The sequence below is a fragment of the Coturnix japonica genome, chromosome 5 (assembly GCF_054131305.1).
Source record: "Coturnix japonica strain WE chromosome 5, WE-NBRP24, whole genome shotgun sequence".
Classification (NCBI taxonomy): domain Eukaryota; kingdom Metazoa; phylum Chordata; class Aves; order Galliformes; family Phasianidae; genus Coturnix; species Coturnix japonica.
Window position 1 is genome coordinate 55188852 of NC_140667.1, and position 280809 is coordinate 55469660.

At 49.8% G+C, this 280809-nt stretch overlaps 10 protein-coding genes and 4 long non-coding RNA genes across 56 annotated transcripts; 6 read left to right on the top strand and 8 right to left on the bottom strand.

Annotated features, from left to right (window-relative positions):
- Positions 1 to 2250: 2250 nt before the first annotated feature.
- LOC146760865 (uncharacterized) lies at positions 2251 to 3287 on the bottom strand. The gene is made up of 2 exons (XR_014946201.1): positions 2744 to 3287; positions 2251 to 2356 (listed from the first exon to the last, which is right to left on the bottom strand). It is a non-coding gene; the product is annotated as an uncharacterized LOC146760865 (long non-coding RNA).
- Positions 3288 to 6317: 3030 nt separating this feature from the next.
- Positions 6318 to 9198, top strand: LOC107315533 (prostaglandin D2 receptor). The gene is made up of 2 exons (XM_015865982.3): positions 6318 to 7168; positions 8607 to 9198. The coding sequence occupies exons 1-2, from the start codon at positions 6347 to 6349 to the stop codon at positions 8871 to 8873; spliced, it is 1089 nt and encodes a 362-aa protein (XP_015721468.1). The 5' UTR covers positions 6318 to 6346; the 3' UTR covers positions 8874 to 9198.
- Positions 9199 to 9547: 349 nt separating this feature from the next.
- On the bottom strand, positions 9548 to 10116 carry LOC146760866 (uncharacterized). The gene is made up of 2 exons (XR_014946871.1): positions 10019 to 10116; positions 9548 to 9600 (listed from the first exon to the last, which is right to left on the bottom strand). It is a non-coding gene; the product is annotated as an uncharacterized LOC146760866 (long non-coding RNA).
- Positions 10117 to 12074: 1958 nt separating this feature from the next.
- On the top strand, positions 12075 to 15841 carry PTGER2 (prostaglandin E receptor 2). Its single transcript, XM_015865984.3, has 2 exons — positions 12075 to 12949; positions 14792 to 15841. The coding sequence occupies exons 1-2, from the start codon at positions 12110 to 12112 to the stop codon at positions 15020 to 15022; spliced, it is 1071 nt and encodes a 356-aa protein (XP_015721470.3). The 5' UTR covers positions 12075 to 12109; the 3' UTR covers positions 15023 to 15841.
- An 8507-nt stretch (positions 15842 to 24348) lies between these two features.
- LOC146760867 (uncharacterized) lies at positions 24349 to 24830 on the bottom strand. Its single transcript, XR_014946870.1, has 2 exons — positions 24695 to 24830; positions 24349 to 24379 (listed from the first exon to the last, which is right to left on the bottom strand). It is a non-coding gene; the product is annotated as an uncharacterized LOC146760867 (long non-coding RNA).
- A 2389-nt stretch (positions 24831 to 27219) lies between these two features.
- On the bottom strand, positions 27220 to 68419 carry TXNDC16 (thioredoxin domain containing 16). 20 transcript variants are annotated; one of them, XM_085549769.1, is made up of 22 exons: positions 68374 to 68419; positions 67576 to 67882; positions 66394 to 66563; positions 63062 to 63256; positions 61761 to 61843; positions 60646 to 60719; positions 59163 to 59237; positions 58700 to 58821; positions 58445 to 58535; positions 55611 to 55767; positions 54273 to 54439; positions 52873 to 52933; positions 51369 to 51510; positions 50161 to 50307; positions 48932 to 48991; positions 42180 to 42351; positions 41398 to 41534; positions 36631 to 36715; positions 32997 to 33135; positions 32312 to 32472; positions 30633 to 30823; positions 27220 to 29237 (listed from the first exon to the last, which is right to left on the bottom strand). In XM_085549769.1, the coding sequence occupies exons 4-22, from the start codon at positions 63228 to 63230 to the stop codon at positions 28957 to 28959; spliced, it is 2514 nt and encodes an 837-aa protein (XP_085405895.1). In that variant the 5' UTR covers positions 63231 to 63256; positions 66394 to 66563; positions 67576 to 67882; positions 68374 to 68419; the 3' UTR covers positions 27220 to 28956. The 20 variants fall into 20 exon arrangements, 19 of the variants coding, with proteins under 19 accessions (XP_085405895.1, XP_085405898.1, XP_032300851.2 ...); XM_085549772.1 differs by lacking the exon at positions 66394 to 66563 and adding an exon at positions 63892 to 63970 and having other exon boundaries at positions 55611 to 55764; positions 68062 to 68419; XM_032444960.2 differs by lacking the exon at positions 66394 to 66563 and adding an exon at positions 63892 to 63970 and having other exon boundaries at positions 68062 to 68419.
- A 235-nt stretch (positions 68420 to 68654) lies between these two features.
- On the top strand, positions 68655 to 83873 carry GPR137C (G protein-coupled receptor 137C). Its single transcript, XM_015865937.3, has 7 exons — positions 68655 to 69118; positions 75940 to 75983; positions 76721 to 76949; positions 79531 to 79680; positions 80229 to 80351; positions 80482 to 80597; positions 81304 to 83873. The coding sequence occupies exons 1-7, from the start codon at positions 68765 to 68767 to the stop codon at positions 81473 to 81475; spliced, it is 1188 nt and encodes a 395-aa protein (XP_015721423.1). The 5' UTR covers positions 68655 to 68764; the 3' UTR covers positions 81476 to 83873.
- Positions 83874 to 84174: 301 nt separating this feature from the next.
- ERO1A (endoplasmic reticulum oxidoreductase 1 alpha) lies at positions 84175 to 97749 on the bottom strand. Of its 6 annotated transcripts, none has more exons than XR_014946869.1 (16): positions 96708 to 96966; positions 94342 to 94461; positions 93285 to 93368; positions 92135 to 92173; positions 91761 to 91837; positions 91600 to 91673; positions 91057 to 91177; positions 90384 to 90421; positions 89844 to 89855; positions 88998 to 89024; positions 88724 to 88816; positions 87594 to 87929; positions 86874 to 86943; positions 85787 to 85873; positions 85166 to 85299; positions 84175 to 84538 (listed from the first exon to the last, which is right to left on the bottom strand). XR_014946869.1 is itself a non-coding variant. In XM_085549785.1 (16 exons), exons 1-16 carry the CDS (start codon positions 97729 to 97731, stop codon positions 84478 to 84480), a joined length of 1392 nt encoding a protein of 463 aa, XP_085405911.1. In that variant the 5' UTR covers positions 97732 to 97749; the 3' UTR covers positions 84175 to 84477. The 6 variants fall into 6 exon arrangements, 5 of the variants coding, with proteins under 5 accessions (XP_085405911.1, XP_085405909.1, XP_085405912.1 ...); XM_085549785.1 differs by lacking the exon at positions 96708 to 96966 and adding an exon at positions 97624 to 97749 and having other exon boundaries at positions 87683 to 87929; XM_085549783.1 differs by having other exon boundaries at positions 87683 to 87929; positions 96708 to 96961.
- Positions 97750 to 98031: 282 nt separating this feature from the next.
- PSMC6 (proteasome 26S subunit, ATPase 6) lies at positions 98032 to 108728 on the top strand. Its single transcript, XM_015865936.3, has 14 exons — positions 98032 to 98175; positions 98695 to 98774; positions 99139 to 99178; positions 99365 to 99417; positions 102509 to 102576; positions 102998 to 103112; positions 104527 to 104614; positions 104734 to 104795; positions 104884 to 105007; positions 105336 to 105397; positions 106394 to 106514; positions 106596 to 106676; positions 107941 to 108012; positions 108283 to 108728. The coding sequence occupies exons 1-14, from the start codon at positions 98049 to 98051 to the stop codon at positions 108399 to 108401; spliced, it is 1212 nt and encodes a 403-aa protein (XP_015721422.1). The 5' UTR covers positions 98032 to 98048; the 3' UTR covers positions 108402 to 108728.
- Positions 108729 to 109543: 815 nt separating this feature from the next.
- STYX (serine/threonine/tyrosine interacting protein) lies at positions 109544 to 121858 on the top strand. 7 transcript variants are annotated; one of them, XM_015865939.3, is made up of 12 exons: positions 109544 to 109757; positions 113789 to 113821; positions 114759 to 114812; positions 115416 to 115513; positions 115699 to 115759; positions 117157 to 117193; positions 117745 to 117784; positions 117876 to 117926; positions 118524 to 118596; positions 119609 to 119702; positions 120458 to 120570; positions 121717 to 121858. In XM_015865939.3, exons 1-11 carry the CDS (start codon positions 109701 to 109703, stop codon positions 120529 to 120531), a joined length of 672 nt encoding a protein of 223 aa, XP_015721425.1. In that variant the 5' UTR covers positions 109544 to 109700; the 3' UTR covers positions 120532 to 120570; positions 121717 to 121858. The 7 variants fall into 7 exon arrangements, with proteins under 7 accessions (XP_015721425.1, XP_085405917.1, XP_085405919.1 ...); XM_085549791.1 differs by lacking the exon at positions 121717 to 121858 and adding an exon at positions 111127 to 111191 and having other exon boundaries at positions 120458 to 120956; XM_085549793.1 differs by lacking the exons at positions 114759 to 114812; positions 121717 to 121858 and adding an exon at positions 111127 to 111191 and having other exon boundaries at positions 120458 to 120956.
- A 2328-nt stretch (positions 121859 to 124186) lies between these two features.
- Positions 124187 to 129370, bottom strand: GNPNAT1 (glucosamine-phosphate N-acetyltransferase 1). The gene is made up of 6 exons (XM_015865940.2): positions 129329 to 129370; positions 128464 to 128649; positions 127616 to 127678; positions 126795 to 126922; positions 126497 to 126558; positions 124187 to 125716 (listed from the first exon to the last, which is right to left on the bottom strand). The coding sequence occupies exons 2-6, from the start codon at positions 128633 to 128635 to the stop codon at positions 125569 to 125571; spliced, it is 573 nt and encodes a 190-aa protein (XP_015721426.2). The 5' UTR covers positions 128636 to 128649; positions 129329 to 129370; the 3' UTR covers positions 124187 to 125568.
- A 6715-nt stretch (positions 129371 to 136085) lies between these two features.
- FERMT2 (FERM domain containing kindlin 2) lies at positions 136086 to 170671 on the bottom strand. 4 transcript variants are annotated; one of them, XM_015865947.3, is made up of 16 exons: positions 170353 to 170671; positions 161289 to 161522; positions 150931 to 151065; positions 147237 to 147269; positions 146597 to 146822; positions 146410 to 146512; positions 145983 to 146090; positions 144914 to 145048; positions 143854 to 143903; positions 142740 to 142864; positions 141700 to 141806; positions 141300 to 141521; positions 139347 to 139367; positions 138740 to 138864; positions 138441 to 138582; positions 136086 to 137418 (listed from the first exon to the last, which is right to left on the bottom strand). In XM_015865947.3, the coding sequence occupies exons 1-16, from the start codon at positions 170507 to 170509 to the stop codon at positions 137245 to 137247; spliced, it is 2097 nt and encodes a 698-aa protein (XP_015721433.2). In that variant the 5' UTR covers positions 170510 to 170671; the 3' UTR covers positions 136086 to 137244. The 4 variants fall into 4 exon arrangements, with proteins under 4 accessions (XP_015721433.2, XP_015721435.3, XP_015721434.3 ...); XM_015865949.3 differs by lacking the exon at positions 147237 to 147269; XM_015865948.3 differs by lacking the exon at positions 139347 to 139367.
- Positions 170672 to 182895: 12224 nt separating this feature from the next.
- DDHD1 (DDHD domain containing 1) lies at positions 182896 to 241216 on the bottom strand. 10 transcript variants are annotated; one of them, XM_085549735.1, is made up of 14 exons: positions 240439 to 241216; positions 237452 to 237661; positions 226406 to 226579; positions 220424 to 220525; positions 215029 to 215157; positions 213126 to 213273; positions 204642 to 204748; positions 204404 to 204510; positions 194671 to 194933; positions 192561 to 192636; positions 188707 to 188856; positions 187844 to 188096; positions 186768 to 186938; positions 182896 to 183899 (listed from the first exon to the last, which is right to left on the bottom strand). In XM_085549735.1, exons 1-14 carry the CDS (start codon positions 241088 to 241090, stop codon positions 183718 to 183720), a joined length of 2724 nt encoding a protein of 907 aa, XP_085405861.1. In that variant the 5' UTR covers positions 241091 to 241216; the 3' UTR covers positions 182896 to 183717. The 10 variants fall into 10 exon arrangements, with proteins under 10 accessions (XP_085405861.1, XP_015721427.2, XP_085405860.1 ...); XM_015865941.3 differs by having other exon boundaries at positions 237551 to 237661; positions 240439 to 241211; XM_085549734.1 differs by lacking the exon at positions 220424 to 220525 and having other exon boundaries at positions 240439 to 241211.
- A 5178-nt stretch (positions 241217 to 246394) lies between these two features.
- On the top strand, positions 246395 to 255220 carry LOC107315534 (uncharacterized). The gene is made up of 2 exons (XR_001555950.3): positions 246395 to 246578; positions 254617 to 255220. It is a non-coding gene; the product is annotated as an uncharacterized LOC107315534 (long non-coding RNA).
- Positions 255221 to 280809: the final 25589 nt, after the last annotated feature.

The following is a 280809-nucleotide window of genomic DNA, read 5'->3' on the forward strand; positions in this document are numbered from 1 at the left end:
GACTCCGTGTCCCCAGGAGAGCGGCGGGGAGGGGGGGGAAGGAAAAGCTGGAAGTGCACAAACAAATGTCGCGCATCGCCCTGGAGCGCTTCCCTGGCCAGAGGCCAACGCGGCGCCGCATCTGTCCCGAAAGGCGAGAGGGGACGGCACGGAACGGGGGGACAGATAACGGGGAGGGGAGACACGGCGGCACATCCCCTATGGGAAGTCCCCGGTGGGGGAGCAGCGGGGCTCCCTCCGCTTGTCCCACGGCAGGAGTGGGGCCGTTTCATAGTGGCCCGCCATCCCGAAGGTCGTAGTGAGAACCGACGTCCCGCATCCAGCTCGCACCCATTGGGATGAGCAGATCCCAGAGCTTTGGGGTGATATCGGGCTGCATCCCGAACTGCCGGCAACCCGGAGGGGAACGCCTCCCCTTGGCCCTGGAAAACCATTAAGGCAGCGAGCACGGCCAGCTGGATGTGCTCCACAGCCTCCCAGCGGCTCCCGGTGCAAAGGAGAGGGCTTCTCCCCAAGCTCCCGTGCACCCCAGGATACCTAAGGAACACCCAGAGGGGCAGCAGACCCCCAACCCTTCCCCTCCCTGCACCCCAAACCCTGCAGGGGTCGAATTCAGCCTCGCCCCCCCCAAGACCCACAGGGGATGGTTTGCAGCTGGTGTCCACAGCTGTTTCACGTTTGGCTACTAATGTGTTTTTAAGGAGAAAATTGACTTAGGACCTCAGCCTTATGCTCTCTAACCCCACAGTGGAGCCATGAGCATTTTCCGAGATGGATGGAAAGGGGCAAGAGGAACATTTGGGCCCAGCTGGCAGTTCTGCTCCCTGAAAGTCCACTTTTGTTTGTATAATGAACATTTCACAGGGGAAAATGCCATCAGCTGCAGCTGGCACCAGGAGGTTCCCACCTGTGTCTCTGTTCTCCAGCCAGGGATGTCCTGTGCCGAGGGGCCTGTGGCCCTCAGTGCTCCTCTGTTGGGGCAGGGGGCTGCTTGGCTTCTCCCATAGTCCTTAGGATGCTAAAAGGGGCTTTTCATCCCCCCCTTGGCAAAACCAGCACTATGTGGCTGGGAGTACCTATGGATAAAAATGAGGCAGATGGAGCTCCAGTGTGAGGGTATTCTTCCCTGCCTCGGTGGGGATGGGATGAAGTTGGGGATAGGATAAGAGGGGTGGGAACAGAGATGGGGATGGGATAAGAGGAATGGGAATGAAGTGGGAATGGGGATGGGATAGAGTTTGGAACAGGATAAGAGAGATGGGGACAGAGACAGGGATGGGGATGAAGATGAAGAAGAGATGGAGTTGAGGGTGGAAAATGAGGGATGGGAACAAGATTGTGGATGAGGATGGAGATAAACTGTGGACAGGGATGGAGATGATCTGCTCACACCCATATCACATTGTAGGGGAGGAGAGGCTCATGGTGACCGATCCCTGTAATTGCTTCCATGTGGCTGAGCCCTTGGCAGGGGGGCAGCACTTCCCATAGCCTGGGCATAAAAAAAGAGACAAGCAGCTGCTGCCTTGTGCAGAACCAGATGTGCCGAGGCTGGAGGATGCTCTGCAGGAAGGGGCTGGGTCCCACCACATCCACCCAACCTCCCTCTGCCCGACCAGCACTGCCTGGGGACTGAGGAAGGGGAAGGGGAAGGGCTGGGGAAGGCCGGGCTGGGGGCTGTGGGGCAGGAAATCCCAGCAACCTCCAATCGAGGCTGCAGAGCGTGTGGAGAGGAGGGAGCGGCAGGAAATGCTCAGCTCTCCTGGGATACACAGCTCTGTCCCTGCAACCACAGCGATGGCACTTGTATGGGATGAGCCAGGACCTGGGTGGCAGAACCCTCAGAGCATCTTTCCTCCAGGCCACACCATGAGTCCTGCTTTGCCACAGCCATGTCACCAGCCATCGGGATGCCCATTTTTGGGAGCAGCTCCTGTTGATTTGGGTCTTGCTACTTAGAATTGTGCCCATCTCCTCACCTGGCCCCTCCTCCGTGTTCCTGTGCTGCCAGCAGCCCCAGTAACACAAAAGACCCCCAGCAGCACCAGGACAGCCCTGCTCCCACCCACAGCCCACTCCTGGCTATCTGCATGCTGGATGTTTCCACCCACACCTCCAGCTGTTCCCCTGTTCAGGGTGAAGCCCACGTGCTCCAACTGAGGTATCTCATCCCTGAGCACTGAGGGACAGCTTGTCCTGGGAGCACACAGTGAGCACGCCTGGTTTTAGAGTGTATTTTAAGACACAAAGAAAGATAAAAGCTTTTTAATTTTCATTTCTTATTTCCACCTCTTGGGCTCTCCTTCCTTCCTTCCTTCCTTCCTTCCTCTCTCTGAACACTGATGTGAGGCTGCAGCTGTTGGATGAGCACCACAAGGTTATCCCCAGCCCTTATTTGGTCCTCTCTCCTGCAGATTCCCTATTAAAGGGGTTCCAGGTGCTGGCAGAGCTGTCTGGATGGGTTTGCACTCAAGATCAGTGTGTGCAGCTTTTGGGTATATCAGCACGTTGGTGTGGCCGTGCCCTGGGTGTGCACTGCACTGCCCAGGACCCTCTCCTGCAGATTTGGGATCCTATTCCAGGGCATTCACGCCCCAAACCGCGCAGAATGGGGCTGCACACACCCTGGGAGGTGCTCCACGAGCATGGTGCCCAAATGGCCCCAAACCAGAGCTGTCCCCAAACCCCCAACCCATCCCATCCCATCCCATCCCATCCCATCCCATCCCATCCCATCCATCACCTCCTTGGGACTCTGACCCCGCTCGCTCCGGGTAAGCAGCCCCGCAATCCGCCCCCTCCGAGCAGTGAAGCGGTTTCCTGCCTTTGTCTCCCCTCTCTCCGAGCAGTTCTGCCTTTAGCCACATTTTCCTGGCTGCGGTGCCTCCGCGTTGTCCCCGAGCTGCTGTCCCCGAGTGCTGGCAGGGCGCAGCGCAGCCCCTGCCCTGAGTGGGGATGCAGGGAACGGAGTCCTGGCTTGGGGACATAGAAGTGGACCCGAGCGGGTGCGGGAGGTGCAGGGGGGTATCAGAGTGATGTGCTGGGTCAGCAGCCGTGCCTGGGGCTGGTGGGGGGAGGGGGGGGGGGAATAGGGCAGGAATGGCAGCTGGGGGAGATATGGGGTGGGGTGAAGAGGGAGGGTGAAATAAGAGAGGAAAAGAAAAAGAGGCTAAATTGAAATAAAAGGAGGAAAAAGGAAAAGGAAAAGGAAAAGGAAAAGGAAAAGGAAAAGGAAAAGGAAAAGGAAAAGGAAAAGGAGAGGAGAGGAGAGGAGAGGAGAGGAGAGGAGAGGAGAGGAGAGGAGAGGAGAGGAGAGGAGAGGAGAGGAGAGGAGAGGAGAGGAGAGGAGAGGAGAGGAGAGGAGAGGAGAGGAGAGGAGAGGAGAGGAGAGGAGAGGAGAGGACAAGAGAAAAAAAGAAGAGAGAAAAGAAAACCAAAAGGGGGGGAAAAAGAAGGAAAAAAAAGAGAATAAGAAAAAAGAGAAAAACAGAGAGAAAATAGAAAATAAAAAGAAGGAAAACGGATAAAACGGGAAAAGAAAAACCCAACAAAGCGGAGGAAGAAGAGCCGCGCCCCCGGGGCGGTGTCGGTGCTGTGCCCTCGCCCTCGCGGTGCTGCTGCCCTCTGCTGCCCGCGCACGGACACACGGACACACGGACGGACACAAGGACACATCCATTACACACTCGGTGACCCTGACCCCAACCAGCCCATCGCAGCTCCCCCCGCCCGCGTCTCCCACGGCTCAGAGAGCATCAGTGCGGTCACCGAACCCGTGGGGACACGGGCACCCGAGGCGCACGGGGACACCCGCATGGCTGGGAATTGGGATGAGGGGGCACAGGGACCCCCTGGAGCCGCTCCCAGTTTGCTCCGTGGGCTCTGGGACGACGCTCGGAGCGTCACCGCAGCGAGGGGAGCTCAGCATGAGCGGCATCCTGCCCCAAACAGAGTGTGCGGGGAGCGGAGGGCTGCGTGACAATCCCGGCTATGGGGCAGCTGCGGGGATGCTTCGTGCTCGCCCCATCCCGGCAGTGTTTGCTCAATGTGAGCATCCACCGTGCTGCCAACACAGCTGCTCACCGCACAGCCGCTGCCAGAACCCTCCAGGGCAGATGGGCTCTGATTTGGGATCTTTGGAGACCAAGAAAACAATCCCGAAGTGGGAGGACGAGAAATCGCCGACGGGGAGAAGTGGGAGGCGGATCCCCGGGGCTCCCTCTGGGACAGGCAGTGGGGTCGATGTGAGCCTTGGAACCAGCCCCGACATTCCTCCCGGATGCTCTGAGTTTTTCCAGCTCATTTGGCTCGGGAGTTTTGCGGCGTGCCGCCGTTTTCTTCCGCTTTGGGTTGTTTTCATCCTTTTTTTTTTCCCCCCTCCGTTTCTCCTCCAGGAATGCAGGACCGCATCGGAAGCGTGACGAAGAGCAGAGCTTCGTCATCAGCGGTGATGGGACTTTCTCAAAACTGTTCCCTCTCAATTCCTCCCCCTCCCCCGCCCCCCCCCCAAACAACTGCTGTCAGAACGAATGCACCCAAAGAGCTAAAACAGCATCTGGCTGCATGTTGCACTTGGAGAGGGAAACGGGGTGAGTCTGAGGTTGTGATAATGGGGTGGGATGGGATCGGAGGGGATGGGGAAGGATGAGATGGGAAGGAGGCAACACGATCCCAAAAATCAGCTCTCCATCCCAGATGGGGGCGGTCCCCATCGCTGTCCCACCTCTTGTGCCGTGTCCCCGTGTCCTTTAGGGTGGTGCCTGCTCTGAGAAGCGCTGTGTTACATCAAGGTTTCTCTTCCTCCTCTCTCCCCAAGTGAAAAATTTGTGCTGAGTTTGTCTCTGTGCATCTGGTGAGGAACTTCTCAGCAGTGACAGGGTGACACTTGGGCCACCCGAGGGTTGTGTTGCTCCTGGTGATGTGCCTGTCAAAGGAAGGGATGGCCCACAATGGTGCTGGGCTGATGCCACCATCCCATAGCCAAGCCAAACACTGACACATGTCCATCTGCAAGAGCTGAGCATTCCAAGGCTGGAGGACCAGGAGGAAGGGCTGCCACCACAAATCAGTGTCCCACGCTGTATTCCTTCACAAGCCATGCTCTGCACGCTGCATCCTCTGCTCTCTGGATCCTCTGCTCTCCATCCCACAGGGGCTGATGGCTGAAGGCAGGTCTCAGTCTGACGAGGAATGCACCTCCACTCAATGCCAGCATGCTGTGCTCACTCTGGCTCATCACCTCTCCCAGCCCCACTGTCAGAGAGATGCTTTCCTGTGCTGCACCACAGCGGGGGCTGAGAGCAGATGGTGCAGTTTGGTGCTTATTCACCACCACATGCACCCCGCGAGCTGCTGTGGCTGGGAAGTGCTGCTCTGCTCGGAAGAGGTGCTATGGGGTTTCCCACCCTATGGGGTGGCTGTGTGCTGCTGGAGAGGTTGGAGGGCCATCATGGGGTCTGAGCAGTGGTACCACCCCATGGCAGCATGTGGGGTGGGAAAGGTGTGGGTGGGGGTGATGGGGTGAGGGCAGGAGCTGTGCTTACCCCAGCAGAGTGACTGCGCTCAGCACCAGCCCTACACCCATAACTTCCCATACTACCCATAACCACCCCGGGACCCAGCCGTGACCCACTACCCACAATGCTCAAGGGACTCAGCTCATGTCTTACACCCCATTACTCCCCCAGGAGCTCATCCCCACATCCCTTACCCGGAACCCAAAGACTCTGCTCTCCTCTGTTTTACAGCCCCTCCAGACTTCCTAGGACTCCCCTCCTGTCCTCCACCCCATCAATCATCCCAGAACTAAGTCACCCTCACCTATAATCCCGCAGGAACACAACCTCTGTCCTCTACCCCACAAGCCTCCCAGGAGCTCAGCCCCGGTTTTCTATCCATAATTGCAGCGGGACTCAGCTCTTACCCTCTACCCCACAAACCCCCCGGGACTCATCTCTGCCCCCTTCCCAACAAACCCCCCCCGCCCCCCTAAGGATGCAGCTCATGTCCTTTATCCCATAACCCCTCCAGGAGCTCAGCCCTCACCCGATAACCCCCGGGACTCATCTCTACCCCCCTTACCTACAACCCCCAGGGACTCACGTCCTGCCTTCCACCCCGCACCCATAAGAGCTCAGCCCTCCGTTCTCCCCAGCGGCCGGACTCGTTGATCCTCACGCCTCCCCCTCAGCTCGGGATCCTACACCGCAGCTCCCGTCCCCACCCTCACCCCCGTCCCCCGTTTCCCCCCCTCCCCCGGCCGGGTGCACGCAGTGCCCGCCCCGCTCCCCGTCCCCTCCCGCCGCTCCTCCCGGGGCGTTCCGCGGCGGTGCCGCACAGCGGGCGGATGGCGGCCGATGGGTACCGCTGCCGGGAGAGCCGCTTCATCGCCAGCGGGCAGTCGGTGGTGCCCAGCTCGGCTCTGTTCGCCGCCGGGCTGCTGGGCAACGTGCTGGCTTTGCTCCTCTTGGGGCAGCACCGACGGCGCTCCCGTTCCGCCGCCGGCCGCGCTCCGCGGGTCTCCGCCTTCTACGTGCTGGTGAGCGGGCTGGCGGTCACCGACCTGCTGGGCAAGTGCCTGCTCAGCCCCATCGTGCTGGCCGCCTACGCCTACAACCGCAGCCTGAGCGAGCTGGGAACGGGCGGCCGCGGGGAAAGCGAGCCGGGAGCGCTGTGCCAACTCTTCGCCTTCCTGATGGCGTTCTTCGGGCTGGCCCCCACCCTGCTGCTGCTGGCCATGGCCACCGAGTGCTGGCTGTCGCTGGGACACCCGTACTTCTACCGGCGGCACGTCACCCGGCGCCGGGGAGCGATGCTGTGCGCGCTGGGCGCCGCTCTGTGCGCTCTGTTCTGCGCTCTGCCGCTGCTCGGCTTCGGCGCTCCCATGCAGTACTGCCCCGGGACGTGGTGCTTCATCCGCATGGCGGGCGGCGGGCCGAGCCAGCTGGGCTTCCCCGTGCTGTACGCCAGCGTGCTGGGCGTGCTGGTGTTGGCCATCGCGGCTTGCAACGTGTGCAGCATGCGGCAGCTGTACGGCATGGCCCGCAGGCAGCCCCGGCGCGGAGCGCAGCCCCCCGGCCCGGCCCCGCCGCGCATGGAGGAGCTCGACCACCTGGTGCTGCTGGGGCTCATGACCGCGCTCTTCACCATCTGCTCGCTGCCGCTCATCGTGAGTACGCTGCGTGTCCCCCCCAACCTCCCCGGCCCCCCCCGCTTCATCACCTCCATCGCCCCGGCGCTGCTGTGCCCCCCCGACGTGAAAACTCGCTCGCCCCGTTTGAGTTCACTCGCCTCCCCCCCCCCCCCACGTTGTCCCCCTGGCTTGGCGCAGCCCCGTCCCCACTTGCTGCAGGGGGTCACATTGTGTTCGTGCTCTCTGGCGTGGCTCGGTGCCTTGGTGTGTGTGTTGTGGGGGGGGGTGAGGTTCGTGTCACTGCTTGGCCCCCAGCACCGCAATGCACACCTCAGGGTGTCAGGGGGGTTTCTTGCTTTAGTGCCCCCCCACTCCACTGTCAGCCTGTCCCAGAGGGCTGGGTTATTGCTTTATCCCCTTGGAATAACCCCCCATAACATCACTCTGTCCTATTGGTGCCCCTATTGGCGGTGGGGGAGGGCTCAGCTCATTGCTTTAATCCCTTTTAATGACCCCCCCCCCCATCATCATCACCCCATCCCGGAGCTGTCAGAAGGAGTCAGGTCCTTGTTTTAATCCTCTTGGAACGAGCCCCATATTCTGCCATCCCATCCTAGAGGGTCAGGTTATTGCGTAGCCCCCTCAGAAGACCCCCAGCACCACCTCGTGTCTGATCCATTCGTTCAGTGTTTTAACTCCTATGGAATAAAACCCCATCGCCTCATCCCCTCCCTCCCCCCTCTCCCATCTCAGAGGTGCCAAGTTGGGATCAAGTCATAACTTTCACCACTTTGGAATAACCCCCGCATCAGCACCGCCTCGTTTTGAGGAGGAGGTCAGGTTATCCCACTGCCACCCCCTCCCTGTGCAGCCCAGTCACTGCTTTAGCCCCTTTTTAACAACCCCCCCATCACCCTCAATCCTATCCCAGACACGCTGGGGAGGTCACCTCATCGCTTTCACCCCTTGAAATACCTCTCCCTGCTTTGTCCATCCCCAGGGGGTCGCTGTATCATTCCCACTGATGACCCCCCACTGCCCCCCAAACCCACCCCATCCTTGAGGTCCCTTCCAACCACACCTGGGGAAAGCAGATATTTCCCTTTGTTCTTTTATGGGGTTATGGGTGTCCCGCAGGAGGCCATGGTGTCCCCGAGATGTCCCCAGGATGTCCTTGGCATGTCCCCAACTTATTCCTGAGCTGCCCCCAAGTTGTCCATAGTGTGTCCCTGAGCCGTGTCCGCGTTGTGCCCGAGCTGCCCCTCGGATATCCCCAGTCTGTCCCCAGATCGTCCACTGGGTGTCCCCAGCGCGTCCCCACGCCATTCTCAGGGTGTCCCCCAGTTGGCACCAAACTCTTCTGGGGGTGTCCTCAAACTGTCCCTGGGGTGTTCTCAAATTGTCCCTGAACTGTCCCCAAGCCGCAGGACGGTTCCTATGCTGCTGCATCTCCTGTTTGCTTTATTTTCCCCAGGTCCGTGCCTACATGGGGGCGTTCGCCGCCGACTTCAACGAGGACGCCGACCTCAGCGCTCTGCGCTTCCTCTCCGTCAACTCCATCGTGGACCCGTGGGTCTTCATCATCTTCCGCACCTCCGTCTTCCGCCTCTTCGTGCGCCGCCTGTGCCGCCGCCTGGGCTCCCGCCGAGGCACGCTGAAGAGCACGGGGCCGGGGGGGGACGGGCAGTTCTGTCCCCTGGGATGGCGTGAGCCGGGCAGCCCGCAGCTCGTCTTCCCCTGAGCGCAGCGCTGGAGGAGCTGCGGGAGCCAGGAACGAGCCGTCGGCCTCGGGGACTCACGGGTGACAGCGCCCGGATGGTGACGGAGAGCGGACAGCGTGTGCCCCGTCCCCGGGATAGGAACCCTGGGGGGTGCCTGGAGAACTGTGAACGCTGCCACGCAGCAGCGCTTAGTGCGGTGTGAGCAGCACCCGGCGCTGGGGATGCTCGTAGGGGTCGTTGGCTTTGGGGTGGTGCTGTGCCGTGGGGCAGTGCCACGGGGACGTGCTGGGAGGAGGGACGTGTGCCACCCCGTGCGGAATAAAGGTGGTTCAGAGCCCGGCGCCATCTCCTCGTGCCTATGGGTTACCCCTGGGAGCTGCCCTAGGGATTATCCTCAAGCTCTACCCAGGGTGTCCCCGACATGTATCCAGGGTGTCCCCCACTTGTCCCCAGGCTGCACCCAGAGTGTTTCTAAGATGTCCCCAAGATGCCCCTGAGGTGTCCCTGAGCTGTACACAAGTTGTCCCCAGGATGTCCCCAAGCTGTTCCCCGGGCTGTCCCTGAGCCGTCCCCGTGGGGTCAATGCCGCAGGGCTCAGACTGGGTGCACCGTCCCATCCCCACCTGAGCTCAGGGCTCAAGGTCCCCCCAGCGCTGATGCTGTGTCTGTCTGTGCTGCCCAAACGGTGCCCGTCTCACGGCAGGGATTTTAATCCAGGATTTATGATGAGCCCGTTAACAAGAGCAGCTATGGAGAGAAAAAGCAGAGCCTGGGATGGATCACCCGGTGCTGCGGCGTGCAGGCAAAGCATCCTCACAGCGAGAGCCCCATTTCCTCCCTGGGTGCTGCATCCAGTGACAAGTTTAGGACAAAACATGAGGGCAGCCACCATCCCCATCCACACGGCGTCCTTGGGGCCGTACTTCTTCCTGTGTTTATCCAGCCCTGTGAGGTGCAGCCGTGCCCCGCCAGCTCCGCGCAGTGTTGACTTTTGTTGTCAAACCAATATTGCATTTGGAAGAAGAAACCCGTGTGAACACAACGCGGTGCTGCTGGAGGTGACCCGTGGCAGCGCTGCCGTGCTCACCGCGTCCCCGCTGCCCCCATCCCTCCCCTCCAGCCCCTCCGCCCCCCAGCTGAGCCCGTTCCATCTCTCCCATCTCACTCCATCCATGCGCGGCGCTGCCGAAGCTCATTTCCCAGCAGCTCGTTCTGTCCGTGTCCCGTTCCATCGCCCGGGCGCATTTTTCAGCCGCTCCCCACGTGCCTGGACGGGCTGCAGCGCGCAATGAGCGGCCCCACAGTTTCTATGGGATTCCTGCAGCGCTCCGACAAGCCCGGGGCGCTCCTCCAAGTGGGACAGCCCAGGGAGAGCCACGCCAACAGCTGTGGGGAGACATGTGCTCCTTGTTATCCTGGGGATAAACATGGGAGAGGGAGGAGGAAAACAAACGCTTCCCAAGAAATGGCCGTAGCAATCGGGCCGTTCCTGCCGTGCAGCTCATTAAAACAAACCGACAAACCCAGCGATTTCCCTGGGATCGCACAAATATCCCATCAGAGGGAAGTGCCGGTTGAGCAGCCCGAAGCCCACGTGGGTATTTAAGGCTCCATTAACGCCGGAAAAATGGGCTCCAGGAGCGCCCAGGCTGCGGTACGGAGCGGCGGGGGGGGGGTAGGAGCTGCCCCCATGGGAGCGCTGCTGCTCGGAATGCTTCGCCCCGTGGGTTGGCACCGCTCACCCAGCATTTACCGTCTGATTTGTTGAGGTGCTGTGCGGGGCTGGATTGGACTCAACGATCCTTATGGGTCTGCTGGGGAACCGAATGAAGCCACGTCGGAAGTGAAGGTGCTGTCAGAAACCGCAGCTCACACAGCGCTGGAGTTTGTCTTCAGCATATTTCCTTGACGAAGTTCCTGTTACCAAAGGCAAAGGGAACTTGAAACACACAGCAATGAAGATGTGTGTGGCAGACAGCGATGTGCCCATGGGAAGCTGGTTGGCATTACTGCATATTGAAGGGTTTTGGGGACCAAAGGGCACTGGGGTGACCACTGGGGTATGGATAAGGGGTTGCCTCATCCCTGCTTGGGCTGGATCCACGGTTGGAGGTTCCAAGAGCCACAGGAACAAAGGATCACAGTTGGTTGGTTGGGTTGCAAGGGACCTCACAGCCCCCCCAGCCCCACCTCTGCCATGGGCTGGGTGCTCTCCACCAGATCAACCTGCCCAGGACTTCATCCAGCCTGGCTCCATCCAGCCCAACCCGAGCCGTCATTGAATGGGTTGAATTGGAAGGGACCTCAAAAGTCTTCTGTTTCCATCCTAAGGTGGGGAGAGGTTGGGCCCATGGGATCCCTCCAGCAGTGCTCAGCCCAATCCTGGCTTTCTTTTTCTCTCAGGACTTTGTGGGCTTTGGTGCCTGCAACACCCACACGGTTTTGGGCTCTGGGGTCCCATCTCCAACAGCTGGGGATCCCCCACAGACTGTCCCACGCCTCGGGCTGGCACTGGGGCTTGGTGTCTGCCTGGGGCTCCTAAATCAGCGCTGGTACTCAGCGTGCACTGGGGCTCCTGCTGTGAGCCTGGGATTCTCAAATCAGCATTTGGGCTCATGGTGAGCCGACAGCTCCCATCCCTGGGGCTCGCGGTGCACTGGGACTCCTTCAGTGTCACCACAACTGGGGCTCACCGTGAGCCCGAGGCTCCCAAACTGGCACCAGGGTGTACCGTGCACCAAGGTTCCCACATCAGCATCAGTGTGCGCTGTGCCTTGAAGCTCCAAGATCCACACTAAGTGCTGTCATGGCTCCCGAATCAGCACCGTGTCGTGGCTCCCAGCTCAGCACTGGGGCTCCCACACCGGCGCTGGGAATTGCAGCGAGCCTGGGCTCCTAAACGAGCCTTAGGTTCCCAGATCCACATTAGGGCTCGCCGTTCGCCGACACCCCCAGCTCAGCCCCAGGACTCCCCGCTAACGGAGACCCACGCTCAGCACCGTGACGCGCGGCGCGTTGGGGCTCAGCCCGTCTGCGGGATGTGCCGCACCTCGGGGCTCCCCGACCAGCTCCGGGGGTCTCCGCTCCCCCACGCTCCCATCGCCCCGGGCTGCCCGTCCCGCCCCGCACAACCCCCTTCCCCGCCACCCCCGGGGGCGCGGACCCCCTGGAGCCGCAGCCCGGCCCCGGGGCGGAGCGGGGCGGGGCGTCGCGGGCGGCGGGCGGGCGGCCACGGCATTCGGGCGGCGGCGGAGCGATGAACGGGACGGGCCGGGAGCCGTGCGGGCACGGCGAGGCGCTGGCGGCCGGGGCTCGGCCGCTGGTCAGCGCGCTGATGTTCTCCGCGGGGCTGCTGGGCAACCTGCTGGCCCTGGGGCTGCTGCTGCGCTGCCGCCGCCCGCCCCGCGCCCACCCGCCGTCCCTGTTCCACGTCCTGGTGCTGGCCCTGGTGGTCACCGACCTGCTGGGCACCTGCTCCGTCAGCCCCTTCGTGCTGGCCTCCTACCACCGCAACCTGACGCTGAACGCCCTGGGGCGGGGTGGGCACATCTGCCTCTACTTCGGCTTCGCCATGAGTTTCTTCGGCCTCGCCACCATGCTCGTCCTCTTCGCCATGGCTCTGGAGCGCTGCCTGGCCCTGGGGCGGCCCTACTTCTACAAGCGCTTCCTCAGCCCCCGTGCCGGCCTGGTGGCCCTCCCGGCCATCTACACCTTCTCAGCCGCCTTCTGCTCCTTGCCCCTGCTGGGCTTCGGGCGCTACGTGCAGTACTGCCCCGGCACCTGGTGCTTCATCCAGATGCGCATGGACGACGGCCGGCACAAGGCGGCCGGTTTGCACGTCACCTTCTCGTTGCTCTACGCCACCTTGCTGCTCTTCCTCATCCTCTCGGTGCTGCTGTGCAACCTCAGCGTCATCGCCAACCTGGCCTGCATGCATCGCCGCGGGCAGAGGACGCGCCGGCTGGCCACGCTGGAGCAGCCGCGAGTGGTGGGGGGCTGCGGCCGCCGCATCTTCTCCATGGCCGAGGAGATCGACCACCTCCTGCTCCTGGCCATCATGACCATCACCTTCGTCATCTGCTCCTTGCCCTTCACGGTGAGTGCCGCCGCCTCTCTCCATCCTGCAGGATGGCAGACTCATAGACATGTAGAATGATGGAATCATAGAATGGTTGGGTTGGAAGGGGCTTTAAAGACAATCCATTTCCTACCCCTGCCGTGGGCTGGGTGCCCCCCCAGCTCAGGCTGCCCAGGGCCCATTCATGGCCTTGGGCATCTCCAGGGATGGGGCACCCACAGCTCTGGGCAGTGCTCCATGCTGCTGCCCTAAATGTGAGGGCTGAGATCAATGTGATCTTTCTTTCTTTCAAAACTTGGGAGACTCCAAACTCTTGACAGTCTGCAACATCCATAGGGAATGAGGGATTCCCAGTGCCAGCAGTGGGATGAGCAGATGGAACAGAGGCACTCCGTGTCTTTTGGACCAAATGATTCCCAAGCCCAAGGGCTGGACACTCATCGTGGCAGAGCTGGATGTGGGAAGGTGGGGATAGGGATTGGGTTGGGGATGGGGATGGGGATGAGGTTGGGGTTGGGCATGGAGATGGTGTTGGGGATGGAGATGGGGTTAAGGATGCAGATGAGGAGAACATCACTGCGCTGGTCTGGATGAGGATCTCAAGTATCAATGACGCATGAGCAGACTCTGCACCACTCTCCCCCGTCTTGGGGCTGCTTCCAGCTCCCCCAGGCTGTTTCCCCAATAGCACTCTGTTCTCCCCATCATCTCCAGCACCCACCTGTGTGAGCCCATGGCTGCAGGAGGAGATTTTACCACTTTTTTTCCCCATTAGGAGCAAGCCCTGCTCAGGTTAGGCGTGCAGCCAGCACTAATTTTGTGCTCGTGGGCTCAGGCGGATGCTACCTTCCCTTTGCACTCACAGAAGGAAGAGTCCCAGGGGGAGAGAATGTAACCGCAGCCTGCAGCCCAGCCAGCCTGTCTGGGTTTTAAGAGAGAGAAAAGACAAAACAGGGACAGCCGGGAGCTCATGAGCATCCCAGGATCCAGACCCAACATCCTGAGATCTCCCATCAACGGGCCCACGCGCTCCATTGGGTTGGGTTGCTGCCGTCCTCAGGGAGTGGAACCCCGGGGTCTGCTTAGGGCTGGTGGGTGGGAAAGTGTGGCTGATGAGGATCCCATGGCAGATGTCGGCCGTGCCCCAAAACGCAGCGGCTTTTCCTTTCCCACTGCCTGGCTCCCGTATGGGTTGCATTGAGGCTGCGTTTTGGCAGCTTCTCAAACCAAGCAAAGCGACACTTTCTCTTCTCAGCCACCCTCTGATGGGCTGCCCTGACATGTGAACCTTGAGGTTACGGCACCACAGAGACACCAGACCTTCCTCCCCAAAAGCCCTGAGCCTGGCAGCGCTGTGGGGGTGCTGTCCCTGTGTGGTACCCAATGGGTCTGACCCACAGGAGGGATGCTCACACCCCATAGTCCCCAGCATCCGAGCATCCCTCGTGTGCCGGAATGAGGGGGAGGCAACAGCCCCGTGTGAGTAAGGCGTGCTGAGTCACCCTTCCAGGAAGCCCCATAAGCTGCTATGAGTCGGCACATGTCAGGGTGCACCGCCGGGGCGGACACACACCCCGCAACCTCTCCGTCCCGTGCCTTGAGCCCGTGGTTATTCAGTGAGATTCATCCACTGCTCACTGCTTCCTTGAGCAGCAGTTGGGTTAATTGCATTAGGGCTAAGCGAAGCATGCGAGAATGAGAGCGCAGACCTGGCTTTCATTAGCAGGAAATTGATTTAAGGCAGTGGAAGCAGACCGTGTGCTGTGACAGCGCTCATTTCCCCGTCATCGCTTGAGAAGCTCCACCAGCCGCCTCCTGTCCCACCAAACCCCCGTCACTTTCCCCCTTTGCCTTTTGCAGATCTGTGCCTACGTCAACAAGTTCAGCCAGAGTGAGAACCACGACTGGGACCTGCTGGCGCTGCGCTTCCTCTCCATCAACCCCATCATTGACCCCTGGGTCTTCGCCATCCTGCGGCCGCCGGTGCTGCGGGTGCTGCGCTCTGTGCTGTGCTGCCAGCTGTCCCCAGGCAGGCAGGATGCGCAGTGCCCGACCCCTGCAAAAACAAAGCTGGAGCCCAGCGGGCAGTAGGTGCAGAAGGAGGCAGCCAACAGGCTGGGCTCACTTGGGGTGAGCTCTGTTTCATGGCTTCAAAAGGGACGTCACTGCCGTAAGGTGGGACAGCGCTGCAGTCGGTGCCATGCCAAGCCAACATGGGTGGAAGGTGATGCTGGTGGGATGGGATCAGAGCATCAGGCATCGTTAATCCGTGGGGTGGGGAGAGTTGTGCCCCACGGAGGGCTGTGGTGGGGATGCTGTTGAGGATCTCCATCTCAGGATGGCAGAGAGGTGTGTGCATGTGTGTGGGTCCACCACCAGCACCAAGCTCAGTAGGGATGGGCAGGAGAGGAGGTGGCAGAGGGAGAAGATTGGTCCCACTTCTTCCTTTCCCCTCTGTCCTCTGCCCAAGGGAGTGCACCGCATCAGCCGTGGCTCTGTGTGTCTGTGTCTGTTTGTCCTCCTGGCAGTGTCAGGCTCTGGTTGGTGCCGGCCCAGCATCGATGGCCACTGTGGCCACGTGGCCTCTCCCAGATCCCCTTTTTTCAAGGAACTTTTCTTGTCCCTGTTTTACCATGCCCAGGGCTTTGGGTTTGGGGTTGGCATGGAGGAGAAGGTCTCATCCCCACAGTCCTTCCCGTGGGGATTTGCTTGATGGCCTCGTCCCAGTGTCCCCACCACCACTGGGATGCTGCAGTGTCCCACCAGAGCGGTGTCTTTGTGCTATTGCAGATGGCGTGGCCTTCCTGTTGGAGAGCTCTGCCTCAAAAAAAGCCCAGATGGGCAAAGATGTGGAGCTCTCCTGTATGGTGTCAGTGTAAAACCCGCGTGTAATAAATGTCACTGGAAGGAGCTGTGTGTGGTTTTGTGCCGAGGAAATCGATCTGCTCGTGGCATCACAGATCAGGACAGCATAGAATATAAAAGCTACTCACGTAGCATCAGAGACATGAGAGCATGCCATGCATCGTGGATGGTGAGAGCAACCCAGGCCTTGCAGAGGGGTGGGGAACCTCAGCATCACCCCCGAGCTGCAGAGAGATCCTCACCTCGGGGCTGTGAAATGGAAACCCCAAAACTGCTGTGCCTAAAGCCAGGGGCAGAGCACCTGCCTGTTATAACAACAAAAATAGGGGGGGAAAAAACCCAACCTCTAAAAAAAGGGCAGAATTTATGTCACTCTTGTCAGCTGGCCAACATCCACAGGAAGTTTACTGGCCTCCAGAGCGCGTGTGGGCAGATGGCAGCATGGGATGCGATTGCTCAAGCCCCGCCGACGGCTTTCTGGCAATCCTGCAGCCCGGGGATGGCTGCAGGGCTGGGGTGGGTTCTGTTGGAGCCTCCTCTGCATCACCCACCCCACTGCTTCGCATGCAGCTGCAGCACAGCAGTTTCTGGGCCCTTCGTGTTCCAGAGAGTGCTTGAAAATGAGCCAAAATACACTTTGGGAACAGCCAGCAGCTCTTCTGCTTTATTTGGTGGCTCACGGTGGAATTTTGGGACAAGTTGCCTAATCTGAAACCAGCAGGAAAGGCTGCCTGGCATGCAAAGGATGGAAAAACACCATTGGGAACAGAGGGACCGCATCCCACTGAGGCGTGTGGTGGCAAGGGGAGCAGCTGGGGCCGTCCATAGGGACTGATGGGGTGGGCTGGGATGGGGTGGGATGGGATGAGATGGAATTGCAGAGGATGGGAAGGAACAGCTCCATGCGTACCACAGGCTCTAGGCACCAGCTAGGCTGCTGACCACTAATTGCTGCTTGTTTGTTGTTGGGGAGCTTTCTGGCTCTGCAGTGGGATGTGCAGGGCTGGAAAAAACCTCCCATTGCCCATCCTGCTGCCACACATTTGGCCACATCTCAGTGCTGTCCCCAGCCTCAGCCACCCCTGGCTGCTGCCGCTCCTGCAGTGCACAAACTCAAAGCAGCAGCCGGTCCATCTCCCCCTATCAGCCCAGAAAAGCTCCTCAATGAGAGCTCTGCAAGGCCATAATTAACTGCATCCTGAGCCATGAGCCTGCACAAAGCGTCGCTTTTATTAGCGTCGAGCAGGAGCTATTAGAATACCCAAATTAATTCAACCTTTGTCAACTCAATCAGCATCTGCTCTGCTGAAATGTGACGCACTCAAGTGTCATCTTGTTATCTGTGGCCTTCCCTTAAGGGTTTCTTATCTCTGTCCCTCATCTTTGCTCCTTTTCTCCTGGTTTCAGGCTCGTTTTGGAACATTTCTGGGCAGGGTTGTGAGGATGCCATAGGAGGGTTGGAAGGGACCACACAGCCCCCAGCCCAACCCCTGCCACAGACTGGCTGCCCCCCAAAAGCTCAAGCTGCCCAGGGCCCCATCTGTAATCTATGTATGGTATATACGTATCATTTATTGATAAATATATATGGTAATATATACAATATAATGCTATCCCATTACACATATATTTAATGGTTTGGATTTTAGGTAGTGGGTGAAGCCTCCCCCACTTCCCACCGCATGTTGGCTGCTCAGGGACTTCCAGGTTCTCTGTCCCAGCCCACACCTGGCCGTGGCTCCTGGAGCTGATGCATAGGGGAGGAATGTGGGAGGGACGGGCTCAGTTCCATGCCTGGCTCCACCCTCCAAAGCTGGGGGAAATCAGGTAAGGGGTGGGTGCTGGGGCTGGCAGTGGGTCCGTGGGGGGCAGGATTCTATGCTGCCCAGATTGTAGAATGGTAGAGTCTTTAAGGCTGGAGAAAACTCTAATTAGGATCCCCCTGCCCAGCCCCACCATACCCACTGCCATGTCCCTCAGCGCCACGTATTCACCTCTCTTGAGCACCTCCAGGGACACGACTTGAATCCATCACTCTCATCCTATGGTTGTTAGCCATGAACAGAGGCCGGCAGCATCCAAGCACAAAGGCACGTACATGGGGAGGGATGGGGACATCCTGTATGCACAGAGAGCACCCGGGGGACGCTCCATGGTGGGAGTCATTGGGATGCCCAATGAGTATGGAAGAGCTGGATTGCGCTGAGAACGCCATGTTCAGACCCAGCTCTGGCTGGGAGCTAAAAATAAAGCTACCAGCACAAGGGTGAGCCCTCAAACATCCGTGTTTGTTTGCTCTGGGGATGTGTGCATGCAGCGGGTCTGCGCGGCCTTGGCACTTTCCCATGGGGAGAATCCTCACCCTTAAGAGCCTCCAGATGATGTATGAGATAATGTCATTTCTCCACTGCCTCCCTCTGTGTTACAAATGGAGATAGATGGCTTTTCCTCAGATGGGAAAACCCAGCAGTGAGAGCTGCCCCAGTTGGACACGTGTTGCGGATGCTCGTGGATGCGCTTTGGTACCCAGGCGATGAACAGCCTGAAGTCACCAATGGGTTTCCCTTGCCCCCATTGAGCTGCTGGCGGTGGGAAGGGAATCTGCCGTCTCATCGCGGGTCTCACGTGCCCAGCTGCTTTTTTAAAGTGGATTTCTCTGAATCGTGGAAAAATCTGCCTCCAGCCGAGCCGTGTGGTCTGTGGGGAAATGCTGCAGATCCCAAAGCAATCCCAGCCTTCAAAAACAAGTGCCTCTACAGTGTCAAACTAATGTCAAGCATCTGGCTCTGGAAAGACTATAAAAGTTATAAGCCACGGATGAGCGCGACCTATTGCTCCCTGCCGTGCTTGCATGCTACAATCTCTCCTGCAAACCCCCTTCATTGGGCATCTTCCCTGTTGTAACAGCCTCAGGAGCTGGGCTGATGGCTGAGGGAGAGCAAAGGTCCTGGGATTTCGGAGCTGGTCACGTGCAGCCCAGATAGAGCTATGGCAGATCATAAATCTGAGCACAGCTCGGGGCCGGAGAGCAGCCCTCCCCTGCCCTGTTGGTGCTGTGGTTCAGCTGCAAGAGCCGACAGCTCGTGGCTGAAAGAAAAAGTCCTAAAAAGTGAAAGAAGTTTGTTTCTCTGCTCCGTGAGCCGGGTCTTGCAGCGGCCAACACTGCACAGGGTGCAGGGATGGAAAAAAGCTTGGAGAAAAGAAGGCTTCGAGGAGACCTCATTGTGGCCTTGCAGTACTTGAAGGGAGCATTTAAACAGGAGGGGGAACGGCTGTTTGTGAGGGTGGCAGTGACAGGACAAGGGGGAATGGTTTGAAACTGAGACAGGGGAGGTTGAGGTTGGATCTTATGAGGAAGTTTTTCCCCCAGAGGGTGGTGACGCACTGGAACAGGTTGCCCAAGGAGGCTGTGGATGCCCCATCCCTGCAGGCATTCAAGGCCAGGCTGGATGTGGCTCTGGGCAGCCTGGGCTGCTGGTTGGTGACCCTGCACACAGCAGGGGGTTGGAGCTGGATGAGCACTGTGGGCCTTTGCAAACCTTTTCAACCTATGATTATAGGATTCTATGGAGGTAGGGACATCCCGGAGCAGGGACACTGAGCAGGAATGAAGATTAGCAGGGCACTGCTTTTCTTCCCGTCCCATGGCCTTTCCTCAGCCTGCATCCATCTGGGAAGAATGACAAAGGATCTTCAGGCTCTGCCTGATGAGAACATTGATGCAGATGCCACTGGTGTGTATGGGGCGGCTCCTGCTGCAGGCACAGAGCTCTGTGAGCCCAAGGGTTCTGTATGGGGAGGAGCCTGGCTGAGCCCTGCCTGTTCTTGTCCGTTCCCATCCCCTTCCCCAGTCCTATCCCTATACCTATTCCATCCCCTACTGCATCCCTGTCCTCATCCCTTTCTTCATCCCCATTCCCATCCCTATCCCCACCCTCATTCCCATCCCCATCTGTACCCCTGTTCCCATCCCAGTCTCCATCCCCATTCTTGTCCCCTTTCCATTCTCATCCCCATCCTTATTCTCATCTGATCCCCATCCCATCCTTGCCTGTATCTCTGTTCCCTCCCTGATCTCCATCCTTATCCTTGTCCCTGGACCCATCCTTATTCTCACCCCATGCCCACCCATGTTCCACCCCCATCCCCCCCTCTCATCCCACCCCCATCACTGTCCTTGTCCCACAAGGCTGGGGCAGCACACGCTTACACTGACCATTCTCAGCTGTCTCACTTCCCCCAGCCTCCATAAACAGCCCCCTCACACACAAACCACTACAGCCACGTTTTTCCCATCAAGCCCTTCCTGTCTACTGAATTTACTTTTTAAAATCGCTGTCATTATTTTTTTCCAATTATTTTTTAACAGTTCTCCCCAGTGCCAGCTCCAGGGCACACTGGGCACGGCGTTACATCTCCCTATGGCTGGGTGGGAAAGGCAGGAGGGGATGGTGTTGGCCAGGACAGATGTGAAATATCAAAGCAGACAGAGTCTGGAGCAGAGTTGCAAAGAACTCTGGCTGTGTTTACACGAAGCCATTCCTGAGCTGTTTGCTTCTGCCTGTGTTTATCCACAGACATTCGTGCTACCAGAGCTTTGGCCCCATGGATCATTGAGGGCTGGTGGAGTTTGTCGTGCCGAGTGGATGTATACATGAGACAGCATTTATTTGCTGTGAGCGGCTGCTATTTCCTCCCCTACAGGCCTTTTCCATCCAACTGGGGATGGGAGCAGCTCACTGGCTCACCAATGGGCCCAGCTCCTCACCCATACCCATGATGGCTCTCAATTGGACCCGGGGAGCCCACATCCAGGGCTCTGCACCTGGCCCAGTGTTTCCATGTCCCTGGCTCAGGCACCAGCCCATCATCTCTGTCCCCTGTGCTGTTCCCAGCTGTGCCTCCACAGCCCCCACTTCCACTGCAGGACCATGTCCGTGGGGTGGGCAGGGAATCAGCAGGGTTGGAAAAGACTTTTGAGATCCACGCCCACAGCCCACGTCCCTCAGTGCCACATCTCCATGGTTCTCAGACATCTCCACCTCCACCGCTGCCTGGGCAGCTGTGCCAGAGCATGGCCTCTCTTTCAGAAAATAATGTTTCCCAGCATCCAACCTGCACCTCTCCAGCATGATCTGAAGAGCACAGAGATGCTGAAGATGAGGATGGAGAGGAGAGAAAATGCTTCCTGGCACATCTGGCTGCTGGGAATGGCCGTGCCTTGCAAGGTTCCCTGCAGGCGGCACTGCCCGAGGTGGGACAACCAGCCCCAGGAGAGCCAGGGCTGCTCAGGAGGCCACTTCCCCCTCCGAGCATCCTCCCAGCACCTCTCCCCTCTGCGGAGCCATTGCACAAGAGGGGCACTGGGGCCGCTCTTCCTCCCAAGCATGACGTTTTCCTGCTCGTGCTCCCCACCAGCAACGGCCACAACCGCCCCGTGCCTCCAGCCCATGCTTTCCCTTAATGATTTCCCACTGTGTGATGGATGCGCTACAATTGTGAGCATGAATCACGAAGATCTGCAATGTTTACAATTAATAATCTCTCTTGGAGAGGGAGCTGAAGCGGGCTGCTGTGGCACATCCCTTCTGCAAGAGGTTTCCAACTCCACATTCATCATCCAGCTGCTCTTTAAGGGAGCTCAGCCCTTCCTGGACATCACAATGGCCCCGGGATCCTCTGCAATGGGGACATGTCTGCAGCCGGCAGGCTCCATCCTGTGTCTCCCGTGCTGTTTTTTCCTCTCAGGGTGAGCAGCTGATGTTTTCTCACATTTTTCTGGAGTCACTCTGTGTTTTTAGAAGGGTGCACTGAGCTGGGAAGGATTATTTTCACAGGAGCGTGTTTGCTTTGGGCGCTGACTGCACTGCTGTGCTCCGAGCGCTGTTTTACGCCGTGTTGAACTGTGTTGTCCCCCTGCTCAGATTTGCTAGAGCCTTGCTGGGACCAGAGGGCAGCGGGGCAGGGCAGGATTGTTTGGATGATGGAGGGCAGAGCTTTGCCAGGAGCAGGGAGGAAAACAGTGAACATCACAGCCTTGGCTCTACCCCAGGGTCTGCACTGGGCTTATGTTTCTAACAGTGAACATCTTTGGGGGAGTCTCTATTGTTTTTGGGGGTCACCATGAGGTCCACATCCTTCCTGAGACTCTTGTAGGGTGTTTTTCAGAAACGGAGATGGAAATATTCAGCGCTGAGATAAAGATGTTCAGCACTGGGATGGAGATGTTCAGCAATGAGACAGAGAGATGGAGGCAGTCAGTGTTGGAATGGAGATGTTCAACACTGGGATGAAGATGTTCAGCCCTGGGATGGAGATGTTCAGCAGTGGGAAGGAAATATTCAGCATTGGGATGGAGATTTCCAGCATTGAGACTGAGATGTTCAGTGTTGGGATGGAGATGTTCGGCGTGGAGATGGAGCCGTCAGCTGCCTGCTTGCCCAGCCCAAACTCAACTGAAGTGACCACTGCCTTGTAGCAAGAGTGGAGGAAATTCAAACTCTTAGTTTTGGACCAGATGAAATCTTCCTTATCATAAAAAGGAGATGGGGAGGGTGGGGGTCCACGTTTCCAGCTTGGTGTCCCTATATCCCACATCCTGCCCAGGCTCTGCCGGTGCCACCAGGAGGTGGAAGATGTGGGGGCAGCAGGAGCAGTGGGCTGAGCTCTGGGCTGCGCTGCTGAGCCCACGAGCGTGGGGAAATAGCTGGGAAGAGCCAGCTGGCCCTGCTCCTCCAGCACTGCTGCATTGCCTGGACGGAGAATAGTTGAAGCTTTGCCATGAGGAGCCTGGCTGTGTTGCAAAGCCCTTCCCATTCCCTGGGAATTGGGCAGCAGAGAAAGCAAAATGCTGGAGAGCTCATCCTGGCTGCTGGAGCCGGGTCCTGCTGTCTCCAGCACTCATATAATTGTGGTGCACATTGTTCCAGTGATATGAACCCAGGGCTCTGTGTCCTGTGATCCAGAATGGTGGGGATAGGTGACACAGCAACCAGTGCTATGGCCACCAATGGGCCCAGCTCCTCACCCATACCCAGCTGCAAATCACAGGGCCAGGAAAGAAGGACCCATAGTGTTTCTGGTGGCTTTCTCTTAATAGATCCTGGGTTTTGATGTCATGGTCATACTTACAGATTCCACGCCCCATTGCACTGAGTGCATCATCCCCACAGACAGCCCCCAGGGTGAACCTGAGCTGTGCAGGGAGGAAAATGACCTCAAACCAACTCCTGGTGTTCCTCAAGGGCTGCTGCACATACAGTGCCTCACTGCTGCCTCCGTCCTGAGCCAACAGGAACAGCAATAGGTCCCTTTGGGTCCTTGCTGACCGCAGCCCCCTGGGTTTGTGCTCTCTAGGGTTGTGAACTTCTATTTGTCGCACTTTCCATTAGGAGCCAATGGGGTTATGTGCACACTGGGTGTGAGCTGGGCTCATGCCCACACTTGGCCATGGGTTGGGTTTCGACACCTTTTGGAAACCGCATTCTTCCCAAGGCAGCCAGCAGCAGCTTGGGGAAAAAAGTGGGGTTTTTAGCAAGAGGGAAACACAGAAACATGTGGACAGGAGCAGCGCTCTGTGCTCGTCATCGCTGCTGAAGAACCAGATCCAGATGCCACCGGTGCCTGGTGCCTGCTTGGTGACACAGCTCTGGTTGTGTGCCAGCCTTTCAGAGCGGGACGCCTGCCATAGGGATCTGCTGCATCCCTCAGCCTCTACCCGTCATAGCCCTTAATCAACACAGACAGCAGTGGGTGCACTGGGGATGTGGTGGCAGGACGTGGGGTCACCAGGGTGCACGTGCCCCTGGGCTCCAGCTGTGCTGCTGTCCCGTGGGGGCTGGCAGGGCTGCACCTGGCTGGGTGACTCAGCACACCCCGGGGAGCATATGGGAGCGGGCTGAGTCACTGCGTGCCCACACAGCTGGCTGCTGAGAGCACATCTGGCTGCTGAGAGCACATCTGGCTGCTGTGAGCACATCTGGCTGCTGAGAGCACATCTGGCTGCCCTGCAGGAGCAGAGCTGCTGTCCTGGCTGCAGTTGTGCTCATGGCCAGGCAGGGCCGTGGGGATGTGGTGTCCCCAAGAAGCTCAGCCAAAAAAGCCCCATAGACCCTGCACACTGTGCAGGCAGGGCAGTAAGTGGCTGGGAGCTGGCCCTGTCCCTGCCCTGCTCTGTCCCCTAGGCTGGGTGGCCCCTGCCACTGCCCATGGACACTGCTGTTGTTCCAGCTTTGCTCCTGAAAACATTTGCAGTTATTTTGGGTCAATCTCTGCCTTTCTAAATATTTGGCTTGGGAGCTGGGGCTCCCTCCTCTGCTCACCTCTACACCAGGATGAGATCTCCTAGCAGAGCATCTTCCAGCTGCACCCTTGGGGTACCTCCAGGCCTGGGTCTCCTCCAGGCAGGGCAGGTCACACAGGAAGGCTGGGACAGGGACATGGTGGATTTCATCCCCACCTGAGTGCAAGGAACTGCAGCGGCTTGTCCATGGCTTTGCCCCCATTGATTGGGTCCTGCTTTTCCTCCATTACAGGTGCATACACAACATGAGTCCATCAAGTCCAGCTCTGTATTTTGGGCACCTGCCAGCAGCAAGGAACAAGACCGAGTTTAGCGATACAATTATTTGTGTTGCAAACAAGCCAAGAAATCCATGGCCAACAGAGCAAAGGACTGTCCCCACCTCTGCTCCATGCTGGACACGGTCCTCCAGGCCAGGACCCTTCCAGCACAGCTCCTTTCTTACCACTGAGGGCTGAATCATGGGCTCTTTCAACATAAAGAAGGGATTTGGCAACCCCATTGGCTATTAATAGAGTTGGGCTGTTTTCTGAGAGCCCTGTGTTGCGTTGTGTTGAGAGCAAAGCAAACTGTAAGAGGCAAAGCAGTGAGTTTACCTAAGGAGAGGTCGGGCGAGTGAGGAAACAAGCTGTCGGGGAGCAGGAACAGCGCGGTGCCCTCTCCTCCCTTATCAACTCCTGTCCCAGTGTTGGCTCCACTCAGCCAGGAGGGAACAATGAACAAAGAGCAGCGACGTGGCACTGCAGCACTCGCCGCCAGCACTCCGTCCCCAGTTCTGCCTTGGTTCTGATTCCTGCCTTTCCAACCTGAGCTCCCCTTCTTCTGGCTTCTCCATCTGGGTGAGGCTCCTGCACAGACACCTGCATCACACTCAGCCTGGGGACAGAGCAAGACACCTTATGGCTACAGATATAAACCCAGGAGGAGATGCTGAGATGTGGCATCTCTCTGTTGGGAAAATAGAGTGAGAAGGTGCTTGGGGATGCTCAGCTCCAGGAGGAAGGAGGCAGAGGGGACCCAGGCCCTGTCTGGCTGAGCAGGACACAGACCTGAAGCCACCTGTGGCAGCTGCCCTCTAGGGAACCGCAGTCCTCATCTCTCCCCTGGCTGTGACTGGGAGCACAGATGTACTTTCATCAGGCACACATCTTCAGCAATGAGGAAACCTGTCCCGCCCCAAAGCCACCCGTTATGTCACATCCCAGCTCCATCCTGCACCCTCCCTGTCCCAGATGTGCGTCATCACAGCTCCTCTGCCACCTCTGGCCATGCCAGCTCCACACCAGCTCCTTCCCTTCTCCCATCCCCTCCAGCAAACCCAGGCCCATGGGACTGCAGCTCAATACTTTGTGTCAGCCTTTTAAAACTGGATGTCCTCGAATGGGGGCTGAGGCCCCCCCTGCCTTTGTGCCCCTCAGCACCAGGGCTGTTTGAGGGAGCCTCAGCTGGTAGCCCTTCCCCATCCACAGCCCCAGGAAGGCTGCCATCCTCCTCCTTCTTCCCCCGGCCCCACCAGACGCTCCATCCCTGTGGCACCAGGAACTGATGAGCACAATGACACAAGCCAGGCCACCAGCTCTTGTCTTGGTTCACATCCTGGCAGCTGCCCGCACGCAGGCACAAGTGTCCTTCCCATGACATCTGCTCCTGCATGCTTCCTCCTGCTGCAGCCACGTCTTTAACCATCCTACAGCTGTATTCCCATTGCACAGCCATAATGGGGTCTGTGTCCATTGGTGGGCTGGGGCACTGAGGAAGGGATGGGTTGAGAACAGCTGATTTGGAAAGATCACCTTTGATCCCACTTGAGAAAGGCTGTGGTTCACCCGGAGGGTCACAAAGCAGCAAGAAGAGACATGACTGCCTTCTGATGTCCTATGGGGATCATGTCATGCAGCCAAGTCCCCAAGGCCAGCTTCCAAGGGGAGCAGTCTGCTGCCCACCGGCCAAGCCACAGACCAGGCACACTCCATAACAGTTCTAAAAGCTCTTTAAATGTGAAAAGCACAACACTCATCCTAAACGCTCCCTCAGTCCCTGCAGAGAGCACTCCTCTCCTTCCCAGCTGATGGGGATGGCTGCTCAGGCCGACCACAGATCCTGCAGCACTCCATGCAGTGCTGGGCACTGAGCTGAACTGTTTTACACTCAAACACAGCCACATAATCCTAATGTTGTATCCTTACTTCTGTTCAATCAGAGACATCTCAGACACTTCTTGGCTGCCCTGGGATACAAAGCTCTTCTTCCTCAGCTCTTTTCACTTGAGACCATAAGCATTTGTTGAGCATTTCTTTCCGTGTTGGTCCTCCCAGAGCCACAGCTACTAAAATGAACACAATGAGAAGGCTGTAGGGTACAGACAACAATCAAACTGCTCTCAATATGCAGAACGCTTTCTCTCTACACACACATATCCTGGTACATGTATACCTGTATAGATTTCCTCCACGCCTCAAGCACTGGTTATACTACACAACAAAATAGAGACCTTGTGTTTAAAGAAACAACCAAACCCAGAACCAAACCCACACGACCTGATGTGGCCCAGGACCCTGACCCACACCCGTGCTCAGGGTCAGCAGCCCCACCTAACAAGCACGTCTTGTGGCTGCAGAGAGCTGCTGGTGGGCTCAGGGCTCTGGGCATCTCCCTGCTGGGAGGCTGAGGGCTGGGGGACCCACTGGTGATATGGGTGCTGAAACCCTTAGAGCTGTGAGCCCCCCCTCACTGCAGCCACTGTCCCCTCCTCACCCCTGCAGCAGCAGACAGGCCCTCAGCCATCAGCATCCCCACAGGGTATCGGTTTCCTGGACCCCCATTGATTCGATGGCAGTTCTCCAGGATCAATTAAGCAGCAGCAATTCTTCCAGCCAGAACTGAGATGTGGCACTGACCCCTAGTGACAGGCTCCTGCTTGGATGCTGAGCAGCAAAGAGGAGTGATAAAAAATGACAGGCAGCCAAAAGCAGCAGGGATCCGGGAAGGCTGCTGGTATTGCACAAAACCTGCTAAGTCAGTGCAGCCATCCTCCTGCAACTGCACCCAGCAGCTGAGCAGCCTTCCTGGAAGTGTGCTTCCATCCTAGACATGCTGGTCCAGGACACAAACGCAGCTCAGCTGAACTTGAGATAAGAGTTTATTTACGAAATGATTGAAAAGCCCAAACGTTGCACTTTCTCTCTGCTTGAAGAGGGTGAGTGATGCAGTAAGAGGGAAAGCAGCCACCAGTGCTGGGATAGTGCTGGAAATGACCCATGTACAGGTCACGGAGCACAGCGTTACCACTTTGCATTGCAGAGGAATGATGGGAACTCATAGAGGCTCTGCCTGCACACTGACCTACTCCTTTCCTTGGGAAAATGCTGTTACATGGTAGACTGTGTACTGCATACGACAGTTTATTACTTTAAATACATACATTCTGGCTCTCAGCCTGACAAGAGTCCAAAAATGGTCTGTTTCAATTATGGAGGGCACAGCACTAATGGTCAATTCCTCGGCATTTCAAAATATTCCCATCCCTGTGGGCTGTTTGCAGGATGAGAGACTTGATGGTGCTCTCAGCAGTTCCTTAACACCATCTTTTCCCCTCACCAGTAGCTTGAGAGCCATAAGGAGGGGGGAGGATCTGACCCTCCCCACTCATCTCAGCAGGGCTGTGGAACAGACTGTTACTAAAGGCAGTGGGAAGACTGTTGTGGCCATCAGTGGAATTAGACAGAGCTTTCTCCCTAAAACATTGCTCTCCCCATGTCTTGCAGCATGGAATCAGACTGACCCAAGGAAAGGAGCAGAGGCTGAAATGCTGCCTCCCCACACCCCAAATCTCCCACTCACCACCAGAAGGATGTGAAACTGCTCTGCCCCACACTGGCACCACCCGTCCCCGCACTGCCAGCCTTGCCTCTCACTTTTCTCCCCTTATCTCTACGCTGGTCTTTCTGCAGATCTCATTTCCTGCACCATCCTTGGCTCAGAAGGCACCAACCTCGCTGCTGTTACTGAGACCGAAGGAAAATAGCAGAGGCTGTAAATAACCCCCTGGGCTCACAACCAAGAAAATGCCAGCATTGAGCAAAGCCATCTTCCAATCTGCCCGGCCCCTGGGCTTTGCTGGCAAACTCTTATTTTGGGTACTCAGGGCTGTTGTGATGACCCGAGCTCTTTGTAATACAGCCTCTTTAGCCAGATACGCTGTTACCCCTGGGAATGAGAACGCTCATGGATTCAGCTCACCACTCAGGTGTAAACATTCACATGTCAGTTTAAACACTTCAGCCCTCCAGCCCGAGGTACATTTGCCCTTCCAGCTCTACACAGTTACCGTGCACATTTAACTGTTTATGGAGAGCAGGGCTTGCCAACACAGGTCTGTAGGGCCTCTACTGAAACAAAGGGAAGATAAATGTTCTTTATCTTGGAATCACTCAATTTCTCCCTGTTTGGATATACAGAAAATGTGAAGAAAAGCTGCAGTGTTTCAACTTTTCTGGCATAATTTGCTGTGGGCAAGCCCTCAGTACACCAAGTGAGCTCAGTCTGCCCCTCCATTAACCAACAGGCAGGCAGAACTCGGCAGCAACCTTCATGCAGACCTGCTCTCACAATCTACTGCAGGATGCATCACGGATTGCACCCAGCAGGGCCAAGCTACATGTCGTACAGATGTGTTTCTGCTCTCAGAAATCACAGGTACCACAGAACAACCCACACACTGCAACACAGAATTTAGACTAGAACTTAAGTGCCATTTCTGTTAGTTTACAGTTGAACTCACTTCTCTCTCTGCTGCAAAGGCTCACTGGGGGCTGAGAAAGCAAGAGAGTGTTCTGGGCACTGTCCCGCAGCCTCCTGCTCACAGCTCACTGTGCCTCCTGGCCTGCTTTTCCCTCCCTGCCAACCTCGGGGCTGTCCCCCGCAGGTCCCTCCCAGGGCCCTGGGCTTTCTCTGCTTTCACCCTGGCTTCCTCAAGCAGTTCCTCTCTGACTGTGGCTTTTTCTTCAGAGCCTTCCAGCTGCTGCTGCTCCTCTTGGTGAGAGGAGGTATGGAGGGTGAACTCTGGCCCCGCGGCCTCCATCATCTGGAGGAAATTGTAGGCAGGAAGAGGTGGTTTCCAGTCCTCCTCAGACAGGGTACCTGCAAAGTGAACACAGTCTCTTGTTAATAAGTTTAGAGGCTGTGATGTAACCCACTTTACAGTCATTTCCATTTCAAAGCAAATATGGCTTTTCTGCCCTTCCAGTGAATGCAAAATTAAAGATCTCTTTTCAAAGTTCACTCTTTCTTCTCCACAACTAATAATGCCACCCAAACCAAACCGGCCACAGATGCATTAACATTTACAGGAGCTGGCTGAGGGCTCAGCTCCTCAAAGGCCGGTTCCTGAGTCTTCAGACATCAAGCTGTGAATTTTACAAGCAGCAGCACTCTCTCTCCCTACCAGTGAATGGATGTTTCACTCAGATCTCAAGTAACTGTGCTAATGACTTAGCATTACTGAAATGCCATTAGGAATGAGGGGAGACTGCTGTCTCTACAGAGAGGAAGCAGTACCATTAAGTGAGGATGCTCTTTAATTTGTGCTTTTAAGGCTGATCACACAGACCTAAAAGCTTGAGCAAGGAGGCTGTGATGGCTGGCAGAGCCCTTGGCTGTGCTGCCCAACCATCAGAGCACCCCTATGGCACCCTGGAAAGGAAGGTCCCTAGCTGGAGGCCTAAATGACATCCAGATTTTGGGAGTGGAGATGGGAAGAGCTGTGGGAGAAGGGCTGGGTCACAGAGCTGTATCAGCCAGGTCAGAAACGATGTCTTTGATTACTGAGGACACCTACGTATCCTACCTTGCTATGTAGGTGGTGGCATTTGAAAAGAATTGCTGTGAAAGGTTTATTTTAAAATTCAACAAGTTCAAATCCCCCCATCTCATTTCAGGAGCCTGAAGCAGGCTGTCAGCCAGCTGTTCCCAAGTTGGTGGCACCCTATGGCTACACCTAACATATGAGGAAGGCACATTTACTCTGCCTTCCTCCAAAGCTTCAGCAGCTGATCAAGGAAGGAAGGGACTTAGTGAAAGGCTTCACACTAAATGCCAACCCTTAATGTTCCAAAGATCACAGCAAGGCATCAGCTTCCTCACACTTTCCTGTCCATAAAAATGCTGGGAGGTGCCTAAAGAAAAGCTATTTCTCACACTAGGGCTCTGGAGATTTTTTTATTAGCAAGCAATGTTTCAGCAGCCCTATTCTCAGCAATCAGCACAGCCAGGTTTGGGGATTATTACAGGGAAGAGATGCCGATTGAGAACTATTCATGCTTGGCTCTGAACATTAAACAGTCCTGCAGCAAACTCGTGAGTACGGGTATTCTGTTCTGGCCGGACGATTTGTACTGCTCCAACTCAAACTAGAATAGCTAGTTTTTCCATAATTAAATTCCAGGACAGACAATTTATTGCACGTAGCATCTTCTCATAAACAGACCGAAGCTAACAGTGCATGCTTAGGAACGTTTCAAACGCTCGTCCACTTACTGCTGGGAATCTCCAGTCCTGCCTTCAGTCTCTCCAGCCAAGACAAGACGTTCATTTCAGTGATAGACTGCTCTGATGGGAACTTAAACACTTGACCTCCAGCATGAAGGTTCACCCAGACGAGAGCAGGCAATGATGGTACGGTGGCAAAGTACGCCTTCAGGACCCCAAGGCCCACTGGAGTGTTCTTCCTGTAGGGGAGATCCAACAACATGCTCAACAATAGTTTGGCAGCAGAATATGACCCCAGGGTCAAGGAAGCACTAAAGCTCTTGGGCTACATTCAGCAGAACACACGCACACAGTTTTACCTATGGGACAGCTGTAGAAGTTCACAGCTCAAGTACTTATGTCCTTATTGTCTAATGGACAGGGAGTGGACAGCAGAACAGATGAGTTAAGGAGGAGCAGGACAAATCCTGCACAGAGGTGTGAAATCTTCTCCATCACAAGTTCTTAAGAGCAAGTCAGATGGGGATGACACACTGTGGTTAACTCTTGTAGTGCCGGACATTTGCTGTGGGAACTACCAGCCCCTGGCACCCCCCCACAGCTGCAGCAGCCACCAGCAGGTAGAAAGGGTACGAGCTGATGCAGAGGGCTGTGCTCATGTGATCCCATCCCTTGGCATCTGTGGAGTGGTTTCCTGCAGTCAGTGGGCAGAGACAAGGAGCTGGAATGGCAGCTCCTCCAGGTGACGCAGGGAGCGCCAAAAGAGGACATCCAACTAAGATGGAGGGTCAGCCAGGACACAGAGATGATGAGTCCTTCAGGCGCTATTTTCAGGCTCAGTGATGCACAGGGTCTGAGTTGGCTCTCACCATGGGAATGAGGTCCTCTTTCTAGGACTATGTTACTCTTTAAAGCCAGTGACCACTTTCTGCCCTGGCAAAGGACAGCTTATTCTTTCTCAGTAAGAGAGAACAGAGGCAGATGTGTAGGTGGGGAAGTTCCAGGGACTCTCATTTCTTGCACATTACTGGCAAACAAAGTTAGCTAAACTCCAGCCCACGCTGCTAGGCACTTCCCAGACTTCAAAGCACGCTATGATTAAGACAGTGAGGTGTCTTTGGGCTTCAGCAAAACAATCAGAGGTTAAAAACTGAAAACTTACACATGAGGGGAGGACTGAAAAAAATCCCCTTTCCTATCACTTTTTGTATTTCTTAGTTCCTGGATTCGTTTTGTTTCTTGGTTATTTCTCAGGTTTCTTTTAGAGCTTCTTCCAGAAACTTTCATTTTTCCCCACAGTCAGCAATCACTAATTGGCCTGTTCTGTTTCACACTAATTGCTGATGGAATAATTATCTTAAGACGCTCCAGGAGGGCAAATTTGCTTCTTTCCTTCCATGTGTAAAAGAATAATAATAATACTAATTTCAGGTCCAGAGTGAAGCTACCATGCAGCAGCCTTGAGAAATTTTACTCTACTGGCAATTACTTCTGCAATCAATTAAGGTTTTTACTAATTTTACTTTTTTTGTGCAATTCTGCAGCTGCCCAGAATACATACTGAATCACTGCTAAATGATTTGGCTTCCCACCCCATGATGACTTCAGACCAAACGATCACATTACCACAGATAGCGTTTTGAGTAATTGCAGACTGTTTTTTTCCTTGCCCTGCAATGCTAAGAGCGAGGTAAAGGAAAGACACAAAGAGGTTTTAGCATACTCACAAGTTCAACCAGCACGGCACAAACGCTTGCTGAGATCTCCCTTTTGCCAGATTCAGCATTTCCTTGCTCTCTATTTGACCAATGTCACCATCACTAAACAAGATGAGGAAAGGCTTTCTGAGCTGCAAGTAGTGGGGCAGATTTTGCACGGTGATTTCTGGCTGCAAAACACCAAAACAAGAAGTTGGAGTTTAAGAGGAGCTGGGAACAAGACAAAAGGAGGCTTTCTGCTCTTACATGAGTGGGTCAGGGGCTGAGCAAAGCTGTGGGGTTTGTGTTGAATGCAAGAATCTCTCAAAATCAAACATGGATTTGGGGACTTTGGTGCACTCTGGAAATGCTTACACCCATCCATGCCATCATAAGGAAAGTCTGAATGAGAAGCTGTGTACTTTGAGATGAATGGGTGTGAGCAGAAAAACAAAGCAGGCTTCGTCCAGCTCATGTGCAGGGAACAGGCCTTGTAAGATGCCTACAACAGTAGATCTGGGACTAAAAGCACCAGCCGGCCAACTGACTCCCGGGGCCTCCTCCCAAAGGACAACACTACAAACAACAGATTTCTGGCCAGATTGTTGGCTCCAAGTCATAAAGGATAAAAACAATGGGAGAAATAATGAGCAAACGTATTTATTTTGCACAGTTCAGTGCTTCTGAAAATGATTGTTGTGGAAAAAGGACTTACAAAAATATCCAGCAATTTGTATCTGATCATCTGCACGATGTCCTGTGCGCTCTGCTGGGACAAAGCGATGCCTTCCACGCTCTGACCACTGCTCCTGGCAATGAGGAGGGCAGGAGGAGACACTGCATATTTATGGGACCTGAAAAAAATCCAGCCAACTCACACCATGTACCAAACATACACAAACTAAGTTTTAAATTAAGACAGGGGAGGTTCAGGTTGGATCTTAGGAGGAAGTTTTTCCCCCACAGGGTGGTGACGCACTGTTCACAGGTTGCCCAAGGAGGCTGTGGATGCCCCATCCCTGCAGGCATTCAAGGCCAGGCTGGATGTGGCTCTGGGCAGCCTGGGCTGCTGGTTGGTGACCCTGCACACAGCAGGGGGTTGGAGCTGGATGAGCACTGTGGGCCTTTGCAACCCAGGCCATTCTATGGCTCTATGAATTGAGCTCCATGGGCTTTGATTTTTTGTGCAGTTCTGCTGATGTTTAGCAAATGTTACAACAACAGACATAGCCTGTGACTTTACTCTTAGCATAGAAACCAGCCCCTCTGTTGTTCCCCAGTATTCTTTGGGTAAAAGAGTTCAAGAGTGTTAAAAGAAAAGCTGAGCAGGTGGAAACAGCAAAAATAGGAGAAGTCTGAGCAATGAAAGGGCACCACCCCAAGATGGGTGAGCAATCTTCTGGAAGTTTGAGGAAGTTCACCCTAAAAACTCCAGATGTCACCAATGAGAGGAAGGGTGAAACAGAGGAAGTGAACAGCCCCAGCTGCTTCTTGGGGGGGGTCTGTGGTTTATTTTTCAAAGGCCGCTGGTAATTCTTCAAAGGCTGACAGCAGTATTGCTGGGGATGTCAGCCTGTGTGAGAGAGACACGAGGGCATTGTGGGTTGAGGCCTTTGATTTCCTTTTCAAGGGTAATCTAGTCTGCCTGATCACCTTTTTTTGTGTATGAAGAAGATGCACCGTGGAGGGAGATGTGTTCAAATGTGCTTTAAAGATCTCGGTGTTTGGTGTTTCAGGCCACAGAGACAAACTAGATGAAGATGGAGCAGATAACACATTTCCGCGATGTTCACTTTAAATGCAGACCTTTCACTTCACCCCTCACCGCATTTATCTGCTGGGGAAAAAACACACCCGCTGCACATCTGCCAAGGGGAGCCCAAGTTCTGCACTGGTACCTTGAGAAAGAGTGGCCAGTAATGACCTTTCTGAGGCTTTCAAACCTTATGAATCCTTTGCTAACCTGTTCTTGTGTTTATCTGAGCTCTTTCAGTTTGATTTTTCTGCTTTTTTTTTAGCCCATTCTCTCTGGTTTTCTGCTCATTGTCTACACATTTGGTTTTGTTTTTTCCCCCACCAGAACCATCCCAGATCACAGAAATGCAATTTCTTAACTCCCGTCACACTGTGACACCAAGGGAAAGCCAGACACCCCAGGAACTCTTGCAGCTCACACCCCAAAGGCCAGGGCTGCACCTCACACGTATTTCTTTCCCCTAGAAATACCCATAAATCCAGCCCTGAGTTGTGCTGTGCCCTTCCTGCCTGGACACAAGAGCTCCTCGAGTCCAGCACGTTATTTCACAGCTCTGCTCATGGCTGGGAATCTTCTGAGCTGCTAAGGAGGTTTGTAACTTTCCTGTTGGGTGTTTTTTTACATTAACTTGCATTTGCCTTTGGGCTGAGAACAGTAAAACCCTACCAATGTTTCCAATTCTGCTCATTTCAAACTTCTCAAACTCCCCAAGCCTTGAAGAGGCGCTCTGGCTGAGTCACAGCTCCAAGGAGGTGAGAACTCTTCTTCCCTGTGTCTAAATGGATTAACTCATTCAGCAGCCTTTGATAAGGAAGCTCCCCAACACTGACAGAAAACCAACAAGTTCCCCACCTAATAGCTGGAGTCTACCCTGAAGTCACCTCTGATTTTGCCAGTAACACGACCAACACCTATCAAGTGGTTGCATTGTTGCTTGTGACAGCTTTCTATTTATATAGCTGGCATTAGGTGGGTAACATGAGACTTGCATTTAAATCAAAAACATTTGTAAACAAATGCTTGGCAGGAATCTAAGACATCTAAATATGTGAGAAATAAATGACTTCATTCAAAACATTTCTTCACTGGTGCTTTTTTGCACTTGCTCCCAATGGGCCAGGTGTTTGCTGAGCAAACAGTCGTGCTAAGAACATTCTTTGGTGCATTTTACATACCTTTTCCTCTGGGGAAATGTGAGCAGGGCTCAGTTTTCTGTGACTTGGGAGCCACAAACACTTCCTTAGCGAGAGCTTAGCAGAAAGAGCAGCTTTTCTTCTCTCCAGGAGGGAAGTGAGCCCAACTCTTGCATAAGGAATTCCTGTAAGTGTTTACTTTCTACTTGCACTTGAGAAGACGACCATCTACAGTAGCTTCACCCACAAATCACAGCTAAAAACACCTTCCACAGCCAAAATCCAAACTTGGCAGAATGAATATCAATACAAACTGCATTAACTATTCCAAGCAAATGGGAGCGCTCTCCAGACTATGGCTGGGGCAGGAGGATGGAGGTGTACTCTTGAATGCGTCACCGCTGACAGGACACAGACTTCTGTTGGTGCCATCAAACACACCAGGGATGTGGCACATTCCTAAGAAACCAGCTAACATAATTCACTGCTACATTAAATGGCTGTTAAACCCACGCCTGCAAAAACGGCCATTTGGGGATATTTAATGCTGCCCTGATGGCTAATTCCTGATGGAAATGAGAGGCTGGGAGAAGGTGAAGACCCCTTCCGGATCTACCTACATTTATAAGCTCTAAAACATCTCTCACAGCCTAATTCAGAGCACTTTTCCTGTTGGTGGAATGAGCATTAATGTTAAACTAAACGTATAGACTGATGGATACTAAAGTCCCATTAGCTACAATTTGGCTTAAACTTAGGGCTGCATTTTCCAGGACCCAGACACAATTCCTACTCCACTGGTAGCCAAGAACTCCTTGGGAGAAGGCGCAGGCAGCACATAGACTCTCCTTTGGTTGCTACTTGCAAATCCAGTCAACCACCAGAGCAACACTCAAATTTACACCTCTGGCTTTGCAGCATCCTCCCCCTACACCCTTCCTCACCCGTCACCTCAGTATCTCCTTTTGAAGCATCAGAGCAGGGAAGACAGAAAAAGAAGGTGCAGAGAAGGCAGAAATAGGCAGAAAAATAACAAGTATGCATTTCTTCTCAAAGGAAAAAGGGCAGAACTCCTTTATTCTCCCTCACACTCTGAACCTAGCTAGAAGACAACATTTTTGCAGCATGTTTTTACAGGGAACCCAACAGATGCATGAGGGACTGGCAGGGCTAGAGGACTAAAAATACCCAGAGTGAACCTGAACAACAGGAAGGGAGCTGACAGTTCATAACAACAGGGTTAAACAGGTTGCCTGTGGAAGGGCTGTAAATCAGCAGCCCAGTCACTGCTCCATCTCTCCTTGGCAGAACCCTGAGCAATCTTGCTACTGGACTAAGTCACTTGTAGATGTTTGGGTCGCTAATAAACACTCAGCATAGGCAGAGACTCTTGCTTTAGGCAGTAGCTTTCACTAAATTCAGGTCAGTTTGAATTGTCATCAAAGCAAAAAACAACTTACAAAGCCAAGACATCATCTTCGAAATACATCCCTGTTGTTACATGTCCACTTAAGATGCTTCCTGCCTCCGTGAACGCTTCCCTGACTGTAAAAGAGACAAAGAATCATAAATAAACAATAGAAAGCGAAGTGTCAGCTTCCTTCTGGAAGTCAAATCACCACATCTGCATACATAACACCCTCCCACAGCAAACTGTCAGCTGTGAACAAAAACATGATTAGTGGCTGATGAGAAATGGTTGCATCTCATGGCCATGGGCTACACAAGGGAGGAGTTGGCAGCAACTGAAAGGATGAGAAGGAAAGAGTTCCTATTATGAGAGCAGCATTTTCTCCTTAGCCACCAGCACTGAGCTTCCAGGATCTGAATGACAGATACTGATGGAAAGTGAAACAGATGCCCTTGAGAACTTAAAGACCGTAAGTGTTCTTAGAAACAGGAGAGCAATTAAAAGGCTAAATAGAAATCTTATAAATCACAGTGACCTTTTGGAAAAGACTACTGCAGCAGTGTTAAGTGGCCAGCACTCTCTCCTTCAAGTGTCTTTTTGTCTTATCCAAACAGGAGGATCTATTAGCATCACCAAAGGTCCAAAGGCTAACTACCTTGAAGGCACACTGTGTGCCCACTGCGTCATGCAGTGACAATGAGAGGGCTTTGCCCCTGCTGTCACAGCTCAGAGAGCCCCATCATACCTTAGCAGCTGCTAAGGCCCACCTCTCACCTTACAAAGCCAGTGAACTCAGAGGAGGTGGATAAAAGGTAGGGGGTGGGACTCCCTTTAATCCATAACAGCTGAATCTACCTGTGCTGAGAGATTGAGAGCAGAGCCCCAGAAGGAAGCCAGCTCCAGAGCCGGTTTATGCCCATATAAAACATCCTCAATTTTAGGCAACTAGATCTGTGGAAGAGACAAACTTTGTGAGAATATGCAACCACAGTGTGTGAGCTTGTAAAACACACTAAATAAAGATCAGAGAGAGAGAAAACAACACTAAGTAGGCTGAAAATGGGGCACATTTCAGCTCTCCCGCTCTTTATATCAAGCAGTTGAAGACAACAAAAAAGGATCTTTTCATTTATGGAAGAGTGAGAAATCTCGTGTTAGAGAAGTTAGGTTTTCCCAAGAGGTAAAGTTACAATTCAGATACAGCTATGATGTATGTTGTTACGTCATTTAACTAAGACCTCATTCAGACATTATTTACTGTTCCTTGTAATGAAGATCATCGTGTCAAAACTGGCCAACCCAGGCACTTGGGACCAGTGACTCAGACCTCAGTAAACTGCAGCTGGCTCAAAACTCTTCTCTTTTTTGTTCTTTGCCTCTGCCTTTCCAGTAGAATTCAAGGATGCATTTTTCATTGTGATCCCCTGGAAAAACAAGGACTACAAACTTTTCTTTACACTTATTTCTTTTCCAAAAGAAAGCTTGGATCCTTGAAGGAATGGCTCATTTTGAGTTCAGATGCTGCAAGAAACAACACACGCCACAGTGCTTGTGATACAGGTCGGCCAGTTAGGCTGGTGATGTCGAGCAATTTGGGGTCTGACACTGGTTTTCAGATTCACTTGGTCTTCAGTCACTTGATGTTGTCGGTGCTGACACAACAACCCAAACAATCAGATGATGAGGAATACTGATAGCTTTGCTCTGAGAGCTTCACCAACAAACCTTCTGCGAAGTGTCACGGCCCAGCTACAGGAGAAAAGGCCGTGAGGAAGACTGTGAGGCACGAAAGGACCCAGTGTGATACACAAAGAACAGGCTTAAATCCAAACATCCTCAGGAGAGCACTTCCACTGGCATTTAACTTGAAACACTCACTTGAGACGTAAGTAAGCATGTGCTCAAGTGCTGCCCTGGAGAGGCCTTGGCTGCAGGAATTCTCTCCTAAATCAGGACAACATTCAGCTCAATCCAGGCTTGTTCCTGCTGAGATCTTCCCTCCCCAACACACTCAGCTCTGCAGTTCCTTCCTATCACAGTTCCAAAATGGTCAGCATTTTGGGGACGACTGGTGACAGGCCCAATGTCCAACACAGCAGCCTCATAAATGCACACAGTTCCACAACAGATACAGAGCACTTCCAAAAATGCTTTTTCTCCTGAAAATGATATGAGACGGTAGACTATGTAGTATCTGGGTTTTTTTATGGAGTGAAAGTTTGAAGCTAAGCTGCTTTCTTCTTTTTGCTGCGCCTGCTGGGTGACAATGGACAGACAACACGAGATCTCAAATAAAGCGAATGGGGATCAATTATTCACCATTTCTTCTAACACAACATCCAGCAGCCAACAGAACGCTTGGGCATCAGTTACTGGAAAACAGGAAACTCACAGCCATGCATAAAATCCTCCACAGACTAAAGTCACTGCCAAGGCATGCTGTGGATACCAGGCAGAGATTCTGATTATGCTAACACAAGCCATTAGATACAAAGCAGGAGTGAGAATTCTAGACCAAGGAAGATCCTGAACTGATAATTCCTGGAGTTTAGTTCCATTCTGCCAAGGAAAGGAATCCCTTTGAACATGTAAGTCTCTTCCTAAATGTCTGCTGTTGCCCTGCTGGAGAGAAGATATGGGTCATGCTGGTCCTTTCTTTATTCTGCCCCAAAATAACTCTGATGATGAGTTGAAGCAAGCAGTCTGTGCACAGACAAAGCCCCACGCACAGCTTCAAATAATGTTTAGTGCTTGATTTACATCCAGGCTTGGCAAGCCTTACAATGCTAGCAGCAATCTGAGGAGCACAGGTGTATTCTTAAACAACTGCCGCTCATCTCGGGACACAGCCCTAATTCCAAATATGCTTCTGAGTAGCAAATAAACCCCTGTAAGTTCTCCCAGTTTCCAGGAAAATGCTCATTCACTGCCCTCATAATGCTCTGCATCTCTCTGCAATTCATTTTAATTATGATTTTTCTGACAAGACTCTTTTAGCTCAGATCCACTGAAGTTTCTTAATATAGTTCTCACATTTAGTGCCAGAAAAAAATCAGAGCTTCATTTAGCTGGGCATCTCGTTGCTCTATTTCAGTTAACTGGAAATGACGATGACGTGGCATGTTGCTGGTGCAGGTAAGAGCAGGAATTTTTGCCATGAGAAAATAATTATTAAAACTTCCAGAGAAGTCTGCAGGCCGTTAAGGACAGTAGTGTGATTTCCCTGACTCCCGGTCTGGGTTTGGTGCCAAATAGCTGGCTACAGATTTCTGCTCCCTCACATTACCCTGCATGACACTCAACTATCCCTCAGGTTACAAACTGAGAAAGCATCCCATATTTCATCTTCCTTGGCACCAGGTTGTAGATGCCACTCCAGATTGCAGACTGAGCATGCCCCAAGGGAAGAGGAAATCTTGTGGGCTCCATACAGAGCTGTCTGGAAACCTCCAAGCCTCTTGTTTCCAAAGAAGTGCAGGTCTAGATGGAAAGGAACATCTTCTGTACAGGAAACAGTCTGAGCTCACAATGCCATTTGGATCCAGGCAGGTTCCCTGCAGAGAAGTCGTCTCACAGTCCACATGCTGTCTGCAATCCTGTCATCTGGGCTAACACAGGCACCATTACTACAGAGAATGGAATACATGCAATAAAAGGATGATTCCAGAGCTCAGCTGATGAAAACCAGGGGAAAATGTTTCAAAGTTTCTTTAAGACCAGTAAGATTTTCTGCTAAACTCCACACTTTGATACAGGCCCTCCAGAAGAAGGAAGGCATGCTAGATGTTACCTGGCTTGGTGAACAAAGCCCAAATGTTTACTGGTTAGTTCCAGACATTTGATTTTGCTCTTATCTCTGAGCATGGTGGATTCCCCCTGAACCTCCTCATGTGACTAAGTAGCTTTATTGCCTTTAATCAAAGTTTACAATCACTCTGGGGCTTCAAAATAAAAAACAGTCTGAAATTTTGATCTTGGCAAAGATCATAAAAACATCCCCCTTTTCAGTGCAGTAATTCCTAGAGGCAGTGGTGAATTAGAGGCTGTGGGGCTGGAAGATCCTACCTGCCCAGTGTGGAGCTGACTGAAGCATCACATGACGTTCCCTTTCTAGACTGACTTTATTCCTTTTTCCTCATTAACATGTGACTGTCATTCTGGTGCAGCACTCTGTGTAACAGACAGAAGATGCACAACTCCTCCAATGCAACAGTGAAAAGGGCTTCCTTTAAGAAAGTATGCTATGACATTACATGGGGAATACAAGAAAAGACTGATGAGTCTGGGCTTGTTCAGTCAGAGGCTGAGAAGAGATTTGAGAGCAGCCCACAGCTCCTTTAAAGGGGACTTATGCTCCATGGTAAGGGGCAGGAAATACAACAGGAACAGCAGACACAAACCGGCTAGTTCAGATTGGATGTGTGTGAAAACGCTTCTTTGTGCAGACAGTTGTGCAGCCCTGGGAAAGGTCATCCATGGGATTGTTGTTTCGTACTGGTCCAAGCACAGCGTCTCCAAGGCCTGTCAGGGTTGTCACATGCTACCACAGTGGATATAGTAAACATGTCCATAGTAGCTGGCTGACAGCTAAATGTCCCTTGAGTCAGAACACAGACAGCAAGTCCCATGTATGGAATCACCTGAATCTTCTATTTATAAAAACCAAGAAAGGTGGTGCCAGGCAGGCTTTGATGTGAGCAAACATGATTGGTTATTTAGAGAAAATGAAACACCAAGAACTTCCCAAGCATCTGGAATCATCCATCTCTGGTCAGGAATTAAATTAAAATGCTTAAGCCATAAATATCACACTCACCTTTACTTGTGGCTGTGCTGAATACTCCTAGAACCAAAGAGTGGTGATAGGATGACAGCTCAGATGGAAGCTCTCCTCTTAAATACTGCTCTGCTTCATCAATCGTTGCCAGCTTCAGAGGGCAGGAAACTTGGCTCCTATTGAAAGGCAGAGAAATAACGTGGGCAGCCTTCTTCCCTTTTGGGATGAAGAGAGAAAATCCTCATAACAACTCTTCCCTAACCCAGTGTGACAGCCATTTGATCTCAGTAGAGAAAAAGGATCAGCTGCCTCTGGGAAGGAAGGGCAACATCAAGGCAATGAAAGGTACTGGGACTGGGTATGGTGAACAGAATAGCCCTAAGCCAAACTGGATGCTCTGAGATCCTTTCTGCACACAGGACAGTCTGGCATCCCTCAACTAAACTGTAGAGATCACTTGATTTAGAGTAAGGGCTTGGCTGTGCTTCCAATAAAACCAAAGAGGGTTTTGCCATTCATATGGGCCATATTCATGTATTTTGCCCTTCATCTTAGGACCAAACCCCATTCCTGGACTGGGATCCATATTAAAAATAACTGAGAAGGAATTCTGTAGAGAAAAAGTGACAACAGATGGATGTGTTGTCCAAGAATAGATGAAAAGCACAGAAAGTTATTGAGCTAATTTCCAAATCAGGTCTACAACCGGATCTGACATTTTTCCAAACATGAATTCCATTACACAGGCCATGAAGTATCCAGAACATCATCTGGTAGATGTGCTAATCTTACTGTGTGGGGACACATTAACAGGCACTTACAACATGATGAAGCTGGTCAGTTCTTCAGTTCCCAACATGCCATTGTACACGATTGGTGGTTGCTCTCCCTTCTTGTAAATCTTTATGGTAGGAAACTGAGTGACATTCTGTGTTGTGCAAACACCAGGCCAGTCCCAGCAGTTCACTCGAGAGAGCAAAATCCCCTGAGTTCCTAGAATGGAAAAGAAACACAAATAGTAAGGAAAGAAAAAAAATAGAGAAAGTGAAATGCTGGAAAAAGGGACATATGTGAACCTTTTTGGATGCTACTGCGTGTATCTGTATTAACATCACCAGAACTCCTATTTGCTTTGGTGTACATCCTACTGAGCTGGATGCTAACACACTGCATGTCCATGGAGCACGTCCAGGTGGGCTACCACTGAAAAGTTACTTGATCATTCCTGGGGTGAAATGCTGCTCTGTGTAGGCTGGATGTCTGAATCCAGCCCCAAATAAGCAATCCCTTCCAGTCCATGCTGTCTCCCTCTTGAAGTTATTCATGGACATGCCTTACAGCGCTGAATCTAAAAGAAGTTATTTCCAGCCCACTAATGTATTAAATATTACAGCAGGTGTGAATGGATTAAAACAATAGACCACGGAGAGATCAAACTCAGAGAAGTGGCAGCTTTCACTTCTCAGAAAGAAATAACCAAAGACATTCACATCTGGCTGCAATGAAACCCTGAGGCAAACACCCAGGAGTATGTATGGCAGTAAGAACAGGTGCTGGAAATACTTTATGAATAAGGCTAAGACAAAGAAACCAGGCAGGCCGCCCTTGCTTATGGGAGGCAAAGAGGGAAAATAAAGCTTGGCATGAAAGAGGCTGATGCACATGGGAAGGAACAACCCCAGACACCACCCCATGGTGGGGGCCACTCAGCTAGAAAGCAGCTCTGCAGAAGAGGATCTGCTGGTGGATAGTAAGTCAAACATGACCAGTCCTGTGCTGCTTCTGCTAAGGACAATGGCATCCTGGGCTGAAATACATAAAACAGGTCAAAATGATGTCATATTTCCCTCTGCTCAGTGCTCGTGAGGCTGCACCTGGAGTTTTGAGCCCACTTCTGGGCTCCTCAGTGAAAGAAAGACCTGGACATACCGGAGAGAGTCCACTAAGGGGCACAGTAATGATTAAGGGACTGGAGCCCAGCTCCTATAAGAAGAGACAGAGGGAGCTGGGGCCTCTCAGCATGGAGAAGGGAGGGTGCAGAGGATGGAGCCAGACTCTACTCAGCGGTGCCCACAGCCAACAAAAGAGGCAATAGGCAAAAACTGGAACACAGGACCTCCAGAGATCCTTCCCAACCTAAACCATTCTGTCATCCAAGGCTTTTTTATTTATTGAGGTGCCCAGTATGGAAAAGTATCTATTTTACCTAAAACATGGAGCTTAATACACAGTGAGCAGTTAAAAGTCACGTAAACAAACTGCAGTTCAATCTGGCAATCTGATGGCTTTCACTCTGTTGTACCTATGCAAGTTGAACATCTCCAAGCTACTAGCAGGTACTTTTAGGCCCCTAAAAAAGAGGCTGGGGTCTCACAAGTAGGGAGCTGGGAAAGTAAGAGTGCTTGGGAACCATAGAGCCATCAGTTCAACTCCGATTCCTAGGACAAGTAATCAAAGAGCCTTTTAAGAGCCACATCAGTGTGATAAAAAGGGACCTGTGAGCAGTGAAACAGATGAATGCTGTTCTGCATACTTTCAACAAACCCAAGACAGATCCTGTAACTTCAGCATGTCCCTGTCAGCTGTCCTTTCATCTGCAGGCTGGGTGAAAGCCAGCATATGCTGCTGCTAATGCACTGCTAAGCATGTGCTGAACTGATCACTGGCCTCACCAGCCTCCTGGCTGGCTTCCCTACCTGACTTGCCTCTTACCTACCTGCAGGCTTGACCAATGACAGCAGGGCTGCGTCCAGTCCTCAGGCTATACCTGGTTCATGCCCACTGCAGGAATGCAGTATCTCAGACATCTTTGCTACATTTGTTTGAACAAGATTCAACAGTTGCATGGGAAAGACGGGAAGAAACGCTGAGACAAGGACACACACGGAGGCAGAGTGTTGCAAGATGTTGTGTCCGTCAGAAACCAGGGCAAGGGCAGATGGTGAGGATTTCTCAGGAAGAGTACAGCAGAGGCTTGACCAAGTATTAAAAGCACAGACAAGTCTTAGGCAGAACAGCTACTGAAGGGTCAGGTCAGACATTTAGGTCAGGGATTGGCAAGGCGGCCCAAAGACAGTGGTGAAGACACAAGCGACCTCCATGTGATTTCCCATTCCAAAGCTCCGTGTCCCTCACATCTCACCAGCCCATTTTATACAGCCTTCTTTTTCAGCTCTGCTTTGCAGCTCTCTCGCAGGAGGAGCTCACCGCTGTTCTGCCTTGTGTCAAATGTATGGACAGAAGAAGCAAGTAGCAGCACAGAGCTACCAGTCTGCAATTCCACTCAGACAGTCCAGAGCTGTCAAAACACTCCGAGAGAGCAGAAATGGTTTGTGTCATTCTCCAGGCTGTGAAATAACATCTCAATTTAAAAGCCTGCCCTGGGATTCATTTCACACCTCTGATCCGGTATGGCTGGTTCTCATCAACTGTTACCACATCATTTTGTGTCTTGCCCAACTCAGGATAATAAACGGCACGCAAACAGAGCTTTGATGTCTTGTTACGACTGCAAGGCTCCTCTAAGGGTCCTCCAAATGGAATTGTAAGGATTTGGATACCACCTCGGGGGATTATGTACCAAAAGTGACCAAGATCCCCCAGGGAAGCCCCAGCTGGCACAAGGAAGGTTGTGTATGGGATGATCACTCCGCCATCCCAAGCTGTACTGTGTTATTAATTACCAAACACACAGAACAGCAGTTTCAGGAGTTGAGTAATTCAGCAAAACACAGCACAGCCCTGTGGTCATTGTCGAGCTGCTGGATGGGCTGAAAGTTGAAACAGAAACATGGGATATTTCCTTTCTATGATTTTAGGTGCTATTCAAACTGGAGACTGAGAGAACTTCTGTTTTAAGGGTCTTCTAAAACCAGGACAAGGTGATCACAAGGAACAGTTCAGGATATGCAAAAAAACCAAGGCTCCCTTAAGCAGCTCATCCTTTGGAGAGCAGGACTGGCACTTTCAACTTCCAGAGCTGGTCTGAAGTCTACAGGATGAAAGAGAATTAAGTTACATGTGAAGTGTTGCACTTCAAAAGGAGGAATCCAGTACAGAAAGGGAAATGACGACCTGCACAGCATCACTGCAGGAAAGCAAATGAGAGAATCTCACAGCCCGCCAGCTGTTGATGTCTTACACATGTAATGTATGTGATAACAGAAAATGAATGGCATTTGGTGCTCTGGCAGATCCTGGGTCAGAAGGTCCCCTCTCAGACTTACACCACAGCTCTGGGTATGGAAGCAGAGTTCAAAAGGGATTTGACAACCTGATCTCTTCTCTCTGGTGACAGCAATAGGACCCGAGGGAAGAGCATGGAGCTGCATTAGGGAGGGTCAGGTTGGGGGTCAGGAAAAGATCCTTCGCCAGAGGATGGCTGGCCTGGAACAGGCTGCCCAGGGCAGTGGTCACGGCCCAAGTTGAAGGAATATTTGGACATTGCTCTCAGAATATAGGGCTGGGTTTTGGGTGGCTGTGTGGAGCCAGGAGTTGGACTCAGTGATCTCTGTGGGTCCCTCCCAATTCAGGATATTCTGTGACTCAGTTCTGTGTGCTAAATCACACGGGTGATTTTCATAAGTTAGAACTACATCTTCAGATCTCTGTCTTTGAAAGACACTGGCCAGGTAGACCCCACAAGCATCAAAAGAGGGAAGTAAAATTGTTTTTCAGCTCAGTTTTTTGGCATATTGCTCTTTTGTAGTGGTTTCCTCCTACCTTTGCAAAAAAAAAAAAGTCCAATGACACATCTGAGAAATACAATGACCCTGTCACACCTTCACACCCTTCTGCTGCAGGGGGGCTGCTTTCATTAAATTCACATTTTACCTAAGAAAACAAGAGCTGCCCTGGTTAACCTCAGTAACAGAGAGAATGGCACACCCCCACTACAAGAGCAGAAAATGTGCTCTTTTCAGCAAGACAAAGATGTTTCTCTTGATCTCTTGTTAGATCAGATCTCATAACAAAGAGAAAACACTTGGTGGGCTGTAAACTTCATTTGGTGATGATCTGCTGACCATTTGTTACTGGATGATTCATGGGGTCATCCCAGTCTCCAGCCTCCTCTGCACCCTTATGCTTTATTTTGGATGGCCTATTCTCAGTGCCATTTTCCATGGAAAATTGGCATCAAAAGTGGGACCTCATCTTGCATCTCAAAACGTGCTTCTAGTGCAGGTGACTCATGCCTCAAACAGCTGATCTTGGCTTCTGAGCCCTTGGGAAGGGTTCCACCCTGAACAGCAGATACCTGTACTTTTGGGGGAGCTGAGAAATTGCCCCAGAGCCATAACCCACGTTTAATTCTCACTGTCCTGCTTAGCTCAGGCTCTTCTTCCTGATGCAGACTTCTGCCTCTTGCACTGATATATCTTCCTGATTACTTTGCCCAGCCCTGCATCACTCTCTTCCTAACCCCAAACCCAGCTCTGGATCCCCTGACACCAACTCCTACCTGGGAGTTCACAGATTCAGACTTCCATCAGGCTATGCTCCCTGCACTGGAACATTCACAATTGATATGGCCTCTGCTCTCAGTCTGACCTGCTATAACTTTTGGTTTCTTTAGCCTCTTGACTCCAGCCCACCCTAATTGCCAGGCCTGAGACACCCTCATCCTGGCCATAAAAGAGAGCCTGGGAATTCCCATCCTTTTAAGACTTCTAGGTCCCCAGTAGGCATCTTTGTAACTACGTCTCTCCCGGCAGCAGAGATAAAGTCAGTTCTTGCAGGAAACTCACGCCAGTTCCACAAAAGCAACCATCCTCCATCTTCTCCAAGGTCACAACAGGGAGAACAAACTGGAGTCATTCCATAGGTCACATCTAGCCTGGGATTCTTCAGTTGGACCTCACTGATCACAGAGGAAAGGCCCTGACCTCAATCAGATCATAATCTTTGTTGAGAATCTGCCTATGGCTGCGTCCATGTACTGAGATCGTTATCAAATGATTAAAGAAACAGATGGTGAGAGCTTAGCCTCACACAGGCAGCCACGGTTCAGCCACTGACTCAGGAAGAGGCAGGGTTTCATCCACTGCATCTCCCAGTTTGCTCCTCTAGCTGGTCTGACAGCTGGAAAGTCTAAAGAAACCCTAAATCATGTATAACCATAACCCCTCTAACAGCGATAACCCTCCCTGAGTTTTCCAGTTTATTTCTGGGATGTCAGTTCAGATCAAAGCTGATGATGACATTCTTTTTATGAAAATTAGTATAGAACCACTTTCCTGCAGATGACAGCACTGTCCGCAGTGCTCCCTGAAGGGTTGCTTACAAACAACCACTTCCCAGAAAACTGTCTGGGCCCTCTGCACGCTCTACACGTTTTCCCTCTGCTGAGAGCTCAGCCTGAATCCTCCCTGAGTTTTGCAGGAAAAGGCTCCCTCTGGGAGCAAGGAGCTGCTAAAAGAACTCAACTAGGAGAAATCAGCAACTGGGAGAAATCAGCCTCAATGAAGAAGGGGAAAAAAAAAAAGCTTCAAACCAAAGAACACATCAGCTACCTCCAGGGGTGCAAGAACAGCTCAGACTTAGATCTACTCAACTTCCTCACTGTGCTGAAATGAAGGGGATGAAGTCACCTGTTTACCCCCTGTAGTTAGGAGTCTCTAGAAAAGGCTGAGCCTATACAAGCCTGGTCGCAGTGCAGAAGAACCCACCTCTTTCCACAGATTATAAGGGGGGGATAGGACTGAAGCCCTGAATTAAGCTGAATAGGTACTTAGAGCACCCAGGAAACATCACAGGTGCTCCTAAAGGACCAGACCTCTCTGACTTTACAAGTGGATTACCTGATGTGCGTTGTCTTTAAATGTTACTGATACTTTGCTGTCATCCATTATTTTTGGCGTTCTGTGGTTGCCTGTGAGACTTCCCATATAATTAACCCAGTCTACAGGCCCTGAAGGCATAGTCATTTTAAATTCTTTCTCTGACACCATCCTGCCCCACGGATTTGGGCCTGCCCCTGCCTGTCTGTTATGCTTCTACCAAAGCCTGGGCCAATTACTACTCTGCTACAGATCAAATACCCATGTTGTGATTTCCAAAAGCAGGGGACTTGATGTATCACCCCTCCCTGGCAAACACTGATTTAGCTCTCAAGCCTCATGTTGTGCATCTTTACTCTGACTGGACTTAGTACTGAAGGGCACCAACAGAATCCTGTTCTTCTGATGCAAGCTACAGTGCCTGCTGCTGGACCCTCCACCTTCAAGCCTGTGCTGCTCACTGCTTCTGGTGATGAAATGGCTGTGCCCATGAACATCACAGTCTCAGATGAAGGGCAGTTTGGGCAGCTGGTGTGTACCAGTTTACACCAACAGCACCAGGTGACTGCACAAGGTTGCACTGCCAGTCCCATGACTTTATAGAAGCACAAAGGGACTGCAAATATTGCTAGAGAAACAAATTCTCTTCCTATGGGAATGCCTTCCTTATGACTTAGGGAACTGCAGATGAGTATATTCTGGGTGAGTGAGCAAGACCTTCCCAGATTTTTGTTGTGTACTGTCAGGGCAGATGCAAACCAACTGTACAAGCACTCAGACCTGTGGCACCTTACCTTTCAGGTGATCAGCCACCTCTGTGTAAGACTGTAGCACTGCCAGAGACACTGCTTCCCCTGAAACACAGAGGAGATGCAGCCCTGAGTTACATATAGGTGATAAACCAACCCCACTGTGTTCTCTGACAATGTTATGTTATGATTTTCTGCATCCTATGGTGCTTGAAGCTCTGAAAGACTTCAAAAGAAATAAAGAAAACTGGAGTTTATGTTTCTGCAGAAGAGAGCTCCTAGATTCCCTAAGCTATCACATGAAGTCACTCTCATTTTTCTTCTTGTTTCACATTTGTCTTGCAGGGGGAAAATTAGAAAAGCAAAAGCCCAGTTTGAACTCAGCATGGCTGCTGGGGTAAAAGAGAACAGAAAAACTTCTTTACAACATAGTTAACAGTAAGAGGAAGGCTAAGGAGAATCTCCATCCTTCACTTTTCTCAGTGGTCACTGGGAATGGGACCACTAGAGGATAAGGAAATGGCTGAGGTTCTCAATGCCTTCTTTATGTCTGTCTTTAAAAATCAGACCAGTTATCCTTGTGTAGCTGAACATGAACCAGCTACAAGAAAGGCATCAAAGCCCTGGAACATGTTCAGCAAAGGGCAATGTAGCTGTGAGGGGTCTGGAGCACAGGCCATGAGGAGCAGCTGAAGGAGCTAGGAAGAGGAGGTTCAGGTGAGACCTTATTGCTCTCCACAACTACCTAACGGGAGGCTGTGGTGAGGTGGAGATTGGCCTCTTCTCCTGTGTAACTGGTGACAGGATGAGAAGGAATGGCCTCAAATTGCACCAGGGGATTCAGGCTGGATGCTACGAAGTAATTATTTGAGAGAACTGTCAGGTGCTGGAATGGGCTGCCCAGGGAGGAGGTGGAGTCACCATCCCTGGAGGTGTTCAAAAAACATTTAGATGTTGTACTGAGGGATGTGGTTGAATGGAAAATATTGGTGATAGGTTGGTCTTTTCCATCCTTGGTGATTCTATGATTCTGTGATTTGGTCCCTGTAAAAGGAAGATGAAAAACCTATAAACACTGACGTACTTTATACTGAGAGATACCATCTTCAAAGAACATCAACCAATAAAAGGAACTGATGTAATCTGACTGCTAATACTGGGTGAGGGCCCATAGGACAGGATGCAGCATACATTTATCATTTACACTTGTCTACAAGTGTGGATTACCACACTGCGGAAATTGTAGTGAGCAGCACAAGCATTGTCATACTCACAGCTGGCATAAAACAGCACCACTGTCTGGGCAGCTTTTAACGTGGCAGAGTGAAAGGTCTCTTCTGTCAGGGTAAGGATCTGATCCAGGGGCAGCTCGCGCTTCTTGTCCCTGGAAACTGCTTCCACCACCTGATCATCCTGTATGTCTGCATGGAGAAAAGTATGAACATACATGACAAAGGAAACTGCAGCCCCCTGCCTGAAACTTCACTGGAACATTTTAGGAAGACACCACCTCTCAGCAGACACGTGGTGATTGTCAATTAGAGACTGAGGAAGCCACCACCTTCCTGGGGGAATGGAAGGAGTAGAGACAATCTAACTGACATATACACAAGCTCATTCAAATGCCCCTATGCCACCTCACACCACTGCCAAGCTGTATCCTCAGAATTGAGCACACTTCTTAAATGTGCTGGATATTTACTCTTCTACGTTCCTGTGTCGTTTTTTCTGCAAAACAAAAACAACTCTGTGTGGAAAACAAATGTATTCAAGAAAGCATTGTAGGAGCCACTGTTCTCTCCCTGAGGAAAGCAGGTCTGCAACAACTGTTACAAAAACACATCTCAAACCTTCCCAAAGGGACTAATAATTCTTATGCTCCTTCTGAAGCTAGGACAGAAGCTGGGCCCAACCAAACATCAGTAGCTCCTCCCTCATGCAGAATCTCTGCAACTGCTCCAGTCACAACTGCTGAGTATTGCCATGGTGTTTGCCATAAAAATTATGCCTATCTGTCATAAAACTCCAGTGATCTGTAGAGAATGAAAGAGCCAATTTGTATGGTCGCCATGTGACTGTGATAATCGTAGTGACAGAATGACACTGCTCCAACCACTGTTCAAGAAGGGATGCCCAGAATAGGCTGCCCAGGCCCATGATGGGTTGTTTTTAGAAAGTCTCCAAAGAGGAGACTCCGCAGCCTCTCTGGGCAAACTGTGCCAGTGCTGTCACTCACATAGTAAAAAATAATTTCCTGATGGATCCTCTTGCGTTCCACTTTGTGCCCATCAACTCTTGTCCTGGCACTGGGCAACACAGAAGATAGCCTGGCTCTGTTTCCTTTGCAGCTTCCCTTCTAACAGATAGCTTGCCATGGATTGGAAAGAGTATTCTCTAATGCTTTACATCTGCATGTCTCTAGGAGTTGCTGAGTGCGTGTCCTATCTGGTGATAATCACCTTTTCACTTTCTGGTTACACACCTTGATTGTCATTCTCTTCTTCTTCCTCATCTTCCTCATCTTCATCCTCATTCTCTTGGATTTGTTTAACCTTGCTCTTATCTTCCACCAGAGTTATAACTTCCTCAGTGTCATCCAAGACCAGGTACTTGATTGGCACTCCCTAAAGAAAACAGGAACAAAACATCACTCTGAGTCTCTTCCATCTGCAAATGAAACTCAAAGCAGATGAGGAATTCTAATGGAGAGGGAGTGTAAAGTTCCCTCTCACCACCTAGCTTCTTATTCCTGGGGTATGTCAACAGATTCCTAAAGCTGCCAAACAAGGGATGTGCTTCTTTGGCCCAGTTTTACCTGCACGTTATTTTTTTTCATTCCAGACTGCTATTTCCTTTTCAGGAAGTAATTGTAACTATGTGGGATTTTGTGTCTGTAGCAAGAGTGGTGAAAGTGAACACCTGCTCCTCAGCATCTTAATACAGAGCTACTGTGAGAAAAAACCCAGAGGCCAAACAGTGAATGAGGTACAAGCAGAGGGTCCACCCACTGTGCTGCCTGGTCCCTAGCCTAGGTGGGTCAGGTTAGTCAGAGAAGCCCATCGTGGACTGAGAAAACGCACAGGAGATCTTTTATCTCCTGTAGCTCAACAAAGAAGAATGTTCCCAAGTGTAATGGACTGCCAGCCCACAGAAAGAAATTTATTTCTCAGAAATGAGACCGTGTCAGCTTAAAACCAGTTCTGGCACCATCTCAGGAAGAGGCACTTCAGAGAAAATGAATTTTATAACGAACTGAGAGAAATGACAAACTGCTGGCACCTCCCATTGGCTCTAAGGGGAGAAACACACCGTGCACATCTCTCAGCAGGTCAGGGGAAGCCCTCAGGGGACACTCAGATTCAGGTCTGATCGTGTACCTCTGCAATCACAAATGTGACAGTTCAGGTAATTCAGGGCAACATCTGTTCCCTGACATTTGTTGCCTCACAAGCTGGGTCAGGCCTCTACAGAGCTTAGCTCATCTTCATCAGCCTCTTTTAACTTAGGCCCTGCCCTTTTCCCAGATCACTACCAGAATCTTTCAGTTACATCAGTTCAGCACAGACCTATGGTTGTTTGCTTTCTTGGCTCTTAGTTTCATGCTTGTTTCCTCTTCCATCTTTTGAACTCCTTTCCTAAGGGGCCAAGGGCCTTTGGAAGTCCAGATCTTATGGGAATTTACGGCTGCAGCACTACCTTAGTTAGTTCACAAGCTTGCACTGACTTAATATACAATAGAGAGATCATTCTCTGATTAGAACCCAAAATAAACACTTCCATTTATCTCCTGTGAGCAGGCACAATTCCTCTGCAGCACCAAGCTAAGGCAGTTCCAAATGCATGCATGCAGCTATGGAAAGACACATCCCCTTGAGCTTCTTTGAAGGCCATCAAATAACACGAGGTTAGCAACACCTTAATACACTCTCAAGAGCAGCATGTCCAGATGGGAAATAAGAGTTGTACAATAAAGAAAACCATCAAACCTCATCAGGTGTTTTGAGAGCAACGTTTGACTTCCGCAGAATGTTCAAGTCCACAAGGTCCCTTCCAAAATACAAAGTGAACATTAGGTGGTGTGATGATATGCAGGGTTACATGCTCTGTAGCCTGCCTGTCTGACAAATACACACCCCCCTCTGCTGCACCACATCCCCACAGAGCCACGCTTCTGGGCCCCAGAGTACGTGCTGGAGCTCAGTCCATCTGAACTCAGTAGGTGTTGGAGAAATACGTTCCTAGTGACCTGGTGGGACTCTTGCCACGTGTGCTGCATAACATGCCTATTTCCCGAGGGCTCTGAACTGCCTTGCTGTGATTCACATCTTTGCTCATACATTGGTAACCACATCTCAGTGCAGCTGCTCAGATGGCAGACTCCAGCTCGCATGTAAATGCAGCCAAGAAGTGCCTCTGCACATGGAGATGCCACGATGGCAGAAAGCCAGAAGGCAGCCCACACCCATCCTTCCCATCTTCCTTCTTCTTCCTCCATTGCACTGCTGCCAGCAGCATGTACACAGAGCAGACATGACACCTCATGGTCCCAACCCAAAGCTCCTGGATCCCCCTCCAAAACCTGAAATATAGGAGCGGGCATCTGCTCACAGGAATGTGAGTTTCTGACTTGTCACGTGCTGCAGGTTTCTCATGTATGAAGCCTGACTCCCTTCATGCATAGATCTGCTACAGGCCATCCATGCAGCAGGTGTGCATGTCTCCAGATGCTCTCTGGGAACATTTGCACACAAAAAGCACATGGAGGCTCCCAGCCCTACTTATGGGCAGGCCGTAGCCAAGATGGGCTGTGGAGAGGACACAAGACAGGATCTGCTGTACGCAGGACACTTCTGAGCCAGTGAAACAGTGGTAAAGGAAACCAACAGATCTTTGCAGCATAGCCCTCATAGGAAGCAAACTTGTTGCCTAATTCTGGAGTTCCTTTCTAATCAAGGAGATACCATTTATTGAGCAGAAAACCAACATGGTACCTGTGAACTCATGCAGTAGCACCCACAGTTTCTGTCCTTTCCTGGATTTCCTTCTGTCCTTAATATAAGGGCTAAATACAAGCTTTTTGTCTGTGCATTCCAAGTTTCCTTTCTGAAGTTTCCCTTAGTCTATTTTTCTACTTCTAAATCAGCAATAGACCCCAACGTTTCTATGCTTCCAGACAGTCTGAAACCAAACTTACCTGATTCCGGAGAAGTCCTCAAATATGGCATCTTCTCACAGGCCCTAACTCAGTTTTGCTGCTTCTCATACAAATCAGAGTAAGCCCTCTGACTGTGATCCCACTGTCCTTGTTGTTGTGCAGTAAACAAGCTCAGACACAGCATAGGAAAAAAAGAAAAAAGAGAATCCTCCAAACATTGGAGACAATTACCTGGACAAAATGGCAACTCCTGCTTTCCCCAGGAGTTTCCAGGCCAAAAACTCTGCTGTTCTCCTGTCTGCCTCGTAGGTTTCTTTCTGGCTGAGGACAAACACAAGTGGCAGCCCAAGCTGTAAATGAACGGTGGAAACTTTCTCTGGGTCCTCAGCCACTTCAGTCTGGAAAAGATAACACGGTTACACTGCAACACATCTCCACACCTCTGAACACACTTCAGCTCCTCCTCACCCAGATGTCCATTTCAACAGAATTTTTTTGACTTTGTTGCTGAAATTGGTCAGCAAGGTCAACAGTAATCGGAAAGGAAAGCAGAGAAGTCTCATTTTCTGAGGAAAACTGCTGGAAACCAATCAGCAGATTGTCATCGATTTAAAAATTGCTGGAAATTGATATTAAGAGCTGGGAAATCCTTCTTCACTAAACCTACGAGAGGGTTCACAGCCTGCAATTTCTAAGGCCAACAGGTAACCTGGAAGGCTGATCTGCACAGCCCGAGCCACCACCATCTCTGCAGTCACAGAGATAAGGATACTCTCCAGAAAAAGCCTCCAGCTCTGATTTGAAAACATCCACTGAAGTAGAACCAACACAACCCTAATTAAATAGTTCTAACCTTTCATGATCTTCTCTGGGCATCAGTATGCATATTCTTTGTGACCTAGCAACTCCTGATATCAAAATTCCATTAATTACTATTTGTCTGGCAGCCATTCCCAGGGGCAGTTTGAAAACCCTGACTGTCAAATACAAGAGCTGGCACCCTTTCTCTTTCTTTCTTTGACATGCTGCTTCACTGTAACACAGAACTGCTTAATGAAGTGCCTTCTCTTTACAAGACTCATTCAGGAGGCTGGCTGAAGGAGGCCCTTCCCCACTCATCTACCCATTCTTTCTGCTGGGCAGAGTTAACACCAGTGGGAACCACAGCCCTGCTGAAGTTCAGTGCCTCATAACAGCCACTCCTGTCTGCCATCTCCACGTGCTGAGCTGCCTGAGAGGAATCCAGAAGTCCCAGCCAAATCAAAGGTGCACCTCCACTCCATTCTGAACAAAGCACAATTCCACTCATGTTGGCGCTACCGCAAGAGCACACACAGGCCTTGGGATTCCTGAAAAGGAGGACCAAACTTAGAAGTGTAATGGAGTGCTGCTCAAATCCAGGCTCAGGCTTGTTCTTCACCTGAACTCAGCCTGGGAGCTTTACCATTAACTTAGAGGAGAAGGGGAAGATTCTTATGCTCTGCCTTGTCCTCTGCATAGCCCTCCCCCATCCTTACATCTGCCCCAGCTGCCTTCACTGCTCAGCCCGAGTGCATCATTTCTCCTTACCACAAGAGGAGCTCCCATGAGTTTGAGATGTCTGTGTATGTTCAGCACTGTCAGATCCTGCTCCAAGGGTGTCCTCCTGCAGGGCTGTGCCAGGTCAGTGGCCTGCTGGCAATGGCAGAACAACAGCTGGGCAGATGATACATCAGGCTCATTGCTGCTGTGAAAGAGAAAACAAAGATCACACTGAGCTAATAATCCACCACAGGGTTTTAAAACACCCTGACAAAACGAGAGTTTTGCTGCCATGTTTTAGAAGGCAGATGATGCTCCAGTTCAGGGTGTGACTGGCTTGTGGGACTTCAAGAGCCCTGCTACCAACAGGTACACTTATGTCCAGGCACTGCTGTATCAAATGAAAACCCAGCTTTACCGAGTATAGATGACCTCAATCCAAGAGCAGCTGGCTCAGTTTGAAAAGGACACATAATAAAGCTTGTTTTAAATCTGAGCTGTGCTACACCATTAAGGAGCTTGGCAGGAGAAGGACAGCTGGAATACAAGTTTACTCGAGTCTTTTACCATACTGATGACATCTGACATACTGCATAAGGAATATTTCACCTTTTGATCAGCTTTGGTTTTAGCTATCCCAAAGGAAGCAGTGAAATCAAGTTCCCTACGTGGCTCCATGGCTTATGGTTTCTGGTACCAATACCTACACAGTGGGGTTAGCCCATGGGTCAGCTTTGGGAGGCCTTCTGCATTCATTCCACTGTCTCTAAAACAGGGATCACGTTTATTTGTAAAGGGCTTTAAGATTTCTCTACGGAAGAGTGAGGTGCCGCATGAAGACACCAAAGCCTGACGGCCACTCTGCTTTTGGAAGGATAAAGCCACATCCTGTCCAAATGACAACCATGCCATCTAGTGGCTGCCACAAAACGCCATCCCTTATCAAGATCCAGCAAGGATGGGATGTGAAAACAATCAGTTGTATATATGTTTTGCTGAAGGTACATCATGCTATCTGATACTCCCACTTTCCTCTCTCCCTCCCAGCTTCCCGACTGCAGTATATCATTCCAGCAGCAACTCGCATTAGAATTGCAGAATCACAGAATCACAGGATGGTTTGGGTTGGAAAGGACCTTAAGTTCATGTAACACTGACACTCCCTGCCTTGGGCTGATTGTTCCCCACCAGATCAGGCTGCCCAGGGCCCCATCAATCCCAGCCTTGTATGTGTCCAGGGATGTGGCAACCATGGCTTCTTTGGGCAGCTGTGACAGGGCCTCACCACCCTCTAAGAATTTCCTCCTTACATCTAACTCAAATCTCCCCTCTTTTAGTTTAAGACCATCCCCTCTTGCCCTATTGCTATCTGTCTGTGTAAAAAAATCAGCCTCCCTTCTATTTATAAGCTCCCTTTAAGTACTCGAAGGCTGCAATGAGGTCTCCCTGGAGCCTTCTCTTCTCCAGGCTGAATGTCCTCAGCTCCCTCAGTCTTTCTTCATAGGTGAGGTGCTTCAGCCCCATGAGCATCTTTGTAGCCGTCCTAACTTCGTGGCTCCAGCAGGATTAAAGGATCCAGCCTTCTAACCCAGCTCTTCCTGTTACAGAAGGGATGGTATGAGCTGACCAGGTCCAATGAAGCCATCAACATGGGAAGACTCAACTACAGCACTCCAGGGAGCACCACCTCATGAAATTAAACTGCAGAACTCATTGCTACTGGAAGTTGTGATGACTAGTAGAATTGTTTTTAAGAAAAAAGTCTGGTTGTTGTTAACATCATGATACACGTTCAGCTTCCATCTCTAAAGACCAGAGACCTTTGACTGCCAGAAGGTGTGATGCTACATGCAACACATTTGATTCCTCATATCCCTTGGTAAGTATCAGTGACCACAACATGAGGTAAGTGAGCTGAGTAGGCTTTGCTCAGGCTCTCCACAGCAGCTCCTACACTTCTCAGGTGGCCAGACTTGTTCAATAAAGAATGAGGCAGATTTGGGGCTGAGTGTGTCTTAAGATTATAACATCAGCTATACCAGCCCCTATGAAAGACAGGGAGCTACCAGCCCAGGCCTTTTGATGTATCCAAGCTGCATGAGGGGAGGATCAAGAAGGTCTTGGTAGGAAAGTCGCACCTGTCCTGCAATGACTCCAGTACGACTTCACCCACTGTGCCAGATTTGGTTTTTATTATTTACTCAGGGATATGATTTAGTGTAGGGTTTTTAGTGTTAGGGTAGTGGTTAGGCTGCGGTTGGACTTGATGATCTTCAAGGTATTTTCCAACCTGGGTAATTCTATGATTCTATGATTATATTTCCAGGGAGTCTGTGGCTGAGATTTGACCATTTAGCCAAGGAACGGAGATAGTGGATCTTCTCATATAAAATCCCATTCATAGAGCAGTCACAAATGACCTGGCTAGTCCAGATCTAGGTACACAAACAGCAACTGGTTTTTGGAAATACAAAATGGATCTGACTGTGCATCCTTAGTTGCTATCCTACTATCATCCCAGGCAGGCTCTTTCACCTTGAGATGCAAAATGCATATGCAGGCTTTGATCTTGTTGACATTCAAGGGGATTGAGAGTAGTCAGTGTTGCCAATTGGATGAAAAGAAGATTTCAAAATACTCCTGAGTAACCAAAGCTGCTCTTTCACTGGAAATCATGTCTTACTCTCTAGCTCAGCAAGAGGCCAGCAGTGAGCCTAATGTGTGACAGGCCTGGTAATATTTAGACACTTTAAACTCAGGCTAGGAGGTTTACTTCTAATGAAAGTGATTTTTCTTCCACATGAGCCAGCGATGATGCCAACCCAAGAGCTGACATGATAATCTGAGAAACTAAGAGAAGAGCAAGCAGTGTCTGGACATACCCAGCATCTTTCAACAGTGTTGCCTCAGTTGTTAGAACAAACTGGTGGACAGTTCCATAGACAAAAGCCACCTCCATCACAGCTCTGTGCTCTGCAAAGAGAAAAGCATGATTAATTCACTGCTGCAGCTCACCCCACATCTCCCCTTCAAACCTTTCAATTCTTCATTTACAAGATTCTTTCATAAACTCTCTTCCATCTTAGAAAAAATAAGGGCTCTGGAAGGAGAGCTAAGGTAAAAAGCTGTGTTAATACCTGCTGTTCCAGTGGCTGGTACATATGCGAAGACCATGTTCGATTTCCCTTTCAGAGCATTTTCTATGTTCTGAAGATCCATCGGTGTTTCAACATATTTAACTTCATTAAATAGCAGGGCACTGAGAAGCCAGAAAACTCATTACCAACTGTTTTCTTTTAGGAGAAAATATGCAGCTACATAACCATGGGAAAAAAAATACAAAGGTAAAAGTCCAGCTTATTGCTTGCAAATGCAAGATTAACAGCCAAACACAGCTGCCCAGATGTGTGCTGCTGAGCCACCACATCTGGAGAACACAGATTTAACAGGGTCAAACCAGACCAAAGCGAGAAGCAGCTTTCTGGTTGGCTGAAAGCAGCCTCAGGAATACGTGGAGTTTCTATTCATGCAAAACTTCCTGTCAACAAGTAAAAATGAACAGTAAATGATTTCTGTGAGATCAGCCTGGTCTGTACTTACAAGAGAACATTAGCAACAATGGAGTTCACATCAAACAATGCATCGGTAGGGAATTCTCTGATCAGCACGTTACCTCTGGGGAGGGAAGAAAGAGTGTCACCAAAGAAACCATGAAGGATTAGCTATGCACACTAAGTTCATTTCTGCTGTGTTGAACTCCCGATATCCACTGGAAAGAAAATGTCAGGACTGCAGTTGGGGAGTTCCTAGGACCTGCTCCTCCTCTGTCATGCACAACCATCAATGAGAACTGAGTGCATCAGGTTTGAAAAAGCCCCCTACCTGATACATGGAAAGCTTCCAGCTCACAATCCATAGAGGGATCAAGAGCGAAACATTCCCATCTAAGGTGGATGAACTAATCACACCAATAGGAAGAGCACCAAAGAATGTTTCTTTCTTGGACTAGATCCAAAATTTAGCACACTGAATGTAGCCCTGGCCTGGAGGTGGAAGCCCCCAGGACAGAACACTTGACAGAGGATTTCTGTTTCTTATAACAGAACAGGTATGTGCTGCTAAAAAAGAACAAGGAGCAGGAAAAGGGGTTCCATGCTTGAGGACAAAGCATCCAATTTGTGTGTTTTGGACCTTCTGGGGAAACTTTCAGTTCCTGATATGTTTGCAGACTGGGAAAAGAACTCACTGAGAGCAGCCCTATGGAGAAGGACGTGGGGGTTCTGGTGGACAAGAAGCTGGAAATGAGCCAGCAGTGTGTGCTTGCTGCCTGGAGGGCCAATTGCATCCTGGGCTGCATCAAAAGAGAGGGCAGGGAGGGGATTGTGCCCCTCTGCTCTGCCCTCATAAGTCCCCATCTGCAGTACTGCATCCAGGCCTGGGGCCCCCTGCAGAACAAAGGCATGGAGCTGTTGGAAAGGGTCCAGAGGAGGGCCACAAAGATACTCAGAGGGCTGGAGCACCTCCCCTATGAAGAAAGGCTGAAGGGGCTGGGCTTGTTCTGCCTGGGGAAGAGAAGGCTCTGAGGAGACCTCACTGCAGCCTTCCAGTACTTAAGAAGAGCTTATAAACAAAAAGGAGACTGACTTACACAGGCAGTTAGCAATAGGACAAGGGGGAATGGTTTTAAACCTCTCGTCTAAGAGGAGATTTAAATTGAATGTCAGGAGGAAACTTTTTACTCAGAGGGTAGTGAAGCCCAGGCACAGCTGCCCAGGGAAGCTGTGGGTGCCCAATCCCTGTAGGCATTCAAAGCCAGCCTGGATAGGGCTTTGGACAGCCTGATCTGGTGGGTGGCACTCAGCCCATGGCAGGGGTTAGGGCTGGGTGGGCTTTAAAGATCATTTCAACCCAGCCATTCTGAGACTCTATGATACTACAAACCTTTTCCTGAATTCTATATGCCATTGCTGTCCTCATAGCTCCTCTACTCCTATGCAGACATCTCTACTCCCTGACAGCATTTCATCCAAACCTTCATACTTGAAAGCAATCACAGTGTGGAGGTCAGACAGCTCCCCCTTACCTGAACAGGTAGGCTTTCCTTAATGCATTCTCTTTTCCACAGTATCTTGAGACATCCTCTTTGGAACACCTGACCTAGACATTGAAAGCATGTCATCAGTCACTCATCTCCACAAATGATGACAAACATACAGCACCACAGCTTTCTCCCATTCTAGACTGTAAGTAGGAGCCTTTTCAAACCTGCCTTTTCAAACCATCACACAGCAAGACAAACAGAGTCCAATGGTGTGGACTGGAGTTTGTATTTCAGTTCCTCAGCCCAGCTTTCCTTAATCTGGGTCAGATAGTATTAAGAGATCTTGTGATCTGCCAAGTACATTCAAAGGGACAGACCACTACTTGCTTATTGAACTCAGTTTGTACCTGGAGGCAATGAAATACACACACACACATAAAAGTACTTCTTACCAAATCTAACTGTACTTGCCCACATTTGTAGTTCACTCTCCTAAATCTACATAAAAAAAATCTGTTTAGCATTTACTGTAATGCATGGAATGGGATCTGATTGCATTCAACATCCTTCATAGCTCAAGCTTCTTCTCTCCTAGTGCACAGGCAAGAGAGAGATGTGCAGGTCTCATACTCTGGGTGAATCAGCAGCTCTCTTGTGTAACACAGTGGGGATCATACTGTTCCCTGCACCATGTTGAGGGTACGCAGCAATAACCAGGCAACACCACAAATGACATACTTGGGAAATCAGATTAGATGAGCCAGCTACGCTTGATACGCGAGGCTTCCCACAACAAAGGCCAATTTTCAAGAAAAACCTGAGAAGTTAAATGTCCCTTATACCCATGAATGCAAATCAAAGCTCTGTTTGGAGTGTGGACAACACAAAGTCTTCCTCGGATAAAGGAATCTGCACCTGTCCCACAGACAGAAGGTGTGACACAACCCACAAGAAGAAGGTGTGATGCTTTTGACTCATAGCTGTGCAGTGTAGTTACAGCTGGCCAGGGCAAGGGAAAAAATTAGATGCTTTGCTGCAGCCAGAACCACTTTCTTGTGGGGATCCTCTACTTTCCATCAGCCAAGGTAGGTGCAGATGATTTCTGTTAACCCCACAGTCAGCCCTACAGAAATACTGTCCCACTCCTTCTCGTTTACCTTCACCACTGAAATGCCGTAGTCGTGCAGAGCCTCAACTGAGTTTTCAATCTGTTCCAAGAAGGGCTGGGCACCAGGAGAAACTGAAACACCAAAAAAAGCTGGGTTTAGTCCCTTCCCGTTGCAGACAAGGAAGCAGAAGAGCAGAACAACCCTTTTCTCTCTGGCAATGTTAGCTTTTCTGGGAGTATTTCACTCCCTGGTCAGTTCAGGATCACAGTCTGTCTGTGACAAGGGGAAGGATGGGCATCAATGTAGCTATCCTTTATGAATGATCTTTAAATTCATATGGATTTCAGTCCTCCAAGCCCCTACGACATTCCAAGATGCCAAAGATCCCAAAGCAGCATGGCATCCTCTGCTCTGTGCTGTAGGACACACTGCAAAGCAATACAGTTACACAGCAGAGATGATGCACAAGAATGCTGCATGCAGGCTTTTGCAGGTGCCACTAGGAACTGTCCGTGTCCCCTGCTATTGCCTTCAGGGCACTGTTTGTGCTCTGGCATGGTAACAGCATGCTGAAGTCCCCAAGCAAACATCATCAGGTCATTCGTGAAGGCCTGAGTGAGAACAAACAGGGAGCTGCAGCATGCTGAAGGTGGGGGTGTGTGAGGGGATTTGCCTGGGGGTGACAGACTGGACGTGGTTTTGTTAGATGAGCATTGTTCTGCTGGGCAGCAAGTCCTCACAGAGTCCTCAAGAGCATCCTCCTGCCATGCAATGGTACAGCACTCACACAATGTGGCCTTGCTCTTACTCAGAGAAAGGTGTTTACAGAAACAAAACTAACTGTGGGCAACACCACAGATGCCTGCAGGCTCCCCAGTTTCCTTTCTGACATACCCAGCCAGCCTCTCAGTACTGATGTGGGAGCTGCATTGGTGTCTCAGCCCACATGGTAAGTCTCTGGGAAACCACACTTGGGGGCCATGGAGGAGCAGAACAAGAATGGCAAGGTGGTAGATCTCCTTGCAATTACTCTGCGAGGTGCTCTGGCAAAGAAATACAGCCCCTTTCAGGGGTAGCTCCTTACAGGGCATCTCAAAAATTAATGAAAAGGCTTAAAGGATTGTGTCTAGGGACAGGAAAAATCTCACCCCTAGGCACCTCTGTCTGCAAGGAGCACTCAGGAGCTATGCAAGCATAGATTTGCCATCTGAGTTTGACCAGCTCCTCAAAATAGCTTTGCATAGAAATTTCAGGAACTGACCCTTCATTATTCCACTTTCACACAGACTCTGACATGAGTCTTTCCTGAAAACCTAGGCTGATGTAAATGCATGCTATTGAATACATACCTGCATGGCTGAAATAAGCCAGGGAAGCCTTGTTAGTTTGTAAGCCACTGAAGTACTCGTGGGGGCTCAACTCCTGTAGCAGACTTGCACTTCCCAGTATTGGAATGGAGACAGCACAGAAGAACAGGAAAGAGAAGGAAGAAACCCATCTGTCCTCATGAGCTGACATGGTTATCAGTTATAGAAGAGTCACAACTGGAAAAGAAACAGATAAGCAAAACCTATACATATATGTACACACACACATATAATATATATGAATGTACATATGAACGTCTTCTGTTCAGATAGATGGAGTGTGACTGTAAGTTACAAATGTGACAGCTGCACAAACAGCTGGGGGAAGTCATGAGCTAGTTACTAGTGCAGCAGGTGACTCACACAGCCATGAAGATGACAGCAAAAGGCCATTCCCTTTCCTCTCAGTGGTACCTGCAAGCACACGGACCCTCAGTGCCTTCAGTTCGGGGTTACTGTTCTTTCCCTTTTTTTGTCACTTTGGGTCACACAGAAATTACAAATGCAGAAAGAAAGCAGTGATGGTATTATACACTCTCCCAGTGTCTCCCCATCTCTCTGTAGTTCAGGTTCCAGCGAAACCAAATGGGAGAGGGGTTTGTCCAGACTGCTCTGTGTCATGTCTTGCTTGGTCTCACCTCACTTTTTTTCTGTTACCAGTGACACTGGAGCAAAATCTATGACACACGGCCAGGCTGCAGGACAGGCCTGGCAGCCTCCCTCCCACTCTGGGACTCTACATGGACTGGGAGGAAAGCCAAGAGAAGTTGTGAGATGCCTCAGAGAATAAGGCAAAGACCAAGTGTGCAAACCTGCTGCTAGGCTTCACCAGCAGCGCTCCCCAAGGTGCCTTGCCACAGCTGTGTAATTCCTCCTACTTGGATTAAAGGGCTGTGGAGAGATATGGACAACAAGCTACGACTACAGGATGAGAAAACAACTTTTTGCCACTTAATCCCGCTGTTTAATACCAAGCTCTATTGCAGCCTGCTCTTTGGATACCCATCTTTGCTGCTGAGCATGCTAGAGCAAGGCTGGTTCCTGGTCAACAATGAGACAAAGCTGGAATTCAATCCCTGAAGAAGCTGTTTGCTTCGCATTATGAGCTGCAGCTGTTTTCCTTAACAAATGTCCCTGTGTACACGGGTTATTATTCCTTCCAGTGCCGCGTCAGATGCTGTCAGCTTGTTATTGCTGCTCTGTTATGAACCCAAAGTCAGATGCTCAAAAACAAGCAGGCAAAGACCCTCTGCCTTGCAGGTAGTGAAAGCAAGGCATGCCCAACCTTCAAAGGCCTCCTTCTCTCTCTCACTCATGTTTAAGAGGTGTCCGGATGAGGCCTTAACAGCACAAGGGAACAAAGGCAGCTGAGAAAGGAATGAAATCTTTTCATCTTAAAGTCTCCAGTCCTCTCCTTCCTACTCGGGATGTGCCAGGCGCTTCTGGTTCTCTGCCCTCCCATCTGTTCATCTGGCTTACAGAGGGGACAGAGATCAAGGGGATGGGGGGATGTTTACTGAATGACAAACTTGGCTACAGCAGGATGGAAAAATAAACTCAATCCTGGCATGTGGGAACCAGCCCAGATCAAATGGGAAAGTTTACTACTGAGGAGGCAAAGCCAGAGGAGCAGCCCACAGTGATTCCAGTACTCTGCAGCCTGATACCTGGAGGGGGGAGCTTGGAGTCTAAGACACAACTCTGACTTCTTCCTCATCCTCTTCCCTGAGCCCTTGCTGAATTCTGCAGCCCTCTGGCTCTCCCAGCCCAGCCTCTGGATCCACAGTGTGCAGCTTCTCCTCACGGGAGAAGAATTTGTTGTCAGTCTACTGACTGTTCCTTCAGCCTCAGTATTACAACAGCCTCTACCCGCCCAGCTAGAAATCTGGCAGTGATTATATCCCTTTGCTCATATCCTGTCCTCCTCCTCCTCCTGCCATTTCCCATTTTGCCCCAGAATCACACGTAAGACCCCTGAGCACATCTTGCCTCAAACGACTTTAAAGCCAGGCCTGTCCCCACCCTGGAGGTGCAGTCCTTGGCCAGCTCAGCCTTCCCACCACCATTTGGTTAAGCCAGGCTTAAGTGCTTCCTGGCAAGCATGAAGCCTCAGATACATCTCTGGAGTCGAAATGAAGCCCAAATAAGCCCAGCCATAAAGCAGAATCAATAAGGGACCAACAGCAGCAGGGGATGGAAAGCTGTCTTCAAAGCTTCATGGTGCAGTGTTGGAATTGCTTCTTGATTAGAGGATATCAAGACGAGCTTGGCCAAAGGGCAGTGTAGAAAGATCTAGTGCAGTCTCAGGGCAGAGGTCTGTGAGAGCTTCCCCAGTTCCATTCTTCCTGCACTGAACCTCAATGTGCAGTGCCATGGGGGAGACTGCTATGCAGTGAGCCACATAGTGACCGTGTACAGGACTGCTCCAGCACAGTCACAGCTCCATCTGGGTGTTCAGTGTCACCACTGCTATTCAGCCTTCCATACTCAGCGTCTGCTGGATTATTCGGCTTTTAGGCTATTCCCTGTGTCACCTCTTTTCCAATGAGGGAAGATTAACACCATGGGGTTGGAAACAGCCCGAACTCCCTACAGCAGCCACTTGCAGGATTACCAGGGGTGTGTGAAAACACCGGGGATGTGTGAACTGGCCCTTATTACAGGAGTGACTCCAAGGGAAAGGATCTCACCAAGAACCCATGAGGATACAGGGAACAGGCTACAGCTAAACACCCTAACAGACCCCTGATAGTAGAAAACCTCTCCGCAGCCACAGGTAGCTGGGACAAATTGCATCCTTGCTTTGGCTGCTGTCTCTTAGAGAAGGGCTCTGTGTCACTTGTGGGAAGCCCTCAAACCCACAGGGGCAGCCCAGCACATCACAGCCACTGTGCAAGGCCTGGTTTGTGTTTCCACTGTCATGCCTTCCAGACAAAGCCAGGTAAAATGGTTAGGGCCACTGCAGATGACCTAAAATAAGAGTAAATACACCAAAAGACAGGCATAAATTGCTTGTGCCATATTGTTTTTGCTTGGGATTCCTGCAGTGGTAACCATGGGCTGGGATGCCCTCACCTCTGATGACAATTCTTAGGTTACTTATCACTACATCGTTTTGCTGGAATAAAGAGCTTAACAGTCAGCCCCACCCAGAATTTCTGAAGGCAAGTTCTTTAACCCATTGGATGCATTCCTGTGTGATCCAATCTAGGTGTTCCAGCACAGGTTTGGGGATTGGACTAGATGGTCTTTCAAGGTCCCTTCCAACCCCTGACATTCTGTGATGCTGTGAATGGGGCCATGCTCACCCGTACCATGGAAATGAACTATCTGCTGTCCAATTCCACCTGCCCCTTCTGCACATCAGTCTGTGAAGGAGGCACGTGATGGGACCTGTGAGCAGAAGGCAGCAGGTGATGTTCCCATCCTGGCCAATTCTGATTACTGCAGCATTCTCTCATCACACACTGTCACGGCTTTGCACCTTCAACCACAGAAAGATGTTTATTTCTACAATGAGCGTATCAAAAAGCATCCCAACCCCACATAACCAACACTAGGAACCCAAAGCAGATCCATGTGCTGCATCCAGGGAGAAGCAAGAGCCTAATTGCAACAGTATTACTCCAGTATTCATCCACAAACACTTTCAGGCCCCAGGGCTGACAGGCTTTTTGTGCACAGACAGTTAGACTTTTTACAAACAGCATTTTAAGGACCTTGCAGTCTGCTATGTAATCAGTCTGCTGCACAAAGCAGCGCCAGGACAGCTCATGTGACTGGAGGCACATCTGGCACATTAAGTCATATGATAACAGAGCTCCTCTCCCACAGTAACACTTCCCCCAGTGTCTCTTTGTGCTGCCTCTCCCCTACTCTGTGATCCACAAACCAGACATGCTGGGCTCTGGGACCCCACATTAGGCAGGCAAAAGTCCTGGGCAGGACAGAAGCCCTGGTGCAGGCATATAAGATATGGGGTTTGAATAAAGAGGGCCCATGGGGCAGGCTATTGTGAGCTACAAGAGCTGCATCTTTTAGCACAGGGAATCTTCTGATTTCTCAAGGGTCATCAGCAGAGGCAGGAAAACACACTTACAGCAAAATAATCCTTGCCTGTTGCCCAGTGTGCTTTGCCTTACTTGGTTTCTCTCAGTGATGCCCTCATATTGCCTCCCTGCAGAGGCCGGGCCTCCTCTTCTGCAAAGCACCCTGGAAAGAGGCCTTCAACCACTTCCCTAACTTTCACTTTCATTTTCACTTTCAGGTCCCACTTCCCAGCACCCAGGAACTCATTTGCTGGTCCAGCAGCCAAAGCGGCCTCACCCCCCTGCCCACAACAGGAAAGAAAAGCTTCACTGCTGCTGCACAGCTCAGCCCACGCCTTGCCTGTGTCTGCCCAGCTCGTCCCTGAGGACCTTCCTCCCACAGCTGGCACTGTGCCGCTCCATGTTATTGCTGAGCTGCCTGTAAGATGGCTCAGGGATGTCACATACCTGGCGGGCACTGCTTCCAGCAGCAGGCTGAAGTGCTCGTCCCTCGTCCCCAGCTGCAGGCAGAGCACCAAGGTGAAGGTCTCCTGTAGGCTCCCGCAGTCCTGCACGGTCTGTGGCCCAGCTGCGTGGCACAAGGACCTGCATGCAGCCCCGTCTTACAGTGTGGCAATGGGATGTCAGAAATAAAGCTGTGCTGATCTGAGCTTTTCCGTGGTCTCTGAGCCTTGAATTGAGCTCTCTCGGTGTGTCTCTAGCTACCCACCTGCTTGCTGCAGCCTCTGGGCTGTGTCTATAGACACAGGGATCTCTGTATAGAAAAAGAACAGAGGAGAGGGTCTGTGAGCTGCATCCAAACACCCTCACAAGGCAGGAGCCCCAGCCCGCACCCCCAGCAGCAGGCCTCTGCCAGGCACATTTGCTGCAGAGGCTCAGACCCACCACGACACCCACAGGGATCCCCTGCTCGGCCCTGTTGTGACAAAATACCTGCTTTTATAGTGTGAAGGCCCCAATGCTCCCTTACAGCAGCAGGGATTTCTACCTGGGGCCTACAGCAGCGCTGCCACCAGCACCGTGCAGCGGGAGGGTCTGCCCCCGAGCTGCCGGGCCTCCTGCCCCTAACCAGGAGTCAGAGCTGTGGGAGCCCCAAACACACCGTGACCCCGTCCCTAATGACGGCAGCCCCCCAATGACGGCAGCCCCTAATGATGGCAGCCCCCCAATGATGGCAGACCCCGTCCCCAATGATGGCAGACCCCCAATGATGGCAGACCCCCCCCCCCCCGCGGGGACCCTCACAGCCGCCGGGCCGCGACGCTGAGAGGAGCTGCGCCCCGCCTCCGTCACCGGCTCCAGCCAATCAGCGGCCAGATCCCGCGCCTCGCCCCGCCCCCGGCGCGGCCGGAGCGGATCCGCTCACAGCGTGTGGGGGGTGCGGGGGGGGGCGCGTGAGTGACAGTTGTCGCCAGCCAATGGGCGCGGCGGATGGGCGCGGAGGGGGCGGTGCGGCGGGCAGCCAATGGGGATCGCGCGCTGTCAGGAGCGAGCGCCTGAAATGCTGCCGCTCAGCTGATCGTCCCGGCGCCGAGCTGCGGCGCGGAGCGGAGCGGGCCGCCCTTTGTTGTATGGGGGTGTCGGGCTGACGGCACGGAGCGCGGCCCGTGCTGCCGCCGCCGCCTCCCGCCGCCCCATGAGCGCCGTCGCCGCGGGGCCGGCCCCGGCCGAGGGCCCCGCCGTGCCGTACGCGGTGCAGCTGGGGCTGACGGTGCTGCACACGGCGCTGTACGCCGCGCTGTTCCTGTTCGCCTACCTGCAGCTCTGGCTGCTGCTCTACTACCGCGAGCGGCGGCTGAGCTACCACACGCTCTGCCTGTTCCTCTGCCTGCTCTGGGCCGCGCTCAGGACCACGCTGTTCTCCTTCTACCTGCAGAACTCGCTGCAGGCCCTGCGCCTCCAGCAGCCCTTCGCACACTGGCTGCTGTACTGCCTGCCCGGCTGCCTGCTCTTCGCCAGCCTCTGCCTCCTCAACCTCTACTTCGCCGAGGTGAATTTCCCCGGCACAGCCGTTGTTTGGGGCCTGGGGAGCTGGGGCTGTGCTGGGGGGGGGTTGTGTCCTGGGGGGGGGTTGGGTCTGGGCCTGCTGGGTGCTACAGGCTGTTTGGGGGGGGGTGAGGTGGGGGTCTGCCCCGCGTCTCCTCACTGAGCTGTCCCTATTGTAGCCCTGTGGGGGGGGTGGGGAGAGGGTTATATGTGTGTGTGTGTGAGGTTTTGTCTTGTTTTATTCATTCCCCTCCTCTAAAAGGGACCAGAAAGTGGCAGCGAGCAGCAGGGGCTGCTCGGGCCTGGAGTGCAGCCAGGCATTACGTCACCAGCCGGAGCCTCTGGTGCTATTGTTGCTGCGCTCCGTCCTTCCCTCCATCGCCGCTCTCGGCTCGTTGTTGTGCTCCTTGTTGGCACGATCCTCCCCATCCCTCTGCTCTGCTCCCCGGGCAGCGGGGGGGGGGGGGGGGGTGCGAGCTCAGCCCCTTCCCCCCACGGTGCTCAGGACGGAGCAGAGCGCTGCCTGTTGTTGCCGAGCTGCATTCCTCCTTTTTGCCTTTGCACATCACTCCTTAGGTGGTTTTTTGCCCTCCTTTCATCGCTTTTATTAATCCTTTAAAGCCTTTGCTCTCCCCTTCCCCCTCTGAATATTTTGTTTCTGCTCCAGTTTCTCGTGCGTGGCCCTCAGCTCTGCCTCCCCGTTTCATAAATAGACAGTACTTTCCTTCCAGCTTTGTTGTTGGGATTCTTTGCTCTGCAGCTCTCAGCTGTTTGCCGGCCTCACAAAGGAATCGCTAACACACAGCGGAATCGCTCCGTCGCTCCGATGTGTCACCAGTAGGAATTATGATTGCATTTTCCCTAGGACATCAACACGCACGTGATAACGCCGGGCTGGGAGACGTGGGTGCTTCTGCCTTTTGGCTTCTAACCCTGGTGACACAAACACCTGGAGGAATTGGGGGTGAACTGCCCCCTGTGAGAGCTATGGGTGCTGAGTGGCAGCGAGGTAACAAATGCTGCATAGTGTGCAAGATCCATCTTGTGTGTTAAAGGGAGCCTGACCTACCAACTGCTCCGACCAGTGGGTGTTTATGTCACCAAGCTGACCGAGGATCCCAAGTTCTGTTGCTGCACACTGCCTTGATTTTGGTTCTCTTCCAAGTCGCTGGACTTGATAGCAGGCTTTTAAAAAGGTTTTGTTTCAATCAAAATACATTCAGATGGGATCTCAGGCTGCCCTTCCTCCCGTGATATCTGTTTTGCAGCAGACTTGGGCTGGGTATGCTCTGCTTCTTTCTCCTTAAAGACCTAGAGCCAAGGGAAATCCTGTCTGAGGAAATAAGAGCTCAGGATCTAGAGTGGGAAAGGATAAGATGGCTTATTAAGATGGGTGTGCGTGCCTAGTTACAGAGAAGGGCCTGACACTTGGCCATCCTGAGCAGCACGGATGTGCAGCGTGCTGTGGGTCTGTAAGTGATCTCAGAGTGATGGTAAGTGATGAAAGCTATGGCTTCTGGGGCTTGGAGAAAGTGCAGCTAGATGGACTGATAGCCCCCAGTGCTCCTCTGGCTTCCATTTTAATGAAAGAAACAGTATTGGCTATATCTATCTATCTATATATATATATACATATATATATACATATATATATACATACATATATATATATATATACATATATATATGGGAACATACATAGGAATGTTTGGCCTCTTCTGCTTGGATAACAGGCTGGTAAGGCTGGCCTGTCCTTTTCTTAGCTACCAACACATGGTGCCCTTATGCCAACTGTGTGCTTGGCTGGGGTGTGCTCAGCACTTTCCTTAAAGCACAGGGGGAGCTTCATTAAGGGATGTTAACAAAAATGCTCGTTATGTTCCACACCTGGAAGAAAGTGAAGCTATTGTGGAACAATTATGGTTTAGCTGAAGAGGTCAAGATCTTCAAGCAGGAGATGCTGTGAAGGGGCCATCAGTTCTCAGTTCTTACAGGCCAGTTGATAGCAACCTGTGGAGGAACACAGGGCTTTTGCTGCTCTGGGGCTGTCATTCTTGTTTGAGATGTCCTCAGATAAAGGCACAGGCTGCTGCTGTGCTGCAGGCATAGCTGATCTTTGCACAGTGCCTTCTTGGTGGAGATGCTGGGGAAGTGGCATCTGTCTGAGCAGTGGAGGGAAATGTGGCCTGTGCTATTTGCACTGTTTGGTTTGCAGAGCTCTTCAGGCTGTGCTCAGGATGAGGGTGAGATGATGCTGGGGGCAGAGAGGGGGGGAAGCCTCAGGAAGCAACAGAGTTAGAACTGCTTAGAGTGCAAGCTAGCACTAGGACTGAAATTCAAGTTAAGGGAGCTGCCTCACATTCATCCTATCTGTGCGGGTCATGTTGTCCAGTTCCTATCTTGCCGTGGTTCCTGGAAGGGCTGGGGAGGTTTGACAAAATGTGGGCTGTTTATTTGGCAATAAGTGCCTTTCACTTCAGCTGGAACATCAGGAGATGTCATGCCTCTTGCTTGGGAGCATCTCTTCCATCTGCTTCAGCTTGTAACAACGAGTTTCTCCCTGGGAAATGTGGAGATGATAGTGCATCGCATCAGAATTCCTCAGCCTTGCTTCAGACCATTAGAATGATGGCTCAGATATTCAACCCGGGATGTTTGTCTGCCTTGTGTGGAATAGCTCCTCTGCCAGTGAGGCATCTGCTTGAGTAATCCTACCTTTCCCAAGAGTCTGCCAATTACTGCTTCCCCCGGGTCATTGTCAGGAGCACAATACATGTAAATGTAGCCACAACCTCCACCCTGACCCTCTCGGAGACCTTGAACACTTGGCATCCCCAGCTCCTCTGGGAGCCAGCAGCTGAGAGCAGCAATGAATAAGACCTTCTGCTTGTGGAGAAGCTCTGCCAGACTGGTGTGGCCATAACCCTTAACCTGTCTGGGTTTCTCTAAGTGGTCCATCTGATTAGATGACATCAGCCTCTTTCATCCCTTGTTCTAATTGTGCTGGAGCAGACATGCATGGAGGGGGAGCATCCAGCCTGGGAGCTCTTTGTCCTGCATCCAAGGGTAACATCTTCCTGCCTTTTCAGATGCTGAATTAGAAGAGCTTCCATCCATTCCTACATTCTTCCAGCTTCCTTGTCCAGCTCACCTGGTGTGTGATCTCTTCCTTGGAGGCACAGCTGGTACAGGGTCACTTTAAACTCAGACCTGCTTCAGTTAAGGGCTGATGATTCCCTGTCTGGTTTCTGGTTGAACAGGTGGCTGTGCCAGTGAGCAGCTTTTCTAGAACATCACAGCATGTGCCAGTTGTGTTCTGTGTTCATGATGGCGTAGGGTGATCTCAGTATTAGTGAGGATGAGGAGAGATCCTCGTAGGTGACTTCCAGCTCTCCATTTGGGGTGGATGGGGAGATCTTGAACAGGGTTTATGGGAAAGAGTCCCAAAATAGTCTCAGCTTGGTGCTGAATGATTATGGTGAGAAAATGGATGCACTTGCAGTGAGTAAAGTCTGTGCTCATGTCAGAACACAGTTCTGCCTTGCATCTGGAGAGCCCAAACTCATCGTTTATGAAGCAAAAAAAGTCTTTTATTCCATCAGGGAAGGAAAGTCATCTGGATGTTTCAGATCTGTTGTGGTTGTACCAGAATGAAGCTGCAGCTGGGTGAGCATTAGGGCTGAAACTGGTCCAGGGCCATCTATGGGACATGGGCTTTTACCCGTCATCTCTTAGCAGCTCTGCCATCCCCAGTGCACCTTCAGGGATGAGTGTTTCTCATGCTGAGAACACGTCTATAGCAGTTCACCTTCTGGGGCAGTGATGTGAGCAGGGAGATCAGCTTTGTGAGATATCTGCTCTTGGCGCAGAAATGCCCCTCGCTTTATATGGGCCCCATGTGTCTGTAGCTGTTCTTTCCAGCTTCACTTTTTCCCCCACATCTGTAGCTGCTGGGAGGTGCAGGAAGGACTTGCTTCCAGAGGAACAACAGAGGTTTGATTAGCAGTAAACTGCCTAGTCCTGCTGCTCTGGGCTGGCAGGGACATCTGTTCTCCATTTTCAGCAGGCAACTGCGTGGCTCCTGGGCTGGCTACCCGGCTGAACAGGAAACAAAAACCTTGTTTGTGGGGGCTGTTACTGACAACTTGGTATGATGCGCCTGAATGAGGACAGGGGCCTGGATTTCCTGCTCTTACAAGGAGCAGAACTGCTCCTGAGCTCTCTGTGCTGGCTTCTTTACAGCAAAGCCCTCCACATCAACTGTCCTTGGGCTTTGAGAGCAGCAGATAGTTCGGCGCTGAAAGCCTTGCAGGATTGGCTCAAGGATAAATCCCAGAGGTGCACTGTGAACAGGGCTGGTATCACCTACTGACCCTGTCCATCCCTGTGAAGAAACAGTGAGTTATGTCATCAGATGAATTATGTCTTTATAACTATGCAAACACTGTAAGCTGAGTGGTGTCTGCTCTCTTCCTAAAGCTATGGGACTGCGTAGCAGGGGCTAAGAAAAGCCTAAGGCTGGTGCTATGTCGTCCTTCTGCTTTCTGTGGCAGCAGTCCAAGCATGAGTCTCAGGTTCCTGTTGCACTCTTAACCCCAAGACAGCTTGGTGTGTCTCGTTCCCCAGGGTGTAGGGCAGTGCAGGGCCACTGTCTTGAGTGGGGCTGCTGGAGCCACAGTCTCCTTTCTGTTCACCAGTGGCTTCTCCCTGCACAGCTGATGAGTTGTTCTACCCAGGGTTATCAGCTGGATTACCATAGTGAAGCCTTACTAGTTGCACTGCTGCTCAGAGATTGTGGCTATGGGCTGCTCTTCTGGGAGTCAGAGCAGCAGTACAAATATCTTTAATGGATTTCCATGCCGCACAAATCAGGGCTGAGCCAAGTCGCTTCCCAGCTGGCTGTCCTTGATGCCTGTTCTCACAGTCCCAAAGCACCTGAATGTAACCTACAGACAAATTGAGGATAAGGCAGGATTCGGGTTTCTCAGAGTTGAGGTGGCCGTGCCCTCCTACCAAGGCTTAGCGTGGATTGTGCCATGTTTGCAGTACTGCTGGCTGGTGTAGTCCAGGAGCAGGGCAGAGGGCTCTGGATTGATTGCCTGTAGCACTGTGCTTCCTTGCTGTGGGGGCTGGATACTTTCCTCTGCTCAACTAACATATCTCTTCCCTACTTCCAGGTGCTACTGGAGTTCACCTACCCTCAGGCAGGGAGGAGAGTCGAACATAAGAACTGGTTCGAGGAACAGGGTTGTTGAAGCTGCTCAGTACCTTGGTGGTGGTGGGGAGGCTTTCAAATGCTTAAACCTACTGTAGTAGGCCAGACAACCCTCACATTCCAAACACTTGAAATCCTATTGGCAGGAGCCTGACTTCTAAGGCTTTGTAGTGCCTTCATTACTTCAGTTTTGACTGGAAGGCAAGAGCTGAAAAATCCTATCACAGGAGCTGAGTAAGGGTGCCCTGTAAGAGATGAGTGATCCCTCGCTGCGGCTGTGGTCTGGAAGCTGACAGGGAGGACTCTGCAGGAGTGCTGTAACCAAACCTGTGCCTGTACAGCAGTCAGGCTGGTGGGGTCAGCACAAGTGCACTGTCTGCTGGGTCTGGTTGAGGACTCTCTATCTCTTAAGTTCCTTCAGAATCTCTGTAGTCAGGACACAGGCTCTGTCTGAGGCTGAATGTGACCCTGAGCTCTGGCATCCTTCCTGGTGGGGTCTGTACCAGCAGCTGTGCTTCTCGCAGCTCCTGCCATGGCTGTGCTGAACTGGTGTGTGACAAGTGAGCTCTGAGAAGCACTGCCCACATGCTGCTTATCCTGACCACGTGTGACCTCCCGTCCCCCTGCAGCAGTACTTTGATGCTCATGTCTGATCTGTGGCTTGGGAGGGTTTGCACCCTTTACTAGTCTGCACTTCCTTATACTCTGTGTTCTGCCCCAGTGTGCATCAGCAGGAGCCACCCTGCTGCCTGAAGGGACGTGGAAACCATTCTGCTGAGTGCTGGGAGTGCTCTAGGGTGTCTGAGGGTGAGCTGGCAGTTCTCCTTCAGCCCCAACAGCCTGGGTTGCAGGCGTGGGTTCAGCACCCTGCAGTCTGTGCAGTTCTTGTTTTGAAGCACAGTCCTTGCACAATGTGCAGCTTGAGTCTGCTAATCCCTTGTGTTGGGAAAGCTCACAACCCAGATTCTCTTTTGGACAGAGTGCGTGTCGCTTTGAAGAGCGAAATAGTCTGCAAATGACTGTCAGCTCATCTACTCATCTTGCGTGCCACACAGCTTGGCAGGCTGGGCCTTCCACCTCTGCAGGACTGCCTTCCATTTGAGCTGCTTCTCAGGTGTATTCAGCCTACAAACATCTTCAGGATGGAGGAATTGAGGAAGCCACATGCTTGTTAGAGCCTGCAGGTCCACATCCAATAGCAGGGGACTATTTTTGATCCGCTGTCTTGCTGAAGCAGCCCTAACAGGGAGATAGGGGTTCAATTACACTTAAAATATACAGCACAGCACTGGTTGAAGTAAATGTGTTTCTGAATGGTCTTAGTGACTGCTGGGTACTGACTCCTTTCCCTTGAAGTCCTTAGGTGAGATGTTAAATCCCTCACAGGGTAATGAGTGTTCTTGTCAGTTGGGCACCTACTTTCAGGTTTGGCTCCTGCAGGGAAAAGAGCACAGTTGTCTTTTGCAGGTGGGTACAAATGAGTTTTGTAAGCGATGTAATCCTTCAAGATGTCCACTGGATGCTGGCTCTCCTGTTAGATATATCTTTATTAAGTTTAGAGGCAAGCTACAGGTCATGTCAAGTAATGCTCTGCAAATCTTTCCCCCTAGGTTATATTCAAAGTGAAATGTGCAGCTGATTTCAACAAGTACAAGTAAGTGGCGCTTTTCTAATGTTGTCTTCAAACAGCTTAAGATGAATGAATGCTGCAGTGTTAGGAATGGGAGCTTTGGAGTCCAGAGTCTGAACAACAGAGCTAATGCACCTAGTTGTGCTCTGACACAGATGTGTCTTGGAGCAGGGCTGGGAGCTCTGAGGGTACACAGGGAGTTGAAAGGTGCTGCTTCCCTCTGTCCACATCAGCAGCATCTCAGTACTGGTGGTGCTAGCAGTGATCTAGATGAATTCTCGGGGTCTTTCTGAGCAGGCCCATCCACAACAAAGACCTGTGGGATAAGCATTCAGCAAGAGGTGGGATGTGTTTATGCAGCCCAGGTGCTTCCTGACCATTTCCAGGGAAACCTGCAGTAGAAGATGAGAGCTCCAGTGGCTTTCAATAAAGGAGTAGCAGTGATTGTGATGACTCATAGCGTATTGACTGGAGTTAATGCAGAGCTACAGCAACACTTAAAATCTGCGAGATAAGAACCTGACTGTCAGAAGATGAGTCTTGTAACTCAGGCTACTTATGCAGCTCCTGCTGTATGAAAGCAGCTCAAGCAGAAAGACTCTGCACACTTGAGGTATTCAGGAAGCTTCAGCTGTTGCACTGACTGCCTGTCTTCAGGGTGAGCGGAGCAGTAGGGCCCTTTGCCTGATGAGGCAGGAGGTGGTGAAGAATGACCCCAGAACTGACTTGAACTCCATTTCTTTCCCCCTTCTTCTCCCCAGGGTTCTATTGTATCTGGGCTCCGTACTTACCAGCCTCCTCTTCCTCGTTGTGAACTTGACATGTGCAATGCTCATCCACAGCGAAGTCCCAGAGAACCAGCTGAGGCAGACAGTCCTTGCCCGTGCTTTAGTCAATGACAGCCTCTTCATCCTCTGTGCCATCTCGCTGGCTTGCTGCATGTGCAAACTGGGAAAGATGTCTTCAGCGAATGTCTACCTCGAGTCTAAGGTAGGTGAAAGCTTTGTAATCTGCAGCAGGACTGTGTAGCCACCAGCTGGATTCCCAGCAGGATCTGCGTGCTTCAAGCAGTGCTGGCCTGATGGCAGCTCTTAGGTTCTTCCCTGCAGAAGGTGAATGTTCCTGCTGTTCTGAGGCTCTGCCCTTTATGCTTCAGGAAAACATGTCTGCAGCTTTGCTGGCACTTGAGGAGGTGGAAGTGGTTTAGAGGTTTAATTTAGGATTTGACTAGAAGAGAGGGTTCTCTAAGTAAGAGATGTGGTTCTTGCAGTGTATTAGCCACTGAGCGCGGAAAAGTCTGCACAGTACTGATAGTTCTGACAGATGCATAACACAATTCTCTGCAAATGGGATTTCCTGTTAGCCCAGTGTAGGCTGCCTGGCTTAAGCAACTTGAGGATCTAAGAAGAGCTGGGTGCAGGGAAACCAGCTGCCTGGCTCTGGTACTCTTGAGCTACTGTCTTCTCACAGCAGTACAGCTTTTCTCCTCACATATTCTGAATTCTTTCTTTCCACATGACAGAAGACTCCAAGACTCCTTCAAACAAGTGCATCTGTGGGCTTTAGTGTGCTGCTGTGCCTGGCTCAGGCAAGAGGCAACCCAGAGCATGGAGCTTGTGAAGGCTTTTGAACGATGCTGTCCCCTCGGGAATAAAGAGGGTGATAAGCCTTCTCACTGCAGTCACTGCTACATGTACATCTTGGTCAAGACAACTGCCTTGTGTTGGCTGGAGACATCTTGCTCCTCAGCAGGCCATCTGCAGGACTGCTCAAGGGGCTTCAGTTCACTGCCCTGAATCCAGGTTGTGTGGGTTGGAGGTGTCTGGGACTGGCTGCCTGGCAGGCTCTGCTGACAACTGTCCCCAAGGGCTGCAGGTTGCTGCCCAGTGGGTCTGAAGTGAGGCAGGAGCTGTATCTGAGCTGACAACCTGCTCACATCCCTGCCTTTGTGGGCCTGGTATCCAGCTCTAACCAGCTCTGGGCACTAGTTAACATATCAGTCTCTCAGCAGTGATTTATGGACATGGCAACTTCCTCTAGTTACACGCCTGAGGCTGTCTGCAGGGCCTCTCTAATACAGAGTGCTCTGGAGAAGCCTGCCTTATCTTTGAGAACTCAACCTGACTCACAGTGGTTTTTTACATTCAAATGTTGTGTCTCCATTTCCTACCTTGGAGACATATCTTGACTTTCAGGGTTGTGGAGGAGCTGCAAAAATAGGATAGGGATGTGCACAAGTGTTACCCGAATGCCTGAAAAAGTTGCCCTGCCTCCTGAACTCTGTAAATCTGCTGACTCTCAAAGCAATATGGCATGTCTGGAGAGGCCTGGTAAGATTGCTGCCTATGCCACAGTGTGGGAAGGTTTGAGCCATGTGACATGTGAGGAGGAGGCTGCTGCCAGCTCCTGTGCTGTGTGCTGTGCTCCTTGTTGTGCTGTATACTGTGCTCCTTGTCTGCTGGAGCCTTGCTTCAATAGCCTTTCTGCCCCTTTCTTCTCCTGAGTATTGAGGGTTCTGCTAATGGTGCTAGAGCAGGCTGGATTCTTGTGCTTTGCCATCACAGGAGTCAGTCTGCTAAAAGTACGTTCAAGAAACTTTAAGACAGTGTCTTGCAAAGCTCTAAGACTGGGAAAACAGATGGTAGAGCTGGTTTGGATGTGGAGAAGGTCGAAGAGATGAGCTGCCTGAGTGGGTTGTCTCCCTACAGGAGGTGAACCAGCTGCATTTTGCTCGAGTGTTTCCTCATTTTCTGGCTTTTGAGTGCATTTAGCAGGTGTCTCTCTCTCTGCAGATCAAGTAGTTTCCTTTCCTAAAGCTAGTACTATAGGAAAGACAGGTACCATGACCTCAGGGTGCTTCATAGCAGCCCTTTTTCTCACACACTGTCTGGAGGGCTATGGAGTCTGCTCTTCTCCTTCAGCAGCATAGGACAGCTGGCAGAAGGCAGCAGCTCAACATCTCACCACCCTTTGGTTTGCTGCTTTATGTATGGTGGGCTTGGCTTCTCCTGCTGTGGCACTGAGGCTCAGGTGCTGGTTCTTCCTCCCTCCTCTCAGAGGCCTGTCCCAGATACCAGCCCTTCTTTTCCAGCCTAAAGTCGTTCTCAGTGTGTGGGGCTCTGAACTGTTGTAAATAACCAGATTCTCAGCTCTGTAGAGGTTGTGCCTGATCAGGGTGTGAGAAAAACACCAATATTTCCTGAATGGCTCTTAGCTGACTTTCTAGAAGCTGCCCCAGAAAGGTGATGGGTGGGAGGGCAGCTCTGGGTCACTGCTTTGAAGCTGATGGTTGAAACAACTTTGATCTCTACCTATCAATAAAATCCAGAGAACAACACTCGTGTGCTTTGAGCCTTCCCAGCTCCCAGGCAGTGCTGGTTGCCTCGCTCTGCTCCTCCAGTGAGCTCGTCACAGGGGGAAGCTCTTAACCAGTTCTGAATATTTCAGCACCAACATACAGATGTTCTGGGTCATTCTTGTTTGTGCAGCTTCTCATGCACTCAAGGAGGAGACGTAAAGTCCCAGCTTTATGGGAAGGTCTGCATTAAAAACTTTGTTCTTTCTGTTCCAGGGAACATCTGTCTGCCAAGCTATTCTTGTGGGATCTGTGGTTGCTCTTCTGTATTCCTCAAGGGCTTGCTATAACCTGGTAGCTGTGGCCATATCTCCAGACAATGTTCCTGGCCCATTTAACTATGGCTGGGACAACCTTTCAGACAAGGTGAGTTTGTGCATTATCCCTCCAAGTCACAACTAGTGGCAGGGAGCTGCGTGCCTCTCACAGGAGGGTGTAGAGAAAGAGGGTGCTACAAGGGGGTGCTTGTTCCCTGGATTTCTGCCTTCAGAAGCCCTGCATATTCTCACTAGTAGAGCAGGCCTGAATCTTCCCCAGTCTGTCTACTTCTCCAGGAGGGATTCCCTGTTGTGTGCATCAGTTTCAGTCTGCTAACTCTTCTTTTGCAGGAAAGGAGGAACAAGTCAAGTAGAGCAGAAAAGCAATGCTTAATAAGGCATGGCTGAGTGCAAGGGAGAATCATTGGGGTAGGGAGGGAGCTTAGCAGTACCCTGGTGGCACACTGAAGAGAGCTGCTAGCTCTCACTTGAAATGGTAATGAATTAAGGATAACAACTGTTGGTTTAGAGGACTCCTGCCTTCATAAGGATTTTGCTATGTCTGTAGTTTCTCCTAAGCTGTGCACTGTGCCAGCTGTGGGAGCTGAGCAGTCCTGCTGCTGACTTGGTGTAACCACCTCTCGCTTCTCTCCGCAGGTGCACGTGGAAGTGAGCAGTGAAGAATACGTGGTGTTTGGAGTGGTCCTTTTCCTCTGGGAGCTGGTGCCAACAACTTTTGTGGTGCTGTTCTTCCGGGCTCAGAGGCTGAGTCAAAACTTGGTAGGTCTGAGCGAGCTGCTGCAGCAGAAATAGCGCTGTGCAGGGAGGAGCCTGAGGAGCCTGGTGTACAGCATCAGACTTCTTAAAGGCTGTCAGAAATCTCACATGTTAACTCTCTTCTTTTTAACAGACTCCAGCAGGGATGGTCAATAGTCACAGCTACAGCTCCAGAGCCTACTTCTTTGACAATCCAAGGCGCTATGACAGTGATGATGACTTGTCACGGCTTGGGGCCAGAGAAGGAGGGTGAGTGTTGTATTAGAAAGCGAAAACATAGCTACTGCATGGAAGCAACAAAGCTCCTTCTGGCACAGGAGGCAGCTTGGGTGAGGTGGATGGGACAAGGAGCCTTGTGCCTGACCTGAATTTTACTCCCTTCTGTAACTCAGAGCTGTTTCTACTTGGAGTAATCTCCTCTGAGAGGTGGATATCAACCATGGATGCTCATAAGCAGAAATGTGCAGTGGTTGTGGACAGGAGGCCTCATCCAGGCAAGGCTGATCTTAGGATCTTTCCTCAGCTGAGGAGAGGAGGCCCCGAAGTTACTTCAGAGGAGCTCTTCCTGTAGGAAAGGAGCTGCTGCACTCTGGGAGCCAGCTGGGACTGATCTGTAGGAAAGCCTAGGCTGGGGGAGAGTGGTCTGGTGTCTGCAGTGGGACCATAAGGGGAAGTCTGGCAACTCTAGCCTTGCTGCTCAAGGCTCTGAGGTCCAGGGGCTGTAGTGAGGAATGGGGAGATTGTATCTTAACTAGTTTTGTAGGGCCCGGTGCTCCTCTCCTTGCACCTCAAGGCCAGGTTCCTTGGAGGTGCTCACGTCTGCAGAAGCAGGTTAGGATGTGCAGACTTGCACCGTGGGCAGTGCTGGAGCAGAAGTCTTTTCTGAGCTGCTTAGAGGATAAGCATCAAATCACTTGTCTGAGTCTCTGTTTGGTTTCTCCCTCTCTCCTCCCAGCTTGGCCACCCCTCAGTGCTCGGGCTGCTATGGGTCTCTGGCTGGGAACGACAGCTACCCAGCAGGTCCCCCTCCCAGTGGAGCTGCTACCGACAGTGCCCCGTTGCTCTCTGCTGCAGGCGGCTCAGAGCTGAGCAACCACCACAGCTCACACCCTGCAGCGCAGAACTGAAGAGGCTGCGGGGTCCCTTTTCTCCCAGAAGTGGCATTGATGTATAGGATTGTAACCTGGTTTTCTTTCCCTCTTCCCTGAAGCATCTAACTCATGACACAAACATTCCACTACCTGCTGCAGCCGTAAGCAGGACGGAGCCTATGGCTGCAGGCGGTAAGCGAGAGAACTGTGACTTTAAGGTACCATGTAGCAAAGTGAAGCTGAACTCTCTGGAAGCTTTTTCTTGGTCTGGTCTTCAAGATGTTGGCAGCTAAATGCACCAGAGCTTCCTCACTAGAAAAGAAACATCAAATGCATATTTGCACTTTTATCTGCACACTTGGAAGGAATGAATCTTGCTCGGACTGCGTTTGGTCTGAGACTGTTCTAGTTACTCTTTTAATTGCACATCCATAGCTGGGAGAGGCACTGTCTTCCTGCAAAGATGTATTCCGTGAAGTACTCTGCATCCTGACTCACGTGGGAGTGTGAAGCTGGGCTAACAGTGTTATGGGCAGGGCCTCTTGCAGTGTGTTAATGTGCCATATTCACACCCTGTGGGGCTGCTGCCTCTGGGCTGACTGCTGCTCCTTCCACCTGGATGCTGAACCATCCTGCCTGGGTCTGTGGGCTTGAAGCTAAGCTCAAAGCATATCCGTAGCAAAGAGCTGTAATGGTGAGACCGAGTGCTCCTCCTGGTGTTAAGCTAGAGGGTTGGTTACATGCGGTGATCTTATGGCTGGGCAGGGGGCTGGGCTGGAGTGAAGGGAGGGGGGTGAGCTTCTGCAGGCTGCTTTCTTTTGGGAAAGAAAGGAACACGTGTGGCCCACAGCACATGTAAAACTAGAGCTGCTTTCCCAGCGTGGGGCCTCCCCTGTTGCCCCTCAGTACTAAGTTGTATTTAGTAGAGGACAAGATCTTAAGCTGACCAAATGTGAACCAGCAGAGTCACTTTGGAGGTGTGGGATGCCTCTGGTGGTGGTGGCAGCTCCTGCAGTGGTGAAGCAGAGACATCTCTGCAGCCATCTGGGCTCATTTCCTTCCTCCTGCCTCTCTCCCTGGAGCAGGCTGGGGACCTGGAGTCCTGCAGCAGCTATGGGGGCTTAGCAGGGATTGCAGGGTTTGAGTGTGCTGGGTCAGGTGAGGAGATCTCTATCGCTTTCCAGGAGTCTGTCCCTCTCTTGAACTGGAATGGCCAAATTTGTCTTGGTCTGCAGCTCTGGGCCCTTGGAGATGAGGCTGTTTTAGGCTGGTTGTTCCTCCCAGCGTGTCTCTGAGCCTGCTGTGGGATGAGCAAAGCAGCTTTGGAGCTGTGCTTGGTGGGGGTGCTGGTCTTAGGCAAGCAGCTGCTCTGACCTCTGGTGAAAACTTGAACTGGAACTGCTTTTAACCTACTGGAAGCTGCTCAAACACCCACCTGACACTGGGAGAGCTGGGTGGATGGAGGCTGTGCATCTGTGTGGAGCACAGTGCTGCCTGGCTCTGCCTGGGGGGCACTGGGTGCTGCAGGCCCCAAGCAGCTTGTGTTCCTATGGCAGTGTGTTGGCAGCCCTGGCCTCTCCTCCAGCCTTGCCCTGGGCTGGCAGACACCCCATTACCCACCTTATTGCATTGAGCTGACATCACTTGTTGCACTGAGAACACCTCACCCCTCGCTGTGGTCCCTGTGCTGCTGTGTGGGCCCCTGTGCAAAGCTGCTTCACTCTTAGTGGCCCAGAGAAAGAGCAACCTCTGCTGCTGTTGGGAGTGGGGTTTGAGGGCGCAGCTCCTGGCACATCCTGCTCCTTTTGTACTTGAACCAGAGATCTTCACCTTGGCTGCCACAGCTCCCTGCTGTCAGACCCTCCCTGCACCATCAGGTTGCTCTGTCTCAGTCACTGCTTGGCTGGGCCCAGCCCGTCCTGTCCTTTCTTCTGCCATAAGTCACCAAAGAGGAGGAGTGCTGCTGGTGGCCCCCAGTTCCTGCTTAAATCCCAAAGCACTTGGAGCACTTTACGTTTTTCTGGGGAGGGAAGGGAGTGTAGTGCAAAAAAAAAAAAAAGAATAAACCTAACAAACTCAAGGGCTACGGGCTCACCGTTCTATTGCACTGAAGCACACAGCCAGGCCATCCTGCTGGGGCGGCAGCTCTCCTTGCTGAGGTACTTTGAGTGACTGTGGCTGCACTGCTGGGCTGCCTTGTGTTGTACGGAGGGAGTTTAGAGCTGAGAAGTACAATGACTTTTTTAATGCGTAGTTGCCTTTCATTGGACTTCTTTCTTTCTTTTTTTTTTGGTGTTCTTTAACAGTGTTTTTGGCTTTGCCGGCCGGCAGCTGCTGGCTGCAACAGGAAGCTGTGGCCAATGAATGTACCTATTTCTCCTCCACTAAACTGTAACCAAGCACTACAATTGAAATAAAGAAGACTTGCAGCTCTGCTCATTGTCCTTGGAGTGAAAGCATTCAGCTTTGTCAGCCACCGAGATGCTCTCAGAGCATCTCAGTGGCTGCTGCTCCTCAGAGCTGCTCGGTGCTCCAGCTCTCAGCCCAAGGAGGCTGTGGATGCCCCATCCCTGCAGGCATTCAAGGCCAGGCTGGATGTGGCTCTGGGCAGCCTGGGCTGCTGGTTGGTGACCCTGCACACAGCAGGGGGTTGGAGCTGGGTGAGCACTGTGGGCCTTTGCAACCCAGGCCGTTGTAGGATGCTGCTGAGGGTCAGCATGGAGTCAGGGAACAGATGGAGGAATCTTCCCCAGCTTTATTCAGGCTCTACCTTCAGCTCTGAAGGTAAAGGCAGTGGTCTCACCCCTCCAACCAGTACAGCAGCATTTAAAGTAGTCATTCAGAATAATCTGTATAAAACAGCTTTACGTCCAGCCCTCGCTTTTATACAAAACAATAGAATTTGGTTTAGTACAAAATATTTGGCAGCAGGAGCTCGAGGTACCTGCAGTGCTCAGAGCACAGCGGGATTGAGGTGGCTGCCTGTTGCTGAAGGACCCAGGAAGGAGCAGGAAAACTTCAGTCCTTCTCTGCTGGATTCACCGCACGCTTCGTAAGATGTCCCTGAAGTTCTGCAGCTCTCTGACACTTGTTGAAATCCTGCGGGCAACAAAAGCATTACAGCCACGTCTGCACCACGGGCAGTAAAGCAGGAAGGGCAGCGCGATCAAGGGGAGCTTCAAGCAGCTCTGGGGGAAAGAATTTAGCAATTCAGCTCAATTAGGTTTTGGATACAGCTGGGCTCTTTTTAAAGCACACACACGTGAGGTTCTGATACTGAGGAATAGCACGGAGCAGAGCTCAGCTGCAATCAGACAAAGCCATTCACTGGAGGTCAAGATCAGACCATAACGGTACCAGCCGTGCAGGCGGCTGCGTCTCCTTGCAGGAGGAGCTGGTTTCTTTCTTAGGCCTTTTTCAATCGTGCCCCTCATTTCCTCACTCAGCGCAATCTGGCCCCAGAGCATCAGGAAAGGTGCAGGAGAGCGTTTCTTAAGAGACACAGAGCTCTGTGTGTTAATCCAGCATTTCCTCCAGTCCCTTACAAAAATACAGCATATAAAAGCATTGCTTTAAATAGTTCCACACCAACTTCCTTTGGCATCTGAGGGCTTCTTTGTAAGAAAGCACGACCAGAACAGAAGTTAAGACCAATGCTGCCAGTGAATGTGAAATGATGAAGCTGAAGAGGGGTGTAAGGCAGCAGCACGTGGGTCCCACACTGACCTTCCAAAGGCATTGATCAGAGCCACGATTTCTTGTCTCGTCAGCTGGAATCCATAGGAAGGGCCACTCTCAGGAATCTTTTCTATCAGGTTTTCAGAGAAGAGGATCTTCATTGCCGTGCCCAGGCCTTGTGTCTGCGTGGGACAAAGGAGAGCATTTCATACCAGAGCCTGGCTTCCCTTCCCTTCTTCATCTTTGCAAAGGTTCCCAGTGACATCAACTTAACAGGGCGAGACTCGTCCGTCACGTCACACAGCGAGGAGAAGGAAGCAGGACAGAGCCAGGACGTTCTGTTTATCTGGCATTATTTAGACAGCAGAGCTGCCCAGCAGAGGCTTCCTGCCCATGTCCAACCACACACAGACAAGCACAGCCCTGGCTGAGCCCTGGCCCCACAGCACCTCAGCCCCTCTTTTCTCCGGCTCTGTGCCCCTGGAGGTGCAGCTGCAGGAGGTTCCCCCACTTTTCCACTGCAGCTGCTGGCAGCCCTAGAGAGCAGGGACCCTCACACAGCTCATCCACACCCAGCTGTACCTGGGAGCTGACACATCTCTGAGCTGCCTCTGTGCTCTGCCAGATGAGCTGCTCCCCATCGTGCCCCCCTGTGCTGACAGAGCTCACCTGCAGCTTCCCCCACAGGCGACACTTGAAGCAGCCAACGCAGTCCATGATCTTAGAAATGTTCTTGAAGTGTAGCCTGACTTCCTCCTGAGGGAAAAGAGATGAAAACTGATCACGGTTATGCACTAACCAGCTCTTCTTCCATGTATTCATCCAAATCCAACCGTGTTCATTCTGTTCAGGCTAAATTCCATGGGACTGAGTTGGTGAAACGGATCCTGTAGCAGATCCTCAGCACCAACCAGACTTGGGGGTCCTGGTGGGTGAGAAGGTGGATATGAGCCAGCAGTGTGTGCCTGCAGCCCAGAAGGCCAACTGAGTGCTGGGCTGCATTAAAGAAGGGGTGGCCAGCAGGGATGGGGAGGGGATGGTGCCCTTCTGCTCTGCCCTCATCACACCCCATCTGCAGTGCTGCGTCCAGGCCTGGGGCCCTCAGCACAGAAAGGACATGGAGCTGTTGGAGCAGGTCCTGAGGAGCCACTAAGATGGTCAGAGTGCTGGAGCAGCTCTGCTATGAGGGAAGGCTGAGGGAACTGGGATTGTTCAGCTTGGAGAAGAGAAGGCTGCAGGGAGACCTCATTGTGGGCATCCAGTACATGAAGGGAGCCTTTAAACAGGAGGGGAATGGCTGTTTGTGAGGGTGGCAGTGATAGGACAAGGGAGAATGGTTTGAAACTGAGACAGGGGAGGTTGAGGTTGGATCTTAGGAGGAAGTTTTTCCCCCAGAGGGTGGTGACGCACTGGAACAGGTTGCCCAAGGAGGCTGTGGATGCCCCATCCCTGCAGGCATTCAAGGCCAGGCTGGATGTGGCTCTGGGCAGCCTGGGCTGCTGGTTGGTGACCCTGCACACAGCAGGGGGTTGGGACTGGATGAGCACTGTGGGCCTTTGCAACCCAGGACATTCTGGGATTAAAGTACAGCCCACAACGTGCAGCTTCCCAAACCATCCCCAAACCAGAATGAATTGGGAATATCCGATCCAGTTCCTTGAACCTATTGGGTCCCTTTCAGACACAGCATTACTCCAGACACATCCAAAACACTCCATGGGTACAAAGTATCCCCTGGGAAGGGCTGGGCAGTTACCTTTAGTTTAGCAGCTTCCTTTTTATTCCCTGCAAAGAAGGAGTTTTCATCAAAATGCAGCGGAAAAGACCTGAAACGGAACAAAAAGTTTTTATCTCCCTGCAGTTTGTTTGTGTGACTTAATCCAGGATCACTGAGTACTTGGTTAGGTATGAGAGCAGAGCTGGCAGGTGTTAAAATACACCTGGAGACATTCCGTGTCTGACTGCAAGCTGCTTATCAGATCTCTCGGAGCCTTTCGATCTTAGGCTGCCTCTCACCTTGGAGACATCCTCAGCAATTGCTCTGTGGTTTCCAAGCAATTGTAGCCTGTCTCCTGACAGACGTAAGCAGTGAAGGCATGGGAGAGTGAGGAGAGACACTCAAACACCCGTCACGTCACAGACACCCATTGCCATCTGGTTCTGGTACCGTCCACCCCTCACGCTCCCAATGCTGCCCATCAGCCCAAGCCTCCGTTATGTGCATGGCTGGGGTTTTTTCTAGCCAAAAACACGACAGCAGGGCTGGCATTTCACAGATGACTCAGCCAGGTGCCAATTTCAGGACCGATGTGTAGGAGGTTATTCGATTCAACTCGGCTACATCAAAAAGGCAGCCAAGGCTATTAAACCGTGGGCTTAATTACCCTGTTTTGCAATTTGAATGCAGATCCCAAGGAACTCCCAGCAATGCTACTACATCATGCTGTCCCACTCCAAGAAGGAACCCAGAACCTGCCTTTCTAGGAGCTTTAAGTGAAAGGTTAGGCACGCTCAGAGATGCCAAGGTTGAAAGAGCCATTCTCCCCAGGTACCGAACGTAATTACTTGGCCAGATGGAGAACTTCCAGCAGCAGGTTCTTGATGTCTGCATCGTGACTCTGATTCCCAGTGTACAGCTGGAAACCGGGGCGCTCAAAGAAGGGCAGCACTTTGGATAGAGCCCGCAGCTCAATCAGGTAGAGAAAATACAGGTTCTTCAGTCTTCTGGGGCCTTCCCCCTTGGTGATGACCTCATCAAACCTCTGCTGGAACTCTGTAACATTGGGGCCCCATTTCTTCTCTGACCACGTATCTGAGAGCACAGAAACAAAGCCGTGAGGTGGACAGGTATAGTTCACTTCCTCCCAACGTCCCAAGCTAAATGGTGAAATGCATCTCTACACAAAGAGATCCAGGCTTTTAACAGCCATAGCCCTTCCACCAACCCCAACCATTCCAAGCTGTCTCCTGTGGCTGAGGTCCATGTTATTCATGCAGCGTGGGGCACTGAGGTGTGCGTGGCTTCCTGAAGGAAGCTATGGTAGTTTAGAGTGATATCTGTACACCAAGATTTATTCCACTACAGCACTGACCTTGGACACGTGGGACAAGCAAATCATGCTCTCACATCACCCTGTACTTCCAAGCCCAGGGTTGAAACTGAGATTTGTCAGATGGCTGCTTGTGGACAAAGGGATGCAAAGAAAGAGGGAACGGCACATGGAAATAGCTCGAGGGTCTTGGAGGAGCCCAGCCAAGCGTTTCTCAGTCTGGATGAAATCACTGCCAAACTGACTGCCCTAAACACAGGCCAGGGACAGATATGCAATTAGAAACACTCTCCAAAATAACCTTGGAGGAAGAATAAAAGGCACACGTGCTGGAAGTCTTGGTGCAGGGCACAGCCCGACCATTTGCAGACCCAAAGGTGTGCAGTGAGTGCAGTCCTGATTCTGTTACACAACCCATGAGTGGAGGGAGGGAGAGACAATAAGAGCACAGAAGCCAGGCCTGAGCCCTGCAGAGATGGGCTGCACTAGCATTTAGCTGAGCCACAGACGCGAAGGTTGGGCCAATTAAAGAGCTGATGCAGGAGGTGGCAGTTACCTTGTAAGAGGTACCTGGCGCTCAGGTGAATGTTGATGCTTGCATGGAGCCCAGAGATAAGCCTGTAGAAAGCTCGTTTCTCTATGCAGACACCTGGAGAAAAATAAATAAATAAAGGAAAAACAACAAGAAGCATTTTAAGATACTGAAAGCATATGTTGAATTGTTCTCTCCTGACTGTCAGGCAGATCTCAGCCAATCCCAGAGCAGCAAGCAGCCCCCACCCACTCCACAGCCCTTCTGCATTCACCCCAAGAAAAGAGAAAAGGATTACCTGTCAGCCACTTGTAAAACGTCTGCCCTGGAAACAGAAGGAAAAGGAGCACATGAGTCTGAGGTGCCTCACAGCAGCAGGAAGGCTCCTCCACACCACAGTGTTCCTAAAATACTTGTCTGTACTTTGAAACATGTGTCAGGGGACAACAGGATGATGCACCAACATGACAGGGCTGGACCCTGGAACTGCATCACTGGGACAGGTTGAGGCTGTGGATGCCCCATCCCTGCAGGCATTCAAGGCCAGGCTGGATGTGGCTCTGGGCAGCCTGGGCTGCTGGTTGGTGACCCTGCACACAGCAGGGGGTTGGGGCTGGATGAGCACTGTGGGCCTTTGCAACCCAGGCCATGCTGTGATTCTATGACACCCCCCCCACCTCTGCTGCTCCCATGTCCAAAAACCTGACACCACCCTTGAGGCCACACCCAGAGCAATTCTGCTCACTCCATTTGCAGAAGCAAGGATAGAGGTGGTAGGAGAGCTAACACAGCTTTCCTCCCCACTCTTCTGCCTGCCTGATGTCTCTGTTAAGACACTGTGGTGGCGGCAGACAGACATAATGCATGGGACCTTCCCACCCACCTCAGCAAGAGCTGGCAGGGGGCAAAAGCACTGCGTGATGCTGTGACTTACAGGGAAACAAAGGCCACAGATTGCTCTTCTTTACTGCTAAGTGTGAGGAGGGGGTATTTTTATTAGAAAGAAACAGAACAAATGTGTACAATGACACAAGGCAGTGTTTCACACTGACCCCCGCTATGCCATGAATCCTGAAGCCTCCCAGTACTTGTGTTATTAACACAAGGACCTGTTTGTGGCATGGGTAGAAACAGCAGCACTCACCTCCATCGTCTCCTGATGAGTGAAAGGCACGAGAGGTGGGGGGAGAGAAAAACAAAGGAGATAATTACACACAACCAAAGCTAAACTCCAAGGCACAAACATGAACACTGCTCTGCTAACCTGCTCTGACAAAGGATGAGCCTTCCCAAGGAGGTTCATACATTTTCCAAACATAAAACATGATCTCAATACCTGCAGCAGCAAAGTACCTGGTGAGCGATGCTCCCACATGACCTGACCCACACAGCAGGGAGCTGTATTTGCAGAGGAAGTAAAACTACACAGTTAAAGACTGGGAAACAGGAAATGCAACTGCCTCCTGTATGACCCCCGACAAGATACTCAGAGGCCTCATCTCTGCTTCCTGCAGCCCACCAGCCTTTTGCATCAAGGCAGGCATCAGGTCTGGCCCTGTTCTCACGTCCCGTTCAAGACCTATAACAGCTCTCACTCAGCAGAAGTAGCTCGTGCTGCATTTGCTGCTGTTGTAGCCCTGAACAATATGCTACCAAACCACTCAGCAAGATGAACATGACTCACCTCCACCGGATGCCAAAGGTCTTTTCACATTCTGAGGCCTAAGAGGGAAAAAAACAATAATTCATTTAGATAAGTAAATATGTGACTGTCTCCTTGTGGTGCAGAAACAACAGTGGAAGAAATTACTTTTCTGTAGCCAAACAGCCCAGGAAGATCTAAGAGGTCCTCCTGCTCCAAGAGAAAAAGGGAAAAGGGAGATCAGGTTTTCTCTTTTTTCCTTCCTTCTTTGTAAAAAAAACAGCTAGGGGAAATTCAAGTGCCTCAAGGAGTGCTTGTGGACATTATCGCATGGCCCTGGTGCAACACGATGCTGTAGTGTGCAGAGAGGACAGCACTGGAAAGGTAACAGCAGGCAAGACTATGGATCAGTGTCCACCAGCACAGCCCCAGGGGCAGAGCTCAGCAGAGATCCAACAGGCAAAGACTGGGGAGGGAGCTCACCTCCTGGTATGAGACCAGGGAGAACCTTGTGCTGCAGAGCTGTGGCAGGAGGAGCAGCCTGGGGCAGCCATAGGGCTCATCCCCTGCTCCCACAGCCTGCGCTGTGCCAGCACTGCAGCAAAGACTGGAAGATGGGGATTAATGGAGCAGTTGTAGCACATGCAGCCCCTCTACAAAAGTCATGGTTCACAGTGACTAAAGGTTTGTGGCACCCGCGTCCTGAAGCACCTACTTGAAGCAGTTTTCTTCATAAATACTGTTCCATATCTTCCAGGCATCTGGTCCTCTGTAGCCAGTATAGCGCTCAGGATTCAGGAGTAAATCCACATACTCTGCGTCGGGAGAATGGATGTCTGTGCAACACAATGCTGGGTCAGTGACAACAGCTTCCAAAGGACAATGACTTCTTCCAGAGCCAATCCACACACCCCTGTGCATACTGAACCACCCTCCAATTAGGCAGGTGCATGGTGTTTCCAGCACACTGCCCCACTGCAGCAGCTCTCTGGCACTCTGAGCTATCACAGTGCAAGGCCGCAAATGGCAAAGCCAACTCTGAGCGTGCTCAGCCAAGTCACTAACTTGCTGAGCTCTGCAAGACCCCAACCAGCAGTGAAGCTCTTGATTACTTTCAAAACGCTGAGGGTAGGGGATGGGGAGGGAGAAGAAATGACATATATGCTTTAGGCCTACTGCAATAATGCACATCAGCCTCAAAGCTCCACAGAGAGCTTGAACTGCTTAAGACTTTGTCAGATCAAACAGGTCACTATACCATCAGCTTCACAGAAGCTGTCTGAAGAGTCATCGTGCCACGTCCACTGCAGCATCGCCTGCTGGGTTTCCTTGCTGCAAAGAAAGGCCAAAGAGCATCAGACGGAGCATTTATTCTGAGGTTCCTTCAAGACAAGCAAGAGCTGTGGGAAGAAGTCATACCTCAGCGACTCATCCACAGCCCCCAGTCTGTTGGCTTCTTCACATTCTTCAGCGCGGCTGTTGGCTTCCTCTGAATACTGCATCGGGAAGCAAAGCAAAGATTAAAGCACGGGCTTTCTGATGTTATAATCTGGCCTTCACTGCACATACAGTTTAAGCATGAGAAATGCTTCTACAGTTCAGCCCAGTTGATATTTTCATCAGTGTCTGCAAATATCCCCAGCTGCAGGGATTGCTGCAGGGACGCAGGGCAGGCCGTGACACACAGTGCTTTACCTGGACTCGGGGAAGCCTCCAAGAAGGCTTTTATCACTTACAGTGACTCAAAGTCAGTCCTACAAGCAGCACCACTTTGCACATGCAGACAAACCTACCTTGTAACCTGCAGATCTGATTCCATCAGGGACTTCATCCTGAAAGACAAAGTTGGGCACGTGCTACACGTGGAGCTGACAGAGCCTGTCAGTCACATGTTTGAAAAAGATTAGGAAGGTAACTGCAGCTCCTGGAGCTTACACGGAACCAAAGCCCCCAGCTTAGCTTACACCATCTCTAATTACCGGCTCCTCCACAGACTGAAGTTAAGCAATATTCCTGGTGTTCTATTTTGATTTTTCACAAGACTCTCCTCCCCAGCAGTCAGCAGCATTGCACAGTGCTCCACCAGGCTGTGCCCTGCCCACCAAGCACAAGGTAGAAGATGCTGACCCAGACTTCAGAGGAGCTGCTGGCTGCCATCCCACCTCCAGGTGATGCTGGCAAAAGCCCAGCTGCCTCTTTGCAGCTATTGCAGCTCCCAGCCCTGATCTCTGTCATCCTGAAGCCTCCCACAGCAGCTGTACAGCTGTCTGGAGTCACCACTGAAGGAGCTGTTGGAAGGGTAGGGTAGTCCATGGGAGAGGGGAATGGAGGTAAATGTAATATACAGATCTGAATTTGCATAAGGAGTGATGTTCACACACACACACCCCCACTGCATTCTGTCTCTCTCTCTCCCCCTTTTTTTCAGACAGACACCTGCAGTCACCATGTTTTCTTCCAGCTCAGTGAACAAACTCCTTCTGTCCAGGATGCAAGGGCAAAGGTGTCTGCTTTTGTACTGGGAAACAGAGGGATCTGTTTTATGTATAGAGACTGCTGGAAAGGGCTTGGCTGAATTCATCAGACAAAACAGCAAACTGCCATGTAGCTCACAGGGGTGAACGTGTTGGCAATTAACACAGTACACAGCACTTTTAGCCCTAAAATCATTTTGCCAATGCCTCAAATAAAAGAGGGGCCAGGAGAAGTTTTTCCATTCATGGAAGGCTGGCTGTCAGAAGCCCAGCCTTTCTTTAACATATCAGAATGGAACATTTCAGCCTTTCTTTAGGGATCCCAGCTGTACTGTGCCTAAGGAAGCCTCCTTTGTAGCCGCAGCAGAACTGCTCAGCAGCCAGCACAGGAAGGCATTTACCTGCTTTTTACTCTGGGGCCGCAAAGGCCAAATAGAGAAAAGAGTGAAGTGAGTGATTCTCTACTTACAGATGGGCAGGGTTTTACAGCACAGTCTCTTATTCCACAGTGACTGTTGTCATTCCAGAACGGACACGGTTTCTTCAGGTTTACCTAAAAACAACACATTATCGTATTACATGTTTCTTCCATGCAGCCAAGCCAACCTTCCACATCACATCACAGCCTGCACCACTGTCTCACTGTAAGGCTGGCCTTGAATGCCTGCAGGGATGGGGCATCCACAGCCTCCTTGGGCAACCTGTTCCAGTGCGTCACCACCCTCTGGGGGAAAAACTTCCTCCTCAGATCCAACCTCAACCTCCCCTGTCTCAGTTTCAAACCATTCCCCCTCGTCCTATCACTGCCCACCCTCACAAACAGCCATTCCCCTCCTGTTTATACGCTCCCTTCAAGTACTGCAAGGCCACAATGAGGTCTTCTTGGAGCCTTCTCTTCTCCAAGCTAAAAAATCCCAGTTCCCTCAGCCTTTCCTCATAAGGAAAGAAGCTGAAAACATCTTAAACCCTTCTTACGGAAGAACATAGATTTTTTTTGTCTGCTGGATCAGGAAGCAGTCACTGTTCAGCACTTGCCTTGGCAGGTAGGGCTCTGGCCAGGACCCAACACACCCAAACAAACCCGGTTAGTCACACAGATACAATCTCACTGAACAGCAGTAGATGTCATGTAACAGTGATGGCTCGCCATAACAGCAATCACTTCATCTGACTGTCTGACAACTAAACCAGGCTTTCCTCTTTGTCAGGAAGGCATTAAGAGTATCCTCCTTATGCAATTTGGATTCCCCATCATCAGCTCTTTTGAGCCCTAATTCAACAAACTGTTCTACTGCTTCAGTTCCTCTAAGGGAACAATGTGTAAGAAAACACCTTTAACAGAGAGGCTGAGGATGCTCCACTTCTAGAGGCATCCAAGGCCAGGCTGGATGGGATCCTGTGCAGCCTGGCTGCAATGGGGGCATCTGATTTTAAGAGATCAGCAATAACTTCCAAGGGACAAAGAAAAGAAAAGCATAGCAAATTACTGAGAAATATTTATGTTATTTCTTGTATGGGATACTTACTTTGTAGTATCTAAAATAGTCACTTTCCAGGAGTTGATTCAGCCTAGGAAACAGCTTGTAGTTGTTGAAGGCATCGATGGTTTCTACATCACAGGTGCAGTCGTCTAAATGGCCAGTGACCTGTTGGTACAGAACATTGGGAGCACAAACAAGTTGGTCAGCACTGCTCCACAGCACACACAGCACAACTCAGGATTTTCTTCCCTTTTACCACCAACCACTGCCTTAAATCTGACCCAACAAAACAGTGCTGGCTTAGAGGGCACAGCGGGGATGGGCTGGCAGTTGGACTTGATGAAGGCAAGTAACTTTTATTGATAGGACAAGGGAAAATGGTTTGAAACTGAGACATGGGAGGTTTAGGTTGGATCTTAGGAGGAAGTTTTTCAGCCAGAGGGTGGTGACGCACTGGAACAGGTTGCCCAAGGAGGCTGTGGATGCCCCATCCCTGCAGGCATTCAAGGCCAGGCTGGATGTGGCTCTGGGCAGCCTGGGCTGCTGGTTGGTGACCCTGCACACAGCAGGGGGTTGGAGCTGGATGAGCACTGTGGGCCTTTGCAACCCAGGCCATACTGTGATTCTAGGATAAAACACATTTTTCCCCTAACACACATAGGTATCTTAAGAGCTTACTGATGCCAGAGCAATAGGCATCAGGCAGACACTGCCATCTCTTCAGAGAGCAGAGATAACACACATACAGCTGGACAGGTCACAGATGCTTTTATCAGGACCAAACCCAGCAAACACAGCAGTCCAGGCTCTTGTTTGACACCAAATGTCACTCCGGGCAGCATGGCACACAGCAAAGTGCTGCCATCTGCATAGGGTCTAATTAAGCAGCAATAATGCCACCAAAGGTTACAGCATTAACTGAAGTCCTTGCTGTTAACTGACTGTGCTGGAGCCATTTGTTTGATTGGATCAGAACCACAGTGACTGCAGCAGCTTTTCCCTGTGCCCCTGGCAGCCATTTGGCAAGGAAACATCTGTTGCAGATGCGCTGCAGGAAGCCAATGCTCCTTGCATCATCCTGAACAGCTCACGCTGTGTGTAAGCCCTGCAGGAAGAACCAAAGCAACACACATTCAGCTATGGCTTTGTGACACGTAGCTTACTGCCTGGGTGAGAAGATACAAGCAGGAGGAGGGCTGCTGCTTCCCAGCCCCACCATGAGCACTTGGGGAAATCACTTGGGGAAATCACCGTGCCCACAAAGCAAACATTGCACTCATTCTCTCTCAATTGGGATTTTCCTGCATGCTGAAGCAGCAATACAACACTTGGCAGCTGCCGTCCACCAGCACTCGATCAGCGCAGGGGTTTAACGTCAAGGTGGTCATTTCAAATGGGTACTGTTGATTTATGAAGCGAATGTAGGATGTTCACAGTGAGAAATTCCCTCGCTGCCTCTGTCCCAGAAGCTCAGCAGGCCCTGGCAGCAGCCAGCACCAAGCAGCATTGCCCCCACATAGGCCACAACACTTCAAGCCCCAAGGAAAAGCCTCGAAGGAAGAGTGCCCTTTGTAATTAGGGCAGGATCAATTAGTGTGCGTGGGGAAAAGAGGAAGAGCCACATGAGGAGCTGAAATGCAAAGCCTGATGCATATCCGGAGAGTCCTCAGGGCACTCAGAGGCACACATCAGTCTGCCCTGAAGCACAGCCATCACCCTGCAGCAGCATTGCTCCGTGCCAGCCTTCCAAGAAGGAAGGCAATGAGTGCTCACAGAAAGGAGAGGGGAAGAAATAACAGCCTGGGTTGGACACACGGCACCTTAAAGGAACGTGTGGGTTCCCCTTGGGCAGAAGGAACCTATGTTCAAGCCCAGGGTGGGACACAGGGCTGAGGAAACAAAGCCTTTCATTGAAGGCACTGATACTTTAGACTGAGCCACGCTGATTTACGTGGGTGTGAAGGGAAATGCAGTGAGCCGCAGCGCCCTTTGCTGCTCTAGAAATGACCTTCACAAACACCCATAGAACCTTCAGCTGGCACTGCCTGGAGCTGTGGTGCCCCATGGCTGGAGGTCCCCAACACCCGTGTCTTCAGCCTGCAAGAATTCAAGCGGTTCTTTCAGATGAAGCACAACATCAGCAGGTCCCACACGTGTGCCATGTGCTTCCTGGCACCTGAATCACTGAGCTCAGCAGCAGCGATGGGTTCTGCTCCACCCAGGCGGGGTGCGGGAGCCCAACATGGCATGGGACAGGCAGGGCAGGGCCTGCACAGCACAGAGAGATGCAACGGAGCCGCCGGGACAGACGCACACCCCAATGGCTCCAGCTGCTGAGCAAGCAGCCAGGGAGCTGCTGTGCTGGCTCTATGCAATGCCACAGCACTGATGCATCCTCCATGGGTGCGTACCACGGGTTGGAACATCACCACGCGTGGACTCGGCATCGTCCTTAGGTTTGGCCTTTGCTTCATTCTCCTTTGTCTCCATCCCAGGCTGCACCAGCGAGCTTCATCTCTTCCCAGTTCACTCAGCATCACACAGTGCTCCTGGGCAGTGGATTTAGGGCTTTCTTTTCTCCTGACCTGTACACCACCACTTATTGAACAGCTAGGCAGGAAAAAGGGCAAACTCCTTTCTGCACCTCCCACCTACGGCTAGAACAGAGCATGGGAATACTACAGTGGGTTTGCATCAACTCCAAGCAGCTCCTAGAAGAGAATCTGCAGCTCCAGCTTCATGCAGAGGGTGGTGACGCACTGAACAGGTTGCCCAAGGAGGCTGTGGATGCCCCATCCCTGCAGGCATTCAAGGCCAGGCTGGATGTGGCTCTGGGCAGCCTGGGCTGCTGGTTACTGACCCATAACAGCAGCGCTTTGAGCAGCGAGGGCTGCTCGTATCACAGCGCTCCTGACTCAGCCTGACGAGGCAACACCTCAGCAGGGAATGCACAGCGATAAAGCATTGCCCAGCGCACCGTGCAGCCCCTATCAGCCCTTATCAGCCCTTATCAGCACAGCTTTTAGCTGCCGCTTCCATCGCGAGCCGCCCACAAGGTAAAGCTACAGCCAAGCGCTCGGCTGCGCGTTTTCTTTCCCCACTCCCGACTTGTGATTCACGTTCCAGCACTGAGTGTAACGCAGCCGCTTCCTGGAAGGAGAGTGACCACGGAGCGATGTGTCCGGCAGTGCGAAGTGAAGCGAGCGGCAACGCACGGCCCGGCACGGAACACTGCGACCGCTGGAAGGGAAACCCGGCTGGGGCTGCCCCACACAACGAGTGGTGCCCCACAAAACGGGGTCTGTCCCCCCACCCCCCGCATCCCACCTTGCAGAAGCACCGTCTCTCGGCCGATCCCTGCTCCCCGCGGTGCAGTGCAGGCAGCAGCAGGGCGGCGAATCCCAACGCCCGCAGCATCGCTCCGCCCGCCGCCATCGCAGCCGCCGCCGCCGGAATGATCCGCGCCGCCCCGCTCCGCTCCGCCCCGTTCCGGCCCGGGGGTGCGGCCGGCAGTGCCCGCAGCCCGGCATGGGGCCGCCCTCAGCCGCGGGTGTCGGTGTGACGGCGCTCAGCGCTGCCCGCACCGCCATAAACCGTGGAAAACAGGAGGCGTTACTTTCGGAGCGACCCTCCCCTCACAGAGCCGCCCCGCTGCCTTGCGCTGCCCCTCCGTGCCGCCAGGGGGCGCTGTCTCTCGCCGCTGGTGCCGGAGGGGCGGTCGTGGCGGCGGCGCGGGGCGGCCCCAGGCGGCCATGGCCCTTCCCGGCATTCCCTATGAGCGGCGGCTGCTCATCATGGCGGACCCGAGAGACAAGGCGCTGCAGGATTACCGCAAGAAGCTGCTGGAGCACAAGGAGATCGACGGGCGCCTCAAGGAGCGTGAGTGGCGGCCCCGGCCCACACGCCGTGCGGTGTCTGACGGCTCCGAGCCGAGCCGTGGGGCCGCCGCGTCGGGCCGCGTCCAGCGCTTCGTCATGGGCCCGGCTCGGCACGGCCGGCAGCGGCCGCAGTGAGGGGGGAGGGAGGGGCTGGGAATGAGGGCAGAGAGATGGGAACGGGAGGACGGGGATGGGCGGGGGAGAGAGAGAGAGAGAGAGAGAGAGAAGGGGTTGTGTGCTCACAGCACTGCGGGGCTGTGGGTGACACAGCACTGGAGCTGCCCGCGGCTCATGATGGGGCCTTGGGCAGCCTGAGCTGGGGGAGCTGTCCCTGCCCTCCAGCTGGGTGGTAGTTAAGGTTCCTTTCAACCCTCCTTCTGTGGCTCTGGTCACAAACTCACACTGAGATCCTGTAGTTGCTGAGCAGGAAGGTGACTTGGCATGTGTGCACGGCTTCCACCTGCTGCTTTCCTGCGTGTCTGGAAGTTACCAAAACCTGTGTTTGTCTTTATTTGTCCAGTAAGGGAGCAGCTGAAGGAGCTCACCAAGCAATATGAGAAGTCAGAAAATGATCTCAAGGCCTTGCAGAGCGTTGGGCAGGTATGTAAGAGGCAAAGTCATAACAGCTTATGGCTGTGGCTGCTGAGCTTGCCTGGAAGTAGCTGGAGCAACTTGCCCAGCAGTTGTTTAGTTCATTTGATTACAAAGCAAAAGTAAGAGGGAATAGTGCAGCAAACAGGAGGGAGGACCTTACCACCAGGAGCTGTCATACCATGCACATCAGGTTTTCTTTGGTTGTCCTGGCTAATAGAAATTGTTAAAAGAACTTAAAGATCTAAGTGAAACTTAAAGCAGGAGAATGAATTTCAAAGCCATCTTTAGAGCATACTTAAAGCTTGCTTTAAATGACCTTTGGCAAGGGTTAGTTAATCTGTAGGTTGATATTGTGTTTGTTCCTTTGCAGATCGTTGGTGAGGTGCTTAAACAGCTCACAGAAGAGAAATGTAAGTACACCAACCTGTTCTGAGGTTCTGTAAATAAGCTTTTGCAGTTGAAGTTCATCTAAAAGAATCAGAGCTTCAACGAGCTGAGTATTGGCAGGAAAACAGGATGTCCTGGGTAGTTCAGGGGTGTGATTTGGGGCTGTGAATCAAATTAACTTATTGTTTTCTGTGATGTTTTTTCTCTAGTCATCGTGAAGGCTACAAATGGACCAAGATACGTGGTTGGCTGTCGCCGTCAGGTACCTGATTTATGTGACTGTTCAGAAGGAGGTTGCTTTGGTCTTGATTATTAACATGGCTTTTCATAGGCTGAGTTCTGAACAGCATAAAGCATTTTCTTCTTTAAGTTGTATGTGCCTGTTTTATACAGGTGTCTGCTTGCTCTCTGCCTTTCTGTCTGGCAATAACATATCTTCTTAGTAAAGATAAAGTAATTCTAAGTGCTCCTGGAGCTTTGCATGTATTTATCCCTTTCACTTATTTGAAGCTCAGTATTTCTGCTGGATCTTAAACTCTGAAAAGAAATGTTCATACCTTCAAGCTGTGAAGAATCTGCCTTGCCATGCTGCAAACACAGAATATGACAGTAATGGTCCTCTGCTGTGCTTTACATCTAGTGAATATCTAACGTACTTGTATCTCTTTCTAATACTTTTTGTGCTCCATTTCAATAAGTAATTACAGTAGGCAGCACCCAGTGAACACTTTGAAAGTTTTGCCTTTAACTTAAAGCATCTTGGTGCTTCTAGTTTGCAGGACAACAGCACTTCATAGGTACACCATAAAAGCTGCCATAGTAATGTGGAACCTGGCTTACAAAACAACCCATCCTCTGATACAGCCAGAACCGGCTTAGAGGTGCTTTTTACTATCTGGTTTTGTACAGAAGGGTACAAAAGTGTAAGTGATGTGTTGCAGAGCTGCTGGTTGGTGAATTGAACAATGAATGCCACTCATTTACAGTAATTAGACACTACAGATCATGAGTTGTTTATGAAGCCTCATATTACTGAGGAACCACAGAACTCAGAGAAACTATTTGTCAACACAGAGTCATTCTGGGGAGTGAGAGTGAATCTTCAGTCCCATTTTGTTTGGCTCATCCCTGAGTTTCACGCATAGGAACAAAGAAGCACATGTATGAAAAATATGAGACTGTAAGGTATCCTCTGGATAGAATTATGACAGTGAGGAAGGATCACCAATCCTGAGGAGGCAGCAGCATTTTACATAGTTGTTTTAATGCATTAAATAAATGCAAGTACTTCTTAGTAGCTGTGACCTCTCTGTTCATCTTGAACTGTTTTGTGTGCTGTAGGGAGAAGGAACTGCAGCTGTGCTTTAACACCTCATGGTTGTAGCACATTCCCTTCTATAATGGAAGTAACCTTTTGGAAGGAAAACTGATCCTGCAGATCGTTCTGCTGAAAGAAAATGTTTGCAGAGGTCTCACAGTGCTCGGATTCTCTCTGAATTAAGGATACTTATGTCTCAGAAAAATGTTTTGTTTCTTCTCATGAACTGAAGCCTCATCATAGAAGCTGAATGTATGACTGAACCAGTCGTTTAGATGATTCATATGTAATGGACTGTAGGAGGAGTTGAGGTGACCAAGAAGTGGCAGACTGGGCAGCCTATTGTTGGAATGAACTAAATATTCTTCTGAGACAAGTCTCCTTAATTCCACTGAGACACGAGGTGGGTTTGATGTGTTAGTCTGGAGGTTCTTTGTTGCAGCAGAGAGACATGCTCAGGATTAGGCTGTAGCTGGATGAGTCTGACCTTGCAGCGTGTACTTAGCAGTTTATTCTTGTGCAAAAAGCACTCTTTGATCTTAAAAGATCTTTGATTTGATAGGAGAGACCAAAAAAGACTGTGAGAGGTGCCTTGATGTTTTGGCATTTTGAAAACTTTCAGGGAGTTTTAAGGAATAGCTTTTGATCCAGGCCCTCATGGCTGTGCTGTGCTGCTGAGGAAGGAGAGCCATAGGGTGTAAATGAAAACAGTATTACTTCCCTATCTGAAGTGTGCATTAGAGGGGGTTCAAGGTCAAGTGGTTTCTTTTTGTCTTCTCCCTGCAAAATAACTTAAATCTATTGGGCAGTGTGGAATCTGATACGACTTCAAGCTCCTACTTATTTCTTATGGTTAGGCAGCTGAAGAGAGGTCTTCTCAGTGACTCCACTCAGGGAGGAGTGACAGCTTGATCCTAAAGCTACCAGGGTAGCCCATGTGGGCATAAGACCTAAATCTCCCTGCAGGGGAGCTGGGAAGCTTGTAAACAGCTGTAGAAATCCCCATTGTTCAGGTGACGTGTTGGTAAAGCTCAGAATGAATAGGTTTTATATTCCTCAAACGTAGATTGAGCACCTCTTTAAAAACAAAGGGATGAAAACAGCAACAAGGTGATCCCCTTCAAGGGGGGGAATGAGACTGCTGTCCTGGATGAGGTTTCCCAGAAACAGGGTGAGAAATGCACGCGAGTGGTTTTAATCCCAGCAGAAATTAGCAGGGGATACTACAGAGTGCTGGGACAGGGCTGCTGATTTTTTTGCAGGCTTTATTTAAACTCTTACATGCGGAACAGGCAGTTGGGTAGGGCATCTGAGGTGTGAGTGATAGCAGGGAAACAGCAACGACTGGAGCAGCTGACTTTGAAGAGGTATAATTGTGTATGTAGAGATGAACAAAGGCTTGGAGAAAACAGGCCAGGAACATCTGTGCTCCCTTTCTGGCAGTTCAGAAATGAGGAAGCCATTGAGTAGATCGGTGACAAGTTCAGTCTCCAGTGAACAGGCTGTTCCTTGCATGCTTGAGGGGCTGCTTGCTTGTATTGCAGCAGCTGGTTCTGTCCTGTGTTGAGCAGAGGGGAGGATTAGACCTCGCTAATCCTTTCAGATTGACAGCAGTTTGAGACAAATTAGATGTACATATGAATATGAATCGTGGTCCGGAGAAGAGTTGTTATTTTCACAAGCAGTGGAAGTAAGTAAGTTAGCGACCTGCTGCTCAAGATCTCTTTCAACATCAGAAAATTCTTCCTGTTGTAGCTTTACTGGCATCCATTTGTGGCAGCTTGCAGGACTGTTGGTGTGGAGCAGCTCCTGGCTCACTTGTGGGTGCCTGTGAAATAGCTGGCCTGCTTTTCCACAGCTTCACCATTCCCAAAAATGGTGCTGAGCCACAAGTGGTGTTTACTAGAGCAGCTGCTTGGCATGGAGCGTAGCAGCCTTGTTTCTTCTTGTTTTATTGAGCACAATAAACATCGTGGCTAAAGCCAAACATTGTTCTGGTGTGTGGTTCTAACAGAAGTATCTTCTTTGTTACCAGCTTGACAAAAGTAAGCTGAAACCAGGGACAAGGGTTGCTCTGGATATGACCACTCTGACCATTATGAGGTAAGCTCCTGCTCTGTGGCTGTTACACTGCTTATGTAAAGGGGAAGAATACCTATGTGAACAGATGATGCAGAAATCTGAGTCATCAGTTCTGTCATATTTTGTGAAAGTTTTCAGTAAAGCAGTGCTGAATGATGGGTGCTTTGAGGGAAGTCTTGTGTGTTTGTTGAGAAAGGAGTTGCCTGGTCTTCTTGGGGGAAAAAGACTCAGTTCCAACTCAGCCTCTTCAGCACTTTTGTTGCTGTTTGCTTTAAAGCTTGTTAAAAGTTTGCTAGGTTTGGGGTTTGATCCGTTTCGGTTTTTTTCCCCCAGCAAATAACTTGTTTTGTTTTGAAGGTGAAGCAAGGAGAAGAAGTAATTCTTGCCCTTGGATTTATTGTAATAACTGTATAAACACCTGCTCCTGTGTGTTTTACCACAGATACTTGCCAAGAGAAGTGGATCCCCTGGTTTATAACATGTCTCATGAAGATCCAGGGGATGTTTCATACTCTGAGATTGGAGGCTTGTCAGAGCAAATCAGAGAGCTGAGAGAGGTATTCTGATGTGAACCATGCTAAAAAAAGCGGGGTGTGTTCTGAGCCAAGTTTTTCAGTGCAAAAATGTTATGTTTATGTGTGTAATAAGCTACAGTGAGACAGGCTGCTAGAGGACCCTATGAACTGAGTGCTTTAGATGTTCCATTAACCTGCACCATGCTTTCCCCCCTGTGTTAGAAGATAACTTCTGAGGTGTTTAAATGTTTTTCAGCTTTGTAACTGTGAACAGCAGTGTGATTCCAGGATGCTGGTGCATTCATAGTGAAGTAATCCTGTTAGTTCGGCCATCAGCATTGCAGGCTGTGCAGGGCTGCCCAGGAATGTGGGAGCTGGAAGACTCGTTGTTGTGAGCCAGCTGACTTTAACAGAGGCTGTGTGCTGTGTACACCTCACAGCAGCACGGAAGGGTTCTTCTGAGCAACCCTGACCAGTTCTCAAACTGTTTATAACACATCTCTAGTTACACAGGCTTGGATTGAAATTAAGAAAGTCTTTTAAAGGGAGTTTGAAGGATGCAGAACCATTGTGGGTAAGGGAGTAGTGAGGGCATAGTTAGGATTGGCAGCCAACACACTAATTTTACACATGAACTGCTGGAATTGCTCTCGCTTTTATGAGTGGCAAAGCGTGGTTCCAACAACAAGCATTAAGAGAAACAAGCGATTGCAGAATCGAAGTCTGACCAATGGGGGAGGGATTGTGGATTGATCAACTAGGTCAATTACACATCCTGTCAAATGATTTCTCATCCAAAATGTGCTGTGCAGAGAGCTAAAAATGCAGGTATCTGGAAAACAGGCTGGCAAGTGTCCATTGTCCTCCTGAGACTACTTCTCTGTTTTAAAACTGACACAGTCACCCCAGGCCTGGACATGATTTTGTCCAAGTCTGGAGCCCTCAGTAAAAGAAAGACAGGGAGCTGTTGGAGGGGGTCCAGAGGAGGCCACAGAGATGCTCAGAGGCTGCAGCATCTCCCCTACAAAGACAGGCTGAGGGAGCTGGGCTTGTTCAGCATGGAGAAGAGAAGGCTGCGGGGTGACCTCAGTGCAGCCTGCCAGGACCTAAAGGGAGCCTACAGACAGGAGGGGAGTCAACTCTTTGAGAGGGCAGATAACAGCAGGACAAGGGGAAATGGATTGAAGTTGAAGGAGGGAAGGTTTAGATTGGATGTCAGGGGTAAGTTCTTTACTGTGAGAGTGGTGAGGTGCTGGAACAGCTGCCCAGAGAGGCTGTGGATGCCTCGAACACCTCCAGGGATGGACAGGGCCAGGTTGGATGGGGCCCTGGGCAGCCTGGGCTGGTATTCAATGTGGAGGTTGGTGGCCCTGCCTGCAGTTTGGGGTTGGATCCTGAAGTCCCTTCCAACCCAGGTAATTTTGTGATTCTGATTGATTTATTTGTGTCTTCACAGGTAATAGAATTGCCACTTACAAACCCAGAATTGTTTCAGCGTGTGGGAATTATACCTCCAAAAGGCTGCCTGCTCTATGGCCCCCCTGGTGAGTAATTGGCTACCAACAGATCTTGCCCCTTGTTCCTGCTCACTGTGGTGGGGCAAGGCTTACAGGTGACACTCAGACTTGTTGAGTTAAATGCCATGTCTCTTGTCTCTGGCCAGGTACAGGGAAAACACTTTTGGCCAGAGCTGTTGCCAGCCAGCTTGACTGCAACTTTCTGAAGGTAGTGTAACCTTACTTCTTCACACACGTGCATGTAGGTGTGCTTAATCTGTACTGTCTTTTCACTCGTGCCTTACGTCTTCCAATAGGTGGTGTCAAGCTCCATAGTGGACAAGTACATTGGTGAGAGTGCTCGACTGATCAGAGAGATGTTCAATTATGCCAGAGATCATCAGCCATGTATCATTTTCATGGATGAGATCGATGCTATCGGTAAGGCTCACAGCCTGGATCATGGCTGGAGGCTCTTTTAATGTTGAGCACAGTTACCAAGCTGCTGTCTCTCTTGTGAGTAAATGTGTGTGTGCTGTGTTTTGAGAAGAAATGTAACAGGACAAAGAGGTCCTTCCACCTGGAGCTATTACAGCTAGCTTAGAACCAGAACTACTTGCACATGGCTTTGATTTTTTTCTGACTATAAGAAGCATGAGGCATTTAAGCAATTCTTCCCCAATCTCTGTCTCATTAAGAGGGATATGTAATTGTTTTACATAACATCACATGGAGGCAAAAGTAATGATTTGAGTTTGGTGTGCTGCAGGTGGCCGCCGTTTCTCTGAAGGAACCTCAGCTGACAGAGAAATTCAGAGGACTCTGATGGAGGTGAGTGCCCAAACTGGTTCCATTTCCTATAGCGAGTGTTAAATAAGACAGCTGTGAATTGCTGCACTGTGATCTGGCTGGGTAGGATGCTTACTGAGTTAATGTCTTAAGCTGAATTGATCAGGCAGCTGCATGTCCTGATAACTCAGCTGTGACTCTGACCTGGAGGTTAACTGAAAGAACCGTTTCAGTTGCTGTAATTGTTGAGGGAAGTTTTCTCTCCTTACTGTGGCTTGGCTTTGTGTACTGCATCATTCTTGACTGGGGGCCTTATCTTCCTTCAAGAGGAAAAGGAGGGCTTGTATCTTTTAATCCCAAGGCTGCTTACTTGATAGAATTTTATCACTTTTACAGTTAAGTTCTCAAACATAAGAGTAGTGTTAGTTCTTTGTTCCTATACTCAGTGCTCTGGTAAACCTGGCAGTGTGAAGAGAATCCCTAAAACCAATGACAATTGAGAGTTCTGGAGCTAGCAAGGAACTTGGTTGGCCCATGTTTGCAAACAGTTTGTCCAGTGCGAAAGAATGTATCAGCCTTACACAGAGAATTAAATCACTGCGATCAAAGAACAAGTACTTTGAATCTCCACAATGAGAAGCCTTTATATGTTGATTAGTATTCTAGAGGCTGTTCTCCAAATCTCATTTGAATGTCCTGGATTTAGTGCATTGCACTTGAAGTGTGTCAGCCAACCACTGGGTCCTTCGGTGCTTGCTCTGTTTCCACGGCCGTGTTGTTGTAGCCAAGTCTTTCACATTGGAGCTCTGCTTTGTTCCGTATCTTTTTCTCTGGACAAAGCATTTGCAGTGTCTCTTAAGTTCTTCTTTATTCCTTATAGAGTATGCAGGGAGCTGTGGCCTTGTCTTGGAAGGCTTGTAGAGTCTTTCTGGTTTGTCTGTACCACTTTTAATAACTCAGAGCAAGTTTGTATGCAGGAGTTCAGTGCAGTAGATCAAGACAGAAGGGCTTATTGAAATACAAACTTCTGTTTTCTAGCTGTTGAATCAGATGGATGGATTTGATACTCTGCACAGAGTTAAGATGATCATGGCTACTAACAGACCAGACACGCTGGACCCTGCACTCCTGCGGCCTGGAAGGCTGGATAGAAAGATCCGTGAGTTACAGTGGCCGAAGGGATGTTTGCTGTGTGTGAATTGTGCCTTGCTGCTTTTATTAACGCTGTGATTCTTCCCAGATATCGATCTGCCAAATGAACAAGCCAGATTAGATATTCTGAAGATTCATGCAGGTCCTATCACTAAACATGGGGAGATAGGTAAGTTGTGTAATTATTGATGCCCTGCCTGGATAGCCTACTTCAGCTTGTAAAAATGGGAAGAGTATGGCTGTAAACCAGAAAGCTGACATGATTCTCATCATGTTTCCTGTTATGCAAACAAGCAGCGTTTTCCTTAGCCAAAAAAATAAACATAATGAACGCCCCGCTCCCCTGCCCCCCCACACACACACACATACACACATACCCTGTTGCAGAGGTCTGAGAATCAGCAGCTTTAAAAGTCAGAGAACCTGAACTTTGGAGTTTAGAGATGACGTGACCTGAAACCGAGCTTGTCTTTGGCTGCTGGCGTAGAGGTTTCTCTAGAGCATGAGGGAGAACTGTCATAAACGTGGGGAGGTTCACCTGCTGGCTGGGTAGCTCTATGCTGACCAGCCTGTATTCTCACAGCTGAGCTTCACAGCCTTCCTCAAGCAAGCTGCAGCTGTGATCTGACTCGAGAACAATGTTGGCTGCCTTTTATTTCAGCGAGGCTCTGCAGACCTTGCCCGCTTATTTGCAGCCCCGTGCCACCCCCGCTCCGCCCCCGCCTCATTGCTGACACAAACTATTCATCAGCCAGGCAGCATGATCTGGATAGTGGAACTGATCTCGTTCACCATCTGGCTGCATAAACAGCTGCAGCTCAATAGAGGGTGGCTCAGGAGCGGGGATGAGCTGGGGGAGGGTGAGAGGGATGAGGGCTGCCTTTCTTAGCAGCTCTGTTGGCGTAAATGTGCATCAGGCTGTAGGCTAAGATAGAAGAGATGCTCCAATCATGAACCTGGGGTAATATACTCCAGGCCTGGTTCTCTGTATCTTTGGAGACTAGAAGTGCAGCAGGGTGGGATCGTTCCTTGATAGCATTGGGCATAGTGAGGTGTAAATGAGTTACTAGCTAAACTTTGAATGAGATGTGTGAGGGCAGTGGTGCTCTGCAGTGACTTCCTGGAACGAAGTCCAGAATGATCTCATCAGCAGAATGGGGTGTGCATGGCACTGAAAGCCTGTGATAAAGACCTGATTAGAGAATGACTTTCAGTGTGCAGCACTGAAGGCTCGACAGGCGGCATTTTGAAAACCTGTTACAGAAACCATAACCAGAGCTGCTGCTCTTGGTAAATGTGTGCTTAAAATATCAGGCCTTGTATCCCTGGGTGCCTTCATATCCGTTCTGTTGTTAGCTGGACATGCATTTCAGCCACATCCACGTGGAGAAATGTGAATGTCCTTCTGACTGACATCTGTGTTTTGTGCATAGATTATGAAGCGATTGTGAAGCTTTCTGACGGCTTTAATGGAGCAGACTTAAGAAACGTCTGTACTGAAGCAGGTACTCTCTTAATTTTGATGGGCTCGGTTGGTGGATGCTGCTCACTCAAACTGTTCCCCACTTGCTGCTGTGAGTGCATTAAAAGCAGGGAGCTGGGAGTGCTCTTCTGGCACTTGCTTTGTGTATCCCCTTCCTGAGGGCTGGCTCCATCCTCTTCCCAGAGGGTTTATTATATATCAAAGATAGGTGTACAAGCTTGTGCTGAGGGTGTGAGACAGACCCCTTCTGCTTTCATTTGAGCCCCATCTTACTGCCCAGTTATTCCCACAGGTATGTTTGCCATCCGTGCCGACCACGACTTTGTCGTTCAGGAGGACTTCATGAAGGCTGTTAGAAAAGTGGCCGATTCCAAGAAGCTGGAATCCAAGCTTGACTACAAACCCGTGTAATGAGCCGGGCCGTGTGTGATGGATCACGGGGCGTGCTGGGCTCACCTAAACAATGTACCTGTTGGTTCTCCTCATGGGTGTTTGTATAACGTGTATTCATTGGGTAATGCCAGTTGCAATGTGGGGCTGCAGGGATGTGCTCTGTGCAGTCCTGGGATACAGAACTCACTGCTGGTGGGTGTGGAGGTGTCTCATTGTCTTTGCAGTGTGGGTTTATAAGCGGCCTCAGTGGGTAAGCAGACTTCAAGTTCATTTCTTGGTTTATTTTTTAATATATATCAGTAAATTTCATCGAACAACGGAATAAAACTTGTTTAAATCATCTTATCCCGGTGTGCTTTCCTAGAACCACAGCATGGCCTGGGCTGCAAAGGCCCACAGTGCTCATCCAGCTCCAACCCCCTGCTGTGTGCAGGGTCACCAACCAGCAGCCCAGGCTGCCCAGAGCCACATCCAGCCTGGCCTTGAATGCCTGCAGGGATGGGGCATCCACAGCCTCCTTGGGCAACCTGCTCAGTGCTGTCCTTGCTGTCTCTGTGACAGTGCTGCAGTCTGGCCTTGTGTGAGGCTGCCTTGGTGCTCACTGGATGTTCTGCAGCTGTTTGGGTAACCATTCAAACAAATAAAACCTTGGCCATGATGTTCTGTTCCTTAAGGCCATCTATCACTGTATTATCTCGTTCTCATCTCAGAGCGGGATGTGTGGATGGCTGCACAGCACAGTGGTGCAGGGTTGGAGTGGAGCAGCATCGTACCAGGCTACTTCTGGCTACTTGCTCTAATTGGATTACTGAGGTACGCTCGGCTGGCAGACGAGCACGTCACATTAACCCTTGGTTTACCGTAAAGCAGCGCCGAGCAGCAAATCCTGGCAGCGTTTTGTCCCCATCGCTATGAGAGGCAGGAAGGTGCGGGACAGGCAGGAATTGCGGTCCAGGCCGTGCTGTCCTGCAGCTGTCGCGGTCGGACACGAGGTTCTGAGCGGTCCCGCGGTGCCGGTTCCGCTCGTGGTGCCGCCGCTCGCGGTGCCGGCTGGCGGAGCTCGGTTGGCCGCTCGTTGCGGCTCCCGTCGCTCTCACCGCCCTCGGGGTGGCGGGGCGGGGCCCGGAGGCGGGGGGAAGGGAGGCGGGGGAGGAGGAGGAGGCGGCGGCACGGCGGCAGCATGGCGGCCGGGCGCGAGCTGCTGGGAGCGCCGCCGCCTCCCCCGCCTTCCCCCGCCGCCCCCGAGCCGCAGCCCGCCGGGACGCTGCCCAAATAGCCGCCCCGCCCGGCCCTGCCCCGCACGGAGCGCGCCCGGCCATGGAGCTCGCCAAGCCGGCCTTCCCCGCGCTGCCGCAGGCCAAGGAGGACTCGGAGGTAGGCGGCCCGGCCGGGGCGGATGGGGGGGGGGCACCGCCCGCGGGATCTCCGCGCCCGCCCGAGGCCCCGCGGCCGCCCGGCACAGCGCAGAGCAACGCTACGGCCGCTCCCCGCCGCGGGCCGCGATCCGGGCCTGCCCTGAGCCTGTCCCGGGCCTGTCCCGGCCTCCGTGTGCGCCCGGGGAGCCCCCGAGCTGCGGGGGGTGGGAGCTGCCGGGCGCCCCGTGTCCGCCGCACAACAGTTGGCGTTGTTCGCTCCCACACTCAGAACTACTCGCTGAGCGGGCGGGATGCCCGGGCTGAGCCTCAGGACGGCTGCCAGCCCCGGCACCCACCGGCACGGGGGGCTCATCTCGGCGCTGTGCCGCTGTCACTGCCCGGCTCACCCGCTGCTCCCGGACCCGCTGTGTCCCACCAGGGGCAGCGGCCGACACCGCGCCGGTTTCGCTGTGGGAAGCGAGTGCTGCTCTCAGGACTCGTGGCTGATCAAAGCGGGGTTGTAATGCGGTGCCCTTTGCAAAGCAGGTCGTGGTTCTTGTTCCCATTATCTCTCTCTCAACAACTCGTGTGTAATGGTAGAGCTGCTGTTTGTGCGTGTGGGGGAAGCTGGAAAGTTGTGGTCGGTGTCAGGAGATCCAGGCTGGATGCAGGAGCTTCTGGAGCAAAGGGTGAGAGCTGTGAGTGCTGGGCCTCCAGCACAGACATTGAGAAGATGCTTTGGGAAAGCAGTCGGAGGAGAATGGAGCTGTTCTGCCTCCAAACTGATGGAGAGCTGAGGATGGAGCCCTGTGTGCTGCTCTTTAGTGAGAAGCACACAAGTATTGTCTGCAGGGGGTGGTTGTGTGTGGTTTAATGCTGTTTTGGTAGGTTGGACTTTGAGATATTGATGGGAAAGAGGGTGAACTCAGGCAGTGCCCGCTTTAGGTCCTGCTGGAGGCTGCTCAAGGGCAAGAGCAGCTCCGTGCTCATGTTAAGGTGGTCCCGGTGCCCCTTTGTCCTCAGTGACAAAGTAGTAGTAGTTCTGTAGTAGAAGTGTGGACCCCTGCAGCCATTCAAGGCCAGGCTGGATGTGGCTCTGGGCAGCCTGGGCTGCAGGTTGGTGGCCGTGCACACAGCAGGGGGTTGGGACCAGGTGATGGTTGTGGTCCATTTCAACCCAGGCCATTCTGTGGTGTTTGATCTGCTGTTCTCAGCCAACAGTACCTGTAGAGTGTGTGAAGTGCTTTGTTGGGACACGCAGCTGGAATGTGCCTGCTGGGGGGAGCCCTGCCTCCTCCTCATCCCAAACCCGATAACAGCAGTGGAATTGATAGAGCACAAGTTTGCTCCGAGCTCTCCATGACGTGTGTCGCTTTCTTTTCCTGTAGCTCGTGTGTACTGAGGGCTTGCTCAGGTGGTGAAAGCTTGTTTGCTACAGATCAGGCACAGACAGGTACGTGCTGGTGTCTGCCACGTGTCGTGTGAGGTTGTATCAGCCTCCCCTGGTCCTGCTGGCCCTGCTGCAGCCTGGCTGCCTGTCCAGCCCTGCAGCGTGAGCCCAGAGAACCTTCCCTTACCCACTATTAAGCCCATGCTGGGAGCTGCACTCTTTTCTACAGGTCCTTATACCATTTCAGTTGTTGCAGTTTTAATTTCTGGGTATTGGAAATGTCGTTTCCAGTAGGTGCTCTGAGTGTCTGTAACTACACACACACTGTTTTATAGATCAGTGACAGTGCGTGTATCAGACCCTGTGGGTAATGCTGACTGTACGTAGCCCAGAAGTGGTTTCCGTGCTTAGATGGGGCCTAAAAATCCTGTAAATCTCAGGAATGCTGTTATTTCTCTCCTTGTGTAAAAATATATGGAGTCACAGAATGTCCCCAGTTGGAAGGGACCCATGAGGATCATCAAGTCCAACTTGTAAAGGTTAAGAACCATAGAATCATATCACAGAATGACCCGGGTTGGAAGGGACCTCAAGGATCACGAAGCTCCAACCCCCCACCACAGGCAGGGCCACCAACCTCCACATTGATACCAGCCCAGGCTGCCCAGGGCCCCATCCAACCTGGCCTTGAACACCTCCAGGGATGGACGGGGCATCCACAGCCTCTCTGGGCAGCTGTTCCAGCACCTCACCACTCTCACAGTAAAGAACTTCCCCTGACATCCAACCCAAATCTTCCCTCCTTCAACTTCAAACCATTTCCCCTTGTCCTGCTGTTATCTGCCCTTTCCAAGAGTTGAAGCTATGGAGCTTCTAGCAGAGGGTCAGGTTGGTATCAGTGCTGGCTGAGCGTCAACTGGTATCTGTGATCAAGGCTCTCCATGCTGTTGGTGTTGGAATTATCAGCTTGGTGACTAAGTGATCGAATTGCCTTTCTCATTATGCAGATAAAAACGAGCTCCCTTTAGCACATGCTTTTTTACAGAGCCGTTCATTTCAGTTCTGTTATCTTTAGCCCAAAGCACTACCTGATATCTGACTGCTTTCAAACAGCGCGGCAGCGCAGGCTGGCTAAAAGTGGCACAGATTCCATGAGCTTTCTTCCTCTGACAATCACTTCAAAACCCCTTAACAGAAGCTACAGCTCTCCCTCTTGTCTGCGGGGAGATCCGCACAGGTTGCCCAGTGATGTGGTTGATGCCCCATCTGTGGAGGCTTTCAAGTTGAGGCTGGATCAGACCATGGGCAACCTGCTGGAGCCGTGGTGTCCCTGTGCATTGCAGGGGAGCTGCAGTGGACAAGCTTGGGAAGCTTAAAAGAAGAGATGCCAGCCTAGAACTGCAGCAAAGTGCTGGCCCATTGAAGCTGACTTAGAGCACTCTTAGAAGGAAATGGAATAGGGCCGGGTGTGTTATCAGCTCCCTGCCTGCTGCCAGCTCAGCCTTTCCCACCTGGCACAGAGGTGGCTGATGGAGCTCTGCTCTTTAATCATCGCTTCAGGTCACCAGTTGTGGGTGGTGACATGGAGCACTGTGATGGAAGGCAGAGTGGTTGTGACAGACAGGAGCTGTGAGCTGAGAGCTCAGCTCTGCTCGTGGCATTTTGCATCTTTTTGCATCGTTTTGCATCCCATTCATATAATCTCGTTAATCGTGTTAATTTCAAAAGCCTTTCAGCCTTGTCAGGAGATGGACACCAACGAGGGGCAATTCTGCCCTTGGATAAAGGCAGCATTTAAACTGAGATGGTGTCTTTTAGATACTTTGCAGAGTAACCCCGGGAAGCTGCTCCTTTTTGGACGATGCTCAAATCAAATGTCTGGGGCCAACACTGACTTCCATTCTTGCTCTGAACATCTGTGGCACCTGTTTTCCTTTGGGTTATGTGTTCCTTTGGACCTGGTACTGCTGAGCTCTCACCTCCTGGCTTTGCACAGCACCCAGCTCCCTGCTCACCATGTGCTGGAGAGGAATGGTTTGGACACAGCGAGTCCCCTTCACCGAAGTGGTGATGAATTTGTGTTCTCATTTCGCTCCAGATGAGGGCTGTAAATTCTCCAAGTATATAAATAGAGCAGTAAACACACTTGTGTACTCCTGGAGAGCAACTCCAGCTTGTCAGAAGTGATTCCTCATGGCCTCATTTGTATATGTGGACAAACCCAGGGCTCCCTTGCTTTTTGGTGGTACGTTGTGCTGTCCCACATACAGTGAAATAGCAGCATTGTGCAAACACACCCCATCAACCTCCAAAGGATCCCATTCCTGAAATCCCATCCTGCTGTCCCGGGGTCTGTTGTGCTGGGATGGCTGTGGGGTGAGGGCAGTGGGAGCTGTAAGGAGGACAAGAGCAGAGTCTGCTGAAGGATTTTCCCTGTTAGCTTTGGCTGCTCCATAAGGCAGCTCTCGAGTTGCAGCACATCACTGTACAGTGAGGATGCTGTGCCTTGCACACATGTTCCTCTGCCCACATGGTGCCTCTCCTATAGGAACTTGCTGGTGCAACCTACAGAGAGCGGCCTTGTCTTCATATCACTGATCTCTGCTTGGCTTTGTTTTTCCCTTGCTGTGCTCACTGAACTGTTTTTATTTTCTTTGAAGGACTGGACGTATCCCATGAGGAGAGAGATGCAGGTATGGCACCATTTCCTTTTTTGTTCAAGTCAAAACCCTCAGTGCCCTCTGTATGAAAATGAAAGCGTCCTACAAACCAAAGCTGCTGTCGGGATTGGTCTTTAGGGGCAAAGTACAAATGCTGTAGTTTGTTGTAGAATCAGAATGGCCTGGGTTGAAAAGGACCCCAATGCTCATCCAGCTCCAACCCCCTGCTGTGTGCAGGGTCACCAACCAGCAGCCCAGGCTGCCCAGAGCCACATCCAGCCTGGCCTTGAATGCCTGCAGGGATGGGGCATCCACAGCCTCCTTGGGCAACCTGTTCCAGTGCGTCACCACCCTCTGGGGGAAAAACTTCCTCCTAAGATCCAACCTAAACCTCCCCTGTCTCAGTTTCAAACCATTCCCCCTTGTCCTATCACTGCCCACCCTCACAAACAGCCGTTCCCCTCCTGTTTATACACTCCCTTCAAGTACTGCAGGGCCACAATGAGGTCTCCTTGGATCCTTCTTCAAGCTGAACAAGCCCAGTTCCCTCAGCCTTTTCTCATAGGAGAGCAGCTCCAGCCCTCCCATAGAATGGCTTGGGTTGGAAAGGACCTCAGGATCATAGTCTTGTCTCCATGAGTGCTGTGGGAGGTGGTTGCTAGAACTACATATTGCAGCTTTGCTTTTTAACTTGAATTCTGGGGCTGGTAGCAATCAAACAGGAATTTATTCCAAATAAAGGACTGAATTCCTGTTCCACAACGAGATCCCCTGCGTGTGGATCATGTTGCTTTTATTTTTGCCAAACTGACTTTGTCCCCTGCTCCCATGGGAGCTGTGGCTGGGTGATGTCCCTTGCTAACATGCGAGTTATTTGTTTCCCTGCCCGTGGTCTGAGTGCAGTGCAGTGTGTTATTTCAAATCATCTCGTCTTGATATTAAATGTCTGTTTTTCTGCCCCTCCCCCTAGGAAATTTTACCTGGGTTATTTTTAGGCCCATACTCTTCAGCTATGAAAAGCAAGGTATGATTTTCAGAACGGTATCTCCCAAGGAAGCTTTGCTGTGGCGATGTGTCCAAGTGTGTGTGTGTGTGTGTATCTGGAGGTACGCACTTGGTTGCAGCACTCATTGCAGCCCTGTGGCACCTTCCCTGCTGGGTGCAGGCAACACGTGGTGCATTTCTGGGCTGGTTTCTCAGCCCTGGGGGCTGCTATTGATTCCTTCCTCTTTCCAGAGAGGATCTGGACGCTGCAGCCATGCAGACACGTGCAGAAGCTGCATTTATTTAACGATTGTGAGAGTGAATGGGTTCCTTTGGGGTGGGGGGGAGGTGGAAGTAAATTCAGGGGGAGGAGAAGGGGGCACAGACAAACAAGTTCCCTGAGCACCTTTATTGCCTGCTCCTTTATCGCTGTTGGAAATGCTTTTCTTGCAAATTGTTTTGTCATTTTAAACACACATATACCCCCATTCTGTTTCACGCGATGCTTTGAGTGTTAGAAAAGCAGCTCTGATTTCCCTTGAGGACCTGGTGTCACTCATGTATTAAAGTCTGACTTTTCTTTTAATGGCTGTTTAATAGATGGATCCAGCAGCCTAAACAAATCTGCTTTCCTCTTTTGCAGCTACCTATACTTCAGAAGCATGGAATAACCCATGTAATATGCATACGGCAGAACATCGAAGCCAATTTCATTAAACCAAACTTCCAGCAGCTGTTTAGGTAAGAAATGAACATGATGTGCAGACCTGAAAGCAGTCGATAGTCTGACTTCTAAGCACCTTATTCTGTATTGATAGGGTGGGATGGGTGTGAGTGTTCTGTTCAGTGGTCTGAGCCATGTGGGTTATCTTGGTGTCTTGCAGGTTTCAGTGCTAATGTGTGCTCAATGACTGTTCTCATTGCAGGTATTTAGTCCTGGATATTGCAGATAATCCAGTTGAGAATATAATACGATTTTTCCCTATGGTAAGTGTGGGTTAATGGGAGTAGGGCTGCCCAGTAAGATCATTATGAACCAACACACACATGGCTTCAGCTGTGGGAAACCTGGCCTGGGGCAGGTGGAAGAGCTCTTAAGTGACCTCTTACTGCCCCTGTAGCAAATGTGATCAGCTTGTTCCTGCAAGTAGAGAAATGAAGGTGGAGTTACAAGAGCTGTAAGAGATGGTCCCGAAAGAAGACAGTTCATGGGGGAATCATAGTTATTTTGGAAACCTTTCTCCTAAAGGAAACTGGTATCCTGGGCTTCACCAGCAGAGGGGTGGCCAGCAGGGACGGGAGGTGATTGTCCCTGTCTGCTCTGCCCTTGTGAGACCCCATCTGTAGTGCTGTGTCCAGGTCTGGAGCCCCTGATACAAAAAAGGCAGGGAGCTGCTGGAGAGGGTCCAGAGGAGGCCACAGAGATGCTCAGAGGCTGCAGCACCTCCCTACAAAGACAGGCTGAGGGAGCTGGGCTTGTTCAGCATGGAGAAGAGAAGGCTGCGGGGTGACCTCAGTGCAGCCTGCCAGGACCTAAAGGGAGCCTACAGACAGGAGGGGAGTCAACTCTTTACAAGGGCAGATAACAGCAGGACAAGGGGAGATGGATTGAAGTTGAAGGAGGGAAGATGTAGGTTGGATGTCAGGGGGAAGTTCTTTACTCTGAGAGTGGTGAGGTGCTGGAACAGCTGCCCAGAGAGGCTGTGGATGCCCCGTCCATCCCTGGAGGTGTTCAAGGCCAGGTTGGATGGGGCTGTGAGCAGCCTGGTCTAGAGGGAGATGTCCCTGCTTATAGCCGGGGGTTGGAGCTACATGGTCCTTGAGGTCCCTTGGAATCCAAACCAGTGCATGATTCTATGCTTTACTGCTGCTTGGAATCTTCCCCACAATAAATAATCCAGCTTTTGCTGCTCATCCAGTGAACTGTTTCAACCTGGTACTATTCTACAGACCTCACTAGATCATGTCATGCCTTATTAGATTGCTTAGACCTCCTTTTGTAGTTGAAAATATCATTGGGGAACCTTAGAAAGACACAGATATCAGTCTTGCGGTCTGAGCCGTGCTGGTGTTGATGCTTGTGGTTTCTCCTTGCCCTACAAGTGTCAATCAAAGACGTCTGAAAGGTGCTTTGTATCACAGTGCCCTGACGTGCTGTGCTGCGTATCCCTGACTGTTTTATGGGTGAGGAGAAGCTGCAGTACAAATCAAGATGTTCAGCTGAAGTGGAGTCTAAGCCTGCGTAAATGAGTTGGGTGATTGTTGCTGTGTGTAAAGACCAAGACAAAAATGTCTGCCAAATGTAAATGGAAGCAGTAGAAACACCTGTAAAAAATCCCAAAGTTCCAGTCTTTTGATGGTGGTTTTTTTTTCTCTCTTTTCAGACTAAAGAATTTATTGATGGAAGTTTACAAAGTGGAGGTAAATCAGATTGACTTTTCCCTTCATTGACCAGTACATTGCTCTTAAAGCTTTAAAGCAGATGTGTGTGATAGATGCTCTTAAATATGAGGCTTTCTTAAATGTGGGGGGGGTTAATTTTGTTTGACTTGAACTGGATTACACACATCCAGAGTCAGCTGTTCTTCCCTTTTGCTTTCAACGGGAAAACAAACCTCTTCATACATCCCTCCTTCATTTGAGACTCATGTGTGCTCTCTAATGGAGAGCTTAAATCTGCATTGTGGTCCTAGAATGCTGATGCTGTTACTCACAGTCCTCAGAGGGTGGGAATCCACGTTTCTGTGTCCCGCAGTAGTGATGGTTGGATTAGATGATCTTGTAGGTCCTTTCCAACCTTATGATTCTATGATGCACAGAGTGTAGCCAGTAACAGTGAAGCGTAACACGCTCTTGTTATTCTTAGGTTGTGCCTTGCTGATGTTTAATTGCTCATAACAACTTAAAACTGCATCTCAAAGAACTTCCTCCCATTTTTACAAGAGCATTTTTGGCTTTTTTTTCTTCCTCAGGAAAAGTTCTTGTCCATGGAAACGCAGGGATTTCTAGAAGGTAGGAGAACATCCATCCTGCTCGTTCTCATTTTACACCACTGGAATCTATTTTAGTGACTTTGAGAAATGTGTTTTTGTTTTTGTTTCAGTGCTGCCTTAGTTATTGCGTACATCATGGAAACATTCGGGGTGAAGTACAGGTAAGAGCAGAGTTTGTGTAGTCCATGATCTGTCCAATAAGGCAGAAGTAAGAGGGTACTTAAGAGCAGAGAAGCAATCTGGTATATCTGTAGATGTAATGGTTTTAATTCAAGTCACGTGAATTGAAATGGATAATAAATTTGGGGGGAATGCACAGTCCTGTATTGCCGTATAAGCCACTTGTTGCCCCTGAGGCTGGGTGAAGGCTTTCACATGGGGAAGACGATTCCATTTCTTTCCCCTGAATATTTGCTTTCACCCTTCCATGAAGAAGCAGGCACCTTCTGCTAATGGCAGCCCACAGACTGGTGCCTTGCTGTCACACTCTGTAAGAGGGACCCCAAGAGGCTGTTACAAGACATGTTTCAAGCTGCATGTTGAAAACAGGCCAGCAAGTAGAAGGCTGGAGATTGGGGTGGGCAGAGAGTGTGTTACAGCTACTGCCTTCTATTCTGCACTGAAAAGTTCAGTTAAGCAAAGCAGTTGTGAGAAGGCTGTGTGCTTCCCAGAACTGATAACCTGAACTCCTGAAGCCCCACAGATCTGTTACACTCTGTTTTCCACTGAAGTGTTTTTTGTCTCTTTCTCTTGTTAAGGGATGCGTTTACTTACGTTCAAGAAAGAAGGTTCTGTATTAATCCTAATGCTGGATTTGTCCACCAACTTCAGGTGATGCTTTGTTCTTATTTCTGGGCTTGCATAACTTGGAGAAGGCTGCAGGGAGACCTCATTGTGGCCTTGCAGTACTTGAAGGGAACGTATAAACAGGAGGGGGATGGCTGTTGGTGAGGGTGGCAGTGATAGGACAAGTGGGAATGGTTTGAAACTGAGACAGGGGAGGTTTAGGTTGGATCTTAGGAGGAAGTTTTTCCCCCAGAGGGTGGTGACGCACTGGAACAGGTTGCCCAAGGAGGCTGTGGATGCCCCATCCCTGCAGGCATTCAAGGCCAGGCTGGATGTGGCTCTGGGCAGCCTGGGCTGCTGGTTGGTGACCCTGCACACAGCAGGGGGTTGGAACAGGGTGATCATTGTGGGCTTTTGCAACCCAGTGCAGTCTATGATTTTGTTTTTCTTATCACATCTCAAAACTCAGTTGTTGAGTCATCTTGCTACAAAACCAACTTTTCTACTTAGGCTTAATTTTCCTGTCAAAATGGTTATTTGAGTGAATGTCAGGAATCTATAGCTGACCTGGGGAGGAAGATGAGCTGATATCTTAGTTAATTAGATGTAAACTTTAGACAAAGTAAATCTAGGAATGGAAGAGAAATGAAAACAATTTTGTGCACAGTGGTTAAAGGCTCTTTAAACAGCTTAGTTGGTGGCCAAGGAAAGTGCCAAGTGGGTATTGTGGCACACATCTGTGTCTATTCTTGATGCTCAGGTTCATAGATAATGAAGTTCTCAGGTCTGAAACCACATTTTCAGTATCATGGAAATCTCTTTCTTAAAGCCATTTCCTGTCATCCCTTAGATTTTTCTCTTTCTTTGATGCCTTGATGGTTTTTGTTGTTCATGTTAAAGCAACAGAGAATGTCCCTGCTTTAAAACCCTTTGCTGTTCCTGTAATGTACACCCTGACCTGCCCTAGTCAACTCTCTTTGACTCTGACTTTGTTCTCCACCTGCTCACAGGGTATTATACCAAATTAATAGTGGTGTGTATTATTAAACTTTTTCAGGAATATGAAGCCATCTATCTAGCAAAACTGACCATCCAGATGATGTCACCGCTACAACTGGAGAGATCCCTCTCTGTTCCACCTGGCACTACAGGTCAGCAGCCTCTTCTGTTGTGTGTGATGCCACCTGCTGACCCTGCTGGTGTGTGGGGAATGTCTCATGCCCTGTGCAAGCCCCCAACAGCAGTGAATCACAGAATGGCCCGGGTTGGAAAGGACCTCAAGGATCATGGAGCTCCAACCTCCCACCACAGGCAGGGCCACCAACCTCCACATTGATACCAGCCCAGGCTGCCCAGGGCCCATCCAACCTGGCCTTGAACACCTCCAGGGATGGACGGGGCATCCACAGCCTCTGGGCAGCTGTTCCAGCACCTCACCACTCTCACAGTAAAGAACTTCCCCTGACATCCAACCTCAATCTGCCCTCCTTCAAATTAAAACCATTTCCGCTTGTCCTGCAGTTATCTGCCCTCTCAAAGAGTTCACTCCCCTCCTGTTTGTGGGCTGCCTTTAGGTATTGGAAGGCTGCCATGGGGTCACCCTGCAGCCTTCTGTTCTCCTGGCTGAGAACCTCAAACTTTTGGAAGGGGGTGTGTGTGCCCACTTGAAACAGAGGAAGAACTGAGTGTGGGGAGAGAGAAGTTTTGAGAAGCCCAAAAAATAATGGGTTCCAGTAAACTTCTTGGGGTGAGGGAAGAGGAGAGCAGTGAGCAGCTGGCTGTACCAGAAGCTCAATGTCATGAAGGGGTAACACATCCTCCAAGAATTACCAACTGTCCTGTAGTCCTACTAACAACCACATGTTGTGGCTGATTCCTTTCTCTTCCTGCCTCTTTCTTTTTGCAGGAAGTCTAAAGAGAATGCATGAAGAGGACGAAGAACTTGGAACCATGCAAGTGGCAGCAGCACAGAATGGATGAGGACAGCACGGTCTGCGTTGTGAACTCCTGCTGAGAGAGGTGAAGAAAGCAAGGGGGAAAAAAAGAAAACTAATGCAAAAGGATGAACACACACGGCTTCTTTTCAATTACATGTTGCTTTCAGATGTAAATCTGCCTCTGCAACACACTAAGCATCATTTTTAAGATGTTGGACTTCTTGAATGAATAGATGGCACTGATTGTTTTACTCCTTTTTTACACTTTACAGTTTTATTCTAAACCAAGATTTTTGGACTTGCAAAGAGGTATTATTGCAATAATGCACTTTTCATACTTGAAATTTCTTTATTTGTATGATGTAAAGTTATTACTTTAAACAAAATGCAAGCTGGGGGGGATTTGTTTATAAAGTTATTTGTGTAATTTATAACAAGAGACTTTAGTAAAGAAAAAGTTTGCTAAAATGCACTTTGTCCTCACTGCGTTACGGTCACACTCAGGTCTGTGTTGTTCCAACTGCACTGTGCGCTCACTGCTGTTGGCAGCTGAGCAATGGCAGTGATCTACTCAGCATTAACCCCTTACTTGGTTATGAAATCCCATATGGAATCATTCTGAGGCTGAGACCAATTTAAGAGAGAATATTGTTCTAGAATTTTCTGCTTGTTTTATGCAAGCTGGTTTACTTTAGCAAAGTTCTGATTAGTTGATATAATGGTCCCATGCTAGATGAGTGCAGGTGGCAGTTACTAATTTCCCAGGTATGAGTGCTTTCAGAGCCTGGTGTTGACTGAGCAAATTGGGAACCTGTTAGAATGAATGGGAATGAATCTGGGAAATGGGGCAGTGGGTTGAAGCAGGTGGGCTGAAGACGGGGATGAATATCAAAGACGTTTGGGAGTCTGAGCACCCGGCTTCCTACCCTGTACTGATAGAGCTGCGTGTACGAGGCCTGTGCTCTGTCAGGCTGGAAAGAGCAGCCTGCACTGCAGGCAGAAGTGGCAGCTGGGGGGGGATTTTGTGAGGGCAGGTGTGTTTGAGGGCATGAATCTGAGCAGCGAGGCCTCAGTGCTGTGAGGATCACTTCTGAAGCCGCCCTTTGCTGGAAGACTGAGAGCTTGTTTACCCTGCAGCACTTCTGCCTGGGTGTATTTAAGTCAAGTGGGCCACACCTGTGACTTGTTGATCTTTGCTTAGTCACCGATTCTCTGCCTTCTCTTGCAGTTCCCCAGAAGCTTTGCTGAGGGACAGTCCCTCCAGAGCAAGCCTGAACTTCTTAGCCTGTGTCAAAGCTGCTTAGAGACCTGTTACAGATAGCAGATTCTGGCTTGAAAACTGCTGCGTGGATTAAAGCATGCTGCTAGAACAGGTGCTGGTGACAGCTGAGGAAATCCTCCTGCAGTAAGTGAAGGCTTTTAGTTGAGCCAGGACACCTGGGTTGGGGCTTTATAGCCTTGCAGTCTCTCATGTGTGATGTGAAGGCCATGTGTGTGGGGAGGTTCCAGTGCAGGTGGGACAGCAGCACATTCCCCATATTGCCATTTGTCCTGTGCCATGTGCTTCAGTGAAGGAGTTATGTACATTCTTAAGGGGAAAAAAAAGTCTTTAAGAAGTGTGTTGTGATTCAGTTGGGAAACTTTCAGCTTTAAAAGAAAGTTTTGGGGCTGTTGGGAAATTAAATCCTCAGCCACCTCATCGCTTACCCTGCGGTGCTACCAGCCAGCTGTGCAGTTCCTGGCTGTCTCCCTGTCATCCTTCTGATGAAGCAAGGCTGGGAACTAGAGCTTCTGAGTAAAGCTGCTTCCTCCTTCAGCTCCCCTGGGCCTTCTTGGGCAGGAGTAGAGATGAAGCACAGGCAGAAGAACGCTACTGATTCATCGAACCATCCCCTGCCAGAGTGCCGTGTTCATGTCTAGTCGGGTTGTTACCTCACTGGGGTCCTGCTGTTTCCTTGGGGAGGCTGTTTCACCAACTCTTAGGCTTCATGACTAAGGATTTCCCACCAGTCTTTTCATTCCATTACCGCCTTCCTCTGACTGCCAGAGTCATTGTGTTCGTCTGCCTGCTGCCCTGCAGATAACAGCCTCTCAAATCCAAAGGGATTCTGAGGTTATATTTCCTCTCACATACTGCTATTTAGCTTTGCATTTAAAGCTGTCATTTCTTGCTTCTTGATCAGCTCGCTGATAGCAGGTGTTTCAACTACCATTTGCTTTCTGAGATTAAACCAGAGGTGGCGTTTGGCAGCAAGCATCCCTCCCTGGGGCCTTTGGGTATTGCTGGAGGCTGGATTTTCTCCCTGCCTCAGGTCCAGAGGTACAGTCACAGTACAGAAGTCGATGTGTTCCACAACTGGATGTTAAGGTACAAGAGCTCCCTTTCCATTTTAGGGGGAGCTGGGTGGAGGAAGGAGCTAAAGGTGCCATATCGTGGGTGGAGAACCACAAACCAAGGACTGAAGGCTTAAGGAACAGCGAATTTTGAGCCTTAGAGAAGCTGCTGGTGAAGTCCAGGCTATTGGAAAGCATTTCCCTGTTTGATTTCTGACACCATCTGTTTGTTCTCTGATGTTTGGTCCCTCCTTTTGAGCCTATGCTGTTGTAGATAAAGAAGTTCTACCAGTTCTGAAGCCACGGTGTATTTTAATGGCCCCTGCTTCTGATAGTGGCAATTTCCAGTTCCTGTGAACTGACAAATTAAAATGCATGTGCCTACATGTATTCTTACAGCTGACTGAAACCACGGTGCCATTTGTATGCCACCATCCAGACTGTTATCACCTCTCGGAGCTCCTGCCAGCACTTAGCAGAGCCGTTCCCTACTGCACAGGGTTGGTGTTGTGCTTGGTGGTGTGCATAGTGCCTGCACCAGCTTCACAATTCATTTGTAAAAGGCTCATTTCTGCCCTACAGCTCTCATGCTTTTCCTCCAGAGGGATTCCTGACAGTTCAGCAGTTAAATGGTAACTCTCCTCACACAGCACAGATCTTCTGTACCTCCTACCATTCCCAAAAGGTTGGGCTGCCAAGGCTGGGACTGTCATCTCTAGTACAGAGCTGAGGGCTCATCCATGCCAAAGTGGGATTCCCCCCAGAAGAACAGTGTTGGGCAGCCACAAAACCAAGCTCTCAAGCTCATTTGTTTTGCAGTGATCTAAGTTGAGTACATTGTCACCTGCACACTTGTACTAATCATTTCTCTTAATCTCTCTTAATGAGAGCCCAGAGCTACTGAGATGGAGCTCACATAATCCACGTCAAACCAGTGGAAGAGCAGAACTGATTAAAACAGTGAGAAGCAAAATAGTCCTCCTTGGTCATCTGGTGATGTTCTATAGTGTAGACCTGGGGCTCCAGCTCCCCCTCAGGTGCACACAGCTCCAGGAAAACAGTGCCTGGGCTTAAACAGGAGCTTAGCAGAAAGTGGGTGAGAAGCTCCAGTCTGGCTCCTGAGATGCACAGGGCTCAGAGCTGGACTTGCTCTCATTTTCTCACTGCTGGAGCCTGTGGCTGCATCTGTAAGCAATGAAGCTGTTGCAGACGCACACCTCAGGTTTCATGCCTTGCTCTAAAGACTTGTTCCACAGATGCCACACTTCAAAAGGTGCCATACTTGAAATCAATGTGAAGACTCAACTCTTTGAGTTTATGGAAAAGCAGAAACTAAGGTACAGCAGCATCACAACCAGAGCAGATAGAGTTGGCAGTCTTAATTTATTCAGCTTAAACAAAGATTAAAAAAAAACAATCAATAAATAAAACAGACATTACCAAGGGAACACTAGATTGAGTGGAGTACCATCAGGGACATTAAATAGAACCCCCCACACGCAGCTTAAAGTAGCTCTCCACCCCACAAGGAAAGGATGTTCCGTAAGGCCTAACTGTTCACAAACAAGGCTGGCTGCTCTGTGCCAACCCCCCCCACCCCCCCTTCTCATAATGCCCTAATTCACAGATGGAGGATTTGTCACTCTCCTTGCACAAAACACTACTGTTGAAGTGAGGGCTTTGTGTATTGTTTGCTTGCCGCTGGGGGCAAAAGTGCTAAAATGGTTTATCCAATCTTAGAGAAGAGGGATGCTTCCAACCAGCAGCTGCCCCTCAGGACGTGGATCTGGGATCTCTGGGTTGGTTTGAAATGCAAAAGGTAGAAGTGGTTACCGGCAAAAGCAAAGCTGAACTGGCCCAAAGGAGTTCAAGTAGAGCATGTTGGTCAGATGTGTTGGGTGAAGCTGAATGCCTTGGCACCTTCTTACAGATAGGGGCATTAACAGCCCCATTGAGTCCTAGTGAAAACCCACTAAAGATGATGCACATTCTGCCTGTCAGACATCCCAGCTTCCTGTTTCTATTGCAAACCACTGGTTTGTTTGTCAACAAACATAACTTAATATGTTTTTAAGATAATTATCAGCTAAAGTGCAGGGTCCCTGCATGGAGAACTGCGCATCCATTTAGGCTCCAAAATATTGGCTTCAGAGCCCATAAGGAACCCTCTGCCCCTCCCAGCCACTTTAACAGCAACAAATCCAGTTTTGGAAAGCAGTGCCTATAAAACTTCAGGTACACAAACATGAACAGCACTTCAGGGAGGTTTCATGTAGGAACAGAACAAATTCCCACCCTGTATTGCCAACTGCACACGAGAAGCAGCCGTGCCCAACCACATCACCCTCCAGCAAAGTACAGAGAGGAGCACAACCCCACAAAGCTGCACTTGGGCTACCAAGAAAAGAAGCGCCAACCTTTAGAAAAATACAATGCAAGAAAAAATCTGAGATAAAAATATAGACCTTTGGTTAAAAACCATCCCTTAGGAGTCCTTTGTAACGCAGCTGGAACAAAAAAAGCTTCACTTGGACTGAACAGTAGTAAAAATTAGTTCTAAGAGCTACCCCAGGAACCCTCCTCGCATGTCGGTACCGTGCCTTTCCTCTGCAGGCTTTACACATTTGATGCTCAGTATTTATAGGGATCGGTATATCTGCAGCAATAAACTATATAGATTTGTCATGAAGAAAATGTACCAGAGCTCCTCCGCCAGCAGTCTGTACAAAAACAGTGCTAGAAGTTGTCAGTTAAAGAACCGCTGAAACATGTAGTTTTCTTCAGATACCAAATAGCCAAACTTCTTGTAGAAGGCCACGTTTTTTGGCAGACACTCGAGTGTGATTTTATAACAGTTCAGTCTCTTACTGAGCAGTGTAAGAGTGGACATTAGTCTGAAAAAGATGAAAAAACAGCAGTTACGTGGGATGGCCCTGAACATGGGGTTGACCAACATTTAATTCACTAAAAGATAGCAACAGAAAATGCTTTTTAAAGCCCACAGTGCTCATCCAGCTCCAACCCCCTGCTGTGTGCAGGGTCACCAACCAGCAGCCCAGGCTGCCCAGAGCCACATCCAGCCTGGCCTTGAATGCCTGCAGGGATGGGGCATCCACAGCCTCCTTGGGCAACCTGTTCCAGTGCGTCACCACCCTCTGGGTGAACAAACTTCCTCCTAAGATCCAACCCAAACATCCCCTGTCTCAGTTTCAAACCATTCCAGTATGTTTAGTGGTCCTGCTGCAGAAAGCTGTGTTCCATTTATCTGTTGATTTTCCCACTGGAAATACTTGGCAGACCCACCTACATCACAGTCAGTTCTGAAATCCCTCACTGATGGTTTTGGTTCTGCTCCACAGAACCAAAATCCTGCTCCAAGATCCTGCACTGTGTGCAGAGGGCAAAGGACGGACAGGTGGCATCCTGAGAGCAGCACAAGGGATGGGCTCACTTCAGACAGCAGCAACTCACAGTGGACTTCAGTCCTGCCACATGGATGGCAGCTGCAAACCTTCCTCTTCCCAGAGAGCTCCTGCCCTGACATCAGTCATCACCACTGCAGTTAACGCGACTGCTGGCACTGATCAGTGTACCAACGTTAGGGAGCAGAAGCCCATTCAGTGAGGGCTTGCTGCCCTGCCTGGTGTTGAATTGCAAAGGTAACAAATACTCACAGTTTGCCGAGCTGCTTTCCTCTGCACTCCCTGCTTACTACTACGTCTTCTATCCTCCCTCTCTGTGAAGACACAGACAAGTGTTAGTGCAGCACACCAGCAGCGTGTACCCTCCCTCCTGCTCTAGGTCCCACGCCTGTGTTTCCTCCTGCCTTGTCAGACACAATTCCTCCACAAACTGACGCCCTTATCTGACTCAGCACAAGGTATTTCATCACACAATACCAAGGTAAAAATAACATGCGTGTTCTGGAAACAGAATCTTCTTCCTCTCTGTAGCTGCAGCCAGAGGATGTACCTTTGCACAGGAGTGAGTGAACTTGTGTTCTATCACCAACGTTGCTGTAGCAACGATCTGTCCAAGGTTGGTATCTTCTACGACAGTAACGTAATAATCTCCAGATTTCTTCATGTGCTCAAAGGTTTCTGTGGGAGCAGACAGACAGAACACTCTTAGTTTCGGATTAATTTGCTGAATTCCGAATGCAGATCAGTGCAGAATTCAGGATCACAAGGTGTGCGCCCGAGACACCAGGACCTTAAAGCCCCCCGGTCAGATTAACCCTGAGATAGAAGCCAGGAAAAGCAGGAATGAATCACAGAATGGCCTGGGTTGGGAAGGACCACACAAGATCATCCTGTTTCAACCCCCCTGCAGTGTGCAGGGTTGCCAAGCACTGGACCAGGCTGTCCAGAATTAAGTAAATGCCTTTTCCTTAACCACCAGGAGAACCCCCCCCCCCCTCCTCAGCAGATGGGGGCCAATGAAGGCAGCCGCACCTCCTGAAAGCTTTCGTACCTCTCAAAGCAGCGAAGCAAGCTGAGAAAGTCACTGAGCTGCAATCAAAGGCAAACCTCTGCTTCAGCCAAAAGAAGCCACCACCCAGTGCTCCCTCCCACCATGCATTAAAAGCTCAGCCTCAAAAGCAGGTATACAGTTTAAACTGTTGCCCTTTGGGACAACTGCAGTTGAATACAAAGCTGAGTGCCAAAATCTGCCTCAGGGGACCCAAGATAATAAATCCCTCTGCATCACAGCCAGGTAGATTGCTGTCAGCATCGCTATCTGCTGGTTCTCAGCAGCCTCTATGAAGTGCCAAGGCACGATGATATACTCACTGATAAACTGCTCTGGGCTCACCACTCCAGTTTCAGTCAGCTGACCCAGGACCTTGAAAAAGCCTGTTACAGAAGAGGAGAAAAGACTCAATGCAGGGTAGAGATGTGCAAATGGCACAGAGCAACCTGACAGGGCTGTCTGCTGAGTTCACCTCGTTCAGCTGTACGTAAAGGCCTGTGCTCTGCATATCACAGACCTGGACTGTAATCTTAAAATCAAACTCACACCTTGAGCAATGCCAAGGAGCAGCTCATCAGCAACCTGTAGCTTGAGTGCAGAAGAAGAGACACGGATGCTTAAGCAAGAGAAGCATCAGCCTGACCTTATGCAATGTTAAGCCATTTGTTCACAGCAACTTTTCTTTAGTCCCCGCCAGGTTACAGATGTGAAAGCTTCATAATCACACTGGTTCACATCACTTTCATATTAGATGGAACAGCACAAACATACTCCTCCCCTTATATAGAATCATATAGAATGAGCTGGGTGAGGACCACAGTGACCATCTGGTTCCAACTCCTTGCTGTGTGCAGGGTCAGCAGCCACCAGACCAGGCTGCCTAGAGCCACATCCAGCCTGGAACATGGCAGCCCTTAGAACTGTGCTGAATAAGAAACTGCGCATTATTTTTAATACTTGAATTTTAAGGTTATTTCTAAGGTTATTAAGATAGGAGAACAAATGTTGAGGGTCAAACAACACAGCAGCGATCCATCCATCGCACCAAGTGCTCAGATTCCTTCCTGATAACCCAAAGCAGACAGAACACATCATCCTAACGCAGCAATACAGATAACCTAATTCAGCACCCGCTTTTGTTTGCGATGATCACACAACACGATTCTACCTCGGTTGACATCAGCCGTGCACAGCGGCCTCATGACCAGCCCATCTCCTGGCTCTGATGGAGAAATGGAAGGAGAAAACGTGGCCGTGTTCTCGCTCCAGTCGAGCTCATGCAGAATGCTGGGGTCAAACATCGGCGTGTCGTCGGGCATCGCGGTTGCTACGGGCAGCATGGCAGCAAGAGGTGCTGTGGGACACAAAGCAACGTGTGAGCAGGGCTGTTGTTTCACTGCTCCCTCAGTGCACAAACAGCCTGAACCAGCTGTGTCACATCCACATTCGTTCACAATGGGGGTAGGAAGAGCGAGCGTTCCCAAGCAGTGTCATCACACACACACACAGGTGACACGCAGCACACAGGCACACTAACAGCGTTTCATTGACGTCACATATGTACAGAAGCACCTCAGCGCCCATCACTGCCACTAACAGCTGTTAATCATTACAGAGCTGCGGGAAGCTGAGGGGACAAGGAAGCAGGGAGTGCAGGGAGCAGGAGCTGCGGCTGGGATCCGTGGTACCAGCACAGCACGGCACGGATCACTGCTCATTAGCTGGGCATGTGGCTGCGGGCAGCCTGGGCTGGGGGTCCTGACCCTGCACACAGCGGGGGGTGGGAAGTGCTTTTCAACCAGGCCATGCTATGGCTGGACACAGCACGGAGCGGAGCTGAGGGTGAGGTGAGGTACAGGGTGAGGTGAGGTACAGCACGGTGTGGAGCTGGAGGCCTCACCCCGCCGCCACCACGCAGGGCCCCTCAACCGCACACCGTGAGCCCGGGCAGCACCTGCCGGACCGGACCCGAGCCCGGCCTCGCTCCCCACAGACCCCCTATGGACCCCCCGTCCCGCTGTCCCCGCACTCACCCTCACTCCACACGAGGCCGCGGTGCCGCTCGAACCGGCTCTGACGCAGGCGCCGCACGGACGTGGCAGGAGGCGGGGCCTAACGAGCACGCACGCCACGATCCAGCCAATCGCCGGGCGCGCCGGCCGCCTCTCTCTACCTTTAGGCTCCCTGATTGGTGGAGAGCGGCGAGGCCACGTCCCCTGCCCTTGGTCTGAGGTGACGCCCCATGGAGGCGCGCAAGATGGCGGCGGTGTGTGGGGTGTGTTTGTGCTGGTACAGCCGGTAACACAGCGACACCGCGGGGTTCGGATTGGTTACACGTATCACAGTGTCACAGTCTGTGCGGGTTAGAAATCACCGAGTCCAACCCCCGGGATTCAATGGAGCCTCATGTAGCACAGCGGCACTTCGACCACTTGTGCCACAGGGGGATTCGAACCTGGGTCTACAGGGTTGCACAGTGGCGTCCTTAACCACTGCGCCACCGGGGCACACTGTGTTCAGAGCCCGAGGCCGATGACTTGTACTGCGGTGTAACCGCGGGGCTGCTCCATCTCCCATGGGGTGACTCCGTCTGAATGGGGAAATGAAGCCCTCCGCCTGTGTAAAGCTGCTGCTTTATTGCTCCTGGAGAACAGCCCTGCCCTATTTACAGCCATGTGGATGGACTGAAGTGTGGCTCGAGGACAAACATTTCAGCCTGTGTGTTTCATAGCAGCAGAGCAGGGAAATGCTCTGCATGTAAAACCTGCGGGGCTGAAAGCCATTTGTGGTTGGAACAAGCAAAGGAAGGTGGATTTGCCAGGCTGCAGACAGGGGGGAATGGACCCTGTTTGTGCTTACAAGCAGTGTGTGATTAAACCCGCCCCGATGGAGGCACAGGGGTTTAAACTGAGCCGTGGCTCCTTGAAAGGCCAGCTCCATTCCAGCAGGGTTTAGAACAGCCCTTAAAGCCCAGCTGGCAAAATCACACATGGCTGAAGGCCCCCCATGACCCCCCTGTTCCTGGATGCCTCTGCCCAAGTCCCACCCTCTGCCTTTCCAAAGGTTGAACGATTTGGGTCAGTGAGGATTCACAGCAGCCAGCAGATAAATCCCCACGGTGCTGCCACAGCCAGGATTGCATTGCTGGAAAGCAAGGGGAAAGTTGAAACAACACATTTCCACTTGTGTCACCGATGCGTTCATCTCCGCCTCGTCCGCTGTGACGCTTTTTGTTTCAGAGGAAAAGCAAAGCGAAGCAGCCAAGCGATGTCCTCTGGCTGCTCCACGCCTGCAGGGAGGTTAAAGGCAGGGAAATCTGCAGATCCGTGAGCTCAGGGCAGTCAGAAAGATGGGAATGGAGCCACGCAGTTGCTTGATGTAAGTGTCTGAGTCTGGAACACGCCCTGCTTTACGAGCAGAGGAAAAGCACCCTCCTTTCATTTTGCCGTATGACACAAGGCAGTAAGAACGAATAAATCCTCGCCACAATAGAATTGTTTACATTCTGTTTTGGAAACACGCTGAGGGCTCAACGTGCCTCGGGACCGACCTCTCTGCTGCTTTTTGCTCTCATAGATCAAGTGAGATCCACCCACAGATCCACCCCGAGCGGTGCAAATAACGCCTGCAGAAGTGCTGCGTAAAACACTCTGGGCTCTGCATCTCACCAAGAGCCCAGAGCCTCCAGTTTGAACTGCCTGCCAGAGGACAGGGAGGTGCTGCTCCATCTCCCCAGATGGATGGCGATAAGCTGAATACCTGCTAGAAATGTATGCAGTCGTAAGGGAAACCTGGCAGTCCTCCGCAAGGCTCTGCTGCGATCCAGATGGCCGCCTGGAACTTGGGAAATGGTATTTCTTCAGGGCTTATGATAACATTAGTGCAGTTATGGAAGGAGAAATGCATCTGGAACGTGTCTGCCTCGCTGGAAATAATGATCCAATCTTTAGCCAAGAAGCCAAGTCTCATTTAACAGCAGGGGAAAGGGAAGTGTCAGGGAGCACAGGTGTGCGGCACCCCCTGCCCCGGGCATTGCTTTCAGAGGATGTCGCTTGCAGTGGAGGCTGATAGGAGCATGTATCTGCTTCCTTCATGTTTTCTGCTCTTTCTGACCGTGGCCCAGGAAAATGGCTTTCTTCCACCTGATCCCAACAGCGTCGCCATTCATCGGTTCTCAAAATATCCCAGCTCAGACCTCAAAATGCCCCAGAGAGGGGGATGGCTTCTGGGTCAGACACGTGGGGTCCAACATGGGTTTGAGCTCATACAGCTCCCCAGCACTGCTGTTCCTAAAGAAAGAGCCCTGAGCTGGTGTGGATTCGAGAAGCTGATTTCTCAGGATGGATTAGGGAGTTATTTACTATTATTTAGAGCTTTTCCCTTCTACCCTTCCACCCAACATGATGTTATATAGCCACGATGGCATTGCCTAGTGCCTGTGTTGTCTCACCCATGATCACATCAGTGGAGGAGTTAAGGACCGCTCTGTTTCCTGGCAGTCCTGTTTGTATGACTGTGGTTAAATCCGAGTATCAGTGTTTGCCCATCAGTTTCCCCCAATTGCTCTGCCCCCCTACACCCCTCATGGTCAGGGCACAGCTCTGCCATTTGTTAAGCTCCACCTCTGTTTGTCCATCGCAGTGGAAATGCTTTATCTTCCACCTGGGTTGCACTGTGCGAACAATGATAAGAGCTGGTTGTTAAAACAGAAGCCAATGTTCCTCTGGTCTCTGATTTTCAAGGTCATAGAAAGAAAACAAATGGTGGCTGCTGTCCGTGCCCAGAGTTGGCTGCATGGGTTGGATCAGGGCACCAGGACTGGCCTGGGGAAGCAAGGCCAAAGGGGAATGGCTGGCAGATATGAGAGCCTGGGAAGGTCAGGAGGAGAAAACACCTTTGGTTGCTCCCAGCTGCACACAGCAAACCTGCAGTGGGGGGATCAGCTGCACTGTGAGGATTTGTCCTGTGCACAGGGCTTGGGGAGGCTCACTGTGCCCGTGGTTTTCAGTTTTTATTCTCACTTTTATTTTTATTTTTTACTGCTTGTTGATTTCCACCCATTTTCCTGATTCAGGGTTTATTTAGAGGGACGGCAGCCAAAGAACCCCCCAGCCACATGCCCTCTTTGGGCTGAGCTCATGCGATCTGCTGCAGTCTCCTTTGTGGTGCCCCCACATCCTCAGCCTGCAGTGAAGTTCTCCCCATCATTTGCTGGGTCTCTGTGCTCACCAGACACCAATAGAAGCTGATGGCAACCAGTGAGGGCTGAGGAAGGGTATCAGAGCTCATGGTAGCTGAATGTCTAATCCATTCACCATCCATCCCTCCATTCATCCATCCATCCATCCATCCATCCATCCATCCATCCATCCATCCATCCATCCACCTTTCTATTCACTCATCCATCCACTCCTAAGTTTCTTCAGCAGAAATGTCCCATATTTTCCCCTGGAGGACTCTTTTACCCATTACATGGAGCAGGGACATTACGTGGCTCCATATCAAGCCTGGCTCCAGTCTTTACTGGTTCTAGGCAAGATGCAAAGTTATTTCCAGCTCTTGCAGTCTCTGATACGACAGCAGATGGATCTGCCTTTGGAGAAAAAAGAGGCATGAAAGTCCTGCAGTACCCCCAGGTCGGCTTTTCATTGAATCTTAGAATAATCAAAGTTGGAAAAGACCACTAAGATTATCTGGTCCAACCATCAGCCCATCACCCAAACACACTAAACCATGTGACAGGTTTTCCAGGAATGTAATGAACTTAATGAAGCCCAGCTTGTCCTGGGCACGAGACAGGAAGGATGGGGACAGCTCATGGCATAATGCAGGACAGATACTGCTCATATTAAATGGCAGCAGGGCAGGGCAGTGGACTGCGCCGAGCAACTGTCCTTGTTCCTGCTTTACGAGCTTCTCCCCTTCCTCCTACCTTGTGCTTTGTCAGGAGGGGAGGCAGGAAATCCTGCAGGGCTATTTTTGAGCTTGGGATTAATTAGTGGAGCCATGAAGGGGCTGGGTTGGCCTGGCTGCGTGAGTTCATGGGCTGCAGACGTGCAGGGGATATCATGGATTGCTCTGGGTTTGGGAGAGGAACACCGGGACTGGGCTGGGAGGGGAGGATGGGCAATGCTGCATTTTGTAACTGCATAAAAACAATGTGAAAATCACAATAGGATCCTCCAGGCTCTGTGGGCAGAAGCTTGCCATGGGGGTGGGTGCCCAGAGCTCACGCCTTGCCCCTTCTCCCACAGTCTCTCCCGGGATCCAGCCCTTGGATGCTTTTGAAGGTTCTTCCCTGCTCTCCCTCCCAATGTCTCCTCCCAATGTCCCTTCCCTTTGGTTTCAGGCTTGTTCCCATCTGCTCCTTCTGTTTCTGGGAAGGGGAAAACATTCAGGAGATAAAGCAGTCAGCCTGGTCCCTGCAGCTGTTTGCCATTGGAATCCAGAGCTTGGAAAACACCCGAGATGTTTTCTCCATGGATTGATGCTGTATATGGGTCCCTCTGCAGCCAGAACACCAGCACAGGGCATCATCTCCTGCATGGTTCATGTTCATCTCAGAGCAAACACATCCCCAGACCTGGTGCTATTGCCTCCTTCCCCACGTCGACTGAGAGCAAACAGCAGCTCTGTGGTTGTGCTCTGGTGTAAATCTGCTCAGAGCAAGGAATTCCCCCGGGTCCCCTCTGTCTGTCCTCAGGCAAGGGACAAAGGAGCGGTTCCCAGCCTGGACGCCGCTGTGAGTCAAATCTGTGACCCAGATACTCATTTATTTTACGCCCCCTTTCCCAGGCAGGAAATCAAACCACAGCTCGCTCATTAGGTCTGACCATCTGCTGATTGAATGCCAGAAGAGGAAAGAAAAAAACCCCAGAGCAAATTATTTGCTGAAGCTGCTGCTTTCCTGGCTTGGTGGGGGGCAGTGGGAGCCCTCCAGATGGGGGATTCCCAGCAGCAGCAGCCCCAGTGCTTCACTGGGAGCCGTGAGCATCGTGCTGAGTGCAGGGCAGTGATCTGGGGCTGTGCTTTGTGGCCTAGGAGAGGTAGGGATGTGCTACTGCTGTTCTAAGAAAGGGGTGTTTTAGAGCTATGGGGCCACAGGGCTCCAACCCCCCCGTGACAGATGGGAAGGTTCTGCTGGCTCTGATTCAAAGCCTGTCCTTTACCTGGAGTCCAAAGCAAAGGTTTCTGGATGGTCTGACGGGTCTTTGTGTATCTGAGTCACTTCAAGAAGACAAAATCAGCCTTTCCACATCTGTTGGATTCTAGGACGATATTTTCTGCTCCCGTGTCCAGCTAAAAAAAGGAACCCATAAAGTCCAAATGCTCAGATCTGATAAAACGCTGATCCAGCCCGTACGTGGATAAAAGTTGCTTAGGGGAATTGGGTGTGTAGGCTTTGGGGATCCTTTTCATATTGGCCTTTCCCACCCCCAGCTTGTCCTCGTCCATCAGCACTGTGAGTTCAGGCTCCCTGCGGGAGGTCGGGGTTTCACTGCTTTGCTGATGCCCTGGGAAAACATTGGTTTTGCCATTGGTTTGCATGGGGCCATTATGGAACCAGATGGTGGGGGGTGGGAGGGGAACAAAGTGCAGCTCCTGAGAGCAGGCAGGGGAGCACTGCACTGAGCTGATGGGAAAAGACACGGGCAAGGAGACCCTTTAATGTATAACATCCGGCAGATATTTATAGATCTTGTATCTCTTTAGTGCCTCTGTGCTACACATAAATCATGCAAAGCTTTTACGGTACTTAAAGCAAAGAAAAAAAGCCACAGGTTTTCAGGAAGGTTTTGAACCATGTGAGCATGGGCATGGAATGGAGCAGCCTGAAGGTAGGCTGCTGGGCTGGAGCAGGAGAGGGACCCCATGCCATCCCATCCCATCCCATCCCATCCCATCCCATCCCATCCCATCCCATCCCATCCCATCCCATCCCATCCCATCCCCATCCCCATCCCCATCCCCATCCATTTCCATCTAATCTCTTCCCCATTCCCACCACTGGTAAGTTCCAAGCACAGCCCCACTGATGTGACTTCATGTCATTCATTTGTATTGCCCTAAAGTCAACAGAATTAAAAGACTTTGGTCTCATCAAGCCATATGGATGCTGATGGGCTCTCAGCTGATGCCTGACTCAGACAAGTGGCTTTGCACTGTAGGGAGAAACCCCGTTTTCATGCCCTTCTGCTGCTTGGTTTGTTTGCACTGCACTTTCTGCAGCCCCGCCGTCCGTCCACGTGAAGAGCAATGGAAAAGAGTTGGTGGCGATTTACTTCCCCAAAGCAGGCTGTGCTTTCTGGTGCCTGAGGTTGAGTCATGGCCAAGGGCTGCAGGCGCCCACGCAATGGGTTTCTCTTTGTGGCTTTTGATTGGCTTTTCTCCTTTGTGGGCCCCAGAAAAGCTGACCACAATCAGATCTCACTGTGCCAGCACAGGAAATCCCGGCATCGCTGTTCAGCACGGGTGTCATGGTGAGAACTGTGCTTGGGTGCCTCTGCACCACGGCTCCCCTGGGCCTTCATGCCAAGACGTCCAAAACCACCGATGTGAGGCTGGGCTCAGCTCGGGGCAGACCTGCTGAATCATGCAATCACACAGGGGCTGGGTGGGGAGGGACCTTCCAGCCTACCCTGCCATGGGCCGGGTGCCCCCCCTGGGGCACCTCCAGGGATGGAGCCCAGCACACCCAGCACCACCCGCAGTGCCAGCATCACAGGAGCTGCAGGGAAGGGAGAAGGGCTCAGGGCGCAGCACGACCACAACACTCATCGACGGCAGCCGTTAAATAAAAGATTTGACTTTTATTTAAAATAAAATGCATTTATACATTGTCTTGAAACCACAGACCGGGGGAACACAACACTGCTTAACTCCTTGCAGCAGGAGATGTGGTGGCTGCTGGCGCTGCCCCGGGTGTGGGATGGGAGCTGCACCCATCGCCCCCAGGTTGGGGCTCCCAGCCCAGCTCCTGCTTAACTGAGATAAAAACTGAGCTGAAATTGGCTTTTATTTTTGGCTGCATTTTTGTTTTCCCTAGGTTAATCCCCTTCTTTCTTACAGGCACACTAAAGTTAAGGCGGATATCTATGCAATATTCTAGCTGGCTTGTGAGACTAGTTAAAAAAACTGTACAGTTTTATAAAATTTGTGTTTTTACATTAGTTACACAAAACCTATACTTCATAGACCTTTACTTCATATTGTAATGAAAACCTTTGCATATCATAGGCGGAACGGTGGACTATGCTGGTGAATACTAAAAGTGTCCTAACGCAATACGGTGTGAAAACAAACTTAAACAAAAAAGACAATATAGATGGTTATCAAAAAAGGAAAGTTAACAAATAAATCCAAGCTATAACGGACTAACAGGAGGTCATCTTTAAGGCCACAAATCTTCAAAAGAACATCAGGCACCCGTAGCAGTCCAGGTGCATGTAGTGTGAAAGGAGACTGGAGCTCTACATATGGGGAGGACAACTTCCAAACAGGTCAAATGTACAGAATAACAATAATAAAAAAAAATGCGATGAGAAAACAACAACAAAAAAAAGGAAATAAAACACTCATGCATTAAACATGATAAATAGACTTCATATCGGTTAAGCCCCGGATGGCTTTTAAAGAAGATGGCTTAGAGTTCTCTTGGAAATCTGGCTCTTTAAGTCAAATCCTATCCCAGCTGCAGGCATGTTCTGGAGTAAGGCTGCAGGCAGCATCACCTGGCCCAGGCACGGTCTCATTATAGCAAATTAACAGAAGTGCTCATTAGTGCACACAGATTAACTGGTCTGGTAATGCAAAAACGTTCATGATTTAAAAAAAAAAAAAGATACATTTCAAGCTTACTTTATTAAGCAGCATATTTCAAATAACAGCTTCTTAAAGTTAAATATTAATACGGCCACGGGGTTTCCTCTTGGCTTACAGTACATGGGGCTCACACCCAGCCGCTGGTCAGTTTGTAGAACATCTCCTCATCCAAGCTCTCGTTCTGGTCCTTCGCTCGCGTCGACAGGAAGATGTAACCACCAATGAACTCGTGCACCACTTTGCAATCCACCTCTGTGCAGATGAAGGACACCCGCACGTCGTCGGCAAACTCCACTGTCACCTATGGCATGGGGGAGGGCAGCGTTTCATCATCGATTAGAATCACTGCATCATCATGGTTGGAAAAGACCCCCAAGATCTCCAACCCAACTCAACCCAACTCAACTCAACCCAACTCAACCCAACCCAATTCAACCCAACCCAACCCAACCCAACCCAACCCAATTCAACCAACTCAACCCAACCCAACTAAGTCCAACTCAACTCAACCCAACCCAATCAACTCAACCCAACTCAATCCAACTCAACCCAGCCCAACCCAACCCAACCCAACCCAACCCAACCCATGCCACCATGCCCACTAGCTATGCCCCAGGGCCACATCTCCACACATCCCACTGACACCACAGGGGTCACTGAATCCAACTCCTCGCTCCACACAGAAGCATCCACAAATTAGTTAGTGGGCAGCCAAGCTGTGCCACAGAGAAAATGCATTTTGATATGGATCCCCAAAAAGGATGGAGGCATCGGTCAGTTGGTGGTGAGCAACTGCATTGTGCAGCACTTGTTTTGTAAATACAGATACATATTTTATTGCCATTACCATTATTGTCTCTTCCTTTTCTGTCTTACTAAAATGCCTTTATGTCAACCCATGGCTGTTTACTTTTTCTCATTCTGTTGCCCATTCCACACAGTGGGAGTAGGTGAATGGCACTGAGCTGCTTGCTGCCTTAAGACCCAATGTAGGCACTTTGGGAAGGAGAAACAAAACCTCTTAACATTTCAAGAGTTAACTCAAGAATTACTGAATCACAGAACGGCCTGGGTTGCAAAGGCCCACAGTGCTTTTCCAGTTTCAACTCTCTGCTATGTGCAGGGTCACCAACCACCAGACCAGGCTGCCCAGAGAAAGAGAAAGCAATGCCTTTCCCATGCAACGAATGTGGGGAAGAAGCCTATACATGTGAAATAATGATCAGATGGCACTGAGACTGCAGTGTGCACATCTGGACATGATGCACACCTGTGCATGGCGCACACCTGTGCATGGCGCACACCTGGGCTCTGCCCACTCACCATTTTGATCTCCCAGTTCACGTTCCACTGCTTCATGTTGCTGAACCGCCACGTTTTGATGGCATCACCTGTGCTGGCATCCATGCGGATGAGCCGGTTGTAGGCGATGCCGATCAGCTCCTCCTTCTTCCCCCCCTGGAACCTACAGCACAGTGAGGGATTAGGAACTATAGGGTAACATGTTATATTCAGCAGCTAACTCAACCCAAGGATGCCAATCCCAGTCCCAGCAATCCCAGTATAACACAGCCTACACGACATGGCCCCATGCTCTCACCCGGCTCCACACGCCCACTGACCTGGCAATGAAGTGTGTGATGCCGAATTCAGGCAGTGACTGCCAAGCTTGGATGAAGCGCATCTTCGCCTCGATGAGGCTCATCTGGGCCACGTTCTGGTGGGCCTCCAGGATCCGCGCCGTGAGCTGTGCAGCGAGACATCAGCATCAGGCACTGGGCCCACAGCAGCCCTCCCGGCACCGCGCTCACCCCATTGGGAACAGTATAGGTCAGCAATGCAAAGAAATGGTGATTTCTGCCCCCCAGGATGTACTTCTATTTTTTGCTCAATGACTGTGAGCCCAGCTGACAGAGCTGCTTTTGCTTAACATCTCCCAACACACAAAGCAAATCCAGCTCCAACCTGCCTGAAGGCAGGGGGCACTAGGGCTCATTTCATCGCAGACGCAGGATGTGAGCAAGCAGCAGGGCAGATTTCTGGTGTAGGGTTTCCACTTTTGCAGCATAAATCACCGGGGACCATTACAAAAAAACAAATAGGGCTAGAGTTTCTCAGGGAGGATGGGCTGTGTTAGTGCTTCCATCGCTGCTCTCAAAACCAAAGGGGTTCTAAACTATTTTAGTGGGGTTTGTTTTCCGGCTTAGCTGGATGGTCGCTGTCACTTACCAAGTCTCTTACATAGCCTGGCTGTAGATGGCAAGGCGAAAAGAAAACAAAAGAAAAGGAGGCAGAAAGAAAAAAAAAAAGCAATCAGAAATATGGCAACAAAGCAAAGAAAAAGTGCAAATTATCTGCAAACCAAAGTTCAAGCAAAAAAAAAAACCAAAACAACAAACCAAACAAACATCAAACCCATGCATGGCTCTGTAGGTGGAAAAGCAGCCAAAGTGAAGGGAAGTGTGGGGAAGGGACAGGTGAACCGGATCAACCCTGGTGCCAACTTCTGTGGGAATGGCTCTGCTTGGAGAATCCCCTTCTCCCACTCCTCTCCCTGCCTCTGTGCAAACTCAGCTCTATTTATTTGTATGGAGAAGGCCTTGAGCTGCTTTTATCTGAGGCAGGCAGAGAAGGGATGGAGATAGACTCACAGAATCACTCAGGCTGGAAAAGATCTCTAAGTAAGATTCCCAACCCCAACACCAGCCCACCCCACCATGCCCACTGCCCATATCCCTCACTGCCACATCTCCACCGCCATGGATGGTGAGCCCAGCACTGCTGGGCAGCTGTGCCACTGCCCAACCGCTCTTTTGGAGAATTAATGTTCCTTATACCTAACCTGAAAACTCCCCTGGCGCACCTTGTGACCATCACCTCTCATCCTACTGCTGTTACCTGGGAGTAAAGGCTGAACCCACCTTACTACCACCTCCTTTCATGGAGCTGTGGAGAGCAATGAGGTCTCCCCTGAGCTCTCTTTTGCATTTTGGATTTGATGCTCCCCAAACCCAACGTGCCAACCCTACATTGCTGCAAAAGCACAAGGAGAAAAACAAACCTAAACCAGTTTGGGGCTGCCATGTCCATAAATCATCTCGCAAAGCTGGATGCCAACTCCCATTTTGAATATCCTCTTCCTTGTGCCCTGGCACAAGGAGACCCTCACAGTCAAACTCCTTGCATCCATCCATCCATCCATCCATCCATCCATCCATCCATCCATCCATCCATCCATCTGTCCGGCAAACCACCTTTGGAACTGCCCCTATGTCTCCAGGTCTCCCATCCTGATGCGCACCATCCCCACGGGGCTGTGCCCTGTGGTTGATGGGTTATTTCCACAGCAAGGACACCAGCACACTAAGTCAGTTCTATCCTACTATTTTTCCAGGTGCCTCCATTTTACTGAGCCGGAGCCTGGAAGGGGCTGTATATGTTAAAGCTGGATATTTATGCAGCCTCTCCACCATCCAAGTGGATATAAAGGCTCATTCAGAAGAAGAATAAGGGCTATATAAAATATAACTCCGCTGCCAGGAAATCATCGTGCTGTGCCAATAAAAAGTTATATTTTTCCTGCTTCTCTCAGTTGCAGCCTTCTTCTTGGCTTGCAGAGGTCGAACGCAGCCGCAGCCCAAGAACTTGGGCTGCAGAGCCATTCATGTCAATGAGGGGCCACAGAGCAATGCCTTCCTTATTTCTGCTGCTGAAACGGAGTGTAACGTCTTTCAGAAAGCCATGCGTTTGTTTCCATCACAAAACAGATCAGCTCTGTCATGCACGGACTGAATGCAGCACGGAGTTCAAGCACAAGTCATGGCGATGTAAAATGAAGCAATGTTTCAAGGACTGGCATTTGGAAGGAGGGGGAAAGCAAAGAGAGAAATATGCAAACCGCAGTACAGCCAAGTCTGCACAAAGCACTGCAAGCAACTGCAGCTCTGCTCATCCTGAGGGCTCCTGCACAGCTCAGTGCAAGCTTTGGTGCCAGCACTGGGATCCTGCACGGCTGAGCTGCAGCTCAAATGAGGGACGGACACCGCTGCTGACGTGCACTCAACCTACAAAGTGTCATTATGGTGGTGGGTGCCATTCCCTGACGCACAGATCTCAGTGGGTGCTGTGTTTTAGTAGGGTGCACCCCATCACACCACCCCACAGCCCCGCGGCCGGCCCTACCTGCTTGTTCTTGTACTTCTTCAGGTAGCGCGGGGACACCAGGCACTCGGGGTTGATGTCTGTTGTGATCTGCTCCGGGATCAGCTGCGGGTCCGGGTTGAGGTGTTGCATCTTCAGGAAGGAGAGGATGTTCTGCACCTCCATGCTGTACGAGCTGTCCGCCATCGTCTTGCCCTTGGAGGCGAGGCGGCAGGCGGCCATCCAGCTGGCGTACTGCCTCTCCTATGGCACAGTGAGACCATGGCCTGTCAGCTGGGCACAGGGTACCAGCCCACCACAATGAACCACCCAGCAGCCCTCCTGCATGCACAGCTGGACAGAAACCAGGCAGTGGGCAAGGGATGGACCCGAGCAGAGGAGATGGGTGTTGTCACCCACATGGGTGAGGTGACAGACTTACATTGTCACAGCGCAGCCAGATTTCATTCATTCCCTCTGCAACGGGGATCAGAAGCTTGATGTTAAACTTCTGACCGGAGATGTTCACGTCGGGGGTGACTTCACATCCTGCAATGAGAGCCATTGTTCAGAAGGACACTCTGACAAGGAGAAGACAAGGAACGGACAAGAAAAGGCAAAGCACTCCAGCAAGGTGCTGCCAAATCACAGATCTCACAGTGCATCTCCAATGGGACAGCATGACAGGGACACAGCCTGTGGCACACAGCTCCTCTTCCCAGTGCAAGGAAAATGGAGGACCTGGCCCAAAAGCAGAGGCTGAAGCTAACAGGTTCCCCCAGGACTCACCTCCCACACCTCGGCCTTGAGAGCTGATCCAATGGTAAACACCACTTGAATCCCAAGTTATCATGGCAGTGCAGGAAAATGTGGCTGGCCATGTCCTGAACACCCACATGCTATTCTGTGTGGGTGCACTGCAATGTCTAGTGCTATGAGCATCCCACTTTGGGTGTTCAAGAAGTGCTACGAGCCACCGTGCCAACATGGGGTGGTGAATGGCGATGGCCAAGGTCACAGAATCACAGCATCTCATAATCACAGAACAGTTTGGGTTGGGAGGGACCTTAAAGCCCATCCAGTTCCACGCCCTGCCATGGGCTGTCCACCCCCCACCAGATCGGGCTGCCCAGGGCCCCATCCAGCCTGGCTGCAGTGAGGTCTCCTTGGAGCCTTCTCTCCTCCAGGCTCCTTGGGATTGCAAGAACCTGCCTGGCTTCGCTCTGCAGCCAAACAATGGGTCAGCCTGAGGGGTGAGTGGCAAACAGATATGCTACTGGGGAGCTGGCAGCACCTAATGGGGTCGTGGGCCGTGTGGTAGACATCTCAGCACACACCATGCTACCAGCCCAGCCATTTTCTCCTTTACACACATTTGTCCACACCCAGGATGGCGTGCTAGGAACACAGGTGGAAAAGCCAGGTGTTGCGGTGGCAGATGATCATTGGAATACCACACAAGTGTGTGAATGCTGCTCCTACCTCTCAAGTTCATCTGGTGGGCAGGAGTCCCATTGGCTTCCTCTTTGCTTTTGTAGCAGGAGATAGAGGTATCTTTGAACGTGCACCAGTATGGCTTGTAACCTTTCAGGGTCAGCTTCTTGGGCCTGTCAGACAGGATGAGAGACATTACAAACACGGGGCTAACCAGGTGGTGAGGTGCAAATTGGGCTGCAAAATGACTGCGTGCAATCACAGAATCGTTAGGGCTAGAAAAGATCACCAAGTTCAACCCACCCTTCTGTGCCCACTGCCCACATCCCTCAGTGCCACATCCCCACGGCTCTGGAGCACCTCCAGGGATGGTGAGCCCAGCTCTCTGTGCAGCTGTGCCACTGCAGCACTAAAGCTATGAAGGAGATGCAGAAGTTGGGTTGGCAACAATGTGCAGGCAGCAGCAGTGGGGTGCCCAGCACCTGAACTGTCCTCTGGTGCCTTAATGGAGTTTTATCCAACCTGCAACTCTCAATGATTGCACCAACTGAGCGGAGGGAACCAGCAACACCTCCTCCCTCCCCGACAAGTGACAGTCCAACTGGCGGGCAGTCAGCAATTAGAGCTGTGCCTGATTTTATTGGCAAACGAGCACGTCCGAGCGAACAGTAAGGTTTTTGTGAGGTGGTTTGCTTGCAGAGGAAAACCACCCACCCCGAAGGATGGCGTGGGCTCCAGCCCTGCCCCAGTTGGAGCAGAGACAATCACAACAGAGGGGCTCATTAGGGAGCTATTTTGTTGCCATCACTTTTCTGCCCCTGCACCTATCCTGTCAACTCCCATTGGGTTTGTTCAGCTTCCAGAACGTTCACCACAACCTGTGCTGCAGCAGAGAACTGCAGAACACACTGGGAGCTGCCAAGGCACCAGCCAATATCCAGCCCAGGCACCTGTGTTGCAGCAGAATGAATAAAACCCATAAATCCTGAGCATGGGGACACGCACTGGGGTTGACATTTAAGAACTTCAGGATCAAATGGGATGGTTGGGAACAACGTGGAATAATACCCAGTGGCTGTGCTGGGTGCTGGAGAAAGCAAATTGTGTTAACAGCGATGGTGCGAATTATTCATTGCTACCACCTCTTCCCAGCAGTACTTACTTGAACACTTTAATGTAGTCAGCGAGCTCCGGGATGGAAGTGATGTCACCCTGAAAATAAAAAGGAGAGAGCTGTAAAATGGGTTGGGATGGATGGGACCTCACAGGTCACCCAGATCCAACCACCAAACGGTCCCTTCCAGAGCCGGGGGGAGGAAGCACAACGAGCATCTTCTGCACGGGATTGCTGGCTGGAAAACAGAGGGCAGTATGGTTTTTTTTCCTATGTTTTTTTATGGGATTCCTGCTGAGCGCTGTCACACTGAAGGGCATCTCCAGTTCCCAGGAGCTCCAACCAAAGGGTTTTTGAATGACACGGAGCACAAACAGCACTGCAGCAGCTTCCAACAGTGGGACAGTTTACTTTCTGTCTGCAGTGAGCAATGCTGTTTATAGATACCACGGGAGGGGGGGGAGAAATGCAGAATCTAAACAAACAATCCACTAATTGCCCATTATCCAAATTCAATTACTCGAATGCTTCTGGAAATGGCTGCTGGGAGCAACCTGTAGAGGACGGGATGGATTTTTTTTGATGAATCATTGCCTTCTTCACCCCTGTCTGGTGGGGGCTGCTCTTTAGTGCTGGGCTTCAGCTCTGCTTTGCAAAGGAATTGTGAACAGCCTCTTGGCTCTGATGACCAGGCCCTATTTCAGTCACAGAACCATAGAATGGCCTGGGTTGGAAAGGACTACAATGACCATCCAGTTCCAAGCCCCTACTATGTGCAGGGCTGCCAACCACTAGAAGCCACTATTTCTGCTGCATCGCAGTGATGCTGCTCTCCCTGCCAATCTCTACAGGCTGAGGGTGGCAGTTCTACTTCAAAACATGACACTACTATTGGGCTCTATGGGCATCACAACCACAGGATCATTAAGGTCGGCTGGAAGAAACCACTAGGATCATCATGCTCAAATGAGCTGCTCCACTGGGCTGCAGGCAACAGGAAACAAAAGGGAGAGGAAGGAAATAAGGTAGATTGGATGCTCGGAACAATGATCCCTGCTTGCAAAAGATGAGGAGGGGATGTGTACAGCCCCGTGCCCACAGCCCTTACCAGAATCGTTGACGTTTTGCCACCTTCCAAGGTGATTTCTAAGTCAGACAGCGCAGCATCCACCTCATCCACGTCCTTGTCGCTGTTGTTCAGGTGGTTTTCTGATGACATGATGGACAGCTTGTTGATGTGGTACTGAAAAACAAGGCATGGCTGCATGAGCAAAGGCAGCCTGCACCCACTGCTCTCCCCTCATCCACCACATCGTGCACTGCACCATTTTCTTCCAACGGCCCAACTGCTGCGATAGGATTGTGATACACACAGGGATTTCCCATCATAGAATGGCCTGTGTTGCAAAGGCCCACAGTGCTCATCCAGCCCCAACCCCCTGCTGTGTGCAGGGTCACCAACCAGCAGCCCAGGCTGCCCAGAGCCACATCCAGCCTGGCCTTGAATGCCTGCAGGGATGGGGCATCCACTACCACTCTGGTCTCGTGTTGCTTTTACAAACATTCAGTTAAATCTCACTCCAAGGTCTAAGCACAGCACAGTGTGGGCTGCTTGCAGAGTTAAGCTGAATCCTTATATTTTTGTTTTCACTCTTTTCTTCCTGGGAGGGGCACTAAGAGCAGACTTGGGCTCCCTCCGGGGATGTTTCTGCATCCTCCAGCAATGAGGAGCGCCAGACCACACGTAGGAAATGGCCCGCCGTCCGTCCCACAGAAGTCAATAGCAGGTGTAGTATTTATGCCAAATCACACCAAGGACTTCATAAAGCAGATAAATACGTTGTTCCAGGAAACCCACAGATAACCACCAGCTGTTTGGGGGGCAACATGCCAGCAATGTGCAGCTTGGGAACCTGCTGTCCTTGCACCGGGGTTTGTCAAACAGGGCTAAGCAACAAGTCCATGCAGACATGAACGTGTTTGGGAAAAGAAGGCTATGTTCCTCTTCATAAGGAATAACAGTCAGCCAACAAGCTAACTGCCCAATGTGTGAGATAGGAGACAGGAAGCTCCAACTCCTTCCAGCAAGGGAATCCCAAGCAATCCATCAACAGAGCAGCCTCCAAGAGCCACAAAATGAAGTTTGACCGATCTGAGTGTCTGGGGCCATGTCCTACCTGCAGCGCCGCAAACATCATCATCTCCTCCTCTGTGCACTCGATCTCCTCCAGCAGGATGGCCCACTTGGACTGCTCGTACAGCTGGTTGATCCTGATGGCGTCGTACTGTGCAAGAGGGAAATGGTGCAGCCCATGAGAGATGTGCCGGAGTGAGAACCACTATCTCCCTCGCTCTGGGCACAACACTCTACTGTCTGATCACCCCTCCTCAACGCTCCCTTCAGCCCGGGATGGACAATGCTCACAGCCACAAGGCAGTCCCTGCAGTGCCTTCAGCACAGCAGCCTGCACACCTGCCCTTGATGCATGCACTGATTTGCAAAGCTGTAGAGTATTTACCACCACAAATGTGCTCTGGAGACACGGGCTTCCTTCACCCAAACTGTTTGCCCACGAGATGCAAGCCAAGAAATGAACTCCTTACCTTTGGATTCAGGTCAAAAAAGCTGTAGTACTTGAACCGGAGCAGCAAAGCCTCGTTTTCCTTCACCTCCTGCTCCATGAGGGATCGGGACGAATCCAACCACCTGCAAATCATCAGCAAGGGGTAGCACACACAGAGAGCTCCTGCGCCATCGCGACGAGGGAAGACAAACAAATGGTGGGCTCACCCTTGGTTGATTTTGGCTTTGTCGAGGAGCGCCTGCGGCCTGTACATTTTTGCTAGGGACTCGGGGGAGGTGACGGGCTGGCTGACGGCCAGGATGCCTGGGTTGCCCTCTGACAAGGCGCTGTCCCCAAACCATGCGGACGTGGGGGACAAGGGGCTGCCATCGTGCGCGTCGTACGTCGGCGTCATGGTTTTGCTGTACAGTCCTGGGCTGGAATAGATGTTTCCTACCAGCGAGAGGAAGAAAGGCCAGTTGTGAGCTTGCGGCCAAGCCCCGCTCCGCACAAAGCCAATTCAGACACAGAACCGAAGCCAGCGGATTTCAAACCTTCCCTTTTTCTTTTTTACCACTTTGTTCCGCAGTCGGAAAACACTGCGCTGCTTGTTCTCCCATGACAAGCTGCCCCAACCTCTCTCTCTCTCTTTCTTCTCCGAGAGCAAAACTGATGGAAAAGCCATTCCCAAGCCGAATCCGTGGGAAAACCCACGGGTCTCCCTGGGCCACCACCCCCCACTTACCGGTGTTACCTGGAGCTTAAAGATTTTGGAAGTCAAAGTTTAGAGGAGCAGGAAAATAAACTAAGGGCACGGCCAGAGAGACCAGAGGCAGAGCACAAAAGTCCTAAGGAGGTGGAGCTCACCTTTGACGGGGCCGATGTAAAGAATATCGGTGCCTATGGAGAGGGAAAGAAAGGAGGGAAGTGAGAAGGCGAGAGAAAGTCACCGGGACGGCAGGGAAGGAGAAGAGCTGGAAATGCAAATGTGGGTTAAGAGGGCTGAGCAGCACACGTGAGGCTGAGCCACCCGACCCCAGTGCGGAGCTGGCCTCTGGCTGAGACTCCCCTCGTCACACTGATTGCACTTAAAATCAGGGAAGGCGTTTCAGGTTTCAGGTGTTTGCCAAACCGGGGGTGACGCCGAACTACTCAAGATGAGGATTCTCTGAGTTTCCTGCACACCACTGCTGCGATCACTCAGGTCAGCGGTTAGACTCGGTGATCTCGAAGGTCAGTTTTCAGCCCAGATGACCCCACGTTTTTGGCAATCACCACTGCTCAACACAGACCCGAAACCGCTGTGTTTTCACCCTGATTTACTGCAGGGGAGGCTCCTCCAGCGATGCGGCCGTGAGATGCGTGCTCCCGTGCCGCCCCACGCACAGCACCCTGCACACTTGTTTTCTACCGACACGTCAGATGCCTGCAAAGCCACCCAGGAGCTCTCTTGGTACACAACTTGCACCAAAAGCTCTGGGTTTTCCGAGTGTTTGCAGCAGTGCCAGCTGACCCGGCAGTGACTCCAGCTCTTTTTGCTCGTGTTACAAGAAATGGCCAGGCACTGAAATGTGGCATTTCATGGGCAGAGAAGCTTGCTTATGTGGCCAATTTGATATTAATACGCTGAGCGAGTGTTGCTATTTGGTGCAAAACCAGTCCCCAAGCATGCATTACTCCCAGGCGCTTTGAAGTTCTGCAGCTCGTACAGCTCCATGTTGGGGAAAAAAAAGCCTTTTAAAATTACAAATTACCTAGAGAAGAAAGCTGACCTGACTTGGCATCTCATACCCCAAAATAGCTGAGAGCTAAATCGTCCCCATTGATCTCAAAGGAGCATTGATTTTTATGCTAAGAGTACAAAATCCATATTTTGAGCGTAATGGATGTTCATTGAGTACGTCCCAATGTCAGTGACTCCACTGCTTATGTAAAACCAGGCAATGAGCTCAACATGGTTTGATGGGAATAAATGTGTGCCCGACTCAGGAGGACCAATATGTGGCTTTTTGGAAAAGAGCCATCTCCTTATGGAATCCTATTTAACATTCTGGTTTGCTCAGATGTGCAATTCAATGCACTCCAAATCCACCTTATAAACACTGCCTCCCTGAGGGTCCCTGGGAGGTGGTGGAGTCACCGTGCCTGGAGGTGTTCAAGAGACATACAAACATTGCACAAAGGGACGTGGCTTAATGGGGATGTGTTGGTGGTAGGCAGATGGTTGGACTGGATGATCTTGGAGGTCTGTTCCAACCGTGGTGACTCTACAGTTCTAGGACTGCACAAGAAACTACAGAAGGCTGAGCCACGGGGATGGTCCGAATCCATCGCATGACGAAGATGTGAATGATCACACACGGGTATGAGTCTGCATTTTGGGAACCTGCCTCCAGCTAGGTGAAATATCTTCTGTATCTCCAGCCATTTTGAAGAGTGTCACAGCATTTCAGAGAATACTGGAGGATTATTCCAGGCGCGTTGGAACCATGCAGGATGCCATTGGGTTTTCCCAATTTTAGGACAGAATGGAATGATGCACAGATCTGGTCCACAGCAATCTGCTCTGGAATGACAGGGTGTCTGATTGACCCCTCTGTGGAAAACAAGACAGCTGACATCAGTGAGCCAAACTCATGCCATTTTGATGGGATTGCCACAGAAATTGGCCTTGGTGCTTTAGGCTGGTCACAAACACAGCCAGTGCCTCGGCAAGGAAACCTGAATACTTTAGAACTGCAATTGCAAACTGCTTGATAGTAAGGGAAGGGGGAATGAAAACAAGAAAGCCTCCAGGATGCTCCCAGCACTCCTCACTTCTTTGTAAGTGAATACAGGACTTCAGATGCAGTGCTGAGGGATGTGGCTTCATGGGCACAGTGGGGATGGGTTGGCGTTGGTATCTTAGAGGTCTTTTCCAACCTGAATGACTCTATGATTCAATGGAGACTGCTGGGCAAGGCTTACTGTGAGTCTGCCGAGGTTTAATCAGGCTTTGCTGCCAGTCATCTTCAGTGACAAAACTTGAATCTACGTGCACTGAAATAAGCTGATTATGAAGTGCCGACTCATTTTAGATGAGCATCCAGAGCACAAACAGATGTTGGAACAACACCGACAAGAGGTTATTCAGATTAAGAAGACAATGTTGAATGAATGGGACCTAAATATCGCAGGTCACTGCAGCAACCAAACCTGCAGCAAAAATCCTTACGTTCACAGATGCAGTACGAGAAAGAACAACTGAGCAGACAGTTTGAAGTGATTCACTGCAAGAGTAATAAATAATTTAAATTAAAATGTGTCTTCTGCGTACGTTTCCCACAAGGCGGGCCAAGGGCTTGGAATTAATCTAACAGAGATGCTCCCTGCAAACGCTGCCTGTCAGAAAGGCTGCTGAGTGCCTCTCCTGATGGAAGTGCCAAATGACAACGAGCGTTGGCTGGAGCCTTGAAAGACGCAGGGAGAGCTCCTCCAGATGGGAGCGGAAACATCCAGAAGGATTTTTCAGTGATTTAGAAAAGAATGAGTGACAACAGAGGGGAAAGAAAGCAGCATTTCTCCTTGGGTGCAAAGCTGGTCCACACTGCCCTTACCCAGGTAGAGATGCCAACCCTGCTTGCAGAGGTGAGCACTGCCAGCAGTGACCACACTGCTGGGACCTTCACTCTCACCTCGCTTAATTCAAAGGCAATTAATACCAATTGACTGAACCCCGAGGTGCTGGGTTCTCACAGACAGCCGCCCTGCATCCCTCTCGTGCAGGATTTCAAACCCAGAGAGCTGGCTGCCAGCCACGTCTCGCCTGCCTGCAGGCATGTAGAACCACGGCTGTCTCTGTGACTCCATTAGGGTTAAGTGCTCCCACTCGCAGCCTCCCTCATCCCAGCCCTGGCTGTGGAGCAGTGCCAGCACAACCCTCTGCTTGCAAACACCCCGCATCGATTTGCTGCTTGTGGCAAGCGGTGCTGCTCCGTTAGCGGTGCTGCTTCGTTAGCGGTGCTCTGTGAGACAGGCTGGCAAAATCCCACAGCAGCAACAACCCCTCCCCCCCCCCCACAAGAGCTCTGTACCATTCCAATCCAACACTACACCCTTTGCACAAGGGAGCACTAACACAATTAATAACAGGGCTGCTTCTGCTGGGCTATAAATAAGGTTTAGAGCAGAGGTGCTGCCAAAAACACACCTGGAATGTGAAGTTAGGAATGATTCTTCATTTCGCTTCTTTCTTAATAGGGAAAGAAAACATCTCAGTAACACAATCTGTGTGTTCATGTGGTCATGCTTGGTTTCTTTTCTTATTTTATAAAGCCTGGTCTTGTTCTGCTTCCCTACACACCTCAGCCCCAGGCGCTGATCTGTGCTGGCGTGACCACTCACCAGTGCAGGGAGCTCATGGGAATCACGTGGGGCCCATTTCTTGCACAGACCTTATGGAGTAAGGTCAGATCAATACCACTACACATTTTTCCCTACATACGCTCCCATTTTATTATCTAACTGCCTCTTCATCCATGCTCCCTGTAGGCGCATCCCTGCAAAGTGCGCTTGGGCTCACCCGACCCTGGTGTGATCAGTGGGCCCTCCAGCTCGAAGGCATCGTCGTCACATTGGTCATCCAGTTTCTTCTTTTTTTTCTTTGACGGATCTCTGGGTTTCCTCAGAAGAGAAAGCTCCTCTGGATGCCTGATGTCTGGGGAGAAAATGGTATAACCATTAGGGCTGGAAAAGACCTCTGAGATCCCCAAGCCCAGCCCCAGCCTGCCCCACCATGCCCACTGCCCACATCAGTGCCACATCTCCATGGCTCTAAGACACCTCCAGTGACCCCACTACTCCCTGGGCAATAATGGACCACTTTAACAAAGGCAAGATGAAAAAAATGAGGGAAAAAAAGAGAAAATCCTTCCTTAAGGAACCACGTCCAGTTACTCAAAATACACTGGCTGATTTTTCTGTTTCACAGTGGCTAAAAATGAAGTTAAGACCAAACCCGTCTGGAACAAACACCTTTCCTGTGGTTGGAGAGGTAACACAGCATTAGAGCCAAACACTGCACTCCCTATGCGCAGTGCAAATAGGTGGGGGCTGGTGAGGAGTGGTGTCCCCCAGGGGTTCATACTGGGACCAGTATTAATGACATGGACAACAACCTCTGCTTCCAGCCACAGCCGGGCTGTGGAGATGCAATCCTTGGTGACATCCAGGGGTGGATGCCCACCCAGCAAACCTTAACACAGCACCTCTGCATTACCCATAGAATCACAGAATGGTTGGTTGGAAGGGACCTGGAAAACCATGCAGTTTCAACACCCCTACCACAGGCTGGTTGCCAACCACTAAACCAAGCCCCATTCAATCTGGCCTTTAGCCTTCCATACTATGGCCAGAATCTCCCGCTCTATGGGTCTCCCACCCCCAAACCATCCGCTGGCACAGCTTTAATTAGTTAAAGTGCACCTGATTCATTCTTATGACACAAACACTACCCATGGCACCGAGCTCCATCCCTGCATCCACTCCCAGCTGGTTTAACCACCACTCAATGCTTCAACCATTCCTCCCAACAAACACCCAACGTGGGAACACAGGCGGCTCTTCTGATTCACTCCTCTCGCCTCCAGCTTATCTCATTAAGAAAAAATCTGCTGGGATAACTAAGGTCACGAGCACAGGACGACTCACAGCAGTGCCTAAAATGAGGAGTTCCCCTGGTATTTCGCTAGCAAGGTTTATACTCAGCTGTTTATTTATGGTGCATTAGCAACTGATGCTGCCGCTCAGCTGAAACCATTCAAAGAGGCCAAGAGAAGGGCTGCAGGCCAAGCTCAGCTCCTGAAAGCAATCTGCTGGAGACGGCCCAACACTTGACCATCTGATTTCAAAGCAACTTTTTATAGTTCCTCAGTTGTTCGTGCCGCTCTCTTCGGATTACAAAGGATGCTGTGAGTTTTCGGCAGCTGCTTCAAAGCCGCGCACCGCCACGAGGCACAGTGGAGCATCCTTGGCATGCAAGAGCCCCTCTGTGGCTGGGCACGTTTTCCAGAGATAAATCCCAAGTTTCACCCCAACAGCCAGCTGCTGGACATGCCGTCATCTCACAGCCCTACCAAAGCCAACTGCAGACAACAGGGCTGTGGTGGGGAAAACAAAAGTGAAGCTTGCTGTAAGTGTGCAGCACGCAGGTAAGTGAGCAAGCTCTGCAGCTCCAGCCCCGCAGCCAAAGGAAAAGAAAAAAGAGAAGAAAAGCAACTCTGAGCATTTTTCTGGTCGTGCTTCTCAATCTTTCAGTAAACTATTGGCGGAAAGAAACGCTTGACACTGCTTATGATTAATAAGTTTACAAAGGCTCCTCGAGTGTGTTTTGAATAGAGACAGGCTTGGCAAACGCAGTGTTTAGTTACTGTAGCTAAAGCAGAGACTGTCCAGGCTGTAAGGGCTTGCAGATGTGGTGCTCCAGTTAGCTGGAAAGCAGTACAGGGAGCTGCTCAGGGCGCCAGCCCGTTTTCTGGCCATAAAAGCAGGAGATCTGTCTTTAAAGCAGTGTGAAAAACTGGAAATCCAATGGGAAGGTCCGTGCTGCTGGGCAGGTCACGCCGTGCCTGCAGAAAGCCGTCTGCTGGAGACGCTCCTCTGGGGCAAAACACCTCCCCAGATGGGGACTCCAGCCCCAAAGCCAAGCAAACCCTGTCCTCGTCTCCCCCCATTTCGGCTCCCGCTGACGGTCCTGCAGAGCTGCAGTGCTGACCTCCGAGAGGGACAATGTTTGCTCTCCAATTTCTGCTTTTGTTACCATCCATCGAAACGTGTTTGCTTAAAGAGAGACTCCTCGTCTGTACACACAAGACAGATGGCACTGGCGACGTCTGCTCGAAATTACTGTAAATGATCACGATCCATTTAGCATTTCAATTTCTACACATTGTGCAAGCGTGTGAGATCTCGGCTATTCCCTCTGCGGCGCGGCTGGAAGAGACCCATCCTGCTGGGTGCTGCCTATGGGCTGCCCCTCCATGTCTGTGCTGTGCTGAAGCAAACTCTTGGCCTTTCCATCCCGTGGAGTCTCTCCTTTCTGCTCCAGCCCATGTATGGCCCACCTGGCCCAGCTGTGCCCATTGATCTCATTGATCATTGATCTCCATTGATCAGCAGCAGAGCTGGGATGAAATCCTGCTTCCCTGCAGGACAGCGCTGACTGCTCCTGGAAAACTGGCTCTGAAGGAAAATAGCCACTCTGACGGCTGTAAAATACCAAATGTACACCACATCTGGGCCAGATCCATCAAGCAAACCATGCGGCTGCTGCATCTTTAACACCAAGGTGCATTGAAGCCGTGGGAAAACAGAGGCAGGAGCAAAACCCACAGGTTTTGGCATGGAAGGAATTTGCTCCTTTGCCTCCATCCAAGGCTGCATCACCCAGTGGAAGCGCTGTCTCAGGGTACAACAACTGCCCCATGATTTAAATTATGGGAAATCACACTACTTTGAATCACACAATTGTAAGGGTTGGAAAAGACCTCTGAGATCCTGTACTCCAGCCACCCTCCTACCACTGGTGCTGCCCACTGCAACACATCCAGTATCCAGTTCTGATATGCCAAGAGATCAAACCCTCCAAAGAAGTTACCGTTCCCTTTTTCACCCCATTTCTGGCTGCCCACAAATCCATACAGCTCCTTAGCCTTGCTCCTGAAACACTGAAAACTCCATCATTTTCCTTTGCAGCACACACAACATTTAGGGGAAATCCTCTCTTTAATGCTCATCCAGTTGCCCTCAGCTAGGAAATGTGTTTTGAAGTGGGATATTTCTGCACTGGATAACCAGTGCCCCGAACCAATGACTCATTAAAATCACAGCCTTTGCACTCCAACATGATGGTTCCTAGAGAAACGAGACCTCCAAACCCACGTCTGTCCCACTTCAGATTTCATACCACATTTTTTAGGAGGGAATCAGCAAATTCTGTCTGACGCCGTAAGTTGACAGAACCAGGTATTACCCTTATCTTTAACTCATTCAAGATAAAGCTCTGCAAAACAAACCCAAGGCAATAAAAAAATAAAAAGCAGCACATAGCGCTGGGAACGCCTGCAGATAAGACTGCAGCTGTACCGCCGTGCTGCAGCATCTGATGGCGGGGCAGCTCCTCACCCATAGCACATTCAGAACATTTTATTATGGGTTCTTCAGCTGCCCGGCTGCTTAAATATTTATCTGGGCCAAAGCCAAGCTCTGCGTTACAGCTGTGAGCCAGCAGGTCGGTCAGGACATCCTGTGAACCACCTGATGGGCTGCAGAGCAAAACCAGGGCTCACCCTGGCACGGGCTCTGCCTTCCTAAATTCCTAAATGAGAGCTGGATGAACAAAGTGCTGCTGGAGCAGAGATCTGCAAAACCACCTGAAAATGGTGTGCTTGGCAGCCCTGATCAGGGAATTACAGGATCACATTGGAAAAGACCTCCAAGATCCCCAAGCCCAGCCCCAGCCCACCATGCCCACTGCCCACATCCCTCAGTGCCACATCTCCAATGCTCTGGAGAACCTCCAGGGATGGGGACTCCAACAGCCAAGTGCACAACTCGGCTCTTTGTCATGCTGAACCTCATCCCATTGGTCCCAGTGCACTGATCAGCCCATCCAGACCCCTCTGCAGGGCCTTCCTACCCTCAGGCACATCAACACTTCCTAACAACTTGCTGTCATCTGCCAAATTACTGATGCTGAGTGGTGCCCAGAGCCAAAACCAGGTGGCACTGGGCTGGAGGTGCCCACAAGGAAGAGGAAGGAGACAGCACTGATGGAACCCAGCGTTAGTGTAAGGCGAATAAAAAGGGAGGGACGGGAGGAGCCAAACACTGAATGTTTTTCCATGAGTGGGATGAAATCCCCAGCCTCCAGTTCTCCGGATGCATTCTGGAGCCCAGACAGCACTCTGAGCCTTTCCCTGAAGTTGCTGAAGTCAAATTAAACTCATTCGATTAAGCACCACAAACAAGTGAATAAATCCACTTAGAGCCTCTGCATTGGGCCATAAGGAGAGAACAATCCTGGAGCAGGCATAGAGCTGGGCTGCCAGCAGCAACTCATGGCTTCGGGACGGATGTCTATTTAAAGGGGCTCTGTCAACAGGAGAGTAAGGATGAAAAAATCCACTGACTCACACGGTGACATACAGCCTGACGCTGCTCCACTGCAGAATGGGGACGGGGATGGGGGGAGGCAGGGGAAGAGTTTCATTTACTTTGGTTGCTTTGTGACTATGTGTTATTATTTTGGTCCCGGGGTGCGTTCAGACCCTACGTGAGCACAGCAGATGAGTGCAAGGAGTGCAATAGAAAAAGAGTGAACAAATGAAGAAGTTGGCAGCGGCAGCACTCGGCCTTTGCGATTTAAAAAGCTGAGTCCGCTGCAATTTGGCAGGCTCTCTAAATGGTAAGATTTCCTTCCACACCCATCCCTGGACATATTTAGAAATAGCTGCGCTACTGCCAAACCTCTGCTGGCGGTAGCAGAAGGCAGCAAACCCTGCCCAGGGGCTGGGATGGGAGAGACGCCTCCGAGCATCCCCGCGGTGCTGCCCAGCATCCCAGCACTGTGCTGGAGGAGGAGGAGGGCTGCTTCCCACCGCTGCTTCCCCCGGCTGCTTGCGTGCAAAACCCTGAATTGGTCCCAGTCTTTTTGGAGAAATGCTGCTTTGTTTTCGAGCTGGGCATAAAGGAAGAAAAAGATAGTTTACATCGTAAAATTATGGCACGGGTTGGGTTGGGAGGGAGCTCCATGATATCCAGTCCAACTGGGCTCCCCCTTAAGGCAGCCGGCAGCTCTCCAAGTGCCAACAGGGCTGGGCAGAGCCCCGGGAGGACCAACAGGCCTCACTTTTGCAGAAATAGCAGCTTTTTATAGAAGTTTTTTTGGCATCCGAGGGCGTGGAAATATTACAAATACTTCAGAAGGCAGAGGACATTCTGTACCGGGGGAGGGACCATTTATAAAGAGAAGCAAAAAAATAAATAAATCAGGTCGGGTCATATTCGGTGTCCAGACAGCCCGGGGTTGACACCTCGCCCAGGATCGCACCGCGCTGCTCCCAAATGCCACCAGCAGCACATCTCGGGTTGCAGGCGGTGGCTGGGGACTAGTGGGGCACATCAGCTATCACTCATCATAGAGTCATGGAATGGCCTGGGTTGAAAAGGACCACAATGATCATCTGGTTTCAACCCCCTGCTATGTGCAGGGTCACCAACCACCAGACCAGGCTGCCCAGAGCCACATCCAGCCTGGGGTGAGTTGATCATGATCTCCATCTGGACTCTGAGCCATTGACCACCACTCTTTGGGGCACAAACTCACAACCAGTGAAGAATATGAAGAAGAACCTGAGAAGGACAGCAGCTTTCATCCACCACAACTCTCCCTTTCTGGGATAGGAAATGCAGAAGCATGGGGAAAAAAAGCCTTCCTGCCTGCAGCTCTGTTTGCTTTTCCTCTCCCACGTGTCCAGCAGCAGCAGTGCATCCTGCCTGGAGCCCATCACCACTCCCAGGATACAGGGAGAGAACCTACAGAGCAGCACAGGGAGCCCACAGGGAAACAGCTTGAGGAAGAAGCAGATGGAAAGCATGCTCTCTAATCACAGAGCGATGGCATGATGACAAAGAGCATCTGTCTGTCTGCAGTGACATGGGATGATTACTCAGCAGGAGCTGCTTGGAGAAGACCTCCAAGATGCCCAACCCCAACCACCCCACCGTGCCCACTGCCCACATCCCTCAGTGCCACATCTGGAGCACCCCCAGGGACGGTGAGCCCACCACTCCTGCGCAGCTGTGACACTGCAGCATCGCTCTTTTGGAGAAGAAATGTTTCCTAATATCCAACCTGACCCTCCCCTGATACAACGTGAGGCCATCACCTCTCATCCTGTTACTGTCACCCGGGAGAAGAGGCTGATCCCCACCTCGCTCCCACCTCCCTGCAGGCAGTTGAAAAGACCTGTAGAAAACTTCCATCAGTGGGCTCTTGTTGCTCTGGACTCTTGGGGGTTAATATCCCGGCAATGATATTTTGGGGCGTCACAGAAAAGAGGAGCCCAGGGGAATGGACTGGAGAATGCTCTGCTGTCCCTTCTCCATGGGGACACCAAGCAGGGAGCAGGGCTTCATCTGCTCTGAGCTCCATGTGATGGATGGGTCAGAACTGGCCTGGGGAGCTGCTCGAGAGGGGGCAAAGCCATTTCACTGCAGTGATGTGAGCCTGCAAACGGGTCTGGGAGCAGCAAGTACAGCTCAAAGCAGAACAGCGGAGATTCTGGGTCACAGCTGAGCCTGGAAGGAAGAGCTTCAAAGCTGCTCGAGACCCTTTCCTAACATCCAGCCTGAACCTCCCCTTGCAGCTCTCCCCATAGCAATCAGCTGCTGATATGCAGCACGTTGAATTGCATTCACATACTTCCTAGGTTGTCTGCTGGGCAGAACAAACCTCCCCAGCAGGACAGCGATGGGACAGGGACACACAGGGCACTGATAAGCAGCACTGCATCCCCATCCCTCAGCAATCCCTGAACCGAAAAAGGGAACTTTTACTTTCTCTTTCTGTGGTTTCTGACTGCAGACCAAAGCCTGCCCTCCCAGCAGGCACACAGCCAGGCCCAGCGCTGGGCTGCTCTCTCCACCCTCCTTCCATCCCAGTGCCCTCCCCACCAGCTGCAGGGGGAATGCAGGGGCTGTTCCATTGGGAATTAGTTTGCTTTTTCCGGCTTCACACGACCTCCACAGACACTGGGGGACGTGTGAGCAGCTCCAGCATCCTCCCACATCCACCCCCGGGATCCCCAGAGGTGAGCTCTGCTCTCTGAGACCATTTCCATCTGCAGATTAGGGGCTCTGAAAAGAAATCCCACTGGTGACGTGCTGTATTCCAGAAGGCAGCAGTAATAATGCTCTCACTTTAATTAAGAGAGATGTAGAACAGAAGCAACCTTACTGGGCAGTCCCAATGGGCCAGCTCTGCAGCAGAGGCTGCCCTGCCATGCCACATCCCCTCCAAACCATCTGACATAGCTCTGACAGCATTCCTCATCTGCTGTAACACCAATTCCCCTTTTGCAGCCTGTGACAGAAATGCAAATCTCAGGCACCGTACTGGAGCAAAGCCATTTCAAGGACCAACTGACACTGGGCAGAAACACTGCAGATGTCAGCCTCCTTCCTTCCCCATCGCTCTCTGATCTGACACCAACTGCAAAACAAAAGCTAGGGCAGAATCCTTGCTCTGTGCTTTGGCACTGCATGGAATAACCACCAACCACAGACCCATTTTCCCCCAGAGGGTGGTGACGCACAGGAACAGGTTGCCCAAGGAGGCTGTGGATGCCCCATCCCTGCAGGCATTCAAGGCCAGGCTGGATGTGGCTCTGGGCAGCCTGGGCTGCTGGTTGGTGACCCTGCACACAGCAGGGGGTTGGAGCTGGATGAGCACTGTGGGCCTTTGCAACCCAGGACATTCTAGGATTCTATGATTAAGGCTGGAAAAGACCACTAAGATCACGGAGTCCAACTGTAAATATACCATATGTGCCACAGCTCTGCAGCACAAACATCCCTCCTCCATCCTCCTTCCCAGCTTTTCTCTGCACAGCAGCAGCCTGTATCTAATGTCTGTTGTGAGCAGCCTCCATGGCCTGCCAACCACAGGCAGAGCAAACATTGCACAACTCGAGGAATTCTCGATCTTTTGGGCTGAATTCCCAATCTTTTGGGTTGTTAAATCTAAATCTTGGCACATCCTATAATTTAAAGGCACAATAAGCTAAGGCACAGCCTAAGTAATACATGCAAGCATGATCCTGCTTGCTTACAGAGCATTGTAGAGATGCAACCAGCTACAGTGCTGGCGACACAAGGAATTACTTCCAATTACCCCTTAATCATGCCATATGTTAAAATTAGTGAAGTATGTAATTAGATGCTCTGGGGGCAAAGACAGCAAACAGAGCCAAGCTATGAGTGACTCACAAACACAATTCTCTCTGCTGGGCATTGGTTCAGGCAGGCCATAGCAGACTGTAATTACAGAAATGAAGGGATTGTCAGAGAAAGGAGCTGTGTCAGAGCAGGGATTACCTCTTTCCCTTTCTACCTTGAAATACACGCTTGGTTTTCCTGAGGGAGGCAACCAGGAAACATTTCTTCTCCAAAAGAGCAGTGCAGCTGCCCAGGAGTGGGGGGTCACCATCCATGGAGGTGCTCCAGAGCTGTGGGGGGATGTGGCACTGAGGGATGTGGGCAGTGGGCACAGCAGGGTGGGCTGGGGATCTTGGAGATCTTCTCCTAGCTATGATTCTACATATAAACCTATGCATCCTGTATGTATCTATCAGATATATACGACTATACGTCTAACCAGACAGAAAGGTGTCCACAAAACTCCACAAAGACCCTCCAGTCCCATCTTCCCATTCCACACACTGAGCTCTGCTGAACATCTGGCTTCCAGTACACACCAGCAGAAGGGCTAAACAAGATGCAACCCCCACATCCAGCCTCACAGCTCCCATCTGCCACCAAACAGCTTGAGCTGGAGCAAAACGCTGCTTCTGCTCCTTCCCACCACCAGGTACCCCAGCACCTGGAGAAACACCCACAGCAGATGTCAGAGCGCGCTCTGTGCTGCTCACTGCAGCTCTCTGAGCAGATTTCCCCTCTTTGCACATCTTTAAATATTAGTGTTATCCTCCTGCTTTGCTCATAAATATACGGGGAGGCCTGGAGCTCAATCAAGAGCTGCTTCAGGCCCATGTAAGGTTCTGGTTGCTCTGTGCTCTCGTTACGTGATTAACTCCAGCAGAATTTCCCAGCGTGACTCACTGCCACATTCAGCAGCAGCAAAGCAGATATTCATGGCCTCACTGTCTAGCAAGGTACTGGGAATGGCAATGGAAGATGCAATGGGAGATGGGGGAGGGATGCTGAATCTGTTTGGCAATAACACTGCCTAAGCTTTTCCTGTTTGAAGGAGAATTTTCCCAATTCATTAAAATGAAACTAAAAAAAACCCAAACCCAGAACAACCCCAAAACTCAACCAAACCCAAAACAGGAAAGAAATAGCACAGGGCCCTCTCAAGACTCATCACCAGCTATATATACACGGGCTGAGCGAATGTCACAACAGCTCCCTTCCAGCTTCCTGCTCACACAACTGGGTCAGCCAAGAGTAACCAGAGCTGCTCTAAAACAGCAGAAATAGATTCACTACAGCAGTGTGGGCATCGCTTGGTCCCTCTGAGCTGAGTGACCATGGCCCACGTTTGAGGGAGGGGAGGTTGGGGGGGGGGGGGGCAAATAACATGGGAAGATGGGTAAAAAGCAGTGCTTGGAAGCAGGGGTTCTGGGTAAACACTGCACATCTGGTAGAGCAAATGATCCAACCCTCCTGGGGCTTCCTACTGAAAGGAACTGGGGAGGAAGGAGGGAGAATCAGCTGCTTCCTTCCACCAGTTTTATAGCAGAGCATCATCACTTGATCTCTAATACCATTTTCTCCTAGAAGAGGACCCAGCAGTCCGGCTGATTTCCTACTGCAGGGTTTGTTCTTCACCTTACACCTACGTTTGTAAAAACACAAACCCAGCACCAATAACTACCAGGGACCAGGAGCTGCTGCCCTGCCCAGTGCAACACTGAGAGCAGCCTTGTGAAATCAGCACTCAGCACAGAAACCTCGTCCCTTTGTGGGTCACATCTGCAGTGGTGTTAACACACAGGAGATGAGAACTGAAAGGCAGAATGAGCAGACACTTGGGCTGCTTGATCCCCAGGTTGAGTGTTGGGTGCCCGAATGTGGATTTTAGCAGTGATTTAATTAGTTTTACTGCACAAGAGCACAACTGGAAGACAAGGTACTCACTGAAGGTTTTGCAGATGTCAGAAACTGCCTTGAAGACTCTGTCGGAGAAGTTGACCTTCACCTTCACGTACTTCATGTTGGGCAGCTGCAGGCGGAGCAGTTTGTGCTGCGGTGTGAACTGCAGCTTGGCGTCAGCCTGGATCCCATACTTGTCCAACGTCCAGTGTGTTTTGAGGAGCCATGTCTTCTTCTTCTCCCACCAGAGCGCGTGGTCTGACCAGTCCTTCTTCACATCTGCAACAAAGGCGCCATTCATTCATTAAACCCAGAATTAACCTTCAAAAATCAGAAATAATTGCTTGCACTCCATAGCAGCCACCGGAGGTGAGCTTTTTGTTCAGGGATGTGTGTTTGCTATGGGATGTACCAATGGGTCTGAAGGATTTCTCTGCTTCCTCATCACAGAATCACAGGATGGCCTGGGTTGGAAGGGACCCCAAGGATCACAAAGCTCCAACCCCCCACTGCAGGCAGGGCCACCAACCTCCACATTGATACCAGCCCAGGCTGCCCAGGGCCCCATCCAACCTGGCCTTGAACACCTCCAGGGATGGACGGGGCATCCACAGCCTCTCTGGGCAGCTGTTCCAGCACCTCACCACTCTCACAGTAAAGAACTTCCCCCTGACATCCAATCTAAACCTTTGCACTTCAACTTAAATCCATCTCCCCTTGCCCTGCTGTTATCTGCCCTTTCCAAGAGTTGGAGGAGCTATGGAGCTTCTCAAAGAGGGTCAGGTCCAAGTGCTCCCAAGTTGATGGGACACCAAGGGGCTCATGGCCAACTCATGGCGTTCCTAGGAGGGATTTTCACCTTAGTGTGTGCTATCAGCTGTTGTCTTGCCCTGTCCCTTCAGCTGCACTACCCAAAGGTGAGCCCAGCCATTCTGAGCTTACGGATTTTGTAGGATTACTTTAATTTCCACAGTAAAAAAGAGGTTTAAAACCAAGGTACTTTCTGGGTCAAACCCTGGCATGACACCAATGCAGCTTTCTGCCCCAGACCCTCCTGTGACCTTGGACTCCCATGTAGGAGCCACCAGCTGTCACCCATTGCTATTGCCTCCCTGTGGCCACCAGCCCACAGCCGGAGCCCTGCAGCATGGGACAACAAATGGGGTTTTTGGTCTCTGCCTCTTTTTCCTTTTAATCTGTGACAAAACGGCATCATCGCACAGCCAGAAAGGAGAAATGCTAAGCTGGACATTTCAGCAGCTTTGTACAATCAAATTAAACAAAACCAAATATAGAAAAGCATGCAAACTTGCACAAGCCTTGGCTACCCTCAGAAAAATCTGAGAAATCATTACAATGGACTTTGGTAATGAGGTCCAACTTGTGCCCGGCTGGAAGCTCACCAGGTTAGCACTGAAATTAGGGGGGGTTGGGGGAACAAAATAAGCACTTTGAATCAGTAGCACTTATGTATAACAGGGCACAGGAGGGGATTTGGGCTCTCGCTGCAGATTAACCTCTCCGGCATGGCATGCACAGCCTGAGAGCAATTAACACTTTGGGTTAATGGTGAGATGGCCGGGGAGCAGCTGTGCATAAAGGAGCCTTGGAAATGGTTAGCAGCAAACTGAGGGCTGAACACTGAGCTGTGATGTCCTTGGGGCTGGGCTCAATGGGGGGTTGGAACTAGATGATCCTTAAGGTCCCTTCCAACCCAAGCCATCCTATGATCCCAACAGGTGCCTTCCAATACCACTGGCAATTCCAATGGCACATTTCCATTGCCGACAGTTTCCAGCTGGGATTCACACAGCAGAAAATAACAAGGGATACTCCAAGTTCACCAGCACCTGCTCAGGGGAGGACAGAAAGACCTGTGGGGATCCCCAGCCCTGCAGCAGCTCCTTGGCAGTCACACATGAGCCCCTGGTGTCACATAAACACCGTCCGTGCCTCCTTGTTTTGGGATATCCCCTGTCCTCAATGTGCCCTCCTGCTGCTGCAGGATCTCCTCCTCACCAGCAGCCAACCACACAGGGCTGAGATGGGGGCTGGGAATGAATTACAATCTCCTGCACAAGCCTGAGGAGTCTGCTAGGCACTATGTCTATACATACGGTATGTCTATATGTATATATGGACCACATGCATACAAATGGACCCATTAACATGGACCCACATACACATATAGATAAGAATACAAAGATATAGCTTGGTATGTATGCAAGATATATAATATAAATATAAAATACATAGGTACATATAAAATATATTAATATTTCATAAATTAAACATAACATATCTAAAATACACATATATACACATTGATATGCATACACACATACACATCTACCTCTATATATCACCTCCATATGACTATTTTCAGATACTATCAATTTATAGATATCTATCTATATGGGTCAGTATAGTGAGTGTGCATATATACGTATCTTCATGTTCACCCATACACACACACACACACATTTACCCATGTAGGGAGCGTGGTGGTGAGGGGCTGATGGTTGGATCAGATGATCTTAGTGGTCTTCTCCAATGTTAATGACTCTGTGGCTCTATCTATACACACATGCATATGTGTGTGTGCTCAAGTATATACACAAGCATACACATACACACACACACACACACACATACACCTATCCATCTATTGATCCCTGTGGGGTGGGACCTGCCAGCACCACCCCCTGCTCTTGCTGACCTCCGTACACCCAGATTCCTTTGAACACACCAAAGCCACTCCTTTTTGGACAACCATGGGGGAAAAAATGCAGTAAATGAGCTGTTTCCATTCATCTGGGGTCAGGCCAAAGTGCTGGTGGGTTCTGCTGGGTGTGGGGGGTCAGGAGCGATCTACTTGTTGGTGCAGTTTGGGGCATTTAGGAGCCGGTATTTGGCCTTTAAATGGAAAAGGATTAAAGAAAAAAAAATCCTTCTGCCCTTTGGTAATGAGAGCTGAAAAATTATCCTTTGCAGCAGCACACGGAGACAAACAGCCTCTCCAAACCATGAGCAGCCTGCTGCAATCGGCTGTGATCGGCAACATGGGGCTGTCGGTACTCCTAAGGTTTAATAAGGGGTTTTAATCATGTGCCCTGCATGAGGCCAGCTATGAGAAACACACCGACCTGCTCGATCTCAGAGGTCTTTTCCAACCTTTGTGGTTCTATGAACACTTCTGTGAATGGTTCAAAGAACCACAAAGGTTGGAAAAGACCTCTAAGGTCATTGAGCCCAAGAGCTGACCCAGCACCACCACGTACACTAACCGTGTCCCTAAAATGCAATGCGGGATGCAATGCAAGGCACAGCCGCCCAACACATCCTCACTCAGGATGATCACTGACTGATGTTCAATGCAGAATCAAGGCAGCACCCCCAGCAAGGACAAAGCTTTGCAGGCATGGAAGCTGCTCCTGCTCTGCAGCAAGCTCTAGGAAGGAAGCTCTTTTCAGTGTTAATAGGATTACTCAACTAGCACTTGGCAATCTGATTCATTACGGTGCCACTTGCACTGGTGCACATATATCCCTCCTGTTCCAGCTGCAACCACTCCCCCAGTCCTGGCCCTATAAATGTCACTGCGACCCCAACAGCCCCATTTTCCTAATGGAGAGAACGAAGGAAAGCAAAAGGTGGGGTTTTATTTTTAGTGAGTTTTTTTGAGCAGGGTGCTCCCCCCATCCACCCCATCCAGCAGCACAGCAGCAGAGCTGCAGCGGATGGAACCGGGAGCAATGGAAGGAAACTCGATTACAGTGGGGCTGGTGTGATTAAAGCACTGCCCAGACACACAGCAGAAGGATGGAAGGAAGGAAGGAAGGAAAAGCACTTCTGCAGGGAGCATCCAGCTGCTGTGACTGCGCATCCCTCCAATCCCAAGCACTGCAGCATCAGGTCACAGTGATGGGACAACAGGGAATGGTGTTAAACTAAAAGGGGAGGTTAAGGTTGGGTGTTAGGGGGGATTTTTCTGACAGAGGGTGAGGGGAGGAGCTGGCACAGCTGCACACAGAGCTGTGGGTGCTCCATCCCAGGAGGTGCAACCCTGGCTCATGCCCAGCGACCGTGCAAGCCGTGCCAGGAGGCACTGCAGATGATAGCAGCAGGAGGACGTTGTGCAGGATGCATGCAGCAGGCAGATAACGCAGGGCTGAGCAGGCAGCCTGCATCCCAGCACCTCAGCCTGCTCAGGCTCTGCTTACAGCTGCACCTGGGCAAAGCGAGCTCTGCAATCACCGTGGCACCTTTCTATAAGACCCCACCACCAAACAACCCCCCTGTGTCCCAACTGTGGGCAGTCAGTGATGTTGCAACGAGCCAAGCATGCAGTGCAAACACTCCCTGTGCTCTTTCCCAACTCAGCAAACACTCCCTGCATCCTGAACTCCACAGCCACACCACACACCCTTCTCTGCCCACCCCCAACCTCAGAAACAGGAGAGTGAAGGTGAAAGCCCAACACCATCACAGGCTGCACCAGGGATAACTAAGGAGGCTGTGGATCCCTGCAGGCATTCAAGGCCAGGCTGGATGTGGCTCTGGGCAGCCTGGGCTGCTGGTGAGTGACCCTGCACACAGCAGGGGGTTGGGGCTGGATGAGCACTGTGGGCCTTTTGGCCATTCTATGGTTCTATGAATCCCTACACACATGCTGGGAATCTGATGGCCCAGAGGTGCCTAAGGGCCATTTTGGAGCACAGATCCCGTCCCCACTAGACGACCCACTCCCCACCTCAGCACCATCCCCCCCGCAGTGCCCACCTTCTCCCTTGGCTGCTTCTTGGAAGCTCCCCATTCTGCAGGCTGGGAGGTTCCTGCTTTGCTTTTTGCTGTGTTTCGGAGAGGGATCGCTGTGGAAATTCCCACCCAGGGGCGGTCAGCTCCTTCTCCATCCCCTTAAACACGAGGGTGCAACTCACACCCAGCCGACATCATACACAGCACGGTCAGACTCGATGCAGAACACCGTGTTCAGCCCGGCGGAGGAGGGTGGGGGGAAGGAAAGGCTGGGAGCAGCCAGGAACAAACACGGCACATGAAGCCAAGGGGAGGCGAGGCAATGCAATGCAATGCAATGCAAAGCAATGCGCTCCGCCAGACACAGCGCACACTATGCCACAGTGAGAGCCGACCGCCAGCCCAGAGGAAGCCGCCGATCCGGGCTGGGTCTGAGCAGCGAAGCCAACAATTTCCTGTCTGTGGTCACCGACAAGTCGGGCACCGCATCCCCCCCATCCCCTGCATCCCCCCCATCCCCTGCATCCCCCCCATCCCCTGCATCCCCCCCATCCCCTGCATCCCCACCATCCCCTGCATCCCCACCAGCCCCAGCCCGGCTTGGATGGGAAGCGCTCCCAGCACCAACACTGATGGGTTCTGCACACAGATGCGGGGCAGCCTCTTTCCCACCGCCTTCACGTGCCGCTATCCGGACAAAGAACAAACACAGCCGGGACCGAAAAAGGGACGGCAGAAGGGTCGTTTAATTTAGGTATTACTTTTATGGGGGGCTTCCAAGGAGTCAACGCAGGATGGGAGCACACACTGCACACACTGCACACACAGCACACACAGCTCCCAGCTCCCCCCGCCCCCAATTCCTGCTCTCTGGCAGCTCTGACGCCAACAAAGAGGACTTTATATCAGCCGCAGCCCCGCGATTCGCCGCGTGCCTACGCAGGAGCTTCCTGGAGGCAGGAGCTGATGAGCAGCACGCAGCCTGCACGGCCCTGCACGGCCCTCCGTTACCGGCGACGTGCGTGTTCCCACTTAGTGCTGTTACAAATGTGCTGTGCCAGGGACAAGGACTCGGCGTGGAGAAATCGACCACGTGCCGATAGCAAAATACAGCGATGTGAAACCCCCCTGAGAGCTGGGATGCTGCTGCTCTGGTACCAGCACTGCGCCCACATCCCAGCCCAGCTGCTAAAGAGCCCAACACAACATTCACCACAAAGATGTGGGTCAGCACCGGGTGCCTGAGAATCACAGAATGGCCTGGGTTGCAAAGGCCCACAGTGCTCATCCAGCTCCAACCCCCTGCTGTGTGCAGGGTCACCAACCAGCAGCCCAGGCTGCCCAGAGCCACATCCAGCCTGGCCTTGAATGCCTGCAGGGATGGGGCATCCACAGCCTCCTTGGGCAACCTGTTCCAGTGCGTCACCACCCTCTGGGGGAAAAACTTCCTCCTCAGATCCAACCTAAACCTCCCCTGTCTCAGTTTCAAACCATTGGCACATCTGGGGGCTGTAACCAGCAGAATAAAGAGCTCTCTATGTGCCACGTCAACCAGAACCCCAAATCTGTGTGCATCAGCCCTCGTGCCCAGGTAAGATCCTGCTGTCCCATAGGGGACACACCATGAGGACACAACAGAAGAGCTGAGAGGGGAAAACAGAGCTGGAAACTGCTGCCCAAACCCTTCCCAGGGCCCTGAATGACAACAACATGAGGCCTTTGAGCAGTTGGGGTCCCACCACACCATTGGATGGCACCAGCACCCTTTGCTTCCCAAGCCCCATTGACATGCCCAGCCAGCGGCCTGTCCCCAAGCTTCCTATCTCCCCAGGAGCGTCCCACGCGGCTCCTCCCAGGCACATTTCAAACAAGTGAATAAATAAATGGAAGCAACATTTTGGTCGCATATGTTTAAAACAGCCTCGAGCCGACAACAACAATAACCTCTGCTCACTTCCTTCCTTCCTCCGCTCGCAGTGCTTTGTAAGTCAGGCAATAGTGGCAGGATTCCTACAATGCAGCAGCCCTGCTCGGGATTTTGGGCAAAGCCAGGCAGCTGCTGCCTGCTCCCAATGCAATCAGCTGGCTTCTGCAAATGGGCCAAGGCTGGAGTGCAGCCCGCTGTTAAAAAATTACATATAAATACACCAAGAGAGAAGAAACCATCCCAGCTTAATAGGCATGAGTAGGATGAATTGCACAGCTCCTATGCTGTAAGCAGGATTTTGCCCCGGACCTTTATAGGTCACCAAATAAATAGTGCTGCTCTTCAAACCTCAGCACTTCTTGCCCATTTTTCCACCAAGCTCATGGCGCAGCTCAATTAACACAGTGCCTTCATCTGCCGGGCTGATGAATAACAGGGGAGCACGCAGGTCGCTGCAATGCACTCAGTAACCAGAATCCCCATCTGGGGGTTTCTCCAATCGCAACAGGCTTTAACTGCAAACTGCCGGAACTGCAGGGAGGGAATGCATGGGGTTTGTGCTCAAAGCCAACAACTGCTTCCACCAATGTCAGGGGTCCATCAGGGTCAGCCCGACCCCAAATCCCCTGGGCTCAGCCTGGCCCCACATTCCAGGCTCCCCAATGGAAGAGCCCACGGAGGAGCCAAGCCTGGCCCACGGCAGCAGCCCCATCCATCTGCATCTCATCCATCCCCCACCAGAAACGTCAGCTTTGGGAAGTTTCCTTAAAACCCACAGCAAAAACAGAGAGAGAGGGATCAATCCTTCAGGAAACAATCACACTTTTTGCTTTTTTAACCACAGGGAGATGTTAAAACAGCAGAGCAGCCTTGGGATGGGGGAAAGCAGCACGGATTTGACTTATGGAAGCGAGGGCCGCGGGCTGCGCTGACAGCTGAGCACAGAGCAGCAGAATCCCATTCCCGTGCTGCTGGCATTCCTTCCCCTTAATACAATGCCTAATTTAACCAGCACGGCGCGGGGACGTCTGACGTCAGCCTCTAATTCGGGTCCCCTGGGCAGCCCCGAGCAGAGCCCTCCATCAGGGGGTTGGTTTTTACCATTTCTAGAAAGCCATTGAGGTGGCTTCAGGGGTTTGGGTGTTTTTTTTTTTCCCTAGTGTTTTGTTCTGGGGTTTTGTTTTGCTCCCCCAGTCACTCGGCCCGGCTTCAGGCTGAGCTTTCTGCAGCCCCAGCAGAAAAATAACACAGACATAAACGGGTTTTTGGAGCCAGGGCTGCCTCCAGCAGGAGATCCTTTGATCGAATGGTTGCCTCCCTTTAAGCCGACCCTATTCAGGTCCACCTCCCCCTTCCTTTAAGCCCAGGCAATTCCCAAATGACAACCGAAGCAGGACGCTGCTCTTACAGCCACGCAAACATGTTGCATTGAAGCAGGACCCGCGGGCAGGGTTGACAGCACAGCTACTCCCACAGCCCCAGGCATGCGCCTGCAGTGCAACATTTCATGTTTTATCCCAGCAGTGACAGCAACCACCCCAGCCCCACTGCTGGGTAAGCACACACAGAGCACAGCCACAGGGCACGGACAGCCACCTCCACTAACGCTGACCATGCCCAGCTCCGCTCTGAGCAAACTCTGCTAATTAAATCTTTTTGTTAATGGCAGGACTTGCACCAAACAGCCCGAAGCAACGATATTTCTGAGCTCCGTGCAAACTGCAGCCAGCAGGACCCCGGGGTGATGGGAGTGGGTGTAGGGTGGGTGCTGCTGGGGGGCCGGGTGGAGCTCAGATTGGTGCAGGGACACCCTGGGGCACGCAGAGCTGGAACAGGGACTGGGGCAGCATGGAGCAGATGCTGGATATAGGCAGGGTGCTGGTCCAGGTGTATCACAGAGTATCCTAAGCTGGATGGGACCCATAAGGATCGAGTTCAACTCCTGGTGCCAGACACGAGCGAGGTGCTGGGTGCTGCTTCCAGGCAGGGAGCTGGGTGCCAAAGCACAGCACTGGGTGCAGCCCTGAGGCTTCATGTTGGGAGCTGAAGCACAGTTTGGGGCAGAGCCCCGGCCGCGGGTGCAGGCAGGTGCTGGGCGCTAAAGCACAGAACTGGGGTGGGATGCTGGGGCAGCGCCCTGGGTGCAGCCTACAGGCTGGATGCTAAAGCAAGACACCGCTGCAGGGCGCTGAGCGCCACAGCGAGTTATTGCACGGGGTGCTGGGTGTTAAGGCACAGCATCAGGGCAGAGCTGCGGGGCTGGGTGGTAGAGCAAAGCACCGGGGCAGGGTGCCGGGTCTCCAAGCCGGCTGAGGGGCAGGGCAGGGGATGTCGGGGCGCTGGATGCCGTGGCAGCGGCCCGGCGCTGGCTGCAGGCACAGTCCCGGGGCAGGATGCTGGGGCAGCGCGGCCGCCGGCACTCACCGAGCTTCTCAACGAGGCGCAGCATGACTCCCCCGATGTGGATCTCCCCGGTGACCCTCAGGGTGACGTCGCGGCCCAGGTCGGTGACATGGACGCTCAGCTCCCACGTCCCGTCGGCGTAGCAGCCGTCCGGCATGCGGATCCCGTCCAGCGCCATGGCCCCGGCCTCCTGCGCGCAGATACAGCGCTCAGCGCCGGCACGGCACGGCTCGGCACGGCTCGGCACGGAGCGGAGCGGGGAGGGACGGACGGACGGAGCCCGGCGGGTGCGGGGGGGACAGCGCGGCCGCCCCCGAACCGCTGCCTGCGGGGCCGCCGTGGGGGGGGCGGGGGGAGAAGGGGCGGGCAGGGATGGGGTGGGATGGGAGGAGGAGGAGGAGGAGGAGGAGGGACGAAGGAGGAGGAGGGGGATAATTAAAGGAAAAACGCCCGGCGGCCCCTTGGCCTTTTATGGGAAAGAAGGACTGAGCGCAGCGGGGGCTGCTCCAACATCCGGGACTCGGCTCGCAGCGCTGCCCGTCGGGGGGCGGCCCCGCGCGGTGCCCCCGCTTGTCCCGGAGCGGCTCGTGGGGCTGCTCCGAACCGGGCCGCGCTTCCAGCCCGGCTGGTGCCGGCTCTGGGTGTGTTTGTTCGTCCCGTTGGTAGAACACAAAGACAAAAGCCTCACCTTGGCGTCGTGGTTCATGGAGCCGAGGCCGGGCGATGCGCTGCCGCCCTCCATCCCGAGAGCTTAGGAAATGGGAACTGGCTGAACCGAGAGCCGGAGCCGGCACAAATAGCGAGAAAAACCCTCCTATTATCCGCTTCCTGCGGCTCCCCACCCAGTGATACATGTGTCCTGCTGAGGCAGCCCGGCTTCCTGACAGTCCGTGTGTGCAGGGAGCGGGGCGGTGGGCAGGATGTGGCCGGCAATGGCAGCGCGTCCCATGGAAGCCATCCCATACCCATGGCTTTGGGGACAGCACGGTCCTCAGCTTCCTGTGTGCCCTTCCTATATGGCTCCGGAGATGGATAATGAGTAGGGGAACAAAGACCTGATGGTGAAAGTGGTGGGGTCGCACCACTTCTTCCCTTTTGCTGTTTGATGGGATCCCCTTTCCCACAAGCATTAACATTTAGCACACAAGGAGTGTGGAGGATTCAGGCTAGCGAGGCAGATGGTTGGACTAGCTGATCTCAGAGGTCTTTTCCAATATTTATCCAACCTAAATCTTCCCTGGGCCTCACTCCTGGCCAGCAGAACCCCACTTCTGTCCCCAAACCTGGGAGCTGGAGCCCAGCTTGCAGGGTGCCAACAGGGGAACACCAGCCCTTAACAGCAGAGCTCTGTCAGATCCTATCTCAGTGTTGCTCCAATGCCAAACAATAGGGCCATACACAGAAAGGGTTACTCTGCTCTCCAGCCTTTTGGCCGAGCTTCCCAGCTGATGCAATGCATCACAGCGCTGCTCGGGCCGCCTTGTTTCACTCCAGCTGACTGCTGCTGGTTTCTCCTGCCCTGAGCACCACTTGCTGCTCCGTTTCCCCGCTCTCGTGGTGCTGGTGGCCGCACACACCGTCCCCAGGGTCCCCATCCCATGCTGTGGGTGTGCGCGGAGGCGGGCGGCTGCATCACCAACGTGCTGCTGAGATTTGAGGCCAGGTCAGACATGCACGGCGTGGGCTCATGCGTCAGAAGCAGCCAAGCATCCCCGGCTCTTCCCACTGCTTGCCAGAGCTCCGTGCTCCCTCCATGCAGCCATAGCCAAATAAGGTGCCGCAGCGCACGGCCGCTTCCATCGGGATGGAGGTGATGCCCAGCAAAGCTGCTGCCGTCCTTCTGCCTTTCCCAAGAAACAACTCAATGGACATCAGGATGAGTCTATCTTTGTGAAACCCATTTTTGCCTTTTCTTTTAGAGCTCACTTGTAGTTTGAGTTTTAATATTTAACTCTGTGCACTCAGCTCTCTTTCCCACCTCGCCGCAGTGGAGCCGGTCAGACTGGCTCCCTCCAGGCTGGCTGAAATCTGTGCTCTGAGCTCCGCAGGGTGATGGGAGCAGCAGGAGGAGAAAAAGGGAAGCATTTCCCAGCATTTCCTCCCTGCTCACCTGGGCATTTTCCCCGTGCATCCCCATCTCCTTCAGCCTGTTGGATGTAGCCGGGGTTCTTTCCCACAGATGGTCATTTCCGAGCAGAGACAAGGTCACACTCCTGGCAAGGGAAGTGCTCTGGGTAGCTCCGCTTCCTGGTTTATTCCCGGCCACATTCGTTCGTTCCCGGCTTTGCCATGTTGGAAATGCCCACGTGAAGCAGCTTTGTCATTTCTCTGAATGCACATCAGAGTTATGGAGCTGTGTCACAGCCACCTTGTACAGACAGAACCCACACGTGGTGTAGGAGCTGAGTTTATCAGCATCTTGGAACATTTCTGTGTTGAAATGAATGGACGAAACACTGGAGAAGTGGAAGCTCTTTCTGGAGTGAATCCTAGAATCATACGATGGGTTTGGTTGGAAGGAGCTTCAAAGACCATCTGGTTCCACCCCTGCTTTGGGCTGGGTGCCCTCAGCTCAGGCTGCCCATGGCCCCATCCATGGCCTCGGGTACCTCCTGGGATGGAGCACCCACAGCAATGAGAGAATCATTGTGACCTTGGCAAGATGAATCAGCATCTCCATACGTCTCCAGCAGTCATACAACCTTATTTCCCTGAGGAGGTGGCTCCATCCAGGTGGGACTTGCAGGTCTGCAGACTCATGTCCTCGTTCCCCAGGATGGGCCATTCATCCCCCAAGGGAAATGTGTGATCCCGGTGCCAGGGATGATGTAGCGGAGGGTTGTTAGTTGGGGTAGTATGGTCAGGTTGTGGTTGGACTTGATGATCTTTAAGGTCTTTTCCTGAGCAATTCTATGGTTCTATGGCTCTGAGGTGATATCCTTGTTGAAACCAGGTGCTGGAAGAGCACCCAGTCTTAGTGGGGACACATGGCCAGATCTGCCATCCCGATGGCTGAGGGTGTGTAGGATGAAGCAGGGACTGAGCTGAGAGTCGTAGCCATCAGGATGGTCCTTTGTGCCCAGCAGTGACAAAACTCATCCCTGAGGCTGGAATAAATCCTAGCTTGCAGGAGATGGCTGCTCCCACATAAGAGGCAGAGCAAGCACCTCCCTCAAGCCAAGCCAAGGTTTCATCACCCCAAACTGCCGAGCATCGCCCTGCAGCCTGCTGCACCCATGTGCAAACCATAACCTCACTGCGCGGCTCTTCCCCCTCTCTTCCTTTCCAGGAGCTGCACACACTTCAGTTCCCAAAATCCCAGGCGGGGAGTTTTTCTTCCCAGCCTCATCCTCCGCACTCAGCAGTTTGCAGCGCTCACCCCGCTCTCTCCTTCCCGACCTGTGTCAGGCATGAGTTTCCTGTTGACATTAATCCCTCAGCCGCCGTTTATCTTCTGTGCTTTTTCGATCCCGCGGTCACATCCTTCTGATGTTCCAGCTGCTCCCGCTGCCCGTCACTTCCCTGGCCCCAAAAAGGAGGGAATTTGCCCCAAATCGTCATCCAGATGACCCCAAGGGTCATTATACATAGATGTTCCTGGAGCAGACTCTGACCTAGAGGTCAGATGAGCTGGAGGGGGCTGGAAGCAGAAAGCTTCAGTGCGTGGGATGGAGAATTTGGGAGAATCCTGGTAAATTGTGCCCAAATTAATTCACTTTATGGCTGAAAATGCCCCTTCCAGTTCCCTCCGTGCTGCCACAGCGCACCGTGAAGGTCAGTGTAACTCCTTTGGAAAACACCATTTCCAGAAGGAGATCCCAGAATCCAGGCGGTTTGTAGAGCTTCCTGGCTAGCAGTGACTTTGCTGAGCACTTTCCTCCTTTGCACTTGCCCAAAGGGAGAAGCTCCAGCCCCTAATACCCAACACAGCAAACACTTTCTGTTGTCCCTCTGATTTTTGGAGCTTTTATCACCCCCATTCTGGCTTCTCTCCACCTCCAGAAGGCTCCCATTCGTTTGCCCCTACGAACACAAAGCGTTGCCCTGAGGCTGAGTTCCTGCCATGGAGCAGAGGCTCCGCTGGGCTGTGTTTGGGTTGGCCAAACCAATTATGGCGCAGTGTTCCATCAGCAGCCCTGATGGAGCCGGCGGCTGTGGGGAGCCATGAGGAACACCTGGCATTCAAGGAGAACAAACGAGGATCACAAATAATTCATCTGATGGCTCAGAGACCATTATCTACAGAGCTGGCCAGAGAGTGCAAAGCATCCATTTGGATGGTGTTCGGATGCAGCAAGGGGAGAAAGGGTGGGGAATGTTCCCTGAATCACACCATGAATGATTCCTAGCTGCTCCTTGGGCCCTTCCTGGGCAGTTATTAGGATGGGAAGTAGAGCTGTGGGAAAACCCACCCGGTACATCTCCATCTGTGTGCTTTCAGGCTGCAGCCCCATGCCCTGCCCTGCATTTCCCGTTATCTCTGCAGCCCCAGCTCTCCCCTCCCTAACGTCCCTCTCAAGCTGGCTTTGTGCCCACGGGTTTTTCCTCTGGGGCTGCAGGGAGCAGCGAGGCCGAGCTCATCCTGTGTTTGGGGATCCACAGCTGGAGCATCCCTGCGCTGTGTCTGTACAGAGAGGCTGGGAATCAATTGGGGTCAGCAGCAAAACCCAGCAGGAGCAGCCCCATGTCCTGCCCCATCTAATGTTTCACCGAGGCATTTTGATAAAATCCCCTCATCCTGGAAGATGAGTTTCCCAGGGCACTGCTTGACCCCACAGGGTGGCAAACAGCCCCAAAATGTGAACCAGGATTGGAAATGGAGCTGCGGGAACCAGCTGGGTGATGGGGATGGGGGTTCACTGAGATGGTTCTCCCATTGCAGAAACTGCAGCCTGGGTATCAGTGCTCCATGCTGGGCTGCAGCCCCAAAGAGATGTTCTGGGAATGGATTTTTGCTTCACCTCCCATTGTCCCAGCTACAACAGCAGCAGCTCAGGGGGTAAACAGGGCAATCCATCCCTCTGAGGATGCTGAGAGCAAACATCCATTCCTCAAAGAGGAATAAAGGACCTGGAGCCAGGCATGACACAGCAGGGCAGTGAGCAGGGAGTTCCCTATTGCTGAAAAGCCCCATAGGTCAGGCAGGTAGAGACCATAATTCCTACTGGCCCTATAAATCTCACCCTGCCCATAAATCCCATTCCTGCCTGGGACGATCTGCAAAGCTGGCAAATGTGGGAGGGAGAGGAGGAGAAGGAAGGCAAAGAGGATGGAATTGATGGGGTTTGGCCACTGATGGGGTTTGGCTGCCCTTGTTCATGTGCTGCTGGAGAACAAACAGCCCCGAGTGAGTGCTCTTATCACAGCACAACGTCACAGAGCTGCAAAATTAGAGCTGATAATGGACACGGGAGCGAAGACGCAGACACCACGTGGGCACCGAGGCACTCGTGCCACCTTGATGGAGCCCTGATGGAGCCATTGTGCTGTTTCACCCTGCAGGAGTCACCCCAGTTTGTCCCTGAGCCCATGCTGTGGGTGTAAGGGGAGTAACCAGCATGTGAGAGCTCCAGCTGGGCGTCCCTAAACGTCCCCACAGCATCTGCATTGTTGCACTGAGCAGCAGCTAAGCTCTGGAGGTGGATGATGCCAGTGCTGCAGGGTGATTCTGTGCCGGCTGGCATCAGTCCTCACTGGAAGGGTCAGCGCTGAGCAGGCAGTAATGCAGGTAGTGCTGGAGAAATAGAGATGGAGCTGATCGGGGTGGTGCAATAAAGCAGGCGTGATCGAATCAGACGGACTTTGCCTTCTGGCAGAGCAGCAGAAGGGCTGGAGAGCAGTGGGGAGCTCAGTGGAAATGGGCACATGGGGACATGTGGGAGTCATAGAGTCACAGTCAGGATGGAGTAGGTTGGAAGGGACCTCACAGCCCCACAGCCCCACCCCTGCCATGGGCTGTGTGCCCCCCCAGCTCAGGCTGCCCAGGGCCCATCTGTGGCCTCGGGCACCTCCAAGGATGGGGCACCCACAGCTCTGGGCAGCAAATGATTGAATGAATGAGCTTCTGGTTGGATTATTCCTTCTCCAGCCTCCCCCGAGGGCTCACATGAATCCCCTTCTAGCAGATTTCCCTATCACTTTCTGCCTCTCTATTGTGGAACTGAGCATTTCTCACCCTTTCATCCCTCCTGCTTTGGGCAAACCCTCTATTATCAGCCTGAAGATGTTATCACCACTCTCTTTCTTTAGGGCAAACAGCCCAAATTCCTCCAAGCCTCCCTCATCAATTACATACCTCCTAGGAGCTCCCAATTCTGTGGTTTGGGGGGATATTTGGGGAGGGGGGAGGGGTGTTCTTTACTTAGAGGTCAACGAGGCCCTGGCACAGGCTGTCCAAAGAAGCTGTGGGTGCCCCATCCTTGGAGGTGCCCATGACCATGGATGGGCCCTGGGCAGTCTGAGCTGGGGGCACCCAGCCCATGGCAGGGATGGGGCTGTGGGGAGCAGCAGAAGGCGAGCGGCTCTGCAGCGTGCCAGGATGCACAGCACAGAATGATCTTCCCAGGACCTCGCTTATTTTCCCATCCACACGGAAACATGGAAATGTAGAGGAGCTGAGACCTATTTTGGCTGCCCGATGTGCTTTTTCCTCCCTGGGGGTTTGTAAGTGAGATCCTGTGAAGCCATCGCTGTTTATCCTGGGCTTGCAGCCTCTAGCTCTTTATTTTGCTTGCTTTTAAATAACACCAGCATTGGGCTCCATTGGGTCCTGAGATTTCTTTTCAAGGCAGAGCCCAGGAGATCTGGCTGCCACTGTGTTTTATCCAAGCACAAAGGCCCCATCCCTCCTACTGGGGCTGCAGTGCTGCCATCATTCCCTATGCTTCAGGCAGTGGAGCTGCTGCCAGATAGCACATGGGTTACAGCAATGTGTTCCTTGCAGGGAAAGCCTTCGCTTCCCCAGTGATGGCAGCACCAGGCCAGGAAAAAACAGTGATAGGAAAGAATAAGGAAAATGACAGCAAGAAACCAAAGTTCATCAGATCCCATGGAAAGGAGATGGTGCTGGGAGAGTCACTGCTGGATGTCCAAGGAGGGGTCATGGGTACTGCATGGAAAACCAGCAAGGGTTGCTCATTGGCAATGTGCCCTTCCCATAAGGGATCTGGTATGGACATGGAAATCCCTTCCTTTCATAGAACCATACAGGAGAAAGAAAAAGAAAAGAAAAAAAAAAAAAGTAAAATTCTTCTTTGCCAAATAGTTGCTCCCCAGAACGTGGGGTGACATTTCCAGCAGGGCAAGGCATGCTCCACGGTCATGTCCCAGCTAATACAAGGGAGATATGGGCTTGTTTCCAAGTGCTCTGGGCTGGGGCCAGCTGCTTAACTCTTGGCATCTCAGTTCCTCAGCTGGAAGCAGGCGGGCAGTTCTGCATGGCCTCCCCTGGGCTGTTCAGGTGTGGGGAGGTGAGGATGGGACACAGTGCAGCCCCAGCACTGCGGGGTGGTTGGAATAGGGAACATGGGATGGGGCTGCAGTGAAAGCAATGTGTGAAAGCCCCCCAGGATGGCTGTCAGAACCCGCTCCCGTGCTCAGAGCTTGTTTTCTGCAAGGTTGGGCTTATTGTTGGGTGGATTCATGGTCTGCTTCGTGGGGAGCTGATCCATCCTGGCACTCGGAGTTGCCCTCCGCCCCCACTCACCGTCCTTCCCTATGATCCTGCAGAACTCCACAGATTCCTGCTTGTTCTGTGCTTCCACGACCCTCCGACTCCATGATGCTCTGAGGAGCCCATGGGCAGCTCCAGCTCTGCTCCCCAGGCCCCATTTTGGAGCTGGTGGAGACGATTAGCAGAGAGCACCGCAAACTGCAAAACCGTATGTCAGGAAGGAGGCAGCGAGCATCCTAACCAGAAACATATTTGGGGAGTGAGTCAGTGGGGGGGCGGGGGAAGCAAAAAGAAAGTTGCGCCCTTTTTGCTTGATGAAAAAAGCATATGGCAACAGCCAGCAATGTGAGCAACATTCCCCATCCGACAGCAGTGCCAGAAAGCAAAATCATGACTCAACCGTTGCGTTTCATCCAAATCTAAAGAGAAATCTCACTCAGGAGGGGTATCTGCGGGGGGAGCCGGCAATGCAGCGCGTTAATTAACTAAATGGTTCGGGAGGGCAAAGTCATTTTGCAGAAGCTTGTTGGCTCATTTGGAAGCTCTGCTTCAAAACATTGCTACGAGTGTGGAGAAACAAGTGGGATACACAAATCTGTGCATTTGTGCTTCTCCCAGACCCCACAGAGCAGACCTGCATGGACCGCAATGCGTCGTGCAGAAACATCTTGCGTCCAGAAGCGCTCTGCTGAGGGCCACGAACACATCACTGCAACTCACGAATCTGAGAGGGCTGAGAATGCCATTGTGATGATGAAACACAGCCGGCGGCTGGCAAAGCATTGACTGCAGCATCCCTGCACTGGACAGTGCTGGGAGCTGTGACTGCAGATGTCAGAAACGCAGCGCTGGGTCAGCGCCCACGGGAGGCAAACGCTGCTTCCCCTGGTGACCAGATGTGGGCTGCAGCACACAGGTTGCTTTCGTGACAGCACAGCACGCAGCACTGGGAGGAATGGCTCTGCCCTCTTCCTTTTTCTGTTTGTTTGTTGTTCTGCAGCCATCCCCCCCCTCCCTCCTCCCGCTGATTTTTAATCATTCTATTTATAGGAAAATGTTATCAAATAAGGTTTGCATGCAAGGGGCAGTCTGGTAAGCATAAAGGAGAAACCTCAAGGAGCGTGCCAAGAGGCAGAGCTGTCCCATCCCACTGCCACACGCTTTGTTAACAGCAAACGTTTGGCTGTTGTTTCAACACGAGCCCTTCTTGCAAAGTACACACACAAGGCTGAACCTGAGTGCTCTTTTCTGTTACGGGTTGATGGAAATTATCCTCATTCCCAGCCTGCTGTATCCCTACCCTGAAAACCTGAGGGTTTGCAGCCCCAAACCAGGAGTGTGCAACTCACTTCTGGAAGCACAACCTGGGAGAACATGAGGCCATGAGGCACTGGATAAGATGAAGTCATTTCTACTTCAAACAGCTATTACTAATTCAAAACCTATGCTGAAGGAGACTTATATGAACTACAGAAAGTATTTAAAACCTCCAAACCAGACACTTCAGCACAAACAAGCTTGATGTTTTGTTTTCATCTGGAGGCCAAGAATCTTTTCTATCAAGCAGCACAGTGAAATGTCGAGACCCTTCAAGAGGCTGATCTGCAAGTGCAAAGTATGGCACTGCTCTGAGATGTGATACACACTTTGAGAGACTGACAGAGCCATGAAAGCAAGAAGAAAAAGCAGCTGTGGGGTCTGCAGGGCTTCGGGCAGGGGGGTTTGCACATCACTTCTCCCATCTCCACATTTGGGATCATTGAGGCACGGAAAACCATGACACTGTGTTTGGACTCACTGACTTCTCACACCCATAGAGAAAGGACACAGCTGAGGGCTGCAGGGAGATGGGGCATCTTCAGTGGAAGGGCTGAGGTGGAATTTGTTTTCTAATGGAACCAGAGGGCACTGACCTCCAGGGTGATCTGGAAGCTCAACGGCCAGGCATTTCATTCCAACTATTGGGGCTTTTCCTATTCCTTACAGACAATGAACATGCACATTCAACTTGTCCATGCTGGATGGGGCCCTGGGCTGGATCTGGTAGGAGGCAGCCAGCCCATGGCAGGGGTGGGACTGGGGGGCTGTGAGGTCCCTTCCAACCCAACCCATTCCATAACTCTATGGCAGGAGTTTGGAAATGGGTGGGCTTTGAGGTCCCTTCCTACCCAAGTCATTCTATGATTCAATGAAAACTGTCAAAGACAACAGAGAGGGACTCCAAGGCAGAAACCTCAACTCCAAGCCAATAAGAGAAAAATAGGAAAGAGAATGACATTTGAAATAAACTCGTGGGGCAGAGGGCACACAAATGTACATTAACTATCTAACCGCAAACAGTTGACATAGTGCTGAATGAAGTTAAAGAAATCAATTCCCACCCATTCAGCTCGAGGCACAGCCAGCTCTGCATGAGTGGTGTGGGAAAGGAGCAGCAGGACAAACAGAATCGTGCGGGAGGAAGAGGTGGCAGGTAGGTGGAACACAGACCTGAGAACGGACACTTCTTTCTGATTAGCCTCAAACTGATAAGGAGCTGAAATAATTGGAGGTGGCCAGCTGGGCTCTCACTGCAAAACAAAGCAGCACCAGAAAGCAAGCATGGAATCACAGAATCATTAAGGCTAGAAAAGTTCTCTGAGATCCCCAAGCCCAACCCCAGCCCACCCCACTGTACCCACTGCCCATGTCCCTCAGTGCCACATCCCCACAGCTCTGGAGCACTACAGGGATGGTGAGCCCAGCACTGCTGGGCAGCTGTGCCACTGCAGCACCGCTTTGTTGGAGAAGAAACTGTTCCTAAATCCAGCCTGAACCTCACCTGGCACAATCTGAGACCGTCACCTCTTGCCCTGTTGCTGGTCATGTAGGAGCCACAATGGAAGAATAAGGAGCAAAGGGATGAAATTCAGTAAAATACATTTAAGAAAATGGCAGGAGGTTATCTGCAAAATGACCTCGTATTAAAAAGAACAACAGCCAAGCAGCGAACATCAAATTTGGACATAGAAACTGAAGGACGAGCGTAGGAAAACAGCTGAAGATCAGTCAGGAGACGGCAACAAGGCGGTTCATTTCCCTTATCTTGGGTTCTCAAGAAAAACCACCCGCCAGCACAGCTCGTAAGGCTAAACATCGCTGTGCGAATGAAAACAAGGCGGTCATTGGAAGCCAGCACATTCCAGCTCAGTATTCTGCTGCAGGCCATCTGACCAGAAAGTTTTAAGTGTGAAATTCAGAATCCAGCATGCAGAGATGGGGCTCTGCTCAAGGCTGTGCTGTGCTGCAGACATGGGGCAACCCTTTTGTTGCCTAGTGGCTTTAAAGCACCGTTATCAAAGAGCACGTCATCTTTGCAAGAGGGGAAGAGAGGTTTGTTGAGAACCGAAGACAAAACTCTGCCTGTGGCACACTCCATACGCTTGTGTGCTCTTTAGAATAAACCTCCATTTATCTTTCAGGCATGCCTGCTTTGTCACAATGTTAGGAGATGCTTCTCAAATGCTGGACCAGAATCCACTCCATGAGAGCAGGAGGAAGGCCAGGCGATGCTCAGCTCCTGCCCCGCTCCCTGCTTGCCCCAGAGGTACACAGGAGGTACACGAGGATCCCAGCCCTTATATGGAGCGCGCTCTGCAGGCTCCAGCACGTCCCAGTGCGGGGAAAAGAGCCATCCCATAAATCTGAAACACGGTCTGGACAACAGCAGAGTTTACGCAGACCACAAGAATTGCAGGAATTAACCCCCTCTGCTTGTAGCCCTGCAAACAAGATCTCGTGGAGATCCACTGCTGGGAGGGGATGGAGCAGCTGCGACAGCACCCAACCCTGAGCACAAACCGGGCGTGCTCGGAAATGTTTTGCATGTTCCAAATGTAAAAGGAGATTCTCCTTTTACGTTGGAGTTCTCCTAATTAAGAAGGGTTGATTGAACAAGGAGAGCAGCCGCATTAACAGAAGCCCTGCTTTCTGGAGCAGAGGTGTCCAACTCCCCTCCACTTAAAGGGCAGACTTGAATTTTTAATGATTATTTATCAACCAAGGTGAACTTGCCAGGCATGAGCTACGATTCACCAAGGCCAAAAGGATTTAATACCCAGAGTTCCACAGACCCACTGTCTTGCTGCATTTATAGCAGTGCTGTTCCCATCACCTTCCGCCCTTCCCCCCACCTCCCATTCCTCCCTTTACCCCCTTTGCACTGTTTATCCCTCTGTAATTGCTGCTAAATCCCTAACCACAACACACAGCCTCACACCCCACTCCTCCCCCATTGCACCACAGGCTCGGGCACAAACAAGAGCCCAAGCAGCAGTGCTGCTGCCCTCCCCCTCCCACATTTAAGAAGGCTGTTAGTTGGGGCTGATGGTCCCACATCTGTTTACATTGAGAACACAGCTATTGGCCAACACCACAGCTTCATTATTGCAAAGGAAAGCTGAGATTCTGCAGCTTCTAAATGTGCCATACAGACCATAAGTACCTGAGCCAGAGGCAGCGCAGAGGCTGTGCATCTGACACTCCTGCTCTAGAGCTGTGCATGGCTTAAGATCCCAGCCATGACCTTTTAGTGTTTCACCAGGAGATGATTTCCTTTCATCACAACACATCCCTCTTGGAGGCTGCTGAATTCAGATACAAACCCAGTCTAAGTTCTGGTATCCTCAGGGCTCACTGAGTTTATATAATGCTGCTCTCCTTCCTCTTGATGGCTCCTTGCATGCCTATATACACACACAAACATACGTTTCTATACAGAAACACACATATATACACATCTACTCATGGCAAAGGGACCCTCTACACACTGAGGGCAAAGCCTTCTTCTTTCAGAGACACGCGGGACGTGGCCAAGCAATGACTCACCTTTGAGAAGAAGGTGATGAACGTCATTTGTGTGAAACCACAAATATTTATTTTAATGAAAAAATACTTAAAGTGTGCCACAGTGTCCATATATTCATCTGAATAGTAGTACAAAGATATGCATTTCTGAGAAAAAGTCTTAACGCTGTAGAAAATAAACGTGGTTCTTAAATTATGTCAAAGGAAACCAGTAAAAAAGTAATGTTTTATACACTGGGATAAAATGAAAGGGAGATAATAAATTATAATTACAGTATTTGACATCCGCGTGGTGCTTTGCAGCGTTGGTTTCTCCACGTGCCACGTAGAACACAGCCCAGCAGCCAGCACTCAGAATGGGTCTGTGGATACAGGATGTGCAGCTGAACAGATCCTAGAGAGACGACACCACCGCCCGTTATTGACTGACACACACAACATTGGAACATGGCAGTTTTAGGTTTGTAAGTAACACAGACTTCGTTAATGGAAATTAATTATTATTTTTTTTCTTTTTTTAAATCAACTCCTCTGTTTATACTTTAATGAACTGAACAGCAATTAATGGTCATCAACAAGAACGTCACCCGAGCACAATGCACAGCGGTGCGCACCAGGTGCTGCACGCCGTGTCGTCTTCTTATGCAAAGTCAACAAGAATTCCAGGTCTGATTAAGCACTGCAAAACGTTTGAAACTATAAAGTGCTTTTCCATACAAATCATTTTTGCTCCTTAGAAACGGGAAAAAAACCCCAAACATGCACTTAAACCTGAAACCTCCATGCCATACACACCGCGGTTTAACATTCGTTTTGTGCCATTGGTTTTCAGATTTCCTTTCCCATCCCTCCCAACCCCCCGTCAAAATTCAGACAGCGTCCAAATTGGACTTGTCAGCATCGTCCTGGTCGTGTTTGTACATGAAGGTTAGGAGGAAAAGAGCAATATCCAGAGATGACCAATAGGCAGTGTGCGACGTGACTGCAGACCAGTATCTGCTCTCCACCAGACCTTCCCTGAGCTCGAAATCAATCCTGTGCTCCAGTTCCACTAGAAATTGGAGAAGAAAGAGAAACGCCGTTAGAATTGAATGTCACTGGAAGGAAAAGAAATCCTTGCTTATTTGTCTGTCACCTTTAGGTTCTGATTCTGCAGAAACCAAACCTACAGCTTGAAAACAGGTGGTATATATATATATATGCTTAAGTAATTGTATATAATCTATAATGATTATAGAAATGAATCTATGCTCCTTACAATAACTACATAGAAATACCCAGGAGATGCTGTGGTCCCTTTAGCAAACTCTGTTAGGAGGGGGATGCTCAGAGCCTGCAGCAATGAAGGGATCTGTTGTACCTCTGGCAGCCGAATCCCCATTGAGACTACATGCAGTATGACGTGCTTTCAGAAAGCCATAGCTCCAGCCTTTTTAATTTCCAGATTATTCCAAATACGTTTCAGCAGTTATCCTTTCATTGTAATGGTTGCTTTGATTAATACCACATTCAGAACAATTCTCACTGCATGTTTCACTGGGCCAATGGCCGACCTATTGTGAAGGCACTTCAGTGGTTAGAAAATCTCTGCAAGGAGCAACGGAATGAAAAGGACAAAACTAAAAGCCTGCTTAGCTACAAAAGCCAAAACCCCATATTGAGTAAAAAATGCAGCCATTTATCAAAAGCAATTTCAAGGAATTTTAATTCTTGGCTGGGAGAGAGCAAAAATGGAGCATCACAACAAGCGCTGCCTCCGCGGTCATGGCACAGCAGCACCAGGGAGTGACAGCCCTTCATCTCACAGTGGCGTTCTGCTGCTTTCCAAACACAGCAAGGAGAGGGAGTCGGAGCCTCCGCATACCAGGAGACAACCACAGTCATTTCCACTGAGATGCATGCATTCAGAACCGGTTGCTCTGCAGCAAAAACACCCCAACCAACCCCATCTCTGTTACAGAAGCTTGGGAGGAAGCCAAACCCCACTGCAAGCTGTGCGGCCGCTCTCTCCGAAGCAAACACTGGGGCCACGGATTGCATCACTCTGCCCACAGATTCGTGGCCACTGCTCCAAGTTCTCCTCCTATGGATGGGCCACAGAATGGCCCGGGTTGGAAGGGACCCCAAGGATCATGAAGCTCCAACCCCCCACCACAGGCAGGGCCACCAACCTCCACATTGATACCAGCCCAGGCTGCCCAGGGCCCCATCCAACCTGGCCTTGAACACCTCCAGGGATGGATGGGGCATCCACAGCCTCTCTGGGCAGCTGTTCCAGCACCTCACCACTCTCACAGTACAGAACTTCCCCCTGACATCCAATCTAAACCTTCCCACTTCAACTTACATCCATTTCCCCTTGTCCTGCTGTTATCTGCCTTTGTAAAGAGTTGACTCCCCTCCTGTTTATAGGCTCCCTTTAGGTCCTGGAAGGCTGCAATGAGGTCACCCCACTGCCTTCTTCATGCTGAACAAGCCCAGCTCTGTCAGCCTGTCTTTGTAGTGGAGGTGCTGCAGCCTCTGAGCATCTTTGTGGCTCCTCTGGACCCCCTCCAGCAGCTCCCTGTCTTTCTTGTATTGGGAACTCCAGACCTGGACACAGCACTGCAGATGGGACTTCAGCAAAGAGGGATGTGGGAATCGTGCAGGAGACCTCAATGTGCCACCATGCAATGGGACCTCGTTAAGGGCTCCACAATACTGGCAGCCACACCACTCCATTTCCCTGAAGTTTAAAGCCAAGTCTCTGTCCACAGCAGTGACTCAGGCAGGTTATCTGCTGGAAGTGGCAGCAATCAACACACTGCAATGCATCATGTGAATGCAATCACAAGATACAACAGTGCTAACACTTGTGACTGCTTAGATTGCAAAAGCCACGCCTTGCGATGAGAAGTTTAAAAATAAAGTATGAATGTCTGTAAAGGAAGTATATGTGCTTTAAAAAAAACCCAGCTGCTAAAGTTGCACTGTGCTGTTCAGAGCAGGACAAGGACAGCCTCTGTTTCCAGCCATACCTGCCTTTATAAACAGAGAATGCTTCAGGTCTGCAAATGCATGGGCAAATTTACATAAATCTATTTCATGACAGAGGCTGAGATTCTCGAAGCAATTATTTTGCTTTCCCTTGAGATAGTCTAGGAACTACTGATGGACAGGTTGTGTTAGCTAAAACTCATACACACACGTGTGTGTGTGCGCATGACAGACACAGATACACAGATAAATGTCTTATAAGAGGACAAAAACAAAGAAGACAACAGGGAGAACAAAGTCACTACTTGGACAGCCTGCAGAGAACCACAGAATGGCTGAAGCTGGAAGGGACCTCTAGAGCTCATGCAGCCCAATGCTCTGCTCAAGCAGGGACACCCAGAGCTGCACTGTGCATGGATGGTTTCTGGGTATCTCCAAAGAGGAGACCCCACAGCATCTCTGGACAACTCATTCCTGTGCTCTGCCATCCACACAACACAGAGTGCTGCCTGATAGCCAGACATAACCTCCTGTGCTCTAGTTTATGTCTACTACCTCTTGTCCTGGCACTGGGCAGCATTGCATAGAGCTGGGCTCTGTCCTCTCCACACCTCCCTTCAGCTATTTATGGACATGGATGGGATCTCCAAGTATCCTCAGCTCCATGCTGAGCAGCCCCAGCTCTCAGCCCCCCTCACAGCAGAGCTGTTTCAGGCCCTGCAGCACCTCACTGGCCTATGCTGGGCTCTCTTCCACCATGCCCAGGCCTTTCCTCTACTGCAGACCCAGAACTGGGTCCAACACCCTGTGTGCGGCCTCACCAGCACTGAGCAGGGGGAAGGATCCCCTCCCTCAACCTGCCCAGGGCTCCCACACCACACACACACGCAGCCCACTGGAGATCCTGTTCCCACAGGTCACGTAAGGTGGGCCAGTCACTAACATGTGGGTTCGAGGAAGCTGGAGCTGCTGTGTGAGAAAGGCGGCGTTCCCACAGTGCTCTTCTTGTCTTCTCCTTCTGCTCCATCCTTTCCTGGCTCTGCAGTCTGTGTACTTGAGCGACCGAATCTGGAGAACAGCATCCCTCCAAGGCCCTTCCCAATGCTCGCAGCTCCTGAGCTCAGCAAAAACAAACAAACAAAAGGGAAACAAGCACGAGGTCAGCCAATTCCAACTGCAAAGTAAAGCCTCCACTGTACCCGTCAATTAGAGCGGGGTGATGGGAAACACCATTCATGCTTTTCTAGGGTGGGAACAGCTTATCTGACTGAAGTGCACGCTGTTTATCGTGACGCTAATCTAGTGGACAAGGCAAGGCTGTAATTTGGAACCTGTAGTTACGAGGAACAAAAAAATAGACTAGAATGTTTTTGCAGAAGGGAAATTGGAACTTTTACGTCTGCGCTGCAATTCCTCCCATACAGAAAGCTTAAGACAAACGTTTCGTAACCACGATGCTACCTTCTGAACCTAAGAATCCCATGGGAATATTTGAGACTTCTTTCATTCATGATCCTCGTGATGGAATAACCCTTACAAAGCTTTAGAAATGCTCTGCCATCCTTCAGTAGGACTATTTGGGTTGCTCAGGAAGGGTGTGAAAGCTAGGAACACATCTGAGATGTTTTCTCCTGGCTTTGCTGCCACCGTCTGGACAAGACAATGAAGCTGCTGCAATAAAACAGCAAAAAGCAGTGTACTGTGAGAGAACACTGCTTGGAAACGCTGCATGCCTTCACTTAAGAACTGAACTGCTTTTATACAATCTATCTGTTTGGCTGGCAGCATTTCTTGCACCAGGTCACACAAACCTTCTTCCAGATCCCACACAGTGAGCTAAGGAAAGTCCCTGAGTCAACAAAACTGCATGTGCGTGCTCAAATATAAGCTCCAGTGAAAGTCACTTGAAGCTCTTCTAAATCAGGGCTTACTCTGATTCGGAAAGTTAATTCTTAAACACCGCAGAGCAGTGATGCTCTACAAGAAGACCCTGAAGAATAAAGGACAAGGAACAATTACCCAGTATACTGGCTTTGCCTATGTTGGTTATGGACTCCCCGTAGTGGCGCCGAACCATGACCGGTGAAGTGGTTGGGCTTGGTACAGTTGAAGCACTTTCGCCATCAGGAACTGAGGTAGGTTCTTTTGTTGGGTTGAGAAAACTTGGCTTCATATGCTCGTAAGGTAGAGGGTTTGCAGTGTTGTACCAGTGGATCTGGACTGGTGAAATGTTGCTGTAGTGCTTCAGGATTAAAGGTTCTAACCTATAGGCCTGCAAGAGGAATCCGGGAAAGAAAAAACTGAGTGGCAAGACTGAAAATACAGACCCCTTCCTATCCAGTCGGCTCTTGTCAAAGTGACTGCCAAGGCTGTACAGATCAGAGGCCCAAGATCCTGCCTTTGATGACAGCTAACACTGACTGCTTATGGAAGAGCATAAGAACAGCACAAAGCTATACCTATACTTCCTTCCCAAGACCTATCCCAGCCTCTAACAATCTGTTATTCCCCTGGGGAAAACAACAGTGTCTTTGTTTTTGTACAGTATCTTGTGAACTGCTTGTGATGGCAGCAGTAGATTTGGATCTATGACATTCAATGGAAGCCAGTAAGCTAAAGCCAAGTTGGAACTTGACTGGAAGAGTTATTTCACGTCTTTGCAAAAAACTAAGTTGAGTACACTCAAATCTTACCCTTATTTGAAAAGAGAAGCAAAGCATATGATATTGAAGGCAGCTATTCGTAGCAAATGTTACTCCACAGTTACAGAACCTGAGACACGGCACAGCAATCATTGACAGTGCTGTGCAGGGACACAGAACTCATCATCACACAGCCGACATGTAAAAAGGTAAAAGCTTGCACCTGCAATTACAACTCACCACTGGATCCGTGGGATGAAAAATGTTCAGCAAGCGGTTACAAATTGTCCTGGGCAGAATGTGATCTTGGCTGCCGCTGTTTCCTGGGCGGATGCCACGCAACGCCAAGAACACCGCGAGTGGAGATCCCATACAGAAGAAATTCTCAACCTAAGGAGAGATTTCATCTGTATTAACAAAGGTGAGAATAACACGTTCTAGCACAGCTGGATTTGATTTCTCTCTGTTTCAACCAAGGGACTTGTATGGTATTAGTAAATTGAAACAGGGAAGAGCACTGTAATGTACATAGGAAGAGCACTGTAATGTACATAGTGCAACACAGCAAGTTAAATTTCTTGGTTTTCTTTTGCTGTGAGAAATTGCATGTTGTGATGCTGCACCGTCTGAGAATTGGAAGCCACGTTGGATATTTGAACTGGAAGAAGTCTGCCAACACTGGAAGGAGTAATGCAAGAACTTAAAAGACACAAAGGAAAGAAATGTGGCATGTTTCACATCATTGAAGTCTGCTTCTCATGCAAGTTTTCCAAGTTCACCACAGCTCCATAACCTTATCCTCAGCTCGCACTCCTTGACTCACTTTGCTACATAAGCCACCAGTGCAAGCTACACTGAGCATTGAAGATGACCTATGGAAAACCCTTCTGGTAGTCATATACACAAACAAGCTGGTGTTATGTAATGTACAATCTCTTACAAACATCTGGTGTTAAGTGAACAGAATGGTGCTCACCAGAAGTGTCACCACATCACAAACAGAACCACTGAGCACAGCACACTGAGCACAGCACACTGAGATACCTTGCAGCCCACTCCCACGCTGTGCAAAGCTGCAAAGGAGGCAGGAGGAGCAAACCTGCACTGCAGCTGTAAACCCATCTGACACACAGCACTGAACACACATCAGTGGTAACGACATTTGGTCACTACCAATGTGGGCCAGGATTCAACAGCGACCAAGAGGTGAAGGGCTTTGTATGCCATTACCAAGCCTCAGACATTGTCTCCCAGGAACATTAAACATAAAACTCTGCAGTCAAAAATATTTTTCAAAGTCAAAATTACTTCTTAACCTTTAGAATATTTTCTTATATGAAAAACTAATTTGACCATTATTGCAGCTTCACTGTAGCTTTCCCAGTAGTAGCACCAGTTTGCAGGGCACTGCAACCAAGCAGCTGTCAACGTGCTGCTACTCAGCTGGTGAGAGGAATGACTTCATTCTTGCTGAGTGCACGTGGAGAATGCTTGGATTGCCACCCGCCTTTGCTATATGTCAGCACATGGAGCGAGGGTGTGGAAATAATGGCCTGTTTCATCTACCAGATTCCAGCACTGAACAAAACATTTTTCCTCCTCGCACTTGGCAATGATACTCCACCTCTTCCTTCCAAAAGAATGCTCAAGTTCCAGTTCCATGGGAAAAAACCCTTAGGTCTGCAGCAAAGCTATTCAATGTCATATGCAGCAAAGCACAGCTCGTTGTCATATGCGGTGTTACTCCAGGCTGGTTCAAAGCAGCTCTTCTTTCAATTAATCTTTACAGAGACCCCTTACATTTCTGTACTTTGGACAAAAAGCTTTGTCATCTTCAAACACAACATCTCATCTTCAAACACAACAGAAACAGATATTCACTGTGTAACCCTTTGAAGTGAATACGTAACTTCTAACCCTGTCCATCTGATGTGCCTATAAGCAGCATTTGGAGTACACAGTTATGGTCTTCCTGCTTCAGAAAGAAATCGGAAAGCGACTGCCAGCTGATGCTTCCCAGAATTCTCCTCATGCAAAACTCCTTCAAAGGTACATAATTTAAATGGTCACAAGGTGCACGTCTCTATCGATAAACACGAGATTAGCAGTGTCCACAGACAGATGCTTTTTCTTGGAGCGCAGTGTCCTTTGCTGCATTATCTTCTCCATGCACAAGCCTTCAACGTGATCTTCCATCTCTGGTAAAGTTCACAAAGACAAAGTACCAATTGGAGGGTACCTTATAGGGTGGCAATAAATCAATACCAAAGCAGCAAATGCTAAAAATCAAAAGCAAGCCTTCCAAAAATAAAGCCCTTTAAATTGCATTCATTAGATGCTTAGCACTGTAGCCAAGTGGCTGAAGAAAAGACCACCATCCAATGACATCCACTGGGAGCAGAGGACTGAAACCTTCCTAGAAGGCATCTCCTCAGTTCTGGTGTTCCTGCACAAAGCAGGGCTGAGGCACTTCACAAATATTACTGGAATTGTTTAACAGAGAAGGAATTTTTCAGAACACCACTTTTCGGGATAACATTTTTCTCCTGGTTATGATTCGTAAACAGAAGACCTGACGGATTAATTTTAATGTTAAGCAGAAGCAGGCATTACACCATTCCCTACATGTTCATATTCTGGCTCGTCCTTTTCATTACAACTGCACGTAGCTGCCTGTTTGTGTATGACAGCATAAGAGATCGGGGATCAAAGACTCCAGTCTCCTGCATTGCACAGCCCAAAACAATTTGTAGATCAAGCACCTGAAGTGAATAAAAACTCAAGATCCTTCTACAGCTCTGTCTGCCAGGAGCCAAGGTGATTGATAGTCAGTGCCTACAAAGCAGTCACTCTCAGGAAGCTGCACTGCCTTGCTGATGAGCAATCATCTCTCAATGACATCCTGCAAAAATCCTCCCTTTGCAGAGGCACCTTGATATCACATTCATGGAAAGCTCTCCTGTTCCCCCTCAAGTCTCCTTCCCTCCCCTTGAGCTCTGTCCCATGCAGGTACTCAAGCAGTCAGAGTCACAAGCTTTGCTTTACACCAGGAGTACTGACATAAAAAAAACAAAATGTCTTTTTTTTTTTTTTTCTTCAGTAAGGGTATGAAAAAGGACGCACAGCAGTGGGAAATTACCTAAGAGTAATTTGGATACAGGTCTCTCTTCTCGCTGCTTTCTTTTCCCCTCCCTTCCTGCTCCCTCTAAAAAGCATCTGTTCAAAGAAATCTTCAGTTTAAACACAGCTGAGTGAAGAATAATCTTTGCACAGAGCAAGAGGACTATGTCTGTCTCCAGCTTCTTTGATGGTAGAGATAATAGCACAACATGTGTTTTTAAGCCACGATGAAAGGAGAAGGCTATGACAAATTGAATTACAGTTAGTTTCCTCTTTTTCACAGCTCAAGATTGACCTTGGCTTCTGGGAGTGCTTCTGAACTCAGGAGGAAAGACAAATGGCAAGTTAAGAACAATGATCTATTTTCTTCTTATCTATCATGTCACGTTTTTATTGCTTAGTATTTTAGGATATAGCAGAGCAACGAGAAAGCATTGCACATCCCACCACAACACTAGAAAATGTCTTTTTGCAATGATACAAAACGCTAGCAATTGACAGAGCCAACCAGCAAGCCATCTGCTTCATGAGATGAGAAGTAACCTGTCCTACCTGCCAGGCCAGAGTCATTTCGAAGGAGAATCCACTGCTGGAGGAAACTGACTCTGACTGACTCAGAGGTGTGATGTGCTGGAAGCAGCCCCTGAGGAAGTTGGATCAGTCAACAAAGCAGAAGTGCAGTTTTTCAAGGTATGGGATTGGTGCAATTTGTCAAGTGGTTTTTACCTTCCCACATGTGTGTGTGGTGTGATAGCAACTCCCAGACTGGATTATGAATTGACACAGAAACATATATATTTGTAAGAAATAGAAATACATGAATATAGCAATATGTTTCTGGGCATCCGCACACATTCATGCTGTTCTACCAATGTTTTGTGGCATGGAAATAAAAAAAGAAAGTAGAATAACTCAAACTGCAAGTGTGTTCTTAGTGTGAGTAGGATGGTCAGTGAAAATCTAGGCACACATACCTTAAATTTTAAGACAGGTGTTTTTGCTATGGTGGATGCCTTCAAGTCTTGTAACCTCTCCTCTATCTCTTTCAACCTGGAAAACAAGCAGATCTTTCTGAGACAGAAAAACACGGATGTATTAAGGCATCTGATCCAAACAGGAATTCATGGAGGGTCCAACAGTTTGTTTAGCAGAGGAGAGTGACTACGTTGCTTCTTCCTCTGAGGCAGCCCAGTTGAATAACAATCAATGCATGTGAAATCCTGTTTCTTTGACCACAAGAGGAATCAATCATGACTTGACAGTTTCCTTGCTCATCACCCCAAACATGTGCCCATCCTCCCTCCTCAGGAGCAGGTGATTCACCTCCTGCTTCCTTGGTGCTTCTGCAGCCACACTATCCAGTTTTAGTTTGTTTTGTTCAGCCAGAACCACAGGAAAATCCATGGCCCATTATGGAGTTCTGCACTGTCGTGCAAAATCTGGAGGGCAGGGCCCTACATTTTCAGCTATCACTAAAAAAAGTCATTTATTTCTCACCATTCTGTAGGAGGAACAACGTCTAACCCAGCACTAGAGCATCATGCCCTCCTTGAAACAGGAAAAAGCACCTCTTCATGTTTCTCCTAAAGCATTCTGCAAGCAAAACTATGAAGGTTAACCTCTGTCATCCTGATTAGAAAGATACTGGTCTGGAGCTAAAGCTTTCTGAAGAGCACTCCTCTTAACCAGTTTGTATGCTTCAATGAATGTGATTTGGTCTTAAAAAAGAAGGTGTACAGAATTCTTGACTCTTGTAAGCCGCTGCTGAAGGGTTCCAATAAATGAATTTACATGCTCACATTCTACAGTGTAGTATATTTATGCATGCTGTCACACACCCTGCTCAGGCATCAGTATCTCCAGAAATCCACCACGTGTTTGACAGCCTTGCAACACCAGAAATCCAGAGGATAGTAAAACTGACATCCTTTACCATTCCAGACTGAATTACACTATGATGGTCTGCAAACAGGAGAAGACGCTCCATCTATCACAGAAGTTCCTGTGTCAAATGGTACTTGGATTACTGGGGATGAAACGTGAAACGCTTCAGTGCATACCTAAGGAGCAGGAGTGTGGGTATGAAGACTGTAATTTTTCACTGGTCACATGCTGGTAATAAGCCTGAAGGGTCACCTTACCCCTGGGCACGATTCTTGGGTCTCCTACTTCTCTTCTTTCAGGAAGACCGTGCTTTATCCAGCCCTGCAGCTGTTAGAGATGTCCTGTACCAATCCCTAATTACACACATACTGATTTCAGGCGTGGCGGATCTGATGCAATACTATCACTTCCAAAACACCACTGGAAAAACTGAAGTTCATGCTCTCACTATTAGATTCTCTATCTATAGAGTCTCACAGTACCCTGAAACCCAGTTTAGAACAGGGAAAGCACCTTAACACTGTGGGTAAAGAGTAATTATCTAAACAGTCACCTAATACTGAGAATCCCTACCAGCACCTGCATACAATGAAACCAAGACCCCATCTGTCACAATGGGCAGTGCTGCTTTGTTCTAAGAACTGCCTTAACATTTCTAAATGGCAGCAGGCAGAAGCTGGTAAATGATCTGCAGCACAGCAGTAATCCCGTAAGCTCAATCACAGCAACCACAACATCTGCACCCAGCTGGTGGAGCTCAATTTCCAAGCTCAGTCTTAGAGAACACTTCTCATTTTTCTCTAGAGACTCTGGCATTTCACTACTCAGGTTCTGCTGTTTCAGCTCACTGAAACACACCTGTGAGTTACTCTGCTGTGTTTCACCTCAAATAGTTGTGGGGCTAATGGCCTGACCCTGTCCTAGGCTCCTAGGCTAGAAGGAGCTCCCAGTGCATGTGGGCAGTGAGTAACAGCTACTTGTTTGTGTTTGGTATAGTCTGTAGAATATAGATTCAGAGCTCTCATTAGCACTGCCAGCTCCCTGTCTGCTTAGTCCTGCATTTAGCATTTACCACTGCCATTCAGCAATGCCAGAGGAACATCAGTAAAATATAAGAGCCATGGGGGTTCTGGAAACACCCAAAGGGCTTCAAGTAGGGCTGTGGTTTTATCCTTTCAGAGCCAGAAGTGGATGCATTACCGTTGTTTGGTTAGGTAAAGTTCTTCAAGTAAACGTCGCTCCTCGTAACTCATCCAACTGTCTTCAAGCTCCTCCTCCTCCTTCCGCAGCAACTGCTCGTAAAGGCTGACCGGGTTCCATCCAGTCATGATGTCGTAGGTGATGACACAGCCCAGAGAGTGGGACACGATGGAGACTTTCCCTCCTTTCTCCTCAAACTCTGGATTCCGAGAGCAGAACAGTGTGTACAGGCGGTTCAGCTCCTGCTGCAGCCCCTTGACAAGCTGTTTGAAGGTGGTAAGGGAAGAAGGTTTAATAGCAACATATCTTACTGCTCCTGTACACACAGCACATAGATCAGCCTCCTGGGCATCATGTTCTGTTTGTGTAATTGGGAAAATATCCCAAATTGTTTTTGGATCTTTGTAAAGCATACTTGAACCCATTCTGCCCACTGCTCATGATGTATGGAGGCAAAACCAATAATGCAACAAAGTTCTCAGTCATCATAAGCTAATCCTATGATGCTGCTATAATAAATAAATATTGGCCCTATATTGGTCCAAACTGAATCTCCCAGAGGTTTATCTGCTTCAGGTCCTACAGTAGCGCACACGTACATAAAAACACAAAGATTCAGTGAAATAATTCTTTTTTAGAGAGAAATGTTAAAAGACACAAGATTTGGAAAACGGGCAATACAAAAAGAAAGCAGCTTTGTTTGTGGTGCTCAACACGGTGACTGAGCAATGCTGGCAGGCTGCGTACAGGAGGACAAACATGAAATTGCAAATCATTCCCTCGTTAACAACAGGAAATTAAAGCTATAGAACATGTAATTTGGACATGATTTTTCAAGAGCCTGAATCATTACTGAATATAAATATGAATGACGGTAGCGCTGTCAGTGTTTGATACACATTTTGCTGAGATAGAAACCACACAAACCCTATGCCTCGAAGCACTGTGAAATGATTAACAAAGCCTTGCAACAGCTCAGAGAAATAAGCACCAACATTCCCATTTTTGAGTCTTTGTGTTGTGATGCCGCCTCCTGTGCTTGGCACTGTGCAGACATTGGGGGATACGTTCACACATGAGCAAACAGGCAGAGATTTTTAGCAAGGGCTGAAAATAACAATCAGGACCAGCTTCGGCTGGTTGGCACTTTCTGCATTCAAAAAGGTTTTGATTACAATCCAGAACAAAATAAGAGAGATCTGTTGAAATCAAAGTGTTCCAGGACTTTCGCCAAGTGCTCAAGGAAAAAAAGGGAACGCTGCTCTCCTGCAGTTTCCAGGCTGGCTTCCAGGTACCCCCAAGGAGACAGCACTGTGTCCTGCACTCAGGGCCCTCAGCAGGGAGCCCACAACCCCAGGCACACAGTGGATGCTCTGGATGGAGCTCTGGCTCCTGGTTATTCAGTGCAGGCAGCACAGATTCACTCAGGTTGGAAATGACTGCTAAGATCCCCAAGCCCAACTCCAACCCACCCCACCACGCTCACTGCCCGTGTCCTCAGTGCTACATCTCCTCGGCTCCATGGACTCCATCACTCCACGGGCAGCTCTGGCAGCACATCACCACTCTTTCTGCGAAGAATTTTTTCCTCATACCCAATCTGACCTTCCCTGCCACAACTTGAGGCCACCACCTCTCGTCCTGTCACCGTAATCTGGGAGAAGAGGCTGACCCCCACTTCATCACCACCCCCTGTTGGGGAACTGTAGTGTTGAGGTCTCCCCTGGGTCTCCTTTCCACCCCAGCTGCCTCAGTTGCTCCCTATAAGAACCATGTGTCCAGTGTCGGACTCACCATGGCTCCCAGGCACTCGATCTATACAAGGGCGAAAGAGTAATGTCATCTTGTTTTAAAAACCATAAACAAGCCAATTCTGAAACCCTTAAATAATAGATCTCAACATTCACAACACTATTTATTTCTGATGGAAAGTTAGAAATGAGGCGCACAACAACTCAGCTACGTCCTTAAGTGCTTCCAGCACTGCCCACCTTTCTCAACAGCTCTGTACCCTACTACCCCAGTTCCTTGGAAAAGCAGATTCTTTCCAGGAAGAATATTGCATCACTCTGCCCACAGCCCATAGGCACAGAGTGGGCAAGTAACCTTCTGGCATTGTCACGTTTCATTATAAGATTATGTTCTCTTGCTGCTTTGGGGTGTAAGACAAGATAATCCTGCAAAGCCCAAGTTGGACATTACATCCAGTCTTCTTTACAAATATTCAGATCCTTAGAAACTTGCTTTTATTAAGGAGTTAAGGAGACAAAAACATGGTCTAGGAAACTGTCTGTGGGTCTCCAAATAGCTCTGTATTTGCCAACCAGAGTGTGAGTACTTAAATTTGACTGGATATCTGACACGTCGTTTGTAAATCACTGGTTCAGAGAATGAATCACAGCATGGCCTGGGTTGCAAAGGCCCACAGTGCTCATCCAGCTCCAACCCCCTGCTGTGTGCAGGGTCACCAACCAGCAGCCCAGGCTGCCCAGAGCCACATCCAGCCTGGCCTTGAATGCCTGCAGGGATGGGGCACCCATACGAATAGTGGCATTCAAGCACGACTCATCCCCTTTCTCTGTTCCCACCTCCCCTCTTGCCTCCTCCCCCCCAATCTCCACCTTAATCATTGACAAAGAGCAATTTCTCCAGGGCTGTTTTTTGGCAGCAGCTCCCCAGGGCTTTGGGTAGGGCTTATGGTTTGAGTTTCCTTGAGTGCTCGCCCAATTCATTATCATCTCCTAAAAGCTTCTCATAGACCAAACAAGCTCAAATACCCCCACAAAAGGCAGCACTGAGTCAGTATTTTCGCGCAGCTACTCCCACAATCCTTGTTTGCTGCTCTGCTGGCTAATCCACTGCCTGCTCTGCTCAGCTCTTCCAGGAGGGACCAGTGAAAAGCAGTCAGCCTGTGGAACCCACTGAACCACTGCATCAAAAGGAAAACTTCCTAATCCTTCAGCAAGAGCCACATCAAATCCCTGCACCCCAGCTGACCCTTTGACTGCATCAGTCTGAAAACACAGCAACCTTTGAAAGAAAGGTACCAAAAATCTTCCAACTTTCCTCTTTTCTTTCCTAGGAAAGCCCTTCCTCCCTGTTTTGATTCTGGGAGAAATAAATCCTGAGCACAGTAAGCAGATCAGTTATTTCAGTGCAAAAGTTTGGTGCAGGATTAAAATAAATAAAGCAAATAAAGCAGGCTCCATGATGCCTGGAGCCCTCAATGCAGTCAAATTTCAAAGACAGACTTTACAGCAACTCATAATCAGGTGCACCAAGCAGCCAAGCAGCAGAGGCGCAAAAGTAAAGACACCTGAGATGCAGCCTTTGCCATTTGGACAGCACAGCATCCGAGTCATGGATGCATTTCCTACGTGTTTTATTCTGGTCCCTATGGGAAAGCGAGTCTTGATTGCCAGCAGTCAAAGATTTCAGCAAAGCAAAGTGAAGGAAGAAAAATGCCAAGCAGATGCAGCACTCTGCTACCCACTGTGCAGCTCTCTGCGAAGCTGTTCTCATTTTGCTCCATGAGAAGTCAATCCAGTTGCCTGGAGCTTCCTTTATCAGCTGAACTGTTGCCAGCGCATCTCCCATGGAAGAAACTGAAGCCCACAGGATCAAGTTGCTCCGATGTCATCGTTTTTGATTCTGACAAACTGAGGTTAAATGCTCCATGCCCTTCACAAGCCTAAATAAAAGCCCAGCAAGGAATTGTCCTGCACACATGTGGAGAGCCAGAGTGACAGTCCTGCAGTCTGGAAGGCAAACCAAGACTGACAATCAAGGTATAGGAATGGATGACTGGGCCTGCCCTGATCTGACCATAAATACTGTCTGCTTTCCAATTACATGCCTGCCTGCCACATTGCTTCTAACATGTTGAAAAACAGCAGCCCATCCAACCATTAAGGAGACCAGGTGGTAAGGATATATGCTTTATGAACAAGGGACAGAGACTCAGCCAGCGGAGACGCACTGCTCTCATCTCCATCATAGCTTTAGGATGAGAGGTGATGGCCTTAAGTTGCTCCAGGGAAGGTTCACGTTGGATATTAGGAAGAACTTCTCAGAAAGAGCTGTCAGGCACTGGCACAGCTGCCCAGAGTGGTGGGCTCACCATCCCTGGAGGTGCTCCAGAGCCATGGAGATGTGGCACTGAGGAATGTGGGGCACAGTGGAGTGGGGTGGGGAATCTCAGAGGTCTTTTCCGACCTTTATGATTCTATGAAGAAGCTGATCATGTCTCTAATTAGCTCTTGGGTACCTGGGTAAGCCTGGACTGTTGAGAGAGGAAGGGGAGTAAGTAGCTGTGGAAGCACTGAAATACCTGGAGCTGCTGTCTGTCTCGACTGAAGCTCCTATGTGACGGGTATTAAGTGCATCCTGTGTTGAGCTGGAAAATAATAAGCCTCTAAATCACAGGCACCGACATCTGAAACAGCTGTTCATTCCCGTTCTGATGGAAGGAGGGCCTGTCAGACTCAAGCGTAGATGAGCGCTCCTGTTTCTTGCAATGCAGAAGGAAACTGGCTGTGCACATGTCAGACAAACACCTCCTGGTCCACACCAGGGAGCTCCAGGCAGGATCCTGCACATCCCAGCAGGCTGCTGGGGCCAAAGCTGGCTTTTCAGGATAGAAAACAATATTTTCCCTCAATATAAAATAAATGAGTTCTTCCAAGAGAACAAGGAGTACAAACCCCCTGCTGGCACCCTGAGCACAGAAGTGACACGGACATTGCACGGCTGCTGCTCAAAACCTCAGTGACTTGTTTGCAGCTGAAAATTGCACGCAGCTCTCTGGTCTCCAGCTCTTTGATCTGTCAAAGACAACAAAAAAAGCTGCTCTTCATTTGGGCTCTGCTGATGGTCCTCTTTTGGCAGCAGTCACTTCCAACAACCTCTCCCTGTAACTTTCCAGGGCCTTTCTCTGGCCTCTCCATAGGAGTTCACCACTGGACAGTCTTCTCACATGAACAACTTGAAGTCCAAGAGGAAAAAAACTTGAAGGATAGCTACATATCAAAAGGGAGTGCAGGAAACCCGACCTCTGCACCCCTCCAGCTTGAACAGCAGGAATGTTTTTGTAGGCTTTGTGGGAAAAGAATCTGAAAGAGATCTGTAGAACAGAGTTTTGTCAGCAGCTCCCTCCAAGTGCCAGGAGAACTGTAGAAGAATAAACCTGTTCAACAAGCAGGCAATAAGAAAGTGTTCAGAATAGAATAAGGGCCTTAAGAGCCAACAAAAACCTGTGGCTCAAGGATAGATTGATAGATCTCTGGGCAGCCTGGGCTGCTGGTTGGTGACCCTGCACACAGCAGGGGGTTGAAACTGGATGAGCACTGTGGGCCTTTGCAACCGGGCTGTTCTGTGATTCTATGATAAAAGCACAGAGAAGGAGTTTGCTTCATGTGAACCAGGAGAACATGGCAGCACACAATGTGGGGAGGCTGTTGACCCTCCCAAATACAAAGCTGTCCTATATCCTGATGGATGGGTGCCAGTAGTGTCACAACAACAGATGAGAGGCCAGAATGAGGCTTCACGGAGTGAACAGGCAGGAATGGCTTCATCTATTAGTCATTTTACATCAATAGGAAGCACAGGTCTGCCCACAGCTCAACGTCTCCCTCAGTACCCCCTTTCTGGTTGAGAAGCTGAGCCTAAGCCATTTGTACCCACGTCACAGTACTCAAGACTGCACAGAAAGCAGATCCAGTAACCACTGTATAAAGTTGACAATCAAATGAATTAAGTAAGCCATGAAAGCGCTGGCAGGCCGTTCCCTATTAGGTTCAACAGAATAAGCAAAGACAGTGTTCAAATAGTCTCAGTTCAAGATTTCCTGCTTCGCACCCTTCTCCTTCTGAAAGACATAGAAACAACTTCCTTTTATTGCTGAAAGCAGCACATTTCTTTGCCAAACCCTGCATCAGGGGGATGAAACCTGTTGTAAGAAGGAATACAGGTTCCAAGGTTCACAAATATGAATCCCTCGACTCTAATACATGTGCAACAGCAGCCTGTTAAGCCATTTCAAAGTGAAGCCATCCTTCACTGACTCAGCCTGCCAGGCTCCTCCAACACTGAGCCTGCAGCCACTGTGTCCCAGAGCCTTCATTCCCTCTGCCCTCAGCTGGTGGGAAATGCAGGACCTGCTGCCCTCCCTGCACTTCAGATCTGGAAGAAGCATCCCATAACATCAACTGATCTTCTGAGGCTGCTCCACTATCTGAACTGCATCTTTAAAGGCCTTTCCAAGATGGGTGGAAATAATATTGGTGATGCATTGGAACAGGTAGCCCAAGGAGGCTGTGGATGCCCCATCCCTGCAGGCATTCAAGGCCAGGCTGGATGTGGCTCTGGGCAGCCTGGGCTGCTGGTTGGTGACCCTGCACATAGCGGGGGGTTGGAACCAGACCATCATTGTGGTTCTTTTCAGCTCAGGCCATTCTGTGATTCTACGATCATATTCAACCTGTACTGAAGGCACTTTCTGCCACGATGCGTATCAATAATTTACAGAATTACAATTAGGCTGGAAGTAAGCACACTGAAGACCAGTAAAATAAGCACTTAACAATATAACAAAGGTGGCGATGCTGAATTCACAATGTGTCAATTAGGCTTTCCAATATCAGCCAGGAGCATTTATTATTAAAGAAACATGAAGCTACAGTGGCGTGGATGTGAAACAAAGTCTTGCACCAGCAAGACCAGGATCAGTGTGAAGTAGCTCATTTCAAGGTAGGCATGCAAGCATCAAAACATATAGAAAAGCAGTAAATTGGCATCTGTGTAATATTTGAACAGGGATCCTGTTTTACTCAAGGACCTCAGCACAAATGAGGAGCTGCATAGCACCACGTTCAGCTCACACAAATGCCACAGCTGAATCTGTGGGCTGCAAACATCCTCCATCCTGAGCAATGAGCCCAGGCAGCGCCAGATGCTCACTGAATTATTGATACCTGGCTGGTATCACGTTGCACATCACAAGTAAGAGGCACCTTTGGGATATTCTGCTATTGTGTTGCAGGAGATAATGATACCTGCAATCAGAAAGGGGGTTACCTGCCAGGATCCCATAATGCTTCGCTGAGCAATCCAGCTGCATCTGGAGCAGCTGACTGCTATCTCGGGTGAAAGCCAATACAACAAAGCTTCTCCTTTTCTTCCTTCAACATTTACCCACTTGAACATCCCTTATTAAGATGTTTAAAGAGTGGACAGAAGCTTTAAAGCAGTGGCAGCATTACTTCCAGATGTGGGGAAAGTCCTCTGAATTAGAAATAAAACTAATAGCAAAGTATTTTTAAGCGCTGTCAGGTGGATAACAGGTTTTATTCTTCTCTAGGGCAAACTCACTGTATTGGTCAATTTATTTCACAGTAAAGTTTCGTTCACTCCTTTCAGTATTCACCCAGAGGGTGGTGATGCACTGAACAGGTTGCCCAAGGAGGCTGTGGATGCCCCATCCCTGCAGGCATTCAAGGCCAGGCTGGATGTGGCTCTGGGCAGCCTGGGCTGCTGGTTGGTGACCCTGCACACAGCAGGGGGTTGGAGCTGGATGAGCACTGTGGGCCTTTGCAGCCCAGGCCATGCTGTGATTCTATAATTCTAAGAATTCTGGATGAAAAGCTTCAGGAGTGCCAACAGTACACAAAGAAGTGGGTTGGCATTGTGAAGTGGGGAGCAGAAATGCTAATTCTGAGCTGCATGTGACCATGTGAATGCTTGGACACAAGGCTCTCTTCTCAGCTGGAATGAACCCTTGGAACAAAGTGAACACTGAACTCTGGGGGAGAAGAATAAAACCTGCTGGTTTTCCAGAGGAGTGCACAGCCTCCCCTCTGTAGCTAAAGGCAAAATAAAAGGTGAAAAGATGAACAGAACCGTGTATTGTGTGGAAGCTCACACAGCTCCAAGTGAAATGAATGGCACCATCCCCAGCACCTCAGGGTCAGAACAGGAACAGTGGAGTGAAGCAGCAAACCTGCATCCATCCCAGGCATTCATTTGGGGAACCTGTTCTTCAAGGTTTTAACATTACACCTGTACAACTACTTTCTTGTTTCTTTCTTTTTTTGGACTATTGCTTGCAATTCAAACTGTCCAGTGTTGCTTTGAGATAGGCCTCAGATTTATTGGTGCAGTCTGAATAAAGCAGCATAATGCCTTGTGTGCATTGTTGCAAACACTGCAGGAAAATTCACTTGATTAAGTGAAGAAAACAACTTCCTTAATCAGATCTAAGCACAGCCACAGTGCTCTCATTGTATTTGCCAATTCTCATACCTTGGGGATGTGATATACCTGTAAAACTACAGCTCTACTGAGCATCAAATTCAATTTTTCATGCACTGTTGGCCTGCACACCTAACCTTTGCCAGCCAGTCCACCTCCCAACAGACATCCACAGACATGGGGAGCCTCTAATGCACTTTAAAAATCTATTTTTGAGCTGCCAGAGAAGTTTGCTTCACTTGCTACAGCAACTCAAGCTGCTCCCAGTTCCACAACAGTGAAACCTGATACACAGCTGAGAACCCTGAACAATAAACTTCGCATTACTGAGCAACAAGAGCACAGCTTTCCGTACGCTTATTTCTAGCACTGGAAGCTTAAAAGGCTCAGAGCAATTTCACAGCCATGGCTGCTATAAGGAAAATCAGGAGTTTTAGGTTTGGCATGAAAGCTGCAAGAAGATGATGCAGCCAATACAGGAAATACAGAATTCCTATAGAAACTAATCATAAAACATCCCCGTGGGGCTTTTCCAGGATGTGTGACTAAGGATGCTCTCGGGGTACTTTACCTTTGGGGTACTTTTTTTGCCTTTGAGGCTTTTCCATTGAATGGGACTACGCTACATCTGAACAGAATAAAGCATGTGGGCCTACAGAGACATGGCAAGACAAGACAGCAGCTTCCAGGACACAAACATGTGACTGAGTGGGGCCCTGCCTTTCTTGCAAGGCAAGTGCATCCCTCCATTAAAACTGGTTAGTTTAAAGATGCTGCTGGCCCAGCTGACTTTAGCTTTGACTGAATTGAAATGGCACAAGTCTAAGGACTGTGTTAGAGCTTAAGAAAGATCTCACCTTTAAGGAGTTCCTTAGCACAGAATACACAGATGCATGAAAAAGCTGTGAAAAACCTGCCTGTTTCTAATCTGCTGATAAAGACCCATTTTAGACCCATTTTAGACAATTTCTGCTCTAAAGCCACACTGATTACAGTTGTTGCTTTTCTACTTTTCACCCATTAAAACTCTGTATTTTGATTACTTGAAATGCAAACATCAGCTTCTCATTTAGTTTCTCTAAAATACACACCAAACTCAGAGCCCCTGAGCAGCAGGGATGACTGCATTCTACTGCAGAATACCAAAAGACACACTTCTATCACCCATCTGGCATAGAAGCCTGGCTGTTCCTCTTTCAAATCCTAGGATGAACACTGTCAGATCCAGGTGATAGACGGGAATCCCTGACCCTGGCACGCTGCATGCAGACACTGATACAAGAGGTGAGGACAAGCAGGACATGACAAAGGCGGTGCCACTTTACTTTGTTTAATCTAGCCAAAATGCATTTAAGTTCCTGCTCCTTCAGCATGTCTTGGTTCAGTTCAGGATCTCAGAAGGAAACTTTGCTAACAGTCCTAAATCCAGTTTGTTTCAGTCTCTCTGCCCTGCGCTAGTAAAATTCACATAAAACCCACTTACTTCATCTCTATAAAGAGGACTTGTGTAATACATGATATCCATGGCACTGCTGTTTAGCATGTCCCTCAAACCCCGTACTTTGTCTGGAGTGATGGAGTCCACAGTGTCTGAAAGAAAAGAGACTTAAGTTACACTCAGGAGAACGATGAAATCCAAACAAAGAAAGTGCAAAGAACACAGCATGAAACTCCTGGGGCAGCTCTGCAGACTGCAGCTACTGAGCAACCAAACAACGTACCTCCATCGAGGGTAAGCTTTGACCTCCATTCAACTGGAAGAAATTCAACATGTGTTGCAAGATTGGAAAAATACTTCTCTTCTATTTTTCTCGCTGTATCTCGCATCCTTGGGGAAAAAACAGAAAGAACACATTCCTGTTAAGGCTGCTATTGGTGCTCTTATCAGATAACACTGGTGCATCCAGGTGCAATGCATTTCTCTCAGTGCTACTTTTAAAGTATGCCAGTCTATGCTTACTAACATTGCTAATTACTTCACCTCTCAATTTTGTTACAAAGTGCTTAAATCCTCGTGCAGTGGGAAGCAGTGTGCTATGAGCTTTCCAAAGAGCTTCAGAGCTCGTTGTGTTTCACTTTGAGCCTGATCCAAACCCTCCAAGTTCAACTGAAAGCCATCTGTTAACTCTGGTTGGTTTGAGCAGCACATGGTCTGAAAACTAACAATGCTGTCTTGGAATCCTGAACGCATTGAAATCAACCATTCGGATCACTAAGGATGACAGTTCAGTGCTTTTAAACACCAAGAAAACTAATAACAACAGTGCTTGACAAGTCAGAATGTTAAATTCTCATATCAGAATGGAAGGCTTAAGAGTTCTCAGAGTGAGACACGGGATGATTTATCAGCATTTCAACTTGCAGCTTCCAGCAGCTGCTTCCCAGTTACAGCATCAGTTTTGCTTTGAAGCCTTGTGTGTGTTTTTTCTATTTTCAAAGCCAGCCTCCTCCTCATGACTGCTATGACCAAATGATGGTGACATTAATCTCCCATCAGCACTTCTACCAACCCAAACGTGCTTTGGGAAGTTTAACCCCCCCCAGCTGAGATACTTTCCTTGAGTGCTCTTGTTCTGCTTAACAGAAATGCAACCATTTACCCTGTATCACCAGCACCTGAGACAGTAATCGCTTAAGCTCCTCTGTTTGATGAGCAAAACTGTCTGCATCAAAGCAGTGTCAGCACTATGTGGTATCCCATAAAGACAACTCTGTCAAACTCCTGCCTTGAGATTAAGTCCATCTTTACCTCTTCAAAACAAAGGCAGCAGGATATGGCAGGGAGCTGCCACACCAGGACAGGAGCTGCTCAAAGCTCCTCCATGAGACTGCCACAGGAGGCGACAGCACAGATGAAAAGGAAGAAATGCCGACAAAATTCATCCTTAATTTCCCAGTGTAGTGTTGCCCTGCACATACACAACTCCCTAACAGGATTTATGCTGTGCAGGAAGGCTGAAGGCAGATGTGTCCAGAGGAACAAACGCAGAGCTGAATTTCATCTCCGACTGGCAGCTCACATGGTACTAAGTAGTTCTACGATGCACCACATTCACAATAGAAGGAGGCTGTTAAAATATTTTCCATTACTGATGCTTCTCTGGAGGGGAAGGGAAAGGGAAGGGAAAGGGAAGGGAAAGCACAGTGCCCTTCCCATATGAGGTGGGGAAAAGGTGAGAGAACCTGCTTCAGTTAGGGCTGACAAACCTTTTCCTTGCCTAGAGCTGCATACGCTTTCTGAATGTATTTTGCACAGCTCAGGCAAGGAGGGGCTGAACTGCAACTCCCTGCCAGGAAACAAGATTACAACACTTTGCTAAACTCAAAGCACAATTCCAACTTTCACCCACATCTGGGGGTTGCCCCCACATCAGCCTCACTATCTTACAGCAGCAACCTCACAGTGACCTCCTGATGCCAACCAAGAGTCACAAAGCCATTCAAACACATTAGAAGACCAATTCCCAGAGCAGCACACCTCAACCACAGTGAATGGTGCTACATGGCATCTCCCACTGGTTTTCATCAGCAGTTTTGTATTACAAATTCTGATCAAAGCTGCGATGTAATTGCTAAGCAGCGTGGCTACGCTCATACACAAAACACCTGCTATATCAATGCATCTCTACTTTGCTATTTGGGGTTTTTTTCTCTTAATTGAATGCCTTCTGGCTTAACAAAACCCTAATGTTTTCAGCTGTTTTATTAGCTGGCAAGACTATCCAGCCACTTGTGAAATTAACATTAACCGAAGTGATAAATCCTCATCTAACCAGGCACAGTTATTCACCTTTCCAATACAAACCGAAGCTGAAATATTGACCCCAAAGCAACAATTACTTAAATCTATATATCCCAGCACACCGTAACCACCAGAATTTATGATTTTTCTAAGAGAAAATGCACTTGAGCACAGATGCAATGCATGCCTCGGAAAGCACTGAGAGGTATTGCTGCATTGCAAGCAATAAGTAATGGCCTGAAAATAAATACTTTTGAGACTCACCATAAATAAAACACACTTGGCTGCCTCTCTCTGACTAAAGCAATGAAATAACACCACCATACTGACATAGGTAGGTATCCTTGCATAAGAAAGTATATTCCAAAGATGTATTAATGTATTTACAATTATTACTTTTAATTTCTTTTCTTTTTTTCATCATTACTCATTTTACTTCTGTAGAGCACACACAACTGGTACAAAAAGAAACCAGCTACGATAAGATTAATCTAGTACACAGATTTTATAAGATCCCCTTGATAGCTGGTAACGCAGCAAAACACCTGAAGGGTAGAACATTCTACTCTGTTTGTTCCCAAATCATCTCTACAGACACTCTTCAGCCAGACAACCCACAGCCAAGCATGAGGAACAGTCTCGGATTTTGGAGGCATTATATCAGCTTCAGCCCTGAGCTCCTGAGACAGGGGAGGTTCAGGTTGGATCTTAGGAGGAAGTTTTTCATCCAGAGGGTGGTGATGCACTGGAACAGGCTGCCCAAGGAGGCTGTGGATGCCCCATCCCTGCTGTGTGCAGGGTCACCAACCAGCAGCCCAGGCTGCCCAGAGCCACATCCAGCCTGGCCTTGAATGCCTGCAGGGATGGGGCATCCACAGCCTCCTTGGGCAACCTGTTCAGTGCGTCACCACCCTCTGGGGGAAAAACTTCCTCCTAAGATCCAACCTAAACCTCCCCTGTCTCAGTTTCAAACCATTCCCCCTTGTCCTATCACTGCCCACCCTCACAAACAGCCATTCCCTCTCCTGTTTATACACTCCCTTCAAGAACTGCAAGGACACAATGAGGTCTCCCCGCAGCCTTCTCTTCTCCAAGCTAAACAAGACCAGTTCCCTCAACTTTTCCTCACAGAAGAAACATTATGCTTCAAAAGCATTTCTGTATTGGTTTCACCACTCTGGAGCTCTGTAAACAGAGCCCAGCACTCCCCATCTCCTTGAGGAGATAATACCACAAACATGGGGCTGGCCTAAGCTATGTCTGCTAAGTCAAAGTGTGAGCAGTGGGCATGAGCTGTAAACACCAAGTTCTGCTGAAGCCAGGGGAAATAAAAGTAACACCACGTTCAAAAGCTCAGCTGTGTTTCAGAAATGCAAACTCCAGTTTTATCCAAGGCAGACTTCAAAGAGCACCTGTAAAACACGTGTTGTCCTCTGACACTGTGCTTTGGGTATTCATCTGCTCTCAGACCTTGAGGCATTCAGAGTGCTCCTCTAGGACATATGGAGACTCATTACTTCAGAAGAAAGCTGAAAATTGTAGGAGACAACCAAAGTGAACATAATCGTGATTCATACTTCATCCTTTTCAAGATTAATGGGGCTCTGCGTGATCAAAGGAACCTAAAATGTTAGCTTACAACAACAGGATCCCCATGAGGAGACTGTGGAGGTTCAGTTCAGGTACTCCAAGTGTCTCCCTACCTGGCACAGCTTACAGACAGCAGCAAGGCTGCCCTTTGGTGAGATGCTGGTTTTGGCAGCAAAGCAGGTCAGACATTCCCTACCCTGCCTCCTCACTGCTCTCTCCCTTATTCTGGATGGGGTTTTAGCTCTTCAGTAACTGCAGTGATCCAGATCACAACAGGAGCACGGAGTCAGTTGTGCTGCTGTCGGCAGCGTAAGTGCAACTTTGGGCAGTGGAGAGGACTGGGGAGAAGAAGGGAAGAAGAACAGACATGTGCAGAGATGCACGTAATGCCTGCCATAGCTTTGGTCCAACATGCACTCACGTGTCAGATAACTTATTAATGCACACAGAACAAGCTCCTACAGCACTATTAATACCCTAAGCATCACCTTTCACCTCCTGGGCTGAACTCCTCATCTGCCTTTCAAAGAAAGCTCGAGTTGAGACTGGTACAACAACCACTACTATTTGCATACTTAATTTCAGAAGAATGTGCAATTATTACCAGCACCAGAGAACGGAAAACAAACACACAATGTGCATGCAGTGCAATGCAAGCTTTTAAATGGAGAGTAATCAGAACAGCCAAATACCTGAAAAGCTTACAAAAAGAAGAGTATGGGAAATCTTGATTTAAGATCCAAGCAGCAAACATTTAAAGGGCTGGAAGGACTCTGAGATGCTCTGTGCTCTGCAAGGGCTTGCATATAATTGGAAATTTACCAAAATAGCCACTCTGAAGTAATTATTATAATGACAATCCACAATTAAAAAGCTCACTAATGGGACATGCAATAAAAACATAATTGGTGGCTGTGCAGTGCCAAGATGACGCCATCACACAGACAGCGATTTCTGTGCTGTGAGCTGCAGCAAAGGCAAATAGGAATCTGGATCAAAACAAGAGATTCAGAGAGAGGCAGACAGACACCAGGCCTGGAGAAAGAGCAGTCGGGGAGCATCATAACATCGCAGCTGTTGTGCAAACACGCAGAGCAGTTACTCCATTCAGTTTTTAAGCACAGGAATTTAGATGATGATAGGAGCAATGTGCGGTAAGACAACAGGATGAATCAAACGATTCTTATTTGTTAACGTCTGCTTTGCATCCTCTCAGAAGTCACGCGACACCAGAATAATGCACCTGATGGGAAACCAAAAATGCCAGCAAAGTACACTCAGCCATCCAATATTGGTTTCTGATACATGGAAATACAGAATATGACATCTCCTCCCGTTACATAAACCCTATTTCCTTGTCTTCTGGAACAACTCACTGCTCGTTATTCTGCTCGCAGCAGGTCAGCTGAATCATTGTTCCAGCCTGGAGGAGGTACTGTCTCTTCTCAGACGAGTCTTGCTGTTAATATCACCACTGACAGGAGCAGCTTGTTGTACCAGCTGCTGTGCTACATTTAGACAATAAATGTGTTTAACTGTACTGTGCAGAAACAAAATCGTGTCACAGCTCCCAAAGACCCATTCACTCAAACATTGATAGAATGCATCTTTTCCATTTACCTACTTACAAGACACCCTGCAACCCCAGCATCGAAGCACATTAATGAGCAGGCTGAACTCCATTTCTTAATGAAATTAGTGCATCCAATTTTAAATTACCCTAGAAGCAGAACTCTGTTTTCAGCTCTGTGCTGAACAGTATCTGCCTAATGATGCAGATACATCAGGAGGTGCATCAGTTTCTTCTTGAGGCAGTAATTTGAGGACAGCAAATCAACTGAGCTCTGGTTGTGCCTCTCAGCCCACTGTGTCACAGGCAGAGAATTCCATGTCTGAGTTATAAGCTGCATTTTTGCACTTCGTTTTCTTTCTCTTTTAAGGCCACTTGCCCAAGTGGGGCAATGGTTTTGTGCTATGAATAGAAGTGCTGCTCTCACACAGGCTGAACAATATACAAAGGTTTTATACCAGGGTAGATTGAATCTGAAAGATGTCAGAATACGTGTACGTGGCAAAGATATAATGCAGGAGAGAGGTCTGGGAGAAGGGAGATCCCCTCCTGGAGACCCCACAAGCACCACACCGAAGCAATGAAAGGCATCATGGAGTGTGCTGCTTCTTTCTGCCTACCTGAACACTGGGATAACAGCGTACAGCAGGCACTATGCTTACTTGCCTATCAAAGACATGGATGTCACCTACTCATGCCTGCAGCAGCATCCCAATGTGTAATAAACTATACAGTGCGACACTAAACTAGCATCCTGGATATTTCCTAAAGGCCTAGGAGAAGAGACACCATGAGAGTCCATCTGCTTACCAGCCTGGTGGTTGGCCTACATGCTCCCTCTAACCAGCCTTGCCTTTGTTCTCTGGATCCCTCATTCCCACACTGGAACATCAATATCCCAAGTGACACACAAGTCTTTCAGAGCTGCACGCAGCCCAAGACAATGATGAGCTCTGAGGGCTGCTAATGTATCTGCAGCTGCTGGTTGTACCCAGATATTAGTGAGGGAAGGAAGGAGGAATGGTGGTGATGATTGGCAATGACATTATACAGACAGCATGGCTGCAACTACAGGTTTCCTGTTAAACCACGTCCATTTTAAAGGAAACAATACTGAAATGTTTCCTCCTTAGATCATACTTAAAAGTCTGAAAGGTCAAAAAATACATGTCCCCATCCTTGTCCATTCTCAGAAGACAGCATTTGACTTTTTGTGTCCCTGGTGCAAAAGAATGCTTAAGTAAAAATAATATACAGACTTATCACAGACAGAAGTGCTAACACAAAGTGTTAGTATGGCTTCTGAGAAGTGCCACTGCATTGGCCTGGCAGACATTGCTTCTAAAATCCCTCCCTAGAACATATGGGATCCTCCCCACCAATCAGTTAAAAAATAAGTGAATCCATCTAACATGATGCTTTCCTTTGCAGGTTTTGCACAGACTACACAATTTACGGCAGTAATTTGTATTTTAAAGCATTATGCAATACCAACTGATTGTCTGATAGCTCTCGAGGGACTCTGAGACCAGAGTGAAATTAGCTGAAGCACAAAAGCTCGTGCTTGAATGGTTTGAAACTGAGGGGAGGTTTAGGTTGGAACTTAGGAGGAAGTTTTTCCCCCAGAGGGTGGTGACGCACTGGAACAGGTTGCCCAAGGAGGCTGTGGATGCCCCATCCCTGCAGGCATTCAAGGCCAGGCTGGATGTGGCTCTGGGCAGCCTGGGCTGCTGGTTGGTGACCCTGCACACAGCAGGGGGTTGGGGCTGGATGAGCACTGTGGGCCTTTGCAACCCAGGCCATGCTGTGATTTCATATAATGTGCTGCCATTTGTAGTGAGGCTTCTTATGGAATGGACACCTGTGCACTTTGTCATGAGCTGAAATTAATCCACACACACAAACCCCATATGCATTTTCAATGCAGAATGGAGTAGAAAATAAAAGTCTTAATGACTTAATGACTGCTGGTGGCTGTTAAACCAGCAACCCATCTGTAGGATATCTGCATTGCCAGTGCAATTGGCTCCTAAAAAACTAAAAGGTTTTACATATATTTTAGTGACCAACTTCAGGCTTTTATCGAGGGCTGTGGATTTCTTCCTCTGTGGTTTTGCCCGCTTGCTCCTAAAACACCACAAATTAGAGCAGTGAAGTGCTAGCATGAGGGGAGCAGGAAATAGCAGGTTGTTGCTTTGAGATGACAGATGATGGCAGTGAAATCAAGAGGCCTACTCTACCATAGCTGAGGATAACAGTGAGCTGCAGGAGCTGGAGAGCCTGCCAACACGATGGTACACAAGGAGCAACAGCACCTCAGTCACTCACATAAGCACCAATCTAGAGTGCTGAGCAGAGTTTAAAGGGAGGGTCACAAAGTTCTTACCATGAAATCAACTCCACATCACACTTCCACAGGAGGCAGTGGGCACAATGCTACTGCTGCTGGCTTTGATGGAATGTGGAACTATTTGGGACGCACGTACTAAACCATCTGCATAACACAGATCTGCAGCTAACACATTTTAACTGCTTCTTTCAGCTAACCAACCTTAACAACAGCTTGTCTTCAGTTCTGTCATCAGGACCTCCCAACTCCTAATATTCAACAGAACTATTTTCAGGGACAGCATTCCCAGTAACTCAGCACTGTGTCCTCCTGTTCACCAGCACTATAAGTGGCCTCCCAAGTTAGCTCAGGTGTCAAATCAAAACCCATCTGCAAACCAAGCTGCACAAAAGGCATTTAATGAAAAGACCCCATAGGCATTTCATTATGTTTTGCCTTTCATCTGGCTTCTGTGTACTGAACTCCATGAGCCGATTCTCAGCAACAGCTTCCCACCATATTAAGTAACTCGGTGCTGTTACAAACACCAGCATTCATTCTAGCTCCTCACTTTCTCTCTTACCAGCACACACTTGTTCGCTATTCTGACAACCTGCAGGAGCAATTAGAGATTCCCCTTGATTTTGGTCAAATGAAAATGTTCCTTCACTTGGCAAAGTCACTGAGTGCTGGTGCTAGAAATTCACTGAACAGTCCCCTAGAAGTCAGGAGTGTCGGTCATGAAAACAAAATACATCCTTGCTTTTCTGGCTTGAAGCCACTCTCCCTAGGCTCACACATTGAGCTGACATAGAAAGCAATGCACCCACAGTATAAAGAGTAATGACTCAGGGGGATAAGGGGAGAGGGAAATAGGAAGAGATACAGCTTAAACTGAAGGATCTGCTGTCATTTACATTGTCAGCATTTTATTCAGGTTAGAGTTGCTACTGCAAACGTTATGAAGGACTCACATAGCTGTATTTTTGATGATCCTTCCTTGGTCCATTTTCTGCCCAATACCATGCACAACAAACACAATGTGACTAGTTTGTGGTGGCTTGTCTTCTAATGTAGCTTCTTCTACATAGCCTCTATGTAGCCTTGTCCCACTACTTGAAGCTGCAGAAAAAACATGATCCTAGATCAGTGACATTCTATGAAATGCAATGGTCTCACATGTTGACAGAAGCTTCATTTGTCCCAGACCAAGACATTAAAAAGTATTCTGAAAATACACAGAAAGGTTCAGTCTGTATTTTAACAATCTGCAGTTTTCTACTCCTGGGAGATCTGAGCAATTAGATGTTAATTCTGTCAGTCATGGTATTAGGAGGCATTTCCACGGTGAAGAGACTTTTAAGAGAAGAGTTGTGTGATTGTCCACTAACTTCTATTACATAATGCTTTTCTTCTACGTACCCCAGCCATTAGAATTCCATATATCTCCACCTTACTTCCCCAGCAGGTGATCACTGAAACGACCTCGCCATCAGACAGGTACTCACTGTCACTCAATCTCTGATGGCATTAGTGGGGGTGGTTGAAAAACTTTAGATTTTCTCCTGCTAAAGTGACAAACTGCACATTCTTTTCGCAGCCAATTAAGCCCCATGTTTCCGCAGGCATTCTCCAGTTCACTGGTCAAAGCAAAAGCCAATTCTGCAGGCAGGTATGGATATCCTCGCATCGCCCTGCAGGTGGCTGCTGAAACCCACGGGCACAGTGTGGCTTCATCCCCCTCTAGTGACAGAGCCATACAGAAGGCAGCAGCCTGCTATAAGAGCTGTGGGACACCAGAAAAGCACGCATCCAGCTGAGCCCTTTGGATGGCCACACAGAGCAAGGCAGCATCGCTCCTCATGTGCAAAAATCAGCATGAAGCAACTCATTTTGTTTCAGAGGAGGAGGAAAACACAACAAAAATAGTGAGAGCAGTTCTTCTACGTGACAGGTTTATCAAGGAGCTTTTACTTGCTATTTCTCCTCCCAAACTGTTTAGGACAGAATGTCTAAATGATCTATTTCATGCTGTCCAAAATCACACTGTGGATATAGAACACTTCATCTCTCCTGGAAACTTCTGCAATGACAGCCTTAAATTATATTAATTCTTGGCTAACATTAATTAAGTGTCCGTCCAAGAGACCTGAGGGTTAAGAGGGCAATAATTACAGAAGACAGGCACCAGATTAAAGCCAAACCTGTTACCTGACCTTGTCTCTTCAGAAACCAAAGAAGAAAACAAAAGCAGCTCGTGCCTCATTTTGTTTCTATAGTCCAGCAGTGTGCAGGAGCAGCACGGCAGGGAGGATGTGTCCCACTATTCCAGGTTGGCTGCAACCTGCCTCTGCTCTGAAGAGGAAAACCCTTTCTCATAACTGTCTCAGCCTCACCAGCTACAAAATCAGTAATTCTGAGCTTAAATGAGCCTGGATTCCTACAGACAATGTTTTCCATCTAGATGGAACTGCTTCACCCCTCCTCTCAGTTCACAGGTCTGCTTAATGAACTGAAAAAGGCAAATGCTGGCAAGAGGGGGAGGTCCAGCTGTGTATTTAAGGAGCACATCACGGTCTGTAAGTACAGAGAGGAAGCTAAGGTTGCAAAGGAAACTGCAATTCTTACACTGTGGCTGTTAGGCACTGCCACAGCATCAGCATCATGCAGTACATACATGCAAACTGCTGCTTCCAAAGCAATAAGGAACAAACGTAACAAAAACAACCCATGTCTAGGTACAATTATTCATGGCAACCTAAGGAACCCATTATACCCACCCCGCAAAACCCCACCAGCAAAAAGGGGCCCGTCACATATAGAAACTTCAGATACAGATATTTGCAATATCTTTTTACAAAGTCTGAGAAATATTACCTTTGGAAAACCCCAACTTTTGTGTAACAGTTCTTGCAATTTTAGATGTTGTTGCATCACTGTACAGATACACTTCATCCACACTGTGCCAGTCCACATGGTTGCGACTCAACTTTAGACTATGAATAGCTGCAGCAAAAAGGAACAACATTGAATTTAGATGGGTAAGGGGAAAACAAAAGCCTCTTCAAACAGAGAGAAGGGTAATTCACACACACATTTATATCTACTGCTCTAAATCCATACTACTTCTTACCTTGGAAAGCTTTTACATGTAGGATTAATCTGACCAGAACAAAGAGCAGTTTGGATACTACCCCTGAGGACGTTGCACATCATCCTCCCGCACCCTCCTTAGGGCTGGTAGGATTCTAAAGCTTATTATAACTGAAAGCAAAAAATGAAGGGGGAGATGCACCCCCACAATACTGCTGGCTGCTGTGCTTCTGCTAGGAAAGTGCACTTGCACTTCTACCTCTCCTGCAGCCATACAGTGGGATCCCCACTTCTGACCAAGGCTACGAAGCTCCAGAGTAACACAGAGGCTTTCAAGGCTCCACTATGAGAAGGCTCCATTGCTTCCGCTGTTCTTTCATTTGTCCAGGAGCTGAAAATGTGGTTCAATGAGAAAGCCTCTGAATGAGCAATTTCTGGCACAGAGCAGAATTTTGCTCTTTCGAAAAGCTCCTAAGAGCTCTAGTGTTTATTATGCTGTGATTGTGCTTTCCAGATTTGGAACCAACCTCATGACACACTGCCTGACTGCTGGGGTTAAGCACAGCAGGCACGTAATAATGCAACTCAGAATCTCCCAGCTGAGCTTTGTGTGCAAAGCAGCATCACCGATGCTGTATTACCAGCAACACGGCTATCGCCTGTGCTTGGAAATCTGCTGCTCAGGTCTCAGCCAATGTGAAACATTTGGCATTCAGAGAGCTGACAACTAACAGCAATAACCCTGTGTTGTTTAACCACATCATGGGTCTTACTGAAAAGGCTGTGAAGCCATGGAAAACACTCGTAAGGGCTTTATGTTATTTTTTCCATAACAAGCTCAGCTCTGTTCTGTCCTCCACTTGAAGTTCTCTAATTTCTTGTAGTCAAAAAACATTCTGAGAAAGCATGAGCCATCATGGCTTCCTATTTTAAGTTTCTTCCAGCACAAATTAATTAATGTTGTGTAACCTTTCCCCTGAAGCCTTTTTTCTCTCTTTTCCAAGGCAGACAGCCCCAAAGTAACCTGAGGAAAAACTAAATGAAGACTCTGAGAAACAAGGAGATTAGAAAAGGATTGCCCCCTACTGCCACACTTAACAGCTGATTCACAAGAAGTAGAACTACGCTGCTGTTTTACGGTGGCAAACAAGGAGGGAAGCCAGCCTGGCTTAGATGTGGCAGCTTGGGCTGATGACTGGAAAGAGCAAGAAGTAACATAGCAAGAACCCAACCAACAAGCCAAGTGGCTTTTCCTAAATAACCTCACAGGTGAAGAGAGAAGCTCATACCCAGAGATCTCAGTTTAGAACTGGAGAAGAAAGGAAATTCCTAGCAAAACAACAGCTTTCAGTGTGGAGCCAATGCAGCGGGCTGCAACGTGCTGGGAGGTGAGCAGTCCAGTGGCGAAGGCACATCACTTCCTTCTGGCTGGCTGATAATTCCTCTACCCATGAGCACAAGATCGCTGTAGACTTTTAATGCACCCACTCAGCAGGTCTTTAGCAGCAGAGGTTTGTTCCATGTGAGTTCTGTGAAATCCTTCTCTCAGTAATTCCTGAGGAAGCTGACGGAGCAGGACTGGAAGCACGATGCCTATGGAGAATGCCATGCTCAAGATTCCAAGCATGCACAGGAAGAAGCAGAGAAGTCTCCAAATGAACTGCTTGCTACCATTGAAAGAAGCAGCAGTGTGAGGAGCAGAGATCATCAAGTGCTTTCTGGAATCTCGTCCAGCCTCTTCATTGGAAAGGAAACACAGAAAGTGGCAGATTTCTTCCATTTTGCATTCATTATTCTCACCTGGAAAGAATAAATTCTAACTTTCCCTCCTATGCTCCTCTTCAAAAGTGTCTATGTTGAAGGACAAGTTGAAATAAACTAAAACCTGTGCAAGCATGCACTAAGGAACTGCAAATGAACATCCAACACTGTCTCGCTGGATATTTAGCAATGCATTCAGAAGGAAACCTGAAAAATTAGGTCTGCTTCTAACAGCACCGCATGAAACTATCAGTAACGTTCAGGACTGTGCTTCGTTGTCTCTTGGGAACAGAATATCTTACCTCGCTGAGATGTGCTGTCAAGGTAGATACACATCGCATTCAAGGTCAGATACAAATATGTACAAATACATCTTATTCAGCACTTGGATTATATACACCCTTCCCCCATAAAACCCAAAAGAAAATGTTTAAAATAAGCGGTTCTTGTTTCTCAGCTTTCCTTCCTGGGATGCCCTGCTTGAACAGTCCGCCTGAGGATTGATGCACCTGTTCCACAGAACATCCCATATGCTTTCTGAGATGGGGTGAGACTTTCTGTCTCCCAGTTCTGACTCTCAAAAATACTGGGATGTCAGTTCATCCTCCAACCCGGTCTGCCTTGTCCATCATGAGAATATAAATCTCCCCAAATGAGAAAACCTGACTCATTGGAGCAGGTTGCCCAAGGAGGCTGTGGATGCCCCATCCCTGCAGGCATTCAAGGCCAGGCTGGATGTGGCTCTGGGCAGCCTGGGCTGCTGGTTGGTGACCCTGCACACAGCAGGGGGTTGGACCTGGATGAGCACTGTGGGCCTTTGCAACCCAGGCCATTCTAGGACTCTCATGAGACTCAAGACTCAAAGCCACCCCAGTGAAAGGGGTTTTTACTGCTGACATTCACAAAGTTTGTTAACAGGGAGGCAGGAAACAAACATGTATTTGGAGAAGATTTGATAGCAATGTGAAAATAATAATTTAAAAAGAAAATAAAACTAAAAAACATAAACATGTTTTCCAGGTATGGGATAACAAATAATGCTGTTGCTATTTTGAACCTGAGGGAGAGAGAATTATTTATTCCTGAAGATGAGATGATAACAATGTACATTTTCTTTTCAGACCTAAATGCTGACTGTGATGCAAACCACCAACTTGGCACAGAGGTGGTCAGTGACATTTCTGGAGCCAACGGATGTCACTGAGTGTCAGAAAGTCACCAAGGCGTGACGTGGTTTCACTGAAGCAGCTGTAGAATTCAGCTCAGGCAGCAGGTAGAGCACAGGGAAATGGATGCTCTTTGTCTTCATACCTCCACCTCGTGGTCTTCCTGGAGCACTCTGTCTATGTGGATTGCAGAGAAGATGAAAGCACCTCCTGGTCAAGCCATGGGACAGGAACATCCTTCTCGATCAGGTTTCCTGCAGCTTTGTTTTCATGAACTACTTCTCTGACATCAAGAAAGCACAGCTTTCTTAGCAGGAATATACCCCTCAGTATTCTGCATGCTGCTCAGTGGCATAAAAAGCCAAAGCCTCTGAAAATGAGATCAAGTTTTACTTGCCTTTGTGTTCAAGAAAGAGAAATCAAACTTCATTTTCCCCCCCAGGAATACCAAGCAAGACAGACACCTAGAGTACAACCAGATGGAAGCCATAGCCACAGCCCAGCTGCAGATGGAATACAGCAGAGAGAAGTATAGTAATGGCCTTAAATTGTGCCAGAGGATGTTCCGGTTGGATTCCTCCTCTGAAAGAGCGGCCAGGCAGTGGCACAGCAGCACATGGAGAGGTGGGGTCATTGGAGATGCTCCAGAGCCGTGGAGATGTGGCACTGAGGGATGTGGGCATGGTGGGCACAAACAGCATGCTGGTTCCAGCGCTCAAGGAGCTGAATGCTTCCAGCACCTGCAGACAGGGACCTGAAGATGGCATCTTACCAGGCCAGCAGTTTACAATTAAATACCCTTTAAGGTAAGCACTTGCTTTTAACTTGGCACTTTCATCCACCTGCCAAGACCGAAGCATGGGGTGATCCTTTCCCACCAGAGTGCCAATGCAAGTCAAAATCAATAGGGAAAAGTATCTTTGAAGTGTTATGAGCTGATGTTATCTCCGTCTGCTCCACAAAGGCACTGGCATTCTGGTTACAGCTCAAGACCAGAGAACAGATTTACACTGCTTGACATCCATTCTTGTCTTTGTTTTTTCCCCCAGGTATTTTCATCTTCTGACTCAAGAACATCACTAATTGCCCAATATGCAACTTTAATTCAAATCCATTAGATGCTACAAATGAACACGATTTGGAGAAAAAATAATGTATAAAATAATTTCAAAACGATGGTTACAGATCAAAAGACAGAAGTCTTTAAGTCTTTTCTGACTTTCCACAACAGAAGTTACTGCTTTTCACCCTTAACAGATCTGAGTTCCATGGGTGAGAAGAGGCAGGAACTGGTTTACAAGGCACCACTTTGCTTTCAGACATTCGCATTTTAAACTCATCTACAGACAAATATGATGGTAGGAATTCCAAGGCAAATACTTATACCAAAGTAGATCCTCATCCTTCAGAATACTCCTAGGATCTGAAAGAATATACAGTAGGACAGGAATAACTCTAAACCCACACTGACATTTTAAATCAAAGGAGCATCTTGCAGCAGTCTGGTTCCAATGTCCACAATGTGGTCAGTAAGAGTTTAATCACTGCCAGCTTTAATAGTGGCAAAGATCTGTGGTAAAGAGCTTTGGAACCTTCTGTGATCCTGAATGGTTCCTGTAAGAACTACTCCCACCTGCTGAAGCAAATGGAAACAACATCAGCTGCTCCAAAGCCCAGAGTTCCTCCTGTGTTACAGCAGCCTTGATCAGGTTTCTCTACAGCCTCCCTGTTTTACATCCTAGATCTGGTGACTTCTTTCATTCCAATACAAAAAAAGCTGCAGGAAAAATAACTTCCGACACAAAGTTAAAGATGCCTCCATCATCCAAAGAGCAGCCAAGCAAATTCTACCCAGCACAAAACTCTTTATTCAGTTCCTCCCCAGCACGATCTGCCTTATGCTGGGCCTGCAGGGATTCTAAAAGCATTGCTTCTGCTTTACTGAGAAAGTCAAACCACAAAGCAGGTGCGTAAAAAACAAAAAGTTCTTAATCAGAGCCACAAGCAATTGTAATAAAGACTACAGCATGATATTGCTAGCATCTACTTCTCTCTACGACTCACAGCACTGCTATTTGCCTCCTAAGACCCACAGCGCTTTTTCCTTCCCATGTGGAGAAAATGGCAACAACACAGTGCAAGAAATTGAAGCATGTAATTCTAATACATTTAACCGATACGAGCAAACTAGAAGGCAAAGCTTCCTATGGCAGGAGTACTACAAGATAAAAAATAATCTACAATTACTGTACCTTGGGAACGCTTTCGTTTAAGGCATGCAGCATCTGAATTCTCCTTATATCCTCTCCATTTGAACAAAGAAGGGAGGGAGAAGGGAGGGAGGTAGTAGAGAACTAAAAGTAAAAACACTGAGCTTCAAAGTAAAATTTTTAAAAGGAGTGTCATATTTTTTTTCATTAACATTGCCATTAAAAAAGAAACAGAGTCGATACATGTGTTGACAAAGCATATAAATTTCAGCTGCTTTTGTAGCACGAGCGTCAGGTCACGTCAGCCAAAATACATCTCTTTGCTCTTCATGAGCAGTTGTGACACCACAACATAGGGAAGGAAAGCTGTGACAGCGTATGCAGCTTCATTGAGTGCCTCTGCATTACGGCGTACCAAAGCATTAACACATAACTCAGCACAGTGCAGAACAAAGGCACTTCTAAGCAGACTTGAAACATTTGGAAAAATAAACAACTCATCTTCAAGCACAGCTCTATTATTTCCCCCAAAGGCTGCAAGAGAATCATTACAAGTTAGACTAGAAAAGACAGAGAAACACAGCAGCACGTGCACCATGTCTCTGACAGCCCTCCCACCTTGAACAGGAGCTTCCCTTGGATGGCAAGGCAAGGCCACAGCTTCTATTAGACTCTCACTTCTCTTACTTCACTCCTGAAACACCACACAGCTGCACCCAAGGCTCTTTTCCATGGACTTACCTTCACATCAGTGCTGTGCAATTACGGAAGGAATGCTTTAAGGAAGGGGGAAACTGCTGCCAAGCAGATCGAGTCATGCAGTCACACGGCTGCTGCTCTTGGCACTTACACAGCAAGGCTGAGGGTGAGCTCCTACCAACCCACCTTCTGCTCTCATACCAACAGCCCCAGGTCATAGGCAAACATTAGGAGCCCCAAAAACCTTATGTAGTCAGGAGGGTGTGTGCTTAAAGCCAGTGAGAAATCAGAGTCTCCAGTTGGGCTTCTGAATCCATAACGTTGCTGAGGCTGCAATGACTGGAAATAAACTTGCCTGCTGGAAAATGCAACTGACATGACATTCTCCCTTACAGGGACCAGAAGCAATTAATGCTCTGCAGTCCAGCAACTTGTCAGTGATATTCCATGCTTATGTCATCTCACACCTCCTCACACTCTCAGCTCACAGCTCTGTCAGCATCCTTCATATAGATGCTGTACATCATATTACTGCTGCACATCAGTTTTCTCCAGGAAAGGAAAACTAGGCTCATCATTCCTGCATTGGGACTCAATGGAACAATTCAGCCTACAGACTACAGAATACTGTGCTGGCTGTGGCAATACAGGAACAGACTGCCCACAGAGATGCTGTGGAGTCTCCTCTGCTGGAGATAATCAAAACCCCATGGAAACATCCTGGGCAACCTGCCCTCATTGGCTCTGCTGCTTTCGCAGTCTCCATAGATCCCTCCTGGTCCTGGCAATCCTGTGACTGCATGAATGAGACTTCTCTTTCTGAAGGTTAACGCAGTCAGCTGCGACAAAAACTTATTGTTAATGTGCCTTTTTCTTTCCTAAATGAGCAGAGAAAACTGTATTTGAAACCTAAGGCAAAACAGCACAAACCCCAAACACAATTCCTATACTCGTCATGGCATCTAATGACACACTGAAGCCCATAGCGAAACCCCAGAAACTCATGAGGTTTCAAAATCAATGCATTATAAAATGTGCTCTGACTCTGACTTGTGGGATTGCTTTCTACATTTCCTACAGTCTCCCACAGGAACACAGCTCTGATTGCCATTGAAGGATCTTGCTGGGGGTTATCTGCTCCACTCTCCCGCAGACAGGATCAGCTTTTCAGTTGAATCTAATATCACATTTGGATCAGGTTGCTCCGGCAATTTCCAGCTGAATTCTGAGCATCTTTATGGATAGACGCTCCCCCACCTCTCTGCAAATACAATCAGCTACATCTGTTCCTGTTTTACTATCACATACATTAAACTTCCAGCATCACTTGTCCCTGGTCAAATAAATATTCTTGAAGAACCTTCAGGGTAACAAAAGACAGGTACCTAACTATACCTGCCACTAACCGCTAACCTGCAGCTCAGAGACAGACTGCTCTGTATTGCAGACACTGCTCCTCCCCCTCTGCAGCTGGAGCTGTGCTGCCTGCTAACAGCTCCTCCGTGCTGCAGGAGCACACAGCAGGGGGTGCGTGGGCTCCTATCGCACAGCAAGGGAGAGAAAGCAACACTTCAGCTGCAGAACATCCCTGCCTTTATTGTAGCTAAATGATGTTAGCAAAGCATCTAGCCTAAGATCCCTTCAGAACTTGCTATTATCCAAGATCATGGTTTTGTTTTTATCTTACAGCGGCCTTGATATCACTGAGGTTGCTAGAGAATGCTGCTCTTCAGATAAGCAAGTCCTGAACAAACTGTCTTTGCGTGCATGAAATTAAGCTTGTAAATCTTATTTTATTCTGTACATTTTAATCTTACTGTCTGCTAACAAGGTATTACAATACCCTTATTGTATTCCCTTCAAAATGTTTTCACTTTAAATACTGCTTTCACAGAACAAGTGTTATAATAAAGGTCTCAAATATTTATAGTGATTTTACAGCAGCAGCATATTTAAGCATAACACGTGGCTACAAGCACAGTACAAGAAAAGTCAGTAGTGCTGCAGGAAGGCAGTGACAGCCAACTCAGCGTGACCAAATAAACTCCTTAATCTCATGTTTCAGTCTTTACATCTAAATTTTTGAACCTAAGAATTTAGATCAAACTGTCACCTACCACCTTGTGCTGATATTAATCTACGTATGTTCAGCTTGAAGAATGAGCCTTCCTGAAGAAAGATAAGCAAAGCCCTCATCCTTATCAAAAAAGCCTGGATGAGAAAAAACCTCATCAACTCATGGGCAAAAGAATGTGAGGGCCCCAAAGCCTCCAGTATCATCTGCATATCAGCACAGTGGGAGAAGAAAAATCACAGCTGGGAGTCTGTGGTCCGCCCACAGATACTGCTTCAGCAATGCAGCATCTCACTGAGGAGTTTAAGGTGTCAGACCTGATTGCTTTAGGAAGGAGCAGCAAATATCGAGCTTCCAGTACAACTACCACATGACAATGTGAGGACTATTTTTGCCCAAAAAAATTGATTTCTAAGTTAGGTACGTGATGGCAAGCTAGAAGGTACTGTCCTGAATCTGCCTATATTACAATGGTGATTTGCACAGTCTGCAGTCACTCTCTTCTACAACAAAGCAGTCAGAGAAATGCAGCCAAATCTCTGCTCCTCATCCTCAGTGTGGATTCCTCCTGTAGCTGTACTGGAATTGCAATGTTTCTTCCTCTGTCTAGACTAACACTACAAGCTGAATAACGTACTTAGAATCCAGCCAGGATCAAAGCAAACTCTGAGGGCAGTCAGGCTAAGGAGGTGAGAGATGATTTCTTTGCAGCTTCTGCTTGCACTGGTGCTCTGGTAGCACTCCTGTGGCCTGGTTTGGGCAGGAAGGAGAACATCCTGCACAGCCACACACACACACTGCCTGCTCTGTGGTGGCCTGGGGGATCAGCTGTCAGTTGCCAACATCTCATATACATGATGCTGTACTTCAGACATCTCTGGTGAGGGTAACTGGCCTCCTGCAAGCACTGCAGGTGCTCAGCACCCCTCCAGGAATATCAGAAATCTGTCTGATTTCTACAGGCAGCAGACACAGCTCTGGAACTCCATCTGGGACCCAAATCTCAAATCCAAATATCAGTCTGATATTGAAAAACTAAAGCTCACAATAATCTGCTTTGATGATGCCAAGAAATAAGCAAAGTGCTCAATTCTGGAGTTCTGACCTAAGAAATGATTCACCCAAGGAAGTCACATCTCTGCTGAGATCACCACTCTGGTGATCGGATGCCAGAAGAATCAAATCTATCAGGCAGCAAAATGCACTTCATTTTGCAATGCATGAAATTAAATACTCGGTCCCCATAAGCACTGAGGAGTAGGATGAGCATTATTATCATCCCTGCAGGACAGAGTTTGGAGAAGACCACTGTTGTGAGATGCTGTGCACTTCCAGAGGAAGGCATTCTTGCATTAGCAGTTTAATAGTGGGGTAATTATTCACTGGCAGTCTATGGCCAACTAAAGTCCTGGATAAAGCTTAGTTATGTCCTTAAGATGCTTCAATCCAGGAGCAGAATTAAGAAAGCAAACAAGTGGAATCTACTCTTAACTTTTCAACCTGCTGCCATTGCTTTAAAGCACAGCTGGGGTAAAATCAGGAACCAACAAGACTGTCAGCTGAACATCAGCAAGATCCTCACTGTTATTCATTATATGTGACGCAACGAGGCATGATCAAATAATAAAGTAATTATCCCTCCGTAATAACAGATGTTATAACAGCAAATCAGCATAGACTGCATTCTCTTTTGCTGAGGGACAGGTAAGACTGCCACGTTTTCAGCATTCACGTGGCTGTATCAGTGTTGTGAACAGCCATTTTCCTAGTGGTATCTACAGGTCTATCCTAGCTTTCATTAGTCTTAGGTAACAGTCACCTGTAAGCCTTGATGGGGCCAAGGTGTATTAACACGGGATGCAGTGACAACAAATTGCAGCACCAAAGCAATTAAGCAGTTTAAGCTGAACTCAGCACTTCTCCAACTAATGATGTTTACTTCACCAGTAATGCATGTTGTAAAGCTTTCCCCCATGCCACGTGCAGATGGCAATCACGGATCTCAGCCAGAGCCAGAGATGTTTTGAGCAGCTAACTACTTTTCACATTTATTGTTGATTATTTTTTTCTGCAACTTCCCCAATTACTTGGAAAAAGTCTATGTAGTCTATAGTTGGTGACTGCTGCTCCCTTTTGAAGTGACTGCATACATTGCTGTTATTGTTCTAGTTCAGCTTTAGAGAAGGCCCTGCTGGCTGCAGGCTCTCTGATCTCTTACATTTCTGTAAATAACAAGGGCTGTATCTTTCCCATTCCTATCCTCCATTCAGACCTGAACATTCCTGTTCCACATCCCACACTTTTGCTGGAAGAAAAGCCCACCTGAGCCCCATACCTTACACAATGCGGTGAACCCAAGTGCAGCTGAAGGCATTTTCTCTTCCTTCCAACAGACATTATGCTACTAAAGGCTGGAAGCACTCAGCAGCCATAAGCGTGTGCTTTCCAAGCAAACTCTTGCTGACCTACCAGAAACGACACTGTGCTCCCAGCAGGGTACAGCTGCAATAACAACGCTGGGATTTGCATCAGTACATTGAAATGACAGATTGATACAAGCAAACAAAAACCAGGTAAAAGCACCTTTCAGAAGCTGTGGGCACCGTGCTGGGAGTCAGTGGTCACCCAACTTTAGGCACCCACTGACAGAGCTGTTAAAGCAGAAGGTACTTCTGCTGTGCTACGTTTACCCAGAGCAATCAGTTCAGCTGCACGGTGAGTTTAGAAGACCATTCTTAAGAAGGTTAAATGTGTTTGACTGAGATTGCCAAGAATCCTAACTGAGCGCCCTCAGCCTGGTGATTGAAACATAAGGACTTCCATAACTGAACGAATGCCTGAGACTTACCATAGCTGAAAACTACTCTAATAAAGTCACAGATTGAGCTAGAATGGAAAATGAAATGTGATCTGTAAAATGGATGCTCCCTTTAGGGCAGAAATTAGGAACACCAGCCAGAGAGCTAATAGCCAGTTTGCATTCAGACACTGACACACTTCTTAGCCCATAAAGAGATTACACTTTGAAATGAGATTTCAAACACAATTAAAAGATATGAAACATTAAGCAAAATGGGAACAAGAGGTCTATCTGTGAATATAATCTTACAGTGCTCACCAAATGTGCTACAGCAGGAAATCCTACAATAAGATACAGTAGAGAAGGGGACAGCAAACTGCACCCTATAACCTTTTCCATTACGTAGAACAGAAAACCATCCCAGATTACATGCTATGAAAAGTAATCTTACCTTCCTTTCCATCAACAGGTTTTGATACTTCCATATCAAAGCTCTCTTGCATCTGCTGGCCCCGGAAGCGGTTGAGGTGCTCCTGCTCTATCAGGTTACTCTCCTCCTCCTCCAGGGGTTGCCACGTACCATCAATAAACCATTGCCCACGCATTACCGGAATCTTCTCCGTTTCTGAAAACCAAACGAGATTCTTTTATACAACAGAGCCCAGACCGACAGCAGATCAGAGGGAGGGAAACCCCAACCACACCAAGAAACACCATGTCTTCCCCATGGGGCTGAGTGTGTTTGAGGATGCAAGGAACACACAGGAAGATGTATATTCTGCAAAACCAATTTAGAGCTGGGTTAAAAATGGGACTCATACTCCTCTCTACGTGGCTGCCCTGCATCTTCAAAAAGAATGAAGAACTTTGTGAGACTTGTGCTCCTTTACACCGTTTGATCGACAGGAATCAGTGGTTTAAAGTTGTAAAGAAGATGCAGAACAAGGAGGAGAAAGCAAACCACACACGCTCACCCTGACTGCACAGAGCCCTGTTTCTTTTGGGAACTGCACTTAAGATAACTCCATTTGTGTATCAGTTAACATAAAGGATGATTTTAAAGAGTGAAGCCATTTCTTAATTAAAACCAGTCTTCAGAGGGGGTTGTTTTCAGTCCCTGTCCGTCTAGTTTCACTTCCAGCACTCCAAACAGGGAAGCTGGGTGCTGAGCATGTGTTGTCCATGTGATAAAACAGAGTTCTCTCCAAAAGTGGGTGCTAGAACCCACTGCTCTTCAACAAACCATGACTGACACCCAGATTCAGTACTGTGAATGCAAGGAGTCAGAACTCTCCTTACACAGATCCCTGCAAGCATAATGAGACAATACTATCCGTTTTAACTCAGAACGTCATAGAACCACGCAGGCTGGAAAAGACTTCCAAGATCCCAAAGCCCAACCCCAGCCCACCCCACCATGCCCGATGTCCTTCAGTGCCACATCTCCATGGTTCTGGAGCTCCTCTGGGAAGGTGACTCACCACCACTGGGCAGCTGTGCCACTGCTGAACTACCCCTTCTGCAAAGAAACGTTTCCTCATAGCCAGCCTGAACCTCTGCTGGCACTGCTTCAGGCCATTCTCCCTCATCCCATTGCTGTTGCCTGGCAGCAGAGGCCGACCCTCCCCCTCAGTACCAGCACCTTTCATGGAGCTGTAGCTAAGATCTCCCTGAGCCTCCTCTTCTCCAGACTGAACCATCTTCTATCTCTGGAAAATCAGGGAGAGCAGTGTGAGGGTTCCAGAGGCTGTGGGACTGTGGCCATGGGACTGGCTGAGATCTGAGACCAAGACAGCAATCCCACCACTGGCTTCCAGTACAAGCTGGGAGAGAGACTCAACCAAACCCCAACACTGTACATGTGTACACACACAGCACACAAACAGCTCTCCGAGGAAGCGAAGCACTCAGCCACAAAAGGAGAGACTTCAGAAAGGAGATGAGGGAAAAAGAGCACCAAGGCTTTACCATTCAAAGAACCATCCCTACACAGATGGTGAGAAAGCAGCTGGTAAGGGCAGCTGAGAAAAGCAACAACAGATGCAAAAACAAACCAACAAACAAAAACAGTAAAGAAAAACTACATACAGAAATGCAAAGAAAAAATCAGCCCAAACAAACAGGAAAGCCAAAAGAGAGCACAAATAGTTCCCAAGGACAGGAACAGAAAGCAGAGATGCTCAGCCTGTCAGCAGGAGGATGTGAAGTACTTTCATACGGGTGCTCACAGGGGAGAATGAAAAGCAGCAGAGACCTGCAAGCACCTCCCTTATATGTTCCAAATTCTTCATCTCTTAGACCAATGCAGCTCCAAGCTAGGAAGGCAAAAGGGAAATCTCCTTACAATAATCTTCCCTCTGGGCAGGAACACTCCACATCCCAAAGCCAGTTTCAAAACCTTCTCCATAGAAGACTTAGAAGCCAACATTGTTTCTACAATACTAGAAATGTGGATCATCTCCTAACAGCCCTGGCTTTGCACCTGGAACGGGGCAGCTCCTGCAGCACAGCGAGGCGAGCAGCAGGGAAAGCAGCAGCTGCTGGGGGCAGATAACTGGAGCAAGTGGCCCACATCACCTCTGGGTGCTGGCAGGGGCGCTCTGCTGATTACCCAACTGTACCCATAAGTGGGAAGCCCACAGGCAGCCCTGTAAGCATGCATGCAGCACAATGCATGGAGCAAACCCTCTGAAACAAAGGCTCCAGTGACCTCCAGCCTCTCTCATCCCAGCCTCCTGCATATCCCAATGCACTCTTGTTCCTCCCTTCCAAGATCCTCAAAGCCTGTTTTAATGCTCTGACCACTGCTGCAGTACTGGATGGACCACAGCAGTCTGGCTGGCCTGACCAAAACGCCAACAGACACTGGTGGCCCTGCCTGCGGTGGTGGGGGTTGGAACTCATCTGTGAAAACTAAAACTCATTTTATAGTCATCATCCCATGAACGAAGTGCCGAACATCAGGTTTTTGAGTGAAGTTTCTCAAACTCAACCTGTTAACCACGCCAACGTTAATCATTATTAATTACTGCTGCACAGACAACAGAAAGCAAAGTCCAGTAGTAGCTGCTCACCGTGTGCTTGCCTTCACCTCAGCTGTGCCCCCCGTGTTTTAACCTGTCACACACCCACACTGCTCCACAGGGCAATGCACACATATCCAGCTCTGCTGCTCTCACAACAGAGCTGTGTCTGCAGGAAGAGACGGAGCACACACACAACTGCAGTGAGCATAAAGGATCCCATTGTTGCCGAAGCAATGGCACAACTGTGTCAGATGTTGATCCTCGCTGGGAAAAATCTGCAAGCAGCTCCTTAATTCCTCTCTATGCATTCTGATGAGGCTCCATTCACTGCATCCATAAACAGACTAAAACAACAACAGAACAGGAGGCGATATGAATACTATTTCATACTCCCAACCAACAGAAGACAACACACCTCTTCTGCATTTCTGAAGGGTTTCCAGGTTTTCACTTGGGAATTTCTACCTACAGGCTTCTAGAATTCCAAGCATTAGGAATTAAAATAAACATTTTCAGTCTCTTTCTCCTGGACAAAAAAAACCCCTTTCCCACTGTGTTTCTTTAAAGCAGAGCACAGCACTGAACAGCAGCTCTCAAATAATAGATGGGCAGTGGCCTCTCCCAGAGAAGCTGGGCCAGGAAAAAGAAAAATAGAACGATTGAAATATGAAAACATTTATTGTAAAATCTTTACGGCCTAATTTGGTTTAGGAATAAAATCATATATCTGGCTCTAGGGCTGGAAAGGGCATTTATCTGGAAAACACTCCATCTGTAAATCACTTCCAGATCCAGAGACAGATCATTACGGGGCTTTGTTTGCAGAGCAGGACTTCAAAGATGGAGCCAGGTTTTCCATAGCTCAGGTCCTTCCATTTTCCAGAGCTCAGTGGGATTGTAGGGAGACCCAGGTGTTTCTCCCCACCAATGCTTTAACTGCTGGGGACTGAGTGAGGTGATCTCCAGAGGTCTCTTCCAAGCCTGACCACTCTGTGTCTCTTAGTGCTAGCAGTCACAGCATCTCAGCTCACTGTATTTCACATCTCGGCTTGATCACTGTTACACTGCTGGGAAACCCCAGCAGAAAGAGCACCTGGTACAGGGCAATGCCCCTTCTGCCCATCAGGAGCACGGTCTGGGTTTCAGAAAAGCAAACACAGTCTTTCAGCGTCATTGGATGCACTGGAGATACCAATGAACTGCAGCACATCGCTTGATAAAGTGTGGAGAAAACACCTTCCTGATGGCTGTGTTGTGAAAACCAAGCAAGGACAAGACAAGGGGGAATGGTTTGAAACTGAGACAGGGGAGGTTGAGGTTGGATCTTAGGAGGAAGTTTTTCCCCCAGAGGGTGGTGACGCACTGGAACAGGTTGCCCAAGGAGGCTGTGGATGCCCCATCCCTGCAGGCATTCAAGGCCAGGCTGGATGTGGCTCTGGGCAGCCTGGGCTGCTGGTTGGTGACCCTGCACACAGCAGGGGGTTGGGGCTGGATGAGCACTGTGGGCCTTTGCAACCCAGGCCATTCTAGGATTCTAAGATGGCTGCATTACAAGTGTGCAGTGCTGCACATCAGGTCATACTCCAGGCAGGGCAATGCCAACCTTGTGATCCTCAAAGCCAGCAGCTCCCATAGTGGCACTGGGTGGTGAAGGAAGGGCGGTGTTAAGGCGATGGCTGTGGGCATGGGGCTGGGAGGGGAGCACATGGACTTACAACAGGTCCTGCCGTATCACCTGGCTGAGCGAAACCTCAGAGGTGTGCCCTGGTAAACAACCCCGCTAATCTCAGACAGGTGCTCTTACACCAAGATTATCCCATGATTCATCCAGCACGATGCAAGCTATTACAGTAATCACCATGAAGCAGCGCTGTACCAAACCTGCTATTTTAAGGCCCAATTGCACTCCTATCCACTCATTCACTCACACCTTGAATATTCACCAGTGATTGCAGAAAGCGTAAGCCAAGCTCTCCCTGCCTTCTTTCCTTCTATGAAAGGAATGAAATATTTACATCTAGCTGTAATTTCACTTTTCTCTCCCCCAGTATGGAATTCAAACCCTGTAAGAGGTAATGCAAAGAGTTTATCTTCGCCACTCCAACCTTGATCCCCAGGAAAGGATTTGCCTTGATTTCTTTACTGCCTTAAGTCTTACACCACGTAATCTGCAGCTGGCGGTGCTTCAAAGCGAGGCCCCGTGTGTTTGGCCAGTACACGCCGACGTGCTGTGCTTACACCAGAACTTCTAAGTTGGAATGGCAGAGATTAGGAGCTAATGAAAGGCACTTCGTTTTAATTAGTCATACATATTTCACCACTTTTAGAGAGGAACAGTTCCAGCAACGGCAACAGAAAGAGAATTTATGCATTTTTAAACAAAAAGCCCATTCTTTTTTTCCCCAAAAAAGTCTACAAATATAAAAGCTGTAATTAATGATGTGTGTGCAATTTACACCTAGGTCCTCGGTAGGGGAAGAACTAGGAAAACACAAGCAGCATTGGTCTGGATGGGGCTCTGAGTGCTGCTGGAGCTCTGGGTGTCCCTGTGCATTGCAGGGTGTTGGGCCAGATGGCCTCCACAGGTCCCTTCCAACTGAAGCAAGCCACACTGTAATTGACACACATATATACCCTATTTCATTTCATTGCACAGCGTTTGTGAGATCCCCACCCAAACAAAAAATGCATATAAAGGCTATGTAAATCCCTTGTAACACAGAGGGAAAACAAATTATGGCGCTAACTTTGCCTGCATTTCTTCCTTCTTGTACTACTCAATGATCATCATAATTTGTTCCTTGAAATTGCATATACCTAAATTTAATAGCACACAGCACGAACTGTGGCTCATGTTGGCTCCTTCCACCCCTCTTGATTCAGAACTAAGAAAACTTGCAAAACGGAGACCACACAAACTTCTGATTAAAAGCAAACAGAGCTTGAAAGAGAAAATGAAAGGAGGTCTCTCAGAAATGTCAATGTAAACTGACATGCAATCTGGGAGACATGTAGATAGAATAAAATGGTGTGAAAGCAAGATGCAGTGAGCTTTGGATGTGGGGTGACCTCACTGCAGCCTTCCAGTACTAAAGGGAGACTGTAAACAGGGGAGTCAACTCTTGGAAACGGCAGATAACAGCAGGACAAGGGGAAATGGATTGAAGTTGAAGGAGGGAGAATTTAGGTTGGATGTCAGGGGGAAGTTCTGTACTGTGAGAGTGGTGAGGTGCTGGAACAGCTGCCCAGAGAGGCTGTGGATGCCCCGTCCATCCCTGGAGGTGTTCAAGGCCAGGTTGGATGGGGCCCTGGGCAGCCTGGGCTGGTATCAATGTGGAGGTTGGTGGCCCTGCCTGTGGTGGGGGGTTGGAGCTTCGTGATCATTGAGGTCCTTTCCAACCCGGGCCATTCTGTCATTCAAACCAACTGGTTCAGAGGGGCTGAGGGCAAAGTCAAGGTACCTCCGGCACCATCCGCTCGTGAAGTTCCTGTCAGCTGTAACAATTTACCCAGCAATGTGATCTAAAAGGTTAATATAATATTTAGAGGCTAAAAAATGTAAATTGAAACTTATACTCTGCTGAAACCAACAAAGCCAAAGAGCTGGATGTGGAACAGAGGTCCATGAAGTGCTGTTGGCTCGATAGCCAGGACTCCTGCTTTCCAGCAGAGTTATTTCTATATCTTAAATTTGGCTTCCTTAGCACTATAGTTGTGAACAACCTCTAGTGCATGAGGATAAAGCTCTTTAGATACCGAAGGGAGGAGCTCACACACTTCCTAACAGGGGGGAAAAACTGGACGAGAATCAATCGTTGTCATTTTAAGTCCTGCTACAAAGTGCTGTACACTTTGTGCCTTGGGGCACAGCACAGCACTGCCAGTAAGAACCCGGACACAAGAAGCTGGAGCCACTTAAATGAACATCTTTTACAATGACACCCTTGATGCTACTCTGGACTTCTTCATATCAGCTGTTTGTTCCCACTTCACCAGCCCTTACAATGATATTTTAGGTACATCCACTGGTGCATAACCCATAGGACTTCTCACTTACGTACGAGGTCCAGACTCACCCACATTGTGCCAGGGTACATCCTCACACCCAACCAGCCAGCACCACCACTGCCCATAGAGCCACAGCATCGTGCAGACTCTATTTGTGCCAATGCAAATGCACGGAGCACAGTTTGCAGGGTAATATCTGTTCCTCATAGCTCCACTATGGAAGGGTTACAGAGCCCCATGAAGGGACAAGAATGCAAGAGAACAGGAAGCTCAAGAGAACTGATAGCTATAAAAACTGATCATGAGATTCCTAAATTGAATGCCAGTGATGTGACCATGCACACAGGGTGAACAGACAGATGTAATGAAACAGACAGAACCTAAAATTTCATTATTTCCTGACTGCTAGGTAACAGAACAGGCTTTTTGTTGCAGCTCAGTGTTCTGCAGCTTTCCAGCTATTTCCCAGTCCATCACTGCAGAATAAAGCAGGTTGCTCGCATTTAAATAAATGGCACCATTCCTTTAATCACAGCCAGAATGACCTTCCCTTGTTTAACTACAAACACAGCAGCCTGTTCTGCTCTTGCAGAAGTAACACCACCACCTAAAAAGCAATTCATGGGTGAAATCCACCTCAGAAAACTTAACAGAGGCAGCCACGTGAATTCACACAGCCAGAATCTTACTGAGCATCCAAGAGATTTCCTTCACCGAGTGGTAAACGATATTATGCTGCTCCACAAATAATTCTAATTTGCTTTACTGAGCCAATTTCAAGATAACAGGTGGAAGTTACCCCCAAAATACAGCATGCATCATGTTTTTCAGGAAGGGTTTTCCTTCTAAGTTAGTGGCTGAAGGAAGATCACCGCAATTACTCTCTACATAGATCTGAAGCCAACGGTTTAACACAAAATCCTGCAGCTCACCTTATCAGCTGCCCCAGTGGTGTTTGGAACAACACTCATCAAAAAACCCTGGTCTCTTAAATCACAAGAAGAGGTTGCAGCCTTAATTTTAAAGCTCTAAAATTAAAAAAATAAGAACTCTTTATTGAGTTCTTATCCATTAATGGAATTTATCCAATGTTAATTCCAGTACTTTGAAGTGAAGCACTTGCACCAGCAGCACCTGTTACTGTAGTCCTTAAGTTTTAGCAGATAGTCCCTTATCAGCTCTTTTCTAACACACAAAGCTTGCACTTTTTGCAACAGCATTAGGCAAAAGCTAAGCTGAACTGCCAAAGAATGACTGTGCCACATGACAAACATATGTGAGCACCTCCTGAACTTGAGCACGTGCTCTAATCCCATTGAAAGTCATGGGACTTTTGCACAATCACATCCTCAGCGCTGAGTGTTTGTGCTCTCCTGGGAAGGGCTCTTCAGCAGGTCCCTGCTAGCGAGCTCTCTCCAGCACCAAGCAGCCATGATTACGTATGTGCTGTTTCAGAAGCAGGTCTCCTCCATAGGAATATCTGTATTTACAAAAGCAAGCTTTTTTCTGTGCATACCTAACACCTACCTCGAGCACCAACTAACCAGATGAGCAAATACATTCAGTGCACACCAACTCCTTCTCTCATCTCCTTCCCTCTCCCTCCCTTGCAGTGGGTTATCCTCCACCCCACTGCTCACTTACTGTGCTATTCACCAAGTCCACTGTCTCTGCAGTGTCTCCTTTCCAGCCTCTTGTCAGGCACATTCTGGTGTGTCTTCACAGCTACTTGCAGCCTGCACTCAAACAGAGAGTACCACCCTACTGACCTTCTTTCTGGCCAACACTTAAAGCCATTACATACCTACATCCTTTTCGGCCTTAGAAATACAACTGATAGAATTGCCCACAGCATTCCCAGCATCTCTGCCTTGCTCCTTGTTCATCATAACCACCAGAAGTGACGGAGCACACCAAGGGGTGAGCACAACTCACTCTGTAAGCAGGATCACTCAGCTGGAGGTGACAACACCCAGCAGACAGTGCTTCTGACATCACCTAGAGAAAAGTGATTAGTTTTGCTTAAACAGTGCTTGCAAATCACAATAATAAAAGCTGAATTTGCAAAAGGAATTCACCTTCAAAGGCACATCCAAAGTACCAACGTCTCCTGTGTGCTTTAGAAAAGCATCCTGAAAGTCACAACTTACCCTTACTGAAAGGGAGAAAGGCACCAAAAAGCAGAAGCTATGCACACTGAGCACTGCAGAGCTGAAAACTGCCTTGCCATCACATAAGCCTTCTGATCAGGAACGAGATGGCTGGACTGAAACTAACGAGACACTTTGGGAAGGAATTGAGCAATGCAATTAAGAGGAGAGGCAGAAAAGTAAAACCCAGGAAAGATCTCAGTTAGCGAAAGTAATGCTTTACCTTGCCATGGAAGCTATCAATATTTTATTTGCAAGTGAAGAATCATGTGCCTGGCAAGAAAAAACTCTTCAGTGAAAAACTCCTTTAAGAAATGGTATCAACCGAGTTCAAGGAGTTCCCAACAACCAACAGCAGTGTTCTAGGTGTGCTGTAAAGCAACTAAAGAAGCGTTCTGCTGCTGAAGACAGACTACAAAATGTAGACCATGCAGTGGAAACCATTAGATCCAAACCCTCAGCTTTCACCTACCTCATAAATGTGTTTTAATGCTATTTCTGTTTCAGAATAGAAGAAAAAAACCCCAAAGCAATCACACAGGCTCAGGATACTGGATGTCAATTAAAGCAGCCAGGGAAGCAGTGCCATGGGACCTGCACCACTGGATGGGCTCAGGGTGCTCACCTGGAAGAAGCCAATGTGGAAATTCACATTGCAAAAGCAGCCAGTGCTCCTGCATACAGCAGGCAGCAGAGAAGCACCCAGCAGCTCTTGCACACTGATGTTCAGCCTTGACAGCAAAGCAGTGGCTGATGTACAAAAGGGTTTGTATCTTGCTGCTGACCTCCACCCCCCACATCAGATTTTAAACCTGACCAAGCTGAAGTTTAAGGATTTTAAAATCTATATCTGGGGATCCAACGATCCCCTCAGTGTTCACACATGGGCTAAGTAGAATCTCTGCTAGCAAGCAGTGCAGTGGAAGCTACCTCCATATCTTCAGTCAAGGATGGTCCTAATGAAGGATTCTTATTTTAATACGGTATGTGGTATTTTATGTAATAGGTGCCTCCAAACTATTAGGTACAAAAGCATACATATTAAAAAAAGAAATACCAAACAAAGCTCTTACTGAGCTTGCTTTTCCCCACATACCAACAGATCTGTATAGAAGTTCTACTTCCATTTTAAGAGGCATTGCTGCATGGTAGACAGCAGTAGAGGCGACGTAACCCCAGCAGCCTGAATTCGAACTGGAGAACATGGTCTTGAACTGGAGAACTGGTGTGGTATTAAATGTGGAGGTTGGTGGCCCTGCCTGCAGCACGGGGGCTGGAGCTTCATGATCCTTGAGGTCTCTTCCAACCTGTGTCATTCTCTGATTCTATGAACGTGCTGAGATGAGGACAACGAGCCGGGGAGTGAAAGTGGACTAATATATAAGAAATCAGTAACTTGACAGTGCGATGGCCAAAAAGCAAGGGAAAGGCAGGGCAAAAGTTGCATGAGACAAAGTCATGAGTCCCAAGCCAATAAATAGGACAGTCACCCAGAAGTCTGCAGTATAAAGATTAAACAGACTCATCAAGGCTTTGAAAACCAGCCCAAGTCAATCTACAGAAAAACAGTTGCAAAGCAGCCCTCTTTGAGTAGGAGGGCAGAGAGGACTGGACACTCTAAGAGGATTCAAAGAGCAGATTTGCACAGCAAATACCACTCATCACCATGTCTGCAGAAGACAAGAAGCCCAGCTCCAAGCTACTCACTTATCTGGAAGCCTCCACTAACAATTTCAGTTCTCTTGTGCTGTCTTTGCTACTTCTACAATTCTAATTAAATAAATCCCAGAGGTCACAAGGTAAGGATAAAATTCTCAGTAATTAATCTCTTCAAACTGTAACTCACTTTGATATTTCTGATGTTACAGAAGAATCCTGTGGCAAGCTTAAGATTTCAGACAACGCAGAGTGAAAGAAGTATTTCAGCACAAGCCAAGCTACAATCAGCATCTTCCTGTCATTGAGATTACAAAACAGCTGGAGAGCTGTCAGGGCACCCATCATTGTTGCTGTGAGATAGCAGCCGTCCCTGAAGAGCGGTACATATGTGGAACAGAACAACAGGGAAGAAGAAAGATAAAAGCTTTTGACCTTTGCTCTGAACTGAAAACATGAATCAGCAAAAAGACAGCAGTTCCTGTACTCTTTAACGTGCACCTCAGCATATTTTATGTCAGTTGTACTCGTTGTTTTTCATGCTCACGCAATCAGAGAGCAAGATCCTCCTCCCTTACCCACACATGTATCTAGTATGAGATCTGATATGCCAGCAATAGCTCCCTCCCATATGACAGGGACCAAAGTAGCATCTACCCTTCAGATCCAGAACTGCACGCACGCCATGAGATGGGAATAACAGCCACACCAAGGTCTTCAGAAGCAGGAGATGAGACAGAGTCCTTGGGATCTGACCTTGCAATCTTCTGGGGCCTGGGCGCAGCAGAGAACCAGGCAGAGAGCACCAGGCAGCAGCGCAGCAGAGCCATGCTGGCCATCTGCCTACAGGGGAACGCACCGCCTCACCTGGGAGGAGAGAATGGGAGAAAGGCAAGAACTCTCACATATACAGGGAAGAGGCAACGAAACGTGCGAGCAGAGGAGGCGTTAGGTCAGAAGGCACTGACAGATCCCTGAGACACCAGAAGTTTATCTTAGTCTTGCAAATGAGCAGACAAGATAAGAAGACTTGAGCACTCTTTAATCAGCTTTCCGAGAACGAAAAATTATCCCCATTTTTAGCACTGTGAGTTTGTTTCTCCATCTAGCGCTGCTTCTGGTGCTAACCTCTGGAAACCTCTCCTTCCAAGCATCAGAAATTGTCTCTGCACAGCACACGTTATTATTTCAGACATCTGCTCCTCGGGCTTAAGGAGACTGAATCAGCTTCCAAAACAGACCAGGCAAAGGGTCAAGAAATTAAACCTTTAAGCTGCTGATGATCACAGCCTCTTGCTCCCATTACCAGGAGCAATCCTGCCTCACCTGGCAGCTCTGCTCACTCCGTCCCCTCTGTCCCTATGGCACAGGCAGCAAGAGGGACAGCAGCAGTTTGCTCATCCCATGGGTGAACTGTAACCACGTGGCAGATGCAACAATCACCAGCAGTCATCGCTTCAGGGTGGTGATAGAAAAAACCCTACTGTCCGAACATGGAGCTGTGCCCAGCCTGCTCTTTAACTCAAAACATGTGTGGGCTGAGAGCTCCCCTTGCTCCTTGGCCTCACTACCTGTCTGCTGGGGTGATGAGCTGAAAAACAGAGGTTTCACACACCTCAAGTGAATGGTATCACCTGCTACTGTCTTTCATGGATCTCCCTCCTGTAAAAATGACAAGAAAGAAGAAACGAGCAAGAGCCTCAGTTTTTTACATCTCTGCTCTTTTGCGACTCTCATCAGCCCCAAATCTCCCACATAAGTCTCACAAATTTAGAGACCAGAGAAAACTGCCCGCTCTTCTCCCAGGTTCATGTGAGGACAACACCTCTTGTTTGGCCGGTCTGCATCTCACGCTCCATTACAGTTCCCATGGCCTTGAAGGAACACAGTTGGAAAGCAAGTCTTTAGGGACAGAGGGGAAGCAGTGGCATTGCCTGTCTGCTCCAGGAGAGCTGATGCTTGTCCAGCAAGACCCTGGGACACATTCCCTGCAAAGAAAGGTGCCTACTCTTTTACCTCCACTTCCAGAGGTCCCCTCTCCTCCATCAAAGGAGACAGATGAATGCAAAGGATGGTGCCTCTTGAGAAAGGATGCGAGAAGGTGTACATCACCACATCCTTTTGAAGTTGATGTGGTAAACACCCTTCACTTGGAAGAATAAGAAGTAAGGACTGTGCATCTGAGATTCCTGTTGCAACCCCCTGAAGCAGAAAGCAGAAGTCCCATTTCAAGCCTCTGCCAGTGGAAGGATGATTGGGTTAGGGAGATGAAGCTCTGTTGCTTTCCTAGAAGAGAGGATGACAACAGCAGAAAAGCCAGGATTCAGCCAGCTCTTCCACTGCTCCTCACCAAAGAAAAGAGATCAGAAGCATGCCTGTGGCAGGGAGACAGTGGACAAATAGCTGCCTGATATCACTCTGCTCTTCCTGAAGAGCAGCTATGAATACTGCAGGAAGAGGTGAGAAGTGACAGCACATCTCCACTCTCACTCACTCTTCCCCATCTGGAAAACGGTCAACTCCTTGAAATGGTAGATAACAGCAGGACAAGGGGAAATGGATTGAAGCTGAAGGAGGAAGGATTTAGGTTGGATGTCAGGGGGAAGTTCTTTACTGTGAGAGTGGTGAGGTGCTGGCACAGCTGCCCAGAGAGGCTGTGGATGCCCCGTCCATCCCTGGAGGTGTTCAAGGCCAGGTTGGATGGGGCCCTGGGCAGCCTGGGCTGGTATCAATGTGGAGGTTGGTGGCCCTGCCTGCGGTGGGGGGTTGGAGCTTCATGATCCTTGAGGTCCTTTCCAACCTGGGCCATTCTGTGTGTGACTGTGATTCTGCGAAGGGGAAGCACAATCATGAAGGCTCTCTGCCACCTTCCTCTGTACCTATCAAGAAACAACAGGATGTCCATTCCACCATCTCTGTATGCCAGGGAGTGCATGCCCAGATGCCCCTTTCCTTTAGATGCACAGGGGGGAAAAAAGGGGAAAGATACCCAGATCCCTTTTCTGCCAGAAGCGTGCGAAGAGGTGCCCAGGGCCTCCATGCAGCATGGGGGTACCCAGTGCCTCCTACCCTCACGATGCATTAGTGGGATTCATTGCCCACTGTCTCAAATCTATGTTGAGTGGTGCCCCATTTTCCATGGGCACTGGGCACCCCCTCACCTCCTGGACGCACAGTATTGGCTTCAGGAGGCTGCCTGATGCCCCTGGATGCCAAAAGGGGAGCACAGTACGTGTGCCACATGTCGCCCAGCAGGCCCCATCCCTTACCCCCAAATGTGAGCATCAAATGGGTGCAACAGGGAGCACTCAGCCCCCCACCCATCCATATCAGGGGGGCAGGAAGGGCCGCCTGTTAAACCCATTTCCTCCGAGCAGCTCCCTGTGCAGGCAGGGGACACCCAGCATCCCTTTTTGGGGAGGACAGGAGTCAGACGGCATCCCACAGCCCGAGGTGTGCGGGTCCGCTCCTTCAGGGATGGAAAAGCGCCCCGTTAGCTCCGTGTCCTTCGGTCCTACACACCCGAGGGACCCGCAGTGTCTGCGTGTGAGCTGCCGGCCGGGAGCTGCCCTGGTCGGCGCTGCGGGCCCCTCCTGCCACCCCTGCACCCCGAGCCCCCCCGTGCCGGCAGCGGCCGCACTCACGGTTCCAATAGACGGGGTAGCACTCGGCGTTGGCCACGTCCACCTCGTAGAGCCCGCTCCGCACACACACCGGCTCCACCTGCGTCCGCTCGGGGCCGGGGCCGAGCGCTCGGAAGGCCAGTTCGATCCGCAGCGAGTCGTAACCGATGAAGGGCTTCCAGCTCTTCCGGTCCTCCCGGTAGAACCAGCGCACCTCCTCGGCGCCCAGCTCCCGCACCACCTCATAGCGGGGCCGCCCGCCGCCCGCCGCCGAGCGCGGCCGTTTCCTCTCGGGCAGCGCCGTGCAGCCGCCGCCGCCGCCGCCGCTCTCTCCGCTCGCCAGCCCCGCGCCCTCGCCGCCTTCCCCGGCGCTGGAGGAGCGGCGCAGCGAAGCGCCGGACTCGGCCGAATCGAACTCGGCGCCGCCGGTCGAGTCGCTCGCGGTGGCCGCCTCCCGCTCCCCGTCCTCGGAGGAAGAGGTGGAGAGCGCGGCGCGGAGCGGCGGCACGGAGCGATGCCGGGGGCGGCGGGGCGGCCGGGCCAGGGGATGCTCCGCCGCTTCCTCTTCCTCCTCCTCGCCCTCGGCCGCCCGTTCGTAGCGGCCGCCGTAACCGCCGCCTTCCCCGCTCGGCTCCCAGGCGCCCTGCGGCGAGCCGCGCTCGGGGTAATCCATGCTGCGGTGCTGCCGCCTCACCTCGGCCGCCCCCGCGCCGCCCCGCTCACACCGCCCCGCTCTCGCCCCGCTCTCGGCTGCCGCAGCCGCCGGCTGCTCCGTCCGGACGGGGGCGGCGCCACATCGTCACGCGCGGCGCGACGCGGCCGGGGGCGGTGCGGGGAGACGGGGACGGGGGGAAGGGGAGGCAACGGGTCGGGGCTTGTGGGGGCTGCGTCGGGGCTGTTGTACAGGGACTGCGGGCACCGCCGGCAGCTTCTCTCTGACAAGACCCCGACGCGTCTCGGGGTTACGTGGCACCCACACGAGTATCAGAACATCTCGGGTTGGAAGGAACCCGCAGGGATCACCGTGTGCTCGTGTAGTCACGCTGAACACACGATCCTTGTGGCTCACTGGAACAGGTTGCCCAAGGAGGCTGTGGATGCCCCATCCCTGCAGGCATTCAAGGCCAGGCTGGATGTGGCTCTGGGCAGCCTGGGCTGCTGGTTGGTGACCCTGCACACAGCAGGGGGTTGGAGCTGGATGAGCACTGTGGGCCTTTGCAACCCAGGCCATTCTATGGCTCAGAGCTGTGTCCTAATGCTCCCTGAGCTCTGTTAACTTGGGGCACAGCCTTGCCCTGACCCTCCCCTGACGCAGCTCCTTGCTGTTCCCCATAGAGCTCAGTGTTGCTCTCGGCTCCCTGTGATGAGCTGCAGCAGCCACGAGGCCTCCCCTCAATCTGCTCTGGGCCCAGCAAACCATGGGTCCTCATGCACTCCTTGCCTTCCAGACCCATCCCCATAGCCCTGTTTTGGTGGCTCTTTGGTGGCTTTATGTCCTGGTATTGTGGTGCCCAACCTGCACCTGGTGCTTGAGGTGAGGCCACACCTGCTGCTTTGGGGATGTCTCACCCTCATGTGAGATCCCAGTCCTCCGAATGCTTACTATGAGTACCAAAAAGGGAGGTGTTGGGCCCCAAAATGGGAGGTGCCGGGGCTCACCTGTGCTTGTTGTGGTGTGACCCTGCCCTGTGCACACCTGGTGCTTGGCAGGACAGTGTGCTGAGATGCATATCGGTGCCAGGTGATAAAACACTTTGATATGTCAAGAGTGAAGATGAGGGATGGTTCCCAGTCCCCAACCCCGCTGTCTTATCTCATGGCTGATGTGGAGGTGGCAGAGGGAGAACCTCCCAGGAACACACCCTGAAATACCGAGGTGGGGTCACCTGTTTGTATGAAACCCCTCATTTTGCAACACAGCCCGGAACAAGGAGGTGGGGTGAGGGTATGTGAGCAATGCTCCTGTCCTACCTGCACATCAGCTGTGGATAAAAACAGGATGCAGTACACATGTTCCCCAATTCCCATGTCTCCTCCTGGAACTGGGATTCCACATGCTTAACGCACTGTTCCCTTCTGCTTGGCTCTACCCTGCGAGGGAGCTTCTGTGTATTGCATGGCATTGTACCTCTCAGAATAGGTTTGTGCCCTGCCTCCTATATCCACTTTCAGCTGGGGAATCCTGTTAATGGACTGCATTAAAACAGAAAGAGGCCAGATTAAGTGCAGGTTGGAAGTAGCAGGTTGGAAGGATGGGAGATTGTTCATCATCGTCAGACTGAACCACATCGAGAGCTGCAATTTGGCAAGCTGTTCATTTTGAATTGGTGGGGGAGACTTTGCTGGGTAGACTGATGTGGATGGAAGCTGGGAGCCCAGACCTCTCTCTAGAGCTCAGAAGAGGAATATTTTCCTCTTTGTATGGTTAGGAGCACACAGTTTATGGGTGTGGAGTAGCACAAAAGTTCCTGGCATGACACAGGACTCCAATCCCATCGCTGCCAACTTACACCACGTAAAAAGCAAATGTATAAGGTGTAAAATGGTTCCCCTAGAACCTGGGGAGCATGGCTATAACTGAAGGCGTAAAGGGCTTCCTTTAATTAAGCTCATTTTACCAAGTAGCTTGGATTCCTTTTGTTGCTGCTATTCTAGTTACCCCCATCCCAGCACTCTTGTTTTCAGGAGAAGCTGCTCCTGTTGGTGCTACTTGATACAGCGTGGTCAGTTTTGAACTTATCACAAGGCAGAAATGATGCAATCGTGTTGTGTTTTTTTCCAGGTCCTAAATAAAGTACAATGAACAGCGCGAGGCCGAGTGCTTGCAGGAGTCCATTAGTGACAGTCTTTACTCATTGATGAATCCTTTCTAACAAAGCCATTTGAAGATCTTCCCTTTTGCTATTTTTAAGCCATTTATGATGCACTCGTATTGATTTTGTATATAACTTCTTCTTCAAATCTGGACACTGTGCAGCTCTGAGTCAACACTGCCACTGCTGCCAACGGTACCTGTGATTTTATCAAGGAACAGAATGAAATTGGTTCTTTGACAGGAACGTTTACATTTCCCATGAAAATACTGATTGCCATCTCGTTACACCTCCACTCTCCGTCCCCTTGTTAATTGGCACATACCACTTCATTATGGGCAGGTCAGGAGAAGTGTCAGATGAACCAGCGTGAAACGACCTGGGCTCACCTCAGCCACACACTTCAAATATTGACACAGCACTGAGTTTCACCTTAGAAATGGTCTCCTGGCCCAATTCTAGGCTCTCACATTTTCCATGTGTGAGCACAATCATCTGAACAGTGAGCTCTTGAAACCCTGATGTGCAAGTCCTCCAGACCTGCTGCTTTTAAAATGCCAGTTGTGCTGTTTAATGTTCTTTTTTCTTTAAGTTGCTCGCATGGGAAGCATTTCATCATCATTATATAACATGGAAACGACATTCAACTTTGTCCCAAATACAGGCAGGAAATATTTATCAAACACTTCTGCTTTTTTTTCAGTTTCACAGCTACCCAAATGTATTTGTGTACACTGAGAGTGCGACGAATTGGTCTCTGCTAAAACATTTTTCATCAAACTAAGCAGGCTTCCAAAAACCTTTGCTCACAACGTGATACTTTCTGCTCAGAAGACACTGACCCTCGGGCTTTTAGAAGGGATGTTGGTTAACTGGATTAACCCCCCTCCCAGATAGACCTCTGTCCTGCTTTCAGCCATGGGAGGCTCGTCTGCTTGCTTTTCTTTCCCTCGAACACCAGCAGTTCTGGTGCATCCCCTGTGCCAAGGTCAAATGTGCCTTTCTCTACAACTGAGATGTTCTTCCAAAGCTACGGCTTCATGTCCCTTTTCCCCTGCTGCAAACAGGCACAGAATATCCCGCTGGCTGTAAAAGACAAGAACTGGGGGCAAGGAGGGGTCATTTCTGAGATATCACATACCGTCTCTCTCAAGGCAGCACTGTTCAATCAAACCGTTTCCCCCCTGCCCCCCCCCTCTTTTTCTTTTGCTGTTGTTCCAGGGCAAACAAAAGGAAGAAAGCAAAGTAATGACCCCTGACAGAAGTGTTTACCCTTTCAGGTTTTGGTCTGGTGAAGCTCGCTTGTACTGAACGTTAAGTCCTTGTCTGTGCATTGATGAGTCACAGAATCACAGAATCACAGAATTGCCCGAGTTGGAAGGGACCTCAAGGATCATGTAGTTCCAACCCCCCTGCCTAGCAGGGCCACCAAACATACACCTTTACTAGATCAGGTTGCCCAGGGCCCCGTCCAACCTGGCCTTGAACACCTCCAAGGACGGGGCATCCACAACCTCCCTGGGCAGCCTGTTCCAGGACCTAACCATTCTTCTAGTAAAGAACTTTCCCCTAACATCCAACCTAAATCTTCCCTCCTTCAACTTAAAACCATTTCCCCTAGTCCTGCTATTATCAGCCCTTTTGAAGAGTTTACTCCCTTCCTGGGAGTAAGTTCCCTTCAGGTATTGAAAGGCTGCAGTGAGGTCACCCCGCAACCTTCTCTTCTCCAGGCTGAACAAACCCAACTCCCTCAGCCTGTCCTCATAGGGGAGGTGCTCCAGCCCCCTGATCATCTTTGTGGCCCTCCTCTGGACCCTTTCCAAAATCTCCATATCTTTTTTGTACTGAGGGCTCCACACCTGGACACGGTACTCCAGATGGGGCCTCACAAGAGCAGAGTAGAGAGGGACGATCACCTCCCTATCCCTGCTGACCACCCCTCTCCTGATGGAGCCCAGGATCCCATTTGCTTTCCGGGCTGCCAGAGCGCACTGCTGGCTCATGTTAAGTTTCTCATCTATCAGGATCCCTAGGTCTTTTTCAGCCGAGCTGCTCTCAAGGACCACTCCTCCCAGGCTGTACAGGTGCCTGGGGTTCTTCCGGCCCAAGTGCAAAACCTTGCACTTTGCCGTGTTGAACCTCATTAGGTTCACCCAAGCCCAGCTTTCCAGCCTGTCAAGGTCCCTCTGAATGGCATCCGTTCCCTCCAGAACACAGTCCCACAGAAAGCCATGCACAGGCAGGCTGCTGGCAAAGAAAAAGCTGAACTAGAGCCATGCCTGGGCTCAGCTGCTCCGTCTCCTCAGTCTTCCAACCAGAACCCTTCAGCCTTCATCTGATGAGAGCTGTTGTAGAAGAGCTTGTCATAGGTGGGCTCACTTAATGTACTGTGTGTGCTTGTAGAGGTGGGTAAAAGGCTTCTCCCAGAAATGTGGTTGTAATCCAGATACATCGGAGAGAGCCCTTCAGACCCAGGCTCTTCTAATAGGTCTTTGGGCGTGATGATCCTGTGTGTCTTTTCTAGATGTTTCTGTGATTCCTTATAGCTGACATTGCCCAGCTCCATGGTTGCCAGCAGCTACTCCAGATACACACAGTCCTGTAATGTGTTCCTTCCTCCTACGTGCTCTTCCAAGAAAGATTTTTGTTCCTTTGCTCTGGAATTTGGGCAGTTCCCAGTGTTCATAGAATCATAGAATGGTATTAGAAGGGTTGTTACTGTTAGTGTTGGAAGGGTTGTTACTGATTTTTTTTTCTTCCTTACTAGGGATGGTGAGCAAATAAAAATGATAGAAAAGGTAATTCTCATGGTGTGTTTTTTTTTCTCCAGATGCAACAGGATATAGGAAGTGCCTAAAGTGTGGGCATATGGAAAGCAAATGAGTTTTGTAGCTCCAAAACCAATAAAGCTGACACAGACATTTTGGAGAGGAGAAGGGGAATGTTGTGTCACCTACTGGTAAGTGTTGACTGTGGACTTGACCAGATCAAAATGCAAACAAGGGCTCTGGATTCATGTTGTGCCAATGGCTACGCCAAGAGATAAAGCACAAAGACCTCCGGTGAAAACCATTGCCCTGCAAAATGGAGATCTTGTTCCTTTCTGTAGATGGGGAAATAAAGAGTTGGAGGTCACTGTTCTAGAAAATCATAGAGCAGTGCTTGTCATTGCATCCTTGATGGAGGTACTGAAGGACATGGCTTCAGGCAGGAGAGCAGTAATGGAAACACTCATGTAAAGTCAGATACTGTCTTAAATGTCTCTGGAGCAGAGTGTGATTCAGAAGACCTTTAAAGCTGCAGGGAGATGCAGACGCTGTATCTTGGTAAGCTGACACCAAATAGCAGGTGAGCGACCTCGGATCATCTTTGTCATACTGGCCCAGAGGGAATGTCCTCGTGACTTGCATTTCTGTGGGTAAGGTGGGATCCTTGCTGTGCCTGGCTGGAAATGTGCAGGAGGGTTGTGGAAAGCTGCTATGGCAGCGTGCAGCCAGAGCTGGCTGGAGCTGTTGTTGGTCAGGTGACAGCTAGGGCCGGGTTTGGATTCCTGCTATAAATACACCACATTGTGTTCACTTCATGGAAGCATTTCACCAGCAGCCCCTAAATACAGAAGCCTTTGGACACTCCAGTTTTGCTTTTTGCTGAATATTGCAGCTACTTCGTTCTGTCTCTGCTGTCAGATACTTTCACTTCTCTTACATACTGTTAAGAGGTCTCGTCTGCTCTTTCACACCACGTCTGGCAGGAGAGCTCCCTTCTGCTTATAGTGGAAGTCCTGGTGCAGCCAGGAATGGAGAACCTGGCAAGAAATATCAAAGAGGGGCCTCGGAGACTGAGCTCTTCCCAGTTCCGCTCTCTCAGATCACTGCTACCTTATGGGCTGAAATGAGACAGCCTGCACTGCTATGGCTTAAAGGGACCAGAATCAGAATCACAGGATTCTTAGGAAGGAACAAGCATCCAATGTGGGAAATCTGTAGTAGCAAAACCGGCTGCAGTGGAAGTTTTTGTGACTCAGGTTACTTGAAAGGTCTCAAAACAGCCTCACAGTGTCTCCATCCACATGGCGAGGGAAAAGATCCCTCCCACTTCTGACCAATGGACCTGTCCCCGAGTTGGCATAAGTGCAGTAATCAAATCCTTTCTGAATATTTTCCCTTCCTACAACTTTCCAGAAGCCTGGGCAAAGGCTTATTGGCTTAAATAGTCACAGGGCCCTGCAGCCCTCTCACCCCAGGTGAACTTTGTGTCTGGTTAGAAGCTTACAGCCAGAATGTGTTTGTAAAGCAAGCTGCAATGGGAGGATCTGCAAAGCAGTGTTTTCCAGTGCAAATGCCTGTTCTGATCCCTGCCCTGTTCCCCACACAGGCACTTGCACTGGAAAACAGGTGCTTGCCCTTGAAAATGGATGTGGTGCGAGTGGTGGGTGGGTGAGGGATGAGTTGTGACACTCTCACTGCATCTGATCCCACACCCTGATTGGAGGGATAGGTTTTCCTATGGGACTTTATCACCCGGATATTACATGGGATTTGTACTTCATAAGGGAGATGCTGGTGATGGAGGCATACATCCAAACCTGGTGTCAGCATTCCATAGTATCACAAGTAGGACAGGTTTCATGATGTGGACATCTGTACTCAGATGGAGATGCATCTTCCACTGTTGCTACAGTTTTTGTGAGGTCTTTGTTTCTTCTCCAGTAATTGCATATTCTTTCCTTCTTTCCTTCTCTAAATGGAGCCAGCCAAGAATCCATGCTTTGCATCTGTTCTACGTCTGACATCCAAGGAAAGAACCCAAAGCAGCAAAAACGCGTCAGGTTTGAGGGCTGCTGCTAGGATGGGGAAAGTATCTTTTTCCCCAGCAGCCAAATTGCAAATGAGAGTCAAAGTCAAGCAGTGATTCTATTTTTATTCATCTTTTCTCTCTACCTTGCATTTTTGTATCTACTTGTAGAACAAAGCAAGAGCCTATTGCTTGTAGTGCCTGGGGAAAGCCAGAAATCTGAGCTAACAGCAAAGTGAGCACCCAATGCTGAGTGGATCAGATACTTAAACTCCCTACCCCCTGCGGCTCCACAAGCATCACTGAAGGGGATCTTTTCAAGCTTATCCTGGAATTTCGCTCTGTTTCTTTTTGTTATTGTGTTTTTTTTCCCCCTCCCCATTTCCATCCTTTCATTTCCAGATTTACCCACCAGTGAGGGGAACTGCCCATGGCAACCCAGACCTTTGTCACTGATGGATTAATGTTGACTTTTCATGTCAGGTGGCTTCTGTGGAACTCCACCAGGAGATAATGCAGGGAGTGATTTAGAAATCCGCATAGAAATGTTAGTAGTAATTGATAATTATCAATAAGTGATAAGTCTAATTGCAACAAACCAGCACTTATTAGCCTGGACAGGCTGAAGAGTTGTGCAGAAAGGACATAATGAGGTTCAATGAGAGCAAGTGTAGGGTGGGACTACACACCTGGGTAGGAGTAACCTCATACACCAGTACAGGTTGGGAGCTGAGCTGCTGGAGAGGAGCTCTGCAGAGAAGGACATGGGGGACCTGGTGGCCAACAGGGTGACCATGAGCCAGCAGTGTGTCCTGGTGGCCCATAAGCCAATGGTGTCCTGGGGTGTGTTGCAAAGAACATGGCCAGCAGGGCAAGGGAGATACTCCTCTGCTCTGCTCTGCCCTGGGGAGGCCATGTGTGCAGTCTGAGGAATCGAAACTGCACCTGGATCCTTGTTCTGCACACAGCAGTTACCTGACTTTCGCTGCAAGAGATTGTATCACATGTGATTTCTTGAAGGTCAATGACTGCAAACTGAAATTTTCTTATTAGGCAACATTAATCAGATTGAGGCTGCTCTAGTAGAAGATGTGAGGAACCGGCTCTGGCTCTGCTTGGCAGCAGGAAGCCTGCTAGTCCAAGTGCCACAGATGCTGAGACATTCCTTCATATGGGATGAGCCAACTCCTGCACACTGCCAAGAGCTTTCTCTGTAATTCATGGGAACCGCGAGCGCGTGGCACCCAGCAAGACCAAGCTTGCTGCAAAAGCCCTTTGGAAAGGATAGGGTTTGCTTATCACAGCCTGGTGTAGTAAACTGGCTGTGGCCTTAGCCTTGCTGTTTGCCAGCATGAACATGGAGCAAGTTGTGGTGTAGGAAGGCTTGTAAACCATGGTGGGGAAACCACAGCCCAAGAGGTTATGGATGGGCTGGAATTTGATTCATACAGCCCAGATCATGTGATTTTAAATCTTGGCTACCATGCTAGCAAAGTCTATTTTACCATGAGAAAGGCAGAGCTTCCCCACCATTATTGCTATGAAACATCAGATCCATTGCACAACTCTGCTGGGAAATGTGTGAGGGTGCTCACTAATGTGTACAGCCTGTGCCTAGGCTTGACATTGACTCTGTGTCCCATGAGAGCACTGAACTTAATTAAACCTTCACCTCAAATCCAGAAGAGGAATGAAAGAAAGCAGATTTCCCTCCTCCTTTCTTACCAGTGACTTTAATCTCCAAGTGGAACAGAGAACATGAAATGTGATTTTGCCCGGTCTGGCGGCAGGTTGAGTGGAGAAAGAGCTGGTTGGCTGGTGTGAGATGGAACATGCATCCACACAACAGGTTCTGTGTTACTTCAGTTTTCCCATGTTCTCACCTTCTCCAGCCCCATGAGGCTCTTTTGGTATTAGGACAGTGCACAACACAGCCATGAACATCTTACAGTAACGCCTGGTCCAATGGTCCTACAGGGATGTGATCCTTGGAGATACCCAAAAGTTTCCTTTATGGGAGTGTTGTTTTTTTTTTGTGGGCTCAGGCTGACTTCAAGATGATGCATGTCTGGAACTGAAATCTGGTGCCAGCCCCAAGGCAGTGAATATTTTTACCATCTAAATCTGCACTAGAGAAGGGATGATGTGGAACAACTTGGTGCCTCTAGGACTGCTCAGGTACCTGGCACTGGACACAAGCTTTGCCAGCGCTCTGTCACAGCGCTGCTACAGGTGTACAACCAACAGACTGAAGGTAGATGAGACATGATCTTGCTTTACCTGTGATGCCACCAATAGCTGTCTCTCAGGAAGCTGTTCCAGATCATGTCAGAGAATCATAGAATCATAGAGTCATTCAGGTTGGAAAAGATCTCTGAGATCTCCAAGCCCAACCCACCCAACCATGCCCACCACCCACGTCCCTCAATGCCACATCTCCCTGGGACTCTACATCATGCAAGCTGTTCCATGCAGGTGGATCTTTGGGTTTGCTCAGAGCTTCAGTGGTTTTACTGAGGCTGCAGATGGCTCTGAGATCTGCTGCTGGGCTGGGGCTGGAGGGAGAGCTCAGGAGGAGGGACCAATGCAGGCAAAGTGTTCCATGCTGTGCCTTGCTGGGCCATGATGAGTTGTACCACTCCATACCAGGCCTTTCCATGCCATGCCATGCCATGCTTTGCCAACCTGTGTCTTGCCATGTGTCATGGTTTTGCATGGTTAACCCATGACACCATGCTGGGCCATGCCATGCTACACTGTGCCGTGCCATGCTTTGCCAAGCTGTGTTGTGCCATGCTGGGCCATGCTGTGCCAACCTGTTTTGTGCCATGCCGTGTCCCACTACCATCACATGGGAAAAGCAGCAGCAGGTTCAGCCTTGAGCATATTGCTGAGCACTGCTGAACTGCAGCCCTCAAGGCTGACAAGCAGATGGACAAGTGATGTTAATCCTCCCCTACTTGGATTCTACCTTTTCCAAATGTCACTTGGTGGAAAATAAAGCATGCTCTGTATGTATGGTGAAAAGGTCAGAACCACTGCAATGTGAGGGTATGGGGCTTCCAAGTAGGGCCTTCCTAGGGGAAACACTTCTTGGAATTATTTGCCATTACCAGTCTTGAGAAAGTCCTGCTGGGGCTGCAGTGATCAGAGGGATGGGGATGATGTCTCACAAGGCCACGAGATGGCAGCCAGAGCCTGAGAAGTGGCTGACAGGCGCAGCAGCTCCCATGGAAAACTCCCTGCATTCGGGAATGTGCACCTGCACCGCTTCACTTTGAATGCTTCTTGTGTGTGTGCTCAGAATTTCCTGTTCCCATTTCATCTCTCAGCTCCTCTGAGCCCTCCTCGATCAGTCAGTATCGAATAAACGGTTTAAGCAACGTAATCCCTGCTGATAGGAAAACAGCAGCGCATCTGGTTGTACGCTGTGCTGTGAGGTCAGAAATACTAAATGCAGAGGGTGATGAGGCTCCAGCACTGCCCAGAGCTGTGGTGCCCCATCCCTGGAGGTGCCCGAGGCTGTGGATGGGCTGCTGGCATCCTCAGCTGGGGGGCATCCAGCCCATGGCAGGGGATAATGCCATAAACAGAGGTTTAGGGGCAGAAGTGATTGCTCTGACTAGAAAAACAAAAAAAGATATTTACATGGATGGCTTTTAAGGTCATAGAATCTTAGACTGGTAGAAAGGCTTGTGCTGGAAGGGATGTTAGAGCCCACCTGGAACCAGTGGCCAAGATCACAGAGAGAGTCCACGTAGAGGTCAAGGTACCAATCTGGAAGTCCTGCTCTAAAGCCGTTTGGTCCAGAACAAGCTGCAAGGAGTGCAGTGCCTGTGGCTGCTTTTGCCACAAGGGACAGCATGACACTCCTGATGCCGGTGTCTCTCAGTTGCTGAGCATATACCAGTGAGATACAGGAGCCCTATTATTTGCATAATGGAAGATATGTTAATATTTCCATGTTTCAGCCCATGTAAGCTCTCTATATGCTGTGATACTCTACTGCCCATCTTCGGCCTGCTGCAGCTCTGCATTCCCCCCATTCGGCAGTGATGATCATGCTGCATACTGCAGGAGCAGCAATCAGTGACAGATTAGCACCTGCTGCTTCAGAAAGACCTTCAAATAGTAAAGAAAGAAAGGCTGAAAAAGAAATAAAGAAATAAAGTTTACAATTCATTTCATGGCTGAATGGTTGGGACAAGTGGAGCTAGAGGAAGGTGGCACCAACCCATGCCCCTCTGACAACAACCCATTGCCCCCTATAGCCCAGGGCATCTCCAGTGTACCTGCTCCTCCTCCCTGCTCCATCCTGCTTCAGTGTGCCAGGAGGAGCTGTCACACTTCTTGCCACAGCAAGAGGGATTTCTTGGCAGTCGAGAGCAGTAGGAAATGGCCGTAGTGGGAATGCCAAGCAGAACAAGGAGGAAATTGTTGTCAGCCATGGCAGAAAGGTGAGGAATCACTGCAGCAATTTCTGCACTTCCTGAATGCTTGGGTTTGTGAAATGGGAACTCCTCCTCTGCTCGGGGTGAATTTGTTCAGTGAGCATTCCTCTTTCTTAACAGTGTGAGCTTATTCTGTAGGATTGAGGAGCACAGCCAGATAGGAGCTTCTTTTCCCCTGACCTACCGTGACTTATTTACAAAGGTTTAGGCTGAGTTAAAGCAAAGCTGAATTCTGAGCCTGCCGGTTAATATCTTGCAGCTGCTCTTCTGAAGCCCAATCTGAAGACCATTAATGTTACTAGGGACTTTCCCTCTGACATCAGGGGGCATTCGGATGGGGTTTATGCCATGATTTTATTCCTCCTATTCAAATACATAAAATAATTCACTTAAACCCTGGAGGGAGCAGGTGAGAACCTGGTGCAGAACTGAGATGTGCACATGATCCTACTCACTCCATGCAAAACTGCAGCAACAGCCTGTGATATTAACTGGATTTAGCACATCAGCAGGTGAACGACTGGATGACCTTCTGCTTTTAAGACCTGTGAGCAGCTCAAGGGTCTTTTAAACCCAAAAATGTTGCTCTTTCATGCAACATATTCCCTTGAAGCTGTTGGAGCATCCAGGTGCTTTAGGACTGTCACTTCTGCAGCCAGGCCAAGGCAAGCAACACACAACTGTCAGCTCATCCTTTGTCCTGGTGCTCAGAACCGAAGCGTGCAGCTGTGCCCCAGTTGTGGGGAGGCCTCAGGATCGTAAACAGAGCTGAAAACTGGGACATCCCTGAGGCTTTGTTTCCACAGCCTTCCTCAGCCATAAATGCCAGGGCTGGGATTTCTAAATCACAGCCTCCAGATTTCTTCCTGGCCGGTGTCCGGGCCCTTCTCTCCTTGCACGCTCCCTGTTCCTCAGTGCCCGAGCACAGCACAGGACGAGCACATTGAGTACATCGAGCACATTGAGCAGTCTGCACTGAGCAGGGTCGCACTGCCCAAACAGGGGCTGAAAGCAAGGGGAGCAAATGGAGCCATTCCCACCTCCCTGGGAAGCTGGCATCAGTCAGTTTGCTTTGTGAAGGTGTGTCCTTTGGTGCTGCTCCTCCATCTCTTTCAAGTAGGGATAAATAGAAAGTGTTGCCTTCTCAGCAGCGCCCACAGCTGGAGCAAAGCTCCCGATTGGGAACCGGTGGCTCCGGAGTCATCACTGCGTTGTGGTCCCTTTGGCCACCAGAGGAGAGTGCGCTCCTGCCATCTCATGGACGCCTCCGAGAACAAGAAAGAATTTCTCAACAGGAAGAGAGGATTGTGATGAATTTTTCTTCAAATCTATTTCACCAGTTGAGAATTTAGCAAAGTATTAAACAGATCAATTTCTCTCTTTTTTTCCCCCTTTTGCCTTTGTGCAGGCTTTTGATTATGCAGTTGTCGTAATGAACTCAATGTGGTTGTTTCCGATTTGGCCCCGTAGCATCTGGCAGGGAGCCGCCGTCTGAACGCGAGCCTCGCTGCATCCAGATTTGATTCCTTTTCCTTGGCACGGCTTTCCCTCCTGCTGATGGAAGCTTTAAAGAAAAAAAATACCATGACATCTGAAACACTGCCAAAAAACATCAACATGCTTTTTAGCTGCCATCTATTGTGCAACGCAAACCTCTCAAGATGCCGTGTTTCCAAAGCTGTGGTGCACCTGCTTGCTAGAAGAAGCACCTCGTCACACGGTGACACGTTTTGTTAAATCACTTTTGGTGTTTTTCAGCTTCAGGATGTGGGTCTCTTCCCACCCAGTCCTGTTTTCTTCCTCCACCCCAAGATTTTACCATGAAACAGCGTTTCCTTCTAGAATTGTGATCTGTGATTATACAACGCACTTTCAACCCTCTGCTTTTGGCAGATGTTTGTCGGTCTATGGTGAGAGCTTCCGTGATGGGGTGTTTAGTTGTGTCCCAGTGCTGCCATCACCATGAAAGCCCACTGAGGTCCAGCTGGTTCAGCCAGCTCTTCACTACCCACTGTTGTGCTGAAGAGGGCTCTGCTGCCCGGCCAAAGCGCAGCTCCCTGGGCTGCAAAGAGGAAAAGCTGATTTTCCTGTTTGTATGATTTCTTATTCTTTTTTTTTTCTTGCTTGTTTTTTCAAGGTAGGTTTCAGCTCCACAGGTGCTTCATTGGAGTGGGAATCTGAGATGGAGCTGTGTGCTGAAGATGAGCTCAGGTGGGCATGGAGGGCTCAGCAGGGAGGAATCTCCTGAGAAGGATGCGGGATGCCTTCCCTCTGCTCCCACCTGGTGGATCAAAGAAGTTCTCAGCCATCCCCACCAGCAGGTCACCTTCCAGGTGTCACAGCCATACACACCTCACTCAGGTTACAGCACCCACTGCTGGCACCCGCTGTCCCTGCAGAGAGCACGAATGACACATGCTCACTATGAGGGCTGCCCTCCAAAGACCCCTCCTTTCTTCAAGAACCTCAGGAAGTGACACAAATAACAAAAAAAAAACAACAAAAAAACCATAAAACCGAACCCACTTCAAGGCCATGAGGAGCTCACACTGCTCGGAGCCCTCCGTCCTCATTACAGGACCCTGTGATACTTAATTGGAAGTGGAGGATGTGGGCACCCTCTCCGTTGCCCTTGGCTGTGAGCTGCCATGGGGTGGGTGGCAGCTTGTGGTGACAGACAGTCACCCAGCCATCACACCACCTGGAGCTTCCAGCAGCTGCCGAATAAACGGAGCCCCTTGGAAAGTTTGTCAATATTTATCCTCGCTGCATATAGCAGATGAGTGCTAGCAAATTACAGGCTGTACCACCGCAGACAGGCAGGCTCTGGTTGTGTGCAGTCGGGCTTGCCAAGTGTCCTTATTGATGTTGCCTTCATCAGCTGTGCTTGTTGTAAATCAGCCACTTCAGTGTGCTGCTTGCTGCTGCGGAGGGTCTGGGAATAGTCTCAAATCTTGGCAGGAGTTCTCGTGCAATCCAGAATGGTGTGGCCATATGGGGGTCACAGTAGAAGCAGGTTAGCTTACTTTGTAGAGGTCTGGAAAACACAACTGGACCTCTGGAGGAACGCAGCCCATCCTTGGCCATAAGATTTGGCCATCTCTTTGAGTTAGCCAAATTCTTTTCTGCAGGCTGAGGGTGAACATTTTTGCCCCATACCAGCCCTCCCTGTCCTCTCCTCTCTAAACTGGGAAAGCTCTGCCTAGCTCTGCGCTCAGAGCATGACACTCTGATGTATCTAAGGGGTAAGGAGATAACGGGCCCAGATACGATTACCATATATACTTTCCCCATGACCAACTTTACATGTGCCCAGATAAGACTGCAGCACTCACTTTCCCCATGGCCAACTTTGTTCCCCCCCCAAAAACCTCCTGTTTTTTCCCTTCACTACTTGTAGAGAGCAACTTAGATTCCAGGATTCTACAACCTTCTGATGCTGGTGGTAGGGCAGACTGGTGGCTCTTTTTCCATCCCATGGACACAGACCCAAGTCCACTCAGTGGGCTCATTGGTCCTGGGTCAATGTTTCCAAATGAAAGAGAGTAGAGGGAAGATCTCCCCTCCCTCCTTTTCCATTCTGCAGTTGAACAGACACAACATTTCTCTTCATTTGCCACAGAACAGCACAGGTCCCAGTTCCCATATTGTGAAGCCCTCTGCCATAAATCAGGCTGATAGGTTTATTCTCTACGTAATGGGAAATTATGACAAATGCAGCTGTATAATCTAGTTAGTAACTCACCATAATGACTACTTCTGGGGTGATTTATGGGTTTTGTCATATGTAAGCTTTCAGAACACTAGAGATTACATTTTTCACACTTTTCGTTGGAATCTCAGTTTATTAGACTTTACTGCAGCATTAATCACTTGCAGTACAACCCCGGACTTCACCAGTGTATCAGATCAGCATGGAAAAAGCAGAGAAAACAAGAGCTGTTGTGAATTAATGAGCCGGGTAGCATGTCTCCTAACCAGCAAGGAACAACCTGTGTTCTTCTTCAAGCCACAGCAGAAAGCCCTGAAGCCCACAAGTCTTTGATGCGATGCGAGCAAGGGGCAAAGAAGTGAAACACCAGAGCCAGGCTTGAAAGCTGAAGGATCTGCAAGGCTGAGTCGGTTCTAATTAATGGTGAAATGATGTGCGAATCTGTCCTGAGTGTTCAAATAAAGAAGATTGATTCCCAGTTATAATATGTCTTATAAGTAAAACACTGGGATTATATAGGAGAGATGTATGTGTTGTGAAACAACCGATAAATCAGACAGACAGTTCCAAGGTCTACTGTGAAGGTCTGGGAAACTTTCAAAGTTGCCATTTATGGAGTTTGGTGTGGGATAAACTGGACCAAAAGGCCATCGTTACCCAAATTGCTTTGGTTTATGGTGTTTTTTGCAAGAGGCCCATTCAGATAACACTTATAACATTCCAGGAAATAAGTTGAAAAAGCCTCTACAATCCATCAGCAACAAGCAGAGGGGAGGCTGGGGGTGATGTGACTCATTCCCCATGAGGGAGGGACGTTGGGACCCATTGCAGTGCTGGGAGGACACACAGGGTACAGGCCTCTCTTAGGGCAAATCAGTGTGGTTAAGGGATGTGCAGCTCCAACGTTTGCATGCAGAAGCCTGGATGTGTGCTGGAGGTCCTCAGCACCTGGCTGTGCTGCCTGGGTTTTTGGTGCATGGGTAAGATGATCTGCAGGTGGGAGCAGTATCTCAGCTCACCAAGCACCTGGAGAGCTGCAGACACCGATCACTGATAAGGGACAGGCCAGGCAGGTGACATGGGGGACTGCTCCTGGTGTCCCCTTTCTGCTGCTGCTTACTGCTAAAGATAACAGCCTGTTACCAAGCTCTTTTTGCTCAAGCAATAAGAGGACAGTGAGACTTGGTGCTGTACATCTCTGCTGCTGTCTGCACTTCTTTGCTGCCCCATACTGCCAGCAGATGGGCTGTGTTTGCTTTAGAACAGGCTGCAGTGTGAGTCTTTGCTGTTGGAAGCAGCAGGTCATCCATCACTAAACCAGAACCTGATTTTATTTTCCTCTTTCCAGGAACACAAAGGGCCACTCTTGTTTATTTCATTCCCATTTCCCATTTTTCTTGTTTGGGTAGTGCAAGATGTCTGCTGCATGAGAAGCATGAAACATTACATTTCACCAGTGCGTGGCATCTGCAACTGGACATGAATGCTGCTAAATGTCCTTCTGGAGGCTTGGAGACATGGCTGCTTTGATGAACTTGACGATCTTAGAGGACTTTTCCAACCTTAATGGTTCTATGGTTCTGGGACATATGGATGGAAGATGCAGGATGTGAACACAGCAGAAAGCCCAAGATAGCAACATCAGACCCTTTCAGTCTGAGCAGCATGGCAGGGGCTAAATCCAGCTCAGATCTTCTCAGCCTGTGCCCATCAGTCACTGGAAGTCATCATCACTGCGACGAGGGCAGGAGTGGGAGAGGATCTTAGTGTACTTCTCCAGTTGCCATGTACACACCTCTAGCTCTCTGCTGGCATCTGGACCCTGGGCAGGGGGGCACGGGGTGCCTTGTTTGCCAGGTCTGGTTGCATCTGAACCCCAGAGTGGCCTGGAGGAGAGAAATCCAGAGGCATTCCTGTTGCTGGAGGGGGGAGCTGAGCCATCATGCAACACTATACATTGTGTCCTGCTGAAAGATGCTGGCTGCAGCAAAGAGGCCATCAACAAAAAGTATTTCCCTACCTGTCCATGTGAAATAAATAGATGGAAAGGTGTCCATGCACCCAGATCTCCGTGTCCTGTGTACATGGCTGGGATGGGTGACACTGGGGTAGATGCAGAGTGGTCACTGCAGCAGGGCAGAATGGCCTCAGCCTCCCTCTCCTCACCCAGATTGGGCTGGGCAGCTTCTAACCTGCAGGACTATGTGCGTCTCTCCTTCCTCACCATTTGCAGCCCCCATCCCCACCTTCAGATGGCTCCTTCTCCTGGGAAGCGCTGTTAATAGCATTAAAATCACAGAATCATTCAGGCTGGAGAAGACCTCCAAGATCTCCATGCCCAACCACAGCCCATCCACTCCAGTGACCCCACCACTTCCCTGGGCAGCTGTGTCAATAAGTCCCATGTAATATTTTAGCTCTATTTTCTGTGCAGCACAGTTCTGAATTTAAGGGGAAGAGTCTCCAGTAGGCTTACTGGCGTCTTGCTGCTGCTCTACGAGAAGCTTGTTCCCCCCGTCCTTCTTGCTTTTCTTAGGGGAAAAGTCTTATATCCAGCTAGGGAAAATGGAGACAGGTCCTCACCCCCAGCCCTGAACACAAGGATTTAGGCACAATGCTGCTTGACACGGCTTCTCCTCACACTGTTCTCCCCATTGCCATGGCTCCATATCTCCAGGTGTGCTGGGGACCATGAGCAAACAGTGGAAAACTGGGGGCAAACTGGTGAAAAGGCTGCCTTGCTGCTCGAGCGGCTGCATCTGCTCCGAGGTCAGGGAGATGCTGCTTTCGCCAGCAGAAAGAGCCCAGATGTTTCTCTACACAGGCAGACTTGAACGCAGGTCAGCAACACCAAGCTGCAGGCTTGCAATGCTGAGGACCCCCTCTTTGCAAAGTCTCCGGCATGAAATATGCTGCAAAACGGGAGGTCGGGGTGCTGGAGGGGTTGAAGAGCCTTTGCCCCGACTGAAGGGTTTGGAAGGGGTCTTTGTGTTGGTTGAGTTTCTGGGTTCTCATATCAATGAGAGAATTAAATCATTATATTAAAACATCAAAACACTAATGCTTTGTTTTCATTGGCACGGAGCAAAATGATCTAACTCCAAAGCCATGAAATATCAGCCTTCATTTCTTTCTTTCTTTTTTTTTTTTTTTTTTGCTGATGAATAATAAGATCTCTGGCCGCTCGTGATAGTAAATTTAATAATGTCAGCGATTTGAAAGGTTCGAATCCTAAACGTGAAGAAATGTGCTTTACCCCTCCACCCGCTGCCTCCTTCTCCACCACCCCCCAATAAAGCCAGGGAGCTCCATGGCACAGAAGCCCAAACGCAGCACCCAGAACCCATTGGCCCCATGTACCAGGTGAGCGCCAAGCTGCGTACCCAGCGCTCCATCTCCCAGGTGGTCTGCATTTGCTTATAGCCGGGTCCTGTAAGCAGATTTAATATTTCATAAGCACTGCTCCATCTCATGCCTATATTATTGACACCACATGGAAGTCAGGAAATTGGTTCTTTCTGGGAACGGTTTGCAGAAATATGCAGCCTGTCAGCTCCTTTCTCATGGGGTGCATTAACAGAGGGGCTCGCAATTACAAGTAATGAACCTTCTCCAGATGTCTGCAGTGACTCAGCTCCAACTTTATCTTCGACGGACGAGATGGACTTGACAAGACGGATTATTTGTGGATATAATGTAACAACTCCGCAAAACGTGGAATTCCCAATTATTGCAGTTCGGTAGGAGGAGAACGCCAGGGTTTATCCGCTGCATAAACAACAACAACCCAGAAGGAAATAAGCTGTGCCATTTCCCCCCCCTTCCGCCCCTCCTGAAACTACAAGTGTTCCCATGCTGTTTTAATTCCTCCTCTTTACGATACCGTTTATGTTACACACATTAAAGTTTAGTCATGTCTTTAATAAGATGGAAACTGGAAGTGAGATTTTGAAGGGAAAGGAGCTCGGCGTCCTAAATTTACTCTGCACTTGGAGAGCACAGAAAAACAACAGAAAGGATGGGATAGACCAAAGAAAGCAATTTTAATTGTCATCTTCCATGGAAAATTGAATCCAGTCATTCCCCACCGCTGCGAGTGCCAACGTAGTGCTCTATATATGGCTGGGTGCTTATTTTAGCCGTTCGGATGTACAGAGAAGAGTGCAGCCCAAGCAGAATTTCTTGGGTGAAGCCCTGGCTGCAAATGGCACACAGGGCTGCTGGGGCTGTAAATTTGAAGCAGGGTATTTCAAAGCCTGCATCGAATAATTGGGACTAATCTCTTTTATGTTGGGCATGGTGAAGAGTGATCATTTCATGCTAACGCCCTCCAAAGGCACTCTTGTCAGGTGTGGATAAAGGGATGCTGAATTATCTTTCTTTTAAATCACAGGTCTCCTGGTACCCAAGCTGTAAGAGCGAGCTCTCCTTGGGGAAGTATTTGTATATCTTCTTGGGCTGAGCTGCAGGTTTGTTTGATGTGGATCTTCAAGATAAAATTACTGCGCTCCAGATGTTACAGTTTAAATGTTTGTACATAGGGATTTCCTTGGTTGTTGAAGAGAGGAGACTCAAAACAGACTCGATCATTCATGCAACTGTTTCTAGCACATGCTTTGCTATGTTTGAGGAGGCGAATGTCAAGAGGAGCTTTTATAAACAGGCCTTTCTTTCTCGGAGCAGTTTGTTTACTGGCTAACGTGCAGAGCAGGCTTCTTCGGCACTAGCAGCAAACTGTTGATTTGAACTATTACGCCTCTCTCAGCAGCTCCAAAAATCTTCCTTTCTCATCTGGAAGAGAAAATAAAGGGGGAAATTCTGCCTTGTACTCAATGCCTGCCACAGGGGAGATTGTAGAGTCAGAGAGTAGGTTGGGTTGGGTTGCAAGGGACCTCAAAGACCATCCATTTCCAACTCCTGCCGTGGGCGGGGTGCCCCCCAGCTCAGGCTGCCCAGGGCCCATCCATGGCCTCGGGAACCTCCAGGGATGGGGCACCCACAGCTCTGAGCAGTGCCAGGGCCTCACCACCCTCTGAGTGAAGGTTTCTATATAAGAAATGCTCACGCAATGTCATGCCTGCAGGAAACGAGCCTTTGGCACTTGGTGGGAAGCACAAATCCATCTGGGAAGGAGCAGAGACCTTCCTCGTGCAGTTTTCTGCCAGGGAACAAGCAGTGGGGCCGCTTCCCTGACATGATTCTTCATGGGTGTCCTCAGCAGTTTAGGATAAAACATGTCTCAGAGCAGCAGCAAACATGTGTGGAGACGCAAGTGACTTCAAAGCGAGCAAAAGCACATCAGTGTGGCTGATAACTATCAAAAAGAAAAGTAAAAAGGAAATGTTGGTCCTCTGTAAATATGGGGGGAAAAAATAAAAACAAAAAGAAAACAAACATACGCTCACTATGGGACTAGGTGTTACCTGCTGGCCGACCTGTTGTCACTGCATGCAGGAAGAAGGGAGGAAAGCTGAGGCCCCTTTCCTCCTTTCTTCTCGTGGGCACCTGAGGAGTCCAAACAAAGGGGTCTGAGAGAGCCTGGATGCAACCCAATTGAACAGCAGGGAGGAGAAAGACAGGGGCAGAGTGATGAGCAGAAAGATGATGGTGACCTACTCTGAAGTTGGTGTCAATGGTCTGTGCCCCCCAGAAAGGAGGGGAAGGGTCTCCCATTTGGGGTGAAAGCACAAAACCAGCACACCCACTCTGCTTCCTAGGAAAGAGGGAAACCAGCTATGCAGAACTGCAAAACACATCTCATCGTAGAATCATAGAATCATTAAGGCTGGAAAAGACCTCTAAGAGAATCAAGTCCAACCATTGACCCATCACCACCATCCCCATTCCTTCTGCTCCAGACATGCGATGACTGCAGCCAAGGTGAGCTTGGAGCTCACACCACCTGGGACACCTGGGCTCAGGCTGCTGCTCCCAGGCACTCAGCCATGGTGGTGGTCTGGGATCTGTGGCTGAGCCCCAGGGTGTGAGCGGGCGGCCCCATCGGATGTTTCCCGAGTGGCTCAAAGCGTTTGTAGTGAGAAAGGAATGTTCTTCCTGTCCCTCCCCATCCTCATTCAAAGCCCTGCATTTCCCAGCCAGCCATATGAGTCCCTTCCCAATGCAGTCTTCCTTTCAGCCTTATCTTGCTTTCTTAGGGGTTTTGTTAGCCTGTAGTAATATGGAAAGGCTTTATGCTGTGCTCAGGAGAAACATCTTCATGCTGAACCCCAAGAGAGGAGCTCACCTTGCCCAGGTGTAGGCTTCACCTGTGTGGCTCATGCAGGTACCTCCATGGCTTTCTGGAAATGGTCCTCAGTTTGGGCAGCTCCAAAAACCAGCTGATGGAAGCTTGGGGTTCTGTGCTACCATTTCTACTGGAGAGAAAGGAGAGTGGAGACTGTGTGTGTGTTGGTATTGTTGCAGAACCATTGAATCATTCAGGTTGGAGAAGAAATCTGAGACCCCCAAGCTCAACCCCAGCTCACCCCACCGTGCCCAGTGCCCACGTCCCTCAGTGCCACATCCCCACAGCTCTGGAGCACCTCCAGGGATGGTGACCCCACCAATCTCTGGGCAGCTGTGCCACTGCAGCACCAAGAAACCCATGGAGGCTCATGTATGCAAACAAAAGTTATCCACAGATGAAAATCCTATTTGTTTTCAAATGGGAAGTCTTCTTCCCACAGCCTGAGAACTGAATGCCCTGGACCCGAGTGTTGCAGATGAGTGCTTTGAAGAAAGTGGGCTCTGCAGTGTGTTTGACACCTCCCAGAGCACTTACAGAGAGCTATCCTGGGTGCGTGCCCTCCTGGCTCCACCTGTACCAGCTGCTCAGTCTCACCAGAGGTTGCCCTGTGGTGCTCTGCAGCTTGTAGGGCCTCAAAAGGAAGGTGATCTTTTTAATGTCTGCCTTTTGTCTTCTAAGTGCCTTGTTATAGGCAAAACAGGCAGCAAAGAGGCAAAACAGCTTTTGGGATAGAATAGGAATGATGGGGAGAAAAAGAGGAGAATAGGGAAAGAGCAGCCTGGCTTCCTAAGTGTTGTCCTAAGGGATAAGAACCAGCATGGGTCAAGCAGGTACAGCTGGCATAAAAGAAGCCTGGCCACTTCATGTAGGGTGGCTGTCCCTGGTGGTCCCCTTTGCTCCCCAGCATGTGGCAGTGGCAGAGCAGGGCTCAGCACAGCCATGCAGCCAGAGCAGCAGGAGCACAGGACTCCCACCGTCCCGTCCCAGAACACTTTGTCCTTGGATGCTGCTCACGGTGCGGCTGCGAGGACAAAGACCTACGAGCCAACATAAATCATCGTTTGAAGTCTGCAATGACAACATGGAGAAACATTAATGGGATCGTTTAATAAAATCCACATTGTTTCCATTGGGAAGCTGTATAAACAGCGCTATCGGGGCTGCCTAAGCCAGCCCTTGAAGGCCACAAGTGTGAGCTGCTCAGCTGATGTGGAGGGAGGCAGGGAGCTGGATCGAACGATTGATTAATCAAACAATAGTTGGGCTCACTGGGGAGTGGGATGCTGTTCGAACACACCCTTCCCTTCCGCAGCAAGCTGGCCACCTCCTCCTCCAGCCCAGCTGTAGGTGAGGGATGCTCAGAGGAATGCATGATGTTCTCACTCGCATTTACCCGCTCAGCCAGCTGGCATCCATGGGTCTCCCTGTGGCTCCCCTGGCTGAGAGATCCTCACTGCTCATCCTGGGAAAATCAGCTTATCAACGCCAAAATCAACCCTTTGTGCTCACTGCCATCTTTGGAGCAAGGCTGGGTACAGGTGTGTTCATGTGCTTTGGCCTTCAGCCAGCACCCAGATCCATTTCAGCTACATCAATCTGACCACAGTGTGTATAAGATCCCAGGGGGTCAGGGAAGTCTCAGAACTCATCCAGGACAGTGGTTCTGCTTCTCTGCCAAAACCCCATGAGGTTGCCCAGATTGCTGTGGGTGCCCTATCCCTGGAGGTGCCCAAGGCCATGGATAGGGCCCTGGGCAGCCTGAGCCAGTGGGAGGTGTCCCTGCCAGTGGCATTGGTGGGAACCGGATGGGCTTTAAGATCCCTTCCAACTCAAACCATTCCAGAAGTCTATGATTTTCTCAGCAAAAAATGAACGCATTGGCCCAACATCCTTGGATTTGCTACCGCCAATGTGCTGAGTGCTGCCTTGGCAGAGGGTTTTCCTGCAGAAGAGCAAAGGCTGGGGGAATGGTGAGCTGCACTGTCTGTGTTATGCAAAGGGATAAAACATGTTCCTGCACTGGCTTGGGACACTTGGGCAGTGCTTGGATTTTCCTGGTATTTTTAGGAAGTGCAGATCTGAAACTGATTGCTCTGAGTAAAGCTTAAAGATGGACAGAGCTGCCAACTAATGGGATTTTATTGCAAGCTCTGTGGTATTCCTTACGTCTTGATTCATGGCGTCGTGTGACTAAGTGAGAATTTCAGTATTTGTTTAAAAACTTTCCTCAGGCAAGGTGTGAAACCTGGGATCACCTTCAAAACCCTGACAGTAGAAAGAACAGAAAACATGCTTTAAAAACATGCTGGTTTTTTGAGTGTTTCAGGGAGCCAGACTTGGTTGTAAAGAAAGTTGTTAATGCTGAAACAGTGCAGTTTTGGTAGCAAGGTAACATCTGCAGGGGAGGGCAGAGCAGAACATGGTGCAGCCAGAACATCACTCAGTGATGCTCATCTGAGCTCAGCTGAGTTTGTCCTGCCCTGAAGCTGTGCCTTATCACAGAATCACAGAATCACAGAATTACCCGGGTTGGAAGGGACCTCAAGGATCATGTAGTTCCAACCCCCCTGCCTAGCAGGGCCACCAAACATACACATTTACTAGATCAGGTTGCCCAGGGCCCCATCCAACCTGGTCTTGAACACCTCCAAGGACGGGGCATCCACAACCTCACTAGGCAGCCTGTTCCAGGACCTAACCACCCTTCTAGTAAAGAACTTTTCCCCTAACATCCAACCTAAATCTTCCCTCCTTCAACTTAAAACCATTTCCCCTAGTCCTGCTATTATCAGCCCTTTCGAAGAGTTTACTCCCCTCCTGGGAGTAAGTTCCCTTCAGGTATTGAAAGGCTGCAATGAGGTCACCTCGCAACCTTCTCTTCTCCAGGCTTCATCCAGCACCTGCAAAGAGGACAGGGAGGGCAATAGCACAGAAAGGTTTGAGTTGGACGGGGCCCTTCAAGGCCCTCTGGTTCCACGCCCCACCACGAACAGGGACACCCACAGCTCCATCAGTGTGCAGAGCCCATCCTCTGACCTTGGCTGTCTGCAGGGATGGGGCAGCACTGCCTCTGTGGGTATCCAGTGCAGTGCCTCACTGTCAGCTCCTGTATAACCCAGAGAGTCCACAGCCCCAGCAGGGCCACCCCTTTGCTTCTTCTGAGGACATCTCCCTTCCCTGCTCCTCTTTTCCCACTCTAAGGCAGACTTAGGAAGCAAGCACGCACAGTGCTATTGCTGTCACCTCTCCTGTGAATTCCTTGGCAAGGCTCATTTGCTCCCATCTGCACTACTTGGTGGACAGTTCTTCAGTCTTCACTGTTCTTCGACCCAACAGGACTGGGATCTCCAGCCCTATCCTCTCCTGGGCTTGTGCACAAAAAATGGATCACAGCATAATGAAGCAGTAGGAAAAAAACCCACAAGCAACCCACCAGACCTCCTGCCCTGTAGCTGCAGTTTTCCTAGGCTCACCATTAGCTCAGGTACAGTCCCAGAGGACTGGGCAATGCCAACAGCAAGACAAAGCTTGTACTGCCCAATGTGCATCTCTGGTCTGCTGGGAGTAAAATGAGGCGATCGTTCTGAGGATGTGCTGGTTTATTAACTGTTTGGCAGCCTTCATCCTCCCAAAATGACACCACAAATTTGAATAGAATAAAGGAAAACAGAAAAAAAAAAAAAAAGAAAGAAAGAAAGAAAGAAAAATCTTTGCTGAATCTAATTACTTGAATCAAGGGCTACAGACATAACCATGCTTGAATTATAACTGCGTCATTATTTCTTGACTGTAGGGCAGAGTGAAAGAAAGAATATCCTGAATGAACACACCCTGGGCTGGTTTGGATTTCTTTCCCATTTCAATTTAATTTTGTTCTTTCTGACCCCAGCTCCTGGGGCTTGGGATGCATCCAACAGCTCTTTAATGGTGTTACTCCACCTGCGGCCTGAGCTTCAGCCCATGTGCCTGCTTCAGATGGTGTATATTTTGCAAGTGGAGCAATATCTGAAGATCCCCTCCAGGACCAGCCCCACTGTGCACCAACACGTACCAACGGGGCAGTTTCAGCTCAAAAAACTGTTTAGCTACTTCTGAGGGAAAGGCCATGGCATGAGCTGAGGGTCACCTGCTGTCTTCAGAGTTCTTTTCTTGCTTCCTTCTCCTGCTGACACTGAGGTCTGGATCCTGTAGCACCATGTGCACTCTCATCTGTCACAAAGTGCCATGTTGTGACCACGCTCTGGACAAAGTGGGCAGCATTTCTGACCCTTCAGACAGTAAAGCTTTAACAAAAAGTCAACAAAGCAGTAACCAGGATTGGTTTAAATCTATGTTTAGATCTTAGGGTTGGGGCAGACGTACAGAGAAGAAACATCAAGTGTAACCTCTGAGTATAATTTCTGGATATAAGGACAGACTTTTTCACAGTGAGGACAGTCAGCAGCTGGCTATTGGAGCTGGTGGCCTGGGGAGGTTGTATAATCTCTGTCCTTAGAAGTTTTCAAAGTTGAACTGGATAAAGTTCTAAGCAGCCTGGTATTAGCTCAGACATTGGATAAGGGACCTCCTGCTGCTCCTTCCAGCCTCAGTTACCCTGGCTGGGTTTATCAGGTCATTTTCTAGATGATGGGGCCATGTGCAGCTGATGCCCTAGCTCTGACCATAGATGAAGCTCACTCTCCTGGGCCCAGTCGTGTGCTAGGAACTTTCCTGGCCTAAACCTCAGCACCAGGGTGTCCACACCTGAGAAAGGAGAAGCAATGGTAGCCACCTCATTGCTTCTCCTTTCTCTCTTCTTCTACCTTTCGGAGAATCGTAGAATCACATAATTGTTAAGGATGGAAAAAACCACTAGGATCCCCAGGTCCAATGCCAACCCACGCCCACCATACCCACTGACCACGTCCCTCAGTGCCGCATCTGCTCTTTTCTTTTTCTGTGGTCTAAGGCAGAGGCAGACCTTCAAGGAAGGACAAGGCAAAGTTTGGGTGTTCTCCACATCAGGGAGCAGAAAGATCTTCGGATGGGTTAGTGTGGAAAGGAAAATGGGCTGGATAAGGATGACCTCAAAAATCAGCTCAGCAAAGCATCCATAGCATCCTTCTGGGCTTAGGGAAACAAGCCCTGGGAAACTTCCCACCTTCTTGGGACAGATCCTTGAGCTCTGATGCAAAGAGAGGAGATGAGAGCAAAATGTTTAATGAGAGTAAGCTCTCCCTCTTTCTGCAGGAATGTGGCCCTGGGGTACCCAGATCTCAAGGGGTTGCTTCCACTATGCTGAAATGGCTAAAACTCAGCATGAACAGCAAGAAGAGCTGGAGAGCAAAGCCAAATAACCTTCAGTCAGAGAAGACTGCCTTGATAAGGGGAGACCCTGTCTGAGGCTCTGGTGCACTGGGAAGGGAATAGTGTATCACAGATTGGAGAGGGGTAGGCAGTGCTCTGCTTTTTGCAGGCAAAGCAGCCATCAGGCTAGCTGTGCTACGCCAAAGACATGCAAAGCAATCCATCTGCTGCACACAGCCCCAGGAAGACCTCGGCTGGATATTGAATCCAGCTTTTGGCACTGCACTTGAGAAAAGATGAGGACTCCTTGGAGAGGGTCCAGAGGAGAAGAACAAAGGGGAACAGAGCTCTAGAAACCATGACCTGCAAGGAGACACTGAAAAAAATTGAGATGTTTTGTCTAGAGAGGAAAAAACTGAGGGAAAACATGATAACAGCCTTCAAGTATTTTGACTTTCCCCACTGGATGGGAGATAGGAAGCAGTCCTCAGTGTCTGCTGGGGATAGCATATAAAGTGACTGGGTTAAGGGCAAGGGTGACTGAGGTCAGACTTCAGGAAACTTTTTCTGAGGGTGAGAACTGTGATTCCTTGTGTGGGAGGTGGTGGAAACTCCATCACAGGAGGGTTTCAAGGAGAAACTGCTTAGCTATGTGTCAGGACAGACTAGGTAGATGAGAAGACCCACAGGGACTAGAAGACGCTCTTGAGGTCTATCTGGCTATATCTGTCCAATGTGAATTCACTTTAAATACTTCAACTTAGTCAGTATGAACTATTAAGGAATCTTATTAAAAGATGTTTGCTGGAAATCGCATCCACCACTTCTCAGATAAGTGCTGCCCCAGCAGCTCCAAAGTAGGAGGGAGGACGAGGCTTCCCAGAGCACTGAGCCCTGGGCTGGCCGCAGCTGACAGCTCCTGGTGGGGATGCCAAGGCATGCAGGGAAGCTGGACGTGCTGCTGCAGAGCTGGGTGTTGGAGGAAAGCAGCCGTGTCAGAGGCAGGAGGTACTGTGGGTGGTTTCATTGTAGTTGTTTTTGTGATTTATGGCTGGTGAGCCTGGAGTCCGGGAGGAGTGTTCCTTCTTATGCTCTTTTGTATAAATCCAAATAAATAAATTCAGAGAGAATCTCTTAGGCAACCAAGGCCTGGCCAGCATATAGCTGTTAAGATTAATATCTGCCTCTCGAGCTGCGCCAGAAGACCAGAGAGGGAGCTGGCAGTGATCTCAAAGCACTTTGTAGGTTCCGAATGTGTTGGAAGGTTTGGTGAGCAGTATGGTGGTCCAGTGGGAACTGCAGCATTGGGCAAAGGCAGCCTCAGCAGAGGGTGAACTATAGAATGCTCCCAAAGTGTTCACCTTGAGCAAAAGCTGCGAGCATTTCTTGAAGGAGGGGATAACCCAAAGCCCAGGGCTTTGCTCAGCACTGAATATACCACCAGCACATTGGTTCGGGACCATCACCCTTCTTTTTCCTCTGGGATGTGTTGGGATGAAGGGGGACGAGAGCAAAGCCCCGGGAAATGAGCCGGTCTCACTGCATCCCCAACACCATTTTAATGGATGGAAGAGGACACCAATGGAGCAGCACGCTGGTTTAGTAGCAGAGCACCCAGAAGGCCAACTTCATTTGGAGGGGAACGGGGTGCCGCCAGTAAAATGTCACCGCCCAGTTGAGGGAGTGACAGAATAATGGATAGGGGTGAGCCCTGAGGATGTTTTGGATCCTGAGCGCTCTCAGATGCCGCGCTCAATAATTTTATGACACGGGCGTTCAGGGGAGTTTCTCCCGGAAACATTTGTTTTATAAATGGCTCATTTTCTAATTACATTCTGCAGGGCTGAGCAGCAACAAGAAAAAGGAAGGGGAAAAAAAAAAAAAAAAAAAGAAAGGAAAAAAAGGGAGGGCCACAAGACTTGCCAAAGCTGACACGGCACACGCTTGCTGCAGTTTCCACTCTGATGCAAATCAGAAACACCCACTGGATGCAAATGGTAGCACCAGAGGGAGGTCTCTGAGAGGGCCAGCAGGTCTCCTGCATGGGGGACCCATGGGACCAGGGCAGAAGGATGGCCCGGATTGCCCTGAGTGCCCTGAGAAGGGAACCTCTATAGTGCGTGGTCATGGTTATGCTCCATGGGATCCCACTCTCCTGCCTCCCTCCCTCACCAGCCAACTCTGTGATGTCTCTCGCTCTTGAAGAGTTAATCACTTCCTTCCAACAAACCAAAAGGCCCCCACTTCCTGATGGGACGAGTGCTGCAGGCTCATGAGGTGACCCTTCAAAGAGAATGGGGATTGTTTGGAGTGTCCCTGGCCAGAGAGAGGGCCCCAAGCTCTTTTCTGGGCACGTGCCCTTGTTTACAGGATTCTCTTGGCTCAGTGCAATGAGGCCAGGCATCCCATGAAGCAACTTTAAAGCATCGCTGGGAAGAGGAGAAAGAGGGGAGTTAGAGGATGCGACCCATCTTCATTCTGCAAGGGAATCTGGTGGCCACATGTATCCCCATCCTCTGGCTTGATGATGATGATGAAAGATGTCATGCTAGGAAGCTCTGGAGATCAGAGACACGCGGACCACATGCCGGCATTTCAACACGAGAACACAGCTCCCAGCGCCTGCCGAACCTCGGAATTTGCACCTTGTAACACTAGAAATGGACATCTGTAGACGAAAGAAAAACCCTTGTGTACACAGGGATTTTATGAAGCCAAGGGGGGCTCTTTCATCCCTCCCACAATGCAAGGGCAGTCCTGCTGCCAATGGCTCCCCATTGGATGTGAACTGCAAGTTCAACCACGCTAGTGTGTGCATGCCTACATGCGTGGGTGCACACGCGTGTTGTTTGGGGATCAGAGATCTCTTCCAGGCTCAACAACAAAAAGCGGCACATGGCAGCTATTGTCCCTGCTCAGCCAGGGTGAAGTCAGGGGAGGTCACAGCTGTCCTGACCATATTTAGCTCTCATAGCTCTCAGAACGGGATTAATTTAGTTTAGCTTTTTTTTTTTTTTTTTTTTTTTTTTTTTTTTTTTTTTTTTTTTTTTTCCTTTCTAAGGAATAAATTGCTGGCTGGTTAGCAAGAATGCAAGTCACAAGTTTTGGGACCAATGTGGTGGTTGCTCATCCCATTGAAACCCTCAGAAATTGACTCTGTCTCAGGAAAAGGGGAACCACACTGTGCCTTCCTGGGCAGTCTGTCCCACCAGTCATGGCTGATAATCACAGAACAAGAGAACACTTTGAGATGGAAGAGACCCTTAAAGACCATCTGCCCCAATCCCCTGCAATGAACAGGGACATCCACTTAGTCTAACCTGAATGAGTCTGCAGGGATGGGGCATCCCCCACCTCTCTGGTGGAGATAATCAGAGAGCCATTGCACACAGTCATGGAACTTGGGTTGGACCCAAGCAAGCACAGCTATGTCCTCCCGACCTGCTTCCAAGCAATTCCTCCTATGCAAATCTGTACTTCTAATGAAAATAAAAGAGAAGGAGAAAAAAGCCCCAACCCAGCGACCCTCCTTCTCCTTGCCAGATGAGCTGTTCCTCAGAAACACCTGTCTGCTAAATTAGAGTGGGAATTGTAAACGCCAAGCACAGCATATTTTCCTTCGCCACTAATATATTGGAGTTGCATATGGTGCCCTTGGGGAAAGGCAATTGTTTCAAGTCAGATTTTCAAATCATGAGCAAATCCTAGGGAGAGAGATTTGCTGATTTACAGTGGACCTTGAGTACATATCACTGGGCTGTGTCTCGGATGGGGAAAACACAGAACAGGAGCTGAAGGGACAGTGAGGACATGCTGTGTGACGGCACCACATGAGGGTGCAGGGAGCAAAGCCAGAGAAGAGCTCTAGCTGTGCAGAAATTGCTATTCCTGGTGCAAAGGAAAGGGAAACAGCAGAGAGAAGTGAGAGGTGCAGGGGGGCTGTGTCCCATCCCAGCCATGCAGAGGGGAGCGGGGGTCCTCCCAACAGCCTTGGGGATGGGAATTCCTGCACAGCAGCCGTGCAGGGACACATAGAGGCACAACGACTTTTGGACTGCTTCAGAATAAATATTAATGCAAATAAAAAGTATTTAGCTAAGCGTTTTGTCATTTGGTCCCTCCATAGCTGGAAGAAGTGATTGTTTCAGATTTATGTGCTACGTGTCGTTTTTCTTGGCAGCGCACAGAGTGGCGCGGTCTCAAAAGGCTTGCAATTTTAGGGATACTTTCTGATGCTTAAAGAGAGACTTCTGGCTGGAGTCCACCAGCTGCCTATAGCCACAGATACTAAAACTCCTTTCCAATGACTGCCACTAATCACGCAACACTTTTGTGCTTAACATCTTGCCCTCCAGTTGACCCAGGAACTAATGGGTCCCCATCCGTGAATGGTTCTCCAAGCAGTGGTGCATGGATGAGCCCAACAAGGCCAGAGCAGCCTCTTGGGCTGCTGCCTATAACAAAAACTGCTGGGATTCACTGGGGGAAAAAAAACCATGCATATATACTATCTATGCATACATACATATATTATGTATATGTATGCATATAACACAAAAAAATGTTGGTTGAACCTGGCACTGTGCAAATGCTGACACTCAGATGAGGCATGAAATGAGCAAGTTGAGAGCCTGTGATGAGAAAATGGGTTGGTTTTTTTGTTGTTGTTTTCTGGAAATCAGTGAAGCCCATCTGGGAGTCAAAGGGAAGAAATGAAAGGTATGTGGGAATGATAGCAAGAGAGCAAAGGCTGAGAGGAATGGAAAGAAGGGCAGGTGCAGTGAAGTTACTAAGCTTATCGTCAACGTCAATACCAAAACATTGTTCAATGGATTATTTTTCAATAGGTCTAACACGTTGTATGTCAGGTTCATACATTCATAGCCCAGCTGAAGCCACCAAAGGGAAGGAAGGAATGTGGATGCTGTTCCCACCTGTCCCCTGCCACGGGGAGCGAGGCAGCGCTGCTCAGCTCTGTAGGTTCATTACCAATCCCACTAATTTCATTTCTGATTATTTATGTTTTCTCGTGAGCGGCCATTAAATGTTCATTTGTTAAAGGCTTAACACATTCCATTACACCACAAAATTTATATTTGTAACAAAACGATGTCTCAGAGTGATTCAGAATTAAATTAATGTGACACGGACTATTTATCAATATGGCAGCTTGGCTGCTCAGGAACAAGGAATGATTTAGGAGCACGTATGTGTGCAAACCTATGGGCTCTGCCCTGGTATTTCTCTCTTACTGTAGAGGAACTGATAAATAATCCTCCAAAGTACCTCAACATATGGTTTAGATCATCAAAGAGAAAAATACTCGTAAAAGCACAAAGAAGGAAACCAATAAACATGTACGTCTTACCAGTTCACTCCCTTTGTAGGAAATGTAAAGCATGAGGGATGGTGGGTTTTGAGTCAAATTCACTCCTTTGTGTATTTTTTTTTTAATTACAGTAATATATTGGCTTAAATCACAGCATGGCCATTCCAGCAATGGGCATGTAAGGCGGAGGGTAGAAGCTGATGGACAAGCAGGGTTGGGCTGACTTCAGGCACTGCCCCTGTGAACCCGAGCAGTTCTGTCACTATTCCAGGCCTTGCTGGTTTGGTTTTGCTAAAAGAAGAAACACCAGTTGTAGGGCTAATGATCACAGCCTTTTTCTTTTTTAAAGTAACCATGGTTTCCTTGCGTGTTAGATTTAACATTTCTTTATAGAGACGAGCAAGGATAAAATCATAGAATTGTAGAATCACAGCATGGCCTGGGTTGCAAAGGCCCACAGTGCTCATCCAGTTCCAACCCCCTGCTGTGTGCAGGGTCATCAACCAGCAGCCCAGGCTGCCCAGAGCCACATTTTGTTAGATTTGCATCAACACGTATTATGATGTTCTATCAATATCCTATTTTATTAATGGAAATCTCTGTTGCATATGTTCATATATTTGGGATTTTCATTCCTGTACACCAGAGCTTACGCAATGATGGCACTCGGGTTAGACCATGTGGAGGTTATTCCTTAAAAATATGCACACTTTTGCTACCTGGTATTTAGACTGCAACCTATTTTGGGGTATATACTTATGCAAAAATAAATTTATCCTTGCATTTCCTTGCAAATTCCAGCATTAAAATAAAACAGAAAATGTCTGAAGTGAATGGGCACTGGGACATTGCAATCAGTGAGCTCAAATTAATAATTTCCTGAATTATTAAACAAATTATGTGACTGTTGAACATTTACAAAATTTGAGTCTCAGATAGATAGCACTCACAAGAGTGAAGCATTGGGTTTGTGAGATCTGGAAAGGGTAAATATTTCCTGTGGTGTTGTTCTCTTTATTTTCCCACACCTTTTTAGCCACATAGAAATTTGTCTCGCTTAATTAGTGCTTTAGCACTTTCCAATCCTTTCATGATCTGCTCTTTTGGAAGAATATCTGGCATTCTTCCCTCTCGAATCAGCCATTTCCAAGCACATTTCTTGGGATTTTTTAATATTTCATCACATCAAGCTTTGTGGTTATGGCAGGGCAGAAGTTATTTATTGCTTCCTTGAGCGGTCCCCGTTTCCTAGAAGACACTGTCTGTCACCTGCACTAACTTCAGGGAAATTTATGAAGCTCACCCACAGCCCCCTTTGTGGTGATGTCACTCTGTAAGGAGGATGGCTCTTCCACTTACTGTCAATATTTCAAATTGAAAGTACCAAACTTAACCTTGGGGAGATTCCACTTGGCTTTCTTTATTATCGATAGCGGGGATAAACTCTATTGCTTTGTTATCCCTCAGTCCCCATCTTTCAAAAGAAGGAAACGAGCTTTTCTCCAGGTCCTTTTGCCAACGTTATTTTCAATAGGAATTTACATCTTTGTCACCAAATCTACAGAAAAACACACAGTTTTCCCAGGGCAGCTTTTACTCACCCAGAATACCACCTACCAAAAGGCCCCAGATGTGAGGCACCTCAATACCAGGAGCACTGTTCATTCCTACGCTGACTCATTTCATACCAGAAACGAGAATGCCCCAGCAGCTGGAAATCTCCCTGACCAGGGAGTTTCACCTACAATTAGAGAGAAGTGACAACTGTGTTAAACATCTGCTTAAACACCATCAAACGCTTCAGAAAAATGCTGCTTTGTGAAGCGTTGTCAGGGGAGCAAGTGCATGGCGTGGGCCTGTATTTACCTAGGAAGGCAAATAAACCACTTGTCTCGCAAAGGGAATTAAATGGCAACTACCAAGGACACAGACAGTGTGTGAAGTCAGCCACAAGGTCTGTTTTGGGATGCACATGGACTCAGTGTGTTTCTGCTGTAGCCTTGTGTCTCTTCACCATGTCTACTTCTCCTCAAGGCCCTGCCCAGCATTTTGACCATGCTTTCCATGAGATGAGGGCTTTGGGATGGGGTTTCCATCACTCTATCAGCTCCATTCCTCTGCCAAGGAGCTGAGCTCATTTCTGGAGTCAAAGACAGAGGGTGGCTGCTCTGCCCTCCTCTTCTGCAAAGGGGCTGATTGCAAGCAAGGCAAACATGAGCTTTTAAAATGATTTACCTGCAAATCCTGCAAAAACCACACATCTTCCTGCGCAAGCATAAACCAGGAGGTCTTGCCATTAAGGACAGAGATGTGTAGGGCAGGGACAGCAAGGCACCCTCTTACCAGCTCTCTGAAAATGCTTGCCCTTCCCTCCCCTCCCTTCTCCTCCCCTTCATTCCCCTCCCCTCTCTTTCTTTCTCTTTTCCTTTGTTTCCCTCCCTCCCTCCATCCTTCCTCCCTTTCTCCCTCCTTTTCCTACCTACCAGCTGCTCAGTCCACCTTCAAAGCCCATCATGTCTTCTCCATAGCCCAGGCATGTCCCATCTTGGCTGTATGGGCAGTTGGGTGCAGAGAGGTTCTGGAATGGGATGTGTTGTGGGTGTGTGGCCAAGCAGCACCCTGTGGCACCCCAGCCATGTCCACAACATGCAGAGGTGAGTCTGGGCTTGTGTCTGGCCAAGCCAGAGGAGTGCAGATGAAACGTCTTTCCAATACATAATAAAAGGAGAGTGAATCCAGCTGGAATATCCCGTACATTAAGTGTGATGACTAACTATAGCAGATGTTGGTGCATTTGTTAAAGTTTCCACCAGAAGAGAAGGGACTGGAATATGAGCATTTTAGAATCAAAGGTAGCCCATGAGTCTGGGAGGAGAAGCAGGAGACGAAAGGGGACGGAGCTGAGGTGTGGGAAGGCAGCAACTGGGTCAGCAAAAGGGACAATGGGGCAAATAGGGGTCAGGGGCTGGGGGTGTGTGGGTTGGGCTCCTTCACCAGCAGGGAGGGGATGCGGGGCCTTCATCAGCACAGTGATAAATGAAATGGCTCCATTCCCAAGGGTGAACAAGATGGAAAATCACACACATGGCTTTGGGCAGCTGTGGGAAGCAGTGCTCAGAGCCTGCCCACATTGCCCACAGGGAGTGCTGAGCACCTCAGGCACCAGAAATCAAGGAGCATGGCAACACTCCTTCACCTGGCTTGCCATAGCATCTCTTCCACCTTGACAGGTGTATTCATCCTGAGGCAGTCCCACTGCACCTCATGATAAGCCCTCACGTGACGACAAGTCACGTTTTACATACAGGATCAATGCACTTAATTGGAGGTATCCACATGTAATGATAACTGAGCACTTTCTAATCACTACTGTTTTCTGGGAAATCCCTGTGTTCACTCTGCTGAGCCAATCTCTACGCAGTGCAATGTGAACATCCATGGCTGGTCACTATTCAAGGAATGACTGGATGTTGTATAGAGGGACATGGTTTAGTGGGAGCTATTGGTAATAGGTGAATGGTTGGATGATCTTTTAGGTCTTTTCCAACCTTAGTGATTCTATGATTCTATTCTATTGTTTCTCAAATTCAAAGGGATTCAGAAGCAACCAAAAATAATTTACTGATATGGCCACACACCTGTGCAAACCACTTTCTTTTTTCCCCACTTATTGTTAAAATAATTATAATATCTTAGGTCTAATATCTTAGGTCTCTGTCACTGCTGCTGTTATCAAAGTTAGAAGGCACAGAGGATGACCAACTCTGGTTGAGACAAGTTCTTCCAGCCCTACTGGCTACTCTAATATCATTTTCAGTTGGGAAATAATGCAATATTACCTTAGCTTTTCCTTGGCATATGAGATGAACATGAGGTTGAAAAAGAAGAAAAAAAAAAAAAAGAAAGGCACCAAGATTCAGCTTGGAAAAATGGAAATTCTGGAAGAAAGATTAAAATGAATGAAGTATCACTGGCTTGGCTAGCAGCAGCTGAGGAAGAACGAGACAAATATTGGAATGACATAAATCCTGAGGAATTACAGAGTTATAAGGAAGGGTTGAAAGTGAATAAGGTAAAATTTTGGCTGTCTAGCCACAGAAGTTTCCTGGTGCAGTTATCCATTAGTGAAGCAGCCTTACGAGGAAATGTGAAGGATATATAAAGTATGACATTCTGACTAGACTAAACAAAAACTACGCAGCCCTTCCTTTGCAGACGAGTGCCCCCCAGATCCTCTCCTTCGTCCCATGCAATCCCATGCATGGTGCAAGCAGCCGCACCCTGCAGGATGTGCGACCCATTGGAGCACTGACTTTTTTCTTGGGCCGCAGTCCAGCCAAAGCTGGGCTTTGAATGTTGAGCTCTGATGGCTCAATGGCTTCAGCTTGAGCTGTAGCCATAAACCAAAATATCCCCTGGCTCAGCTCTGTGATACCTGGCAAGGCTTTGGCAAGAGTTATAAACCTGTTGATAATGGAGCAAGGTCAGTTCCACCCTCCTTGGTTCCTCTGTGCCAAAGGTCTTCAGTGATGTGTTGAGATCACCTTGGGCTTGTGACATGCTGGAAAACCCTGAAAGTCTTGGTATCTGCTCACAGGTTGGCCTTTCACACCAGGAAGCACAACTTCAAGCCTGTCTTTAAGTCACGCTTCATCCAGCCTCTGTATTTAACTGTCTGCATCCTCCTTTGGTAAGATTTCCATTCTGTTTGTAGTAGGAGCTCACTGTACACCATCACTACCTAAATCGAGCGTGATCCAAGGTACCACATCCCTTGTGTGACCAACTTTTCCCCACCTCCAGTGGTGTGAGAATTTGAATTTACTGGTGTGACACTATCTGCACTTGGAAGGTGAAGACAAGGCCCTTCCCTTTGGAACAGAAGGTTAACAAAGTCCTTAATTCAGATTCATCATTTCCTTTTCCTTGTTTTAGATCTTTTGTTCAAGGCTTTGGAGGAGGATTTAACCAAGGGACCAAAATTGCTGTGATGTCCTCCCCACTGAAAGCTGTAGGCAGTGTAATGATGAAGAAAACAAGTGGAAGAAGTTTCTAAGGACTTTATGTGAATGGGATGGAAGTGTGTACCCAACTGAAACGGCTCATGTGTGTGAGCCCACATCTGAAGAGCAGGACAGCTTCATCTTCCCAGTCACCATGTGAGGTCAGTGACCAAGTCTGAAAGAGTGGGAAGCAGAGACATGCAAAGCACTTAACTGGTCAACTACAGCTTCAGTTCCTTCCTGCTTGGTGAATGAGTTTTCCATGACAGACAGAGAAACTATGTCACTCCGATAACCAAAACAGATAAGCACATGTATCTCCATTGAGCCAGCAATGCAGCAAGCTGCCCTTCCAAAACTGTGTTTGTTCATGGCTACAGTGAGTTTTCAGCTTCCAAAGTCATCTTTGGACACAAAGCAGAGAAGAAATCAGCTCTCTGTGACAATGTTCAGCGTGCAGCAAAAATAGCCCTACATATCCACCACACACATCTCCTGGAAGCAAGGAGAGACAACCAGGCCTGGCTGTCTATTGTCTTGCAGTTGCTCAGGATTTTTTTTCCAGCTAGAAAATAATGACATGTGGCATGGTGACTGCATCCCGAGGGGCAGCAGTGGGAGAAATGTTCTAATTCCTTATATACTATTGTACTGGGGTTCCCTCTTTAGCATGTACTCATGAGCTGGTGGGACATCTCTCCATGATACTGGCAATTACAGTGCATTCAAGAATAGATGGGAAAAATTCTGTGCCACTCAACGCCACAGGAGTACAGTTGAATAAGAGTTAAATACAGATCCCATCTTACTATGTTTCAAGTTCTCTGTGTGTGATGGGGTCTGCAGGCAACAGTTCTTAAAATGAGAGAGACAGCTAAATGATGCCATTTGGTTGAATCCAGCTTCTGTGTTCAGGAGAGATCTCTGTGAACAATTAGAAATCCATTAAGTGTTTGTGTAAAGCTGGTTGTATTAAGGTGGGAGATGTTCTCCTGCTACCCTTAGTCAGCCTTGCTACCCAAAACTGGTGAATTTGTCTTGCCTCTCATTCCTACACCAAAATGTCCTTCTTTGGGATCTCTTCCCACCTCTTTAGCACCTTTAGGATCACCAGTATTGGGCTGCCCCCATTTGAGGGTCCCGTGTCTGTGGACACAGCCTGAAAGAGGTTTAATAGGGAGCCACCGTGTTCTTGCAAACATGAAAAAGGGACTGTCCAAAAATTTATGGCTTTCTGACAATTTCAGTAGCCTTCCTGGACCAAAGCGTTCACCAGCCTAAAGGTAAACACTGAGATGTTAGTTAAGTCCTGTTCTAGGCAAAAATCTCTTCTGTCAGATTTGACAGGTGTTTTGTTTAATTGGTAACCATCCTGTTTCTTTAAGGCTTTTCTTTGGTGAGATAGGATAGCAAGGAACTCATTGCAGCATGATGGCTGGAGGCTTCCATGCCCATGTAGGGAGAACAGGTCCTACATGCCAGATCCACCAAAACAGAGTTCTTAGCCCCAAGTCCATCATCCTTGTATCCAAATCTGCTTTCCTATGTGGCTGGTGCCACTACCACACTCCAGAATAGGGCTGGGACAGTGTCCAGCATGGTGACATCGGTATGGATGTGAAGGGACATTAACATAGTAAGAGTGATAAGCTGATAAGCCCTTCCCCAGTTTCATTAGGCATCCAAATTACTGGCATTTCTGTCAGATGTTAAGTACAGACCTTCTCAAGAGTGGTAGCCAGGGCAGAGCCTCTGATCACTGTTTCTATTAACTTTGGGTTTGGTTTCCTGTAATGTCTTGAAAAAAAATAACACCTTCTCCCTCTCTTCTTACCCCTTTTCTTGTAGGAATTCAGTGAGGAACAGACAGACCGAGGGGATCTGCTTCCAAATGACATTCAAGGATGAGAAGGGTGACCGGAATTGGGGTGTTGGTGGAGTATAGGTCTTAGATACGTCACCAGAGACCCTGGTAGACACTGGAAATGCATTGTACTGAGCATCTGAAGAGAAAAGAATGAAGAATACACCGAACCTCCTCATCACTGTTGTTTCCACGTGGAAAATGCAGGAGAGCTCTAGTGCTGCTAACATGCCAGACCACCTTGTGTCAGCTGGAGATGGGGTGAGGGTGAGGGCTTTGGGCTTTCTTCACCATCTTCTGGATTGGGCCCTGGAAGGGTAGATCTCAAGAGGAGAATTTTAAGAGGTTCTAAACCCCAGGATTTATGCTGCAATAACAATAAAATCCACTGGGGTATATGTTATAAAGGCAGCTAATACACACCTCGGGTGGTGAGACGCATTAAGCCCATTGCTGTGTGGATTAATATCCCCATAAAACACATCCCGTTGTGCAACATTGTTGTGAGCAGAATGAACTCCAAGACTTGCCGGGTGAGTGCCCATCCCAGCTCTGTGCATGTAGAGCCATCCCAGCCAGGGGCTGGGGGATTTGGAGCTAATATGAACCATTTGTTACAAAGCTGTCCCTCTCCTCCCATGCAGCACCAGGGACCCTTTCCTGTTATCTCCCATCCATCCTTGCTTGCCTCACCACTGGCATTGCTGGTGCCCTGGTCCCCATCCATATGGCCAGCTCAAGTCAATCCTTCATCAGCTTCTAGGCAAGCCCAGGCTGTGGCAAACAACAGATCTGGCAGTGCTGAGGGTGTAAATAAAAGAGCCTGACTCAGCCAGGGCTGCTGAGTGGACACCACAGAGAGCCTTGAAAACTGGAAAGTATTATATCATTTA

Bases quoted from the DNA above. Each gene is read 5' to 3' on its own strand.
- DDHD1 (XM_085549735.1), bottom strand. From the start codon at position 241,090: ATGGATTACCCCGAGCGCGGCTCGCCGCAGGGCGCCTGGGAGCCGAGC. The intron at 215,158-220,423 runs GTACAGTAATTG...TTTTTGCTGCAG, and splicing joins TAAACGAAAGCGTTCCCAAG to CTATTCATAGTCTAAAGTTG. The intron at 213,274-215,028 runs GTAATATTTCTC...TTTTTTCTGCAG, and splicing joins AAAGTTGGGGTTTTCCAAAG to CTTCAAGTAGTGGGACAAGG.
- PSMC6 (XM_015865936.3), top strand. From the start codon at position 98,049: ATGGCCCTTCCCGGCATTCCCTATGAGCGGCGGCTGCTCATCATGGCG. The intron at 99,418-102,508 runs GTACCTGATTTA...CTTTGTTACCAG, and splicing joins TGGTTGGCTGTCGCCGTCAG to CTTGACAAAAGTAAGCTGAA. The intron at 105,398-106,393 runs GTGAGTGCCCAA...TCTGTTTTCTAG, and splicing joins TTCAGAGGACTCTGATGGAG to CTGTTGAATCAGATGGATGG.
- FERMT2 (XM_015865947.3), bottom strand. From the start codon at position 170,509: ATGGCGCTGGACGGGATCCGCATGCCGGACGGCTGCTACGCCGACGGG. The intron at 146,513-146,596 runs GTGAGCCCACCA...GATGATTTGCAG, and splicing joins AAAGCCAAAATCAACCAAGG to GTGGTTGGATTCGTCCCGAT. The intron at 142,865-143,853 runs GTAAGTACTGCT...CCTGTCTGACAG, and splicing joins GACTACATTAAAGTGTTCAA to GCCCAAGAAGCTGACCCTGA.
- GNPNAT1 (XM_015865940.2), bottom strand. From the start codon at position 128,635: ATGCTGCCCGTAGCAACCGCGATGCCCGACGACACGCCGATGTTTGAC. The intron at 127,679-128,463 runs GTAGAATCGTGT...CTTCTGTAACAG, and splicing joins CACGGCTGATGTCAACCGAG to GCTTTTTCAAGGTCCTGGGT. The intron at 125,717-126,496 runs GTGAGTATTTGT...CATCTTTTTCAG, and splicing joins GGAAAGCAGCTCGGCAAACT to ACTAATGTCCACTCTTACAC.
- STYX (XM_015865939.3), top strand. From the start codon at position 109,701: ATGGAGCTCGCCAAGCCGGCCTTCCCCGCGCTGCCGCAGGCCAAGGAG. The intron at 117,927-118,523 runs GTAAGAGCAGAG...TCTCTTGTTAAG, and splicing joins ACATTCGGGGTGAAGTACAG to GGATGCGTTTACTTACGTTC. The intron at 118,597-119,608 runs GTGATGCTTTGT...AAACTTTTTCAG, and splicing joins GATTTGTCCACCAACTTCAG to GAATATGAAGCCATCTATCT.
- ERO1A (XM_085549783.1), bottom strand. From the start codon at position 96,833: ATGCTGAGTGAACTGGGAAGAGATGAAGCTCGCTGGTGCAGCCTGGGA. The intron at 87,930-88,723 runs GTAACTGCCACC...CTGTGCTCTCAG, and splicing joins CGCCAGGTACCTCTTACAAG to ATACGTGGTCAGAGAAGAAA. The intron at 85,300-85,786 runs GTGAGCTCTGTC...TGTCCCACGCAG, and splicing joins GCCTGTGGGGGAAGCTGCAG to ACACAAGGCCTGGGCACGGC.
- PTGER2 (XM_015865984.3), top strand. From the start codon at position 12,110: ATGAACGGGACGGGCCGGGAGCCGTGCGGGCACGGCGAGGCGCTGGCG. The intron at 12,950-14,791 runs GTGAGTGCCGCC...TGCCTTTTGCAG, and splicing joins TCTGCTCCTTGCCCTTCACG to ATCTGTGCCTACGTCAACAA.
- GPR137C (XM_015865937.3), top strand. From the start codon at position 68,765: ATGAGCGCCGTCGCCGCGGGGCCGGCCCCGGCCGAGGGCCCCGCCGTG. The intron at 75,984-76,720 runs GTAAGTGGCGCT...TCTTCTCCCCAG, and splicing joins GCTGATTTCAACAAGTACAA to GGTTCTATTGTATCTGGGCT. The intron at 80,598-81,303 runs GTGAGTGTTGTA...CTCTCCTCCCAG, and splicing joins CTTGGGGCCAGAGAAGGAGG to CTTGGCCACCCCTCAGTGCT.
- TXNDC16 (XM_085549764.1), bottom strand. From the start codon at position 63,230: ATGTCAGCTCATGAGGACAGATGGGTTTCTTCCTTCTCTTTCCTGTTC. The intron at 61,844-63,061 runs GTATGTATTCAA...TTGGTGTTTCAG, and splicing joins GGCTTATTTCAGCCATGCAG to TTTCTCCTGGTGCCCAGCCC. The intron at 55,768-58,444 runs GTATGTCCAGAC...TCTCTTTCACAG, and splicing joins ACACTGTTGAAAGATGCTGG to CAGCAATGAGCCTGATGTAT.
- LOC107315533 (XM_015865982.3), top strand. From the start codon at position 6,347: ATGGCGGCCGATGGGTACCGCTGCCGGGAGAGCCGCTTCATCGCCAGC. The intron at 7,169-8,606 runs GTGAGTACGCTG...TATTTTCCCCAG, and splicing joins TCTGCTCGCTGCCGCTCATC to GTCCGTGCCTACATGGGGGC.